Here is a 257,672-nt window from a genome sequence, read left to right on the forward strand (position 1 = left end):
GATCTGTTCCTGTAAAATGCTGGTCTCATTCTTTTTTCAAACCTCGCCTTCTCTAACTCCCTTACCCTACAATGGGATTTTCCACTCCTGGTCACAAACTCAGCCCTGCTTCATGGGGGAAAACAAGGAATCAAAAAATGTGTTCTCTTTTACAAAGATGATGTTTGAATTTTTAAAGTACTTTCTAACATAGTAAAGAAATACTGATACTTTAAGTAGTACTAAAAAGATTTTAAAGTGGAATTCAGCCTCTCCTCCCTTGCCAGGAATTCACACACATCCTTCCTCCATCCCTAACACTCGAAAAGCCCTCCTCTGTCTTCCTCCAAAAAGATGATGGTATGCCTTTGGATCCAGGGATAAAGACAGCATCAGGAAGGCTCTCCTGGAGAGATGAATCTCTGTCGGTAATGGGTAGGGGATCCATCTTTGGGTCAGGTAATAGGAATGGGAAAGAGAGACTATAAAATCTGTTTTTATTTATTGCTGTATCCCAAGTGTTGTTGGATGGCAGGGATACTGAATGATAACTGTCAAGGGGTGTGGTGATGGGTCAGCAACTTGGTGGTAAAAGGATTTACTGAGTCAGAAGTGAGGGTACCAAGTGAGATTTATTGAGTACACTGCAAGGGAGCAGCAAGAGAGACCCATAGTGTCTGCCTCCGGTTGGGGGGAGAAACTGGGCTTCTTTTATGGTCCATTCTGGTCACCCTTGGGTTAATGTTCCACCCACATCGTGGTTAGGGCTGGGTGTGTCATTGCTCAATCTTCCTGGACCACTAACTGCTTGTGACTGCTGGTGATTTTTCCTTGGGGAAGGGTATGACTGTCTTGAAATGACTTCCCAAGCCTAAGATGACTGTTCTATTGTTAAGTTCCACAATAACCTCTGGACGGAGAAGGTAGTTTGAGACCCAAAAAATGAAGCAGGCAACTCTAGAGAGAGCAATTATGAAATATGTTGTGGGTAATTTGCCTACAGGAAGGATCAGGCAGGCGACCACCCAGAGGCATTAGCAGCTATACTCAGTGTTGCTCAAAGAGGTAAAGATTCACAGTGAATTGGTTGAACCCAGGACGCTTTGTCCCAAAATGTGTAAACTAAAAAAAGGTGCAAACAGAAACCATACCATCAACTGGAACATCTCTGAGCCGTGCACCGCACTTCACTAAGGGTGTGCTGAGAGCGCTCTCTGCAGGCTGTTCAGCCCTTTCCGGCAAGGCAGCTGCTTCACGGAGTTGGCCCACCCCTGGAATCCCACTGAGGCTTGATATTGGATATAATATTAATGATAGCACTTTGTTAAGCCTGTCTTATTTTATTAGTAAGATAAGTGAGTACTCACGTGAGGATAGGCAACTCGGGTCTTAAGGTCACATACAGGGCTTTGGTAGTCAGGAGCTCTGTTTTCATTAGGGCCAAAAGCCAACTAGGAGTTGCCATTTGAAGGGGGTGTTTCTGGCAGCTGCCTTTAGTATTCACATGTCCCAAACTCAAGAGGCCTATGTATCCAAATAGCAGTCTCTTGTTGCTGTAGGCTCCAATTATCACAGTAAGTCTCTACGATACATAGCTCCAGAGCTGGCAAGCATCATTGGTCCCAATGACAGGGCCCATGCCAACGCATCTAGCACAACCTCTAGAGTCTGCTGCTTTTAGGAGCCCCATTCATAGATGGCTCTCTTGCAGGTAACCTTGCCATAAAGGACATTTGGTACCTGTTGCTTCCGTTAGCCAAACAGCCCTAACAGTTAGCTTCTTTCTTGTTGGTGGAAGCTGCCAAGGACAGCAGCTTTTGGTTGACTTTATCAGGGATACTCCTCTGATGAGTCGCCCAGGTGGCTCATAGAAGCTGCACTTTTGAGCGGGTCTTGCATCTCATCAGGGTTGTCAACCTTTCTTGCGTGTCATAAAATCTATGACCTCATGTAGAGACTGGTCAAGGCCAGCTTGTTGGTCAGGTCAGTAATGAGGATGTCAACACAGTGGATGAAAAGTAATTCTTTTATCTTTTTTGAAAAGTAATTCTTGAGAGGGACTTCCCTGCTGGTCCAGTGGTTGGGAGTCCTCCTTACAATGCAGGGGACGAAAGTTCAAGCCCTGGTCGGAGAACTAGGATCCCACATGCTGAGGGGCGACTAAGCTCACACACTGCATCTACTAAGCCTGCATGACAGAACTATTGAGCTCTCGAAATAATTTTTTAAAACAAGTAATTCTGAGGATAACTGGGTTGTTGCAGATCGAGGCCTACCACTGGTGGCATATTGCAGGGGAATGGGGGTATTGCTAGGACTGAATTGTGTCCCCCCTAAATTAACAGGCTGAAGCCCTAACCTCCAGTATGACTGCATCTGAAGTTTTAAAATGAGAAATGAAGACAGAGTGTGAAAGTGTGCTTCTTCAAGACAAAGGAAGAATAACCCTTAGAATGATTGAGATCATCAGGGTTACCACTTCAGTTTCAGACAGACCAGACAACTCCCACAGAATCCACGAGGGCAGAGCCACTTAGAGGTTTGAGAGCAAGACTCCCCTAGAGCTCTGATAAGCTGGTGGATCCAGAAGGTGGGACTATCACCCCTAATCCTGGAGAGCAGAGAAGTGAGCCAGAATTATTCTCGAGCCTTAACATATCACTTAACTAAGTTTTGAACAAGCACACTTTTTCCCTTCAGATTTCTCCTTTTTGGAATTGAAATGTGAGATAATACACATTGGTCTCTGTCCCTAGTTCCTAGCACAGAGTCCCTTAAGTCCTTGTAATTTTCTAAGTGGTAAGAGCACCAGGAGCACCTTTTGTTCTATATTTGGGTCTTTGACCCTGGTTCCTGACATAGGGTTCCTGAAATCTTTGTAATTTACTAAGTGATAGGAAAATTGCTTTATTTATTTATTTTTGGTCACACTGTGTGGCTTGTGGGATCTTAAGTTCCCCAACCAAGGATTGAACCTGACCCATGCCTCCTGCATTGGGAGCACATAGTCTTAACCACTGGACCACCAAGGAAGTCTCATCTTTCATTCTAATAAAGTAACTCTGTGTAGGCTCCTGGATGAGGGCTGGTCACAGGAAAGACAAAACCATGGTTAAAGCTTGAGATTTTCAGCTCCTTCTGCCCCCACCCCATTCTCTTGATAATGGAGATGCCTGCACGATGAAGCCTGCATAAAAAAACAATAATACCAGGTTCAGAGAGCTCCTCAGAGGGTGACACATCCTAACTCCATAGAGACAGCAGCTCTTGTGCTCGGGACCCTCTCAGACCTTACTCTATGTATCCATCCTCATACGCTTTTATAAGAAAAAACAAAAACCAGAAAATATAAGTAAACTGTTTTCCTGAGTTCTGTGAACCACTCTAGCAAATTAAACCCAAGAGGTGGTTGTTGGAACCTCTGATCTACAGCTGGTTAGTCAATAGCGCAGGTGATAACCTGGGCTTGGAACTAGGATCTAAAGTTGGTGTGTGTGTGTGTGTGTAAATTTTGTGAGACCAATCCCTTAAACTGTGCAGTTTGACACTGTCTCCAGAGTGTCAGAACTGGGCTAAATTGTGGGACACCCAGCTGGTGTTCCAGAGAATTAGTGTGGGGGAAATTACCCACATTTGGTGACCCCAAATGTCAGAAGGTTAATGTTCTGTATGAATAGTAACAAAGACACAGGAGAGAAACACAGGAGGGTAGGACTGTGGGTTTTTATTGACATCAAATGTCTACCCTATAAACACTCAGAACTGTATTTGGGAAGCATATAACCTGTCTGGTTTTACAGGTTCACAGATGAAGAATTGACTCAGCTTGAATTTGACCCATATCTGATTTAGATAATGTTTAGATGAGACTTTGGACTTCAGACTTTAAAGCTAATGCTGAATTAAGACTTTGGGGCTGCTAGGATGGAATTAATTTATTTTGCAAATGAAAAGGACCTAAATTTCGGGAAGCCAGAGGCAGAATGTATGGACTGAATGTCTGTGTTTTTGAAATTCATGTGTTAAAGCCCTAATCACCATAATCCACCTAAGGGTGATCCTATGTAGAGTTGGGCTTTGAGGAAGTAACTCAAAATAGGTTAGTTTATGTGGGTAGGGCACTCACGATGGAGTTAATGAAGTTCTTATTAGAAGAGGAAAGGACTTCGCTGTCCAGTAGCTAAGACTATATGATCCCAATGCAGAGGGCCTGGGTTCCATACTGGGTCAGGGAACTATATCCTACATGCTGCAACTAAAGATCCTGCACACTACAACAAGGATCAAAGATCCCACACGCCGCAACTAAGACCCGATAAAGCCAAATACATAAAAACAAATACTGAAAGAAAAAAAGAAGAGGAAGAGACAGCTGCTCTCTTTCTCTGCAATATGAGGATATAGCAAGGAAGCAGCTGGCTGCAGCCAGGACTCAAAGGATTCGTACCAGAAACCAACCATGCTGGCAACTTGATCTTGGATTTTCCAGCCTCTGAGGAATAAATGTTTGTTAAGCCACCACTCTATGGCATTTTGTTACAGCAATTCCAACTAAGACAGCTGCTCAAGGTATGTCCCTCCCAATCCCCTTCCTCCCAAAAAGGGATCAGGCCCAGTTATCTGTACTCTTCAAAGAATATCTCCCTTATTATGCAAACTCTTCCAGGTAACAAAAGAGAAACAAAACTCCCAAATTAATTTTGCTAAGCAAATTGAATCTAGTTCTATACTTCAAAAATAAGATACAATCACCATGAAAAAACAGATTTTATTCCAGGAACACAAGAAAATTTCAATTATTTGGAAACCTGCCAACAAAATTGATACAAAAAGAGTAAAGGATAAGACCCATGAAATTTTACCAACAGATTTTTAAAGTTTTTGATAGAACTTAGTTAGCATCCATTCGTAATAAAAACTTTAGTATGATAACTTCCTACAGTATGTGTACACTACATGTCAAGTACTGTTTCAAGTTCCTTACACTTATAAATGAATTTTATCCTCAAGGCCCTATGAGGTAGCTCCATTTTACACATGGAAGACAAAAGGAAGGGCACTCATGATGGAGTTTATGTTCTTATTAGAAGGGACTTCCCTGGTGGTCCAGTGGCTTGTCCAAGATTACACACCTAAGGAAAGTGATAGAGGCAGGATTTGAACCTAGGTTTCCAGGCACAAAATCTGTGCTCTTTACCACTATAACATATTGCTGCTTCTAAGAACAGGAATAGAAGAAAACTTCCTCAACACAGTATTTATCAGAAACAATGAGGGTGAACCACATGTACAACTGTGACACGCTTAAAAACCTTTCTGAAAATTATAAACAAGACATGGAATATGCCTGTTATTCACTGTTCAACTTTTTTTTTAATGCTGATGTTCGACATAAGTGGCATACAGATTGGAAATTAAGAGAACACTAATCGTTACTGTTTTATTGTATACCTAGAAAAGCTAGGAAATGAAACTAAAAAATTCTTCAAACCAAAATTATTTAAACGAGGTAACTGGATCCAGGTAAAATTTTTTAAAAATCAGTTAACTTTTAAAATACTAGCAATAGCCAATAGAAATTGAGTTGTAGCATTCAAATGTAGCTCCTTTTCCTCCAACCAAGAGCCTGAGTGCTTTCCTAGGAAGCAAGGACATTCATTTCTATTGAGAACTTACTGGTGCTGCTGGTGGTCAGCTCACAGAGTTATGAGCAGTGCTGGATCTGTCCCCCAGAGACTCAGTGTGGTAGGGTATGAGCAGAACCAGAAGATAATAAATTAAAACATTCAACAGACAAGAGTTTCTACTTAAGATATGACCAGCCACATTCAAATCAGAGTTGAGGGCTGGACACGTGTGTTCATATGGGGTCTCCCCTGGAACCTGGGAGTTTCCAAAGTAAAACACTTTAAAAAAATAAAGTCCTGGATCTTAAAGGTTCAAGGGACACAGACTGGCAAACAGGAAGAAAAGCTTTTCTTCCTAGAGAACACAAGTGGTGAGGGTCTAGATTAAACCAAGCTTTAAAAGGGCCACACTCAAGAGGTAGGAAGAACGACTCAGTCTTAGAGGATGACTTTATATAAACAGCAAAATGGAGGAGGTCCAGTGGTTCAAGCAGTCCAGGACTTCGTGCCTTCATTTCTGAGGGCACAGGTTCTATCCCTGGTTGGGGAACCAAGATCCTGCAAGCTGCCTCATGCAGCCAAAAAAAGAAAAAGGAAACCTATAAGCACATGAAACATGTAGTCCTTATTTCCCCAAGAGGAGGAGGAAGATTCCACTGTTACTCCAACTCTCCCACCTTTGTGACCAGCAGCGAGCATTTGGAGATGGTCCATATTTTTTTTTCTAACTTTTTTTCTTTATGGTAGCCACACTGTGTGGCATGTGGAATCTTCATTCCCAAACCAGGAATCAAAACTCATGCCCCCCATTTTGGGAGCTCAGAGCCTTACCCACTGGACCACCTGGGATGGTACACATGGAACAGGTGGTTCCAAGTAGAGATCAGGATGAACATACTTATACAGAAACCTTAACCTAAAGTTTCTTGCTGTCTTAGAGAATCATGTCTTAACAAACAGACCGAGCCAGACCTGAGTGCTTCTCTCTAGTGTGAGTTCGCTGGTGGTGATTGAAAGTAGAACGCTGACTAAAGGCTTTCCCACACTCAATACATTCATAGGGTTTCTCTCCAGTATGAACTCTTTGGTGCACGGTGAGTTGTGAGCTATCACGAAAGGCTTTCTCACAATCTTTACATTTATAAGGCTTCTCCCCAGTATGGGTTCTCTGATGTACCATAAGGCTAGAATTATGAGTGAAGACCTTTCCACATTCATTACATTCATAAGGTTTCTCACCAGTGTGAATTCGCTGATGAATAATGAGGTACGAGTTTTGATTGAAGGATTTTCCACAATCATTGCATTTATAGGGCTTTTCACCAGTGTGAAGTCGCTGATGTCGAGTGAGACATTTACTCAGACTGAATGCCTTACCACACACATTACATTCAAAAGGTTTTTCTCCAGTATGAATTCGCTCATGGTCAGCAAGTTGAGAGATCTGATTGAAGGCTTTCACACATTTGCTACACTTGTATGGTTTTTTCCCGGTGTGGAGACTCTGATGTCGAGTAAGACATTTACTCCGACTGAAGGCCTTGCCACATTCATTACACTCATAAGGCTTCTCCCCAGTGTGGATTCTCTGATGGTCAATAAGATTTCTGTTAGAACAGAAAGCTTTCCCACACTCCTCACACTTGTAAGGTTTCTTACCAGTGTGAAGTACCTGATGGCGCATAAGGCTTTTACTCCGACTAAAGAGTGCTCCACACTCATTGCATCCATATGGTTTCTCCCCAGTATGAGTTCTCTGGTGGTCAAACAGTTTGGAACTTTCGTTGAAAGCTTTTCCGCATTCATTACATTTATATGGTTTCTCCCCAGTATGAAGTCTCTGGTGTTGAATGAGATGGGAGCTGTGGCGATAGGTCTTTCCACAATCACTGCATTCATAAGGTTTTTCCCCTGTATGGATTCTGAGGTGGACAATGAGCTGAGAGGTCTGCCTAAAAGTCTTGCCACACTCAGTACACTCATATGGTTTCTCTCCAGTGTGGATTCTCTGATGCCCAATGAGGTGTGAACTCCAATTAAAAACTTTGCCACATTCATCACATTGATATAATTTCTGTCTCTTCAGAACTCCCTGATGTTTTGAGAGACTGGAGGACAGATCTGGATGTCCCCCAAGTTCCTTATACTCATCACATCGATCCTTTGTAGATTTCTTTTTATCTTCCTGTGTTATCTCTAAGAAATCACTTTCCAGTCTGGTTCCTTCTTCATCTGAGGGTTGAACTTTTAGTTTCTCTAAAGCTTCTTCACAGGAAGCCCCAGCTTCTGGTCCTCTAAGAATCAGTCCACAAAGTATGCCTGAGGTCCTGTCAGCTGACTTTGACTCTTCAGAAATGTCCTGTTTCGGAGACAACTGTGAACTTGCCATCCTGTTTTCACCTGCTGCCAAAAGACAGAAGAAAACAACTTTCATTCACTTCTTGTCCTATTGAGGAAATGAACTGTCAGGCGTCTATGTAGCTTAAAAAAAAAAAAATCCACATTGAGGGTAAGGAATAAGGAGACACATTGAGAACAGGAGGGAAAAAGCAGAGCTATCAAGACAGAGGGATGTGGAGCCAGCACAGCCAGGGGGGCAGGCCAATTGAAAGGCAAGAGACCAGACTGTAAAGCACAGTGTGATCTCCCAGAAGTCACTTAGATGTGGTGTCTCCTTAGTAAAATGATGAACTCTCGGATTCACTCCAACCATGACACTGTACAGCTCCACAGTTCACAGCAAAGAGGTCGAGGACAGTGATGCCAAATACTTGAAACTAAATATGAGAAACATGTAGGCAAACATGAGAGTTGAAGGGAAATGTGTATTGCGAGGGAATGATCAGGAAAAAGTGCACAAAAAGGAGTGATTCTGGTATGAAAGAATAGTAATGATATTTGGAGAAGCTATGGGTTCAAAAAGGCTGGGAAAATGTACTGAAGGAGAGAGTAGAGCTCTAAAATTGGCAACATCCTAGTCTCTGGACCACTGGACTAGGAGGTGCCAGTAGGCACTTCTATGAAAATTAACAAAGGCAATAATCTGAAATACAAATCAAAGTACATGTTTTGTAGCTTGATAACCTGTAAACATAATAAGACTGAAGAGCTGAGTATTTGCTTTTAAATTATGGAATTAAATATAAAAGCTGGGAAAGGCAGAGTATCCATGGTCATAGGTAAACACAAAAATATTGGTTCCTTTCAATCACATCTTAACCAAGCCACAAGCTATCATACCATCTCAGCATATGGAAAATGAAAGGTATCTGGCCCTTTAATTCTAAGCCCACCCTCTCCAGAGTAGGCTACTGTCCGAGACCGGTCAACCCCAGCAACTCCTCTGACAACAGCCCCTTTCAGGAAGCAGCCCTGCCCTAGTCTTTCTGAAGGGGAAGCTGAGAAAACCATGTTTTGTGCAAAGCAACCCAGATCATCCCAGGATGGACGAGGACCAGGACTAGGTGACTGGACCACGGCCAAGCACCAGACCCAAGTGCAGCTTATAGAGTAGTCATCAGCTCTGGGTGACCTGGAACAAAGTTCTGCCCAAAGAAATATGATACCTAATGGCTGAACCACCAATGGAGTCCCTTTCTACATAAATTCTGAACTGAAAGTAGGACAAAATGAAGGAAATTACAAGTAGTAGCTCAAGTTGAAATGATTCATGAAGAGAAGAAATCCATCAGGAACCACAGCAAACAGAACATATGAGGAAACAGGAAGTCTAATTAAGAAAGAGCTTGGAGGGGGACAAAAGATTCAGAGTAAAGAGAATGGCCATCAGTGGGAATAGAAAAACAGATACACAGGACACAACTGTCTTACAACACTCCCGTAAAAATCCTTTCACTTCTGCTGCTGGGTTGGAAAGATCCCTTGGCGCAGGGAAAAGCTACCCACTCCAGTATTCTGGCCTACAGAATTCCATGGACTGTATAGTCCATGGGGTCACAAAGAGTTGGACATGACTGAGTGACTTTCACTGTCACTTTTCTGCTGCTGAGGCTCCCAGGTCTTCACAAAGCTTTGTTTCCCAAAGCCTGGTCTAGCTGGTGAGTCTGTTCAGGGCTTCCAATCCTTCAATCTTACTCTAAGTAACTTAGCTCATGACGTATAGTCACTGAATGGCTCTCTATTCCTTCCAACTACAAAGCTAAACCAGCTCACTTCAATTAATAAGGAAGTACAGGGAACCGTCTGAGCCACCAGGGAAGTCACAGAGAATGTTAATAACTATCAAAGTGAGTGATGATGTAGAGAGACTCATTATACTATTCTCTCCATTCTCTTTATATTTTCATAATTAAAAGAATAAGAACATAGCAAAGAAAATGTAAAGAAGGCAGACTCTAAGTTATTAGGGAGCAGAGTCATTACCCAATGGGGCCAGGCTGCAGCAATTTTCCAGCATGATGTTCCAGTACAGGGCTCTCTGGCTGAGTGCTGTACCTTTCCACTTCTGCAGAGTATAGTTCACAGACAGAAACTCCAACTCTGCAGCCTCCTGGAATGACAAGCTTCTACTGCTCAGGGACATTCGCAACCTAAGGGGCAGAGTCAAGAAGGGTACCAAGACAGGGTTGAGACCCTGGGGCCAAAGGGGTAGGGGGACAGAAAGAAGCTGGGAGGACACATTCAGGGTTAGATAACAGTCCATGAACTCAGTGGATGGGACCAAGTCCAGGGAGGCAGTTAGGAAGAGAAGTCACAGGAGCAGACTCTGAATGGGCCAGAGCCCTGGAGATGAGGTCGTGCTATTCCTGGGCCACAGATTTGGAACTCAGGAAGCTCACCTGGGGCCTGACCATCTGGAAAATTCACTGGAAATTCAAGGATTCCAGCAAAATGAAAAAAAAAAAAAAAAAAAAAAAAAGCCTTGAAAAATAAAATTAAGTTGAAGAACTCACACTTCACAATTTCAAAACTTATTTGACAAAACAGCACTGATCAGGACTGTGTAATACACACATAGATCAGTGAAACAGGTAAGAGTCCAGAAGTAAACATCTACAGTTAACTTTTTTTTTTTCCAGCTGCACTGCGTAGCATGTGGAATCTTAGTTCCCCAACAGGGATTGAACCTGTGTCCTCTGCATTGGAAGGACAGAGTCTTAACCACTAGACCACTAGGGAAGTCTCCTAAGGTCAACTTACTTTTTAAATATATTTTAAATTTATGTATGTATTTTATTTGGCTGCACTGGGTCTTAGTTGCAGCGTGTAGGATCCAGTTCCCTGACTAGGGATCAAACCTGGGCCCCCTGTATTGGGGGCATGGAGTCCCAGACATTGGACCACCAGCAAAATCCCCATCAACTTATTTTTTATGGAAGTCCTAAGAGCACTCAAAGGGGAAAGAAGACACTTTTCAACAAATGGTGCTGGAACAACTGGATATACACATACAAAAAAATGAGGTTACACCTCTACCTCAGTCCATATATAAAAATTATATGGACAGTAGGCTTTGGCACCTGTTGCAAATTAGCCCCACTGCTCTGTGTACCAAATCATACATGACAGCTAGCTTCCCCTGAGAGCATGGAACTCTTCAACTCCCACCACTTTAAAGCAAATTTTTAAAAAAATCACTATCCTTATCCATGATTAAAACAGAGACCATCATCTCCTACATTTGCTACAAACCAATACCTAGTCAATGTCTCCTGGACTCAGTGAGTGCTGCGAGGACTGATAAGACATGACTGTTAACTGAAATGGGAAGAAAGCTCACACCGGAATGCTTGTCACCACCCAGATAAAAGAAAATGCAGTATCGTTACAGGGTCATGGGATCGCGCATGATGAGGAAGTTGAAGTTTTGGCAGAGAAATGAAGCTTTGCTGTGAAAGAAAAAGGCAGGGCCTTTGCCAGACAAATTTGCACAACAGACTGGGGAAGAGAAAGATGCTCAGGTGAAGAGAAATCCAGGAGTAAGACTCAAGACAATGAACTGGAGACCAGAGAGAAGTATTATGAAGAAACGTACCAGCAGGAAATATAAAGCACTGACATATCTTAGTGAAATAAGCACCAAACGTAAGCCTCCAAGCCGACCTGTTGTGAAGCAGCTGCTACAGAAATGTCCAAGGAGGTCAATGAAGTATTTGTAAAGAGATGATGTGAAGGACCAGCAGAAAAATGACGGCAACTGCCCATGAATATGGCAAAAGAATACAGCTCTTTGAGCCCAGTCTCTGCAACCATGAACATGGATAAAAGCTAATGACCGCTTCTGCCATGAGAGGACAAAGCAAGAAGGCCATCTATGAACCAGGAAGCAGGTTCTCACTGGACACCTAATCTGCCAGCACCTTGAAAGTGGACTTTCCAGTCTCTAGAACTATGAGAAATAAATTTCTGTTGTTCATAAGGCATCCAGTCTATGGCACTCTGTTACAGCAGCCCAACCAGATTAAGACTTTGAGAAAGAGCTTTCTTTAAATTTCTATTTATCAAAGTCCCAGAGTTAAGCCTGGCCTGGCTAACACATCTCTTTGTGAACCAACCACTGTGGCGAGGTGATAAAATGCTCTGATGGGTCACATCTGAGTCACTATCTGCCACTGGAATATCGTGGAAGGGGAACTGAATGCATCAAAACCTCAGGAGCACATGGACTGAGGGTGGGGACAGTAGTTCTCCCCAAGTTGAAGTGTTATAATCAAAAGAAAGGGGCCTGTGTACCAGACAGACAGAAAGAAAACAGACATTGCTACCAAACCAACTTGGGTCCACTTGCTCTGATGCAGTAAAGCCAAAGTACTGAAGCAGCATTAAAAAAAAAAAAAGTTAATGACCTCCTGGGCCTTTCAAAGTCTGAATGAAAGCCTCACAGCACAGTAAATAAAGATGGAGGCCAGTGAGCTGAAACTGCCCAATTAAATTCAGGTATTCTAATGCCTCTGGGTTCCTCCCAAATCCCAATCAGTTTTTGAGGACAGAAGAAAACATCAACTTGTTAAGACGACCCCATAAATGTGAGCCCCCAGACTGGGGGGCAACCTGAGATGGATCAGGCCTCTTCTCCCCAGCTTCATCCCTTCACTCAGTTTCATTCCTAAATGAAAATGGCCTGGAAAAGAACCAGGGAAATTCTTGGGCAGTTTTTAGGAATATTTTCTTCTTTCTGTCATTTTGCTTTAATACAAAGTTATTCTGACTTCCTTTTAAAATCCTCTTAAATAAGTAGTCTCTTACTCTTTTGTTTTTCCTGCTAGTGAGAGGGCGTGTGCTGTGTTTAGTTGCTCAGTCATGTCCAACTCTTCGCAATCCCATGGACTGCAGCCTGCCAGGTTCCTCTGTCCATGGGCATTCTCCAGGCAAGAATACTGGAATGGGTTGCCATTCCCTTCTCCAGGGGCTCTTTCCAACCCAAGGATCAAACTCAGGTCTCCTGCATTACAGGCAGATTCTTTACCAACTGAGCCACCAGGGAAGCCCCCAATGAGAGGGTACATAAGGTTTATTTTATACACTGATAATACGCAAACTAGTTTCTAAGACAATTAGAAACTAAAGCAAGACTGCTTCTAGTACACATTTAAATGTTAAAATTTTATTTATACCAATTTAGAAATGAACTTAATCTAGTGCCCAAAATTTGATTTCTCAATACCACTTCTACAAAAAAAATGAAACCAAGAATCCTTGCAGAAATGATTGATTCCAGGGCTGGGGAGGTGAAAATATAAGATGAGTATCTTGTGGTGCCTGAAAATCAGAGAAAGACACAAAAAAGGATGGGAACATGTAAGGGGAAACAGGAGCCAACTTGAAAGACACCCAACAGCTAAGCTAGAATAATTTATGCCACAAAATAAATAACAACACACCTCAATATACTCCCCAAATAAACACCCAACATCACACACTGATGTAACTGATATAATTAAGTAAATAAACAAGTGGGAGAGAAGGCACAACTCTTCCTCACAAAGGATTCCAGTTAATAAATGTAGACAAAGAACACAAAAAATGACAAGCTCCTAGGAGAACATCACAATAACAACTACTGTAGGCAAGATCCACCAAGAAATGCTAATTAGTAGTAAAAGCATATTTCTATGCAAAGTCTCAAAGTATCTACCTCAAAATAATTGCTAATTACAAAGGACAGACAGTAACTTTACAATCATTAATCCTTAGCAGAAATACTGGATCAAGAGTAATATCACCAGGAAGAAGACATATGAACATCAACCTCAATCTAAGCAGGAGAACATCTGACAAAACCAAATCGAGAGGGTCAGTCTAAAATTACAAATATAAAATACTTTAAAAGTGTCAAGTAAAACTGAGGAGCTGTCACAGACTGAAAGGCAGCGAGGAGACATGACAATTAAATGGAATGAGGGATTCTAGACTGGATTCCGAAACAGGAAAAGAACATTCGCTAGCCAGTCAGCAGCTCTAGATAAATCAGTAGTTTAATTACTAGTACTGCCACCACTGGAAATGTCTCAAATTTGATGACTGTCCTATGGTTATGCATGACATTGCCTTTAGGTATACCAGGTAAAGATACAAGGGAAGTCTACAAAATTCTGATGGTCTCTGTGAGTCTACAATTATTCAAAATAAAAAGGTTTTCAAACTGAAGTTTGAGTTGTTACTGTGCTTATTTCTATCTAGAAATAGTAATGTCTATATACTAAGGATTAACTTGGCAATAAGGGTGTTGAATAGGGGCTACCCAGGTGGCACAGAGGTAAAGAATCCACCTACCAATGCAGTAGATGTGGGTGATCCCTGGGTTGGGAAGATCCCCTGGAGGAGGAAATGGCAACCTATGCCAGTATGCTTGCCTGGAAAATTCCATGGACAGAGGAGCCTGGCAGGCTAGAGTAGGACATGACTGAGCATGCACGCATGCACACACACACACACACACCACACAAATATTTACTGAGCACCTACTACCTTCTTAGACACCATGGTCTCTGCAGTGAATAAAAGACAAAATGCACTAACTTAAGGAGCTTATAAGAAGACAGACAATAAGATAAAGACAGTGTCAGGTGCTATGTAGCAAAATAAAACAAGGAAGAAGGCTAAGAGGCCTAAAATCAGGCAAGGGAAAGTATAAGATCAAAAATTCCATCTAGGGAATTCCTTGGTGGTTCAGTGGTTAGGATTCGGCACTTTCACTCCTGAAGGCACAGTTTCGATCCCTGATTGGGGAACTAAGAACCTGCTAGCTGCACACAGGGACCCAAAAAAAAAAAAAAAAAATTCAATCTAGAGCACATAATGACTCATTTGAGGGACCTTTTTCAGACTGTTTCTAATACTAAAAACACTGAAGATTATAAAGTAATGAGTTATATTTTATTACATCTTCTGTATTTTTGCTCTGGAGTATGACATCACAGAATGCTCACAATACTAACATTCCTGGATACCGGGAGTCACAGAACTGTAGCAGTTACCATTTTTCAGTTTTTGTCAGTTTCCCTTACTTGTAAGTACACATAGAGATTTATCTTCAAAACAGTCCCACAGTCTTTTTGGCTTACTTTTTGAACCAAAAGCTGTCTGCCTTTCTTCAGCATTAAGAAACACATGTCAAAGCAGTCTCATTTGTCAGTTCCTGAATGTGCACACAGATATTTATGTGTGTAACAAAGGGAAATTCCCTGAAATCCTTGAGCAAATTACTTACTTGCAAAATAAGAGACCTAACATTAAGGAGTTTTTAGTTTGGAACTGAGGCAGGCTGGGACTTGGGACCCTTTGTTGCAGCGCTTGCACCTGAACAAACGTTTCCTCCAGCAACCAAATACAAAGAAACTATAAGGGTCTAAAAATAACTGCGCACATTTGCAGTTGGGGCATATTATGAACGATAAGCTAAAAAAGACCAAAAACCCAACTGCCACTTCTGAGGAACTGGGAGCAAAGGCAAAGTATTGCCCAAGCACCCCTACACACAGCATCACCTAGAAGGTGGATAGACCACCTAAGTCACCCCTCCAGCCAGATCTCTGGAAGCACTTCTACCCTCATTCTGTGTAAGGAACCACCCTCACCCGCTAGGAAACAAAGGAACCTGTTAACTTGTTTTCACTCCCTCCTGCTGCCGCATAAATTCCAGTAAAGCCTTGATTGAATTTCAACTTTTATTAAGGAGACCAAGAACTCCAGTTCATAACAAAAGTCCAAATAAAAAAACAGTGTTCTTTTCCTTGCCACTACTCTTAACTTAGTAAGGAGAACATTTTCTTATTTCTTAAGTCTATGTAAGTCAGAAGACATTAGAGTGGTTTTAGGTTAGTGCTTTAGAGAAGGAAATGGCAACCCACTCCAGTGTTCTTGCCTGGAGAATCCCAGGGACGGGGGAGCCTGGTGGGCTGCCGTCTCTGGGGTCGCACACAGTCGGACACGACTGACGCGACTTAGCAGCAGCAGCAGCAGCAGGTTAGTGCTGTTACTTGTGTTTAAAAACTGCATTTTATACATGCTATGCTAAGTCACGTCGGTCGTGTCCGACTCTGTGCGACCCCATAGACGGCAGCCCACCAGGCTCCCCCGTCCCTGGGATTCTCCAGGCAAGAACACTGGAGTGGGTTGCCATTTCCTTCTCCAATGCATGAAAGTGAAAAGCGAAAGTGAAGTCGCTCAGTCGTGTCCGACTCTTAGCGACCCCATGGACTGCAGCCTACCAGGCTCCTCCATACTACTCTCTTTATTTTGTAAACAGACATAATCACCCTAATGAAGCTTTTGGTATTTTTCTGCACAAATGTCACTTGCTCAATTTACAGCTTCATGCAATATCTACTATAGGAAACTGCAAACAAAATGTTTAATTATAGCTGCACATATGTGACTCAGTGGCGTCATAATGCTGGCAACAATTTTAACCAATATATTAAATGCATTCCAGAAATTGAAGACATCATTCTCAGAAAGCAATAGTATGGGAATGTACTTAATACCACTGAATTATACACTTCAAATTGTTAAAATGGCAACATTTACCATGATACATGAAAATTTATTACAACTGTTTTGCTATAATACCCAAAAAATTAAAACAATAGTGCCTGTTTTCTAATAAAAAATATATACTCGTATAAGAGTTTGCGAAATCATGCACAAATTTTAAAGAGTCAGGAAGACCCTTTAATTAACGGATTGTGATTACTCTTCCTTTTCTTACGGTCACCCGACTCACCTAATTATCTGTGATGAATATGCTTTGTTTGCATAACTGGCAGAGGAGATAAAATTCAGAAACCATTACTTCAAATTCGCGCCCCGGACGCCCAGAGCAGCGAAGGACCCGGGCTGGTTGATCTCCAAAGCCAGATCCTTGCCAGGGCGCAGCGTCCAGGCCGATCCTTACCCGCCACTCCCCGGGGAACTCCGCACCCGCACAGTAGCCCCCACCCCTCCACCGTCGCCCGGCTCACCGACTCCAGAGGCCGCAAAACTCTAAGTGCCCTGACTGCTCGACCCGCCCCACTCCACACTCTTCCAGCCCGACTCTCCGCCGCTCCGTATCACGCATGCGCATCGCCGCTCCAGGCCTCTCTAGGAAGTTGGGAGGGCCAACTTCTCGGCTTCTCCCGGGCCCCAGTGCCCTGCTGGGAGGCCTCTTGAGCTCAGCCCAGAGGCTTGTCTCCACACCCCCCACCTAACCCACTGGACGCCTGCCTTCTGTTCCTCCCACAGTGAAACGCCTTCCCACCACAACTAGAGAAAGCCCTCGCGCATCAACGAAGATCCATAAGGTTGCCCACTTTTGAGGACTGGGGATACTTAAATTCCTTACTGCTAGTCGGACAGTAGGAAGAGAACCAAAAAGGAGCTGAGCCCTGATACTCCAAGGAGCTTGTAAATTCTCTTTACATATGAGGCCTCCACGATGTCTCCATCTGTTATTGGAGGTTTGCCACGGTTAAACCTAGTCTTTCCTGAGACGATCTAGCAGATTACTCTGTGCTCCAATAACACCAGTGTTCCATACACTCGTATCTACAAAGTAAGCATGTAGAACTTCATAGTGAGTGGATGTTTCCTAATTCCTCAGAAGAGGCTTTCTGAAGGGCCAGGTTGGCTCTCCCCGGAGGTGGGAGAAGTATTGTTTTCTCTGTCTTTTCTATTAGTGTCTGGACCAAGGTTGTCCCCAACGGCTGCTCACCTGAAATGTGTTGAGCCTGTTCCCCTGTCGTCCTAATTCCCTGTCATTTCTGGCTTCCCTCTATTACCCAGAAACTGATGGAGTCTGGGAAGAGTATAAGTGAAAGTGAAGTCGCTCAGTCGTGTCCAACTCTTTGCGACCCCATGCACTGTAGCCTACCAGGCTCCTCCGTCCATGGAATTTTCCAGGCAAGTATACTGGAGTGGTTTGCCATTTCCTTCTCCAGGGGATCTTCCTGACCCAGGGATTGAACTCTGGTCTCCCACATTGAAGGCAGATGCTTTACCATCTGAGTCACCAGTGATAACAAGAAGAAAAGTCTGATACTTCTCTAAGTACCTTTTAGAGTTATAAAGGGCTTGTTTTTCAGTCATTGGCATTAAATTTACTGATAGGAATGCACAATAAAGTTTGGAAAGTAAAGCTATAGTGAAAATGTCTCAATGTGAAAACATCAGTTGTGTACTGTAATACCTTGTGTTTGCACTTTGCTTCTTGGACTATGATCAGTTCAGTTCAGTTGCTCTATCATGTCCAACTCTTTGCGACTCCATGGACTGCAGCATGCTAGGTTTCCCTGTCCATCACCAACTCCCAGAGCTTGCTCACACTCATGTCCATTGAGTCGGTGATGCCAGGCAACCATCTCGTCCTCTGTCGTCTCCTCCTCCTCCTGCCTTCAAGCTTTCCCAGCACCAGGGTCTTTTCCAATGAGTGGGCTCTTCACATCAGGTGGCCAAAGTATTCGAGCTTCAGCTTCAGGATCAGTCCTTACAATGATTATTCAGGGCTGATATGAGAAGTGCTATAATTCTTCTTTAGAAGAAACACCACCTCCAAAAGCTTTAATGTATCACTGTATGCCTGAGTCCAGAAGACGAGGAGAACCCCTGTCTTCCCAGAATCTACCCTGAGGCCGTTTTGTGACCATCAATGACCCTCCTCAGAACAGGGCCTGATACCACTAGCAGGAAGAAATCTGAGAGTAATTAAAGAATGAGGAATGAATGAGGGTGAGAGAGAGCGAGACAGGATCTTAAAACAGAAAAAAGAGGAGAAAAGGGGGTCTATGGACCTGAATTCAAAGTCTTCCGTGCCCTTTTTAGCCAGTAAAATGTAACTCAGGTAGCAGGACGTTTGCCGAGGCTCAGAATCCTGATCTGCAAACTGATTCTTTCTTACAGAGCAGATACGAAGATGTAATTGATGTCCAAATCTCCTTCCCTCCAAATCCCTCAGTATAAATGACAAAGTCCAGACTGAGTAGATTCCTTCCCTGCTTAAAAACCTTCCCGCAGCAGTCTGGATGAAGGACACATTTCTTAGAGGTTAGCCCATGTTCTGTGCTGGACAAAGGGGCAAACCTGGTGTGCGTCAGGGTCGCCCAGACTCAGAACACGTGAGCCTACTAACGCCTCAGTTGAGACCCCAGCCCCACCCCCGCCTCCGTCGCTGTGCGTAGTTCCTGCACCAAAGTGCAACCAGCTCTCTGGCTGCGGGGGCGCGCGTGCCCACCTTCTCGATCGAGACTTCCGGGATCCGACGCTTGGAGGGGAGAGGGGGGCGGAAGTGGGGCTTCTCTTGCTTCCGTCTCGGCCATTGTTTTCGCTTCTGCTGGCCACTGCGGTGTCTGGCGCTCGGGGGTCGCCACGGCGGTGCCCCGGTGAGCGGGCCTGGGACGGGGAGGGAAGTGTTACCAGGGCCAGGGCCGCTGGGCTGGGGCTGCTCGGCCGGAACTGCGGCCGCCCACTGCCCAGGTTGGCGACGGCGGCCCGACTCACTCTTCTCCCCCGTGGTCGGCGCGCGGTCCCGGTGACGCTCAGAAGGCGCCAGATGTAGAGCAGCCTCTTTGTCCCAGTGCTCTGACCAGCTGTGCCTGGCACAGAGCCCGGCACCCGCGGGCACAGCGATGAGCAGGGCAGACGTGGCCAGGTGAGCGGCGCAGCATAAGCCTGGTTGAACGCGCATGTAGTTAGACGTTTTCCCAGCCTTGCGCCGGGAAACAACAGAACGAAGCATCGGAAGTGGGTCAGACCTAGTCGGAATTTTAAACGTGAAGTATGACTTTTATGAAGGAGACATAAAAGTCCAGATAAGAGGTTGAACGTTCGGAGCTGTAAGGGAAGTAGGAAAGTGGCCTTTCTTTGTGTGTGGGATCTTAGAGCAGTCACAGATTTTTACGTCTGTCTTTTCTTAAAGAAGTCGAGGCCTGGAGAGAGTTAGTTTACTCAAGTTACCAAGATGCATGGTGACTTTGGAAGTGTAGCACAGATGCCCTAATTAACACCACGGTGCTGATTTTCAGAATTTTATAATATGTAAACTGGTAAAAGTTGCCCCACCCCCAACTTCAGTATCATTCATTAGTTTCCCAGATATGTGCCTCAGTATCCCAAGTACACGCACATGTACTAAGGTGATAGGGAACCAGCTCTGCCCTTTGAATCCTCCCAGAAAGTGGAGGTGGCCGCGGTGTAAGTCATAAACACAGTGTAAAAAGTGTTCTAGCAGAGGTGTGAATGAAAAAGGTACTGTGAGTTCCCTGAGGCAGTCATCACACTTAACTCCTGGAGAGATCAGCAAAACTTGCTAGGGGAAGTGGGATGAGTGGAAAAGGGTCTGATATTTCTGACTCCATTGTGTTCCTTTCCTTTTGTGGCATACAGTTTGGGGGGTCTGAGTGGTGAGTTATGGATAAAATAGTTAAAATACAGTGTGTTAGAAGTACAGAGAGGTAGGCTCCCAGCTCCCCTTCCTGGATGAGGCAATCAGGAATGCCTTTAGGAGAAAATGGCATTTGATATGGATCATGCCAGATGAATAGGTGTTTGTCAAAAGTTTCAGAAGAAGAAAAATCCAAGGAGACAGTATGTGTGGCTTATAGCTGTTTCTAAAGCTTTAGTCCCTACCTTTCTTTATGGTTATCTCTGTCATAGAAGAGTAGAAGACTTTTGAGCAAGCATTTCCAACATAGGTTTATTTGTAAATTAAAAAATGTACTGTTCTACAATGCACATTGTAGCACAGCTACTAAATAGTTAAATAACAACTTACTATTTTTTAAATACACCTTTTGGATTATCCTGCACATCCCATATTTGGAGATCATCGCAGTATTTCAGTTTGGGTACCTGGGGAAAGTGGTAGGGTGGGTGGCCAGAATAGAGGCCTCAGACTAGGTTGTGAATGCTGGGCATTGAATTTAGGTTTTATCCTGTAGTTAGGTGATGGAAACCACTGAAACTTTAAAAAAGGAAGTCACTTGAAGAGATGCTTAGAGAGTCTGCCTTGGTTGTGCTCTTCCCCACCCCACCCCCCATGAAGGTTTGCCTTTTAACTGGAGGGTCTGTCATCAGCCTGAGGCTGAACACTCGGGGGAATCTGATTTCTCTCTTGATGTTTCTGTAGGTGACACTCCCATCATCCTATATCCTCAATTCTGACAATAGCTTCTGAGACCTGAATTACAGACCATCATTTTAATTGGACATAAACTGCAAGAGCAACAAGCCTCTCTTTGGTGTCACAATGGCTACCCAAGGCAGGGGAACTTCAGGCCTCTTCCCCAGGGGCGCTGTTCTCCAGAGACAGGAGGGCTGCCTGACCGTGAAACAGGAACCAGGAAGCCCGACCTGGGGGCATGGCTGCAGTCTCCAAAAGAATCACCCTCCTGTCTGTGAAATTTTCCGGCTCCACTTTAGGCAGTTATGTTATCATGAGATGTCTGGGCCACAGGAGGCACTGAGCCGGCTCCGGGAGCTGTGCCGCTGGTGGTTGATGCCAGAGGTGCACACCAAGGAGCAGATCCTGGAGCTGCTGGTGCTGGAGCAATTCCTGAGCATCCTGCCTGGGGAACTCCGGACCTGGGTGCAGATGCATCACCCTGAGAGTGGTGAGGAAGCTGTGGCTGTGGTGGAGGACTTCCAGAGATACGTCAGTGGACCAGGAGAGGTGAGCAACTGAATCTAAGTTGGCATCTGGAATTGTTTTTTTTGTAATTTAAATTTATTTATTTTAATTAGAGGCTAATTACTTTACAATATTGTATGGGTTTTGCCATACATCTGGAACTGTTTTCTACTGCTTGGGGTAGCCTAGGAATAGGCGTTCTCCATTCCATAGTCTCTAAACTGGTTTCCCTTTAGGATTCCTGAGCCAGTGCCCACCCCCACTTTTGTTTTTTACAAGGAGTTTTGTGCTCCCAGCCTTAAAAATGCAGGGCCCAGCCAAGTTCTGTGAATTGCTTTGTGAAATACTGTGTTGTAACCTAGCTTAAGCCTGGAGCACCACACAGTGCTCCTGACACACAGGATCTGCACACTGGTTAGAATAGGGAAGCATGTCAGGGAGAAGCAGCCCTGAAGATGTGCTGATAGCATGATCCCTCACTTGAGAAGTTTCTCATTACTTCCTTGGACTTCTCAGAGTTAATGGGGTCTTTGACATTAACAGAGTTAATGTCAGGGAGAAGCAGCCCTGAAGATGTGCTGATAACATGATCCCTCACTTGAGAAGTTTCTCATTACTTCCTTGGACTTCTCAGAGTTCATGGGCTCTTTTCCTGTCACATCTCGTAAGGAACCTTTCCGGTTCCTCATGAGATGTGACAGGTCTGGGCTTCAGCGTCATTTTTTTCCTTTGTAGCTTTCCAAACCCAACTGGCGTCTTTCTGCTTCTTTAATTCTAATTTTGATTTTCCCTATTTTTAGAATTCTTTCAAGTTTTAAGTCAAGGTAACACAAATGAAAGGAAAACTTGGAGAAGTCACCAGTGTTATAAATAGAGTGAATGCTGACTCCTAGGCTCATAGAGCTAACTAGCTCAGTGACCATGTGTATCAGTCAGAGTTCAGCCAGAGAAACAAAACCAGTAGGAAATTATATATTGGGTTGGCCAAAAAAGTTTGTTTGGTTTTTACCATAAGATGTTATGGGAAAACCCAGATGAACTTTTTAGTCAACCCAGTGTATGTCTGTTGCTAGAAAGTGACATGTCACTATGGACCTTGTGAGTCTAGTCAGGAATTTGCAAGGCAGGTTGTCAGAAAGTTAGGCTAGAACTGTCACTCACAGGTTGAAGCAACTGTCCACAGAAAGAATTCCTTCTTCATGGAACTTTCAGTTCTGATTTTAAGACCTTGCTACTGTTTAAATCAAGCCCATCCAGACTATCTAAAATAACCTCCTTTACTTAAACTGATTATGAGTTTTTATCACTTGTATAAAGTATCATCACAGTAACACCTATATTAGAGCTAAATTGACATCAAAAGACGATCACACTGTGGATAATCAGTTCTTCCTGATGAGTCTTCAGTTGCTTCTCTTGTAACTGTGCAGGATGGATTAGCGCATTTCCTCCTTTGTGCTTTACCAGGGAAAACCAGTGTGTGAAATTTCCCAGGTACCCAGTACAGCATTCTATTCAGTGCTTTTTCAAAAATGATTATATGTCTGGCCCTAGGAAATCAATTCCAGTTGATTGGAGTCCTAGGGTTAGACCTTTTTCCAAAAGTCTAAACGCTTTGACAGTAACAAATCCATTGTTCGATCATTATTTCCTTGGGTATACAAGTAAGTGAAAATCGCTCAGTTGTGTTCATCTCTTTGTGTCCCCATGGACTGTAGCCCACCAGGCTTCTCTGTCCTTGGAATTATCCAGGCAAGAATACTGAAATGGGTTTCCATTCTCTCCTCCAGAGGATCTTCCCGACCCAGGGATCGAACTCAGGTCTCCTGCATTGCAGGCGAAATCTTTACTGTCTGAGGAATAAGGAATAAGTTAATTATCAGCAGAGTCTAGAGGGCAACTTGGCCCAACCATAATCAAGGACAAGTGGTTGTAGAAATGTTTAGAGTGCCATTTAGTGAGGAGTGTAGAAAGAAGATTTCCCTATCTTCTGCCTTTTGCTTAAGCATAAGAGAATGTCCCCTCCATTAAAACTGTCACTTGGGACTTCCCTGGTCATCTAGAGGTTTAGATGCCGTGCTTCCAATGCAGGGGGCCCAGGTTCAACCCTTGGATAGGGAAATAGATCCCACATGCCGTAACTAAGAATTTGCGTGTCATGACTAAAAGATGCCTCATGCAGCCAGATAAATAAATAATAATTTTTTAATTAAAAAAAGTACTGTCTTTTATCCAGGGAACCTCAAGAAAAAGGTGACTGAGTCACAAACCCAAGAGAATGACTAACAGTTAACAGGGCCACTGAACACTCATGGGGCTCTAACCTAGAAGTGAGATATTTGGACTCCATTTCTTACTCTGCCACTGTTGTCAGTTTAAGTTTTTCAACATAAAAACATGAGAACAGGGCTGTCTCAACTAGCCTGAACTCAGAAAGTGTTTTTTTAACTAAATGGAAAAAAAAAAAACAAAAACACAGAGGCTTTTCCATGAAAGTTTGCCAGGAGGAGATGACAAGATGTCATTTTGATCAGCAGAAGTGAGTGAGCATGTGCATATGTGTACACTGGGGCCAGAGAGGGTTGTAGGGACATCCCTGCTGCGTTGCAGAATCACGCAGTTTACAAAATGCTTTATATCTGTTTTAATTTGTGTTCCTAGCAAGCTTCCAAATAGTAGCCCAAATAGTGATCATCTCCATTTGACAAGCGATGCAAGTACCGAGAGGTTAATTGGCTTATCTAAGATGACAGAGCTAGTGTGTGTAAGATGATAGAGCTAGTGTATGTGTTTGTGTTAATTGCTCAGTCGTGTCTGACTCTTTAAACATTCCCTTGGTCCATGTGTATGAGACCAGGATTTTCCAGTTCCTATATTCTAAGCCACTACCTTCCCCCTAATGTGTTGCTGTGGAATGCTGTCGGGATGAAAATTGGAATGGGGTTTTCATGGCCTGCAAGAAAAGGACTCCTATGAGTCCTAGGGAATGAATAGGAACTTTATTAGGATTTAATTATCAGTGAGTTACAAGGTTGTGTTATCACAGTGCAGTTAAGTTCTGTTTTCTGCCAGTACCCACAGCTGCTGTGTTTAAGAGTGCTAAGTCCCATTGATAAGAACCATCCAATGGAAAGATGGGGAACCACAGGCCCTAAGGAACCTCTTGGACCTACCATTTCATTGGAGAGATACACACTAAAGAAGAGAGCCCCCTCACTTCTCAGCAGATGTAACCCAAGAGGGCAAATCCAGTGTAATTTTTTGAAGAAGTTATTCTCAGCTTATGCTATACTATGTACCTGCCAGAATGAGTGAGCTTATAAATATGATTTATTTAAGATAACCAACAAGGACCTACTATATAGCACAAGGAACTCTACTCAGTATTCTGTAATAACCTAAATGAGAAAAGAATTTGAGAGTGAATGTGTGTAATATGTATAACTGAATTACTTTGCTGTACACCTGAAACTAACATGGCATTGCAAATCTACTATATTTCAGGTTTTTAAAAATGTGATTTATTTAGATATTTTAGGTTTTCTGCTCCAAATGTTGGTAAAAGTAGTAACCATGAGATTATGGGGAACTGATTTGATGACAACAAGCAAGGGTTAGAAATAAAAGGTCTGTACTGAGATAGTCTCAAGGTCTCTAATGATTGGTGTTAACTGATCCTATTTGACTTTTTTTTTTATTCTTTTTTTCCCTATTTGACTTCTTACATAAGTTTTTGGAGAGAGGTAGAACATACTGAAAACCAAGGTTTTTTTGTTTTTTTTTTTAATTTATTTTGACTGTGCTGGATCTTTGTTGCTGCTTGCAGGCTTTCTCTAGTTGCAGTAAGCAGAGGCCACTCTCTACTTGCAGTGCATGAGCTTTTCATTGCGGTGACTTCTTTTGTTGCAGAGCACGGGCTCTAGGCATGCAGGCTCAATAGTTGTGGCTCACAGACTTACTTGCTTCAAGGCATGTGGAATCTTCTCAGAGCAGGGATCAAACCTGTGTCCCCTGCACTGCAAGGCAGAGTCTTTGCCACTGGACCACCACAGAAGTTCCTGAAAACCAAGTTTGCAGGTCAGTCAGTCAGTTCAGTCGCTCAGTCATGTCCATCTCTTTGCGACCCCATGGACTGCAGCACACCAGGCTTCCCTGTCCATCATCAAATCCCGAAGGTTGCTCAAACTCATGTCCATTGTGTCAGTGATGCCTTCCAACTATCTCATCTCATCCTCTGTCGTCCCTTTCTCCCACCTTCATTCTTTTCCAGCATCAGGGTTTTTTTCTAGTGAGTCAGTTCTTCGAATCAGGTGGCCAAAATATTGGAGTTTCAGCTTCAGCATCAGTCCTTCCAGTGAATATTCAGGACTGATTTCCTTTAGGATGGACTGGTTGGATCTCCTTGCAGTCCAAGGGACTCTCAAGAGTCTTCTCCAACACCACAGTTTAGAAGCATCAATTCTTTGGCGCTCAGCTTTCTTTATAGTCTAACTCTCACATCCATACATGACAACTGGAAAAAACCAAAGCTTTGACTAGACAGACCTTTGTTGGCAAAATAATGTCTCTGCTTTTTAATGTGCTGTCTAGGTTGGTCATAACTTTCCTTCCAAGGAGCAAGTGTCTTTTAATTTCATGGTTGCAGTCACCATCTGCGGTGATTTGGAGCCCCCCAAAATAAAGTCTTTCACTGTTTCCATTGTTTCCCCATCTATTTGCCATGAAGTGATGGGACCGGATACCATGATCTTAGTTTTCTTAACGCTGAGTTTTCCCTAGACCACATATTAAAAAGCAGAGACATTACTTTGCCAACAAAGGTCCATCTAGTGAAAGCTATGGTTTTTCCAGTAGGCATATATGGATGTGAGAGTTGGACTATAAAGAAAGCTGAGTGCTGAAGAATTGATGCTTTTGAATTGTGGTGTTGAAGAAGACTCTTGAGAGTCCCTTGGACTGCAAGGAGATCCAATCAGTCTATCCTAAAGGAAATCAGTCCTGAATATTCATTGGAAGGACTGATGCTGAAGCTGAAACTCCCAATACTTTGGCCACTTGATGCGAAAAACTGACTCACTAGAAAAGACCCTGATGCTGGAAAAGATTGAAGGCGGGAGGAGAAGGGGACAATGGCAAAATATTGAGAGGAAGGCATTCAGCATAATGCCACCATTGGGCTAAGCATTGTTCTAGGAACACGTGATGAAGACAGAGTTCTCACCCCCAGAAAGCTTATATTTCACTGGCAGAGAAATAGACAATAAAGTAATAAATACGGTAATTAAAAATTAATATGTGCCATAGAAAATATTATCAGGTAGTTTGAGAGAGAGAATGACTATCCTTGCTTTGTCAGCATGGTCCACGATGGTCTCTCTGAAGATGACATACTTTTGCTGAGAGAAGTTGGAAAAGCTAAGGTTTGTCAGCTGCTGTATTGGAATACTGCTCCAGGTGTCAGCCTTGGTAGCATAATTCGTGCACATACAGGTACACACACCTATCACTTTTTACTTCCTTGGTACTTGTGATTGATCTGTTCTGTAGGTTAAGGCCCTTGGGAGCGTACAGAGTTACTGTCCTGACTCCTTTTTCTAGGTGGTTCTTCACGAGCACGTGTGTGTCTGAAGCACTAGCCCAGAGTGGAAATAGTTCTGTAATCTGGTCTTGAAGCTCCTGCCAAGAGGGGCAACAGAGGGATGGCAAGTAGGACTGCAAGCTGTAGATCCTGCTTGGACAGTATTCTCCCACTTGGCTAACCTGGTAGGGCTAGAGGGACCCTCTGGCTCTTCTTTTCCTGGCTTCCTCTCTTGGGGGTGCTTCCTGTTCTTGGGTTCTGTACCTTCATGAATGCTGTTTTGGACCCAATTTTATTTCCTTGTCTCTAGGTTTCAACTCCAGGGCGGGAACAGGAGATGCATTCTGAAGAGAAGACAGCCTTGGGTGCAACACATGAATCTCCTTCTACCTCACCCCACAGTGAGGGTTCAGCCCCTGGAGCCCACCTGGAGCCTCCTCGTGATCCTGGGGCACACCACCACCTCTCCAGTGAGCACTCTGGTACTCACCTCCCTGGCTCTGGCCTTCAGTTATTCTTCCTTGCTCTCCTTTGGAGTCTTCCTTTCCCTCATCTCCCATCTCCCAGCCCATTGGCCCCTTATCACCCTGCCCTGTGTCTTTCTTCCCTGGTGACTTCGTTCCTTTTGCTTATTCTCCAATCATTTATTTATTTAGTGCATTTTTATCAAGCATGTCTCATGCAAAGACACTGTTGAGGACCAGAGAGATGTACTACACCATGGATACTTATAAAGAGCTTGTTGTCTAGTTGGCAAAGGGTCAGTCCTAAGTGCAAGAAGGGGCAACCTCATAAGACATATCTGAGTGATATCAGTCCCCAGGCATTTGGGGCCATCACAGACGAGCCATGTGGGCATTGTAAACAGTGAGCAAAATCATTGTGGGTTAGAGTGGTTGGAGGATGTTTTTTGGCAGAGGGATTGAACAGTGAAAAATGGGGAAGGGATTAGAAGCGGGGAGAGAGGTGGTTGGTGCCAGAACAGAATGTAAAGCAAAGGCTCGCTAAGTTGGGAGTTCCTTGGACCACACTGAGGTACGGTCAGGAGGGACTTATCTGGGAGCCTGAGTTGTGCTTGTGTAGGGCCTTTGAGTGGAACCCGGGAAGATTTGTGGGGTAGGTGAAGTGTTAGAAAACAGTATTCTGGAAGGATTACGTAGCACATAGGCACTGTGGATAGAGTGAGGAGCCCAGTGGCTGGGAGCCTTAGGAGGAGGCTAGTGTCACAAAACAGAAGTAATTGCCTGAGCAGATTTGGGTGGAATGAAAAGTGATAGAATGTGACACACATTTGAAGGAAAAATCCATGAGACAATGGAGAGGAGTGGGGATTAGTAGGTTTTAGATGATGTTTGGAATCACTGAGGAAACTTGGGAAGTCAGGAAAGGAAGATGGAAACATGCATTTTAAACAGTGAACTTAAGGTCTTGTGGGATACCTAAATGAAATGTCCAGATAGGCAGCTGGAGGCTTGTGGTAGGGGTCTCAGAGAATGGAGAACTTCAGAGCAGCATTAGAGAATGGGAGCCATGAGATCTCTGACAGAGGGAAGTGGGTCACTCTGGGGCCTAAGTGCCTTCAGCATCCTTGATGAATGGGCAAATGAAGAGAGGCTCCACAGCCTCTCACAGGCAGAGAGGTAAGGGGAGGGCAAGCAGGCTGCTGCTGGGGAAGCCACAGAGGAGACAAGGTGGTCAGAAGTGTAGCTTCCTACCTAGTGTGGCAGAGAGAGGACTGGAAGGAGCTTGCAGCTCTGTTTGACCAGGGACCTTCTGCATCTCCAGGGAAAGTTCACAGTTTACATGGATAAAACCTTTATGGAATAGGTGTGAGGGTCAGTGTATGTGGAGCTGCTTGGGTTCTCTTGAATCCATTTACTGGGATACAGACCTCCTCATTGGAAACAAGAGCAGGGCTGGTCCCACTCAGAGATTTCTTTCTTCCTGCAGCTCAGGGTGCTTCCCCGGTGCCCATCCTTCCCCAAGTGGGGAACTTATGAAACCAAGTAGTAGCAACTGTGCTTTGGATGGTCAGGCCCCAGGTGAGCTTCCTGAGTTCCAAGTCTGTGACCCAGGAGTAGCAAGGCCTCATCTCCAGGGCTCTGGCCCATTCTGAGCCTGCTCCTGTGGCTTCCCTGCCTAACTGCTTCCCCTGGAGCTGGTCCTGTCCACTGAGTTCATGGACTGTATCTTACCTTGAACTTGTCCTTTTATTAATGTGTCCTCCTAGCTTCCCTCTGTCTCTCCATCCCGTTGGCCACCAGGTACCCAATTCTGTGCTCTTGGTAACCCTGATGACTTGGCCCCTTAGCCTGGGAATGTCCCTGAGCAGTAAAAGCTTGTCATTCCAGGAGGCTGCAGAGTTGGAGTTCCTATCTGTGAACTATTCTCAGAAGTGGAAAGGTGCAGCACTCAGCCAGAGAGCCCTGTACCAGAACATCATGCTGGAAAACTGCCACAGCCTGGCCCCATTGGGTAATGACTCTGCTCCCCAGTAATTTAGAGTCGGCCCTCTTTGCTAGGTTCTTATTCTTTTAAATTATGAAAATATAAAGAGACAAAGTGGGGAGAATAATAAAGTGAATTTCTCTATATCAACACCCACTATAATTATTGTTAACATTCTCTTTACTTCCTTATTAATTAAGCTGGGCTTGTTTAATTAGAATTTGTAGTTGGACAGAATATAGAGCCACTCAATTACTGTCAGTCATGAGCTAAGTTACTTACAATAAGGCTGAAGGAATGGAAACCCGGAGCAGACCAACCAACTAGACCAGACTTTGGGAAAGAAAGCCTTGTAGGAGCCTAGGAGCCTCGCAGCAGAAGTGAAAGGATTTTCATGCCATTGTTTTCAGATAGCAGCACCCCACATATTTGTTTCCAATTGTCACTGATAACCATTTTCTTCACTCTGAATGTTTTTTCTTTCTCTGAGCTCCTTAATTAGCCTTTCTGTTTCCTCATATGTTCTGGTTGCTGTGGTTCCTGATGGATTTTTTCCTCCATAGATCATTTCAACTTGAGCTCCTACTTCTAATTTCCTTCGTTTCCTACTTTCAGTTCATAATTAAATATCATCTTTGAGCAGAACTTTGTTCCAGGCTATCTGGAGCTGGTTGACTACTCTACAGATAAACTATACTTGAGTTTGGTGTTTGGTCGTGGTCCAGTCACCTGTTGTCCATCCTTGAATGAGCTGAGTTGCTTGGCACAAGGCATGTTTGCCTCGGGTTCCCCTTCAGAAATAATGGGGCATGGCTGCTTCCAGGAAGTGGCTGTTGTCAGGGGAGGTTCTGGGGTTGACAGGTCTAAGACAGTAGCCTACTCTGAAGAGAATGGACTTAGAAGTCAAGGATTCAGACATCTGTAACTTGTACACACTAAAGTACTTGAAGATTTATACCCCTGATGTCTATGTGAGTGAAAGGAACCAACATTTTTTGTATTAAACTATAACTATGATTGCTCTGCCTTCTCCCACCTATTATAAAATTTAAAAGCAAATATTTATTGCTTATTTTCCCATGATTCCTGATTATCAAGATACCAAAGACATGTTTGATTTATATTTCAAGTTATTGATACCAGTCTTAATTTTCTGTATAGTACTGCACCTACCAGTCCAGTGTTGCAGGGACTAGAAGGTCCCCAGGTTTAGAGCTCTGCTCTCCCCTTAACACTTTTCCTCAGTGTTTCTCTACTTGTGGCTTCTCCACACCCTGTCCCTGTCCTGTTACTCAAGAATCACTCCTTTTTTGTACACTTTTTTTCCTGATCATACCCTCATAATATACATTTCTCTTCAACTCTCATGTTTGCCCACATCATTTCTCATATTTGGTTTAAAGTATTTACCACCACTCTCCTCAACATCTTTACTGTGAACTGTGGAGCCATATAGTGTCATGGTTGGAGCGGACCTGAGAGTTCATCGTTTTACTAAGGAGACACCACATCTAAGTGACTTCTGGGAGATCACACTGTGCTTTACAGTCTGGTCTCTTGCCTTTCAATTGGCCTGCCCCCCTGGCTGTGCTGGCTCCACATGCCTCTGTTCTGATAGCTCTGCTTCCTCCCTCCTCTATGGACTAGCTTCCCCTCTTTGTTTTTCTGTCCATGAAGAAAAATTTGAGCCATTTCCCGTTTTTCTCCTGTTCTGAATGTGTCTCCTCATTCCTTACCCCCAGTGTGAATTTTTTGTTAGCTACGTAGGCTCCTGATAGTTCCGTTTCCCCAATAGGACAACAAGTGAATGACAGTTGTTTTCTTCTGACTTGGCAGCAGATGAGAACAGGATGGTGCATTCACAGTTGCCTCCAAAACAGGACATTTCTGGAGAATTGAAGTCATCTGACAGGATCTTAGGGGTGTTCTGTGGAGTGATTCCTGCAGGACAAGAAGCTGGGACTGCCAGTAAAGAGGCTTTAGAGAATCTAGAAGTTCAACCCTCAGATGAAGAAGGAACCAGACTGGACAGTGATTTCTTAGAAATAACACAGGAGGATAAAAAGAAATCCACAGAGGATCAATATGATGATTATAAGGAACTTGGGGGACATCTAGATCTGTCCTCTAGTCTCTCAGAACATCAGGGAGTTCTGAAGGGACAGAAGTTGTATCACTGTGATGAATGTGATAAAGCTTTTAATCGGAGTTCACACCTCATTGGGCATCAGAGAATCCACACTGGAGAGAAACCATATGAGTGTTCTGAGTGTGGCAAGACCTTCAGGCAGACTTCTCAGCTTGTTGTCCACCTCAGAATCCATACAGGGGAAAAACCTTATGAATGCAGTGATTGTGGAAAGACCTATCGCCACAGCTCCCATCTCATTCAACACCAGGGACTCCATTATGGGGAGAAACCATATAAATGTAATGAATGTGCAAAAGCTTTCACCCAGAGTTCCCAACTCATTGACCACCAGAGAACTCATAGCGGGGAGAAGCCATACGAATGCAATGAGTGTGGAGAGGCCTTCATTCGGAATAAAAGCCTTATCCGCCATCAGGTACTTCATACTGGTAAGAAACCTTACAAGTGTGATGAATGTGGGAAAGCTTTCTGTTCTAACAGAAATCTTATTGACCATCAGAGAATCCACACTGGGGAGAAGCCTTTTGAGTGTAATGAATGTGGTAAGGCCTTCAGTCGGAGTAAATGTCTTATTCGACATCAGAGCCTCCACACTGGGGAAAAACCATACAAATGCAGTGAGTGTGGGAAAGCCTTCAATCAGAACTCTCAACTTGCTGACCATGAGCGAATTCATACTGGAGAAAAACCTTTTGAATGTAATGAGTGTGGTAAGGCATTCAGTCTGAGTAAATGTCTCATTCGACATCAGCGACTTCACACTGGTGAAAAGCCATATAAATGCAAAGAGTGTGGAAAATCCTTTAATCAAAATTCACACCTTATTATTCATCAGAGAATACACACTGGTGAAAAACCTTATGAATGTAATGAATGTGGAAAGGTCTTCAGTTACAGCTCCAGTCTTATGGTACATCAGAGAACCCATACTGGGGAAAAACCCTATAAATGCAAGGATTGTGAGAAAGCTTTTAGTGACAGTTCACAGCTCATTGTACACCAGAGAGTTCATACTGGAGAGAAACCCTATGAATGTATTGAGTGTGGGAAAGCCTTTAGTCAGCGTTCTACTTTCAATCACCACCAGCGAACTCACACTGCAGAGAAGCACTCAGGTCTGGCTCGATCTGTTTCTTAAGACATAATTCTCTAAAGACAGCAAGGAACTTTGGTTAAGGTTTCTATATAAGGAGTATGTTAACTCTGTTCTCTGTGTTCAACCACTGATCAAAGTGGACCATCCCTAAAGGTTCTCTGCCAATCACAGTGGTGGGAGAGGGAATAACAGTGCAGTCCTTCCCAACTACTGTTTAAAAATCTATCTCATTTCTTAATTATTCATCCCCAAATCAGAATGTGTGTTTTCTCTAGGACAGAGATAGTTCCTTTTTCTGTTTCATTTCCTCCCTTTTACCATTTACATAAAGTCATTCTCCAAGATACTGATTCACTTCTTGGCTATGGCCCTCTTTATGTACTATTTTTTACCTCTTTATCTACTTTTTAAACTCCTACTCTAATATGGTCCCTCACCACTTAGGTTCCCTGTCTAGAAAATCTTTTTTTTCATTTCCTTTGCTAATCTGTGTCCCACAGAACCTGCCAGATCTAGAACCAGTCTTTCTTGAAAGACTCTCTTCTTCAAATACTTCTCCATTCATGTTAAACTTCTATTTATTGGACTTCAGTACTTTGAGTTAGCTGGTGGTGTATGTACAACTGTTGTTAAATGACCTTGTAAATTATTCTCAACCTACTGTATATGTGTGTACGTTCATGCCAACATATTATAGACTCTTTGAGGTTGGATATAGTATTTCTTTAAGTACATAGATAATGATTTTCATATGGTGGTAGTATAATAAATACCTTTTTAAAACTCAGCTTTCTAACTGAACCATTCTTAAATTGGGCACAATCTCCCCTCCCCCTGGCCTCCCACCAGACTAGAAGCTTCTAAATATAGATCTTATATCTTCATAGAATATCACATACAAAGCCCTTATCGATTTCTGCATATACCTCTGGAAGTCTCATTACTGCTACTTCATTGTTTTCTGATAAATTTTCTATTGGGTTTAAGAAGTTTCCTTCTATTCTTATTTTTAGTAGCAGTGGTATAGTGTAGTAGTTAAGTGCATAGATTTTTTTTTTTGGCCACAGCACAAGATGTGGGACCTTAGTTCCACAGCCAGGGACCGAACGTGTGTCCCCTGCATTTGAAGCACTGAGGCTTAACCAGTGGACCACCAGGTAAGTCCTATGAGCATAGATTTTTGTGCCTGGTATTCTAGGTTCAAATCCTGATTCTTCCACTTTCTTAGGTAGGTGATCCTCAATAAGTCATTTAGTTTCCTTGTGTTTAGCTCTCCCTTGTATAAAATGGAGCTACCTCAGGACTGTGAGGGTAAAATTAGTTTGTAAGGGAAAGGCACTTAAAACAGTGTTGGCACTTAAAACAGTGCTTGGCACATACTGTGCCACCTAGTTTTTATTATGATGGCTTTTAAGTTCTACATGATTTTTTTAAAAAACCCACTTGTATAATTTTATAGACAATGTCCTTTATTTTTGTAATTTTGGGGAGAGTAAGTTTCTAAATAATTGCAGTTTCCTTGTGCTCCTGGGATAAAACCCATTTGTTCCTGATGATTTTTTCAGGTACAGAACTAAATTGAATTTACTATTAAGTTTTTGCCTGCTTCACAAAATGTTTTTCTTTAATTACTCTGGAAGAACTTGAATAATATGGGAATGATTCTTTGAACAATAAAAATAACTCTGCCCGATCTGTTTTGGGGGATGAGGGAATTGAGAGGGACAAATTTTTTTTGTTCCCACCCTGAGAGGCATAAATCTTTAGCAGCATTTTTATTTTTTCAGTTGTTGCCCTCTTTAAGTTTCCATCTCTGTGTAAATTTTGGTGATACATATCTGGAAGTCATCCTTTTTACTGGACTGACAGTGGCATAAAGTTGCACTTCGTATTCTATAAAGTTCTACTCTTTTGTATATGTAGTTAGAGCTTTGTTTCATCCATAATGTTTTACATTTTGGTTTCCTTTCAGTTTTTCTTTCATGATTGCCATGTTTATTTTGTTTTTCTTTGAAACTCCACTTTTTCTTGAATATATTTTTTCATATGTTCTTTCACTGCCTCAAGTTGCAGAGACTTTTCATTAGCATCATCTCTCTTTTTTTTTTAATTACTCAGTGATTTTGAGTCCTGATATTTGTCCCAAGGTAGGGAAATCAACTTTTTCTTGAATTGTTTTATAGGCTATTTGCATGCTATTAAATTATCTGTTTAGATCTGGAACTAGAAGGTGAATTCTAAATTTTCATTACTAGTATGCTGTGCGGGAATAAAGAAGTAAAGGAGCAGCTCAACGTTTTGCTAATCTGGTTGAAAACTTTCCACCCACAGCCCCCTTTTTTCTTTTTTGTTCGGCTTTTATATGAGTCCAATGAAGGCTCCTTCCACATGCACTACCTATTGCAAATAGCTTTGTTGTAAAAGAACTGAGTATGGAAAACTCTTCAATCCCTAAGACTTTATTTTACCTTGGCAACTCCAAATTGAGAAAAGAACGTATCCTGAGATGTTTGAGAAAACATTCAGTTTTATGAAAACATCCAGTTTTACGAAAACATCCACCAGAGACTTTTTATGCTTCCAAGAAACCTACTTATTTGAGTGTGTGAAAATGTTGGCTATAGTTTATTTCTTGTTTGACATCACAAAGTCCACCTGTGTTGGATTTTAAAAGCAAGAAACCATTCATCCAGAGCTTCTATTATTTGCTACACATTTTTGGAAGATAGTATTCCTGGAATAAGTGTTGAAAGCTTTTAGTTATTGCACATGGGTTCTGCTTCATTCATGAATCCACAGTGCAGGTAAAGAAGAACAGCAGTGTGATAAAGCTTATAATTTATTTTTAAAAATCAGACAAAATTTATGCCTAGGAGATAGTTCAGATGATCACATGTGGTGGTGAATATACTAGGAGCTGGACATTTACCCTCTTATTTCTTACACAAAAATTATTCTACAGGTATATTCTGCATCTCAAACCCTGGTAATTTTGCTTCTAAGACAAGTAGGAAAGGTCAAGAGATGTTGGGTGCTGACAAGTTGTTGAGTATTGTCCCATGTTGGAAGACATTTCTCTTAAGTCGACCTCTTTGAGTGCTACAAAGGATACTGTAGGTGTTAAGGACAAATTGTGAACACCCACAGGGCAGCTCTTCCTCTATAGAAAATTAGAAACAACCCCCCTACCCCTAACATTAGGATGTGTTCTAGCTTGATGTGCCCTTATATAACACTTGTCCAAAGGGGATAATGCGAAGGTGTTATGACATCAGCTTTTTCCAAGTACCTAATGGTACAAGTATCTGACCCAGATAGTATAGACTGATTTACTCCTTGCTGTACCAGAACAGTCTTCCCACTAATATATGCATAAGGCTAATGGACTGTACTTTGCCCAGTTGGATGCCCTGTAGGATGGGTTCACTTTCCTTTTTGAGACATATGAACATCTTACATGAAAACAATAAGATATATTTGGCGTCCCTAACGCTTTTCAGATCAGTGGCTCTTGGTTAGAAATTTCTAGCTGACTGAAAATGTAATGTTTTTCAGGTCACTGAGTTCAGTGACTTAACAATTTCTCAAGATGTATGTACAGTTGGCATTTTATGATGTCAGGCATCTCCCCCAAGCCCCCAGTTGCATTGTCTTGTACATAGATGATGTATTTACAAGATATTCAGTTTTCCAACTTTGTGCCATATGGATTGTGGGTGGAGAGGCACAGAGCCAACAGTCACACAAGTTTCAGTACAATGAGATGAATGGATAGAGTAACCACAGAACAACATGCATTCTCCTAAGACTAAATACGAGTGGCTGTATGTTCAGGGCTACACGGTGCATAGGTAAATACTCATCCACTAGGATGTGTGCATTATACTTTGATTCCCAGTTAGGTAAGGTTGAAAAATGCTATATCCCATCTTTGAGACTGTGTGGCTGCCCAGGGAAGGAGACAGAACAATGCAATTACACTATACCAGTAGTGACCCTGGCAAGTCAGTATGATTTAAAAAAAAAAGGATATTAGTGAAACCTCTAGTTGGTATTCAGGCTGCCTTTGTGATGAGCAAAAATTGATGACATCCAAGCTCTCAACGGGGAGCCACATTGCTGGTGCCCCTAGGATTCAAGGGAGGTGCACCCTAGTACAGGGGCCATTTATAAAGAAGATCATCATGGCAGCTTCTGTAGTGCTAAAATTAAAGCCACTGATGTGTATTCTCTAAGCTGTGCATCCTATCCATTGTCAACATTTATCCTAGCAAGGAGCACGGAAGTAATGACATAGAAGGAGTCATTTAAAAGACTTTCAAAAGAGAACCATTAGAGGAACTCTAAATTCACCTCTTCTTGGGGTTCCCTGAGGTTTCCATTGAGAGTGTGTATATGGGATATTTGAACCGTAGAATCAGCAACAGCTGGACAATTTCCCCAAAATCTACAAGAATAAGAGAAGTTGCATGTCTTGTTGGGGGCCTCTGAGCAATACTGTATATAAAATAAGAGTTAGAAATATCTTATACTGGGGCAGAGCTAAAGATATGCTCCACCTCCCTACACCATACAAGAAGTTATAATGTCCTGGCCCATAATTAATATCAAGGGCAAAGCCATCTTCAACAAGCCACCTGGTCTGAATCTCCAGATTCTGGAACACCCTTTTCCCTCGACTCATGAGTGGGTCATCACTAAGTATATTGCTTCTCAAGGAAGTCAGGTGTATTAGTCTGCTTGGACTGCCATAGTGAAGTACCACAGACTGGGTAGCTTAACCAACAGAAATGTGATTTTTCAGTTAAGGAGTAGAAAGTTTGAGATCAAGGTGTCAGCAGAGTTGATTTCTTCTCAAGCCTCTCTCCTGGCCTTATAGATGGGTGTCTCCTATCTTTACATTTAGTTCATGTCCTAATTTCCTCTTACACAGTGGCATTGAAGTAGGATGTGCCCCCAGTGAGCTCTCTTAACCTTTATTACCAGTTTAAAGGCTCTGTCTCTAAATAAAATCTCATTGTGAAGTCCTGGGATTTAGGAGGACTTCAACACACAGATTTGCAGGGAACACAATTTAGGCCATACTATAATTTTATCCCTCTCCCTAAACATGTTCCTCTTACAGTCTATTTCTAGAGAACAATCTTATTTTAGTTGCTCAGATCAATAACCATGGAGTCATCCTTAACCAACATCCAATTCATTAGCAAATCATGTTGGACATGTGTTCAAAAAATATATATCTTCTTATCACTTCCATCACTTCTAAGCTAGTCTAAGCCACCATCATTTCTCATCTGGAATACTTTAGTAGCTTCTTCATCTCTCTACTACTCTTGTCCACCCTTAGACTGTTCTCAACAGAGCAGCCAGAGCAAACTTTTAAAGCGTTATGTTACGGAGTGAAACACAGAACTTAAGGAAACAGGTTTCTTGGTTGCTTTCATAGCTAATAGCTAATAAACCTTTGAACATGTGGCAAGAGGGAAGAAAAGGTTCAGATCATGTTACTTTTCAGTCCCCAAACCCTCCTGTGTTATTTGTGATATCCAAAGCCCTTATGGCCCAAAATGTGCACCGTCTCCTTTTTTAAGGCCTGTGATTCCTGATGTTTCATCTATCAGGGTAGCCACGTGCCTTAACTGATCACTTCCTGTCTCTGCCTTCCCTTTCATAGTCCCACTGCCACCTATCCCCTTCTCTCTCTTTCCGTTTCTTTCTCCTGACTCACTACTATGTTCTATGTATTTATTGTCTTCTCTGACTTCAAGTTAAGCTTCATGGGGCAGCAAGTTCATTTTCTTCACTACAGTATCTGCGGAGACTAGAACAATGATATAATACGCACTCAACACTATTACATGCTGCGGGTACACGATAGCTTTGAGGCTGAAAGGAGAGGGATGTGTGGAAAAGATGACTTCTGCTCAGCATCCGGAGCTCGGGCTATGACTTAAGGGAGACTCACTTCGAGAAAGGCAGCCTGACAGCCCAGTTGATTGGTCCCTCTTCCCGCCCTAACCAAGTCCCTTCCTCAGGCTCCATCTCTTCTAGGGCTCTCCGCGTATTGGCTGATCTCTCCGCCCTTTCGCCCTGCCAACCAATGATAGGATAAAACTGGGCTAGAGGCGGGGCCAGAGCTCCCACAGATCAGTGAGTGAGCTGGCCAGGGGTCTGGAGGACTCCAGCCTCCGGGGCACAGAGGTGCAGAAACCTCCCGATGCCTAGAAAGACCGGAGGTTTAGGGTGGGAGTTAATGGAGAGTCAGTGACGTAGTTCCTTCTCCGCTTTGTTCCGAGACGTGGGTCGGGCGCTTTTGGTGAGGGGTATGTGGCGGCCCGGTGTGGGGTTTGGGCCGGTTCTGGGAGCGGGAGGGGCACACAGGCCCGGGGCCAGGCCTCCCTCACCGCTGCCAGCTGCAGAGACTGAGGCGCGGCAGTTCAAGGGGTCGTTGTGGGGCCCCTCTCCCCTCGTTCGGAGCTGGCCCTTTGTCTTTGAGTCTTCTCCCACTGTGCTCACTTCGGACTGGGCTGACAGTAGTGACTGAACTGTATCATCCCCGCTGCTAGCCATGGGACCAACCTGGTAAAAGCGGTCTGAGTCCCGCCCAGGCTCCAAAGGCCTCCCCAACACTACGTATTTGATTCAGATCACCAGTATAATCCCTGATGTGTTCCTTGGGAGAAAACGGACCCAGAGAGGAGGGCAGAGTCTTGCCCAAGGTTACTTATTCTTTCATTCATTCAACAAATACTTAGCACCAACTAGTAGTGTATTAGATCCGGGGATTACAGTTGTGTACAAGGCAAAACTATATTCTGGTATGGAAGAAATGGAACAATCTTTAACGGTTAGACGCACGGTGTGGGAATCTGAAGGAGGAAAGACAAAACCATCTTTGAGTCCTATCAATCCGGAGAGATAGGTAATCATAAAAAATTCTCCTTCTAGCATCCCATCTAGCTTTAGCCTTATTTCTTCCCGTCTTTAAAGACACTTAGCAAAGTTTCCCTCATCTCTTTTCTGCAAACTTTTGTTGGAAAGTTGGATTTCAGAGAATTTCTCTGTTCAAGTGCATTTTTCAGAGGAGAATATGGAGACTTATGCTATCAGCAGAACAGTTGAAAAGGAGCGGCTGTGGTATGATAGAATGAGGATTTCCTTCGGACACAGAAAACTTAATCTCTTACTATACATACAGCTTTCAGCAAGTCATTCAATCTCTGGGAACTTCATTTCCTCATCTTTAAAATGGGAATGATCATCCTTACTGCTCGCAGTTCAGTAGGGAGGGAAGTGACCCAGGGATGGGACATTGCCCTGAGTGTCTGCTTGCAATTAAGATCTTAGAATACTCAGTCATTTCTATATGTTTACAGTGATCCAAGACCCCACTAGGAACTTTTTCACCAAACCCAAAGAAGAGATGAGGCAAGATCTGTGCTGGGCAGAGATCCTTTGGAGTGAGGCTACTGTACACAGGTGTGAAAGTGAGCCATTTTCTTCTCTTCGGCAGGTGAGATCTTTATTGTGATATTAATTAGTTTGGGGATGGGAATCCTACCTGCCAGAAAATGTGGGGACCAGGGCTGAAAGGGAGCATTTCTGAAGAAAAACAGAAGTGAGAGGAGGCCCTCTAGATCCTGAGGAGTAAAATTTGGGGATGGGAGCCTCCCATCCCAAATGTAGTGATGTAGTGCAACTCCAATTTGGGTGTCAGGAGACTTTAACTTGAGTCTTAGCTCTCCTCTAAGTTCCAGTTTCCCCATCTCAAAATTTTTATGAGACTAGGTGGTCTGCAAGGTTCCTCCCAACTCTGACATTCTGAGAATCTCTGAACAGTTACACTAAGTCAGTCTTTTAGGGAATTTAAGCCCTTGGATGGCCCTGTTGAGACAGAACTGCCAAGAATGTCAATATTGTCGTGGTGTTTAGACAATATGAAGTACCAAAGGGATGAACTGGTGGAGGAGGGATGGAGGTGGTCGTGTGTAGAAGGTGCACTTCTCACCATTGTACACCCAGATTAAATTGGCTAGCATCCTGAACTTATTGAATATTTCGAATCAAACATTTATTGAGCCCTCTGTGCCAGGAACTGTGTGGGATACACATATGAATATCATGGGCCCTGTTCTCTGGAGGCTTAGAGCTTAAAGTGTACATGTGAAGAGGAAGGATACAGACATACACACAAGGAATTACAGTATAAGGCAACCTGATATTACAGATATATTATGGCATTTTTTTAAGTGCAGAAATTTTTATATGGTCAAATCTATTAGCTTTTTTTCAGCCTTTGTTTTATGCGTAAGGCCTAGGCCTTTCTCTCCCTGAGATCAAGGTATTTCCTTCTAGTTTTTTTTTTTTCCTTGAAATTTTTACATTTCACTCATCTGCTTCTCTTGAATTTATTTATTTTCAGATATTGCCTCTTATTCATCACTCCACTGAAGCTAATCAGTAACCAAAGACCGTGTGACTCAAAAGGACCTGAAAGGCTGATGATCCTTGTATATTAGAGGAACGCAGCCTCTCTAGGTAAAATCTCTGTCTCTCTCGGAATAGAACTCTGCTCTTTGTGAGTTCCTCACAGCCTAAAATGAATGGTACTGCTGAGATTAAGACACTCATCCGTCAGACTCAGGCATTGTGGGTCAGAGACCTGTGGGGCCTCTTTGGTCCTATTCCACTTGCTGGTTGCCTGAGGTTGTAGTTTTGTGCCCAGTTGCCTGGATACCCCTAGTGATGTCCTGTCCTTATCGCCTTATCTGTCCCTTGTCCTCCTTTAGCCAACACCTCATCTCCATACTATCAAGGAATTCTTCCAGAATTTCTGAGCAAATTTCCCATCTATTTGGGCAGAGAAAAAATAGTTAGGTTTTCTTTTGATCAAACTCTCCTTGAACTAGTGCTCCCTGCTCTACTGAAAAGTCTTGCTTTCTCCTCAGATCTTCCAGAACCACCCTGAGCTTCCTTATTGCACGTCCTTGTACATTTCTTTCTCTCTCCCTGCCCTTTAACCAAAACCTCTATTTTAGCAAGTTTATATATTCTCACCACTTCCTCTGTCCTCTGTATCTTATTCTTAAGTTTGTATTCCTAACATATTCTTCCTCTTGCCTAAAGTGTTTCCCCACATTTTCATCTTTTTTTTTCTTTTTCTTTTTTTTGGCTTGGACTGTTTTAAAAGTCTTTATTGAGTTTGTTACAATATTTCTTCCGTTGTTTATGTTCTGGTTTTTAGCCCCCAAACATTTGGGATCTTAGCTCCCTGACCAGAGTTATAATCCACACCTCCTACATTGAAAGGCGAAATCTTCACCAGTGGACTGCCAGGAAAGTCCTTCCCATCTTTCTTAGTGATATTATCATTCTCAATATTCAGATCTGGATCTGATGATCTAGAATTCTTTTCTTTAGTCATCCTCTATATTCAGTCTGATATATGCATATGCTTTTCTGAAAATAGCTGGACTTATTTTCTCTCCTGTCATTATTCTGGACCAGGGTCTTGCTATCTCAGACATCTGTGTATCCATTTAGCAAACATTCAGTCAGCACCGAGAAAGTGGCAGGCCCTCTCATAGTCACCCATACTGCATCCCTAAATTCCCAACTCATTTCCCTTCCTCCATTATTTGTTTCTACTCTAATCCATCTGGGCTAATCTTCCTAAAGCATTTCTTTCCTAATTTCACTTTTGGATAGGGTGATATAAAATTTATTGTCTAAATTGGGATGCTTTTGTAAATGAATGGGGGAACTATTAATAATGATGTGTAAAAATTTATAATATAAAAAAATAAAGAATAATGATGCTGTAATATAAGGTATAAACCAGGACTGTTCTGGGGAAACTAGGGTGTATGATTACCCTACTTCTAGGTGGCAAGTTTTGGAGTCTTTCTTTTTAATTTACTCAATTTACTTCTCATGGGATACCCCACTGCCTCTTTCTTCTGTTTTTCACTTCATAAAACAGAGAAACATGAATGTGCTGGGGGTGGAGGGAGGTCTGGGACTAGGGGAAATGAATGGCATTGCTTGAAAAACTATATTCTTGATAAGTGAGAATGAGATGGAAAGTAACAAGAGAGGAGAATAGCAAGGTAGAAAAAAGAATGTAGAAAATAGAAAGGAAGCTAAGGGTAGATTTCACTCTTCAGTTTAGAACTTTTTTCCCATTGATTGTCAGATTGTATCCAGATGTTTTGCCCTGAAATTTCAATGTTCTGGCTGATATCACTTCAGGCAACTTGATTGTTTCATTCCTTCATTTGTTCATTCAAGAGCAACAGAAATTTCGAGTGCTTAGTATTTGCCTGGGACTGTGCTTGGAATATGATAAAGAACAAAATGGACAAAAATCCCTGCCTTCATGAAGTTATGGGATAGTGTCACTACCCAATTATTTTCAGTACATCAACCTTGTGCCACATTCCTTTTGAGAAAACAGTTCTTGCTTATCCTCAGGTTCAGCCAAAGTTCTGCCTTTCTTTTTAAACTTTATTATTTATTTATTTATTTTGGCTGTGCTGTGTGGCATATGGGATATTAGTTCCCTGACCAGGGATCAAACCTATACCCTCTGCAATGGAAGTGCAGATTCTTAATCACTGTACCACCAGCGTTGTCCCATTTCTGCCTTTTTAAAACACCCTTCCCCAAGCATCCCAAGCCCAAGTATTCACTCCATCTCCTAGCCCCCTTCATGTCCTGATTGGGTACATTGTAAACTTGTAATTTGTTCTATTAGTGTATTACCATTATGCCATTGTAAGTTCCTTAAATGTAGGTATGATATTGCATGCTTGTATTAGTCTTCTTGGGCAGCCATAGCAAAATTCCACAGACTGGGTGGCTTAAGCATTAGACATTTGTCTTCTCACAGTTCTGGAGGATAGAAGTCCAAGATCAAGGTGACTTGACTGTTTTTGGTTTCTGATGAGGACTCTTTTCCTGGCTTGTAGATGGCTAACTTCTTGTTGTGTGCTCACATGGCTTCCCTCGGTTTGTGCATGTGGTAGGGAGTGGGCAGGAGTGCAAGTGCAAGTGGTAAGGCTTCTTGTATGGACACATTAATCCTATTGGATCAGGGCTCCACCCTTATAACATGCTTTAGTCTTAATTATTCCCTTAGAAGTCACATCTCCAAATATAGTCACATTGGGGGCTTGGGATTGTACATATGCATTTTGGAGGGATACAGTCAGTGTGTACCAGTCCTTTTTTTTTTTTTGCATTCAATATGGAGTTGTGTAAATACCTAGCTATTAATGTTTTTCCTGTCCACACCTTTCTGGAAGGCTGCAAGACATATTTGCATAATAGCCTTTAAGGATAAAATAGATACTGCACTAGCTAACTGGGAAGCATTGGATCAGCCATGCCTAGAAGTGGGGTGCCCAGGGGCTGGCTTCAAGGCACTGTCTTATTCTGAATTTCTAAATTACTTTATTCTAGTAATTATGAAAATCTGTTCCTTTAAGTGAAAGTCACTTAGTTGTGTCCAACTCTTTGCGACCCCATCTACTATACAGTCCATGGAATTCTCCAGACCAGAATACTGGAGTAGGAAGCCTTTTCCTTATCCAGGGGATCTTCACAACCCAGGGATTGAACCCAGGTCTCCCGCATTGCAGGTGGGTTCCTTACCAGCTGAGCCACAAGGGAAGCCCAAGAATAGTGGAGTGGGTAGCCTATCCCTTCTCTGGTGGATCTTTTTGACCCAGGAATTGAACCAGGATCTCCTGCATTGCAGGCGGGTTCTTTACCAACTGAGCTATCAGGGAAGCTCCATTCCTCTAAAGTCATTTCCTAACTTTTCATAAATAATATTGTAGAAAGGAAAATAATTAAACAGTAATACAGTTTAGCAGAGGACAATTTGCCAGCAAAATGGGAGGCCTTCATAAGAGCAAATACATAAACATATCTACCTAGTCATCCATCCATTCATTCATACAAACAGTTTCACTTTTCTGCAACGGTGTTTTTTAAAAATTGCTCTGTGTGAGATCCAGAACAGAGATATGTACATGGTAGAGTGTTCAATAATTACTAGTTTAAGAAATGTATGAAGAAAAGAGAAAGTTTCAGAGAAGATTAAAAATGGAAAAGAAGCCAACAACTTTCTCAGAACTCTGGAGGTAGCTTCACTAGCTGTCCTATTTGGCTCTGCAGTCCCCTGACTACTTCTCATTGGCTTCCTCCACCTACTGACTCCTGTTTGATTAGGAGGGTGTAAGCAGCTAGGTGTGAGTATGCTCAGGCTCCTGCCAAGTATCCTCGTCTCCTACCATTTTCTGTGCCTGCCCTTCTTGTCTTGGGCACAAGTCTGTGTACATGTGCCTGTGTATCATATCAGTGGCACCAATACACTTCTGAGATGTGAACTCCAGCCTTCACATTTATTTTCTTGCTGGCCTTGAGCACTCACCATTGGCTATGTCCCTCCTGCAGAGAGCCTGACTCTGTTTATCACAAAGCTATAAGATAATAAAAATTAGTCAGACTTTTAAGTCTTTATTGAATTTGTAACAATATTGCTTCTGTTTTATATTTTGGGTTTTTGTCTGCAAGGTATGTGGGCTCTTAACTTTGCCTTCAGTGGAAGGCAAAGTTTTAAGCACTGAACTCCCAGTGAAGCACCCAGTCAATTTTTTTTAAAATCAGTAGGCAGTACTGCAAAACAATGTCATTCCTTCCAACCCAGTAACTCACTTATGAAAGTTTTATCCTAGGAATATATTTCAATGAGAAGAAAACTTTATGTGTCTAGAGTGATCATGATAGCATTATTGATAGTAGTTAAACCTCAGGGAACAACAGAAACGTCTGATACTAGCAAAATTATAGGTAAATTGTAATGAGTTTAATTGGTGGTGCATTATGTAGTCAAAAAATGATACTGAAGTGGAAGTGAAAGTGTTAGTCAGTCGTGTCCAATTTTTTGTGACCCCATGGATTGTAGCCTGCTAGACTCCTCTGTCCATGGAATTCTCATGGACAGTAGTGAAGTGGGTAGCCATTCCCTTCTCCAGGGGATCTTCCCGACCCAGGGATCAAACCCGGGTCCTGCACTGTGGGCAGATTCTTTATCATCTGAGCCACAAAGGAGTTAATAGCAATATGAAAAATACTTATAAAAAACTAAGTAGAAGAAGTAGAATGCAAAATTGTACTTATTGTATATTTACAACTGTCATTATGAATATGGACAAGTCTGAGAAGGAATATAGTAAAAGGAGAATTAGTGATGTGTTAGTATCATGGAGTCATCTTTCAATTTTCTCTTATGACTCAACCTTCTCTAGATTTGAGGTCTACTAGCGTTATCTATCAGAGAAGGCATTGGCACCCCACTCCAATACTCTTGCCTGGGAAATTCTGTGGATGGAGGAGCCTGGTAGGCTGCAGTCCATGGGGTAACTAAGAGTCTAACACAACTGAGCAACTTCACTTTCACTTTTCACTTTCATGCATTGGAGAAGGAAATAGCAACCCACTCCAGTGTTCTTGCCTGGAGAATCCCAGGGACTGGGGAGCCTGGTGAGCTGCCGTCTATGGGGTCGCACAGAGTCAGACACGACTGAAGTGACTTAGCAGCAGCAGCAGTAGAGTTATCTATACATTGGTTTCCCTAGTAACTCAGACAGTAAAGCATCTGCCTGCAATTCCAGACACCTGGGTTCAATCCCTGGGTTGGGAAGATTCCCTGGAGAAAGAAATGGCAACCCACTCCAATATTCTTGCTGGGAGAATTCCATGGATAGAGGAGCCTGACGGGTTCATGGGGTTGCAAAGAGTCAGACACGACTGAGTGACTAACATACACACACACACACACACACACACACAGTTACTTGTATGTTCAGAGTTTGACGACAAACCAGTTGGGAAATTCCTGCTTCTCTTGACATTGGTTTCATGCTATAATCCCCTTTCGGTTGTGCTGTCCTCCGCTCTCACCCTCTTGCTTTTTTTTTTTTTTTTAGCTGGTTGGGGAGGGAGGCTTACGTGTGGGATCTTAGTTCCCTGACTAGGGATCAAACCCATGCCCCCTATGTTGGCATTGTGGAGTCTTAACCACTAGACTGCCAGAGAAGTCCCTCTCTTGCCATCTTTAGATAGTTTACCATTGTGCCATGCAAGGTCCTATCAGAGTTTCCCCCTCTATGCTTTAATTAACCCTGTTCCCAAGTTTAGCCTCTCAGGTTCACCACGTAAACTCTGACTGGTAAAAAACAGACAGACTGAACTTGCACAATGTACCTGGATCCAGTTACAGACCAGCCCCTGCACAGTAGGCTATGATGTGACTAGACTTCAATATTGGAAGAAAAGTGTTATCCCTATCACAACAGAGCTTAAGAAAAGGGATATAGACAGGGACCTAGTACCTATACTAGAGCAAAAAATGAAATCTTAGTCACACTCTAAGACGGAATCCTCATTACTATTTTATGAAACAATTTTTGAGCACCTATTTTGTTCCAGCCACCATATCACTGGTGCTAGGGGAATAGGTCAGCATGAACTAAATGCCAAATTGATCTGAAGATTACACATTTGACCTACTGAACTAAAGATCTTTCAGTACATTTTTTTCTAGGGAACATATTATGAGTTCAGTTTAGTTCAGTTCGGTCTCTCAGTCATGTCCAACTCTGCGACCCCATGAATCACAGCATGCCAGGCCTCCCTGTCCATCATCAACTCCCGGAGTTCATTCAAACTCATGTCCATCGAGTCAGTGATGCCATCCAGCCATCTCATCCTCTGTCATCCCCTTCTCCTCCTGCCCCCAATCCCTCCCAGCATCAGGGTCTTTTCCAATGAGTCAACTCTTCGCATGGGTGGCCAAAGTATTGGAGTTTCAGGTTCAGCATCAGTCCTTCCAATGAACACCCAGGACTGATCTCCTTTAGAATGGACTGGTTGGATCTCCTTGCAGTCCAAGCGACTCTCACGAGTCTTCTCCAACACCACAGTTCAAAAGCATCAATTCTTATTTCATGGCTACAGTCACCATCTGCAGTGATTTTGGAGCCCAAAAAAATAAAGTCTGACACTGTTTCCACTGTTTCCCCATCTATTTCCCATGAAGTGATGGGACCAGATGCCATGATCTTAGTTTTCTGATTGTTGAGCTTTAAGCCAACTTTTTCACTCTCTTCTTTCACTTTCATCAAGAGGCTTTTTAGTGCCTCTTCACTTTCTGCCATAAGGGTGGTGTCATCTGCATATCTGAGGTTATTGATATTTCTCCCGGCAATCTTGATTCTAGCTTGGGTTTCTTCCAGCCCAGCATTTCTCATGATGTACTCTGCATATAAGTTAAATAAACAGGGGGACAATATACAGCCTTGACGTACTCCTTTTCCTATTTGGAACCAGTCTGTTGTTCCATGTCCAGTTCTAACTGTTGCTTCCTGACCTGCATACAGGTTTCTCAAGAGGCAGGTCAGGTGGTCTGGTATTCCCATCTCTTTCAGAATTTTCCACAGTTTATTGTGATCCACACAGTCAAAGGCTTTGGCATAGTCAATAAAGCAGAAATAGATGTTTTTCTGGAACTCTCTTGCTTTTTCCATGATCCAGCGGATGTTGGCAATTTGATCTCTGGTTCCTCTGCCTTTTCTAAAACCAGCTTGAACATCTGGAAGTTCATGGTTCACATATTGCTGAAGCCTGGCTTGGAGAATTTTGAGCATTACTTTACTAGCGTGTGAGATGAGTGCAATTGTGCGGTAGTTTGAGCATTCTTTGGCATTGCCTTTCTTTGGGATTGGAATGAAAACTGACCTTTTCCAGTCCTGTGGCCACTGCTGAGTTTTCCAAACTTGCTAGCATATTGAGTGCAGCACTTTCACAGCCTCATCTTTCAGGATTTGAAATAGCTCAACTGGAATTCCATCACCTCCACTAGCTTTGTTCATAGTGATGCTTTCTAAGGCCCACTTGACTTCACATTCCAGGATGTCTGGCTCTAGATGAGTGATCACATCATATTGAGTTAGATGGCTCCGATTCTGGGAGCAGATCATAAAATAGGAAGAAACCAGGGTGGGTTTTATATTACTCATTATTCATTCTAATACTGCACCTGTTGGGCTCCTGTCAGTCCCTCGCTTTCCATAAGCTTCCTCTTTCCATAAATTTCCTTGCCTTTACCTTAGCCTCTATGTCTAACCTCATTTTTCTCATCTTTTTGATCAGTCTTCCCAGCCTTACTTTTCCATGTGAGATCCTGTGGTCCACCACATCTTGTTATCCTTGGATAGTTCTCCTTCCTTTAGCATAGAGAGCAGGTGACATGTGCAAATTCTGTTTCTTCTTTCAGGTGGTGAAATGAGGACTGAGGAAGTATTGATTCCAAAATATCATTCCTGAAAAATCAAAGCCTCAAGTTTCAAGAGAGCACCACAGAGGTATTGCCAAGGAAGTCAAAATTTTGAAAGCACTTTTGAAGGGAAAGAAAAGACTTGAGGGGCCACTGAGATGCTCCAAGCAAGAGAAAATGAGGAGAAAGACAAGAAACTTCAAACAGAAGACAGTTCAAGACAATAAAACACTCACAGAAGTGAGTGACCAAGAATCTGAAAAAGATGGCCCTACAATAAATGAGAGAATTCAGGCTGCAAAGAGACAGTATGTGTGTACTGAGTGTGGGAAAGCCTTTAGTCAGAGTGCAAACCTCACAGTACATGAACGAATCCACACAGGAGAGAAACCCTATAAGTGTAAGGAGTGTGGAAAAGCCTTTAGTCATAGCTCCAACTTGGTTGTTCATCGGAGAATCCACACAGGATTGAAGCCTTACACGTGCAGCGAATGTGGGAAATCTTTCAGTGGTAAGTCCCACCTTATTCGGCACCAGGGAATCCACAGTGGGGAGAAAACCTATGAATGTAAGGAGTGTGGGAAAGCCTTTAGTCGGAGTTCTGGCCTGATTTCACATCACAGAGTTCACACTGGTGAGAAGCCTTACACCTGTATTGAATGTGGAAAAGCCTTTAGCCGTAGTTCAAACCTTACTCAACATCAGAGAATGCACAAAGGAAAAAAAGTTTACAAGTGTAAGGAGTGTGGGAAAACATGTGTTTCTAATACAAAGATTATGGACCATCAGAGAATTCACACTGGTGAGAAGCCTTATGAATGTGATGAGTGTGGAAAAGCTTTCATCTTAAAGAAGACCCTTAATGAACATCAGCGACTTCATCGTAGAGAGAAACCCTACAAATGTAATGAGTGTGGGAAAGCTTTTACTTCTAATCGAAATCTTATTGATCATCAGAGAGTTCACACTGGAGAGAAACCCTATAAATGTAATGAGTGTGGAAAAACCTTCAGGCAGACTTCACAAGTGATTCTACATTTGAGAACCCACACGAAGGAGAAACCTTATAAGTGCAGTGAGTGTGGGAAGGCCTATCGTTACAGCTCACAGCTTATTCAACATCAGAGAAAGCATAATGAGGAGAAAGAAATGTCATAAATAACATATTGTTACAAAGTGGAGCTAATTGCTGCTTTTGGGAAAAGCAGTTTTTCAGTATTATCAACCTTAATTCTTTAAGAATCCACACAGGGAAAGTAATCAGAAGTAAACATAGATTAACAGAAGGGGGTATTCATGCCAGCATCATGTAAAACTGGAGGAAGAAAACTAAATTTTCGACAGAATTGGGTTTAAGTGAATGATGGTCTATCCATAAGATGGCTTTGCATCCATTGTAAAAATTTTTTAAATATTTAGTGCCATGGAAGAAATGATTTGAATAAAATGAAAGATAAATGAAAGAGAAAAACAATGAAATATACAAAATTTTAAAAAATTTATGCAAAGGAATAAATGGAAATGAAATAATACCAAGCCAAAATATTAACAATGATTATCTTTGGGTAATAGGATTATAGGTAATTTCTATTTTCTTCTTTATACTTTTCTATGCTTTTTAGATTTTCTACAGTGAGAATGTACCACTTTTATATTCAGGGCAAAAACGTAGCGTATTTTAAATGCAATGAGCACATACCCATTTTCATTCAACAGTGTTATGAAAGTTACAGACTCTAAAGTCCTAGGACTGCACCCTAATACTGACCTTAGTAGAAGGGGAACCCTCAGCAAGTCACTTCCTTTTAGAGCCTGTTTCCTGTGTACTATATCATAAATACCAGTTGTTGGCTTTTGCAGTTTTAAGATAAACTGACTTTACAGTCAACAAAATACCTAATCCACTTTCTTAATCACTTTTAGGTTAAAAGAAAACAGTAAAAATTTACTATATTCTCTCCCACTGCTGTAGAAGGATCCAGAGAGAATAAAGAACCATCTAGGCTCCATCTTTTCAATATATGTCTACAGAACCAGATAAAAATACCCCTTTATGAAATTGGAACAATTGCAGTTTCATAACCTTTAAAGAGAGTCAGCATAATCTAACACAAGAGGAATACTACCTTCACATGTTTCATAGACTTTAGTAGCTAAAATTGCAGAGTTTTGGGTCAGAGATATATAAGTTCTAATTCCAGATCTATTATGCACTAGCTTGCCAGTTTTGGACAAGTCCCTTAAGTGCTCTGAGCTGTAGGTTTATCTGTAAAATGGGAGTAACTACCTACCTCACCAGATTGTTGTGAGGATTAAATGAGATAATGCCTATAAATGTGTGACCAGCCTTTATGTTCAGCCCTGTGAGAAGGCCTTAATCTGTTTTCAGTAAGTATTTTAAACTTTTAAGACAGCTCAGAATCTGGGAAACCTTAGAATTGCCCCATTCTTAACTCAGTGGTTCCTCCTCCTTTGTATACAATGAATGCCTAAGCCTGACACCATTTGTCTTCTGCATGTAGTGATACATTGTTTCAGGAACTACTGCGGATTTGATATCCCATTTGTAGAAGAAAATGGAGTCTCAAGTGAGGCTAGGTGACTGGCTAATAAGTGGTTTAAACCAGAATTTGAACTCAGATCAGACTTTCAAGTCCATGCTTTCTGTGTTTTACCAAAGTGCCTCTGCCCATCATGATGGTTCTGTGAGTGGGAGACCGAGAAGTTGGGATTCTCCTGAGTAGCCACTTCTATGAAAGGTGGTTGATGATATGTGGACAATTATAGGTTGATCATGGTTTCATAAGGAAGATGCTAAAAAGAAGTGGATGGTATGAAGCATGTATTTGGGTGGAAAGAGATTGTTTAGTTTTTGTCCTATTTTGTTTGATAGGTTAATGGCTTATATATAATTTTGTGCTATGATAGTCCCTCTTTGCATAGTTATTTAAAGCATGGTTTCTAGGCTCTGTTGCTGTGTTCAGGGGGTAGGACTGTTGTATCATTGGTCACCCTTGGGTAGGCACTTCCCCAAGAGTCTGGGTGGACACAAGGGAACGTCACTCACTTGTGACTGTGGCTAGACAGAACTGTAGCAGGAAGGGACTTGCATCATTTTTCCCTAGTCATGTGTTCTTTTCAAAATTCTACAGGGAGGGTGTAATTAATATTTTATGCCTTTTGTCATGCCAGCCATTCTCAGCTGCTGATTACCTATATGGAAACTCCCATGACTAATGTCTCCTGGCCCTGCTAAAACTGCTTTATAAGAAAACAGGCAACTAAATTCCTGTGTGCCTGTTGGTATTTTTTAAGCATTTATTATTGCTGAGCAGAGTTTTTGATGCTTCTGATACTGCTGAGCAAAACATTTTTCCACTACTGTGTCATAGTGTCTGAAATTCTTTCTTCAAATAGCCTTTCTTTTTCATCTTAGAAAACTCTGTGGTCTCCAAGAGTAAGTATCTTCTAGGAAGGAAGTCGGAGAAGGCAATGGCACCCCACTCCAGTACTCTTGCCTGGAAAATCCCATGGGCAGCGGAATCTGGTAGGCTGCAGTCCATGGGGTCGCTAAGAGTTGGACACAGCTGAGCGACTTCACTTTCACTTTTCACTTTCATGCATTGGAGGAGGAAATGGCAACCCACTTCAGTACTCTTGCCTGGAGAATCCCAGGGATGGGGGTGTCTGGTTGGCTTCCATCTATGGGGTCTCACAGAGTCGGACACAACTGAAGCGACTTAGCAGCAGCAGTAGCAGCAGAAAGGAAGCCAGAGGTCTGAATAAATTGACATTTCTTACCCAGGCAAGCCAAGATAATGGGCCCAGGAGGAGGCCCTCAGTAGCTTCTAATCTTCTGGGCTGATACCTGTCTTAAGCTGCAGGAGTAAATGTTAATAAGTACGCTCTATACTCTTTAATATACCCATTCTGCAATGTAGTTTGAACTGACCGGCTCACCTTTCTGCAGAAGTTTTTTAAGACTACCAGCTGCCTGTTTCAGTCAACATTTAATTTTGCAGTTCTTACCATTCTTTCAAGCCCTTTTATGATACACTCTGAAATTCAAGTTCTGTCTGTTTAAATGTTTTTTTCCAACTTCGTGTTATAATGGAAGCCTGGTTGTTCCCTAACAGCAGTGCTTCCTCTGCAGTTCCTCAATTGCTAGTTTTTGTCTCCCCCAACCCATTTACCTCTCTGTACGCCATTTCTTCTCTATTCTGTCAAAACCCCAACTCTCTTGAAATGTGTGTCACTAAACTACTGTGTATTGTCCATCTCTGTTTCTGTCATCTGCTGGTTTCCTGTGCACTCACATTTACTCACTTGTTTTTACTACTCTGAATATTCCCAAGGAATATGAAGTCAGTATTTTTTGACCACAGATACCCTGTATGTAGAATTGCTTTGGTGTGGACTAGAAATATATACATCTGTTTTAAGTTGTGAGAAAAAGTGTGAAGTTAAAATGTTATGTAGCCTTGATTAAAGGGAAATCTGAAAGACAAAGAATCTTGCATAGAGAGGTGAATGTCTCCCTAGATTTAGAGATATTTTTCATTGATGGTGTGTACTATATTAGATCTTAGTAGGAACTCAGAAGAAAATTTAAACCAAAAAGAGCTTTAAATAGTAACTGAGCATTTTCATGACCATGAATCCCATAAGACTATATTTCATTTTCAGCTCTGTATCCTGAGTGACAGAATTGCTTTTTAAATGTTTTTCCATTCAATATAAATAAAATAGTATGTTCATATTGTTAGGTTGTTTTTAGAAACTAGACTGTCTATCTTCACCTCTGATGTTATAAAACTGGAGTCATAACACTTTTGCTAAAAATGGTTATAATTCCTCCAATAAATATCTGTTGTTATTTCCTTTTTATAAATATCACTAAATTTTTTTTCTTTTGCTTCCTTCCTTTATTCAGATTGGGAAGAAAACAGCTCAATTTGCTTTTCTTTAAGCAGATGTTTTTGGAATGAAGATGTGATTCTGGCTTGTTTCAGATTCAAACACAACATGAAGCTTGTTATTTTCATACTCTTTTTTTTTTTTTTTCATACTCTTAATAGAGTTGTTCCTCAGTAACTGCAGGGAATTGGGTCCAGGACCCCCACCACCATACCAAAATCAAAGGATACTCAAGTCTCTTCTATAAAATGACAAACTATTACATATAACCTATGCACATCCTCCAGTATACTTTAAATCATCTTTAGATTACTTATAAAATGTAATACAATGTAAATGCTTTGTATATAGTTGTAAATGCAATGAAAATAATGCCTATAAATAGTTGCCAGTATGGCAAATTCAAGATTTGCTTTTTGGAACTTTCTGAAGTTTTTTCATTTTTAATATTTTTTACCTGTATTGGGTTAAATACATGATGCAGAACCCACAGATATAGAAGGCCAACTCTACAAAATTAGAGCTCTAGCCATTAGAAATTGTCCTTCTGGGATTTCCCTGGCAGTCCAATGGTTAAGACTCCACACTTCCAATGCAAGGGATGCAGATTCAATCCCTGGTGGGGGAACTAAAATTACACATGCTGTGTGGCCAAAAAAAACCCAAAATGTCCTCTTCTGTTATTTCGCTGGAGAACTTGTATAGCAAGTTATTGTCCCATCCCCTCTCTGGTCTCATCTCTGTTCAAACCTATACTATTATATAGACATCCTTTGGCTGTATAAAACCAGCATGTTCCCTGAGGTCCATTTCTACTCCAGAAGGCAAATTTGTGAGGGGTCCAAAGGAGATGGCTAATTCCTTTCTGGGCAATATAGATACAGGACTTCACTAGTTCTCACTCCTTCCACTGACCATTTTAAATCCACACAGCACAATTTGATCAATAAGGACTGTAGCCATGACAAAGCTGTAACCATTTCTTTAAGTTCAATGGTTCCCAAATCTAGGAATCACAAGAAGTAATTTCACATTTACAGGTATATTTCCCAAGCCCACAAAATTAGCATATTTGGGTCAGGGTATAGGAATCTATTGGAGAAGGAAATGGCAACCCACTCTAGTATTCTTGCATGAAAAATCCCATGGACAGACAAGCTTGCAGGCTACAGTCCAGAGGGTCCCCAGGAGTTGGACCCAACTGGGCTCGATAAAGGACAGAAATGGTATGGACCTAACAGAAGCAGAAGATATTAAGAAGAGGTGGCAGGAATAAACAAAAGAACTGTACAAAAAAGATATTCACGACGAAGATAATCACGATGGTGTGATCACTCACCTAGAGCCAGACATCCTGGAATGTGAAGTCAAGTGGGCCTTAGAAGGCATCACTATGAACAAAGCTAGTGGAGGTGATGGAATTCCAGTTGAGCTATTTCAAATCCTGAAAGATGAGGCTGTGAAAGTGCTGCACTCAGTATGCCAGCAAATTTGGAAAACTCAGCAGTGGCCACAGGACTGGAAAAGGTCAGTTTTCATTCCAATCCCAAAGAAAGGCAATGCCAAAGAATGCTCAAACTACTGCACAATTGCACTCATCTCACATGCTAGTAAAGTAATGCTCAAAATTCTCCAAGCCAGGCTTCAGCAATACGGGAACTGTGAACTTCCAGATGGTTAAGCTGGTTTTAGAAAAGGCAGAGGAACCAGAGATCAAATTGCCAACATCCGCTGGATCATGGAAAAAGCAAGAGAGTTCCAGAAAAACATCTATTTCTGCTTTATTAACTATGTCAAAGCCTTTGACTGTGTGGATCACAATAAACTGTGGAAAATTCTGAAAGAGATGGGAATACCAGACCACCTGACCTGCCTCTTGAGAAACCTGTATGCAGGTCAGGAAGCAACAGTTAGAACTGGACATGGAACAACAGACTGGTTCCAAATAGGAAAAGGAGTACGTCAAGGCTGTATATTGTCACCCTGCTTATTTAACTTATATGCAGAGTACATCATGAGAAACGCTGGGCTGGAAGAAACCCAAGCTAGAATCAAGATTGCCGGGAGAAATATCAATAACCTCAGATATGCAGATGACACCACCCTTATGGCAGAAAGTGAAAAGGAACTAAAGGGCCTCTTGATGAAAGTGAAAGAAGAGAGTGAAAAAGTTGGCTTAAAGCTCAACATTCAGAAGACTAAGATCATGGCATCTGGTCCCATCACTTCAAGGGAAATAGATGGGGAAACAGTGGAAACAGTGTCAGACTTTATTTTTTTGGGCTCCAAAATCACTGCAGATGGTGACTGCAGCCATAAAATTAAAAGACACTTACTCCTTGGAAGAAAAGTTATGACCAACCTAGGTAGCATATTCAAAAGCAGAGACAGTACTTTGCCAACAAAGGTCCGTCTAGGCAAGGCTATTGTTTTTCCGGTGGTCATGTATGGATGTGAGAGTTGGACTGTGAAGAAGGCTGAGCGCTGAAGAATTGATGCTTTTGAACTGTGGTGTTGGAGAAGACTCTTGAGAGTCCCTTGGACTGCAAGGAGATCCAACCAGTCCATTCCGAAGGAGATCAGCCCTAGGATATCTTTGCAAGGAATGATGCTGAAGCTGAAACTCCAGTACTTTGGCCACCTCATGCGAAGAGTTGACTCATTAGAAAAGACTGATGCTGGGAGGGATTGGAGGCAAGAGGAGAAGGGGACAACAGAGGATGAGATGGCTGGATGGCATCACCGACTTGGTGGACGTGAGTCTGAGTGAACTCCGGGAGTTGGTGATGGACAGGGAGGCCTGGCGTGCTGCGATTCATGGGGTCGCAAAGAGTCGGACACAACTGAGTGACTGAACTGAGCTGCTAAGCACACATGCACTAGGAATCTATGTAAAACAAAACTTTTAAAGCAGGGGTTTAAGGAAGATCTCCATGAGGAACCTTGACTCTTTACATGGCTATTTTTGTCATAATTATCCATTTTACCTCAGAAAAATCTACAAATCACAAAATTACTGAGACATATACCAGAGTTTGTGTAATCATAACGAATTAGCAACCAGTTTACTGAGTGGAAGAAAATGCTGTCACATTTGCAGTGTTGGTTTAGCCACAGAGTTGAGCAGATTCGTGTTTTAAAAAATTATAGGACTTACATGGTGGCCCAGTGGTTAAGAATCTGCCTGCCAATGCAGGAAACATGGATTTGATCCTCTTGTCCAGTAAGATCCAACATACCATGGAGCAGCTAAGCCTTTGCGCCACAACTCTTGAAGCCCATTAGGCCCTAGAGCCTGTGATTCACATGGGGAAGCCACTGCAATGAGAAGCCCGTGTACCACAACCACAACTAGAGAGTAGCCCCAGCTCGCTGCAACTGGAGAAAAGTCTGCACACTGCAATGAAGACCCAGCATAGCCAAAAATTAAGTTTTTTTTTTTTAATAAAAAATTGTAGTAGAACAAAATGGTGAACAAGATAAAAATAGTCCTTTGGCTATGACACAGCATAGAAATGTTGGATAAAACTTAAACATCCTTTTAAAGGTCTTTCAGAGAGTAAAATAATCCTCAGAGCCTAGGATAAAGAAGTGGAAGTCAGATAAATGAGTGCTTGTATGCCATGTGGCAGTTTGCTGATCCTGGTCATCAAAGGACAAAGACTTTATCAACCACAAGGGCAGGGATTTGAGTCCCTGCACCTCACAGCCTGTGGGATCTTTTCTACCTGACCAGGGCTGAACCTGTGCCCCCTGCCGTGGAAGCGTGGAGTCTTAAGCCCTGGACCACCAGGGAGGTCCTCCCATTCATGCTTTGAGACCTATAAAGTACTATCTCCTGGTTCTCTTCCTATTTGGTTGGGTGTTGGGTCCTTACCCTCTGTCTGCTTAGTATTTATCACTCTCTGGTACATTTTGTATTTGTTTTCTGTCTATCCTCCCTAGAAATGTAATGTAAACTTACATTTCTAGGGACTTCACCTCTTTATGCAAGGAGATCCAACCAGTCCATTCTGAAGGATATCAGCCCTGGGATTTCTTTGGAAGGAATGATGCTAAAGCTGAAACTCCAGTACTTTGGCCACCTCATGTGAAGAGTTGACTCATTGGAAAAGACTCTGATGCTGGGAGGGATTGGGGCCAAGAGGAGAAGGGGACAACAGAGGATGTGATGGCTGGATGGCATCACTGACTCGATGGACGTGAGTCTGAGTGAACTCTGGGAGTTGGTGATGGACAGGGAGGCCTGGCATGCTGTGATTCATGGGGTCGCAAAGAGTCGGACACGACTGAGTGACTGATCTGATCTGATCTGATCACCTCTTTATTTATGTCCCTAGTGCCTAGAACATTCTCTAGCACGTCAGTACTCAGTAAATTGTTGTTGAATGAACAAAGGAGTAGAGAATGAGATGTTTAAGCAAGTGTTCAGTGAAAGCTAGAAGAAAACATATCAATAGAATAACACCTTGCTCATTCAACAAGCATTCGTCTAGCACCTACTGTGGCTTTGTGCTAGGTGCTAAGTGTATGTGGAATCCATATAGTTGTTAGGGGAAGCACACTGATTGAAACCATCCACCCTGGCCAGGCACCATAGTAACTATTTGCATGAGTTGTTTTATGACAGGAGATCCTGATGAGGAATACGGAACGAATAAACCACCACCAACCAGAAGAGTTTGGGAAAGGTTGAAAGGAGACACCGCGTGCCCGTCCACTTCCCAGAATCCCTCCCACTAGCATCCATCTTGGCAGAGCGATGCGTGCGCCACCAGGAAAGACTCTGAATTAGAATGATTGGCCAAAGACCACCTGGAAACTAATCCCATCACCATAAAACCTGAGACTGTGAGCCATGCATCAGAGCAGTTCTCCTGGGTTCCCTTACCCTACTGCTCTCCACCTGGGTGCCCTTTCCCAATAAAATCTCTTGCTTTGTCAGCAGACGTGTCTACCTCGGACAATTCATTTCTGAGTGTTAGACAAGAGCCCAGTTTCGGGCCCTGGAAGGGGTCTGCCATCCTGCAACATAGTCATGGCCTTTGCCCTTGAGACAGGAGAGAAAGAGGCAGGAAACAAATGCTGGATAAATGAAGATGGGGGTGCAGTTGCTGGGGTTTGATAAAGACCGACTGGAACCAGCTGAAACCAAGGTTGTTTTGAGAAGTCTGGTCATGGACCTTTAGTTCATTATATCTTTTTTGTAATACCAGAAATCACTCTTTGGCCATGACAGTTCTGAGATGGACCATCAAAGGCCAGAAAGTGGACAGTGGTCCAACTCCTGGGAAATACCCCCTCTTCCTGACATAGCAATATTCCTGGAAGTAGTAATATTCCTCCCATATGTTAGCATATTAAATTACTTAGCCCATGAAAACTACAACCTCATTCCCTGGTGCTGCTCTCACTTTCCTAGATAGTTCACATTTGGGCCTGTGGAGTGTGAATTTCTCTAAAAACACTTTCACTTTTCTTTGACTTGCTATTGAATTCTTTCCTGCACAAAGGTAAGGACCCTCACTTGGTGATCCATCCTAAAGGCTCCTGTGGGTCCAAGGATGTGACATTTCCCTCTTTTGCAATACCCTTTTGGAGCCTCTTTCTGTCATCTTATATAGAGGGTGACAATTCCAGGAGTCCAAACTTAAAAGATTTAAGTATCAAAGAGAGAAGCAGAGTTCCAGTACACTTTACACAGACCTAACTTTACTCAGGGTGGTGGACAACTGCAAAGACTTTCTCATTCCAGGGAGGCAGTGTCCCTCCATCCTCATTTCAGGTTTATTTATATTGAACACCAGAGCTCCATTATCTCATCATTTGGGCAAGAGCTCCAATATTTTGGCCACCGGATGTGAAGAGCCAACTCATTGGAAAAGACTCTAATTCTGGGAAAGATTGATGGCATGAGGAGAAGGGGACAACAAAGGATGAGATACTTGGATGGCATCACCGACTCAATGGACATGAATTTGAGCAAACTCTTGGAGATAGTGAAGGACAGGGAAGTTCATGCTGTCACAAAGAGTTGAACGCTACTTAGCGACTGAATAACAGCAAGTCAATTCACAAGAAAGTCATTTGTAACGTATGTTATTTATGGTGAGAACTGCTCTGGTTCACAAATAGATTGGATATTTCAGTCACGAAGACATTCAGACGTTGAGAAATTACTCTGTTAAGCTCAGCTGCAATTCAAATTAAAACAGAAAGGTCCAATTCTTTCAGGAGGCAACACGATTCCTGGGGGCCTGGGCCACGTGATTCACCTCTGCATCCTTGGGTTCTGGGATACAGCCACACCTGTTCTTTGGTTGAGAGGAATGAAGACCTAAGAGCCCGGGAGCTCCGCCTTTCCTGCCACCACTGGGAAAGCTAGGAACCATAGAGATGTGGCTTCCTAGAGAGCCGAAGCTGGGGGGTGGTGTGAGCCACCGGATGTCGCGATACCCGCGGGTCAGCCATTATTCTGGGCTTCAGGTGCTGTGGCGTCCAGTTTTCGTGTCATCTCTTGGCGTCCCGGCGCCAAGGTGGTGGTCCCCAAGGCCGGAGCCGCCGCGGGAGACCCCGGTGAGCGGGGTGGGCTCGGGTCGGGTTGGCAAACGCGGAGGGCGGCCCGGGTTGCGGCTTGAGCTCTCCAGGGCAGGTCAGCCCGCGCCGGCCCCTCTCTGCTCCTCTCCCTCAGGGCGGTCCCTCCACCGCTTGGTTGAGATGGACGCCTAGGCTGCGGCTTGGGGAATATACTGAAGACAGCGTCTCTGTGTCTGTGGATTGGCTGTCGAGTCACTAGAATGTGCTGCCCCTTTGAGAAGAGCGACCTCAGTAGCCAGGTTCTCAGCTCAAGTCTTTCTGCTTTTTTTCTCAGTCTTCTCTGAGGCTGATGCTGGAAACAGCTTGAGATTTTCCCTGGAGCAGGGGCTCCCAGAATTCTTTTTTTTTTTTTTTCCCCTTGAAGGATGGATTCCCATTTTTCCTTGTAATTTTATTGGCGTATACTTGATTTTCAATTTTATGTTAGTTTTAGGTGTACAGCCAAGTGAGTCTGTTATACATATATGCACTCTTGATTCTTTTCCTGTATAGGCCGTTACAGAGTATTGACTAGAGTTACCTCTGCCATACAGTGTGTCTTTAGTAGTTATCTTTTTTATATATAGTAGTGTGTATATGTCATTTCCAATCTTCCAATTTATCCCCCCCCCACACCAAGTCCCATTTAAAATTTTGTAATGTAATGGTATTTAAGAAGCAAACTTTTAGGCCACGCATATCACCATTGCCTCAGAGAATGTATTTTCACATTAAGTACGTGAGTAAATGCTGTCTTTTGCAAGAAAGGTCATTATCAACCTGTGAGTGACTGTGTATCGTTATTGTTTTAATGAACTGTTATTTGGAAACCATTGCTTTAGAATAGTTGTTTGGGTTTCAGAAGTCTTTTCTTAGATGCAGTTATTTTGTACTTTTGGGGTTAGAATCCCTGAGATCAGAATTTGCTCCCATAACTGAACTAGTTGAGTGGCCTTGAGTGAATCGTTTAGCTCCTCCGAGACTTCTTTTGTTCTTTTTAACCTTTGCTTACAAATCTTTTGTGAGAAACAAGCATAATATATGCTTAAGGATTTCTTATTTGTATCTCTGCAAAGTAAGAGTAAATAAAATTCTGATAATTTACTGTAGAAAATTATTTAGAAGTCTTTTCCCCCCAAGTTTTATTTGTAGACCCTATTTTTTTTAGAACAGTTTTAGGTTCATAGGAAAATTAAGCAGAAAATACAGAAATTTCTCATATGTTCCCTTGACCCTACCCTTGCATAGCCTCCTCCAGTATCAACATCCCCCACCACTGGAGGGATAGAGTGGGAGTTTGGGGTTAGCAGATGCAAACTAGTATTTATAGAATGGATAAACAACAAGGTTCTACTGTATAACTTAGGGAACTATATGGTTCTACTGTATAACTTAGGGAACTGTATTCAATATCCTGTGATAAACCTTAATGGAAAAGAATATAAAAAAATGTATATGTATAATTGAATCACTTTGCTGTACATCAGAAATTAACATGTATACCAACTGTAGGTCAATTAAAAAAAAATCCCTCATAGTTTTGCCTTTTCCAGAAGCCATGTAGTTGGAATTGTAAAGTATATTGGACTTTGAGATTAGCTTCTTTCACTGAGTAACATACATTTATGTTTCCTTTGTATTTTTTCATGGCTTGATAGCTTCTTTTTAACACTGAATAATAGTCTATTATCTGGATGTACCAGTTTATCAGTTTACCCATTGAAGAATATCTTGGCTGATTCTTGGTGTTGACAGTTATGAATAAAGCTGCTAAAACGTCCACGTGCAGGTTTTTGTGTGGACATATGTCTTCAGTTCGTTTGGATGAATACTGAAGAGCACAATTGCTAGAATTTATGGTAAGAGTATGTTTAGTTTTGTAAGAAAGGGCCAAACTGTCTTCCATAGTGGCTGTACTATTTTGCATTCCTACCAATGAATGACAATTTCTGTTGTCCCACATCTTCACCAGCGTTTGGTGTTGCCAGTGTTCTAGACTTTGGCCATTCTAATAGGTATGTAATGGTATTTCATTGTTTTAACTTGCATTTCCCTGATGACATATATGATGCAGAGCATATTTTCATGCAGTTATTTGAAATCTGTATATCTTCTTTGGCGAGGTGTTTGTTTAGGTCTTTAGTGGAAGCTACAAGTCCTCATCACTGGACTGCCAGGGAATTCCCCTTTGGGTCATTAAAAAAAAAAAGATTTATTTATTTTTGACTGTGCTGGGTCTTTGTTGCTGTGCTCAGGCTTTCTCTAGTTCAGGCAAGTCAGAGCTACTCTTCATTGTGGTATGCAGACTTCTCATTTTGGTTGCTTGGCTTGTTGTGGAGGAGGGGCTCTATGTGCGTGGCCTCTGTAGTTGTGGTGCAAGGGCTTAGTTGCTCCTCAGCATATGGTGTCTTCCTGGGCCAAGAATTGAACCTGTGTCCCCTGCATTGGCAGGTGGATTCTTAACCACTAAATCACCGGAGAAGCCCACATGGGCATATGTTAATTGAGTTGTTTGTTTTCTTAATTGTTGAGTTTTAAGAGTTCTTTGTATGAAATATACAAAGGAAGGATATTAGGCTTTTATCAAGTATTTGTGTCTTTTGCAAGTATTTTCTTTCAGTCTACGGGTTGTCTTCTCATTCTTGACATTGCTTTTTCCAGAGCAGAATTTTTGAATTTTAATGAAGTCTACCTATTCTTTCAAGGATCATGCCTTTTGAATGTATCTAAAAAGCTGTCACCATGCCCAAGGTCATCTAGATTTTCTCCTAGGTTATCTTCCAGGATTTTTATAGTTCTGTATTTTATATTTAGGTCTCTGATCCATTTTGGGTTAATTTTTGTGAAATTTGTAAAGTTTGTGTCTAGATTGATTTTTTTTTTTTTTGCATGTGAATATCTGGTTGTACCAACACCATTTGCCAAAAAGACTATCTTTGTTCCATCGTATTACCTTAAAGCACCATTTGCTGAAAAGACTATCTTTGTTCCATCGTATTACCTTAATTCTATCAAAGATCAGTTGACTCTATTCATGTGGGTCTATTTCTGGACTTTTCATTCTGTTTCATTGATTTGTCTGCACTTTGCCAATACTGCACTGTCTTCATAACTGTAACTTTTTAGGAAGTCTTGATGTTAGGTAGTGTCAGTCCCTCAACTCTGGGTAGTATTGGGTAGTGTCAGTCCCTCAACTTCACGATACTGAGGAGGAAGTCCTTCAGTATTATGTTAGTTATTCTGGGTCTGTAGCCTCTCCAGGTGAACTTTAGAATCAGTTTGTTGATATCTACAAAATAGCTTGGTGAGTTATTGGAGTTGCATTGACTCTATAGATAAAGTTGAGAAGAACTGGAATTTTGACAGTACTCTTTCTAGCTGTGAGCATGGGATATAAATAGTTTTTAAAAATTCCTTTCCATCACCACCAGATCAGTGACCAAAGAACTGCTCAGTTTCTTTTTTCAAGTGTTCTATCCCTACTAATACTTTAGAACTTTATTTGCTTAGACTACAGGTTTCCCCTAATATCTGAAAATAGTGTTCATATGAAACCTTCATAAGCTTAAGTGGTGTAAAGCAAAGGAGCAGTTCCCTTAGAACACATCTTGCTAACAGATGTACAAAGTAAAACTGGTTAAAGCACAGATGCTCACAGACACAGGTTAAGTCCATGGCAGCTTGATGCTGAGATACTGAGTGTAGTTCCTATGGAATGGGCATGACAGTGCCACTCTGGCTACTTGGGGTACCTCTGGCTACCTCTTAGTAGCCTTTAGAATTTGCTTCTGTTTACTTACCTCTTCACTCTAGTTCTACAACCTTACCTCAGAGTTTTCTTCCTTTCTCTGATTTGCACAGAACATTTCTAACAGAGCTATATGTGTTGTCACTCCCTTGCTTTAGAAATTAGTTTCTTCCTGGAATGGCTTTCCTAATATTCCAGTGATCTTTTTTTCTTTAAAGCCCAACCCAAAATTACCTCCATGAATTTTTACTGTGCTTGTTTGTCCTCCTGTTAATTGTACTTGTACTTTGTATTGTGATTATATTTTATTTTGCTCTCCTCTGCTCTGTTATAAGCATGAACTTTAAGGGTCCACATGTTAAATAAAATTAATGGGGCATTCAGATCTGTCACTGATAGTGATGTAACTGTTACAGCCTTAAAAGTGTAAACTATTCCTATGTTTCTGTTAAACAATTTCTTTTCTGGGGATTTTTCCTGAAGAAATAAGTAGAAATGTAACCAAAAATTCTTTAGCAAAGATGGTCATTGTAGCTTAATTTGTAATAGGAGAAAATTATAAATAATTAAATGTCCAACAGCAGTGGATTACTTAAGTATGAATGGATTGATACACTCTTAAAAATAATGATTAAAGGATATTTGATATTGGACTTCCATGGTGGTCCAGTTGTTAAGACTCTGGGCTTCCAATTCAGGGGGTGCAAGTTCAGTCCCTTGTTGCAGAACTCAGATCCCACATGCCTCATGGCAATAAAAAAAGGAATTTCATGTTTTGATATCAGCAGTGATCTGGATAACATGAATATTAATGTCCCTAGAGCCTTGGGCTGGGGCTTCTGTCAAAAGAGAAACTGCCCAGAATCTAGAACTCTGCATTCAGCAAGGTTTCTTCATTACTGGGGGCTAATTGGGGTGCAGAAAATCTGATTGTGTCTCTGGGTTAACTTTAACAATGATTTCTTTAGGTCTTATAGATGATGTTCTTCAAGCTCTAAGGAAAAAGTCAAGCAAGGATTGAGGGACCCTGGAGAGGAACCTGTCTTAAATGGCAACAATGACAAGGGAAAATTGGGCCCACAATGCTCTGCGACAAGAGGGCCTTGTTAAAGGGAAGGATGATACCTGGAAGTGGGGAACCAGCTTCCAAGGGAGTAGCTCCACTGTTTGGGAGACCTCCCACCTGCACTTTAGACAGTTACGTTATCATGAGACATCTGGACCCCAGGAGGCACTGAGCCGGCTCCGGGAGCTCTGTCGCCGGTGGCTGAGGCCGGAAGCACGCACCAAGGCCCAGATCTTGGAGCTGCTGGTGCTGGAGCAATTCCTGAGCATCCTGCCTGGAGAGATACGGACCTGGGTGCAGATCCATCGGCCCGGGAGTGGTGAGGAGGCCGTGGCCCTGGTAGAAGAGCTGCAGAAAGACCTTGATGGACCAACATTAAAAGTGAGAAAGGGAAAGTGGGGAGTAGGCCCAGGACAGGCTGGGATAGAAAATGATTCTCTGATTTTCATTAACAGTAACACAGCAGCAACCCTTATGCTAATTAAAACAGGTTCATGAGCTCTTCAGATCATAGAATATCTGTCTGGAGAAATGGATTTAGGGTTGGGATCTTTGTACCAATTCAAAATCAACACAGAGCATTGACTCTGCTTTATCTCCCTGGGTGATGCTTGCTAATTCTGAATTTTATTCAAGAATCTGAAGAGCATAATGTTCCTAAGAGCTCCTCTAAACAGAAGCAAGTATATTGTTTGTAAAGTCTGTTTGGGTTGGTGTTGTAAACCTGGAGTATGAAAAGTTGTGAAGAGCAAGAATGATGCTTTCTAGATCTGGAAAGACCACTCCATGTGTTCCCCTGCTGGGGACTGTGTGAGACAAGAGATTGGGTTGAGATATTTGCCTCTGATAAGATTTTATATCCTTGGCTATTAAATTGGGATCTTAACATGGTTTCTAGTATGTGTCAGATCTCTTTCTGTCGATCTGGAGCCCACTAGAAACATTTCTATATGAAAAGTCTGAAATATAATTTGGGAGGGATATCAAGGATGGGCTTGTTTGTTTTAATCATTAAAATGAGGAATTTTAGAGCTGTGTTTTTCGTTACTAATCACTAAGCCATTGTTCTCATTCAAGGGATAAAAAATGGAGGCAATAAAAGGTTCACTGCATTGCCTTTGTGAGACATCTAGTTAGCAGCAAAACCAGATGTCTAGACTTCTAGTGTTCCTTCTATTGGAGCAGGAGGGGATGAGAAAAGTTGTGAATAAGTAGAACCCAGTGTTTTAGATTAAACCTGAAGCTGAAGACTTGTAGATTAAGTCTGAAGCTCTTAATTGCTTGTTACTTCCCATTCCCTCCTTAACCCACACCCAGGTCTGGCTTCTGTTTCTACCGTTCTGTTCAGTCTCCTCTGGGAAAGGTCACCAGTACCATGAGTGGGGCTAGAGGGCAGCTCCATTGTTCTCAAGGCAAAGCTTTCCTGCTGTTTTGATGCTCCATATTTGAGGTGGGTCACTCTCATCTCACAGTTCTAGACTATATGGGCAGAAAGAGGTCCATGGTGGTTAGGTGAGTTCATTTGCTGGAGGTACACGAAGAGTCAGCTTATTGCGTTCTGCTTGTTCCCAGGTTCCAGCCTTTGTCCAGGACCAGGACACTCTCCAGGAGGGTCTGAGTACTCCAGGAATAGCACTTCCTCATGCACCCACTGGCAGCCACAGATCAGCTGAAATTCGCTCAAATTCTCTTACTGACCCAGTGGTGTTTGGCTTGCTCCAGGATCCTCAACATGGTAACTTACTCTGTGGGTCTGGCTTTGGACATCCTCAGGACTCTTGCTGGGTCTCACCTCCCTACTCCCAGATAGCGACTTCCTCTTCTGCCGTTCTATGAGTCCCTTAAGATACCAAATTCTTTTCTTTTCTCCCTCATGTCATTGCTTGGGTCCCTCTGACCCTTTATCCATTCTTATTACTAGTTTTTACACTTTTCTAGCCCTGTACATGGGGGTCAGAAAAGATTTGTGTGTCATTTTCTAGCCATTATTGCCTAGTTCTGGTTGTTACGTGTCTTTCTGAACTCCTATTTTATAGAAGATAAACTTACTGGATTTGGACAAGAATGACAGTTACCTCATATGCAGCTTTTTCTCCTTCTTCAGATTCTCCTGCCCCTGAGGCTTCTGCCCTTTCCCAGGAAGAGAACCCCAGAAACCAATTAATGGCTCTCATGCTCTTGACAGCCCAGCCCCAGGTAAGATTTGCTACCTCTTTTCTTCCAAAGGCCCTATCTGCACTACCTAATTGTGGCTCAAACGTACACTCGCTCATCCTAGTGCTTGGGTGTCCAGTCAGCTTCCATCTTTGAATCAAGGTCCCTGCTATTGAAGGGCAGAGTTCATGTGGGATCTCCTGTGTCTCTCTCATATCCCACCTCATGCCCTCATAACATGTCTCGTCCCCAAAAGTGAAAGGAACCCTTCAGTAGAGGAGCTTCCTGGGCATGGATAATCTCACACATACCTGTCATTTCAGGAATTGGTGATGTTTGAGGAGGTATCAGTATGCTTCACTTCAGAAGAATGGGCATGTTTGAGCCCAGTTCAGAGGGCCTTGTACTGGGATGTGATGCTGGAGAATTATGGAAATGTGACTTCCTTAGGTAAGGACCCTTTCTTCCCATAATTTGTACCTTTACTTCATCAGCTTTTGTTTATTTTCTTTTTTTTTCTTTTTACACCCCTATGACTCCCTGCAGTGTAATTGCAGATTCTTAACCACTGGACCACCAGGGAAGTCCCAGCTTTTGTGGAACTTTTTGCTATGGTAGTTATGAACATAGCATAGCATACTTATTTTGAAAAATACTTGAAGGAAAAAATTTTTCAAACCAACTCTTTACAAACAACTACCCTCAAAATTTTGATATTTTACCTTTCTGGCTTTTTCTATGTATTGGAGAGTTTTTTGTTTTGTTTTTTTTTTTACATTGTTTTGAGAGTGTGTGTCTGTGAATATGTACAGTTTTATAGCTTGCTTTCTTTGCATTTACCTCAACTCGTATTTTCACATATTCTTTGCAAATGTTATCTATATTGGCTGGATAATTTGTATCATAATTTAGTTAGCCATTTCTGTATTTTAGATAATTACTATAATAATATTCTTTCTCTATGCCTAATGTTTCTTTTTATTTTTAATTTCTCATTATTTTTTAGAAGTAGAACACTAGGCCTAAATTAATTATTTTAAGGCTCTTGCTTCTTACTGCCAAATTGCTTTCCATATTGATGTCAGTCTTCTCTGCTCTTACCAGCTGTACACAAGAACCACTCCTTTGGCTCTGCCTTCATTGAAGCTGAGTAGTCCCACTCTTTTAAATTGTTGTTAATATAATTTTTTTAAGTTATAATATATATTCTGAAGTGTATTTCTTTGATTAGTAACAAGAGTATTTTTTAAAAACCTGTTAGTCATTTATGTTTCTGACAAACATTAAACATGTACATGCTGCTCTGTAATGGCAACTATGGGAATGATGTGATTCTTCCCTTAAGTAGCATGATTTGGGAGATGAATACAGAAAAAATAAACAAGGCAGAGTGAAATAATTGGAATTAGAGTGGCGTAAGTCTCTTGAGATGGAAATGGAGAAGACAAAGCAACCAGTACCATTTCTGGGAGTTAGAAAAGGCCATGAAGGAGGTAGCTTTATATTTCATTGTCTGAGTATCATTCTTTACATTGGCAGCTTTATGATACTGAATTTTTATTCAAGAACATTATATATCATTACATTTGTTCATGCTGCCTTTGTCTGTTTCAGGCCTGTTTTAAAAGTACCTTCAGGTAGATCTTACATAATTCTGGTTACATTGACTCTTTGGAATAGGAATCTTTTCTGATATTTTCTAGTTGATCAGTTTTCATACATGAAAATATTTAGTTTTTATATGTTAATTTTTTAATTAGCAACCTTAGTAAATTTTTTTATTGTTCATAGTAATTTATACTGTATATTTTTACATTTATGAGGATATGTCTTTTAGTATCTCTAAGGATATGTCTTTTAGTATGTCTGTTAGTATCTCAGCTGTGGTGTGATGGTCAAATATTTTGTAGATTTGATATTTGGATATATATTCCTAAACTGCTTTCTATCAGTGATCTACCAATTTATACATCCACACAAAGAGCCCAAGAGGGCCTATTTCCCCTGTATGTGCTTGTGATTTGGTCACTTTTAAATCTTTGCTAGGTAGATGAACAATCCTATCCTTTGGGATTTTTTTTTTCATTTCTTTGATTATTAGTATTATTATGTTTATTGTTATTTTATGTTTATTCATATCCTTTCTACATATTTCTTTTGTTTATTAGAACTGGTAACCCTTTGTCACATGTTGTACATTTTCCTATTTGTTTGCCTTTCTGTGCTTGTTATGAGTTTAAGTCTTAGAAAATCTTTCAAACAGCAATATTTTCCTTTATGGTGTCTTTCTCCATAAAATACTATTTTTTAAATCACATGTATTTTATTCAGGCATTTTCATTGTTTCATTTTTATATTTATGCAGAATGACCTAGGAATCCAATTTGTTTGCTCTCTTTTTTGTTTAATCCAAGTGATTTTCAGTAGTTCTAATGTGATTTACTATAGAACCCATCTTTCTTTTTAGAAATTTTAAAACATGTTTGATGGGTTAATTAATTTTATGAAAAACACTCACCAGGGATCCATAGCTTATGCTGTAACCCAAAATAAATTCCAGATGGGTCTAAATAAAGGTTAAACTTAAAAAATAATAAAATAGAATTCCTTATTTATTCTAGCTCTTTGAGGAAAGAGAAGTTTGAATCAACTTTAATAAGTAAGATATGCTCTAACTGCAGTGTTGTTGGGGCTTTGGGCAAGCAGATACCAAAGTACTTATGTTCTTTGACCTAGTAGTTCTAATTTGAGGAGGATACCTTAAGGAAATGGTTCAGAAAGAGGGAAAATAAGTTATAAGTCTAAAGACAGTCCCAGCAAAAAATTGACAATGATTAAAATTTGGGAACAACCAAATTTCCTCAGATAAAGTACTGCGTAGCCCATGGTGTTCTGACCTCGGAGTAGACTGTGACACTATCAAATTTGACAGTTTTATGTACTCAGTTTCTGTGCATTGATAAGCTGGTAGAAAAGCAGACTTCAAGGCTTCCCTGTTGGCTCTGTGGTAAAGGATCCATCTGCCAATGCAGAAGATGTGGGTTTGATCCCTGGTCTGGGAAGATCTCATTTGCTGCAGAGCAACTAAGGTAGTGTGCCATCACTATTGAGCCTGTGCTCTGGAGCCTGGGAGCCACAGCTACTGAAGCCCACATGCCCTAGAGCCCATGCTCTGCAACAAGAGAAGCCACCACAATGAGAAGCCCACACACTGCAAGTAGAGATTAGCCCCTGCTTGCTACGACTAGAGAAAAGTCCAAGCAGCAGTGAAGACCCAGCAAAGCCAAAAAGAGCAAACTCCCAGATAGCTTGCACATACTTCTTCAATATGTAAAAGAATATAAATGTTCATTTAAGAAATTGGAATAGATTTTAAAGGCACTTATTCAAGAAATATTAAGTATCTCACACATCAAGCTTAATCCCTGCCTTAAAGTACATTCGAGTTGAATTGACAGACTTTTACAAAAATAAATACAATACAGTGTAACAAATGCTATATAATAAAAGTATGCATGAGTGTGGGAGCACATAGGAGCTTGGTATGATGAGAGCACTGGGAGAGTAGGAGGAGAGGTGGGTGGTTTAGAGAAAGATTACAGAGGTAAGTGACTTTTTTGTGGGGAAGGGGCTATACCACTTGTGGGATCTTAGTTCCCCACCCAGAGGTTGAACCTGAGCCCCAGCAGTAAAAACACCAAATCCTAACCACTGGACTGCCAGTGAAATCCCAGATGATATTAATATGATTTCTTAATTTTCTTTTTTTTTATTGTTCAGTGCTATGGTACAGAAATACACTGCTTTTGTATATTAATATTTATCCTACAACCTTGCTGAACCTACTTAGTTAGGGTAGTTTTTTGGTTGCTTCTTTCAGTTCAGTTCAGTTTAGTCGCTCAGTCGTGTCCAGCTCATTGCAACCCCATAGACTGTGTCATGCCAGGCCTCCCTGTCCATCACCAACTTCCAGAGTTTACCCAGACTCATGTCCATTGAGTCGGTGATGCCATACAACCACCTCCTCTGTCATCCCCTTCTCCTCTAGCCTTCAATCTTTCCCAGCATCAGGGTCTTTTCAAATGAGTCAGTTCTTCACATCAGGTGGCCAAAGTATTGGAGTTTCAGCTTTAGCATCAGCCCTTCCAATGAACACTCAGGACTGATCTCCTTGAGGATGGACTGGTTGGATCTTTTTGCAGTCCAAGGGACTCTCAAAAGTCTTATCTAACACCACAGTTCAAAAGCATCAATTCTTTGGTGCTAAGCACAATGATGTATTACATTAATTGATTATCTGATGTTATACCTATATTTGCCTTCCTGTGATAAATCTCACTTGGTCATGGTGTAGAATTCTTTTTATGTGTTGCTGGAGTCAGCTAATATTTGGTGAGATTCTTTTTTTTTTTTTTTTTTGCTTTTATTTTACTTATTTGGCTGTGCTGGTTCCTCATTGCTGCGTGGGCTCTTTTCTAGTTGTGGTGAGCAGGAACTACTCTCAGTTACAGTTCACGGGCTTATGGTGGTGGCTTCTCTTGTTGCAAAGCACAGGCTCTAGGGTATGCAGGCTTCAGCTGTTGCGACTCCTGGACTCTAGAACACAGGTTCAGTAGCTATGGCTTAGTTTTTCTGCAGCATGTGGTATCTTCCCAGACCAGGAATTGAACCCATATCTGTTGTATTGGCAGGCAGATTCTTTACTACTGAACCACCAGGAAACCCCTGTTGAGGATTCTTATGTCTCTATTCATAAAGATATGGTTGTTTGTAGTTTTGTCATATCTTTGTCTGCTTTTAGTATGTAGGTGATACTGGCCTAATAGAATTAATTGGGAAGTGTTTCCACCTTTTTTGTTTATTGGAAGAGTGTGTGAAGAATTGGTGTTCATTCTTTTAATGTTTGGTAGAATTCATCAGTAAAACAGTTTGGGTCTGAGCTTTTCTTTGTTGGTAGTTTTTTGTCTACTGATTGTATTTCATTGCTTATTATGGAACTATTCAGATTTTCTGTGTCATCCCGAGTCAATTTTAGTACATTGTGTCTTTCTAGAAATTTGGTCATTTCATTTTTTTTTTTTTTTTGACCATTCCATCTTAAGTTGCTCAGTTGGCACAGAATCATTCATGGTATTCCCTTAAACTTTTTTTTTTCCTGTAAGATCAGTGGTAATTCCAATGGGGGTAACTTCTGTACTTAGTTTTTAAGCCTGTAAGTTTGGGCAGGTAACAAATTGAGAAGAGGAAGAGCAAATTCAGGAAGAGAAAGGGGCATGGGCAGTGATAAGGAAGCAAGCAAAAACATGACATGTTTGGGCATCTGTACATAGTTTTCCATGCCTAGAGTCTATAGGCATACTGCTGCTGCTGCTAAGTCACTTCAGTCATGTCCAGCTCTGTGTGACCCCATAGACAGCACCCCACCAGGCTTCCCCATCCCTGGGATTCTCCAGGCAAGAACACTGGACTGGGTTGCTATTTCCTTCTCCAATGCATGAGAGTGAAAAGTGAAAGTGAAACCGTTCAGTCGTAGCTGACTCTTAGCGACCTCATGGACTGCAGCCTACCAGGCTCCTCCATCCATGGGATTTTCCAGGCAAGAGTACTGGAGTGGGGTGCCGTTGCCTTCTCTGAGAGTCTATAGGCATAAAGGGTACTAATAAGAAGTTAAGCCAGAAAAGTAACAGATAGTGGAGGATAGCATCTCTTGGGCTGTTCTTGTCATTTGTGCATTACCTATAGGCAATGAAGCATTGTTTGTTTTGAGCAGGTGAGTGATATGATCAAATATACGTATTGGAAAGATAATTAGCAATGGAATGGACATGGATTAGAGGACTGGGGAGGATTGGAGGTAGGGAATCCTGTCTTTTTCTTGCCTGCTTAACCAAAGATTGCAGAAAATAATCAGCTCCCTCTATCATTCTGATATTTTTTTTCCCAAGTCCCTTAAAGCTCTTTAGGCCCACACATAGTCTGATTTCTATACTAAAATTTCATTTATCCAGCTAATTAGCTAGTGTATATATGAGTCCTTCATTTCTTAACCATTTTCCATTTCTGTTTAACCACTTGCAACACTTCTACTTTTTAAAATGCTTCTACTTCCTTAAAGAAAGAAAACTTTCCTTTCAACCAGCATTCTGCTTAAATTGTAAAACCAGTCCGTTAACACTCCTTTCCTATGTATTTTCTCTCTATTTAGGTAGAAGAATATTGTTTTTATACTCAAATAGAAGATAATGTTATTATTATTTATATAATTTTATTTATTAGATAATTTGGGGAACTAGTTCATAATTTTTCTCACATTTGGATGGTGAAAATGAGTTTCCAAAACATTTAAAATATGCATCATTTGATATTTTAAAATATTTGAGAATATTAGAGTCATAAAGAGGTTAACTAGTTTAGCCTCATTATTTTATAGATGTTTTCATAGTTTTTAATGTCTCTATATTTTTTCTTTTCATTCAGTATTTTTTATATATAACTACATGATGGAGTCTAATGTAGACCTGATTTTTTGTGAAATTATTTTTAAAATTTCATTTCTCAATTTTAAAAGAAGAATTCGAGGTGTTAAGTGGCTTTTTAATAGATTTTTTCCCTGTAGATTAATTACTTTCAAGAAATTGAAAAATGTTGATGCACTTGACTCTTCAAAAGCTAAAGATGGCCTTCAGAGTTTTTAGGTATATTTTCTTTCTTTGAGAGTTTCCATCTTCTTAGCATGAAGAAGAAAAAAAAAAAAAAAGATAGTTCTTTATAAGCCCCATCCAGCTTCATGAGCTTATACGTGAACCACCTGTATTAAGATCCTTCTCTATTTCTTCTTACATCTGTTTTTTCAACATCCTTTCTATGTTTCCATCTGCTCCCTGAAGTCAACAAGCTTAGAAGTATCTCAGAATGAATTCCGTGTTAATCCATTTATAACATTCTGTCAGTGTAGCATTCTGCTTTGTACTCCCATTTAATGAAAAGCTTTTCCTTTTTGTGTGCATGTAAAAGTATCCTTCTAGTTGTTTTAAAGTCTTTTGAAGATCTTGTTGTTGCTGACACAGGGATATGGTAATATTTGCATTTTTAATTTCTTTTACCAGAATGGGAGACCATGACTGAGAACGAGGAGGTGACATCCAAGTTGAACATATCTCAAAGAGCAGATTCTCAGAGAGGAATATCAAAAAGATTTCAAGGAGGTGTTCCGCATCTTCTTGACTTTGAGGAAGAGTGTGAATGGCAAATTTTTTCAAGTCAGTGGAGAAATGAAGCAAGGGAAAGAGATACACTGAAGAAAGGTTCCCTATGTGAACGAGACAAGAAAAAAAGGACTCCGCCAGAAAAACGAGGCCAAAAGTGGAAGGAATTTGAAGAAAGCTTGGCTTCAGATTCAGCTTTTTCTGAAAGTTTAATAGGTGCTGAAGGAAAGAAGCTGTATAAATGTGATATGTGTTGTAAACATTTCAATAAAATCTCCCATCTTATAAATCATCGGAGGATCCACACTGGGGAGAAACCTCATAAATGTAAGGAGTGTGGAAAAGGCTTTATTCAGCGCTCAAGCCTTTTAATGCATTTACGAAACCATTCTGGCGAGAAACCTTATAAATGTAATGAATGTGGGAAAGCCTTCTCTCAGAGCGCTTACCTTCTAAACCATCAGAGAATCCACACTGGGGAGAAACCTTATAAATGTAAGGAGTGTGGAAAGGGCTTCTATAGGCACTCAGGCCTTATTATACATCTAAGACGCCATTCTGGGGAGAGACCTTATAAATGTAATGAGTGTGGCAAAGTTTTTTCTCAGAATGCTTACCTCATTGATCACCAGAGGCTCCACAAAGGAGAAGAACCTTATAAATGTAACAAGTGTCAGAAAGCTTTCATTCTGAAGAAGAGCCTCATTCTGCACCAGAGAATCCACTCTGGCGAAAAACCCTATAAATGTGATGAATGTGGAAAAACTTTTGCCCAGACCACTTACCTGGTTGACCATCAGCGGCTCCACAGTACAGAGAACCCATATAAATGTAAAGAATGTGGAAAAGTTTTCATTCGAAGCAAAAGCCTCCTCCTACACCAGAGAGTTCACACAGAAAAGAAGACTTTTGGTTGTAAAAAATGTGGGAAGATTTTCACTTCTAAGTCAAGTCTCATTGACCATAAGAGGATGCATAGCAGAGAGAAGCCTTATAAATGTACTGAATGTGGGAAAGCCTTCACTCAGAGTGCTTACCTTTTTGACCATCAGAGACTCCACAATGGGGAGAAGCCCTACGAATGTAATGAATGTGGGAAAGTTTTCATTCTGAAAAAGAGCCTCATTTTACATCAGAGGTTCCACACTGGAGAGAATCTCTATGAATGTAAAGACTGTGGCAAAGTCTTTGGTTCTAACAGAAACCTCATTGACCATGAGAGACTCCACAATGGGGAGAAGCCCTATGAATGTCGAGAGTGCGGGAAAACCTTCATTATGAGCAAAAGTTTCATGGTCCATCAGAAGCTCCATACACAAGAGAAGGCCTACAAATGTGAGGATTGTGGGAAGGCTTTCAGTTACAATTCAAGCCTGCTCGTACATCGGAGAATCCACACCGGGGAAAAGCCTTTTGAATGCAATGAATGTGGAAGAGCTTTCAGTTCTAACAGAAACCTCATTGAACATAAGAGAATCCACAGTGGTGAGAAACCATATGAGTGTAATGAGTGTGGTAAATGCTTCATTCTGAAGAAAAGCCTCATTGGACATCAGAGGATTCACACAAGAGAAAAATCTTATAAATGTAATGACTGTGGGAAAGTCTTCAGTTACCGCTCAAACCTGATAGCCCATCAGAGAATCCACACTGGTGAGAAGCCTTATGCATGTAATGAGTGTGGGAAGGGCTTTACTTACAATAGAAATCTTATTGAGCATCAAAGAATTCACAGTGGAGAAAAAACCTATGAATGTCATGTATGTAGAAAAGTGCTTACCTCTAGTAGAAATCTTATGGTCCATCAAAGAATCCATACTGGAGAAAAACCTTATAAATGTAGTGAGTGTGGAAAAGACTTTAGTCAGAACAAAAACCTTGTTGTACATCAGAGAATGCACACTGGGGAAAAACCATATGAATGTGAAAAGTGTAGAAAATCTTTTACTTCTAAGAGGAATTTAGTTGGCCACCAGAGAATCCACACAGGAGAGAAACCATATGGGTGTAATGACTGTAGTAAAGTTTTTAGGCAAAGAAAAAACCTGACTGTACATCAGAAAATTCATACAGATGAAAAAAACTGTGAATGTGATGAGTCTGAAAAAGAATTCTCTCAGACTTCAAACCTTCATCTTCAACGAAAAATCCATTCTTTGGAGGATTTTGGGTCCTATTCTCTTGGGTCCAAATTCTCTTGGGTCCAAAATGCCAATGAGTCCAAGATCAAGATTCAGAAAATCTAGTATTGTGTAAAATAGAATAGCATCCCTGCCTCTCTAAGTGACTGTTGGATAAATGGCAGCATAGGGTTTTTATAAGGAAAAAAAAGTCATGATTGACCCTTTTGTAGACAAGTGTGTTACATGAGGCAGAAAGTTAATCTAGACTTTGAAGACTATGAAAACATAAGCCAAATTCTAGTTAAAAGATACTCTGTTCCAAATCATTTCTTATGAACCTAGAAAAGGACCTTGAAGCACTTAAAGATTCTGAAGAAACTGAATTATGATTTATAAGATATAATGAAGATGTTGTAAATGATAGCAAAAATATCTTTGTATTAAAAAGTATGTTTTGAAAAGATACGTATATTTGGTACATCTTAAAGATAGTATCACTGCTAGAGAATGTCTATACAGACAGTGTGATTAAGACATACAAAACATGAAGTTGGGTGGGTAGGACTGCTCTTTGAGGGCAATTTAAGTACACTGGATTTGGAATCTGAAAACCTAGGTTTGGATCCTGGCTCTTTCACTTACGAGCTCTGTGATGTTATTAAGTCAGTCTCTAAGTCTCAGTTTCTCTGTCAGTCAAATACTGGCATAACCCCTACTTCATAGAATTGTTTTGAGCATTTAGTAAAAGGATCATGTGACAGTACTTTATGAAATAATTTAATTGTCAATAAAATTGGATAAAAGAGATATGGTCAAAATCGGGAAAATGGCATAATGTAGTGTTTGTTCATCAAGTTAATATTAGGACTTCATGAACCTCAAAAGTTTAATTTTTATAGTAAGGAAGTATGGTGGATGGTTAACTTTGGAATTTAGTACTCTAAAAAAACTTTAAAAACAGCTTTTTAAATGTTTAAGGGAGATAATATATAATATACCTAGTTTGTTTTTATGGAAAAAAAAAAATATTGGCTTACTAAATAATGTCTGGCCATTAATTTGATGCCAAGAAAAAAACAGTTTATTTTTCAACCTTTGGATTTTAAACCTAGTGGGTGTAGAGTGTCAAAATAGAAGGACAGTCCTATGTCACTTTCCTTGCTGACAGGGAAAAATCCTTAACCCCAGAGCTGATTATCTCTGCTACTGTCATTCTCACTTCTAATCAATATTTCATTGGTGATATACAAATGGCTTGTTCCTCAAGAAACAACATTCTATCCCAGCACTCAACTTACCACATAAGTTTTTTTACACAGCCAAGCCCTTCAAATTTCTGATTATACCAATTCAGAATCCATCTCTGAGTGGTCAGGCCCATTTACTCCCAATGAACCAATCATTCATTCATTCTGTACCCTTTTGTAGATTTGTAAACTTAATTCTTGTATTCTTGGTTTGGTAATTTTATGTAGTAATTCTCAGAATGCCAGTTCTGTCACTGAAGTATAAATACCTTAATATTGGGATTTTGTTTTCTGATACTTAGCAGCATTGCAGTGGTGTGTTGATTATAGTAAGTGTTATGAATTCAACCCTGAAGTTCTTTGAGGGCTGGTTCCTTTTTAGACTGAAAGGACCAAGAGTGAAAACTGGAAGGGGCCTGAGTTAAAAGTCTGAAGGCCTTAAGAGTCAGATTCTGCCACTTTTCCTTGGACAAATGGTTTCATTTCTTGGAGCCTTGGTTTCTTCATTTGTTAAACAGAAAGAAGAATATCTACCTCCCTAAGTTTTTATGGAGTAATGAATATGTAGATGCTTTTTGTCCATACTGAAGAAAAATTACCCCCATTATGTAATAATCACATGTACTTGAACAATGAAGAGATCTGGCATTTACCTCTTAATCAGTTTAACAAAATGTAACATTGCTGAGACAACTCACATAATGTGCCTTCCTCCACATGTAATGTGATAAGCCAAAAGTATAACCTGAATTTATCAAGCTTCTTAGACCTGATTGCTAGTTTACAGGAAATACAGGAGGCAAAGGAACAAGATAAAAGACATGTCATAAGAAACAAGTTCAGAATGTGGTATATTGTCGAGGAAAACTGCATTGCGGGAATCCCCTGGCAGCCCAGTGGTGAGTCCTCTGCTCTCATTGCAGAGGGCGAACATTCAGTCCTTAGTTCAGTTGGGGAACTAAGATCCTACAAGCTGGGTGGTGTAGCCAAAACAACAACAACAAAAAAACACCACTGCACTGGATTCTTCAAAGATGATGAAAAAGAGAAGGGAGTGATAATAATTGTTGATGCTGGGTGAGTATTGAGAGTTTATTGTACTACTTTTGTATATGTATGAAATTTCCCATAATGAAAGATACAACTAGTGGAGGGGACGGGGGTTTAAAAGATACAAAAGAGCGAGGATGAAAAGGCATTATACACTGGGAGAAAATGTTTGCAAATCATATATCCAACACAGAATTTGTATCTAGGCTAGATAATTCTTAAAACTCAGCAATAATAAATAGATCCAATTAGAATATGGGCAAAGGACATGAACAGGTATTTTACCAAAGTATAGATTGGCAAGTGAAAAGATACTCAACATCATTAGCCACTAGGGAATTGCAAGATAAAAATCTGTACAGCTATCAGAAGAGCTTTTAAATATTTTAATGCCAAATGCTGGCAAGGATGCAAAGGAACTGAATCTATTACATTGCCAGGAATGAGAAATAGTACAGCCACCATGGGGAATAATTTGGCAGTTTCTTATAAAACCAAACATGAATTTACCATATGACCCAGTATTTGCAGTCCGAGCATTCATCTCAAAAAAATGAAAACTCCTGTTACACACACACACACAAGCCTGTATGTGATTGTTAAAAGCAGTTTTACTAGTAAGAGTAATTTGTAATAACTCATCAAATATCCTTCAACAGGTGGTTAAAAGAAACTGCAATATATCTATACCATGGAATACTTATTACTCTGCAGTAAAATTGAATGACCTATTGATATCTGCAGTGACTCAAGTGTATTCCAAGAGAAATATGCTGAGTGAAAAAATCCAATCTCAAAAGGTCGTATACTGTATGGTCACATTTATATAATACTCTAAAATAACAAAAAAGTATACGGATGAAAGAAACCAGATTAGTGGTTGCCAGAGGTTGGGGATGGAGGGACAGAGCGACAGAAGAGGGAGGGGTTGCCTTTAGAGAGGTCTTGGTGTTGGAAACATTGTGTATCTGAATTGTGATGGTGGTTCCACAAATCTACAAGTGATAAAATAACAAGTACACACACACATTGTACCAATGTCAGTTTCCTGATTTTTATCTTAAATTATAATTATGTAAGATGTACCCATTGGTGGAAACTAGTTGAAGGTTATTATTATCTTTGCAATTCCTGTGAACCTGTAACTTCATACTAAAAAGCAAATCCAAACAGCCATACCAAATACAGTGTGTGAAACTGACTTGGAAAAACAATTAATGAAGTCTATATTTTAGGACAGTTGGAAATTTGAAAATGACTGATAACAGATGATATTAGGGAATTTTTGTTAATTTTCCTACCTGTAATGACAGTATTGTTAGTGTCAAGATTCTTATTAAAGGATACATATAGAAGTATTTGGAATGAGTATTTTGATGTTTACAACTTTAAAAATATGCTTTTCAGTATGCATAGAGAGAGAAGGCAAACGTTGTTTAGTTACTCAGTAATGTCTGACTCTTGTGACTTCATGGGCTATGGAGACCTACCTGGATCCTTTGTCCGTGGAATTCTCTAGGCAACAATACTAGAGCGGATTGCTATTTCCTTCTCCAGGGGATATTTTGGACTCAAGATCTGATCCTGTCCCCTGCAGTGGCAGGCAGATTCTTTACTACTAAGCCACCAGGAAAGTCCAACGCAAAGAGAGTGGAGTGTTATTTGTTGAGTACAGGCATTCACTGTACCATTCTCTGTACGTTTGATATTTCCAAAATAAAACATTTGGGTCAAAATGATCAGGGCCTTCTACAGATGGATACTCTGTAGCTTCAGGCTCCCAGCTGCGCGCCTCACTTCAGTGCTCTTGCCAGGCATAGGAATGCCCCTTGCCCTGAGGTTCAGGGTCCCTAGTCCACCTGCACTCTTCCTCTAAGCTTGTTCTTCCATCCCTGATCCGTAGCGAAATTGGACACCCAACGAGAAGACAGTACCTCCGAGATTCCTAGAGAGGCTGGTCTGGCGACTTGGGGAGCCGGAAGCCCATCCCCAGGCACTTCCTGTCCGGTCATTGTTCTCGTGCCGGTAGGCGCCGGGGTCCAGGCCACCCGCCTTCTCGCCTTCTGCTTCAGAGCTCGCGAACTCCGGCCGTGCTTCTGCTCCGCGCACGGTGAGCGGGGGTGGCGTGGCCTGGGCGCGAACGTCGGGGGCGCGGGAGGGTCCATTCCAGGGGTATGCCCCCGTCGTCCTCCCTTCAGGGATCCCAACACTGTCTGTCTGTCCCGGGGCGGCTCCGCGCCCCGCCACTTCGGAAATCCGCTGTTGCCTACCTACCGGGGGCCTAGCCCCGGGGTAGGTTGGACACGAACCGCCCCAGGGGCCCGGCTTATACCAGGATCTGGGCTGTGTGGCGTCTGGAGGTGGAGGAGATGGGTTATCACGATTGGAAATAGGGAAAGGACATTGAAAGAAAGCCCATGATAGGAGACTGTGCTGTCTAGGGCTGGAGGCCAGTTAGAATATCAGCAGTCTGATATCAATGCCCAAAGTAGGCAATCTTGTGTATACACGGGTGAAACGAGTATTAAGGACCTTCCTCTCTGATAAAATTCAACTAGTCATGGAAAGAATTCTCCAGAATTAAGATTTGTTGCAGGACTGAAATATTGCACTACTCAAGAGATGCAGTGTATGGAATAAGTTGCCAGTAAGTTAAAGCAGAATAAAGTATATGATCACTTCAGTAGTAGCAAAAGAGAACTTAATGAAATTTAGCACTTTTCTCCTAATAAGACATCTAAAAGGAAATAGGAAAATTTCAGTTTCTCCATAATCAGCTATAATGGTAGATTAATACTCACAGATTAAGAACAAAAAAATCTGTTGGCTTGGCTGTGATACTGGGGAACTGTTAGTTCATGGTGATATGATTTGTTTCAGTCCTTTTAGAAAGCAGTTTGACAATATATGTCACCTATAAAATCCTTTGGTTAGTAATCCCTCTATTCTAAAGGAATAATTCAGCAGCAGAAAAAACTATTTGCATGAAAAGAATCTTAAGAATTATGTTAAGAAAATAAACTGAAAACAAGGGTCTTTTACTAAAGCAGTGATTAATAAATAGGGGCTGGTTTAGTAAACTATAATATTATGGTGGTGGTGGTTTAGTCGCTAAGTCGTGTCCGACTCTTTGCGACCCCATTGACTGCAGCCCACCAGGCTCCTCTGTCCATGGGATTTTCCAGGCAAGAATACTGGAGTGGATTGCCATTTCCTTCTCCAGCAGATCTTCCCAACCCAGGAATCAAACCCAGGTCTCCTGCAGTGCAGACAGATTCTTTACCGACTGAGCTATGAGGGAAGTCCTATAATATTATAGGTATTATATAATGTATAGTATTTATATTGTTTTTAAATTACGTATATTATAATATTTAGAGTACCATGCCAGAAGGAGGTGGCGTTGTATGTACTTAACATTAAAACATCTACCATCTTAAGAGTGCTGTTTTGTCTCACAGTTGAAAGAAATAGAAAAATATAAAAATCAAAGGAAGAGGACCTTAAAACCACCTGTGATTACATCACCCAGAGATAACCTCTCCTAACATGTTGGTGTCTAGTGCTAAGTTGCTTAGCAGTAAGTCGTGTCCAACTCTTTACGACCCCATGGACTATAGCCCACCAGGCTCCTCTGTCCATGGGATTCTCCAGGCAAAAATACTGGAATGGATTGTTGTGCCCTTCTCCAGGGGATCTTCCTGACCCAGGGATTGAACCTGCATCTTTTATGTCTCCTGCATTGCCAGGCGGGTTCTTTACCACTAGTGCTACCTAGGAAGCACAGTTGGTGTCTAGACTGCCAGTCTTTTTCTTGAGAGTCTTTTGTTCATACTGTTGTTCTTGGTGCTTAAAACAAACAAAACAAAAAACTTTGTATTGTAATTACCCTTCTTAAAAAAAAAAAAACCCATGGTGATAATTGTGAAAATATGCATTCCCTAAATTAAAAAGTTCAAGTCATAATTGTCAGTATGGTTGGAAGTTTTCCCTCAAAATAAATATTTTAAATTCTTCAGGATACAGTGATTATCTCTCTGGAGATGAACAAGGGGTAATTTTTTTTAATCATTTTCTGTATTTTTTAAGTTTTTACAATTAAATTATATTAACTGTATAATCAGGGAAAATCAATAAACATTACATAAAAGTGTTTGTAATGTGATCATTATGGAGATAAATTGCTTATTTACAGTCCAACTCCTTCCATCCTGTTGAGGAATAGAGCAAGCCCTGTGCTGTAGTGGCTGCTGCCTGGACGCTGGTAACCTGTGGTCTTAGTGGCATCAAGGCAAACCTCTGCTCTACTAACAGTGTTTTCTGATTTCCCAGTAGATACTACTCATCATGTCCCTGGGAGGAAACTCAGGAAGAAGCTTTTGAAACTTAAAGATTAGATGGGGCTTGACTTCTGCTGGGCAACCCCCAGCCATAGGAATTCTGCTGAGCAGAGACGATGACCACAGAATTGAGAGAGGCTGTGGCCCTGGTTCACTGGGGCCCAGTGACAGTGAAAAAAGAGGAAGAAGAGGAGGAAGGCTTTGTGGGCCAGGCATCCAGCCAACAAGTGCACTCTGAAAACATCAAAGTCTGGGCTCCTGGGGAAGCTCCTCAGACATGCCTCCCTGTGTCAGAACAGGAGGAAAAGGTAAGCAGTGGTGGGGGAGGAGAGAGGGAGGATGGTCCTAAAGATTGCACATGATTTCAGGAGGGACCCTGTCCTTCCGCTTCCACACCTAGAGTCTTGTTTCCTGGTGAGGGCTCTGGCCTTTAGTCTTTTGCAATTTAATTGAAACATACTATTCTATTGACGTTGACATTCAGTACTTTCTATAAACCAGTGCTTCTCAAACTGTGCTACAGTTTGCAATTAGCTGGGGAGTTTTTTATGAAATCATGATACCTATGTCATATCTCATGTAAGTTAAATCAGAATCTCTGGGGAGGTGGGCCCCAGATCTCTGTATTAAAAAAAAAAAAAAGCTCTTCCAGTGAGTCCAGGCATGATTTGATAACTCTTACTTGTACTTCTCAAACTAATATGCGTAAGAATCACCAGGGGTTGGGGTCAGGGGATATGAGGTCTTGTCAAAATGCAGATTCTGATTCAGGAGATCTGGGGTATTGGTCAGAGACTCTGCAGTTTTCACATGCTCCCAGTGATGGTGATTCTGCTTGTCCACAGACCACAATTTGAGTCGTGAGGCTGTATGTTTTCAAACCTACACCTCACCACGACTAGCCGTATGAGGGCAGAGGTACCCCAAAGACTCTCTGTAATAATATGACCAGAACCTTGCTTCTTTGATTTTTAGGCTTTAGGAAGATCTACCCTGAAAAATCTCCCCATGTCTTGTCATGCACTCACTGACAAGTTAGGTTTGAGCAGTGAGATGAAATCAAAGTGATAGGGGAAAAGGTAGCAGACTTGCTTCTCTGCCTAACTCACCTTGGGGATTAGGGAAGACTCTCTGGCTTCTTTTTCCCTTTTTTTTAAATATTTGGTGTTTTTCTTTCTTCCTTTCTTTTTTTATGGCCTTGAAGAATAGGTGCTTATGTTCTCATCCTCAAAGTTATGATCATACCACCTTCCACCGACAGTCTCCTTATAAACCCACCTGTGCCTGCTTGTTTCTAGGGTCAGAACATGTTATGGGACATGGCTGTAGTCCTGAAACCAACACAAGAGGCACCTGCTGCTTCAGCCCCAGGCAGCTCTTCATTACCTGGGATTCTGGCCAAGAGCGAGCTACTGGACACTCATGGGAACATGGCCTGTCTAGGTGAGGTCAATTCTCTGATTCAGAATCTGACTGTTGAGGTTTCTCAAAATCTTTTCAGAGGCTGCTGGTGTGGTCTCTTAGCCTGAGCAACAGAGAGTACTGAGGTGTTGAAGGTGTCAGGGAGAGCTGGGCAGAGGAATACTGAAAGATGCCTTGCATTTGTCATAGGAAATGGCTTGTTTTGCACACAGTTTCAAGACACCACACCAGGCAAACACAGGTAAACTCCAAATTTAGTTTTTAAAAAAATAATTGTACATATTTATTTATTTTTGGATGTGCTGGGTCTTCTTGCTGCAAAGGCAGTGGCTTCTCTGTTGCAGATCACACTCTAGGGAGCGTAGGCTTTGATAGTTGTGTAGTTGTGGCGCACAGGCTTAGCTGGTCCTCAGCAAATGGGATCTTCCCAGATCAGGGGATCAAACATGTGTCACCTACTTGGCAGGCAGATTCTTTACCACTGAGCCACCAGGGAAGTTCTCCAAATTTAACTTTTGATCACATTTATTGTTCAGCAAATTTCATATCTATGCACACATGTAGACACATGTCCTCTCCCTATGCTTCGTGTTTGTTGTAGCTTGGTGAGCCTGCAAGAGAAGCTAACTAAGATAAGAAGGGTTACCTTTTGTGGTGGTTTTTTGAGGTGTTCCATTTTCATAGGTCTTTGTGGACTTTCTAGAGGATTTTGAACACTTGTGTCAGCCATGATGATGTCCAAAGTCAGTCATGATGGCTGACTTACCACCTGGTTCTCCAGGCTGGGACTCAGGATATACCTGGCTAGCAGTGGTGGAAGCTTGTGAAGTAGGGACATGTAACTGGGTCAAGTGTGTGGTCACCATAAGTCCTGTGTTGTGGAAGCAGTCCCTGCATGCCTGCCAAGGCCCCTCTGGCACTGACATGCTATGAGTCTGCCTGGCCAGGGCTGTGGCTGAATATTCTGAACCCTCTCTCCTCCCTAGCCTGTTCCTCAAGCATTTGCAAACCAAGTCCCTTTCTTAAACCAGTGTTTTGGGGAAGGTTAGGACGGCCACCTTTCATATTCCTGTGTCTTCTTTAATTCCCCAAACTCTCAGTAACTTCTGTTTCCCATCTTTGCCTTCTGTTCCAGTCCTTCTGGCACATTCCCCTTATATCACTTCTTTTCTGTTTCCCTGGTTTATCAGACATTCATGGTCTGAACTCCCAACAGCTGCACCCATCCACTAGGAATGGCCACTGTTTTCTATTTTTCTTTTTTTTGGCTGTGCTGGGTCTTTGTTGTAGCAAGTGGGCTGTGGGCTTTCACTAGTTGTGGTGCACCAGCTTCTCATTGTGGTGCAGGGGCTTTTCTTGTTGCAGAGTATGGGCTCAGTGGTTGCCTCAAGGGCTTCTCTACTTGCAGCATTCAGGCTCTCTAGTTGTAGTGTGCAGTCTTAATTGCCCTGTGGCATGTGAGATCTTAGTTTACCAACCAGGGATTGAACTTATGTCCTTTGCATTGGAAGACTGAGTCTTAACCACTGGACCACCAGGCAAGACCAGACAAGTATTTTCTTTCCCTGCTTTTCCCAGCCAGGACTCACCTTTCTGCCAGCAATTTCTGTTGTTACAGGTAATGGCGAGAACACTGACTTCTAGCCATTGAGAGGGGAATCCCAGTGTAGTTGCTGCCATATCTCTGAGAACTCTTTGACTTTGAGCAAGTCCATTCTTTTTCTGAACCTCCATTTTCTGAACTGGGGTCTGTTCATTCAGTAAATACAAGATTTGTTGAGGTCCTGCTTCCTGTGTGCCCAGCTGTGTAACAGGTGCTGGACATATAGCAGTGAGTGAAAACAGCCTTGCACTTTTTTAGCTCCCATACAAGTGAAGGGAAATACTTTCATCTTGATAATAAAATTGTATAGTATACATGAAAGTACTTTGGAAATTTTGATGTGAATGTCTGAGAGTTTTATTTACAGTTTGGTGTGTACTCATTAAAATTGAATTTATTAAGGTTTATACATTAAAATAAATTTTTTAAAAAATTTTTTAGCCATACCACACAGCGTGTGGGATCTTAGTTCCCTGACCAGGGATCAAACCCTTGCACCCTCCATTGGAAGTGCAGAGTATTAACCCCTGGACTGCCAGGGAAGTACTTAAAGTGTATATATTTAAAACAAGTTTTTAAACTTTTCAGTATAACTTGTTTTTATTTCCTTTGTACATCTGGAAACATTCAGAAGATGGGGCTTCCATGGTGGTTCACTGGTAAAGAATCCGTCTGCCAGTGCAGGAGACACAGGTTCGATCTCTGATCCAGAAAGATAACTATTGAGCCTGTGCTCTAGATCCCGGGAGCTGCAGCTACTGAGTCTGTGCACCCTAGAGCCCATGCTCCGAAATAAGACAAGCCATGGCAATGAGAAACCTGAGCATCACAACTGGAGAGTAGCCCCCACTCGCCACAACTAGAGAAAAGCCCAAACAGGAACGAAGACCCAGCACAGCCAAAAATAAATAAAAATATTTAAAAAAAAAAAAGGGCAAAAAATGGAGGGGGGGTATTCCCTGGTGGTCCAGTGGTTAGAACTCCCCACTTCCACTGCTGAAGGCCCAGGTTCGATCACTGGTCAAGGAACTAAGATCCCAAAAGCCATGTGATGTGGCCAAAAAACCAGGAAAGGAAGTGTGAAGAGGTAGTAGGGGAAAGAGGTAACAAGGAGAAAGTAAGATAAGAAGGAATAAGAGCAGTTTTAAACTACAGGGAGAAAAATGGAGTAGAGTTTTTTAAAAAATCAGAACAGTAGAAATAGATATAACCAAAAAAAGATTAGCTTTTCAGGGTTTTCTGTTGTTGTCAAAGTCGGGGCTTTGTTGTATCCAGGGCTCAGCCATTCTCTTTCTCTGACACTGCCCTTCCTGAGTGACTGTGCTGGAGTTTCATTACCATGGTTGCATTACCATGGTCTTAGCCAGCAACCAAACTGGACTGTCCCCTTGCCCAATATTGCTCTGTGCCTTAAACATCCCCATGCCACCCACTCCCTTCTTGGTTGGAGAGTTGCCCTGGTCTGTGCCAGTAGGGTGTCTGGATGCTCGATTCCCCTGTGCAGTTGCTCATGACCTGCAGCTTACAGCTGAATTCAATATACTTCCCCATCTTTATGAATTGACCATCCTATTCTTTTTCTAGATCATAAAAATCTGAAACTTACATTTTCTGTTTTTGTTTGTTTGTTTGTTTCAGGTGCTGAAACCAAAAATCCACAGTTATTGGTTCCAAAAATTGAAATATGTGATGAAGCAGAAAAATCCTTCATCGTTTCAGGAAGAATCCAGAAAGTTGACCCGCAAGGACCCAAGTTAGGAGAAGCCTGTGAAAATAGGAACATGTTAAAGAGGCAAAGAATAAAGAGGGAGCAGAAAGATTTTGGACAGGTGACAGTGAAGGACTGTCACCTCCCTGAAAACCTCAAAGAAGAGGAAGACCAGAAGTGTCCCAAATCTGAGGAGCGATACACCCTCAGTTCTGGCTCTGTTAAAAATCAGAAAAGCCAGCCTGGGCAGAAACCTTTTACATGTGGCGTGTGTGGGAAAGGCTTTAGCCAGAGCGCAAATCTCGTGGTGCATCAGCGAATCCACACTGGGGAGAAACCCTTTGAATGTCACCAGTGTGGGAAGGCCTTCATTCAGAGTGCAAACCTTGTTGTGCATCAGCGAATCCATACTGGACAGAAACCCTATGTTTGTTCAAAGTGTGGGAAAGCCTTCACCCAGAGTTCAAACCTGACTGTACATCAAAAAATCCACTCCTTAGAGAAAACCTTTAAGTGCAACGAATGTGAGAAAGCCTTCAGTTACAGCTCACAGCTTGCCCGGCACCAGAAAGTCCACATCACTGAAAAATGCTATGAATGTAACGAGTGTGGGAAAACGTTTACTCGGAGCTCCAACCTCATTGTTCACCAGAGAATCCATACCGGGGAGAAGCCATTCGCCTGTAATGACTGTGGCAAAGCCTTCACCCAGAGCGCCAATCTTATTGTGCATCAGCGAAGCCATACTGGGGAGAAGCCATATGAGTGCAAAGAGTGTGGAAAAGCCTTCAGTTGTTTTTCACACCTCATCGTGCACCAGAGAATTCATACCGCAGAGAAACCTTATGACTGCAGCGAGTGTGGGAAGGCCTTCAGTCAGCTCTCTTGCCTTATCGTGCACCAGAGAATTCATAGCGGGGACCTTCCATACGTGTGCAATGAATGTGGGAAGGCCTTCACGTGCAGCTCGTACCTGCTTATTCATCAGAGGATCCATAACGGGGAGAAGCCATACACATGCAATGAGTGTGGCAAGTCCTTCCGGCAGAGGTCGAGCCTCACGGTGCACCAGAGAACCCACACGGGGGAGAAGCCCTATGAGTGTGCCAAGTGCGGTGCAGCCTTCATCTCCAACTCGCACCTCATGCGCCACCACAGAACCCACCTCGTGGAAAGCACATAGAGGGCAAGGGAGACCTCCAGGTGCCGATCCAAACCTCCCGCTCCCCAAGTCGGATAGACACCTCTTGGCTGTTTCCTCCTCGGCAAAAATGAAGCCTGCCCTGTCCTACAAAGTTACGGTTTTGGACTTGCCTGGTGGTCCAGTGGGTAAGACTCAGCTTCCAATGCAGGGAGCACGGGTTTGATCCCTGGTTGGGGAAGTTCCATATGCTCTGCAGCCAAAAAAAAGAAAAAAAGCAACAGTTTTCAGGAGTGCAGCACAAAACACAAGGCAGACATTTCAGAGGCTAATTTAAAGAAAATGAAAACGAAGGCCTCAAGGCAAGGATTTTATGTTTAATAGTACTCCAAGTGATCATATTGTTTGAAGTGGGATGTGGCCTTCTTAGAAACGGGTCATACAGAGCTCCGTGATAAAGATCCTTCTGGGGAAAAGGATTTTTCACTTAATTTTGTTTTTGAAAACTCTGGTAATTTTCCTGGGCAACATGCAGGTTACTGGTGTGTCTGACTGATGGAATTCGGGAGCTTTGAACCTTGTGTTGTAGTATTTTGGGTTTAAGCAGTGACTCATGAAGGAAACCACTTGGGGTAGCAATTCACCAACAACTCTCACCTATGAACATGATAAGTTTTCCATTCCCTGGGTAATTTTTTTTTTTTAATTAAACAAAAAACTGTCTGCCATTCCTTAAATGGATGGAAGTAGGAAACTGTTGTTTCCCTCATGGTCTGCACCTCATGACAGTTGGAATGGTAAAGCTCTGGAGACTGCTAATGAGTCTCTTCTGATCATTTCCCAGCCTGCATGGCAGTCACTTGAGGATGGATGGAGACTGCACGGCAGAGCCACCAAGACTACTGGGCTGTGTTCCTTTGAGAAGATCAACAAGTCTTCTAATAACAACCCTGGTTACCATTGCATTCCATTTGAGTGAGACTGCTGCTAACAGACCCCTTCCCAGATAAGAGAAGTCACAGAATAAAGCTGGAGGCATGCCCGCTTTGTCTGTTCTCATTCCACCCAGGCCAGCCAGAGGGCTCAGTTTGGGTGTCATTGTCACTTTCTGAATGATCTGGTCATTAGAAGAAATATTGGAGCCCTTGTAATTCTGAGAGGACCCAAGAGGAAAATGAACAGAGAGGGAGGGGGCAGAGTGGAATTCCTAAGGTCTTAATTTGTTTTTTTTTAGAAATTCAGAGGTATTGGCATATGAAAACTTTTAGGAGGAGGAAGAAACTGGCTGAGGTAAGATACCTTTGTTACCATTTGAGCCTTTATTCCTGGAAAAACAATTTCTACAACTATGCAATAGGTAGAGTCATATAATAATATTGCCTTGTGTTTATACAGAACCTGATTCCTTGTGTACCTTCTTGTGTAGACTCATAATACCTGGCACTTACATCGTGTTTTCACAGAGATCATTACCTTAATCCCTGTTACACTGAAAGAGCTGTTTGTCCCCTTTACCTGAGAGAGGTCATTTAACCAAGACTAAGTAACAAGCCTGTGTTCAGACCCAGGTCCTAAATGCAGGTTCCCTTTGTTCTGCCATGTTCATTCTGTCTTACACATGTAACCCCACCTGAATCTGTGGGAGAGTCTGAGAAAGGGGTAGATAGTCTCATTTTTAGGTGAAGAAGCAGAGCTGACAGATTTGGGGGTGTGCCTTAGAGTGACCAGCAAAACAGCAAATTTAAGATAGGGTTTGAGTCTCTTCTCTTGATTCCTGGGTCTATCTCCATCCTACTCTCGGCATGCAAGCATTTATTGTAAATGTTATACCTGGTGAGAGCACTTGGGGGCAGCTCTTATGCGTAAGTCCATGCATTTATTGTCTCATTTCTACAGGACTAAAAATTAGTTACACAGCGTTCTGTAGTTTACAGAGTACTTTGCCATACAAAAGGCATACACAAAAAACTTATTAACTTCTTAACTTGTTTTCCCCTTTAATCAGTCTTTCATCAAAGTATGTATGACTTCTCTTCCATCAAGTCAGTGATGCCATCCAGCCATCTCTGGCTCATCTTTAGGCCTCAGTATTTTTTAAAACTTTGGAAGGGAGTGAACCACTGCAGGCAAGTAAAACCTGCAGGTCACAGATGTGTGTGATCAGAGGTGGAGGGGAACTCTAGTATAAGGCAGTGTTCTGCTTCAGCAGAAAAGGGCACTGACTACATCAGCTTCTGTGCCTCTAACGACCCTTGGCTGCTGAGACTCTGTGACCTGACTCACTGTATTTGTGTTTCAAGTGAATATACCAAATAATTTATTTGTATGAGTGAAACAAGTTCTATATAACATGCCTTTCTGTTCCCCATTCTACAAAGTGACTTTTTCCATTTTTGTTTGCATTTCATTTCCAAATCTGGGTTTCCACAAATCATACCCAGGTTCAGGACTCCTGATCCTACACAAATTACTTGAGCCTAGTAGGTTGCACCCCACTCCAGTACTCTTGTCTGGAAAATCCTATGGACAGAGGAACCTGGAAGGCTGCAGTCCATGGGGTTGCTGAGGGTTGAACACAACTGAGCAACTTCACTTTCACTTTTCACTTTCATGCATTGGAGAAGGAAATGGCAACCCGCTCCAGTGTTCTTGCCTGGAGAATCCCAGGGACGGGGAGCCTGGTGGGCTGCCGTCTATGGGGTCGCACAGAGTCGGACACGACCGAAGTGACTTAGCAGAGTTGGTTGCTAAACAGATCAGATCCTTCCCCACCTCATAACAACTTTCCCTCCCAATTCAATTCCAACCCTCAAAATAAATTACCATCTACTTTTTCCAGTAGGGTTTCTGGTAGGAGAGGAGTGACTACCCTTTGTTATGAAACGTGGCTTAGGTTGTCCTTTTCCTTGGGGTCATCGCCCTTCTTTTTTTTTTTTCATGCAAACTTAGATCTCCCACCAAAAATCGAATCCTCCCTGCAGTGGAAGCTCACAGTCTTAACCACTGCACCGCCAGGGAAGTCCCTTCATCTCCCTTCTTCCTAGGCTGGTCTTGCCAGAAGTAGATGGGAACTCTGAAGCCCCATTTTCTTAAGTTGCTGAGAACTATCAGTCTTTCAGCTCTCAGAGAGCTAGGCCTAATGACGAGCATTAAGGGTAGAATGCAGAAATCTGTTTTTACCCTTAAGTGAGACCAACAGATGTATGTTACATGGAGCAAAGGGATGCAAAAGTGAATCATGTACGGGTGCTTTGGGGGCCTGGGGGAGAGATTCCTCATCAGCATACATGCACATAAGCACACACAGCCCCCTCTCAAACACAATTAGCTGTGAATCCTCCAGGCTCAGGAAGCTAGCCCTTCCTCCATGCTGTGGGTCACCTCTCTAGGTGGCTGTCCTCCCACTTCTGTCACTTTCCCACCTTGTGCCTAACCTTTCTGGGGTCATGGTCCATTTGAGAATCTGGTGGAAGTTGTGGATCCTCTTTAGGAGAAACTCAGATTACACACTCAGTTTTGTGTTCATTTGTGGAGGCATATAAACTCCCAAAGGCCAATCCAAGAATCCTTTGGGGTCTCAAATCACACCTGGAGATGTACTATGTAATCACCCACACCTGCTACAGAATGGTAACTTTATTTTTTGGCTGTGTGTGACTTAGTGGGATCTTAGTTCCCTGACCAGGGATTGAACTCCAGCCCATGCAGTGAAAGTGCTGAATCCTAACCACTAGACTGCCAGAGAATTCCCAGTGACATTTTTCAAAATCAACATCAGACTATGGAATCTCTAGGGATGTTGCCCAGACACATAACCTTTTCAATCTTGCTCCTCCTGGATTCCCCCCTCCCCCCGTCAGCAAATGGTGGCATCATCCAACACCCAGACCGGAAACCCAGGAGCCATTTCTGGCTTCAAGTATATCAGGCATTGATGACAAAAATAGTTGTTATGCACTCTCTTTGTGGCAGACATGGTGCTAGGTCCTGGGGTACCAAACCAAGCAAGGCCTGCATTTCCCCCTTTTCATGTCTCTCACTGGAAAGCTGGATCCCTTAACATGTTTATTTACCAAGCTCTTTATCATCTCTTTCCAGCCTTTGGGTTTCGTTTCTCATGCACCTTTACTGCGGCCTGGAGGCAACTTGCTCTCGTGGTGCCTGTGATCTCTCATCACCACGCCCCACAGCCCCCTTCTGCTTTGCCTAATATTTGGTTTCTTTTAATATTTGGCTCAGGCCCATCTCTGGGAAACCTCTGACCTCCCCATGGCCAAGAAGTATATTTACAAGTGTAGAAGAACATGATACTTGTATCCAGAGTTTTACTTTGGGCTTTAAAGTGAAAAGCATCTGGATTCAAAATTGTGTGTATATTGTGCAGTTCTCATAAAATGTTGTTACATACACTGTATACTCTTTAAAAGTATATAGATAAAAGACATGAAGGAAATATTTAAAAAAAGTTACAAATGTTTAAGTGACTTTTTTGGAGCCATACAAATGGTAAATTCCAGAGCTTGGGCTCAAACCCAGGTCCTAGGGATAATGGAATTATAGGTGATTAAAATTTTTTAAAGTAATTTTCGTATTTTTTATAAGGAACAAAAATTTTATAATCAGGAAAAATATTTATTATAATCACAAACTTAGTTTTATTGTATTAACTATAAACAGTATCTCTAATTCTCCATTTGGTAGAATGTGGGATGTAGAATTTGGTAGAATGTGGGATGCTCGGTCTCCTCCCCTTGTCCACCTCTCTGCCTCTGAAAGTGTCAAGTCTGACAATTCTTAAATTCTGTTCTGTAACCATAGTCATTTATGCTTTGTTTATTGATTTGTTCTGAAAGTTGAAATAAACAGCATGAATGTTATTATGACTGTATACATGTTCACTGCAGATGTAAGTAATTTATTATGATTCTGTTTCCTTTTTGGAGCAGCATTTTGTTTTTATTGAAGTTTCTAGTGTCTTTCTTTTCCCCTTGTGCTGGTTGCTTTTAACACATCCTCCATTATTTCCAAATTCTCCATCCAATTAGACGTTCTTTGAGTCCCCCTTTCTCCTATATATATCCCTTCCAGAGACCTCCAGCCTCCTGTTGTAGTCTGTCCATGATATTTGTTTGTTTTTAATTAAAAAAAATTTTTTTGGCCACACTATGCAGCCCGTGGGATCTTAGCTCCCTGACCAGGGATCAAACCCATCCTCCATGCAGTGGAAATGCAGAGTCTTAACCACTGGACCACCAGGGAAGGCCCACTTGGTATTCGTTATGCCTACTGTCCAGTTGTTACTGGTACATAGCATCCTAAATTCCACATCTACCTTTTGTTTCCACTCTCGTTTGACAGCAGAGCATCAAGTCACTTACCAAAAAGAGTATGTGGAAGGCAAAAGAGTATGTTGGGTGCCTATGTATGTAAAACAACTTTTCCTGCCCTCACACTTGCTTGGTAGTTTGACTGGCTGTGAAATTCTAGGTTGAAAATTTACCCCCAGAGCTTGTAGGCATTGCTTCACTGACGTATAGCATCCGACATTGCTAATTAGATGCCTGATTGCAGTCTGATTCTTATTTCTTTGACAATCAATAGAACTCACATTTTTTTCAAGCTCTTAAAGTCTCCTGTTTATCCTTGATATACTCCATTCCCTAATGGACTCAGTGAAATTTTTCAATCTAGCGACTCAAGTGCTTCTAGGAAATTTTCTCATGTTATTTGTGACAGTTTTCCCTTTCCGTATATTTTTTTTTTCTATTTTCACTGTTTTTGCAATTCCTGTCAATCAAATGTAACTTCTGGATTGATCCTCAACTACTTACTATATTACTTTCATTTCCTTGTCTTAGATACCATTTTCTGGGAGAGTACCTTGATTATTTTTCAACCTTTCTAGTGGGTATTTTGGCAGTAATTAATTTGTAAGAGCCTTTTCTTGTTCTCACTTTGTTCCTTTTGTGTAGCATACTATTCTCATTTTACAGATGCCTCTTAAATCTGAGTATTCTAATTAGAAGGATTTTCCTTAAAGTCTCTTCTGTCACTGAATTGCCTCACCACCTTCATTCCCCTGCTCTGGGTCCTTTTTACTTTTTGTTTATCTTGTTGACTCTCTGGAGGATTTCCTCAAATATGTTGTGATTCTTACACACTTAGATATGAACATGCATATATTTGTGTGGTGTGGAGGCAGGTAGTAGGCTTGGCTCAGTAAAAGGCTTCCCTCTTGAGTGGTTGGTAGGAACAAGTTGTTTCCCTGAAGACTCTAAATGCCAGGATGCAGAGATCTTTTGGCAAAAAATCATCTCATGTTTTTGTCTGGGGTTTGGATAATGTAAGTGATTCTCTAGAGTGAGAGAGAAGGGGATCAAGTGTTACTGCAGGTTTTCAGTTTATGCTCTTATTTTTTTATTCTTAAATTTAATTTTTTTTTTTTTTTGCGGCACTGCACTGCATGCATGGATCTTAGTTCCCCAACCAGGGAGTGAACCCCCCCGCCCCCCTGCAGTGGAAGCTGGGATTCTTAGCCACTGGACCACCAGAGAAGACCCCTGATGCACTTATTTTTAGCCCTATTCCACCTTACCCTTCATTGCACCAGGGGTTTCCAAGTCCCAAGTCATCTGGAGTTTGGCAGGTAAACAGCTGCCTCCTTTCACTGCATTGCTCTCAACAAGTATTTCAAGTTGTCACCCCCTCCATCTAATTTTATTGTGGATGAAACCACCATTTTATCCATTTTCTATCCTCTAGAACTTTGTTTCCCTGTCCCATCATTGTTGTTCATATATTTTAAACCATTTTAACTCATTATTGTTTTATTGGAAGCTAAATGATTTAAAAAAGAATGTTGATAATCCTTTGATACAGTAGTACCACTTTTAGAAAACTAAAACTAATTATTTTGACAATGGTTTATATACTTGTCAGTGTTAATATTTTACAAAAAATGAAAACAGTCCAACTGACTAACAATAGTAGAATGATTATATGTGGTGGAATGTTCTGCAACCACTAAATATCATAATTTAAGGAATATTTAGTGATATGATAAAATATTTGCAATAATATTAAGTGAAACATGCAAAGTATAAAATTCAGTGGTATGTATAGACACTTCATTTTTCTTAAATATATTAATACATGCCTGGAAAAGATTGGAAGGAAATAAATACCTGAGGTATTAACAGTGGTTAAATTTTCCTGCTTTGTCTATATTTTCTACAGTGAGCCTAAATTACTTTCATGATCAGAAGGGAAAAATTAAGAAAAAGATCATGGCTTATTTGGAGTGATAAGATGTTCTTGTGGGGTGTGGAATGGGTAGTGGGGAACAACAGAATAAGAGTCAGGGGAAATACAGTGGTCAGTTACCAAGGACCTAATGCCAGGCGAGGGGATTCAGCTGGAGAATATATGTAACCCCAGTGTTTGTGACATGCAGTTAAAGCTATGGAGAGTGGAGGCTGGGCTGGTGAGGGGAGAAAGGACTCTGGAAACCATGCAGACCACTTCTGTCAGAGTCCAGGAGAGACCCTGGATTCTGACCCAGGCAGCAGCAGGGGCCAGAGGAGAAGAGACAGATGGAATCAGCAGGCCTTCGGGGCACGGAGGATCAATCCAGTCCTCCACACCCTGTGACACATGATCTCTGAGAACTGGGGCCTAGCCCAGACTCGAGAGGTCCTGGTTTCTGTGTGCCTCTCTGGGGCTGCCCTGTGTCACCCTGGGTGTGAGGAGGCAACCTGAGTCCTAGCGGGCTACTTGGCTACCCAGGTCCCTGTGCTGGGCCAATAGCAAGGTTGTAACTGCTGGCTGTTGGAGGGGTTTCCTGTGTGCTAGGCACTCTACTAAATGCCACATGTTTTTTTTAATCTCATTTAGACTTCACCTGAGGAGGGAAGTTCTCTTATTATCTATATTCTCTTTATTTATTTATTTATTTTTGAAGTAAGTTTTTATTGGAGCATGGTTGCTTTACAATGTTGTGTTAGTTTCTACTGTACAGCAAAATGAATCAGGTTGATATACATATGCCCCCACTTTTTTGGATTATCTACATTTTCATAGTCAGTAGTCACAGTCAGGATTAAGATAACTGAGGCTAAAGGACATTATCCCCTCGCCCAAGCTATCTGCTCAGTGTGCCTCCAAGAACTCCTCTCCTCATCTAAAAGTGCTTTATTTAATTGGAACAACAGTGCTTGCCTGTGGTAAGAAGTTCGGTGGTACAAGAACAGACAATAAAGAAGTTGTGTCCCTCCCAGCCCAGAGTACCCCAGTATGTGCATCACAGAGATAACTGTTGTCAATTTCTTGGGGATCCTCCCAGACATGCATTTATAGTCTTATATATTCCCCCACACACACGCGCACACACGAGCTTAGGATACTTTTTTTTTCTTAACTCAGTGTGTCTTGGAGATGGTTTGTTTGCCTGTAAGTTCTAATTCTTTTTCACTGCTGTGTGATATTCTGTTATATGGATGTACCGTGATTCATGGAGCAAGTGCCCTACTGGTGGTCATGTAGGTTCTTTTCTATCTTTTGCTTTTACAAACAATGCCATGATGAATATCCCAGCATACTGTCCTTTATCAGTTTATCCTGCAGACAAAGTTGTATGCATACAATTTTGTCTGCAGGATAAATTGATAAAGGGTATGTGCATTTGATACTTAGATAGAAATTGCAAAAGCAGTTCCCAGTATGTGTGAAAATGCCCACTTCCCTGAATCCTCTATGATACTATTGTTGTCTTTTCTGCTCTGATAAATGAAAAATGCTCTCATATTTTAGTTTGCATTCAGTTATGAGTGAGGGAGAAGGCAATGGCACCCCACTCCAGTGTTCTTGGCTGGAGAATCCCATGGACAGAGAAGCCTGGTAGGCTGCAGTCTATGGGGTTGCACAGAGTCGGACACGACTGAAGCGACGCAGCAGCAGCAGCAGCAGCATGAGTGAACCTGAAAATCATGTCTTGTGTTTAAAAGCCATGTGTATTTCTTTGTGTGTGTGAATTGCCTGTACATGTTCTTTAAGCTTTTTTTTTTTCTGTTGCGTTGTTGATCCTTTTAAGAATTTATTTCTAAAGTGAAAAGTGAAAGCGAAAGTCGCTCAGTCGAGTCCGACTCTTTGTGACCCCATAGACTATACAGTCCATGGAATTCTCCAGACCAGAATACTGGAGTGGGTAGTCTTTCCCTTCTCCAGGGGATCTTCCCAACCAGGGGATCAAACCCAGGTCTCCTGCACTGCAGGCGGTTCTTTACCAGCTGAGCCACAAGGAAAGCCCTAAGAATTTATTTCTACCAATTCTGTAGTAAAGAAATGACACTTCTCATCTGCCATATGTGCTGCAAGTATTTCCCCCAGTTTGCAGTCAGTCCCTTTACTGTGATCTTTGCTGTTTGGATATTTACCATTTATTGTCAGATCAAAGACTTGCCCTCTTCAAGATGCTTCATTCTCCCATGATTTCACCTAGTCCTTTGAGACAGGTTCATTGGAAATCCATTTTATAGCAGGGACCGAGTTGGGTCCTGGCCCCACAGCCGGCCGCTTTTCCCCGGGTTCCAGCAGGAGAAACCGAGCGGGAGAACCACAAAGATGGTGACCCAGCCTCGCTTCCTGGAGCTGCGGGGCAAGAGCCTATAGCCTGGCGCCTGAGGGTCCGGGATCTGGGTTGGACTGGCTGGCACCTGGGATACCCGGAGGTGAGGGTCTCACTGGGGAGGGGCAGTTGCAGAGGGAAGAGCGGGAAGGGGCGGGGTGAGCCAGGAGTGCAGAGGATGGAGGGGAAGGAGGGATCGGCAGTTTGGCCAAGGGAGGATCTGGCTATAGTCAGGCGCTGGGAGCGGGTGTGTTGGGAAGGAAAGGCGAGAAGAGTCTGCAGCCTGAGGTCAGCTACGGAGAGGAGGAGGCTGCCACCGGGGAGTGGCCGCTGTGCTGGGAGCTGGGGATGGGGCCAGGGCAGGCAGGAAAAGAATAGGTATGAGGGTGGGGAAGAGCAGAAAGAGGAGAAGGGAGCGGGGCGGCGGAAGGAATAGACAGGGTAGGAGGGTGAGGGGAATGGGTTGGAGAAGGAAGGGCTCGTACCAGCTCAAGGACAGCTTCCTCCAGACCCTGGGACTCCGGTCCTGCCGAGCTGACTTCTCTCGCCTGGGGCCGCTGGAAACAAGTCAGACGTGCCACTGTGGACAAGATTATTTTCCCAAAGTTCCTGAGAGTATGCTACTCTGGCCCTGCTGCTCACTTACCTCCAACCCAGGACAAATTCCTAACTTCTCTGAACTTAAATTCTCTCTTCCACTCAGGGTTAGGCGGTTGGGATGAAATGAGGCGATTGAAAGGGATTTGTAACCCTTTATTTAAAGGCTGCCTGGTTGCAGAAGCCTGCCATAGTCCTGTGGATGTTGTTGTTTAGTCGCTAAGTTGTGTTCAACTCTTGCAACTCCTGGGCTGTAGCCTTCCAGGCTCTTCTATCCATGGGATTTCCCAAGCAAGAATACTGGAGTGTGTTGCCATTTCCTTCTCCAGGGGATATTCCGGACCCAGGAAACAAACCGGAGTCTCCTGTGTTTCCTGCATTGGCAGGCAGGTTCTTTACCACTGAACCACCAGGTAAGCCCATTCCTGTGGATGGGTGTGGATGAGAGAAACCAACCCTAACTTGACTGGGAAAACATTTTTACTTTTACAGTTCAACATGGAGTACAGTGCCAGTTGACTCCCTCACGCATAGACGTCAATGGCAGGAGCTGCTGAGCCACTGTTCTTTTTTGACCCCTGGTGGTGGTGGTGAGCCCTCAACTGGGCAGACTGGGGCCAGCAACGCCCTTAGTCAGGCTCAGTCCTGCCTCTCGAGCTGGTCTGGATTTACCATCACCGCTGCTGGGAGTTACACCAAATCTACTTGAAGCTTGAGAGTAAGAAGCAGAGAGGTCTTGGCTGTTGAGAGGAAACAGGTCAGAGGGAGGAGATACGAAGTTATAACTCAGTTCCCAAAAGTTAGAGTCTGTTTAGATGCGAGTCCAAGGAACCATTATGCTGAGGAAGGAGCCAGCATTTATGGGCTGTCCCCGTTGCCTATAAGCAAAGGGAAGGGGAGAAGGTAAGGCCAGCATTAAAACAAAACAAAAACAAAACAAAACAAAAAACCTACTTATTTGGCTGCCATAGGTCTTAGTTGAGCACACAGGATCAGTTGCAGCATGTGGGATCTGGTTCCCTGACCAGGGATAGAACTTGGGTCTCCTGCAATGGGAGGACGGAGTCTTAGCCACTGGACCAGTAGGGAAGTGCCAGGAGTTATCCTATAGCAGATACAATGTATTACTCCCTTGCTGAGATGGCCCGTTCTGACACCCACCTAGTACTTTTTCCAACCCTAACGTCCCTATCTACAGTTTTCCCGAGGCATGCGGTGGTCACTGTATTCCGGGCAAAGCAGTCTTTTCATGGGACAAGCCCTCCACTGGGCTTGGAGGGAAACCGACGGGGATCGCCTTCTACGAGGGTGCTATCGAGAGGCTCCTCTCAATTCCTAGACAGCCGAGGGCTGCGCCAGACAAGAGCCGCCGGGCCTCTGATGACGCACTACCGGCCGCGCCGCTGTTCTTCCGGCCTCGGCAGGTGACTCTAACCCCTGGGTCTCCGTGTACCTCACGGACAGTGGTCGCTGCCCTGTGGGGAGCCCCCGGACATCACGGTGAGCGGGCGGGACCCAGGGGAAGGGAAAGACAGACACCGCACGCCTCTCGGCAGTGGCGGCAGCCCTGGTTTATGTGGAAACCCGCCCGGGCCTCGTTCTCCCCGAGTATTTGCGTACCGGGACGGCCCCGAGCTCCTGGCAGCCCATCCCCGCTTGCAGCTTCAGCACTGCACTCACTTGGGCCTGGCACACAGAACACGCCTAAGAAGATGATGGCGTGAATGAGTGAATGATGATTGAGTAACGGATAAATGACCGAGACCTAGGACCCGAGTTCAGAAACGAAATCCTGGGGGTCAGAGTTCTCCGTTTGGGTACAGCTGTTTCCCCCAAAAGTCCTGCAGCTCAAACTTAAAAAAATTTGATGGGACTTATGAGGAGAAAGCAAATAGTGTGAAACCCACTAGCGAGAGAGTTTGGAGACCTGAGCTGTAATTCCGTGGGATACCGAGCCGGTTTCTTGATCTCTACTGTTGAACTGTCACTGCCTTCTTTTCTCTACAAAGCTCAGTTGACAGAATGTACTCAGAAACGTTTATGTCTAACAACAAAAGTTTACTATCCATTACTTGCCAAATATTACGTAGAATTTACAGGCGGGACTACAAGAGTGAGTGACCTCGGAGCCTTGCCAAGTGGGAAGTCGCTTCCCAGTGTAGTACTGAAAGATATATATGTGAGCAGACCTGTGATGATATTTTAAACCGCGTTTATTTGGCACTTAACGGGTACCAGGCACTGTTTGAAACAGTTGTGCATTTATTTAGCCTTCACAACAACATCTAATTTTCAATGAGGAAATCGAGGTCGGTAGAGAATAGATGACTTATCCGAGGACGCACTGCTAAAGGACCCAACGCTGCAGAAAATGTAGGTCCAGGGTGCTTTTGCAGCCTGGAGGAATACTTTACTTGGGGCCAGCAAGCAAATCAGGAAGGGCTTCACAAAACAGTACATTTAAGTGTGGTGTTATGTAAGGAATTGTGGTTTCAGTTCTTGAAAAACACCTGGCTTCCCAGAATCCTTCAGCCGCTTCTAGAGGAGTAGCAAAGTAGCAGCAGGGAGAAACCTTACAAGACATGAGGAGGATGCTAGGTCCCTGTAAATTTTAGCAAGATGAAGTTTATATATATATATATATATATATATATATATATATATACACACACACCTGTTTTCCCCAAATCTGGATTAAGTTTGATCCTTTTAGCATCTTAAAATCATGAACAGATATTTCATATTACTTATTTGTGTAAGCATTCCATTCTGGCCGATTTAGAAGCCAGGTGTCAGCAAACTGTGACCCATGGGCTAAATTTTGGTCTACCACCTGTTTTTGTTAAAAAAAAAAAAAGTTGAAACAAACAAGCTCACTTGTTTACATATTATCTAGTTCTGTTTTCAAACTACAAAGGCAATGCTTGTTAACTTTTGATTTAGACAACAGCTTAGATGATCCACAACTAAAGAGTAGATATAACAGACTTGTCCTTCTCAAACGTGATATTTCTGAACTTATGTTGAGTGCTTGCTATGTGGCATATATTTTTATAAGAGCTTTATGTGAACTCATTTAGTCAAGGGTTTCACAGAGCGTTGGAGCTGGAAGGACTTGGAATATTACCTGATTTGTCAGCTTTTTCAGATAAATAGCCTGTTCACACGGTCTATGGCAGAGCAAAGTTTCTTGAGTTTCAGTACAGCTCACTTTGCCACTTTGATCTTATTCTGAATGGGAAACCTATACCATATCCATTAGATGTGGCATTTTAAAAAAAAGGGTTTTTGGGGGGGGCTGGGGGGTTAAAACTCTGAGCCAGATCTTTCACTTTAAGATATTTTTCAGATTATAAAAGTAATTCATGTTTATTGCAGGAAAAGTGAAATATGTAGAAGAATATAAAGGACAAAATAAAGTAACTCATTAAATGACCTAGAGATCAGTTGTTGACATTTTGGAGGGTCTTCTACTGTCCTTTTTTATGTGTGTGTTTTGTGTATATATGTGTAGTTGATAATTGTTTCTGTTTATTGAATGCTTACTTTAGTACTGGTATATATGTGCATATTTTTTGGTTTTAGTGTTTTGTAGTCTCCTGTTTTAACATATTGTATTCTCATGAATATTCTTTGAAAACATGAGTCTTAATAATTTCATAATCTGTTATATTGATATACCGTCAATTTTTATTTGCCTGTATTTTCCTAAAATTATAGTAATAATGTGATCCTTGCACATAAGTCTCATCTCTGATTATATCTTTCACTTTTTTCTGTGATTACAGAGTTACTTATTTCTACAGGAAAACTTTCAAGCATTACAAAAAGAAAGGCCTTAAGACAACAAAAGTTTCAGACGTTTCTGGTGGTCCAGTGGTTAAGACTCTGTGCTCCCAACCCAGGGGCCAAAGGTTCAATCCCTTGTTGGAGAAGATCCTGCATGCCCTGGGGCGCAGCCAGAAAAAAGAAAAAAGTGTACCATAATCTTATTCCTCAGAGATAATCATGGCTAACAAATTGATAGATATTGTGAGAGATTTAAGTTATTTATTTATTTAGGCCATGCTGTGCAGCTTGTACGACCTTAGTTTCCCAACCAGGGATTGAGCCAGGCCCTCAGCAGTGAAAGGGCAGAGTACTAACCACTGGACCACCAGAGAATTCCTTAAGTTAGTTTTTTAAAAATAAAGCAGAATATAAATAATTGAGGAAATATGGGAAATAGAGGGGGAAAAATCATTCATAATTCATATCCCCATGGTGACGATTAATTTTCTTTTTTGGTCTTATTCATATGCATATTTTAAATATACATATATGATGCTACATTTGTACCTGAAATTATGACATATTGATAAATTTGAGGATCTTCTGAGATACTTTGCAGGTGTATATAGTATACACCTGAGAATTTTGATACTGAGAATTTTGTTCTGAGTTCCTGTACCTACAAAATGGTGATCATGGTGTCCCAATTGACACTCAGCATACAACTTTAAAACCTAATATATATATAACTAGATTATCTCTAGAAAGATGGTACCAGATTACATTCCCACCAGTCGTGTGTGAGAGGCTCTTTTCCTGACCTTTGCCAGTTTTTGAGTTTTAGCATTAAAGAGAAATTTTCCAATTTGATATAAAAATTAATTCTTCATTCTTTCAGTTCTCATTTTTTTGATTACCATGGAGATGGAGCTTTGTTTTGATATGTTTATTGGCTTTTTGTAATTCTTGGAGTATTTGTTATACTACCCATTTTTCTGTCAGTTCATCTTTTTTCTTTACTCATTAATAAGAATCTTTTTATTTATCAGGTCCATCTACTTTTTGATGTGTAAATTTAAAAAATACATTTTTAACCCTTTACTCAATTTAGATTTATTTTGGTATGTGATATGAAATAGGAATCTCACTAAGTGTTTTTTCCAGATAGTTAAACAATCTCAGCATAATTTGGGAGAAATTGATTGTTTATGATTAGAAATGCCAATTTTTATCATATATTAAATTATTTTACATATTTCTCTTAGGGGATTAAGAGTCTATAAAGTCAAAAGCCAGAGTTTAACTTCCTTGTAAATGTGTAAACTCACTGTTAAGGTTTCCTAATTACACTCTCTCTTTCTTTTTTTTTTAAGCTGTGCCACACAGTACACAAAATCTTAGTTCCCCTACCAGGGATCAAACCCCCACTCCCTGAATTGGAATGGCAGTCTTAACCACTGAACTGCTGGGGAGATCCCCTAGCTATATACTCTTGATGATTTTATCTGTTACCCCCAGAATTTCAATTACTCTCTTTATGACAAAAATTCTAAATATAAGTTTTCTTCCCATATCTTTCTCCTCTAATATCCATGTATGCCTGATATTTCAAACTGAATGTATCTTTTCCCTCCCAAACCAGTGTTCCCACTCTCATTAAAGGTTACTGTCATCACTCAAGCTTCAAACCAGCAAATTATCATTAACTTTTTCTCCTTACATCTCCCTCTAATATTCCTCTTGTCCTGTTGTTTTTTCTCTTAGTCAGCCCAGTCTCCTTATTGGACTGCTGAAACATCCTCTCAGGGGTACTCCAGCCTTCACCTTGCCTCCTACCTTTCACCCCTGTACACACTTCTTTTCTTGTACTACGGACAAAAGGATGTGTGTGTGTAATAGCAGATCTAATCATGTCACATCTTTTCAAACCTTTTCCGGTCCTTTTTGTGGCTTTCTGCTCAGTTTAGGGTTAATTCCTTAAAATAACCTGCAGGATTGTATTTGCTTGCCTCGGGCTTCATGGCTCATTTCTAGTGTTTCATAGTTTGGCCTTACTAGATCTCGTTCATTCTTCTGAAGTATGGGGCTTGATTCCTTTTATATATTCCCTTTCATTTCTCTTGATATCTTCTTTTCCCTCTTCACCCATCTAATCCTTACTTATCTCTTCTTCAGTGAGGCCTTCTTTCCCAGGTTAGATTAGGTCCCCTCTGCTCTACATTCCACAGTGCCCAATATTTCTGCTTTGGCTCAGACGGTAAAGCGTCTGTCTACAATGCGGGAGACTCGGGTTCGAGCCCTGGGTTGGGAAGATCCCCTGGAGAAGGAAATGGCAATCCACTCCAGAACTATTGCCGGGAAAATCCCATGGACAGGGGAGCCTGGTAGGCTACAGTCTATGGGGTCGCCAAGAGTCAGACAGGACTGAGCGACTTCACTTTCACTTTATTTGTAACCACTGGTGTAATTTCTTTGTTGAGCTGTGATGTAAGCTCTGTGTGGGCAGGGTCATGTCTGATTTTTTCTCCACTGTCTAGTTCTGATTATACCCAGACCCCACTCTACCTCATGAATATCTGTAGGATTCTGCAGTGGGTCCACTTTATGTTCCTGTTATGGAAGAGGATCAGGAGATCCCACCTAGAATCCTCCTAAACCTCTAAAACTCAACACTGAGGCACAGACCTTGATGAGAATGCCACAGAGCTGGTCTTATTAATTACTTCACCAGACATCCTATTCTTTCATGTTTTCTGAGGTCTTCATTATGATAAACCATCTCTGCCTTCTGTTTTTCTTGAGATGTTTCCAGTTTTACTTCTCACTTCAGACTTATAGGGAGAGATATTTTTTGATGAACAGTTACAATTTTGACTTTCCAAAAACCAGAAACTTTCTACTATTTTTGCAAATCTTTGTAAATCAAAAATTATTTCACAGAATGTTTTTTTTTAACTGCAGCCTGCAGTTTTGTATTGAACTGTGCCTGAAGAAAAAAATTTTCACTGATAAGACACCTTGAAGAAAGGACAATCAGTGTATCTCTAGGTTGTATCAAATAGAGAGAAATCCCTAACTACTATCCAACTCCTTGACATATAGGGGAGGTGGGTGGATCAGACATAATGCATTAGCCTTGCTATGAGGCCATTTCCCCCATGTAAATTTTGATTATATTAATTGCCTTTTCTTTAGATTATTGTATAGTGGACTCATTGACATGGATATTCCCATTCATAGTTATTTTTATCTTTATAAATAACATTCTGATGTATTTATCAAGTGCTTGAGTAGTTCCTAATATGTTAGTCTGTCTGGCTGTCACTTGAACAGCTGACAGATAGAGTTTGTGAATCCAGAAAGCTGGAAGCCATCCGTAACACTTGGTGATGCAGGCATATTGCTATCTTGACAGGTTTTGTGTGAGTTATCCGATAGTATCCTCAGACAACAGCTCTTCCTCATTTTTCTGTTTACTGGGACAGTGATATCCCCTCCCCCACCTTTTTTTCCTCTGTGAGCAGGGCTCCACTTCCAACCTTGAAGTCTTTTACAATCAAAGCAAAGAGAAGATTTGTGGATGTTGAATATGCAAGGAGCTGAAGAGAGAGCGATTGGAAGAGAGATTTGTCCAGGTGAGTGAGCAAGTGTTCACCAGTGGAAGAAATAGGAGGGCTTTGGAAATTTTACAAGAGAAACTGAATGAAGCTCAGAAGAGAAAATTGCCCTCTCTTTTGGGATGTTGGGGTGAATGTGAGTGAGCATCTCTTGGGGCCAGCTTTTCCCTGGTACTCATTTGATCTCATTTCCACTATTTGGCTCGTTTACATTCACTCACTGTTTTGCCCTAATCTTACTCTGTTATTTATTTGTCTTTTTCCTTTTATCTCCCTTGTCTCTGATTGCCTCACTTCCTTGGTGTCTGCAGCTACCCATTTCTCATTAATGATCATCACCTTATCCTGGTGCAGATCTCTTCCACCGCTTATAATTCTGAATTACTTGCTCACTTGCTCTTAATGACCCTTACTCATAGGCCAGTATTAAGGCCTGTCAAAATGAGGTCCCTCTAAGTTAAGGGACTTCCACTCTGCCCTACATAAGAGACATTTACTGTGGTGGTTTTTTTCAGGTTGGATGAACAAGCCCGCTCCAGAGCAGGATGGCACTGATATTGAGTTGCCAGGGGTAGCATCAAAGAGATCCCGAGAGGATGAATACCAGGATTCTACGTTTGAAGAAAAACATATATGTGAGAACATGAAGGAAAACCCTCCCAGAGAGGCTCCTGGACCACGCTTTTTCCGAGAAGGTTTTGGAGCAATAACTTTTATCCATAAGGAAGCACCTCCAGAAATGATTAGCCAGGAATATCATTTTGAGAGAGGCTTGCTTTTGACCTCAAGTCTTGTTACACATCTCAGGGTTTCTACAGAAGAGAGCCTACATAAATGGGAGACAAGTAACATACACACCAATGAGATTTCAGGCCACAGTAAATGTTTGACCCTCTCTACACAGAAAAAATCTTGGAAATGTGGTGAATGTGGAAAAACCTTTACTCAGCGCTCATCCTTTACCCAGCATCAGAGAACTCATACAAGACCCTACACATGTGAGGAATGTGGAAAAACTTTTAGTCGTAGCTCATTCCTTATTCGACATCAAAGAATTCATACTGGAGTGAAACCATATGAGTGTGAGCAGTGTGGGAAAACATTTAGATGTCGATCATTTCTTACTCAGCATCAGAGAATCCACACTGGAGAGAAACCGTATAAATGTAACGAATGTGGGAATTCCTTCCGCAATCATTCACATCTCACTGAACACCAGAGAACTCATACTGGAGAAAAACCTTACAAATGTAATAGATGTGGGAAGGCCTTCAGTCAGAACACACACCTCATTCATCATCAGAGAATTCACACTGGTGAGAAACCTTATTTATGCAATGAATGTGGCTCTTCTTTTCGCAAACACTCAAATCTTACACAACATCAGAGAATTCACACTGGGGAAAAACCATATAAATGTGATGAGTGTGGGAAAACTTTCCATACAAAGGCAAACCTCTCTCAGCATCAGAGAATTCATACTGGAGAGAAACCCTATAAATGTAAGGAATGTGGGAAAGCCTTTTGTCAGAGCCCATCCCTTATTAAACACCAGCGAATTCATACTGGAGAAAAACCGTATAAATGTAAGGAATGTGGCAAAGCTTTTGCTCAGAGCACCCCACTCACTAAACATCAGAGAATTCATACAGGAGAAAGACCCTACAAATGCAGTGAATGTGGTAAAGCTTTCATTCAGAGCATTTGCCTTATTCGGCATCAGAGAAGTCACACTGGAGAAAAACCCTATAAATGCAATGAATGTGGAAAGGGCTTTAACCAGAATACCTGCCTCACTCAGCATATGAGAATTCATACCGGAGAGAAGCCCTATAAATGTCAAGAATGTGGGAAAGCCTTTGCTCACAACACATCTCTTACTGAACATCACAGAACTCACACTGGTGAGAAACTCTATAAATGTAGTGAGTGTGAGAAAACCTTCCGCAAGTATGCACACCTTAGTGAACATTACAGGATTCACACTGGTGAGAAGCCTTATGAGTGTGTTGACTGTGGAAAATTCTTTAGACATAGTTCAGTCCTTTTCAGACATCAGAAACTTCACAGTGCTGAATAAATCTGGCATTCATGTGATGGTTTCTCTAGGGAGAGTGCTAGGAATCTGGCCTAGGGGAGAGGCACAGAAACAGTTCCTAGAGGGAAGGATAAAGGAGCCTTGGACACCATACTCAGAAGCATATTCCCAAATATGGAGGTGGGAATTTGGAGAGTGCAGAGCCTACTCCAGGTGGGCATCTGGGAATACAGGATAGGAAGGAAGTTCCTACTTTTCAGAGAAATCTTGGCTCCTTGCCATTCCTCTCCCTAGGGCACTCTAATAGCTGGAGGTGCCATTTATTAAGTTAACACTGTTTCCCTTATTACACTCCTGCCTTACCTCCCCAACTCGTCACCTGTGTTCACTGCTCACTAGGCTGGGTTGCTTTTCCAAACTGATGCTCAATGTGAAAGTGGCAGCTGTTCTGAGGTGGTGCTGAATAGCCTCTAAATGACTGAGGTGGCTGTTGTGGGAAGGCTGCCCATCTGTGGACGTGGTCCCATGAAGGTTAGACAGAAACAAATGAAAACAGAATCATTATTCATTTATTTATTCAATAAATATCGGGATATATGGCAAGAACTGGGCTGATCGCTATAGGAATGGTGAAGAAGACTTTATCAGGGTGAGGGAGATCTTTCCCAATCCTTTAAAGCTAGAGGGTCACTTGGGGCTAAGAAGGAAATAAGTCAAAGCTTTTCTCAAATGCTGTCAGTTTGTGGGAAGGAAGTCAGATCTGCTCAGAGGGTCACAGAGAGGAAGACCTTTCTTTTGTCCCTGTGGAATTACTGGCTTACCCAGAAAGGAAATGGTTTTTGCTGGGTTACCAGTGGTAAGAGGCCTCAGAGCAGGAAGCCTGCCTGTGACTGAGCAAGCCACCCACATATTCCTGACCTGGACTAGGGCATATTCCTGTCCCTTATCAGTTTGACTGGGCGACTAGTACACAGGGACCAGGGGATAGGAGCCCGCTAGGATCAGCTTGGGACTTGGTTTGTTAGCCCTTAGGGTGAGAAAGCATTCGTGATAAAGGAAGGCAGCCCCTTTCAGGTTGGCTGGACTTGGGCATTGGTGGACCAGTCCTTAGAGAAAGCTTCAATGATGAAGTCACTGTATCGGAGAAGGCTAGGTTTTGTGTAATCATGGCATTGGAGATTTGTTTTTTGCTTTGTTTTGACTGTGCCGCTTGGCACAATCTGAGTTTCCTTACCAAGATCGAACCCGTGCCCATTGCAGCGGAAGCGTGGAGTCTTAACCATTGGACCATCAGGGAAGTCCTGGCACTGGAGATAATCATAGATTCATGAGAGTCGGATGTTTGTTTTTATTGGGACTTTATTATTCCAGGATGTTTATCATTCTTTGTGAACTAGAGCTATCTAAGGAAACCCTTCTCATGGGATGCATTTGGAAAGAATTCTAAAGAGAATTACCTCTTTCAACGCTGAAAATCAAGATAGCATGGTTTGCTATGACTGATGGCATTTTATTTTTTGAGTGAAAAGAAGGGCATGTTTCCTCTTTACTTCTCCATTCTCTTTCTTGTTCTTAACTGCTACCCAGAGAGTCAGCTGTGGAAGATTATATGAGGATAGCCTTTGATTGGTATTTGAAATAGTTTTCTATGCTCTGAAGTTTATATAGTTTTAAAAAATATGACCATTAAACACAACTAAAGTAAGTTAATTCTGGAATGGTTCTTTGGAATTCAGCATTGATTTTTTTTTCCAGAGGAACTGTCTTATAAGCATTAATAACTACCAATAATGGGAATATGACAGAAATAATGTACTTTCCCCTCCCCAGCTATAAAGATAATGTTCTCAAACCTGCCATAGGGCAGTTCATAATTGAATAAATGAATGTCTTAGGGGGAAAAACAACCCTATGAAAACTGTATTTTATGCTCATGGAAAGCAAATGTCTGTATTTTTTCAAACACTAAAGAATTCATTGCTAGCACATGGTAAATGCTCAGTAAATGTTTATTTGTTGAGTTAATATATTTTAATCAAACTTTGCTTACCAAAAACTTTAGGAACTTCTTGACATTTAGAGTGATATTTATATACTGCTGTCTTTGGAGTCTTGACTGGAGGTTACAGAGGAAAGGGAGAGTTTTCTTGAGGAAGAAGTCGGAAAATCTTAAGGGTGAAAGATGCCTCAGTTGTTAGAAAGATTTTCTAAAATGGAATGGACAAACCGAGATTTTAATCCTCAGGCTAAGAAAATCTGGTACCATTTTTACTTCCTGGAGAAGCAGAAAGAAAAAGAACTCATCAGCTTTACCCTCATCCCATATTCTCACACATGCAGATATTTACTCCTGACTTTGTGTCAGTTGCTGGCCCACCATGTATCAAGTCTCTCCAGCTTGGCCTCAAGCTAGCTTCTTCCTCAGCCTTCTCTCATCATATCCAATCAACCACCATATCCAGTTGACATATAACTCCTAAACTAGGAAGCCACCCCCACTGATAGTGCTTTATCCAAGCTCCCTGATTTATTTCCTAGGCTTTTTTTTCCCATTTTCCCAACTAGTCTTGCAGTTTCTTGTACCACTGGGCCATCTTTCACATGTCTTCTGGATGGTCTTTGCAAGACACAATTGTGGCAGCTCTGTGGTTCTCTCTCTGAATAAAGTGTTAGCCTCCAGGGGTACCTGAGTTTCCTCATCTGGCCTGTGCCTGCTTCATCATTTCAGAGGGCATTCCTTGCATGTTCTATTCCATAGTGCAAATTCCTGTGACTCATCATCATTGGACTCTAGTTTGGCACCTTTGCACATTCTCTTCCTATCGCCTGCTTCCCTTCCCTGCTTCTGCTTGCTTGGGAGGCTCTCATTTGTCACTTGTGAATGTACTCAGGCAACAACTCTTCAAAGCTGTCCCTGATGTCACATGTTCTGTATGTCTGTACTTTTTGGCTTCATCATTTTATGTATCAGGTTATAATGGTTGATAGCTCAGTTGGTAAAGAATCCACCTGCAATGCAGGAGACCCCAGTTCAATTCCTGGATCAGGAAGATCCGCTGGAGAAGGGATAGGCTACCCACTCCAGTATTCTTGGGCTTCCCTTGTGGCTCAGCTGGCAAAAACTCTGCCTGCAATGCAGGAGACCTGGGTTGGGAAGATCCCCTGGAGAAGGGAATGGCTACCCACTTCAATATTCTGGCCTGGAGAATTCCATGGACTGTACAGTCCATGGGGTTGCAAAGAGTCAGACACGACTGAGCGACTTTCACTTCAGTTTATAATGGCTAGTTTACAAATCTTTCTCTTCCCACTGTCAGCTCTATCAGGGCAGGAGGCATGCGAAATTTATTCATCTTTGTATCCACAGTTTCTGGCCTTTAGTAGGTGCTCAGTAAATACCTGTTGAGCTCAACTAAAATTGAGTCAGACAATCCTCCATGCCCAAATGCAGGTTGTGACTTAAGTCCACAGTTACTAGCAGAAAGGTACAGTGAATACAAGAGTATGTCATGAAGTGTTTGCCAGAAGTAAGAATTCTGAACCTTCCCCCAAGGTACAGAGTGTGTGATCCACTCTGATACAGAGAGGATCTCATAAGCAAAAGTAATATGTAGCAAAAAAAAAAAAAAAAAAATTTGGGAGGGGAGTGCTGTTACAAATTAGGCATTTAAATGTCCCATTATAGTTTAACAAAGTGTTTTCAGATATATTGATGTCATGGTCAACAGGAAGAGGAAAATACATGCAGGTGTAGAAGTGCAGCTATGTGAACTGGAATATCCTTGTGGTAAGAGAGATAAGCTGAGCAGTGATGCTGGCTTGGCAGGAGAGTAGTTGAGCTTGAAAACCCGAACATGGAAGACCTTGGGGCTCTGGAATGATGAAGAATTAGAATGTGTTGCTTATATTCAGTGTGTCGAAATGTAATTTGTGACTTTAGAAGAACATGAGATGAGGCCACATGAGGTCCACAAAATGAGAGAAGGGAAGACAGAAGGATGGTTGAACTTGCCTGAGGTCACACAGCTATTCTCAGGTGAAATTGAAATTCCAGTGTCCTTGCTTTTCCCTCTGATTTCTCTTTATTGTACCTCTGCTCCTTGATGCCTCTTTCCTTGTGTCTGTTATGCCCTTATTCTGAGAATGGGAGAAGCTCACTTTAGATCGAGAAGCTTTTTGGCCTGTAGAATAAGACCTTATTGCATGTAAGTGAGGCGGAGAAATAAGTTGATTCTGCATTTTAACACCATCTTTCCCCCTACATAATGCAGAAATCTAGTCTTGACCCCTGGTAGCTCTAGTTTCACTTTCTTGCAGCTGCTGGCTAGAGCAGGGCTAAGGTCATCTTAGTTCAGTGGGATTTTTTGGTGTCCATTCCTCCAATCCATTTTCCACCTCTCATTGAAGCAGCTCATCACAAACTGCAGTTAAGCCCCAGATTCCTGTTTGTAGTAACTTGCTCTGCCTGGGGCACCCCACTGCAGGGTTAGTTTCCACCCAGCAGAGCCTCTTGATAGAGATTCTTTGAAGTCTAAAAGGGAAAAAATATGTAGGCTTAGGATCTCTGGCATGTGGAATGTTAGGGCTATGGAGGAAGAAGATGCTATCTGATTCAAACGAATTGCTGAGGCTGAGACACTGGGTAAAAAGAAAGGCAAGCCCAACGTTGTTCTCTGGCCTGTCAGCTAACAGTTCTACAAAGGGTCCCCTTTTAGCTGAAGATAGCGATGGTTTCAGTCTGGCATTTATTTCCACTCCTGTTTTCAGCATCATAAATGGACTCCATTTTGTGAAAATGGTCCATCTGGGAATTTTTAAAAATTTATTTTAATTGGAGGCTAATTACTTTACAATATTGTCCATCTGGAAATTTGAGCAGGTAACTTTGTTGCATCTCATTCACTTAACTGCTTCCTGAAAGCCTACTACTGCACACTAGGGATATGATGGTAAGAAGTGTTAGTCACTGTTAGTCACTCAGTCGTGTCGGACTCTTTGTGACCCCATGAACTGTAGCCTGCCAGTCTCCTCTGTCAATGGTATTCTCCAGGCAAGAATACTGGCGTGGGTTGCCATTCCCCTTCCAGGAAATCTTCCTGAAGGAATCGAACCTGGGTGACAACCCTATTTACCTGAGCTTGCAGATCATTGGAAATGCCTGGAAGTGGGTCAGGTGCCCTGCTGCCCATGGCTTCATTCCTGGAATATGCAAATATTGCCTGAATGAAGATCAGCAAGATCTAAAGTTTCTCAGAAGGGGGGCAGGGGTGCTACCTTGAAGGCAGGAAAAGTCCTGTAAGTCATTGCAGTCAATGGGGCTTGGAACTGGGATTTGGGGAGCATGGTAATGTTCTGCAAACATTATTGACCATTTTTAAGTACCAGAAATTCTTGGTAAATTACACGGATTAACTTCATTTAATCCTGACAGCAACACTATGAAATTTGGTATCTTTGAAATTAATATCTTTCTAAGTGAGGGAAGTGGCACAGAAGGCTAGGTAACTTGACCAGGTTCACACAGTGAGAACCTGGGACTTCAAGGCAAAGCAGAGCTCTTGTCTTTTGGCCAATTGTTGATTAAATAGCCAGAAGCAGTAGGGTGTTTTTGGTTCCTATGAGGAGACCAATTATCTAACGGTTGAGAACGTGTAGCAGGAATGTTGAAGCCAGGTTTAGGGAAACTTACAGAAAACCTTCAAAGGATGATGACCTGGAACAGAATTTTGGGGAAGGGGTGAATTAACCTGGGGTGAGAGTTCCCGAGGACGACCCCGACTCTCACTTGACTTCAGCATCCTTATTAGGGGAAGAGGTATACTGAGGTGCGTTTGCGACTGTTTTGGGTCGGGGGAAGAAGCCCGGCGGCTTGCCAGGGAGGAGACGGAGGCATTTGCTGGTGTGGCGCGTATTGTTGGCGTCAGGCTGGGCCGGAGCGCGGGCGGACCTGCTCCTGGGAACCCGCAGACGCGAGAGGGCGGAGAAGTGCGGCGGGCGGTGCCTCGCGGTTCGCTTGGTGAGCAGACTTGGCCGTCCCCGGCTGCGGCTGGTCCCAGGAGTTGAGCTGGCCTCAACGCTTCTTCTTTCCGGGCGAGCCAGGCCTTTGGAGCACAGGCCGGGGGGTTGGGACCGGCTCCCTTGGAGAGGGAGGGACGAAGGCTGTACCAGAGCCCTGGTCTGGGAGGCCGGGCTCCATTTATTTGTACTTGAGTGAGCGAACTCGTGGGTCCGTTTTCTGTGTCCTAGAAACGAATACTATCCCTCGTTTTGCCACTTCAAAAAGTTGTGCGGGTTGAATAAGTGAATGTGCAAGTTATCTCTTTCCTTTCAGTAAGTTTTTATTCCTAATAGCAACAGGGTAGGTGCTGTGTGAAGACATCCAGACTCAACAGTTTAACAGCAGGTACTATGTATTGTCGGAGAAGGCAATGGCACCCCACTCCAGTACTCTTGCCTGGAAAATCCCATGGACGGAGGAGCCTGGAAAGCTGCAGTCCATGGGGTCGCTGAGGGTCGGACACGACTGAGCGACTTCACTTTCACTTTTCACTTTCATGCATTGGAGAAGGAAATGGCAACCCACTCCAGTGTTCTTGCCTGGAGAATCCCAGGGAAGGGGGAGCCTGGTGGGCTGTCTATGGGGTCACACAGAGTCGGACACGACTGAAGTGACTTAGCAGCAGCAGCAGCACTATGTATTTTTTTTTTTTTTTTAAATACAACTTTATTCTGATTCTAAACGAAAAGGAATGGGAATGACAGTAACAAACAAGATTCCACCTCTCAATATTGTCATGTGACTATATCGGTCTTATATTTGAAACTCAAGGAGGAAACAACTGTGTTCCAAAACACCTAAATATGCACTATGTATTGTATGCTTATCAGCCGGTATTATTCTAAATACGGTCCATGCATTAATTCGTTTATACATCATCTCAACCCTATGAAGGTAATTATCAGCTCCATTTAACATTTGTTAAGAATGGAACACATAAAAGGTAAAGTAACTTACCCAATACCACTTGTTGGCTAATAACTGATGGAACGTGGATTCAACCCAAGAGACTGCCAGCTTCGAGCTCATGTTATATACTTGTCTTCAAAGTTTAGTGGAGGGAGATGGAATGTAATCAGAGTGTTAAACACAGAATGGAAAGTACTACAGTAGATATGTGTGACATTCTTTTAGAATGTTGAGAAAGTGCCTTGGAAAGGTAAAGAAAACTTCTAGAGGAAGTAATGTGGTTCATACTTGACCTGAATATTAAAATTGTTTAGAGGTGGGAATTAATCTAATTAGAAATTTGAAGGTAATTTGTTCGGTGTCAAGAGGTGCTAGTGGATTGGGACAGATTAGACTGGAAACCCTGTCACTGTCTTTTGATACAATATTCTTTCCTTTTTCTTCATAGGGGTTCCTAAAACCTTTCCTCTTAGGAGAGATCCCTAACATCTTCCAATAGGCTTCCCCTGTCTTTTGTTGGAGATTCTACTTCACACTGAGACTGTCTTATTTTCCTGAAATTCATCAGCCTCTGATTGTGAGACACTTAAGTGCTGGGGTGTTGTCCTGTTGTTCACTTTGTATGACAAGTGCAGAGAAAAAGAAACGAGCTGCGCAGTCAGGCAAGAAAAAGAGATTTATTAGAGGGAAAAGAGAGGATGACTGGCTCTTAAGGAGAACCAGCATTCTCCCTTTCTGATGAAGTCCTTCTTATACTCCACCAATGAAAAATTCTCTGAAGGGATAGTCATGTAGCCAGAGGTCTGGAATCTGGTGGTCTCACAGCTTTGAGAAGATAGACTCCAGTGAGATAACAGGATGACATTTGGGCAATTTGGTCAGTCCCACAGATCACCTGATTTATTATCTGTTTTCAAGGTTGACATAACAAGCTATCTAATCAATGAGACCCCATGTGGGCCCTATCACACTTAGCCTATTTGTTTATTTATTTTGGCCATGCCAGGCAGCATGCAGGATCTTAGTTCCCTGAGCAGGGATCAGACCCATGCTCCCTGCTGTGGAAGCCCAGAGTCTTAACCACTGGACTACCAGGGAAGTCCCTCAGCTTATTCTTAACAAGAGGCCATCTCACTGCTTGACAAATAGTGGCTGCTCACTTAGTACTTTTCAAATAAATGAATAACGAGCTTCAATCAAAGAGGGAGTGAAAGGGCTTGATTTGAGATTTTTGCTTTTTCCCCATCTATCTTTGGAATCAAAGGATCACAAAATGTTGGTACTAGAGGAAGCTTTAAATATTTTTTTTCACAGATTAAAAAAAAATCTAATTTCTCATTTCACAGATTAAAAAAAAAAAATGAAATCACAACTGAAGTTGAGTGACTTGCTTCAGGTTAGCAAATGAGATAGTGGAAGAGCAGAGACTAGAACCCAGACATTTTGATTCAGTCTAGTGCTTGTCTCATTGCCTTTCACTATTGCCCCACAGTCTTTGATTTTTGAAATCAGGGACTTCTCCATTAGGTTTGGAGTGTGTGTATGGGGTAGGGTGGGGGATGTTGGTTGGTGGGCTCCAATCTTATTCCTGGTGGAGAAATTTTACCCCAGGATGCTTGGTCCTTAAGGGCACCAGCCCTCTTTTTTTCTGCATTGTGACCTCTCCCTGACTTTTCATCATTAGTGATACTCTCCCAGGAGAATGACATGCTTTCATTTAGACATAAAATAGTCATTTTGGGTATGGATGGGATATTCCCGGATTCCCCTGAATCTAGAGTATGAAGGAGGTAAAGTAAGCTAACAGTTTATGGGTAGTCCTTCTCCTCCCTCTGCACCTCAGATTCCTACTCTTCCTTATGGGAAGTGTGTCCAGGAGGCAAACAGTGTTGCTTGCATCCCTAACAACTTGTCTCTGGGTAAGTGAAATCTAACTAGAGCCCAGGATGGGTTGTTATGAGAGTGTTATGGGCCATCATTAGGCAGACTTAAGGTGGAAACCACCAAGTGACCACTAAACCTAGACCTTGCAGACTGAAAACACAGAACTCTCCAGAAATGGGACCATCTTACTCAAATTAGAGTGAGAGTGGCTTGTTGTGAAAGAAGGCTCTGGAGTAATTGATTACAGGATAGATCAGAGTGTGCAGTAATTTATTATCATGGATACTTAAACTGAAGTCAGGTGGAACACCCTGAAACCACTCACTGGATTGCTAAGTATGATGGTCTAATCATGTAGTGGTCAGAAACTGATAGTAAGGACATCCCTGGTTGGTCCAGTGGCTAAGATGCTTCGTTCCCAATGCAGGGGCCCCGGGTTCCATCCCTGGTCAAGGAAATAGATCCCACATAGTGCAACTAAGTTTCCATGCTACAGCTCAAGATCCCACAGGCCAAAGCTAAGATCTGGCACAGCCAAATAAGTAAATAAAAAGAAACTGATATAAATTATTGGAAGACCCATTGTAAAGGTGAATTAAATGTTTCCCCAGAGGGTATGCAATGGGTTCCTGGCCTTGTTTGGAACAAGAGCTAGAGTAATCACAACCATTGTTATTGGCCATCAGAAGACAATGTGGAGCCTGGGTATCTGTTAAACTCGGTAAGAATAGTACTAGGTGAACTGGATTTTTAGGTATTGGGAACTCTGTGAATAGATATGACTATTTATTTCCCAAAGAATTCATTCTAGTCTAATATGTACATGTAATACATGTATACATATGTGTCTATGTGTGCTCTGAGAGATCCTAGAAGAAAAATATCAACAGTTTCTTTTGGATGGTAGGATTTCAAGTAATTTCATTTTTGGCCTAATCATTTTTTATGATATGTTTCATTCTATATAATTAAGAAAACAAAATGATTTTTATTTGGGGACAATGAAATTAGAGGAAATAAAGATGTGCTTAGAGTTTTGGTTTTCTATTTAGCTGTGTGAACCACTTAGAGTTTATTTTTGTGTTTAGTATGTCCATAATGGAAGTTTTATACAGCAGATAAAGATAAATTCACATAAAATAGTCACTTTATTAACAACCATTGTGGTACAAGACTGCCCAATCAGATCAGTCTCTGACCATAAACCGTTAAAAAAAAAATGTATTATAGTTGACTTACAATGTTATGTTAATTTCGGGTGTACAGCAAAGTGATTCAGTTATACATATACATATATTCAGTCTTTTTCAGATTGTTTCCTCATATAGGTTATCAAAGAATACTGAATAGAGTTCCCTGTGCTGTAGAGTAGGTCTTTGTTGGTTATCAATCTTATAAATAGTAGTGTGTGTATGTTAATTCCAAGGTCCTGATTTATCCCTTCTGCCCACGTTTCCCTTTTGGTAACCATACATTTGTTTTCAAAATCTGTAAGTCTGTTTCTGTTTTGTAAATAAGTTCATTTGTATCATTTTTTAAAATTACAGTCCACATATGAGTGATATCATATAGTATTTGTCTTTCTCTGTCTACTTTACTTCACTTCAGTTCAGTTTAGTCGCTCAGTCATGTCTTTGCAACCCCATGAATCACAGCACGCCAGGCCTCCCTGTCCATCACCAACTCCCGGAGTTCACTCAAACTCACGTCCATCGAGTCAGTGATGCCATCCAGCCATCTCATCCTCTGTCGTCCCCTTCTCCTCCTGCCCCCAATCCCTTCCAGCATCAGAGTCTTTTCCAATGAGTCAACTCTTCGCATGAGGTGGCCAAAGTACTGGGAGTTTCAGCTTCAGCATCATTCCCTCCAAAGAAATCCCAGGACTGATCTCCTTCAGAATGGACTGGTTGGATCTCCTTGCAGTCCAAGGGACTCTCAAGAGTCTTCTCCAACACCACAGTTCAAAAGCATCAATTCTTCAGCGCTCAGCTTTCTTCACAGTCCAGCTCTCACATCCATACATGACCACTGGAAAAACCATAGCCTTGACTAGATGGACCTTTGTTGGCAAAGTAATGTCTCTGCTTTTCAATATGCTATCTAGGTTGGTCATAACTTTTCTTCCAAGGAGTAAGCATCTTTTAATTTCATGGCTGCAGTCACCATCTGCAGTGATTTTGGAGCCCCTAGAAATTGTCTGACACTGTTTCCACTGTTTCCCCATCTATTTCCCATGAAGTGATGGGACCGGATGCCATGATCCTTGTTTTCTGAATGTTGAGCTTTAAGCCAACTTTTTCACTCTCCACTTTCACTTTCATCAAGAGGCTTTTTAGTTCCCCTTTACTTCACTTAGTTCATCTTTAAGTCCAAACATGTTACTGTAAAAGGAATTATTTTGTTCTCCTTTAGGACTGAGTAATATTCCATTGTATATGTGTATCATATCTTCTTTATCCATTCCTCTGTTGATGGACATTTAGTTTGCTTCCATGTCTTGGCTATTGTAAATTGTGCTGCAGTGAACACTGGAGTGTATGTACCTTTTCTGATTATGGCTTTCTCTGTATATACCCAAGAGTGAGATTGCTAGATCATATGATAGGGCTACATTTAGCTTTTTAAGAAACTTCCCTACTGTTCTTCATAGTGGCTGTTACCAATTTCCATTCTCACCAACAGTATAGGAGGGTACCCTTTTCTCCACACCCTCTCCAGCATTAATTGAATTTCAGTGATGACCATTCTGACCAGTGTGAGGCTATACCTCATTGTAGTTTTGATTTGTGTTTCTCTAATTAGTGATGTTGAGATCTTTTCATGTACTTTTTGTCCATCTGTAATTCTTCTTTGAAGAAATGTCTATTTAGATCTTCTGCCTATGTTTTGATTTTTTTTGACATAGAACTGCATGATCTGTTTGTGTATATTGGCGATTATGACTGTAAACCATTTGTGCAGATATACCAGTGTATACCAGTTGACTCTCAGCCCCAGTAGATCTGTATGTATAAACATGAAATGATCTCAAAGACATATTCCTTAGTGAAAAAAGCATCAAATTGCATAGCAGCATCTATAGAACAATTTTATTTATGTAAAAAAAATCAAATGCTATATATGTGTAAAAAATATGTAGAAAAAAGACTGAAAGTATATACTACAAATTATCTCTGGGAAGGAGATGGGTTTGTTCTGGTAGAGTGGAGTGGTGATGGTTATACAAATTACAGTTTTATCCTATATACCTTCGTGTTATTATAATATTTTTAAGTGAGGATACATTCATGTGTAACTTGTATAATTAAAATAGAAGGTGGCCTCAGGAAATAAGAATGTGTTTGTGTCTCCAGACCATCTACAGAAGAGATTGCTCTGATGGTGGGGTGCCTGAATATTTGTTCTCTAATTCTGTGCAGCTTTATGAGTGCATCAAAGTTTGATGCTGTTAAGATTGTCTAAGTAGTCCACTCTTTCCACTTCTGTGCTTCCTGAGGCGTGTCCTGATGACAATTTGGTTGTCATACAGTTTTTCTATAGTGGGGAGAATGTATTAACCAGCTGGATGTTAAGCATAAAAAATTTTCAAAAAAAAATTTTTTTTCACTGTAAACTAGTAAAGTGACTTTGTGTTTGCTACATCATTCTCCTTGTGAATTTGATTAGTACATGTCAGATAATGAAGAATTTTTTTGGCTTAAAGGTGCGGGCCAGATCCTGGCTGTAGTGAAGTTACTATCCAGTAGGGTCTTCTTCCCTAAGGACCACCTCTATCTTATTTTTCTGTAAACAAAACAGTGGTATGTTAATTTCTTTCATTGAGCAGAGCTCTAGTTTCCAAACCTATGAGATTTCCCAATTGTATGTAGGGGGAGAGCAATGGATGCTGAATGTTTTGGAGAGATAGAGGTCCAAAGAGACATTATCAAGGTGAGTGAATAGGGAAGGATTGGTGAGATGGACCTAGCAAATGTTACAGCCTGGATGACCTTTGAAATCTTGACAGAGAAGCTCTTCAGTTATCACTAGTCTGTGAAGATACTACTTACAGGAAACTGAAGGAAACATCATTACTTTTCACCCATTTTTTTGAGGACTAGAGACTAGGTGAGTAGTAATTTTCCCCAACACTTAAGTTACCCAAGATTCAGTTCAGTTCAGTCTCTCAGTCTTGTCCGACTCTTTGCGACCCCATGAATCGCAGCACGCCAGGCCTCCCTGTCCATCACCAACTCCCAGAGTTCCCAAGATTAGTATCTTATTATTCTATTTATCAGTCTGGATAATCCTAAATTACTGGATCAGGTTTTACTATTTGTGTGTTTCAGAATAAATCACAATAGGGAAGTTTATAGATTTCCCAAGACCTGTCATTACTTAATCTCTTTCTGCCAATCACCTATTCTAATCCCCCCCCCCCCCCATCATTGTAATCTTCCTCTGTTATTGACAAGAGGATAAAAATCAGGGCTCTACAATGCAGGTCCTCTGTTCTGCACATAGGATATTTTCCTTTGTGAATTTTTTTCAGGTGAGAAAACCAAGCCTGATGGCACAGTGTTAAATGACTTGAAAAGATGTGGAAGATCAGAGAACCTGGTCATCTGAGGTTTGCATTAGGAGAAGTTGAAGATGCATGCCGAACAAGGACTAGGAGGGGAAATTGTGAGGAATGACTGGGAGGACACCACATGCACACAGACCTTTTACAGGAGAGCAGTGTTACTCTAAAGATAATCATCTTTGAGAAAGTACCTTGTAAATATTATGAATTTGACAGAACATTTCTTGTAAACTGGAGCCTATCAGACTCCTTTTATGTTACAGACAGCATGAGTTCCAGCCAGATTTCACTGCACATGAAACATCAGAGATTTAACAGGTAGAAGAAACCTTCAGAATGTAGTGAATGTGGAAAGTGTTTTACTCAGAGATCATCTCTTACCCAGCATCAGAGGATTCACACAGGAGAGAAGCTCTATGTATGTACTGAATGTGGAACTTGTTTCTGTAAACAGTCAAATCTTATTCAACATCTTAAGATTCATACAGGAAAGAAACCTTATAAATGTAATGAATGTGAGAAAGCTTTTCAAACAAAAGCAGTGCTCATCCAGCATCTGAGAATTCATACTGGGAAAAACCATATAAATGCAGTGAATGTGACAAAGCCTTTTATCAGAGTCCATCCCTTATTAAACACCTGCGAGTTTACACTGGAGAGAAACCCTATAAATGGGGTGAGTGTGGCAAAGCCTTCAGTCAGAGTATATGACTTACTCGTCATCAGAGAAGTCATTCTGGAGATAGACCTTATAAGTGTAATGACTGTGGGAAAGCCTTTAATCAGAGAGCATGCCTCATGCAGCATTGGAGGATCCACTCAGGAGAGAAGCCCTATACATGTACCAAATGTGGTAAAGCTTTCACTCAGAACTCTTCCCTTGTTGAACATGAGAGGACTCACACTGGAGAGAAACTTTGTAAGTGTAGTGAGTGTGAAAAAACCTTCCGCAAGCAAGCACACCTTAGTGAACATTACAGAATTCACACTGGAGAGAAACCTTATGAGTGGCTGACTGTGGGAAATCCTTCAGGCACAGCTCAGCACTTGCGTGACATCAGAGGCTTCATACTGGAGAATACACTCGAGATACAACCAGGGTGAAATATGAAAACAAATTTTTTTTCAAAATTCTTAGGAGATTAGGATTCAGTCTTTGGCTGGGATGAATATTTCATGTGTTGCACAAGAGGCAATTGTGTCCTAAAAGTTAAGAAAATAGAACTAGACAGTCTTGAGTTTGAGGGCTTCTCTGCCACTTAATGGGTGTCTGACCTTACCTGTCTGAGCCTCAGTTTTTCCCATCCCCCCTAAAAAATAATGATGATACTTACTATGGTTATCTTGAGAATAAAATGAATTGTATATAATAACTAACTGCCGTTAGTTGATTTTGAATGATAGATGTTCCAGAAGTTAATAAATTTGTTATTGAAAACAAAGTTCAACACCCTTTTTCTTTTGGTTCCATAATGTATTTTTTCTAAAGAATATTCTTGTAATTGGACTGTGATTTCATACTTAATCTACAGAAGGCTATTTAAGCTATGATGTGAAGATTTAAATAGGAGAACACATTTAAGACCAGTTTTTCCTTGAAAAAAATTCAAATTTAGTCAGAGAAGGAAGAAATTACTGAGATTTGAGTGAACATTTTGGGTACTCTAAAGAGCTTTATGTAGATTTTTAGATCCATTGTATGTATGCTGTGCTAAGTTGCTTCAGTTGTGTCCGACTTCGCAAACCTGTGGACTGTAGCCTGCCAGTCTCCTCTGTCTGTGGGATTCTCCAGGTAAGAATACTGGAGATACAGAGATATGCGGATGGGAGCGCCTCACAACAATGAATGGCTTCTTAAAGCTCAAAGGGGAAAGAGAAGTCGCTTAGTCGTGTCCGACTCTTAGTGACCCCATGGACTGCAGCCCACCAGGCTCCTCCATCCATGGGATTTTCCAGGCAAGAGTACTGGAGTGGGGTGCCATTGCCTTCTCCAGTGAATGAGTCTACCTATTTGTAAACATGTGACTGATGAAAACAGTGCAATCACTAGGTTATCACACTGTGTGAGTTCAGTTGTCAAGAGGGAGCAACTCAAAGGACATCACACAATCTATAAACCAGCTGGAGGGAGCCATCCAGACTTTGCCCTGCTGAACCCTTTCTGGGCGATGATTAGACAAGTCCTCACAGATGCTATACTGTGTGCAGAAGCGCTGATCAGAATCAGGTTTGGCATGGTATGCGACTGTATTGATGGTTTGAGTCATGTCACTGTCTGGCTTGGGCTTTCTAATGAGGATCTGGCCCCCACCGGCAGCTCAAAAGAAGCAAAGAAATCAAAGGATACTTTTGATTGTGCTTCATGCATTCACCTACTCAAGTATATCTTGGTTGTTTTCCGAGTTTGGTGGTTATAGCTGCAATGAACATCTGTGTTCAGGTCTGTGTGTGGACATAAGTTTTCAAGTTCTTTGGGTACATACCTTGGGGTGTAATTGCTGGATCACATTTAGTTTTGTAAGAAAGGGCCAAACTGTCTTCCAAAGTGGCAATACCATTTTGCATTTCTCACCAGCAATCAATGAGAGTTCCTATTGCTCCACATTCTTGTTAGCACTTGGTGTTGTCAGTGATCTGGATTTTAGTAATTTTAATATGTGTGTAGTGGTAGCTCATTGTTTTGTGTTTCAATAACATACAAAGTGGGGCATCTTTCTATGCCTATTTGCTGTCTGTATAGCTTCTTTGGTGAGGTATCTGTTCAGGATGTTTCCTCATTTTTAATTGGATGTCCAGCTTCTGTTGCATACAGTTTTATAGAGAACTGTCTCCAGGAGGTAGACAATACTGCCGCAGTTGCACCAGAGACCCAGCTTGACTTGTTGCCCCAGGGAGAGGTAGGGGCAATGGGAAACGGACTCTCTGCTACCATCTCCTCAGGGCACCAGGTAGGAGGGGAAGAGTGTAGTGGTGCTCGGCTGGATTGGTGTAGGGAGGAGAAGGCTGGGAACGACTCAGTGTCAAGGTGGTAGGACAGACAGTTTGTGTTCTCAGACCTGACACTGCAGGTTCAGAAAGATCCAGGCACTGGAGAGAATGGAGGCTGTGATGGGATGAGTAGCACGAGAAGGTATGACTAGCCTTGGAGAATTTGGGGAATCAGCTACATGGATACAAAGTTCAGGGTCCCATCCTGCAGCTGACAAAGTTGTTCAGCTCTCCCCCAGCAGCTCCTGGGGCCAGGGCTGTGCTGTCACTGTTGCCAGGCTCTAAGGAAACATTCAAATCAATGATGATAACTAAATGGCCCTTCTGTGCCAGCTTCTGGGAACACACATGCCTAAATCACATTAAACTTGGGGCTGCCATTAGCCTCGAATGATTGTGAGGCAGTGGAGAGTTCCTAACCTGACACTTGGACAGATGCCTTCTGTCTAGCCTTTCTCCTGTCTGAAAGACCTCATGTATGTCCCGGGAGAAGCAGTAGGTTGGTGAGAGTAGATACAGTGAAGAGACTGTTTCCATAGCAGTGTGAGGCTCTGAAAGCAACAACCTCTGGAGAGACAGGGCCCAGGACTGGGGAAAGGGTCACAGAAATGGGAGCCTGCTGCCTGACTTGACTGTATGGGCCTGGTTATCTTGAGCCACATAGTCAGATATAATTGCATTTTGCACTGTTTCATGTTAAATGTAGAAACATCTCTGACCTTTACAAAGTGGGAGAGACTTCCTCATGAGCTGCAGGACTCCTAATGAGTTAAAAAATCCTTGTCTACCCCAGTAATACCGAAAACTGTACTGTCCAACATAGTGGCCGCTAATTACATGTAAATACTTTGGCTTACGGGATTTTAGTTCCCTGATCAGGGATTGAACCCCAGTCCTTGGTAGTGAAAGTGCTGAGTCTTAACCACTGGACCACCAGGGAATTTCCTATATGTGACTATTTAAACTAATTAAAATTAACAGAAGGAAAAGTTAAGTTTCTGACTCTAGCCACATTCCAAGTGCTCAATGGACCTGTGGCTAAGGATAGCAAAGCTATTATATAAAACATTTCTGTTACTGTGGAATATTCTATCAAACAGCTGGCCTTGATGTTTGGCTTTCCTTGGCCATAAACTTCAAAATATTTTTTGGCAGCTTATACAGATTTATTGCCTTTTAATTTGAAGAGTAAGCATATTAAATTAACCTACCATTTATTATAAACATTGTTTCACAGAAGAAACACCAGAGATAAGAAACCTATGATCTCAGAATAAAGGACTTCTTCAGAAGAAAGTATGTGTGTGTGTGTGTGTGTGTGTGTTAGTTGCTTAGTCATGTCCAACTCTTTGCAACCCATAGACCACAGCCCACCAGGCCCCTTCGTCCATGGGACTCTCCAGGCAAGAACACTGGAGTGGGTTGCTATTTCCTTCTCCAAAAGAAACTATAGAAAGAAAGTGAAGTCGCTCATTTGTGTCCGACTCTTTGTGACCCCATGGACTGTAGCCTACCAGGGTCCTCCATCCATGGAATTTTCCAGGCAAGAATACTGGAGTGGGTTGCTATTTCCTTTTCCAAGCAGAAAGTATAAGCTGGCATCTTTGCACTGACACTGGCAGAGAAGCTCTGGTGTCTGTATTGACATTCTGTGCTTTGTCAGCTGCTAGGATTTGGGTCTATTCGGTATTAGACTTGCGCTCTGTCTTTGAAAAGGGCATCAGGAAGGCCCTAGGGGGAATCTTCCTGGCTTTTGGAAAGTGATATGCCCTTCTCAGTTTATCATGTCAGGAAGTCATGATGTCAGAATACTGGTGATGTTACTTTGATCATTTAGATAATGTGGCACCTGCCTGGTTCTCCACTGTAAGTGACTAGTTTTCCTTTTGTAATTAATCAGTCTCTGGTGGAACTATACTTTGATACTATGCAAATATTGTTTTTCAGCATATTTCTGGCCAAAAAAAAAAATTTTTTTTCCCTTGGCTGTGACATGTGGCATGTGGGATCTTAGTTCCCTGAACAGGAATCGAACCTGAGCCCCCTGCAGTAGAAGCATAGAGTCTTAACTGCCAGACCACCAGGGAAGTCCCTAATTTTGATATCTTTTGATGAATCTTGCCAACTCCACGTGTTAGTTTTCCATGGCCACTGTAACAAACTGTCACAAACTCAGTGGCTTAAAAGAACAGAAATGTATTCTCTTAGAGTTCTAGAAGTCAGAAGTTTGAAATCAGTTTTGTTAGGCTGAAGTCACAGTGTTGGCAGGTCTGCTCTCTCTCTGAAGACTTCAGGGGGCATCGTCTTCTTACAGCTTCTTCTTACAGCTCCTGGTGGCTGTGAGCATTCTCAGCCTTTGTAGTTTCGTGTCTATGTCTAAATCTGTCTGCCTCTCTCTTATGAAGAGATGTGTGATGGTTTTTAGAGCCTATCCAGATAATCCAGGATTCTCTATCTTGAGACCCTTAATCACACCTGCAAAAACTTGACCACATAAGGTAACATTCCCAGGTTCCAAGGAATTAGGACCAAACTCTTTGGAGGCTACCACTCAGCCCACTGGAACTTATTACTGTGGAATTTGCCAATTTTCTTTTTTTTTTTTTTGGTGGCCACACTACACGGCACATAGGATTTTAGTTCCCCATCCAGGGATCAAACCAGTGTCCCCTGCATTGAAACTGGAATCTTAACCACTGGACCACCAGGAAGACCTGTGATTCTTCTATTTCCATCATTCCTCCTACACTGATTAATTAGGATTCCTTTGCAAGGAAGACCTATCCCTTCTCTTCTCCTTCCGTTCTTTTGACATACCCCCATTATTCCCTGAGGACCTCCTTACTTTGGGGCACAAGATGTTCCAGGCTTGTCTTTTGTTAACTAACTTGGATGCACTGAGTCTTAGTTGCAGCATGCAAACTCTTAGTTGCAGCAACTAGGATCCAGTTCCGACCCGAGATTGAACTTCAGTCCCTTGCGTTGGGAGTGTGGAGGCTTAGCCACTGGACCACTACGGAAGTTCCCAGGCTTGTCTTTTTATTAATGGGATTCCTGCCTCAGCCTTGGGATCACATTATTGGCCTAATTGTCTAACCTGTACATATGGTCCATTCATGAGAAGCAAGGAGGCAGTCTGGGGCTGGCGAGGGGGAAGGATTATCCTCTCCGCTCTGGCCCCAAACTCACTCATCTTTCTCAGAAAACTAGATTCTGCAGTTAACAGGACCCACTGTTCTTAGAAAGCAGTTTACGGAGGTGAAACAGTGTTGTGAAGGCTGCTCAGCATATCTCACCTGCCACTCTACCTTGATCTTGGGCTTTCGTGATGTGCTTCCTGGCTGGTACCACTTACATTGTCAGAAGTATCACCTACAGTCAGGACTTCATCAGTATGATAAATTTTAAAATTTAAGATCTTTTAAACAGTCTTCCATGTTACTTGTTTAAGTTTTTGGCTTCATCTCCCTTACTATAGGTTTTTATCAGTATTTCTCAAATTTGAGTGAGCATCAGAACCTTCGAGTGGGCTTGTTACAGAGAATGCTGGGCCCTACACCTTAAATTTCTGGTTCTCAGGCAAGGCATACAAATTTGCATCTTTACGTTCCCAGAGGTGCTTATGCTGCTTGTCCAGGATCTATACTTTGAGAATCACCAGCCTATTGAAAAATTAGAGAAACAGTCATTCTCACTGTATTTATTTTGCTCTTAATATGTTGGGTACTGTTCTGGGTACTGAAGATACAGAGATAAGACAAGGTCCCTGTCCTCAAGACTCCCACCTGTAGATCCTAAGACATATTAAAATTTACAGTAATTAAAGCAGTGGGGTGTTGGTACAAGAATAGATATAGCAGTGATACAGACTAGAAAAACCCTGGTTTATATAACAAGTTGGGTACACATTAAAGATAGCACTGCAGAATGGCTTTGGGACTAGTCTATGTAACTTACAGAGCCTATTTCAGGACTTGCGAGCCCACTCACTTGAATCACTTTTGAGACTCTTTACATTAGGTCTTAAAATGACTGAAAGACAGATGTAGCACCAAATTCATAACATGGAAGCTCTGAAATTCCTAATTTCTGGTTGGTGAAGAATGGGATCTTGATAAGTCTCCAGATGTGGCGGACTTGCTGTAATGAGGAAAATTTTTAGGTAACATGTTAAACACCATTTTCAATACATCAAATTGACAAAAATGTAAAGGTGCCAGTCCAATGGTGGTGCACTGTTACCAGAGATGAGGTGATGCGGGTTCATGTAGCTGGTATGAATAAAATGGTAAAACTACATAGAGAACAATTTGAAAGAAAGCATCAAAAGCTTTAGAAATATTCAAATACTTTGATCCAGTAATTCTGTTTCTAGCAACTCATTCTAAGGAAATCATCAGAAATACACTTGGAGGTTTCTATACACACACATTCTACCATTGTATCATTAGGCTGCATGTCACGGAAACCCGACTTAACTTTAACTGTGGAAGTGTATATCCTCATGGATCAGTAAGTCCAAGGCTGGTACAGCAGATCCTCCAGGCATGCCATCATGATCCAAGCTCCTGGAGTCTGTCCAGTGTACCAGCTGGAACAAGTGGCTGTCTTTTTCATGCCCCCAAATGGCTCTGGAACTTCTTGGTTGCATGTTTGTGCTCCAGGCAGGATGGAGAGAGGACAACCGTTCATGCTTGCCAAATCTGTCCTTCTGTATCAGATACACAGGAAGCAGATTTCCACTTGTACCTTTTTTTTTAAAATCATGAAACAACTATAGTCACCGTGTGATATAGTAGATCCGAACTTGTATCATAGTCCCCTGTATTAGATCCTTGCTCAAGATCGACTTGTATCTCTTAATTTATCGGAGCTGTCACAAGGCTGTCCTTCGCAGGAGCTGGGGAAGTATTGGTAACCAGGCCCATGATCATTTCCCTCATCCAAAGTGAGGTTCTGCTGGAGAGGACGATAAAACATGGGACCTGTTTAATTACAGAATCCTCTGTAGTTATTAGTGTCAGAATTTTGAATTTTACTGACCTGGAAAAATACTCATGATACAATGTCAAGTGAGAAGCAGGACAGAGAACATACAGAATACAGTAAAAATTTGGTTACAAAAATATAATTTATATACACACACATCCCACATCAGGAAATAAAATGTTAGTGGTAGTTAATGTTAGAGAATTAGCAGTTCAGGTCAAAAGGGTATTGATGGATAGTTTTTATCTTGCTGAACGTTTTCTGAATTTTCTAAATTTTCTTCAATGAACTTATATTACTTTCTAATAGGAAAACAGATGTTATTTTCTAAAAATCCCATATGTTTTTAAAGAAGTCCAAAATATGTATTTATTCATTTTCATCTTCATTGTCAAAAGAAAGGAGGCTACTGTTTTTTATTTGCTTTTGTGAGTTCTTTTTAACCGAGTCCTGCTTATTTATTTCATCTTCTTCTTTTGTCTTTTTCTTTTTTGAGCTTGCTGATAAACCCGAATATTTTTCATCTGAGGAACGCTTGACTGGTTTTCGATACATAATTCTTCCATCAGCTGAAGATGGCTCTTCATCTGCACCAAAAAACAAAGTTAAAACACTTTCTTTCTCTCATTATTTTGACTTTAATGGAGAGTCAGATGGCAAGAAAATCTCATACTGTATTTATGGATGTCCTTGAGTCAATTCAGCCTGTTCTTCTCTGCTCCCTCTAACTATGTACCCACAACACATGCAGTCACTTAATAAAAAACCTAATAAAAACTCATTTACTGAAGTATACTGTAATACTGGCAGTCCCCAATTCAAAACAATCAGGAGATACACACACACGCACATATTTTAAACTTTTTATTCTATATGGGAGTACAGCTGATTAACAATATTGTGATAGTCTCAGGTGGACAACAGAATGACTCAGGCGTACATATACGTGTTTTCATGCTCCACCAAACTCCCCTCCCATCCAGGCTGCCACATACCACTGGGCAGATACTACTGTGCTATACAGTAGGTACTTGTTGGTTATCCATAATCATGCTGTATTTTTAAGTATTTTGAAAAGTGATTGTTTGAAACTCCAGCATTTCCTCCTAAAGCAATGTAATAAAAACTTACAAATAATGAATAAAATGCTATATAGCATCCCACACTTCAGGCACTAAATAGACCTCTGCTGACTAGTTTGTAAACCTAACCAGCTATTTTAAAAAAAAAAAAAAAAAAAAGGATGTTTTTACTTAAATTTGCATTTAATCCTTGTAACAACCCAATAAGGTGGCCACAATTATTGTTCCCATTTTACTGATAAGGTAGCTGAGATTGGGAGGTGAAATAACTTGTTCAGAGTCACAAATCTGGTAAATGAAGTTTGAACTAGGACTATCTCCTTCAAACATACCATCAGTTCAGTTCATTTCAGTCGCTCAGTCATGTCCGACTCTTTGCGACCCCATGAATCGCAGCACGCCAGGCCTCCCTGTCCAAATCCCAGAGTTCCCTGTCCAACTCCCAGAGTTCACTCAGACTCATGCCCATCAAGTCAGTGATACCATCCAGCCATCTCATCCTCTGTTGTCCCTTTCTCCTTCTGCCCCCAATCCCTCCCAGCAACAGGGTCAGCAAACCACTTCAGTATTCTTGCCTTGAGAACCCTATGAACAGTATGAAAAGGCAAAATGATAGGATACTGAAAGAGGAACTCCCCGGGTCACTAGGTGCCCAATATACTTCTGGAGATCAGTGGAGAAATAACTCCAGAAAGAATGAAGGGATGGAGCCAAAGCAAAAACAATACTCAGTTGTGGATGTGATTGGTGACAGAAGCAAGGTCCGATACTGTCAAGAGCAATATTGCATAGGACCCTGGAATGTCAGGTCCATGAATCAAGGCAAATTGGAAGTGGTCAAACAGGAGATGGCAAGAGTGGACGTCGACATTCTAGGAATCAGCGAACTAAAATGGACTGGAATGCGTGAATTTAACTCAGATGACCATTATATCTACTACTCTAGGCAGGAATCCCTTAGAAGAAATGGAGTAGCCATCATGGTCAACAAAAGAGTCCAAAATGCAGTACTTGGATGCAATCTCAAAAATGACAGAATGATCTCTGTTCATTTCTAAGGCAAACAATTCAATATCACGGAAATCCAAGCCTATGCCCCACCCAGTAATGCTGAAGAAGCTGAAGTTGAATGGTTCTATGAAGACCTACAAGACCTTTTAGAACTAACACCCAAAAAAGATGTCCTTTTCATTATAGGGGACTGGAATGCAAAAGTAGGAAGTCAAGAAACACCTGGAGTAACAGGCAAATTTGGCCTTGGAGTATGGAATGAAACAGGGCAAAGACTAATAGAGTTTTGCCAAGAGAAAGCACTGGTCATAGCAAACACCCTCTTCCAACAACGCAAGAGAAGACTCTACACATGGACACCACCAGATGGTCAACACACCAACATCAGATTGATTATATTCTTCGCAGCCAAGGATGGAGAAGCTCTATACAGTCAGCAAAAACAAGACCAGGAGCTGACTGTGGCTCAGATCATGAACTCCTTATTGCCAAATTCAGACTTAAATTGAAGAAAGTAGGGAAAACCACTAGACCGTTCAGGTATGACCTAAACAAATCCCTTATGATTATACAGTGGAAGTGAGAAATAGATTTAAGGGACTAGATCTGATAGAGTGCCCAATGAACTATGGATGGAGGTTTGTGACATTGTACAGGAGACAGGGATCAAGACCATCCCCATGGAAAAGAAATGCAAAAAAGCAAAATGGCTGTCTGGGGAGGCCTTACAAATAGCTGTGAAAAGAAGAGAAGCGAAAAGCAAAGGAGAAAAGGAAAGACATAAGCATCTGAATGCAGAGTTCCAAAGAATAGCAAGGAGAGATAAGAAAGCCTTCCTCAGAAATCAGTGCAAAGAAATAGAGGAAAACAACAGAATGGGAAAGACTAGAGATCGCTTCAAGAAAATTAGAGATACCAAGGAAATATTTCATACAAAGATGGGCTCGATAAAGGACAGAAATGGTATGGACCTAACAGAAGCAGAAGATATTAAGAAGAGGTGGCAAGAATACACAGGAGAACTTTACAAAAAAGATCTTCACTACCCAGATAATCATGATGCTGTGATCACTCACCTAGAGGCAGACATCCTGGAATGTGAAGTCAAGTGGGCCTTAGAAAGCATCACTACAAACAAAGCTAGTGGAGGTGATGGAATTCCAGTTGAGCTATTTCAAATCCTGAAAGACGATGCTGTGAAAGTGCTGCACTGAATATGCCAGCAAATTTGGAAAACTCAGCAGTGGCCACAGGACTGGAAAAGGTCAGTTTTCATTCCAATCCCAAAGAAAGGCAATGCCAAAGGATGCTCAAACTACCGCACAATTGCACTCATCTCACACACTAGTAGAGTAATGCTCAAAATTCTCCAAGCCAGGCTTCAGCAGTACGTGAACCGTGAACTTCCAGATGTTGAAGCTGGTTTTAGAAAAGGCAGAGGAACCAGAGATCAAATTGCCAACATTCACTGTATCATCAAAAAAGCAAGAGTTCCAGAAAAACATCTATTTCTGCTTTACTGACTACGCCAAAGCCTTGACTGTGTGATCAGAACAAACTGTGGAAAATTCTGAAAGAGATGGGAATACCAGACCACCTGACCTACATCTTGAGAAACCTGTATGCAGGTCAGGAAGCAAGAGTTAGAACTGGACATGGAACAACAGGCTGGTTCCAAATAGGAGAAGGAGTACATCAAGGCTGTATACTGTCACCCTGCTTATGTAACTTATATGCAGAGTACATCCTGAGAAACGCTGGGCTGGAAGAAGCACAAGCTGGAAACAAGACTGCCAGGAGAAATATCAAACATACCATACCATTATATAAAATGATTTCATACCTAACGTTAAATTGGTGGGAAAACCAGCTTACTTTCAGACATACCTGCTTTGGCAGCCTTTATTTCTGCCTTAATTTTCATGACTTCTTCAGCTGACAGATCTCCCTTTTTTAAAACCACCACTTGGGGCTGTTCATCTTCTTTGTCACTGTGATCACCATCTTCTTCTGGGAGCTGAGGCTGGATTCTCTAGGGAAAAACACAAACACAACATTTAAGTTCTGACCCTGAACTAAACACAACCACTGTCTCTGTGAGAAACTGATCAGTAGAGTAAGAAGAGTAACCTTATTGACTAAACATCTGGCTGTGAATTTTCAAGTTAACTCTTAAGAATCTAACCTCTCCAGAGTAGGCAAGAGGTCCACCTGCCAGTTATTCTGGGGTGCCTATCCAGGGGAACCAGTTTCCATCCCAGCAGGACCCCAACTTGCAGTTCCTGATGTCAGGAGCCCTCTGTTCCATGTCCAGTCTATTCAGGGAAGTGCTGGGCTGCGCCAGTTCTCGCTGCTCTTCATCAACCCTTTTCACTTCCATCTCTTCTCAAAGAGTAACAAACAAACAAAAAAACACCACCAAAGTACAGGAAACGGTAGGTAAAAGGTCCTCTTACTCTGCCCATCTTTCTTCCCTCTCAGCAGCTTGTTTGGTGGGTATCCCATCAGCTGTTCTAAGTGTATAAATATGTGGAGGTATAGAAAACATTTTGTATACAAACAGGACACTAAACATACTACTATATGACTTGCTTTCTTTTTAAATTATTAAAATTCCCAAACATAAAAAAGTACAAAGAATAATGTAACAGAAACCATGTACTCACTTTACACACGTAACACATGGTAACCTTTGGCTAACTGACTGAGATTTTTAAGAAAAATATCAGACACCATAAAAGCTCCACTTGCCCAACTTTTTTACTCAAAGAAAAACAGACCAAAACGCTTTGCACAATACCCTGAGATACATATAGCATCATCTATTTTTAAAAATTACTATTATTTAACTCTGTATATGGTTATCTCATGGTTTATTTGATCAGTTCTTTGTAAGCAAAAATTTTGGTTGTTTCTAGTTTTTTCTACTATGATAAAATTTTTGCATGTTTTTGTTCAGCTTTCCAAACTTATACATGGAATTCCCTGAATGGAAATGCTAGGTTTCAAGGCTTGCACACTCAACACACAGTATTCAAACAGCTGGTTAGTCCACTTCTCACAGAGCCTTCCTTGTCCCCCAGACAGGGCAACAAAGCCCCGCAGGATCTGGCCTGAGTCAATAACCACAGCTATAAGCACAGTCTTATCTTCTTGCCAGGCTCATGGCCTCTGGGCTGCAGACAGGTTGAGTTTTGCAGATCCCTGAACATATTAGCTCCTCTGCCTCCCCTGTCACTGTGTAAATTCCCAGGGCCTAGAAGGCCCCCCTGACCCTGGCCAACTTCTAATCAATCTGCCTTCTAGACTCAAATCCTTCAGCAGTGCTTTCGAGATCTCACCTCTTCTTTTCATATTGTCTATAGCTCACAGGTGGCATGTATTACACCGTGTCATCAATGTTTTCCTGACTCTACTAGGCAATGCAGCATGTGTTTCATCTCTGTATCTAAAGGCATAGAGTGTGGCAAACAGCAGGGACAAGAAACATTTGTCAATCTACTCATGACTGACCAGCAGGATGATAAGCACAGTCATCTAACCATTGTAACTTCTCACACACTAGCTGAGGTTACAGACACTGTACTAGGAAAATATAGATGGATTAAGATACTTAAAGAGTTAGATTTAGTGATGGAGATATACAGGAGAGCAAGCAGTTGCAATGTAGAATGGTAAGTACTACAGATAAGATATGGATAGAGTGAAGAGAAGAACAGAGGAATAACTGTTGAGGGGGAGGGTCAAAGGGCTTCACTGAGATGGTGACCTGTGAAGGTTGCAATAAGGCAGGCAGGAAGGTATTTAAAGTACATGGCAGGGACTTCCCTGGTGGTCCCGTGGTTAAGCATCTGCCTTCCAACAGAGGGGATGTGGGTTCAATCCCTAGTCTGGGAACTAAGATCCCACATGCCATGCGGGGCAACTAAGCCCGCTAGAGGCAACTACTGAGCCCACGCACCCTGGAGCTGCAGCACCACAGCTAGAGAGAAGCTAGCACGCCACAACAAAGATCCTGCGCCCCACAATCCAGACCCAATGCAGGCAAAGAAATATTTAAAAATTAAAGAGCACAGCTTCCTGGAAATCCATCTCTTTGTCTTTTCAGAGTCTGGCCCAGTGCCTGGGGCTAACACATATTCAGTGGACTAACCGCACTTAAGTCAATCTTGGGTCCTACGCGATGACATGGGAGTGGGTCTTACTGCAAATGCTAGATAAAGTGCTAAATAAATTATTTCTCCACACATGTCTTAAACATAAGGGTATGTCTCTTTCTATTAGAAGCGATAGGGCAGGTTTTGATGTGAATCGGTTCAGGAAGGAGCTTGGAAGGGCATAGAAATTGACTCTCATGATCCTATTCAGATCTAGGATATGAAAAGTATTTGCTTTCCATCTTTTTTTTTTTTGGTAAGAACAAAGGACAGAAGTAGATCTAAGACACTCTTAAAGATGTTCTAGATTCGAGGCTTAGGATATTAGAAAGAAAGAAAGTGAAGTTGCTCAGTTGTGTCCAATTCTTTGCGACCCCATGGACTGTAGCCCACCAGGCTCCTCCATCCATGGGATTTTCCAGGCAAGAGTACTGGAGTGGGTTGCCATTTCCTTCTCCAGGGGATATTCCCAACCCAGGGATCGAACCTGGGTCTCCCCAGATTGTAAGCAGACGCCTTATCGTCTAGACCACCAGGGAAATATATTAGGTCGTTTGATGAAGTGCTCAGTTTCTTTACCTGGAAGGTGGGACGACACTATCACCTACAGTGTTAACTACAGGTTTTGGAATGAGCAAGTGAAAATGAAGAGACAGAAAAATGATCATTCCTTACGTACTATCTACCAAGGATGGGGCGCTTTACCTGCATCAAGTAATTTTCAGAACACAGCAACACTGTGAAAACGACCAACAGCTTTCTGGGCGCAAGAGGCTGTAGTTGTTTGAAGAGGACCAGCTTGGGGTCCGATGACACTCGGACTGAAGGCCCAGCGTGGGTGGGAAGTGGGACCCATCAGTATTTGGCCTCCAAGGCAGAAGCCGAAAGTAGCGGAGCCGGCCGCGTTTCTGCGGTAACCCGACAGGCCCGGGCTCACCTTGGTTTCTACGGTGGGCCCTTCCTTGTAGCCGACCCGTTCCTTGAAGCGGGCCAGGAAGGCCGGCTCGGCTGGCCGCACATACGACACCTGGTTCCGCTTGCTCATAGCTGCTCTGGGGGGAAACAGGCCTTCCCGGGCGCCTGGAAGATATACAGAGGCGACGGCGCCTACTCGTGACGTCACATAGCCCCGTCCCCTGGCCCAAAGCCGGGCAACATGGCGGCCTCCACGCTGGCGTCAACGTCGGACCTGAGCGCCAAATTTAAATTCGCGGCCATCTTGAATGGGAGGAATCCCCGCGCGGTGCGCGGCTGGAAGTGGGTACTGTCGCTCCGTAGGTCTCGGGACCGAGGGCTGAGGGCACGATGGCGCCCGGCTGCAAAAGTAAGTGGGGTGCCCCAGCTTCGTGACCCAGTTCCCTCCCACAAGTACAAGCTTTCCTGCTGGCCGTGAAGGGCAGGAGCGCACGGAACGGCGAGGGAGGGTGTTTGGCGTCTGTCTCTCCAAGACAATACATTAATGGAACAGCTAGCTGTCTTCCCGTCTGTGTATTGGGCGCACGCTAAGAGCCTGGCGCAGTTCTAGGCACTGGGGCTGAGCAGCAAAACGAAACGGAGAGCTGTCATCCAGGCGCTCCTAAGCGACGTGCTGAATCTTCCCTCCTGTTCTTGGACCTTTCATTCGTCGCTGGTCCCTTCCCGTGTCCCAGTCGGGGCTGCCTCTTTAGTATCCTCACTTGAGGGTCGGCTCACACTCTCCCCACTTTCTGCGTAATTCTAGATTACTGACTTTGCTGAAGGGGAGAACCTACTATATTGTTCTATGCACCTCGTTCTCTTTTGGAGGGTCCGCTGTGGACTCTTCTTAGATAGACTTTTAAAAGCACAGAATTCAGTGGTGTCTTTACATTCTCACAATCCCGTTTTTCCTTCTCCTGGAAGTTCTTCCTTTTTCTCACGGAGGGGAGCCTGTCGTTTTTGCTTTTGATAAACCCTTCCATTGTCCATTGCTGTTCCTGGCTACTTGCCCCACCTCTTACATTGCCTAACCCTTTAAGAAATTTTGATTTTTAAAGCCAAGGGACTGGATTTTGGACTAATTTGATGTATCTTAGTGAATGGTATGAATGGTAAGAAGGTGATGTCTATGTTAGAAGATGAAAGAAACGGTGAATTTTTGGTTTAGTGTTTGAGTCTTCCAATAACGTTAATGCTTTTAGCTGTCAATCGTAATTCTTTTCTAATATGTTGTTTCACTTACTTTTTAGGTCGCTCCTACCATTAAAACATCATCATGCTCTCTTTTTCCATGCAAAATGTTCGTTTTCCTCCAACATTTTCAGCATTCAGAGGATATTAGCACACAAATTGGTACATTATTGGACCAAAATGTTCATTGTGCTTTCTGCACAATCACAGTGTTTGTTCAATAAATCTGGACTCAAGCAAGAGAATTGATGCCTGTGCTATAATTAGAGCATCTGTTTCTTTAATGGAAAGTATATTGTTGTCGAATCCACAGCCTATAGTTTACATTTTGTTAGATGTCCCAGTGATGTATTTTTATAGTTGTTTTTCCCTAGAACCAGATCTGATACCAGATTTCTCATTGCAGTTTCACTGCATTTAGTACTCATCTCTGACCTCTTTAAAAGAATTTTTTTAGCACATAATTGAGATAGGTCACATATTATCTCCTGCAGTTTCTCATATAAAATGTGAAATTCAGTGGGTTTAATATATTTACAGATATGTGCAACTACCACTGTAGTCAATTTTAGGATCTTTTCATCACCTCAAAAAGAAATCGCATATCCTTGAGCTCTCACCGCTACCTCCCCACCCCCACCTGCCCTAAGCAACAACTAATTGGCTTGCTATCTTGTCTAGTTGTAGTCATTATTCAAAGTGGCATGCTGAAGTCTCCAACTATTATTGGTGAAGTCTCCAACTGTTAATAGTCTCCAACTAAAATTGTCTGTTTTCTGTTCATTTCTTGTCAGTTCTGGTATTTTGGTGCTTTGTTATTAGGTAGATATGTTCTTATCTGTGTTATTTTCCTGGTGGTTTGACCCTTTTATCATTATAAAATGTTCCTTTTTATCTCTAGTATCTTTGTTTTAAAGTCCATTTTGTCTGCTACCTGTGTGGCCACTCCCACTTTCTTATGATGGCTGTTTGCATGAGATAAACTTTTTTTCATCCTTTCAAAGTGAAAGTGTATCTTTGAATCTAAAGGGTGTTTCCTGAAGACAGTATATAGTCTGACAATCTCTGCCTTTTGATTGGGTCTGACAATCTCTGAGTTTTGATTGGGTTGTTTAATCAACTCATGTGTTGTTATTGATTTGGTTGGATTCACATCTCCCATTTTACTTTTCTTTTTCTGTGTGTCTCAGGTCTTTTATGGTCCTCTGTTCTTCATTTACTGTGTTTTTGTACTGTGTTTTTGTTTAACGGTTGCTCTAGGGTTTAACATATCCATCTTAACAGCATCAGCTTCAGATTTATACTAGCTTAATTCCAGTGATATAAACATTACTCCTGCGTAGATCTATTCCCTTTTTATCCTCTTTTTTGGTGTTATTGTTATTGTTATTGTTATTATCTGGCTGTAATGTCTTGTGGGATGTCAGTTCCCTGACCAGGGATAGAACCCCAGCCACTGTAGTGAGAGCACAGAGTCCTACCCACTGGTCTGCCAGGGAATGCCTGGTATTATTGTTAAACACATTAACATGTATTGTTACAAACTCAACAGTATGTTACTTTACATCTTACTCATTTCCTTAGTCTATTACAGGTTTGTTCCTACTCACCTTCTTTGTGATATTTTGGCAAATATACATATATTATGTTTCTGTATGTTATACATCCAATGATACCTTATCAGTTCAGTCGCTCAGTCTTGTCTGATTTTTTGCGACCCCATGGACTGCAGTACGCCAGGCTTCTCTGTCCATCTCCAGCTCCCAGAGCTTACTCAAACTCATGTCCGTTGAGTTGTTGATGCCATCCAACCATCTCATCCTCTGTCGTCCGCTTCTCCCAACTTCAATCTTTCCCAGCATCAGGGTCTTTTCCAGTGAGTCAGTTCCTCGCATCAGGTGGCCAAAGTATTGGAGTTTTCAGCTTTAGCATCAGTCCTTCCAATGAATATTCAGGACTGATTTCCTTTAGGATGGATTGGTTGGATCTCCTTGCTGTCCAAGGGCCTCTCAAGAGTCTTCTCCAACACCACAGCTCAAAAGCGTCAATTCTTCAGCACTCAGCTTTCTTTATAGTTCAACTCTCACATCCATACATGACCACTGGAAAAACCATAGCTTTGACTAGATGGACTAGCTTTGACCAATTGGCAAAGTAATGTCTGCTTTTTAATATGCTGTCTAGGTTGGTCATAGCTTTTCTTCCAAAGAGCAAGCATCCTTTAATTTCAATGGCTGCAGTAACCATCTGCAGTGATTTTGGAGCCCCCAAAATAAAGTCTGTCTCTGTTTCCTCATCTATTTGCCATGAAGTGATGGGACCAGATGCCATGATCTTTGTTTTCTGAATGTTGAGTTTTAAGCTAACTTTTTCACTCTCTTCTTTTACTTTCATCAAGAGGCTCTTTAGTTATTCTTTGCTTTCTGCCCTAACAGTGGTGTCCTCTGCATATATGAGGTTCTTGATATTTCTCCCAGCAATCTCGAGTCCAGCTTGTGTGCTTTCTGCCATAAGGATGGTGTCATCTGCATATCTGAGGTTATTGATCTTTCTCCTGGCAATCTCAACTCCAGCTTGTGCTTCATTCAGTCCAGCATTTCTCATGATGTACTCTGCATATAAGTTAAATAAGCAGGGTGACAGTATACAGCCTTGATGTACTCCTTTCCTGATTTGGAACCAGTCTGTTGTTCCATGTCCAGTTCTGACTGTTGCTTCTTGACCTGCATACAGATTTCTCAGGTGGTCTGGTATTCCTATCTCTTGAAGAATTTTGCACAGTTTGTTGTGATCCACACAGTCAAAGGCTTATGATACTTTATATGCTATGCTCAATTGCTTCAATAGTGTCTGACTGTTTGCAACCTACCAACTGTAGCCTGCCAGACTTCTCTGTCCATGGGATTTTCCAGGCAAGAATACTGGAGTGGGGATCTTAGGGATCCCCATGGGATCCAGTGGGGATCTGGAGTGAAGTGAAGAATACTTCTCCAAGGATCTTCCTGATAGGGTTCAAACCCACTTCTCTTGCATCTCTTGCATTGGCAGGCAGGTTCTTTACCACTGGCACCACCTGGGAAGCCTGATACCTTTTATACATATTATTTTATACATTTTTGTTTACAGTTTTTAAAAATAAACAGGAGAAAACAGACATTTCTACTTTTTTTCTTTTTTTATAATTATATGATTGCTGTAACTTGATGCTCTTTGATTTTTTTTCCACGTGAATTTGAATTTTATTGTCTGTGATCACTTACCTGGTCTTAGGACTTAATGAAGCTCAGGTTCTTGATGTCTTGTCACAGAAAGAATTCAGTGAGAGACAAAGTGATAGGTAAGAATTGAATGTATTTAAATATAAGCACACTCTACAAAAGGAGTGTGGACCGTCTCAGAAGGTGAGGTGCCTCGAAATGTGGCAAGTGGTTAGTTTTTACGGGCAGGGTAATTTCATAGTCTGTTGAGTGGGAGGATTATTTCTTATTTCAGTTACTTCACAGAAAGGGTGGAGATCTCCAGGGAGTGGGCCACTGCCCTCTGTTTGTTCTTTGATTATTGCTCTTGTTCAGTTGGTAAGTCTGCTAAGACTCTGCCATTTCACGGACTGTAGCATGCCGGGCTTCCCTGTCCTTCACTATCTCCCAGAGTTTGCTAAAATTCATGTCCATTGAGTTGGTGATGCTATCCAACCATCTCATCCTCTGCTGCCCCCTTCTCCTTTTGCCTTCAATCTTTCCCAGCATCAGGGCGTTTTCCAGTGAGTCAGCTCTTAACATCAAGTTGCATCAAGTGGCCAAAGTATTGGAGCTTCAGCTTCAGCATCAGTCCTTCCAATGAATATTCAGGGTTGATTTCCTTTACAATTGACTGGTTTGATATTCTTGTAGTCCAAGGGACTCCCAAGAGTCTTCTCCAGCACCACAATTCAGAAGCATCAGTTCTTCAGCGCTCAGTCTTCTTTATGGTCCAACTCTCACATCCATACATGACTATTGGAAAAACTGTAGCTTTGACTATATGGACCTTTATAGGCAAAGTGATATCTCTGCTTTTTAATATGTTGTCTAGGTTGGTCATAGCTTTTCTTCCAAGGAGCAGGTGTCTTTTCATTGCATGGCTGCAGTCACCATCTGCAGTGATTTTGGAGCCCAAGAAAATAAAACCTGTCACTGTCTCCACTTTTTCTTCTATTTGCCATAAAGTGATGGGACCAGATGCCATGATCTTAGTATTTTGGATGTTGTGTTTCAACCCAGCTTTTTCACTCTTCTCTTTCACCCTCATTAAGAGAGCCTTTAATTCCTCTTTATTTTCTGCCATTAGAGTTGTTATCATGTGCATATCTGAGGTTGTTGATATTTCTCCCAGCAGTCTTGATTCCAGCTTGTGCTGCATAGAAGTTAAATAAGCAGGGTGACAATATGCAGCCTTGATGTACTCCTTTCCCAATTTTCAGTCAGTTGTTCTGTGTAAGGTTCTCACTGTTGCTTCTTGACCTGCATACACATTTTTCAGGAGATAGGTAAGATGATCTGGTATTCCCATCCCTTTGAGAATTTTTCACAGTTGGTTGTGATCCACACAGTCAAAGGCTTCCTTGTAGTCAATGAAGCAGCTGTCTTTCTGGAATTCTTGCTTTCTCGGTGATCCAACGAATGTTGACAATTTGATCTCTGGTTCCTCTGCCTCTCTGAAACCCAGCTTGTACATCTGGAAGTTCTCATTTCATGTACTGCTGAAGCCTAGCTTGAAGAATTTTGAACATAACATTGCTTGCATGTGAAATGAGCATAGTTGTATGGTAGTTTGAATATTCTTTGGCATTGCCCTTCTTTCGGATTGGAATGAAAACTGACCTTTTCCAGTCTTGTGGCCACTGTTGAGTTTTCCAAATTTGCCGACGTACTGTGTTCAGCACTTTGACAGCAACATCTTTTAGGATTTGAAATAGCTCATATGGAATTCCGTCACCTCCCCTAACTTTGTTCCTAGTACTGCTTCCTAAGGCCCACTTGACTTCAGACTCCAGGATATCAGGCTCTAGGTGAGTGACCACACCATCGTGGTTATCGGGTCATTAAGACCTTTTTTGTATCATTCTTCTGTGTACTCTTGCCACCTCTTCTTAATCTCTTCTGCTTCTATTAGGTCCATACCGTTTCTGTCCTTTATGTTGCCCATCCTTGCAATGGGTGTGAAATTCATTGCAAGCAATGAAATGTGCCCTTGATATGTTCAATTTTCATGAAGAGATCTCTAATCTTTCCCATTGTATTGTTTTCCTCTATTTCTCTGCATGGTTCATTGAAGAAGGCCTTCATATCTCTCCTTGCTGTTCCCTGGGACTCTGCATTCAGTCGAATATTCTTTCCCTTTCTCCCTTGCCTTTTGCTTTTCTTCTTTCTTCAGCTACTTGTAAGGCCTCCTCAGACAACCACTTTGCCCTCTTTGTTCTTTGATGATTGGCCTGAAAGATCGTGGTGCTGGTTGGTATGTCACTTAGCTTATGCTAGTATATTACAGTAAGCATATAATGAGGGTCAAGGTCCACTGGAAGTCAGATCTTCCACCATCTTTAACTGAGTTTGTTCTAACCAGTTTTTGTCATGTCCAGTGTCTTTGTCATTCTTTTAAATGTTGTGCCCTGCCCCCTTCCCTCCTGTTTGACTGAGAAGTCAGCTGTTAATCTAAATTAGGTTCTCTTAAGTAATGACTTCCAACACTTTTACTGTGATGCATCAGTTGGTCTGTTTCTGTTTATCCTCTTTGGGATTTGTTTAACTTCCTGGATATATAGATCATTTTTTAATGGATTTTGGGAAGTTTGGGCCATTATTTCTTTGACTTTTTTCTGTTCTTCCTCTCTTCTCCCCATTTATGCATGTTGGTATGCTTAATGTGGGCCTACATTTCTGCAAGTTTCACTTCACTTTTCATTTTTTTTCTCTCTGTTCTTTGGCCTTCATAATCTCTATTGATCTTAGAGCTTGGTGGTTCTTTTTGTCTTTCAGACAAAGTTAATGTAATTATGATTTCCTTTAGTTCTGGGCATCTTTGTAATGGCTACTTTAAAGTCTTTTTCCTGATATCAACATGTAAGCACTCTCACAGGCTTTTTATTCTGATTTATGGGTCATACTTTCTTGTTTCTTTGAATTCCTTGCAGTTTTTTTGTTAGAAACTAGACATCTTGGATAATATGTTGTAGCAACTCTGGGTAAGTGGTCTCTGCATCCTCTAGGATTTATTATGTACAGCAAATAAGGAGAACATCAGAATCTTTCCAAAGCAGTCTCTCTGAACAGCAAAATTAGGGAGGTTTTAAGCTAAGGCTATATATATATTCATGAAAGCACTTGATTGAACAGATGAAATTTAGCATTTGGGGCAGAGGTCAACAAAGTCCAAGCTTTAGTTGACCTAAGTCTGGAGCTTCAACATCATCATTCCACCCTCTCCCTGGGTAGGAGCCTTAGGTCCTCAAGAACTCAAATATATATTGTGTGTTTCCCTTGAGTAGCCAGGAGAATGCCCCAAGGCCACACTATTGTTTCCTGACTGCTCCTCCCTTGTTTCTACATTCCCTCCCTTCAGTTCAGTTCAGTTCAGTCGCTCAGTCCTGTCCAACTCTTTGCAACCGCATGAATCGCAGCACGCCAGGCCTCCCTGTCCATCACCAACTCCTGGAGTTCACCCAAACTCATGTCCATTGAGTCGGTGATGCCATCCAGCCATCTCATCCTCTGTCGTCCCCTTCTCCTCCTGCCCCCAATCCCTCCCATCATCAGAGTCTTTTCCAATGAGTCAACTCTTCGCATGAGGTGGCCAAAGTATTAGAGTTTCAGCTTTAGCATCAGTCCTTCCAAAAAACACCCAGATTGATCTTTAGAATGGACTGGTTGGATCTCCTTGCAATCCAAGGGACGCTCAAGAGTCTTCACCAACACCACAGTTCAAAAGCATCAATTCTTCGGCACTCAGCTTTCTTCACAGTCCAACCCTCACATCCATACATGAACACTGGAAAAACCATAGCCTTGACTAGACGAACCTTTGTTGGCAAAATAATGTCTCTGCTTTTGAATATGCTATCTAGGTTGGTCATAACTTTTCTTCCAAGGAGTAAGCGTCTTTTAATTTCATGGCTCCAGTCACCATCTGCAGTGATTTTGGAGCCCCCAAAAATAAAGTCTGACACTGTTTCCCCATCTATTTCCCATGAAGTGATGGGACCAGATGCCATGATGTTAGTTTTCTGAACGTTGAGCTTTAAGCCAACTTTTTCACTCTCCTCTTTCACTTTCATCAAGAGGCTTTTTGCTTCCTCTTCACTTTCTGCCATAAGGGTGGTGTCATCTGCATATCTGAGGTTATTGAGATTTCTCCCGGCAATCTTGATTCCACCTTGTGCTTCGTCCAGCCCAGCGTTTCTCATGATGTGCTCTGCATATAAGTCAAATAAGCAGGATGACAATATACAGCCTTGACGAACTCCTTTTCCTATTTGGAACCAGTCTGTTGTTCCATGTCCAGTTCTAACTGTTGCTTCCTGACCTGCATATAGGTTTCTCAAGAGGCAGGTCAGGTGGTCTGGTATTCTCATCTCTTTCAGAATTTTCCACAGTTTTTTGTGATCCACACAGTCAAGGCTTTGGCATAGTCAATAAAGCAGAAATAGATGTTTTTCTGGAACTCTCTTGCTTTTTCGATGATGCAGTGGATGTTGGCAATTTAATCTCTGGTTCCTCTGCCTTTTCTAAAACCAGCTTGATCATCTGGAAGTTCACGGTTCATGTATTGCTAAAGCCTGGCTTGGAGAATTTTGAGCATTACTTTACTAGTGTGTGAGATGAGTGCAATTGTGTGGTAGTTTGAGCATTCTTTGGCATTGCCTTTCTTTGGGATTGGAATGAAAACTGACCTTTTCCAGTCCTGTGGCCACTGCTGAGTTTTCCAAATTTGCTGGCATATTGAGTGCAGCACTTTCACAGCATCATCTTCTAGGATTTGAAATAGCTCAACTGGAATTCCATCACCTCCACTAGCTTTGTTTGTAGTGATGCTTTCTAAGGCCCACTTGACTTCACATTCCAGGATGTCTGCCTCTAGGTGAGTGATCACACCATCGTGATTATCTGGGTAGTGAAGATCTTTTTTGTACAGTTCTCCTGTGTATTCTTGCCACCTCTTCTTAATATCTTCTGCTTCTGTTAGTCCATACCATTTCTGTTCTTTATCGAGCCCATCTTTGCATGAAATGTTCCCTTGGTATCTCTAATTTTCTTGAAGAGATCTCTAGTCTTTCCCATTCTATTGTTTTCCTCTATTTCTTTGCACTGATTTCTGAGGAAGGCTTTCTTATCTCTCCTTGCTATTCTTTGGAACTCTGCATTCAGATGCTTATGTCTTTCCTTTTCTCCTTTGCTTTTTGCTTCTCTTCTTTTCAAAGCTGTTTATAAGGGCTCCCCAGACAGCCATTTTACTTTTTTGCATTTCTTTTCCATGGGGATGGTCTTGATCCCTGTCTCCTGTACAATGTCATGAACCTTAGCCCATAGTTCATCAGGCACTCTATCTATCAGATCTAGGCCCTTAAATCTATTTCTCACTTCCACTGTATAATCATAAAGAAATCTGATTTAGGTCATACCTGAATGGTCTAGTGGTTTTCCCTACTTTCTTCAATTTAAGTCTGAATTTGGCAATACTGAGTTCATGATCTGAGCCGCATTCAGCTCCCAGTGTTGTTTTTGCTGACTGTATAGAGCTTCACCATCTTTGGCTGCAAAGAGTATAATCAGTCTGATTTCGGTGTTGACCATCTGGTGATGTCCATGTGTAGAGTCTTCTCTTGTGTTATTGGAAGAGGGTGTTTGCTATGACCAATGCATTCTCATGGCAAAACCCTATTAGCCTTTGCCCTGCTTCATTCCGTATTCCAAGGCCAAATTTGCCTGTTACCCCAGGTGTTTCTTGACTTCCTACTTTTGCATTCCAGTCCCCTATAATGAAAAGGACATCTTTTTTGGGTGTTAGTTCTAAAAGGTCTTGTAGGTCTTCATAGAACCGTTCAACTTCAGCTTCTTCAGCGTTACTGGTTGGGGCATAGACTTGGATTACTGTGATATTGAATGGTTTGCCTTGGAAACAAACAGAGATCATTCTGTTGTTTTTGAGATTGCATCCAAGTACTGCATTTCAGACTCTTTTGTTGACCATGATGGCTACTCCATTTCTTCTAAGGGATTCCTGCCCACAGTAGTAGATATAATGGTCATCTGAGTTAAATTCACCCATTGCAGTCCATTTTAGTTAGCTGATTCCTAGAATGTCAACATTCACTCTTGCCATCTCTTGTTTGACCACTTCCAATTTGCTTGATTCATGAACCTGACATTCCAGTTTCCTATGCAGTGTTGCTCTTTTATGGCATCGGACCTTATTTCTATTACCATTTGCATCCACAGCTGGGTATTGTTTTTGCTTTGGCTCCATCCCTTCATCCCTTCATTCTTTCTGGAGTTATTTCTCCACTGAGCTGTAGTAGCTTATTGGGCACCTACCGACCTGGGGAGTTCCCCTTTCAGTATCCTATCATTTTGCCTTTTCATACTGTTCATGGGGTTCTCAAGGCAAGAGTACTGAAGTGGTTTGCCATTCCCTTCTCCAGTGGGCCACATTCTGTCAGACTTCTCCACCATGACCCACCCTTCTTAGGTGGCCCCACACGGCATGGCTTAGTTTCATTGAGTTAGACAAGGCTGTGGTCCATGTGTTTAGATTGACTAGTTTTCTGTGATTATGGTTTCTATGTCTGCCCTCTGATGCCTCTTGCAACACCTGCTGTCTTACTTGGGTTTCTCTTACCTTGGATGTGGGGTCTCTCTTCATGGCTGCTCCAGCAAAGCGCAGCCACTTTTCCTTACCTTGGATGAGTGGTATCTCCTTACAGCCGCCCCTCCTGACCTTGAATGTGGAGTAGCTCCTCTCGGCTCTCCTGCTGAGATCATTAATTATCCCTCCCTTAAGATCATTAATTACTGAGACCTGTTGCAGGGCAAACATTGGGCCAGGCTTAGATCACAAAATGGCTTAAACCACAATGAGTTCTTTTATGTTGAGAAAGCGATTCTTGGTTCACTTTCTCCCGGGACCCCTTAACCAGTCTGCTCACAGTTAGAATAGGTAGGAAGATCGAGGCCTGTCCCCTGACATGCCCAGGCCAGGGAGCCTGGAGACTGAGTGTGAGCAACTGAAGAACAGGCTAGAAGAATGGGGTTTTTATGTTGCACTCTAAAAAATCTTTAATGACTTCTTATCTTTTTTTCTAGCTGAGTTACGCAATGTGACAAACTGTCAGTCTAACCAACCAAGGTAAGGGAAAAATACTAAGAATGAGGCCAAAAGAATTAAGGATGTAGTATTCCAAAAACAACCATTTAGCATAGTTAGGGATCCTTGTTTCAGTGTTAACCTTTGTCCTCAGCTACTTGGAAATACATAACAATCACGTCTCCTCTCTAGCCCTATCTTCTCAATTTCCATGTTAAAAGATGGAATCAATAACATAGTTCTCCTTTAGAATGACTTAGTTTATTATTGCTTTTAAGAGGGAAACCAGAGATAAGCAGAGTTTCGAACTACGTTTCAGTTAGTTTCAAGTAGTAAAGTCTTGAAAATGGCAATTGTGAAGAGATCAGAGGAAGTTATAGATCAGTAAAGGGTTTGGGTCATGTGTGACTCTTGAAAAGAGGTCAGTGTCAATTGACAGATTTTGGGCTTGTTGGGGAAACTTGATCCAGGAACACTAGAGGCAATAAGAGACTCAGATTCTTTTTCTTCTGTAAATTGAGCTACTACGTCTTTTGTCTTTAGTAATGAAGGTGATGCTATCAAAGTTTTCGTACGAATACGCCCACCTATAGAGGGTTCTGGATCAGCTGATGGAGAGCAAAACTTATGCTTATCTGTGCTCTCTTCTACGACTCTCCGGCTGCACTCCAACCCTGAGCCTAAGACCTTCGTGTTTGATCATGTGGCCAACATGGACACGACTCAGGTAATGATAATTTGGGGAGCTCCACTTTTCATTTGGGACATACAAGATTCTGTTACTTGGGAGAATTTCATTTCTGATTTCATCAGTTCAATAGATCTCAAATAAGTAAGGAAGCTCACATATTCCATTAGCATTTTAGATTTAATTTCATTAAATATTTTTCTGCCTCCGTCAAAGTTTGAACAGCATGACAAGCCTGTTTTACTTCCCCTCTCCAACCAGTGTTGGAGGTTATTGAAAGTATACTTTTGAGAACCCCTGGATGATTGATAAGTAAAGTTGAACTGCCTAGTTTAAGAATATCTTAGTTCTGGCTGCTGTTACACAAATAGGAGACTGGGTGGTTTAAACAATAAACATCTATTTCTCAGAGTTCTGGAGGTTGGGAAATCCAAGAGCAAGTGCCAGAGATCCAGTGTCTTGGGAGGACTCCCTAGACAGCTTCCTTCCACTGTGTCCTCACGTGGTGGAAAGAGAGAGTTCTGTGTGTCTTTTGTTATAAGGGAACTCAGGCATACCTTGTTTTATGGCACTTTGCAGATACTGGGTTTATTTACATACAATTGAAGGTTTGTGGCAACTCTGCATTTTTCCAACAGCATTGCTCACTTCATGTCCTTGTGTCACACTGTGGTCAATATTTCTTGAAATATTTCATACTTTTTCATTTGTGACCCCATATCCTTTGTGACTATATATTTGTTATGGTGATCTGTGATCAGAAATCTTTGATGTTACTGTTGTAACTCTTGGCATTTTTTAGCAATAAAGTATTTTTATATTAAGACATATACATTGTTTTCTTAGAAATAATCTGTCCCACACTTAATAGACTATAATATAGTATAAATTTAACTTTGATATGGACTGGAAAACCGAAAAATTCATGTGACTCACTCTGCTGCTGTATTTACTTTATTGAGCTTGTCTGGAAATGAACCTACAATATCTACAAGGTGTGTCCATACTGGATCACGAGGGCTCCAGTCTCATTATTACTTACTTCCCAAGGACCCCATCTCCAAATACTATCACACTGGGGCTTAGTATTTCAATGTGGGAATTTTAGGGAGGTTACAGACATTCAGGGGCTTCCCACACAGCTCACTGGTAAAGAATCTGCCTGCCAAGCAGGAGATGTGGTTTCGATCCCTTTGTCGGGAAGATCCCCTGGAGAAGGAAATGGCAACCCACTCCAGTATTCTTGCCTGGAGAATCCCATGGACAGAGGAGCCTGGTGGGCTATAGTTCATGGGGTTGCAAATGAGCTGGACATGACTTATCGACTAAAACCACTTAGACAGTGATCGATATAAGATTACTATGGTGTTGGGTCTTCCTTGATGGTCCAGTGGTTAAGACTCATCCCTCTTGGGGGAACTAAGATTCCCACATGCTGCAGGGCACAGCCAAAAAATAATTACTGTGCTTTCAATAACTTTTGCTAATTAAGAACAATTTGGTTAAAATCTAGTCAGCACTGTTCACTGGAACTTTCTGTGGTAATGGAAATGTTCTGTATCTGTGCTGTCCATTGCATTAGCCTTTAGCCACACATGGTTATTTAAGTTTAAATTAATTAAGATTAATTAAAATTTAAAACCCACCTTTATAGATTATTAGTTTCTCAGATGTCCTAGCCACATGTGGCTAGTCATGTGTGATATATGAATAGTGTGTCTGAGGACCTGACTTTAATAGCCACATATGGCTAATGTTTATTGCATTGGACATCACACATATTGATTGTTCCCTCGTAATACACATGATTTGTGTTTTTGGTGACATGTAGATTTTTAGATCTTTTTTTTCATCTAGGACATGTCTGAAAAATGGAAATAGAAAGTGAGTCACATATATATTAATAATTTAAAAAATTTTAATAGCTACAGTTCTGGCTGTTCTGCATACCTTGTAGGATCTTAGTTCCCTGGCCAGGGATCAAACCTGGGCCCTCAGAAGTGAGAACACCGAGTCCTAACCACTGGACCACCAAGGAATTTCCTAGTAACTACATCTTTAAAAAATTAAAAAGCAATGGGTAAAATTAATTTTAATTCTGTATCTTATTTGACCTTGTATATCTAAAATACATTTCAACATGTAATGAACATAAAGCAAGTTATTAATGAGGTATTTTCCATTGTTTTTTTCATGTTCAACCTTTCAAAACTGATGATTGTTTTATATTTACAACACATCTCAAATTGAACTAGACACATTTCAGGTGCTCTGTAGCCTGTGTGACTCACGGCTACTAATACTGGACGGTGCAGGTGTCTGAATCCTTGCTTTGTTAATACAAGTGCATCTGTTGTTGTACAGTCACTCAGTTGTGTCCGACTCTTTGCGACCCCATGAACTGCAGCCCACTGGGCTTCCCTGTCCTTCACCATCTCCCAGAGTTCACTCAAACTCATGTCCATTGAGTCAGTGATGTCATCCAACCATCTCATCCTCTATTGTCCCCCTCTCCCAGCTTCAGGGTCTTTTCTAATGATGCATCTACTTGTATATAAAAATGAAAGGAAAAATCAGATAAAAGTTTGTGGGAAAAGTACTGAAGAACATATAGGGGTATGTATTTTATGCTAATAGCAGTATAATATTGTGTGCAACATGCTAATTTCTATATAAAGTCTAGATGTGGGGTTTAAATCTATAATTGCATAGCAGATTAATGGATATAATTATGTTTACAGCTTTATCATCTTAGATATTTTAGCCTTTTTTTGTATAGTGGATATAATTTTCACATTGCAAATGACAATTTACACACAAATTTTATTATATTTTAGAATGTCGTTTAGGGAAAACGTTTTCATTTTTGTAAAATGCTAACATATTTGGTGCTTACATTTATAGGAGTCTATGTTCTCAACTGTGGCCAAAGGCATTGTGGAGTCTTGCATGAGCGGTTACAATGGCACCATCTTTGCATAGTAAGTTGTCTCCTGTGCTCTTATACAAGGTTACAATAGTAAGTGCTTCTATTTGTTTCCTATGGCTGCTGTAACAGATGACCACATACTTAAGTGGCTTGAAAAACACAAATTTATTATCTTACAGTGTTGTGAGTCAGAAGTCCGACAAGGCTCTCTGAGCTAAAATAAAGGTGTCAGCAGGACTGTGTTTTGCTTCTAGGCCATCTCAGCAGACAGAGCTTGGTAATGTGTGCACATATACTAAGTCATGTGTGGAGACATATCTACAATTGTTTCTGTTGTTGTCTGTTTCTTTTGAATATATACAGTAAGCTAGACTTGAGTTCATGCTGCTGCTACTAAGTCACTTCAGTCGTGTCCGACTCTGTGCGACCCCATAGATGGCGGCCCACCAGGCTTCCCCGTCCCTGGGATTCTCCAGGCAAGAACACTGGAGTGGGTTGCCATTTCCTTCTCCAATGCATGAAAGTGAAAAGTGAAAGTGAAGTCGCTCAGTCGTGTCCGACTCTAGCGACCCCATGGACTGCAGCCCACCAGGCTCCTCCATCCATGGGATTTTCCAGGCAAGAGTACTGGAGTGGGGTGCCATTGCCTTCATGCTAATGTCTGAGTAATCCAAGGACTGAGAATCGACATGGGTTCATTCTAACCTTTCTTTCTTTTTTATCTGTAACTTCCTGGCTGACAGAAACCTGGATTCCTACTGCTATCATCCATTTATTTATTTGTTCAGCCCTAGTACACATGCAAAGCAGTTTCCAAATTGTTAGCATGGATCCTTGTGAGAAACAATTTTACTGAGTACATTGTTGATGCACAGATCCTTTTTTTCCCTTAAGTCCTACAATTTCTAATCAAAACCTCCTTTTCTGCCTACTGCCTTCAGTGCAGTGTGTCATGAACTTGTAATCAGTTAGATGCATTTCATTCCAGGGTCTCTGACATCCTAGTTTGATGTGTTTTGCTTGTTTATTACTCACCCTTTGTGATGTACGGTTGCTTAGCGTATTGACAGTTGCAGAGTCATGTTTTTGGCACGCCTACTGAAGAGAGCAGTCCCTTTCCCTTCAAAGTTCCTCTTGTTGCATTCACAGTCAACCACTTCTTTTTCTCCCAACTGCTGGATACACTAATATATTTTCCATTGCTCTTTTGCCTATTCCAAAGAAATCACATAATATGTAGCCTTTTGCTTAGTAAAGTGTACTTGGGATTTTTCTGTGTTGTTGCATCCATCAATAGCTTTTTCTTTCTTTCTGTCTTTCTCTGATTGCTTCCAGTTTTTAGTGATTATGAATGTTAGTACAAACATTCAAATATTGGGTTTTATGTGAGCATAAGTTTTCAAATCACTTGAGTAAATAAAAAAAACTCCAGTAAAAAAAACTGGAGATACAGTTGCTGGGTCCTATAGTATAAGAAACTATCAAACTGTCTTCAAGATGTATATTGAAAGTGCATGATGATGGGAATTCCCTGGTGAGCCTGTTATTTGGACTTGGTGCTTTCACTGCAGTGGCCTGGGAAAGGGAACTAAGATCCTGTAAACCCCTCAGTGCGGCCAAAATAAAGTGCACAATGATTGTGAATTTCTAAGTATTGGCAGCCTTCAAATATTGCTCTAGATTTAATATTAGAATGTAAGCTGACAATCTTGGCAGGTATACAAGGTGAATTTTATAATTATTTTTTTCCTTTTCTCCTAGCAACAGACTTCCTAATTTTATCTAGAACCAGAAGTTTTTAATAGAATGTAGTGAATTTAGTGAATTATATAGTTCATTTTGAATAGCTGATTTTTGTGTGTGTATATGTACCCTTGGTTTATCCATAATAGGCTCAAAATAAAAGAAAATAAAAATCCAGAAGTCTGAAGCTTGGGTTCATCTTGCACACACTTTCTTCCTTGAAAATTTCCCTTTGCCTTTCATGCTTGCTTTTCAGTTGTGTTCAGCAGAACTAAATGTTCTCTCTTCATCCGTGAAGCACTTAACCATTTTCTCATATTTCTTCTCAAGAGAAGAAAGGATTTTTTTTCACAGAATATTTTGAGTGGTAAAGCTCGAAAATGAAATCCCCAGTAACCAGAGATTATGTATCTTCAAAGTGTTTCCTGTAGGCATACTAATCATAGTATTTAGTTTGAAAATTACTTTTGGTAGTTGAAGATAGAAAGGAGAAGTACATTGAGAGAAGTGAGCATTGATTTATCGGTTGATTGAGCATACTTTCTGGTTCATGAGCTATTTTTAAAAATATCTATTTAATGTATTGGCAGCACCAGTTGTTAGTTGCGACATGTGGGATCTTGTTTCCTGACCAGGGATCAAACGTGAGCTCCCGAATTGGAAGCATGGAGTCTTAGCCACTGGACTGCCAAGGAAGTTCCTAAAGTTATTGTTAATAGTGTCCCCTTCACTTTCAAGTAGGGCACTCAGCAATATCCATTTCTCATTCTGAGTTAACTACAGAACTTATCGCCAACCTGCTTCCAAAAGAAATAGGTAAACAAGCAGATTATGCTGTTTTCTAGCTCTTGGGGCATTGAACCAAAAAGTAAACTCAAAATTTTATGTTTGTGCTATGAATCCAAGCTAAACACATTTATCATCCTAACTGACAACTATATTCAACTTAAATTTTTATTTTTGTATTTTGTTTGTTACCCCTATCTCTCAGGGTACCTGAGAAATCATGACACTACCCAAAATAAGCCTATAGCCTAAGGATGTTTTTAATTGTTTTATTTTTAGTATGACAGTATCTTAGTATCTTTTAAAGGCAGAATTTAGGAGAATTGCTGCATTATTTAGAACAGAAAAAATTAGGAAAAAAATCCAATTGGTTCTGGTTCAATAAATTATGATACATTCGTGGAGTACTATGTAGCCATTAAACATAAAGAGGTAGATTTCTATTTACCCATGTAGAAAAATGTCTGAAATTAGGGAGGAAAAAAAACAGGTTGCAGAGAAGTATGAATAACGTCATTCCAATTTTGTAAATAAAAGTTAAATGAAAACTCTGATGGCTGTGTTTGTATACTCTGGAAGGACTTATCAGACAATTAAGAGTAGTTAGCTCTTAGTAGTAGAATAGGAGAGGAAGAAAATGGATCATTCACTTTTTACCTGGTATAAATTTTAAGAAAGAAAGAAAATTAGTTCTTTGTGGGGAAAATTTATATACTAGTAGACTGTACTAAAATTAGGTAGTCTGCCGTCTATGGGGCTGCACAGAGTTGGACACGACTGAAGTGACTTAGCAGCAGCAGCAGACCATATTAAAATTAGGTAGTCTTCTAAATTATATGTGTGAAAATAATATATAAAACATTCTTTTTTACAGTGGACAGACTGGTTCAGGGAAAACATTTACCATGATGGGTAAGTAAACTAGAGATTAACATTTACTGGCTTAGTCTACTCTTTCATGATAACAGAACTTAGCATGTTTTTTGGAAAGTCATACTTTCTGTGTATGATGTTGAACTCATGAAATTAGGGTCATTTCCCACGTTCTTGTCAGATTACGACTTCCATTATATAACAGTGAAATCTGTGTTTTTGGCTATTTGCAGTTTAAAGCTTAGCACAGAATATGTGCTTAACTAACAACTTTTGAAGAGGGTTTAATGAATTTTTACATATTTATATACCCATATAACCACTCTTCTGATCAAAATTCCTAATCAGTAACTACTCCCACTCTACCCCATGATGTATGTATTACTCTGACTTCTGTATCACTAGTTTTGCTGGATTTTGCACTTCTGTGAGTGACATTTTACTGTGTTTACTCTTTTCTGTCTGGAGTCTTTCTGTCAGCATGAGGATTCTGAGATTCACTCATGTTATTGACTGTAGTAGTAGTTTATTTCCATTACTGTATAATATATTATTGTATGAGTAGACCACATTTTCCATTCTGCTGTTGCTAGAGAGTTTTAGACCCCATGAATAATGGTGTTATGGACATTTTTTCCTTGTATGTGTCTTTTAAAATTCATTTCTATTGAACTTTAAACTTCTGGGGGTGGACTTGCTGGGTCACAGTTTGTGTACGTTCAGCTTTTGTAGATAGGGCCATGATAGAGATGTGTCAACGTGGAACTTCCCAGTGCTCCATGTACATGTCCACACTTCATATTGTCCTTTTTAAAAAGTTTAGTTGTTCTGGAGTGTGTGTAGTACTGTCTCATTGTGTTTTTATTTGCACTTCCTTGATTTCCATTGACCACCTTTTATACATTTATTGAACATTTAAATAGCCTCTCTGTTAAATGCACATTCAAGCTTTATTTCTTATTTAAAAATTAGCTTATCATTTTCTTACTCATTTGTGAGGATTCATAAAATAGGTTAGCTCTTTGTCTATAATATAGATGACAAATTTTTCTCTAGTTTTTTTTCTGTTGGCTTACTTAAGTATTTCTTATACCAAAATTTTTATTTTTATATGGTTGAATTTCAGGGTTGTTTTTTTTTAATGGTTTCTGAATTGTGAGTTTTAGTAAGAAAGGTCTTCCTTTCTCTAAAATTACAGCAACATACATACAGATCAGATCAGATCAGTCGCTCAGTCGTGTCCAACTCTTTGCGACCCCATGAATCGCGGCACGCCAGGCCTCCCTGTCCATCACCAACTCCCGGAGTTCACTCAGACTCATGTCCATCGAGGCAGTGATGCCATCCAGCCATCTCATCCTCTGTCGTCCCCTTCTCCTCCTGCCCGCAATCCGTCCCAGCATCAGAGTCTTTTCCAATGAGTCAACTCTTCTCATGAGGTGGCCAAAGTATTGGAGTTTCAGCTTTAGCATCATTCCTTCCAAAGAAATCCCAGGGCTGATCTCCTTCAGAATGAACTGGTTGGATCTCCTTGCAGTCCAAGGGACTCTCAAGAGTCTTCTCCAACACCACAGTTCAAAAGCATCAATTCTTTCTTCACAGTCCAACTCTCACATCCATACATGACCACAGGAAAAACCATAGCCTTGACTAGACGAACCTTTGTTGGCAAAGTAATGTCTCTGCTTTTGAACATGTTATCTAGGTTGGTCATAACTTTCCTTCCAAGGACTAAGCGTCTTTTAATTTCATGGCTCCAGTCACCATCTGCAGTGATTTTGGAGCCCAGAAAAATAAAGTCTGACACTGTTTCCACTGTTTCCCATCTATTTCCCATGAAGTGGTGGGACCGGATGCCATGATCTTCGTTTTCTGAATGTTGAGCTTTAAGCCAACTTTTTCACTCTCCTCTTTCACTTTCATCAAGAGGCTTTTTGCTTCCTCTTCACTTTCTGCCATAAGGGTGGTGTCATCTGCGTATCTGAGGTTATTGATATTTCTCCCGGCAGTCTTGATTCCAGTTTGTGTTTCTTCCAGTCCAGCGTTTCTCATGATGCACTCTGCATATAAGTTAAATAAACAGGGTGACAATATACAGCCTTGACGAACTCCTTTTCCTATTTGGAACCAGTCTGTTGTTCCATGTCCAGTTCTAACTGTTGCTTCCTGACCTGCATACAAATTTCTCAAGAGGCAGATCAGATGGTCTGGTATTCCCATCTCTTTCAGAATTGTCCACAGTTTATTGTGATCCACACAGTCAAAGACTTTGACATAGTCAATAAAGCAGAAATAGATGTTTTTCTGGAACTCTCTTGCTTTTTCTATGATCCAGCGGATGTTGGCAATTTGATCTCTGGTTCCTCTGCCTTTTCTAAAACCAGCTTGAACATCAGGAAGTTCACAGTTCACATATTGCTGAAGCCTGGCTTGGAGGGTTTTGAGCATTACTTATAAGTGAGTACTAAAAATATGCCAGGCACTCTTCAAGGCTCTGGTGGTCTGTTCAAATAAAAGGCAATGTCAAGGCTCTCTTGGAGCTTATAATTCTCATGGGGGGGATGTACAATTGAAAGCAAATAAATATCTTAGCATTTATGCCAGAGGTAATAAGTAATATGGGCTTCCCTAGTGGCTCATTTGGAGAAGGCGATGGCACCCCACTCCATTACTCTTGCCTGGCAAATCCCATGGACGGAGGAGCCTGGTAGGCTGCAGTCCATGGGGTTGCGAAGAGTCAGACACGACTGAGCAACTTCACTTTCACTCTTCACTTTCATGCATTGGAGAAGGAAATGGCAACCCACTCCAGTGTCTTGCCTGGAGAATCCCAGGGACCGGGGAGCCTGGCGGGCTGCCGTCTATGGGGTCACACAGAGTCGGACACGACTGAAGCGACTTAGCAGCAGCAGCAGCAGCAACAGTGGCTTATTGGTAAAGAATCTGTCTGCCAAGCAGGAGATGCGCGTTCAGTCCTTGGGTCAGGAAGATCCTCTGGAAGAGGAACTGGCAACCCACTGCAGTATTCTGGCCTGGGAAATCCCAAGGACAGAGGATCCTGTGGGCTATAGCCCATGGAGTTTCAGAGTTGGACATGACTTAGTGACTAAACAGCAGCAGTAATAAGTGCTGTGAAGAAAAATAAGGGGATAAAAAGGAGCAGGGGGTACTGTTTTAGGTTGGTGAGTCAGAGAGGCCTCTTGGGGTAACATTTGAAGAAACTTAATGAAATGAGAAGGAACCTTGAGACTATAGGAGAAGATTCTTCTGCAGAGGGGCTGTCCCTGCAAATTCACAGGCCATCCCCGAGTTGGGAGTATGCTGAAAAGTATTCAGGGAACAGCAAGAAGACACATGGGGCTAGAGTGGAATTTTCCAGAATTATGGGCAGGTTGGAAATGTAGCCAGAGGGCAAGTCATGGATTTTGGATTTTCTTATGAGGGGATGTGAAGTCATGGAAAGGTTTGTTGTTTGTTTGTTTGTTTTTAAGAAGCATTGCATGAAGTGATGTTAAATTAAAAGTACTACTCAGGCAGCTGAATGGAGTAGAGACTATAAGAAGGGGTTAGAGCAGAAGCAGGATTTCGAGCTGAGTCAAGAGACTAGGCAAGAGATGATAAGGTAACTGTAACGAGTGTGCTGAATATCTTTGTATAGGATTTAGCAGGAAAATGTTAAAAAATTATCTGCACATACTCTAATATTCTGTCCTGTGTGTTACTTCCATTTTTCTACCATTTGTGTTTATATACATACATATATATATATACACACACACACAGACATACATATATTTAAGGTACAGTTTACAAGGTCCATTTAATATATTTTAGATATAGCACATCAAGATGATGATAATATTTTAAAATTTATTTTCTGTAGCTTTCTTGCATACACTAGCATTTTCTTAGTTCCTGTGGTCTCTAAGGTATAATTTACTAATACGTACAGTAACTTTTAGATCTTTTCTAGCTATATAATTTTTTCTGCTAAATATAGCTAGTTTGAATTAATATTCCAAAAACTACTACTTACATATCTACTACATTTCCCCCTTTCTCCAGTGTTAACAAAATAAGGGTAGGATTCCTCTTCAGTTTTCTCCCTGTATAGAAATCTTGTGACATATTCCTACAGTATCTTTGTTACCACCCTGGCTTTTATTGCCCAATAAAGAAAATGCCAGCTAATGCTAATTTTTATACCCTGTGAGTTAGTTATTTCCATTATTATCTCCATTTTATAGTGAAAAACTCAAAGAGATTGAGTATTTAATTAGCCCGTGGCCACACTGCCAGTTTATAAAGGTCATCCTAGACGACTGAATGTCTTATGCAGCAGTAAAGTATAATTGCTCGTTATTTCTGCTAATTTTGATATCTGCAGAAGGAAACATTTCAAGCATGCGACTTCAATGGATTTTTTAATTTATCAAACAACAGCTGCTTTTTCAAATGGCTTAGTGACTATCATGCACCTGTTGATAGGCTGGTTCTCTTATGCCATCTCTTGCCACAGATTAACTTGTTTGGGAGCCCAGAAGAAACTGATTATACAATGTATCTTCTGTTAAATTGTCTTTCACTGTTGCCATTTTGAAGGACTTCTGTTACAGAATAAAAATGAGCAGTTACATATCTGTGTTTTTTTATGTTTTTCTTTAGGACCATCTGAATCTGATAATTTTTCTCATAATCTGAGAGGAGTAATCCCTCGAAGTTTTGAATATTTATTTTCCTTAATTGAACGTGAAAAAGAGAAGGTAAAACTTATTGTAAAAATAAAGGGAATTCTATGCAATATCTACTTTTGAGTAGTAACTGCTAATAATAGTTCATGATACATGGAGGGGTATAATTGGTCATCTACACGTGGATAGGCTAGAGTGGTATAAAAAAATCCTTCAGTTCTCAAGATAAAATTAAGGATTCTGAGTTTTCTATTTCTAAAGGTTTTTAGTCTATAAAACATGCATCATCCTTGACCTGACATTAAAAGAAAGTAGAAAGTAGTGCTTCTTAGACACTCAGATTTTACAAAAGAGAAAGTGTAAAGAAACTCTTAACTGAGGAAAATGATTCATGAAGCCGCATCACCTACCTGCACCTAGGCTGACAGTAGTAACGGGCCATCTTTTCCTCCTTTACCCGCTACCATCTGACCATGATCTTGCTTCACACTTGGTGTGGCTCTGTTGTCCTGGCTACGTGGGCTTCCATTTTGCTTTAGCTCCCAGATTGGGCCATTCTCTTTATTGTGCATTGTTACCTTAGTGAATTCCAGGCTTAAGAGCCATTAGTGTTCTGTATTCTATTACCTGTGTGCCAGGGAGACTGATATATAACATTGAGTTACCACTTAACTCCTTTGCAGAAACTATCTCTTACCATTGTGGTTAGACAAGCATATTACGTGCCAGTGAAATAGATTTAGTGACATGCATTTCTGTGGTTAAAAATCCTATAGCAAGGCTTTTTATTTATTTATTTTTTTAAGAGAGGCTTTTAAAATGCCTTATTTTCTGTCATTTGAAAAATAAAACACTTGATTCAGATACACTTATGAGGAAGTCCAGTGTATATGACAGGTGAAACTAGAATTGCTATTTTCATCCCAAGGAAATCAAGTTATGTAACTATGTATGGTGATGGATGTTAACTAGACTTACGATCATTTTGCAGTATATACAAATATCAAATCATTGTGTTGTATGCCTGAAACTAGTGTAATGCTCTATATCAATTATACCTCAATTAAGCGAAAAATGGAATTGCCCATTTGGCATGCTCAAGTCCTAGTTCCCTATCTTGGTTCTGAGGTATTGTTGGAAATGTCAGGGCTCCTGGAACCACGGTTTGATGCTGCTTAAAACTGTTAATGATGTGTTGAAACTAGTAACCTATGTTTTTAAACTGACTTTTAAGTATCTTGTATTGTATAAAGGATAATATTTGTAGGAAATTTATATGTTTTGAAGTGAGTGAAAAGATGAGTGCTCATGAAAGGTAGGGATGAACTCATGACAATATCCCTAAACCAGCCTTCTCTTTTACAGGCTGGAGTTGGAAAGAGTTTTCTTTGTAAGTGTTCATTTATTGAGATCTACAACGAGCACATCTATGACCTGCTGGACTCTGCATCGGCTGGACTGTACATAAGGGAGCATATTAAGAAGGGGGTCTTTGTTGTTGGTGCAGTAGAACAGGTGGTGACCTCAGCGGCTGAAGCCTATCAGGTACCCTACTTTGAATGATTTGCTCCATAGACAACATAGCATGCTGTGAAGAACGCCTTGACCTCAAAAAAAAGAAAGAATTGTGTTACTAAAGATATTTTGTAAAGCCATAGCCAGGATGTTCATGAGAAGGAAAGAAAAAAAGAGTATGACCATATTTTATAAATTTCCCCTTTGTTAAAGTAGATGTTTGACCCCTTGATTTTGGGTTAGTTTGGTGTTGTTCATTCCATTCATTCACTATCTGTCTGCACCAGGCCTTAGTTGTGGTGTGCAGAATCTAGTTCCCTGACCAAGGATTGAACCTGGGCCCCTTGCATTAGGAGTGCAGAGTCTTAACCACTGGACCACCAGGGAAGCCCCACACTTTTTTTAAGCTAATAGTATTTTGAAATTTGTCTCATGTTTAAGTGAGAATTGCTCTTTTCTCTTTGCAGCTGTGTAAATGTCATTATTTATCTAATATTTAATATACAGTATTTGGTGTTATGAAAACAAAGCATGAATTAATTAACCAAAAAATAAAAGGTATAAACAATTTTATTTTTATGCTGTGACTGGTTAATAGGGTTATAACAGCTCTATTCATTGAGTATATGTGCTGAAGCCTATACTAACTTTTTTGTATACATTATTTCATTTAATTTTTTATCTGCTTTTTGAGGTAAGCTACTAATTTCTTTATTTATCCAATACATATTGTGACCTTGCCACTCAAAAATGTAGTTCTCATACTATCAGTGTCACCTGGGAGCTTGTTAGAAATGCAGGATCTCAGCCTCGACTTCACGTCTATTGAATCAGAATCTGAATTTTAGTGGGACTAGGTGGTGAGCGTGCGTATTACAGTTTGAGATGTTCTGCACTGTGAGGGAGGTACCCACATTCCCATTTTACACATATGGCACTGAGCCTTGAAAAGATCACTTGGCCCCAGACCACACAACCGGTAGACAGTGGAGACAAGGGTTGAACTGGTGGTATTCATCTGATTTTAGAGCCTGCTATCTGAACCTTCATGTAGCCTGCCTGCCACAGGGAACAGGAAGTAAAAACAAATACTCTGTAGACCAAAAGGACTGACAAAGCTTTGGGCTTGCAGGTAATTTTGAGATTTACTTTATCTGACTTCTCATAGTTTTGGTTAAGAAAAGGGTTTAGAGAGATTTTACGACTTGCATTAATACAAATAGAGAAATAGAGAAATGGCAAAACCCATTTTAGATCCTATGCCTTCAGATTTCCTGCTTGTTTGGTCTCATGACCTAGAGAAGAAACAAAAAAGGAAAGGGAAAGGAAAGTTAGCGTGCGTACTTGTGTATGTTCCTCAGTAGACCAGTAGTCTCACACCACCCTTTACAGATTTCCTGCTGATGTTTGTAGCTGTTGTGAAAACGTGGAAGTTGTGATCATGTATTTTCCTTTTGCCTAGGTGTTGTCTGGTGGGTGGAGAAACAGACGTGTCGCCTCAACATCAATGAATAGAGAATCCTCTAGGTCTCATGCAGTCTTTACAATTACAATAGAGTCGATGGAGAAAAGCCATGAAACTGTGAATATACGGACCTCCCTTCTCAATCTGGTGGATTTGGCAGGATCTGAAAGGCAAAAGGACACCCATGCAGAAGGCATGAGATTAAAGGTAAGATTGGAATTACGGTCTTCAATTCAACTTGACTAAGAATTAGAAGTCAATACCAAGCTCAGTATTTTGATGGCTACAAAGCATTAAGAAATTGGTTCTATCCTAAAGGTATAGAAAATTTTGTGGTAGTGTAGGGACAGTAAACATAATGCGATATGACAAGTGTCAGGAGCAAGAGTATTTGAATTCACTGTCACCCAAAAAGGCCGATGGTATGAGTGATAGAGGAAGAAGGATATGACATGCCCCTTACTTGGGGGAAGTGTGGGAAAGAAGTAGTTCTGGAGTTAAGGGTTAAAGACTTCATTCTAGGCTGAGGCATTACCAGAGGTTCCCAATAATATGAACTACTAATGTATATACGTATTGTGGTCTTCCCAGGTGGCTGAGTGGTTAAAGAATCTGCCTGCAGTGCAGACGTGGGTTCAGTCCCTGGGTCAGGGAAGATCCCCTGGAGGAGGGTACGGCAACCCACTCCAGTATTCTTGCTTGGAGAATTCCATTGGATTGAGGAGCCTGGCAGGCTACAGTCCATACAGTTGCAAAGAGTTGGACGCGACTGAAGCGACTGAGCACACATGCATATGCATTGTAACATGTACTGTCAACAAAATATGTGGATTCTACATGTTAGGATATATGAGTGCAGAGAGCGAAGACTCAGAAATGGTAGAGGAAAGTGTGCTGTTTGTCTTAAAAGCGAGGATTTGAGCCTCCTGAGCTCTCAGACAGCGTCAGGCTGTCTCACATTTGTGTTTATACGGTGACATAAAGCAAAGAAAAATAGCATATGTTCATAATAGGATATATGCTGGGTCTTTTCGAAATGCTTCATATAAAACTATTTAACCTTCCTAAGAATTCTAGGACATTATACTATTATCCTTGCTATTTTGAAGAAACAGAATTAAATTTTCCAGGGGCACGTGATTGAGTTGAGCTGAGATTGAAGCAGTAGTCCAGCTCCACAGACAGTGGAGCTGTGGGCCTAAACCACTTTTAAGGATGGTAACAGTGGCAGCTCTGAACTCAGTGCATCTTGTTAATAATTTCCTTTTCTTCTCTCTTTTTTCTATACTCCCATCTCTGCAGACTCAGTTATCAAAAATACGCTGCCTAAAGTAAAAGATTTAACCCAAACATTTTTCTCCCCAAACCACTCTTTTAAAGAAATTTTATGTTTACATATAATAAATGTAAATTCTAATTGACATTTGATAAATGTAAATTCTAATTTACAGAATTAGAGTGAATGGTCTCTTATCTATAATATGCTCATTAATAGCTTTGTGGGACATGGGAGTGGGACGTTAGTTACCATACCTTTATAATGTAGCAAACATTTTAACATAAAAGGCTTGAAAAATATGCTTATAATTTACTACTTTAACATGTTTTCCTCTATTCTCTTCTTGATTTTATCCCTGCCTATAGGTCAGTTGAAAACTATTACAATCATGAGTTGATAACAGTATTTTTTTCCTTCAATGACTTTTGTGTTTGAATTTGAATAGTATTAGAATTGCAGTGTGTGCCTCAATAGGAAAAGGTTAGGGGACAGTTGAGGACATCTTTTTGCTGAAAAGTTACTTACCCTTAACTAACATTGTCCCTGTCTTGCCTTTCCATTCAAACTTACCACCCTGCTAGGTATATTTTAATTCAAAATACTAAAAGGAAATCAGTGCACCTCAATTTTTGTTCCTTTTCCCTAACACCCTAGGAAGCAGGTAACATAAACCGATCATTGAGCTGCCTGGGCCAGGTGATTACTGCGCTTGTCGATGTGGGTAATGGAAAACAGAGACATATTTGCTACAGAGACTCCAAACTTACCTTCTTACTCCGGGTAAAGTAGATCACTGGGTTCCTGAGCCCCTTTTTTAGTTATGTTCACTATGAACATAACTATGTTATGTTTTTTTATGTTCTTTTGCGTTATGGTTTATCACAGGGTATTGAATATAGTTGCCTGTGTTATATAGTAGATCTTGCTGTTTATCCATCCTACCTATAATAGTTTACATCTGCTAATACCAAACTCCCAGTCCTTCCCTCCCCCACCCACCTTCCCTTTGACAGTCACAAGTCTGTTCTCTATGTCTGTGAGTCTGTTTCTGTTTCATGCTGCTAAGTCGCTTCAGTCGTGTCCGACTCTGTGCGACCCCAAAGACAACAGCCCATCAGGCTCCACCTTCCCTGGGATTCTCCAGGCAAGAACACTGGAGTGGGTTGCCATTTCCTTCTCCAATGTATGAAAGTGAAAAGTGAAAGTGAAGTCGCTCAGTCTTCGACTTAGCGACCCCATGGACTGCAGCCTACCGTGCTCCTCTGTCCATGGGATTTTCCAGGCAAGAGTACTGGAGTGGGGTGCCATTGCCTTCTCTGTTTATGTTTCATAGATAGGTTCGTTTATGCCATATCTTTTGGTTTCTCCCTTGAAATGTGTGCCATTTGTATCATTAAACAGGATTCCCTTGGAGGTAATGCCAAAACAGTCATAATTGCAAATGTTCATCCTGGATCTAGGTGTTTTGGTGAAACCCTGTCAACGCTTAATTTTGCTCAAAGAGCCAAGCTGATTAAAAACAAGGTAAAATACTGAGTATATTTAAGTAAATTTAAAAAATATTGAAGCTTGCAGCATTTCACTTTTGTAATTGCCCTGAAATTAACATTAGCTTTTATTTATTTCTCTGTTGTGAAAGCCTAACTGTAAGCAAGGTTTCTGTTTTCATCTTTCCTAGCCTTCTGTATAGATCATGTAATTTGAGACCTAGATTAGGTCTTATGGTCATTATTGTTTGGCCTGTTTTTTCTTAAGGGAAGGGAAAGTTTTTCCTTTGTAATTGGGTTGGAGACTAAATTTATGTACCTAAACCATGCTAGCAGAGCTGGGTGCTAAGGGTGAGAGGATCCACTATGAAAATAATTTTGATGAGCTTGACAAACTTTGTCTTTCAAGTTGTCTGTAACTCCAGGGATTCCTTGTTTTTCTTTCTATACCAGAAGTTTCTGGGACTTCCCTGGCAGTCCAGTGGTTAAGACTCTGCTTCCACTTCAGGGGATGTGCATTTGATACCTGATCCGGGAACTAGATCCCACATGCTGCACAGCATGGCCAAAAAGAAAGAGCGGAAAAAAAAAAAAGTTTATTTGATATTCTTGTACATCGGTGGTCCAAAAAGTTTTCATGTAAAGGGTCCAAGTGATAAATAATTCCAGCTTCTTGGACTGTGGATTGTATGGTCTCTGCCCCCACTACTCATCTCTGCTTTTTGTAGTAAGAAAGCAGCTGTAGATGCTGTGTAAACACATGAGCACAGCTGTGGTCAAGCAGCACTTGGCTAACCCCTGGTGCAGACTGTCAAAAGACCAAGGATTCCCCACTTGTTTTGGAGAGGTTGGTTGGAGGCCTCTTTGGTTCTAAACAGAAGAATCAAAATGCATATATTGGCAAATTAATTTCCTTTCTCTTTCAAAGGCAACAGTGGTTATTCTTACCCCACAAAATAGACTCCCTGATCATCTCATCATGGTAAAAGCAAAGAGGTTCATGATGCCTCTTCCATTGGATAAGTCAGAAGAGTATGGGTCTCCTTATTCATTCATTTTACTGGATTACTACTACTACTACTAAGTCACTCCAGTCGTGTCCGACTCTGTGTGACCCCATAGACGGCAGCCCACCAGGCTCCCCCGTCCCTGAGATTCTTGAGGCAAGAACACTGGAGTGGGTTGCCATTTCCTTCTCCAGTGCATGAAAGTGAAAAGTGAAAGTGAAGTTGTTCAGTCGTGTCCGACCCTCAGTGACCCCATGGACTGCAGCCTACCAGGCTCCTCCATCCATGGGATTTTCCAGGCAAGAGTACTGGAGTGGCGTGCCATTGCCTTCTCCGTTTATTGGATTATGACCTCTTTATAGGATATCTGTAATACAAGGAGGAGAAATCATTAACATTTCCTGACCCTATCTCTTGGGACTTACTAGAAGTTTTTGGAGAATGGAAAGCTGCAGGGATAATTAGAATTATGACATCACCAATGTGAGATTGTGATGTCATAGTGTATAGGAGTGCCTTGTGATGAGGCTGTCCTTAAGAAGCAGAAACAACTGGAAATGACTTCTTAACATATGAAATAAGAAAAGTAGGAACCTTGTACTAGTCACTATCAATGGTAAGTCCTCTGCTGCAGCCTCCCAGGGGAAAGTGACTCAGATATTGGGGACTTAAGAGTGAACAGTCCTTCCCAGTGGGCAGACCCAACCTAAGAGAGGAACATGGGAAGCTTGTTGTCAGAGATTTCCCTCTCACTCTGGAGTATTGGGTATTTGATTTGGTTGGTACTCAGCTCTTGGCCTTTTTTTTTTAATTATTATTATTAAAAAAATTTTTTTGACTCTGCCAAGTCTTAGTTGTGGCATGTGGGATCTAGTTCCCTAATCAGGGACAGAACCCAGGCCCTCTGCATTGGGAGTACTGAGTCTTAGTCACTGGACCACCAGCGAAGTCCCCATTAGCTCTTGAGTCTTGCTAACACCGTGTGGGTTTTGTGAGACTGTGAACTCCTTAGAAGTCTTCTGAGAGAAGACATTTATTTGAAAGAGCATTTACTGTGATAATAAAACACAAATGGAGTTGTCAAACCACCTCCCCCTTCTATGAGGACTGTTAGGAAGACACAGGGTTGAATTTCTCTGGACAGGGTGGAGCCAGGGGAGCTCAGGCCAGCCCTGTAGTTCCTCACCCCTCTTTAGTGAGCAAAGACGGCGAGATGACACCAAGGGAGGTGTTTGCCCTTCTTCATGGGGTGGGGCTGTCAGTCACAGGAAAAAGCAGTGTTACGTGCATATACGCTGACCCCAGTAGTGAATCGGGATTCCCTGATAACTCAGTTGGTAAAGAATCCACCTGCAATGCAGGAGACCCTGGTTCGATCCCTGGGTTGGGAAGATCCCTCAGAGAAGGGAAAGGCTACCCACTCCAATATTCTGGCCTGGAGAACTCCATGGACTGTATAGTCCATGGGGTCACAAAGAGTCAGACACGACTGAGCGACTTTCACTTCACTTCAGGAGTGAACCAGCCCAGCAGGGCCCAGGGCTGCTGCTGCTACTGCTGCTAAGTCACTTCAGTCGTGTCCGACTCTGTGTGACCCCATAGATGTCAGCCCACCAGGCTCTCCTGCCCCTGGGATTCTCCAGGCAAGAACACTGGAGTGGGTTGCCATTTCCTTCTCCAATGCATGAAAGTGAAAAAGTGAAAGTAAGTCGCTCAGTCGTGTCCGACTCTTAGCGACCCCATGGACTGCAGCCTACCAGGCTCCTCCGTCCATGGGATTTTCCAGGCAAGAGTACTGGAGTGGGATGCCATTGCCTTGTAAACAGATTAGAGACCTAAGTGGGGCATAGGGAGGGGAGGGAAAGAGTCTCTGGTTCTAGGTGTGATGGCACAGGGAAAAGAAGCCTCCCCTCCCCTCCAGCACACCAATTCTGGAAGCCTTCGGACTCTTGGTGAGATGCAAGTGTCAATTTGTTTGGTCTTCATCACTCCAAACCATACAAACAAATATAAACACAAGACTATATGACTCAAAAAGCATTCTTTTAATGGTTAAAAAAAAAAAATTCTTGAACAGGCAGTGGTAAATGAAGACACACAAGGAAACGTGACCCAGCTCCAAGCTGAAGTGAAGAGACTCAAAGAGCAACTGGCCCAGCTTACTGCAGGGCAAATGCTACCAGAAAGCTTGTGCACCGTAGGTAAGATGAGCTCAGTGTCCTTTAAGCTGAGGAGATCTAGGTGTGGATGTAGTATGGGAGACCTCCGATGACAGGCACAGCACTGTATGGCTATCCAGATTTCTCACGAGTATCTGTTTGTGTTTATTTCACCTGCATAGAAACCAGACGTGGTTACTACAGATACTGAATTCACAGTTACTGCAGGTGCTGAGTTCTGTGAGAGGTGTTGGGGGGGCGGTGTAGAAGTAATTTTGAAAATGCATCCCTAATAAGTGCTAAAAAAAGAGATACTAGTAAATCACTCAGATCCATTTCCGGATTCTGTCATATGTAATCTTTATATGTTTACTAAATTGGATATCAGAGACTTACTTTTCTTCAAAGAATAGGTAACTTGTAGACTGAGTTAATTTGAAATTCATCATGTGGTGATGAGAGTCTGATTCTTTTAGAGTAATAGAGAGCAGTCCATCAAAGGCTATTCCAGCTCATTGCTTATTCTTAAAATTTGAGAGATAAAACATTTTTCCTATTTCCTTTTCTTTTTTACTGGACCCATTACAGATAAAGATGAGACTAACTACATCAAGTATTTCCGAGAGGCAATGTTATTCTTTAAGAAATCTGAACAGGAAAAGAAGGTAGGAAACTTTACTGTAAAGGGGATTCAAGATATTTTAGGCTTTCACTGTATGGAACTTTTCTGAGTAAAATAAATGGCAAAAGTCAGTAAAACAAAGGAAGACTGAAACACTTAATTTTGACTTTGAGATTAAATGTGAAGTTAGTGTTTGTTGCTTGGTTTGTGGAAATTTAGGGAAGCCCAGTTATTTTTTATGTCTAATCAAATTTTGAACTTCGTAAGTCTCTGGTAGAAAAAGTTACGCAATTGGAAGATCTCACCCTCAAAAAAGAAAAATTCATTCAGTCAAATAAAATGATCGTGAAATTCCGAGAGGATCAAATAATGCGCCTGGAAAAGCTCCACAGGGAATCCCGGGGAAGTTTTCTGCCCGAGGAGCAGGACCGTTTGCTGTCGGAACTGAGGGATGAGATTCAAACTCTGAGAGAACAAGTGAGTACGTGACATTCACAGTAATTCTAAAAATAAGAGATTCAGGACAAGTAAAAGTCAGTCACCAGACTGGTCAGCAAATTCTTGTAATGCAAGAGAAAGTGTTTTAAATGAATTGAGCTGACAGTATCATTATATAATTCAAACACTCCCCCACCCCACTACATATGCGCGTGCGCACACACACCCCCCCCATTTTTCTAAAACAGTAAAACCTGAAGGGAAAAGGGAGGAAGCTGTGACGTTGCTGCTGTGGCCCTGGCAGGCCAGGTACAGCTCCTGCCAGGGGGCAGTTGGGGTTATCAGAGTCAGTTTGCAGTTGAGCTCATCAAAGTTTTGTTGTTTTTCCTTTTCCCTGGGAGGATGGATAGTTGACACCAGGCACATTATTAAGAAACAAAGATAATCTCTTATCAGAGTGTACATTTTTCAAGAGGTCTTTATGCATTTTCAGACCAATACAGATATTTTGGCTTTTATTCCTTTTGTGCACAAAAGACAGCTGCCATATACACTTCTCTGCACCTTGCCCTTTTCATTTACTGTATCTTGAGGGGCATTTCGCTGTAGTCAGTGGAGAGCTTTATTATTTTCAATGTGTTAATTGAAGCAGTCTTCCTTGCATGAAGAGTCGGCCACAGGGTACACCCTGTATGCTTATCGAAGGTGTCTGGGTGAGTTTCAAGAGTAGATGGAGAAGTTTCAAATTTTCAGACCAAACGTAGACTTGAGAGTTGTAGGATATGCACATATTCAGTCTGATCATAAAAACTGAGGTGGCTCTCCATAGTTCCTGTGGTGTCCACAGTGTTTTCTGTTGGTTTTCAGAGAAACTTGTTCTCTAAAATGGTCACGTTTGTAAATATATGTCTCTGATTCTTCCATGTCACAGATAGAGCACCACCCCAGAGTGGCAAAATATGCTATGGAAAATCATTCCCTCAGGGAGGAGAACAGAAGACTGAGACTGTTAGAGCCTGTGAAAAGAGCCCACGAAATGGATGCCCAGACCATTGCAATCCTGGAAAAAGCCTTCTTCGAAGTATCTGGAACAGAGAAAAATGACAAAAGTAAGACATGATTGTTGTAAACATGTCTTCTAGGGGCAGGGAGATTGTTTATAAGGACCTGGATATTGCCTCGCCCTGAGGGTTTGCACTTAGCCTCCAGACTTGGTGTGCAAATTTCCTATATACATACTTATTCTTCATGTAGGCTAATAGATACCCATGAGCAAGGAAATACTCCTATATCTCTGTCTTGCAGATCGTGATACTTTACATTTTTATTACTTGGAATTTTCCTGTGTTAAGTATTTGAAAAGTGCTTAACTAATGACAATCTGAATGACTGTAGAGCTGAGATCTTTATCCCCCTGATGAACAACCATATGGCGTGAGAGATTGGTCAGAGCGGTCAGACTCACGGTCCAGCCAGCACAGTTTTTGATCCTGATGTCTTGTTTGCGGGTCATCTTGCCACTGTCGGTTCTGTTAGGTATACATTAGTTCTTTAAGTTTACTGTTACTCTCTGAAAAGTGGTTTAGTTAGTACTAATCTAACTTACAGGCTTGGCAGCTATTGGTATTAATGCTATGGGATTTGGTGACAGTCTGTGTTTGCTCATTCTTTGAGTATTTTCGTGGCCTTTTATCATACTCTGTTTCAGTCCTTGTTTCTTTTTAGGTTGAAATGAATTTAGTTGAAATGAAGATTCTAATCTTTTTATACTGCAATGATAAAGAAAAAAAAGTTTTATAAATTTCCTTTTCCAAGCCTTTTTCCATTCTGTTATGAATTAACAAAAGAATAAAATTCTTGGAATATGGCTTGTAGAGAGACCATGATTTTAGATGCAAAGTTAAAATCAGATTTTTTTGCATTATATATCCTACAGTGCTCTATATTTCATTGGCCATTTTGGCCTCGATAGTACCTTAACTTACTATCTTCCAAAGATACTAATGGTAATTTCTGGACCTCACTATCTTCTAAACATCATTCTCTGAACAATTTTTATGTGGTATTCTCCCATACTGAAACTCAGTGGCACTCTCTTCAACAAATTCAGTCATCTGTGGAATTCCTAAAAATTAGTATTTTCTACTTGGTAGATGATACCAAGTTCTTTGAACTGGCTACCTTTGCTGTTTATCTCCTTTGCTAAAAATTCATTGACTGCTGACACTAATTCATGCAAAATTCAACTGGTGATACTTCTCTATCCCGCAGTGTGGGTGTTATACTTCAGTCATTATTTGTTCTTTTCTCTTAGTGGAAAAAGTGTTGCTTTAAATATGCCCCTTCATCCTGTTGCTTCACAGCTTCACAAAAACAACTTTTAATCCTCTTCAACACACTCTGTTGTATCTTATATCTCCTCTTGAGTTACAGGCTCTTGTATTTTAGGGTTCATTTTCCAATGATTTCTCGTTTTTCCTCCTTGTGCTTCAAAATTGATACTTGGCAGAGAACTTAGAAATTGTATTCTGTGATTTTCTGTCTTTCAAAGGCCAGGTTGTTTCCTTATTATCAGGTCAGCAAGGATTCTCCCCAAAAGCTCTGAAAGAGCCGTGTTCATTAGCAAACACTGAGAAGTTAAAAGCACAACTCCTGCAAGTTCACACAGAGCTGAATAATTCAAAGCAAGAGTATGAAGAATTCAAAGAACTAACTAGGTAAAGTATAAATACACATTCATACTTACTGTTTCAATGTCCTTGAATGTTGATTTGTCTAGTGTTTAGCCTGGTTAGGATTTTAGTTGAGCATTTACCTTAAATATTCTAATATAGCAGCTAACTTGTTTTGACATGAAGCAAAAGGGCTTGCATCTTGCTCTTTTCTTTTTCTTAAGTCATTTTTTAAAAACTGAGGTAAAATTGACCTAAACCTCTAGTCTTTAATAATATATTTAGTAAACTAGATGATACAAATCTTTTGAGGATATACTTATTGAGATGAGTATCTGTTAAACTTATTTGTGAATTCTTTATCTGACCACAAAATTTAAATCATTGCTGTTGTGAATTATATTGGTATTTTTAGAAATTACAGTTTTGTTAATATTCTTGATATACTGTGTAAAAGAAAACAGATAAACCACCTTCATATTATATGTAACTAAGATTAATCCTATTCTAAAAGATAAAGAAATATTTTTTTAAAAAATAATGTGTCACATGGAATTGTTGTTGAATTATTTGGGCTTTTGAGTTGGAGCATACCATTTGCTAGTTGAATACTTTAAACTAGCCATCAATCTCTAAACTGTACCTCACCCAATTGGAAAATGAGGGTAATAATCTGCCAAAGTCTCTGATTAAAGGGATAATTATAAAGTTACGTGAGAGTATAAACTACTCTACGAATGTATGACATTACTTATTACCTGAAATACTCCATTTTATCTTATCTATTAGAAAAAGGCAGGTGGAATTAGAATCAGAGATTCAGTCTTTGCAAAAAGCGAACCTTAATCTTGAAAACCTTTTGGAAGCAACAAAGGTCTGCAAGCGGCAAGAAGTTTCTCAACTGAGTAAAATTCATGCTGAAACACTGAAGGTAGGTAATCTGAAGCTTAAATCAGTGGTGTCTAATTATTTTTTTTTTTAATATTTATTTATTTACTGTGCTGGGTGTTAGTTGCAGCATTTAAACTCTTATTTGCGGCATGTGGGATCTAGTTCCCCAAGCAGGGAATGAACCTGGGCCCCTTGCATTGAGAGGGCTGACTCTTAGCCACTGGTCCGCCAGGGATGTCCCTGCTATTTTATTTTTAAGTGGCATGACCTCTGGGTTTACCTTTTTTTAAATCAACCTTACTTTCCTCACTAATTTGAACTTTCCATATATAAATTGTTCTATTTCTGGACTTTGTATTTTCGTCCAGTGTTCTGACTGTTCACATGATAATGATGTATTGTTTTAATGACCATACCCTTTTATTTTTATATTGACCAGGGAAATCTTCCTAAATTCTTCTTTTTAATAGTGACATTGCACATTTATTTTTTTGTATGAAGTTTTTGTGTTGACTTATCAAGTTTTATTTTTAAAAATCTTTTGACAGTTTTGCTTGACATTGCTTTGAATTGATAAATTTGTTTCCACATGGGCCTTTCTTCTGTGCTGGCTCTGAAGGATACTTTTTCTTTTCTCTTGATGAATAGAATTGTAATTTTATCCTCTCTTCACACAATTACTAAATAAGTTATTCTTTTCATGTGTGCTAATGTTGTTTTCCTAATAATTTTTTTGCTGCAGATCATAACAACACCAACCAAGGCTTATCAACTTAGGTCTCGACCACTACTGAAGTTCAGCCCTGAACCAGAGAGCTTTGGCTCTGCGCAAACCCAGAATTCTAGCAACTTGGATAATGATATCTTAAATGAGCCAGTGCCTCCTGAGATGAGTGAACAAGCTTTTGAAGCCATTTCCGAAGAGCTGAGAATGGTGCAGGTAATGTTCAGTTTTAGAAAGAAGTAGACTTTCACTTCAATAAATTTTCTTTTTCATTTTAACTCTTGGTAATCTGCAGTGTTTGAACCTGTTTAGTATCAAAATCATATCTTTTTAAGGATGTAAGGTCCTTGGGTTTGAAATCAGCCTACTCTTGTTCTTTTAATCCAGCATTTAGCAAGTCACCTTCTGCTTTCCTTGGGGTTTGGTTCTCTTGTGTGTAAAAAGACCAGTTTGCCTCTAGCTTCTAGTTCCAGAACTAATTTATAAGACACACTGTTATATATGCTAAAGAAGATGAAATAGTTTGAAAGAATCTTCAGTTCAATTCAGTTGCTCAGTCATGTCCGACTCCACAACCCCATGAATCACAGCACGCCAGGCCTCCCTGTCCATCACCAACTCCCGGAGTTCACCCAAACTCATGTCCATCGAGTCGGTGATGCCATCCAGCCATTTCATCCTCTGTCGTCCCCTTCTCCTCCTGCCTGCAATCCCTCCCAGCATCAGAGTCTTTTCCCATGAGTCAACTCTTCGCATGAGGTGGCCAAAGTACTGGAGTTTCAGCTTCAGCATCATTCGCTCCAAAGAAATCCCAGGGCTGATCTCCTTCAGAATGGACTGGTTGGATCTCCTTGCAGTCCAAGGGACTCTCAAGAGTCTTCTCCAGCACCACAGTTCAAAAGCATCAATTCTTCGACGCTCAGCCTTCTTCATAGTCCAACTCTCACATCCATACATGACCACCGGAAAAACCATAGCCTTGACTAGACGAACCTTTGTTGGCAAAGTAATGTCTCTGCTTTTCAATATGCTGTCTAGATTGGTCATAACTTTCCTTCCAAAGAGTAAGCGTCTTTTAATTTCATGGCTGCAGTCACCATCTGCAGTGATTTTGGAGCCCAAAAAAATGAAGTCTGACACTGTTTCCACTGTTTCCCCATCTATTTCCCATGAAGTGATGGGACCGGATGCCATGATCTTCGTTTTCTGAATGTTGACCTTTAAGCCAACTTTTTCACTCCCTTCTTTCACTTTCATCAAGAGGCTTTTTAGTTCCTCTTCATTTTCTGCCATAAGGGTGGTGTCATCTGCATATCTGAGGTTATTGATATTTCTCCCGGCAATCTTGATTCCAGCTTGTGTTTCTTCCAGTCCAGCGTTTCTCATGATGTACTCTGCAGATAAGTTAAATAAGCAGGGTGACAATATACAACCTTGACATACTCCTTTTCCTATCTGGAACCAGTCTGTTGTTCCATGTCCAGTTCTAACTGTTGCTTCCTGACCTGCATACAGATTTCTCAAGAGGCAGATCAGGTGGTCTGGTATGATAGTTCAAATTTTAGACAGCTTTCCGTATATTTGAAATAACGCATGAAGTTTGTTTACCTCAGAATTCAGTGATTTATTTTTTGTACAAGTTTTTCTACTGTCTAGTAAGACTTGAAGGTACATCACCTCAAATTCTGAAAGTTTACCTTTCACGGACATGAAGGCCTTATTGGTGAAGTCACTCGATATAGGCTTGAGGAAGTGTCAAAGAAGTCTTAAGATGGCTCTGATGTAGTCTTTGATTTTAATTTTAATCACTTCTTTCCTTTGTGCTTCAAATTACCGACTTTGACAGGCCACGAGTATAATTCTGAACCATGAGAAATCATCAGTATAGTCTGCTTGTTGGCTCCATACTGGCTTCTGATACCTTTGTCCATATGAGGTTTTGCATTGTATATTTTTTAATGCAGGAGAAATGGTGGAACGTTTGAGATGTTCATTAAAAGAATTTTTGACCCCTGAAGTTCTTGTGTTGCAGGAACAAATGAGTGCCCTTCAAGTCAAGTTGGATGAAGAAGAGCATAAAAATGTAAAGCTTCAGCAGCAGATTGACAAACTGGAGCATCATTCTACTCAGATGCAGGAGGTGAGATTGCAGGCATGACCTCAGAAAATGTCTGAACCTCAAATGAAGGAAGGAAGGAAGTGACTTTAGGAAGATTGGGTCAAGGTCTATTTGAGTTGTATTCTCTTACTGTTATTGTTATTTCAGCCACTCCTCTGATAAGGAGACACACACCCCTAGTCTGAATTTAAAACTGCATTTGAAAAACAGAAACAAAGTGATTGTTTGGTATGTGTTTTAGCTTGTCAATATTCCTCTTCCAGTAAATTGATCTCTTTCCCAAAGCTTTTCTCATCAGAAAGAACTGATTGGACCAAACAGCAGCTGGAGCATCTCTCTCAGTTGAACGTCCTTGAAAAGCAGCTTCAAGACACACAGACCAAGAATGACTGTGAGTCTGAACACTGGGAGCGTCCTAATCTGAATGCTATAACTCAGTAACTTTTTACTGATATGGCTTAGTGTTGTGTCTGTGTTTTTAGTTGGTTGGTCCTGTTTATAAAGGGTCATTTTCTCCAAGACTGCTCTCAAAAAAATGATACAAACGTTTGCTTGAAGTTTGAAGACCACTTTGAAAATGCAGTGTCTTAAATGCATATGATGAATGTTTTAAGAGTTTTAGTAGTGACAAAAAAAGCATAAATGACATATTTGTATATATTTGTAGATGTGGGAGTGTCATTTAATTCCACTTTTTCCAGTTTTTCCAGTTTATGTCTCCTTTTATCAAAGTATTTACAGTAGTTTACTAAGACAAAAAAGAAAGCCATTCTCTTTTTGTTTGATCTGTTAAAAAGTTGCCCAGTTTTAATTCCACTTGGAGTTTTTTTTAGAAGACCAGAGTGTTTAACCTATGTTGGAAAGTTCTGGTACATCTCCAAAGGGTTTTCAATAAGTAAAGATTAGGTCACCTAAAGTTTGTTAAAATCTCTTGCATTTTTTCTTATATTAAGAATTTTGATGCACACTCTACAGGAGAAATGTAGAAAAATCAAATGACCTACATGTGAGGGTCAGATACTAACTTTTTTGGGGGTAGGAATATATCAGAATTCAGGCTTCCCTGGTGGCTCAGTGGTGAAGAGTCCACCTGCCAATGCAGGCGATGCAGGTTCGATCCCTGGGTCAGGAAGATGCTCTGGAGAAGGAAATGGCAACCCACTCCAGTATTCTTGCCTGGGAAATTCCATGGACAGAGGAGCTTGGCCGTCTGCAGTCCATGGGGTCACAAGAGTTGGACACAACTTGGCGACTAAAACAACATACCAAAGTCCATGGGTGAGGAAGAGGAAGAAAATAGAAATCTCAGTGTTCCTGGATACCTCCCAGTTAGTAGTTCAACATTTTACACTCAAAATGGTCACTTCAGCTTGTTTTTGCTGATTGTGTGAAGGGTACCTATCAAATTTATTTTCCTATTTTATAAAAACGCATGTGACAAAAAGCCTGTTAAGATTTATTCTGTTTCTTTGTTTTAGTTTTGAAAAGTGAGGTACATGACCTGCGAGTCGTTCTTCATTCTGCAGACAAGGAGCTCTCTTCAGTGAAACTGGAGTACAGTTTATTCAGAGAGAGTCAGGAGAAAGAACTCAACAGCCTTTCCGAGAGACACATGCAGGTCCAGCTTCAACTGGATAATGTCAGGTAGAGTTCTGTTCTGCTTTCAAGTTGCCTGATTGGCTTGTCACCTAGGACTACTTAAAGCACAAGTGCTGTTTACCCAGCTTAGGCTAGTTTAAAAAATTCAGGGGTAATTTATTGGGACTTCCCTAGCTGTCCAGTGGTTAGGACTCTGTGCTTTCACTGCTGAGGGCCCAGGATTGACACCTGATCAGGGAGCTAAGACCCAGCACTCTGTTCCAGGTGGGGCCCAGCGTGTGGGGCCACAGGGGGAAAAAATGGTACTTTATTGATACTGGGAAGCCCCAGAGGTGATTTTGGTTTCAGAGACAGACTAGATTGAGTCTCAAACAATATTGTCAGTATGCACTCCCTTCTCTGCCCACCACCCCTGCCAAGCTTTTCTTCCTGTCTTCCTCCCTCCTTCGGTGCTCTGTTTCCCTCTGTGTATTGCCCTCATTCTCTTCTGCTGTTGAGAACCTTCCTCTTTTTGACAGGGAACAGACTGCCTCAGACAGCTCCATCTTCTGTCTTCTGGTGTAACAATCCCTGCAAAGAAATATTGTCTTTCAGTTGCCATATATCAATCCCAGAGAAAATTGCGGTTATTCTTACTGGAGTCATCTGCTTACTTTTGGACCAGTCATTTACCAAGGGTTGGCCCAGCCTGGGTGATGTGCCTGTTCCCTCTCTCAAGGGAAGGGTGTGCTCTTACTGGACAGTACAAGGTAGACGAAATCAGTAGTAGTCCCCGTTGTCCACCGGAACGCCAGAGGCTGGCTAGTCAGTCAAGTGCTGGTCATCTTGAAACAAAGTAATCTTAAAGATGTAAACTGCTTGTTTCCACTTTTTTTTTTTTCTTAATAATTTCAGCCTTTTGCAAAATATAACTTAAAGCTATCCTATGGTTTTGATGCTGCTTCCTGAGTATCGCAATATAATAGTGGACATTTTGATCATGATACTCTGAGTGTGATATGAGTGTGACTCCTCACTCTAGAAAGGCTACTAATAGACAACCTTGAATTTAATTTTTATAGACTTTGCAAAGACTAAAATCTGTAATGCTTGAGTGGTTTCTGAATATACAATAAGGAAATAAAAATAGAAGACAAAAACTTGAGGCCTGCAGGCCGAATCATCCATAGACATGTTTTTGTTGGACCTAACCAGTGTGGTGGTCAGGTCTTTTTTTTAAATTTTTAACTTCTTTTTATTTTATTTATTTTTTTAATTTTTTGGTCATGCTGCACAGCATGTGGGATCTTAGTTTCCCAACCAAGGATTGTAGCTCGGAGTCCAAACCACTGGGCCACCAGGAAGGTTCCCCAGTGTGACTTAAAAAAAAAAGCATAACATTTAAAAAATTGAGATCTTTCCTGTAAAGATCCATATTTCAGCATCCTCTTAAAAATCCAACAAGTGGGTGGCGCTGGGCCCACATTCTTGCCTGGCAGCCATCCTTTAGTGGAGGGGGACCTTGTGCTGAGTTCGTGCAACCTTCACTCCCCTGCACCATCTGCCAGCACCAAGGCTGGTGATCAGTGGCCATTTATTAACACCGGTGCACTGTTCCTTTTCCTTAGACCTGGCATTTGTTTTGAACATCTAAATCACGAAATCTTATCTTGGCCCTGTCATCAGTGAATTTTGTGTGATCTTTTTGCATTCTTGAATTATTTGATCTGTTTTATATATACAATTTGTATCATAAACACATATGTTCCCCTTCCCTATATGTATGGTCTTTAGCAATTTATAATTTGCTGCTTCTGCTCTGCTTGGAGTTTATGGAACCAGATAGTTCCAGATCTGTTAGCCTTCTGTATACAAGCTGGGACATCTGTTTTGAGTAGTCCAGAGATCAGTTCATTGTTTACTAGTTCTTGGGTGAACTCTTGATGTTTGAGTGTCATTGTATGTTGCGAAGCAGAATAAGAGGGTGAAAACCTAAAAAGCAGTAAATAATAATCATGTGACTTAAAAAGATAGTTCTATCCTGAAGGAATTTATTCTCTTGTTCAGGTCAAAGCCACGTTTGCCATCTTGAAAAGTCTTCCTGGATTTGGAGAATATGTGCTGAGTGAATAGAGTTGAGCTAGCAACAAAATTAAGTCAGTGGCCAGTCTTTGGTTTACAAAGGGGTTAGGTCTGGACCTCCCTAAATGAGTCTCATCACCCGAAATTACCAGTCAATTAAGCATGTCTGGTTGACTCCATGGGAGAAAGAATGAGGAAATAGGTGGCTGCAGGCTGACACACTCACCCTGTCTTCTCCATCCCCCTCACACTAATGTTTGTGCATCATGACCATTTCACACAAGTCTGTGAGAAGCTTTACATCAGTCAGGCTTCTGTAAGTTGGGAATGGTCTGTAAATGGGATCAGTGAACTGCAGATAAGTCTGGCGAGCAGAACTTCATTTAACGTCTCTATTTACATTTGTAAAAATGTTTTCCTGATAAAGATTAGAAAATGAAAAGCTGCTTGAGAGCAAAACCTGCCTACAGGATTCCTATGACAACTTACAAGAAGTGATGAAGTTTGAAATTGACCAACTTTCAAAAAGCCTCCAAAACTGCAAAAAAGAAAATGAAACTCTGAAATCTGATCTGAATGTAAGTTAAGAAAGGTACTGGTTATTGACGAATTTGTCCTGGATGTATGACTATTTGACCCATTCCTGACTTGTGTAATGGCCCACTGTGGCTACCACGTGGAAGGTGTCCCCTGTGTTTGTTGACTACACGTTAAAATCTAATATAACATTGTCTTTTAGAATTTGATGGAGCTTTTTGAGGCAGAAAAAGAACGCAATAACAAATTATTATTACAATTTGAAGAAGATAAAGAAAACAGTTCTAAGTGAGTGCTATTTATCTTTCCCATGGTTGACTAGAATATCATTTACTACTACATTCTTTATCTTGTGGGGCCTTTTTTTTTTAATTGCTATAGCCTGTTAGGTTATTATTTTTTTTTTTTAATTTCAAAATGAATATCAGATTCTTTTGTATAAATAGCTATGTAGAGAAACTTAATTTTTCAAAACATTTAATAACTGTCTACAGTATTTTTTAAATGAATAGCAATTGGTGGTGATTAGAATTCGGGACCTTCTGTAAATAAATCATGGTATTTATTATTGGAAGATAGGAACTGGTTTATTTCTACTATAAACCAGTGGAAATTATTTCTGTTCTTTTCTCCTATTCTTTCTCTCTCTGTTCCTTTATTCTTCTGGTCCTTAACATGAATGCAGTTGTCTTTCTTCCCTCTCTCAGAGTCCTTCTCCTTGGTGATCTCTCTCAGTCTCTTCGTTTCAGCCAACAGTAGGATAATCACTCTAGTAAGAAGAATTTGTGTTAGTTTATTCAGCAGATACTTGTAGAGTTCTTACTATGAGACAGATTCTTTTCTGGTTCCTGGTATACAGTAGTGACTCTTAGCTATTTGGGAAAGACAGTTAACATTTAGTCATTCATTCAGATGCTTGGTGATAGCCAGCAAGCCAGGCACTATTCTAGTAAATGCCAGGACATTTAGAGATAAGACAATGAACAAAATATCCCCACCCTTAGGAGGTTTAAATGAGAGATAGGTGATAAGTAAATGCTTCATGTTATGTTAGGGAGTCCTAAGTACTCTGGAGAAAAATAAACTGTCCTGGCACGAAACTGGGTTCTTGTTAAAATAACTACTGAAGAAACTAGTTCAAATTTCTGATCCGAGTGGAATGCACTTCCTAACACTATGTAGGAAGTTCAGTTGCATTGAATGTCTTTTTCATGAATGGACTCAGTTCTCGTTTCCATTGAATGAGTCATGACTAGAAGATAATTCTTTTCCAGAGAAATCTTAGAAGTACTTGAAGCTGTACGTCAGGAGAAACAGAAAGAGATGGCCAAGTGTGAGCAGCAGGTAAATATCCTATACTCTTAACTATGAAATTTGAAGTTTGTAACTTTTATTCCTGATATCCAAATACTTTTGTTATAAAAATTGTTCCAGGTTTCAGATATTGAATATTGGTAATAAAAAGATGGGGTTGGTTATATTATTTTCAGCTCTTGTTTTTCTAACCCCCAGATGGCTGTAATATTAATTTGTTGGTGGCTTCCTGATGGAGACCACAAAATCATTGTCTTTTGGCTCGACTTTTTATTTTCAAATATTATACCTTAGTGTACACTGTTTAATACGAAAAGCAGATTTCAACTCCTTTTTTTTTTTTTTGGATATATATGCACGGTTAACTTTGTGATTTAATTCTCTTTCTAAAAATATTAATTTCCCCCCCATAGATGGCAAAAGTACAGAAACTAAAGGAGAGTTTGTGTGCTAATGAAAAAGTAATCAGTTCTCTGGAGAAGTCTAGAGACGCTGACAAGGTAGGTTGAGGTTGAGGTTATAGCCCCCTGTGTATTCCTTATAAATGCTGCCTTCACATGCTGGTTTTCTGCTCCCAAGGTGATAGGTAGGCAGCATTTCTGTATGCATTTAGGCTGTGCTCATCTTCCAAAGTTCCTGGAGAATGAGGTCTTTTAAGTTAACTTCCTCATAACTTGAAATGTCACAACTGCAGTGTTTCTAAAACACATCCCTACCCCCTTTAACTAAGATGCTGTTAATGCAACTTTTTCTCATTGATTGTCAGTCCCCTGATGTGAATACTCAAATCCCTGGTGTTGGCTTTAACTGGAATATGTATGCCTGAACATATAATTAGATATACATTCCTTTTATGTTCAGCTCTTATTCATTCATAAAACCAATGCAAATGATGAAAATATTAGAAAATCATTAAAATATAAATTGATAATATAATGTGATGATATTAATAATGTAATGTGACACATGATATTCTGCTAAAATAAAATTGACTTCTGTTGTCCTTTGGAAAGGTAAACTATTTATCATTAAAGAATGGTCTCTTTGCTGTCACTCGGTATGAAGATACCTTTCTGTCCTTGTCAGGAAGTTGTAACTGACCTCATGAGCCAGATCCAGGAGCTAAGAACCTCAGTCTCTGAGAAAACAGAAACAATAGACACCCTGAGGCAAGAACTGGAGGACATCAATGTAAGTTCTTTCGCCAACAAGATATTAAAATTGAGCACAAGACACAAATGCTTCACACAAAAGCAAGGTTCTGTGTTCACCCAGGTTTGGAAATATGTATTGGTGAAAGCTCAGCGTGCTTGGGTATCTGCAGAACCTGCAGAGCCTTTAGTATGCTGACATGCTGTGTGCTTCTCAGGAAGGCAAAGTCACTTTGTAGTGTTTCTCAGATCTCACTGACCTGAGAGAGTGCCCTCTCTGCACAGTAGGGAATTGCTGATCCACCCCAGATCAGAAACAGATTGGCTGTTGTCTCTGATGGTTAAGGGTATGTGGTATTCCTTAATTGCTTAAAAAAAAATAGCATATTTTAGTGATGTTCAGAAATGTCAGTGATTTAAAAAATGAGTTTGTTTTTCTATTATTGGACTTTATCATTTCCTAAAGTAAATACTTAATCTGTCTGCATATAAATGGTGATGCTTCCTCCATGCCTTGGGTCAAGGTAAAGTTTTTTTGTTAATGTTCCTCACTCCTCTGCTCCAAAGGGAGCTTGTGCTCCATACTGATTTCTGATAAAGATGACAAAACCAGATGTATTTTCACTGATACCTGCAGGACTTTTCCACTTCTCTTTTGGAATTTATACATTTACTGTTCCATTCCTTCATTCAGCAAGTAGTTATTAAACTAATTTGTGTTAATCTGGTCAACATCTTAGAATTCAGACTCATTCTTCAGTTACTAGAGTATTATTACTCTAAAAATAAACTGATAATAAGGCAGACAGATCTTGTATCATAATTTTCTTTTCTGTAGGGCAAATACAACTCTGCTTTGGCTGACAAAGAAGAGAGCAAAGCATTGATTAACAGACAGGAAGCGGACATTCTGGATCTCAAAGAAGCCCTGAGACTGAGAATACTCTCTGAGGACATAGAGGTAGATGTTAACACATCATGACTCTTTTTGCTTTTTTTAGTTGTCAGTATGTTTATGTGTATATTCATGAATAAATATAAGACTTTTTAAAAGGAGTAAGTCATAATTAGGACCATTTTCCCTAAGGTATTACATAATTGGTAGATAACACTGAACTTGTTAAATTTTGTTTAGTTGATTTATCTTCATTTGTGCTAACACCATGCTAAGTTCTTGTAACTAAGCCTCTTCTGAAAAGGAAGCAGAGTGGAAATTACACTTACTTGGATGTAGTGGCAACAACAGGGAGCAAAGAAAGGGCTGATTAACCTCAGAGTGGCTTCTTGTGTTTTAGCTAAAACAGATTTTGTTTTGTTGTTGATGTAAATGTATTTTTTAAAAAATTAAGCAGTACTGTCATGTGATTCAAACTTCAAAATATATAAAGCAATATCCTTGTGTATCCTTCCAGAAATATTTTTGGCTAGTCCTGTATACCTTGATGAGAACTCACTATGTATACTGCTTTGCACTTGCTTTACAAATAGTTTTCTGGCTACCCATGAAACAAATTCAACGAGTATTTATTGAACCCTCCTGCCATACAACCTGTACTTGTTTTGCATTTGGGAATAGAAGAATGATTGAAACACAGTTATTTACCATGAAGCAAGCAGTCTAGCTTAAGAGGTAGATGTGTTACAAGGTAATAAAAGACTTGGGAGCCCAGAAAAGGAAGCAGTTATGCCTGGAGCATTCCTAAGAGCTTCCAGAAGGAGATAGTATTTGTACAGGACTTTACTAGGGAGGGAAGCCTGGCAGTTGTGAATGTTTGTGGAGGATCCCCATCAAGGGGAATAGTTGGTTGTGAGTGGCTAGAGATGCAAGAGCTTAGGCGGAGTAGTTTCCCGAAGGAGAACTGTAGTGACCCAGGAACCACTCTGAAGTCAGCAAAATGCAAATTGAAATAAGAATTATTTTTTGATGTTATAACTGGTGAATATTAAGACTTGAAGATATGCAGAGAAAGAGGATTACTTGAACTTTTGGTGAAGTTTAAGTTCAGCCTTTTGGGAGGTGATCTGGTAATAACATGTAGCCTTAAATTTTTTGCATATGCTTCAAATTTGCACAGTTAGAAATTTAGCCTAAAAGTAATAATCTAGATCTGGAGGGGGACATAGCACCCCTCTCCAGTATTCTTGCCTGGAGAATCACCATGGACAGAGGAGCCTGGCGGGCTACAGTCCATGAGGTTGAAAAGAGTTGGACACGACTGAGTGACTAAGCACAGCACAAAATAATCTAGATATTAGAATAAGATGCATATATTAGTGAGAAATTCAGATCAAGTAAAATATTTAGTGGAGGGTTAAATGGTACATCCATAAGATGAAATAGAGCCCACTCAATGAAAATGACACACAGTAAATCACCTACATATGAATGAGTTCCGTTTTGAGAGTGCATTTTTAAGTCCAACAAAGATTTTTTGGCCATGCTGTGTCTTTATCACTGCATGTGGCTTTCTGTAGTTGTGGCGAATGGTGGCTACTCTCTAGTTGAGATGCTTGGGCCTCTCATTGCAGCGGCTTCTCTTGTTGCAGAGCCCGAGCTCTAGGGTGTTTGGGCTTCAGTAATTGTTGCACATGAGCATCACTCCTGCTTTTACACTTGCTTCTGGACACCCTGGCCTTGAAATAAAGATACTGTACTGCTACTACTATATACAGTAGTATACAGTGAAGTGTACAAAAGCACAACCACTTGCAGAGGATGCACACCGGTGACAATGTGTGCCAGACACCTGAACTAACTTCCATGACATGCAAATATACATTTACCCCTTTGAAAGGTCGGAACTTGAAGGTTCATATATAGGGAACTTACTGTCATAAAAATAAGTATATGGGGAGATCTTGTGATCTATCAAGTATATGTGTGCATACTATGATGTATATGTAATATTGTATGTTTAATGTATATATAATATACACTATTATACACACATACACACACACACATACATGCACAGGGCTTCCCTGGTGGCTCAGACGGTAAAGAATCCACCTGCAATGTGGGAGACCCAGGTTTGATCTCTGGGTTGGGAAGATCCACTGGAGAAGGGAATGGTTAACCACTCCAGTAGTCTTGCCTGGGAGAATCCCATGGACAGAGGAGTCAGCAGACTACAGTCCATGGGGTCTCAAAGAGTTGGACACAACTGAGCAGGTACCACTTTCACTTTCATACATGCATATTTGGAAAGTTAGGTGGAACAGATTCTGCTCTAATTTGGTAGAGATTACATACACTGTGGACATAGGAATTGTGCATGCAACCGCTGGAACTTCTAATTCTCTCTGCCATTTTCTATCAAGCTGCTCCCCTGAAACTTTGATGGCCTGTGACACTCTAACACAGTTAGCTGAGGAGTACTTGTCTTTATAACTGTTTACCTTCCCATGTATAGAATCTATTGGAGAGACAACAGGTAAACTAGAGACCAATGCCTGGAGTCCTCCCAAGGCGAGAGAGATCAGCTTTGATTCCATGGGGGTGAGGGGAGAGAGGAGCAGAGAGCAGTGAGACTTCAGTCTGGCTACTTAAATGAATTTACTGTAATATTTATCTCTAGACCTGATGACTTAAATATTAACTGCTTGGTTTATCTTATAATGGATTAGCATACAAGCTAAAAGAAAAGTTTTCACTTAAAACTTTCCTAGCACTTTAAAAATCCTGCGTAGTAATGATTTATAAATTGACATTTGAGCGGCACAATTAAGAGAGTCTTCTTCCGTGGGCCTTGTCCCCTAACAGAAGGACATGCTCTGCGAGGACCTGGCTCATGCCACTGAGCAGCTGAACATGCTCACGGAGGCCTCGAAAAAGCACTCAGGGCTTCTGCAGTCGGCCCAGGAGGAGCTGACCAAGAAGGATGCTCTCATCCAAGAACTTCATCATGAGGTGAGAGGCAGGGGGAGCATTACTCAGGATGGGAATGGGGGTGGGGGAAGCAGGGCTGCATTGTGGTTGAGCTATGAGGTCCCCGCCTTGGGTAATTCTCCTCATTCAGAAAAGCAGGCTAGCAGGGTGTGTAGCTGGGCTCTTAACAGGTTGCTTCTTTGTGTTCAGGCTTGTATGGCTGTCCTCCTACCCACCCTTGACCCTTGACACATGCCAGCAAGTTCTGACTACTATGGCAGAAGGTTACGGCTGACTTCCATCCTCATTTGGCTATTGTGTAATTTTGTAATTTTCCTCAGATGACCCTGTGATTACTTGTGAAGCTTAAAAAGAAAGTTTATTTTAAAGTGGAAATAAATTTGTGAGAGAAATTTCAAATTATCAAACAGGTCATGAAAAAAATAACATAAGAAGTCCGTTTCCACATGCCCAGGGAAGATTGTCTATTCTAATTGGATCATGTCCCCATGTTATTATCTAATCTGTAAACTCCTGTTCAATTTTCCCCAGCTAAACCAAAAGAAAGAGGAAGTAGAACAGAAGAAGAACGAATATAACTTCAAAATGAGGCAACTAGAACATGTGATGGATTCTGCTGTGAATTATCCCCAGGTACTTTTCATAAACAAGAGTGCATTTCAGGAGGAATAAGCGATTTTGTGAACAATGAAAGCTGAAAATTGCTAAGACTAGCTTTGTCTTTACAGAAAAAGATTGTCACAAACACCTTCTCTGTTTTTTTGTTTTTGATGAAAAGATACCAGTGTTTTATTTGTTTTACTTGGACAAGAATTAGGATAACAAACGATGTGTGGCCTGTGTATTTTCTTCATGTGTGACATATACATTTACCATGAAATCTTTGTAACTACTTCATCAGATATTTGGATGAAATTTGATTTTATTTTAGAGCCCTAAAACACCACCACATTTTCAAACACATTTGGCAAAACTCCTGGAAACGCAAGAACAAGAGATAGAAGATTGGAAAGCCTCTAAGATTTCTTTGCAACACCTGATAACAAAACTCAATGAAGAGAGAGAAGTCAAAAATGCTGAGATTCTCAGGATAAAGGTAACTGGGTAATTTTTTTTCAATGAATTTAATGTTGCAAAATAAGCAGTATCTTTCATGATGACTGAGGATCCACAATTCAAAAGGAACAAAACTGAAGTGTAAGATGCAGAAAAGTTTTCCTCTCAGCCCACCTCCAAGCTACCTGGTTTGCTGTCCCTGAAAGCTCTGGGTGTGGTCAGTTTCTGAGAGCTTTTCAATGCATTTATAGCCAGGTGTTTAAACACCGTCTCCCTGTCCCTTTTTTTTTTTTCCTTGTGATGGTGTCGTGTCATACAGGCTGCACCAGCTACTCCCATGACAGTGCTGTGAGACTTTTAGATCTTTGCCAGTTTAATAGCTGGAACACATTATCTCGTATTTTTTAATTTGTGCTTTTATTATTAGGAGTCAGACTGAGCATTTTTTGTTTTTTTTGTTTCTATGAGCTCTATATACTTCACCCATTTTTCTGTTTTTGAACTTTTTCTTAATGAGCTACAGGCGTTCTTTATATTTTAGAGAGATTTGCTTTTGTCTGTGATAGTGAAAAAGTGCTTTTCTCTTGTTTGCCATTTCTTTAAAGTTCCTTCTAAGGTTTTTCACCTTACTCGTGGAGGGTATGGTTTTTGTGTGTGTGGGAGAGTGTGTTTAGGGCGATGTTAGGGCTGGAAGGTGTGTGAAGGAGTGCCTGGGTAAGTGTAGTGTGGGTGTGGGGGGCGGCGGGTAGGGAGGGTGTGATGCTCCATAGAAGATCGTCTGTGAGCTCATCGCTATGCAGTGAGTATTTGTTTTAGAACAAAATTACCTTACTATGTGAATAGGATAGAGGGGATCATTTTTATTACCCAGATTGATACAATCTTGGTACTTAGAAGAAATTGGGTCAGGTTAAAAGAAATTAAAAAATAGATAAGCAGAAGTAAATCAATATGGTTGCTCCAGGATTTAACCTGGTAGGTAGTCCAGGGGTTAAGAATCCCCCTGCCAATGCAGGGGACACAAGTTGGATCCCTGGTCTGGGAAGATCCCACATGCTGCGGAGCAGCTAAGCCCATGTACCACAACTGCTGAGTCCATGCGATCTCGAGCCCATGCTCTGCAACAAGAGAAACTTCCACCATGAAAAGCCCAGGCACTGCAACTAGGGAGTAGCTTCTGTTTGCTGCAACTAGAGAAACCCCTTGCTTAGCAATGAAGACCCAGCACAGCCAAAAACAGATAAATAAAATAAAAAAGAACACTCCTTACAGACAAGTATTTATTTCTTCTGGACGGTTGTGCTCATGATTTTCAAGTTAGAATACAATTAAGTATTTTGAGGCTGTGGCATGTCAGTTTTTTTAAAAAATTAGAATCTATGAAATAGAATCAAATAGAATATTTACCAAAGTAGATAACTTTTGTTCATCTTTTCTCATAAAGGAATTTTAATGATTTAATTAAATCATTAAAATCAAATTTAATTTTGATGTGATTTATTTATTTATTTTTTTTTGGTGCCACACACAAGATCTTCCTTGCAGCACACGCGATCTCTTGTTGTGTCACTTTTGTTGTGTCATGCAGGCTCCAGAGTCCTTATGTTTAGTTGGGGTGGCTCGCAGGCTTAGGTGCCCCATGGCATGTGGGATCTTTGTTCCTCGTTCAGGGATCAAACCCATGCCCCCTGCAATGCAAGTCTTAACCAGTGGACCACCAGGGAAGTCTGATTTATGTGATATTGATAAAGGACTATGTTTAAGACAGTAGGGGTATGAAAATCAATCACATTCCCAGCCCCCAAGAGCTTCTCATCATCTCCTTTTTAATCCAGTGATATGCAGAACAGTGTTGAGTGCATAGAGGGAACTTAAAACACAATACCTGTCTTAATATGGCCTGGGGAGCAGAACAATGTCTCCTATCATGTGTTTTCTGAAAAGACCTGATTTGATGTTTTTAGGAGCAGTTGTGTGAAATGGAAAACCTACGCCTGGAGGCTGAGCAGTTAAGAGAGAAAAACTGGCTCCTGCAAGGTCAACTGGACGATATCAAAAGACAGAAGGACAGCAGGTAAGAAAGAGCCTCAAGAGCTCTGTGGGCTGAATCCTGGCCTGCCTGGGTACCGCTGAGTGAATGAGGTCGGAAAAGGTTTCACAGCATGTGCGATGTTTCTCAATGATCCAGGAGCCGCTTCATCAGTTGCTTCTCCATCAGGTCTAATGAGGGGGTTTTCCAGAGATGGAGAAGGTCATCATGATCTTGCCCACCCTGATGACCTTTTTATTGCTGTAGAGCTGTTGAAATTAATTTCAAATGTGTGAAATAAATACTTGAACCAAACTGTCTACTTGTATCTGAAAGAGGGGTTGGAGCTCGGGGAGCAGATATGTCAACAAGATAAGGCTTAGGTTCTGCCTGCAGAAAAAGAATTTCCTTGGTTTTGCTTCATGGCTTCCAGTGGAGAAAAAGCTTCTGGGAAGAACTTTATAGAGGGGTGTTCTCTTAGGTCTGGGTAGGTGAGTGTGTGTGTGTGTTAGTTTTGACTGAGGCAGCTTTCTAGTTGTATCTGTTAATGGCCCAGCATCTTGTCAGGGGCAGCCACACCCGGGCTATGTCCTCTCTGTTGCTTGAAAGTCGTGTGATATTGGACTAAACCTGAGTCTTTAGCACTGAAAGCACAGAGTCCTAACTACTGGACCACCAGGGAGTTCCTCCTAGATGGTCCTTTCAAGTTTTAGTGAGCAAAGGAGATGGTCATTTTATCAAGCGTCCTCTTCTAGGGATTTACCTTCCCCTTCTGAGTGATTCTGATGTAGGTAGCTCCTAGTCTGCTCACCTGGTTTCCATATGCTCCACCCCCATGTCCAGGCATATTAAAGAAAAGCATTGTACATCGTATACTGTCTTTTATCAAGAGTTAGTTTAAGCATGGAACACAGAACATTTTCAGATCATTTATAAAACCACAATTTAAAATACTTCATAGCCTTGTGTTCCTTATATGAGGAGCCATACAGAACCTTCTTAATGAAAGATTAGAAGAAAGTTACAGCCCGGGGGTCAGCCTGTTTGATAACTGATGTTTCATTGGAGCAGTCAGATTCCTTCATTCAAATACCACACACCTTGGCATTGTTGTATGTGTAGTAGATGTGAAATTGACACTTGAATAAATTTGACAGTGTTTTCCCATCCTCCCTTCCTAATCTATGCAGCATACAGAATCATTCAGACAGTCAACAGCTGAAGAATGAACAAGAAGAAGTGATCAAAGAAAGACTTGCTAAAGTATGATTTTTTTTTAATATAATAGTTGTTTTCCTTGTCTGAGACATGCTTTTATAGTTAGCATTCATGGTTATATATTTTAGAAATCATTTTATTATTGAAATTTTGCCTTTTTTGTATTCCCACTGTTAAGTTTGATATTTACTATCATTATTTGGCTATAGTTGAAAATTGAGAGTGAAGTAGTCTTCGTGCCTAAATAGTAAGCCTATTGTTCACATAGAGTTCTCCATTTAGAAGCAAGTATCCTATTTGAAGCATTAAAGGGCACAGTACGTGTGTGTATTTGGGATTATGGAAAGGGATACCCCCCGTTTTTTTTTTATTTGAAGTATAGTTGATTTACAGCATTGCGTTAGTTGCTGGTATACAGCAAAGTGATTGTTATATCTATATGTGTATTCTTTTTCATATTCTTTTCCATTGTGTTTTATTATAAGATATTGAATATAGTTCCTATACTATACAGTAGGACTTTGTTGTTTATCTGCTTTACGCATAGTAGTCTATATCTGCTAACCCCAAATTCCTAATTTATCCCTCCCCCCCTTTCCTTTTTGGTAACCATAAATTTGTTTTCTATGTCTGTAAGTCTGTTTCTGTTTCATAAATAAGCTCATTTGTATCATTTTTTTAGATTCTATGTGTAAGTGATACCATAAGATACTTGTCTGACTTACTTCACTTAATATGATAATCTCTAGGTCCATCCATGTTGCTGCAAATGGCAGTATTTCATTCTTTTTTTATGACTGAGTAATAGTCCATTGTCTGTATGTACCATATCTTCTTTATCCATTCCTCTATTGATGGACATTTGGTTGTTTCCATATCTTGGCTATTGTAAATAGTGCTTCTATGAATACTGAGGTATGATTGTATTAAAAAGGATGTTGCTTTTTTAATTATTTATCAGTATTTTATATTATTATAAAATAATATTTTGTTATTATCATGGTTTTATTACCATGAGTGGACTAGTTACTTTCAGTCTTTCAGTGTTTTGTTTAGCAATGTTAAGAACTTAAGCCATTTTTTCTTTTTCTTTCTTTAATCCTCTTATAGAATAAATTGGTGGAAGAAATGCTGAAAATGAAAGGAGAGTAAGTACACTCTTGTAATTCAAGTTGTTGTTGTTGACCTTTTCTTTATTAATACCAAGCAGTATTCCTCTAAAGGAAGAAATAATTATTATAACCACAAGGTAAGAAAATTCTTTCCTTTCTGTAATAGTGAACATAGTATGTGAACACAGTAGGTGGTTACAAAATTCTTGCCTTAAATGCCTCTTGCTAAAGGGGTTCCTCATGTGAAGCCATTAAAAAAATATATATATCTTAAAGAAATAAGTGCCAGGAAAACTTTAGTTTCCCTGGGGCAATTGATGGGTTTTCGCTTCTTGGACAGTGTGACCAATGAGAACTGACCAGATTTCCTTCTCACTTCATTTAAAACCTTGAGGCCCTCTCAGACCCATAGATGAATACTCTGAATTCTTCTGGTCTTGACTTTGGGTCTCTTTATATGTTCTCTATGGACATAATTTTATTTTATTCATTTAGTTTCATGTTTTAACTTATGTAATCTTATAAACTGCCTCAGTTCAGTTCAGTTCAGTAGCTCAGTCGTGTCCGACTCTTTGCGACCCCATGAATCGCAGCACGCCAGGCCTCCCTGTCCATCACCAACTCCCGGAGTTCACGCAAACTCATGTCCATCGAGTCAGTGGTGCCATCCAGCCATCTCATCCTCTGTCATCCCCTTCTCCTGCCCCCAATCCCTCCCAGCATCAGAGTCTTTTCCAATGAGTCAACTCTTTGCAATGTGGTGGGTTCAAAAGGACTTTATCAGGGGAAAAATACTCAGAGGCGTGCTCAAGATTGTGTCTCCTTAGCCAAAATTAGCATGCCTGCAGGGCAAGTTGAGAAAACCAGTATCTGGCAGTGGCATAGAGATAACCATGCTCAGCTCAGACCAGTTATTATTTACTAATTTTGGGGAACTGGGTGTGCTTCTTCTCTGCCTTTCTTCTCCCAAACTGAGTATTTATAAAAATTAAATGGGTAGGAAACTAATGTCTGCCATGCCACAAAGCCTTTTCATCAAACAAAAGCAAAGTACATAAGACAAATGCAGAACAGCTCCAGGCGAATTAGGAAAACATGAGTGCCACCCACACTGTCCTGAGGTTCCACGGAATGTAGTCTGAAAACACTGCCCCAGGAATTGTTGGCTGTAAATGATATATTCTGTGTATTACATCATTTAAATTATCAGTGTTGTATTCCATATGCATTGTAAAATAAATTAAAAGTATTTGTTTCTTTGGGAAGGTTATAGGATTAAGTTAGTTTTGTGAAATTCTGTATAATTTTTTGGTAATCCTTTTTCCTTTCCCTTTTGAACACTTAGTTGTTTTTGAACACTTTTTCTTCAACTTTTTTTTATATTGGAGTACAGTTGATTAACAATGTTATGTTAGTTTCAAGTGTACAGTACAGTGATTCAGTTATACGTTTCTGTTCTTTTTCAAATTCTTTTCCCATTTAGATTATTACACAATATTGAGCAGAGTTCTTGTGCTATACAGTAGGCCCTTCTTGGTTATCTATTTTAAATACAGTGGTGTATACATGTCCATCCCACACTCCCTATTTCTCTCTGCCACCCTTTCCCCCTGGTAACTGTAAGTTCATTCTTCAAGTCTATCAGTCTGTTTCTGTTTTATAAGTAAGTTCATTTGTATAATTTTTTTTTTTTAGATTCCATATATAAGCAATATCATAGGTTATTGCTCTTTCTCTGTCTGGCTTATTTCAATCAGTATGACAATCTCTAGGGTAACCCTTCTTTTCAATGTTTATTTTCAAGTGATAGTTGCATAAAGTGCACATCCTTGAACAAATGACTACTCTCCCATCGTCTGAGAACCAGTTTTTGAAATCAGAAATGATTACTCTAAGGGGCACTGAATAAATCTTGCAGACTCTAATAGTACTTAAGTAACAGTTTCCCCCAAGGGCTACATCTAAAAATCTGCATTCTAACTTTTTGTTATCTAAAAAAATGGATTATGGAACTTTGAAAAATGTAAGTTTGGGGTAAGCAAGCATTAAAAAAAAAAAAAGCTTATATTGCAACTCTTGCTATCTTCCTGTTCTGTCAGAAGGGGAGGACTGAATATTAGTGATACTTTCAAATCAAAATCCTGGGCTTGGGTGACAAATGTCTGATTTGAGTACTGTCTTATACTTGGTCCCTTTGGAATATTATAACTCGATAGTTACCATTACAGCCTGGAGCAGCTCCAGAGCACCCTTCAGAACAAAGAGACGGACTACCTGACGATGACTGAGGAAGTCAAACGAGTCAGAATGTTGGAGTCTAAAGCATTCCAAGAAAAGGAACAACTGAGATCAAAGTTCGAAGAGCTGAAAGAAGAAAAAGAGAGAACATGCCAGGTGCATTTATGTGTTGGTTTTATGAACAGAGCCGATCAGCAGAAGGGTGCTGGCTGCGATTGGGCACCCTGTAGTTGAGAGTTGCTCAGAGCACGTAGAGATGTGTGGGCACGAAAGCTGGGAGCCTGGGCTCTGTCTCTCCCTCCCTCTCCTCCTGGAAGGCATGCAATAATGTTATTTTAAATGAAAAATTCAAAGCAGCTCATTTTTACCTTCCCTGTATTGATTTCCCTACAGGAGATGGAAATGTTAAGGAAACAGGTGGAGTGTCTGGCCGAGGAGAATGGAAAGTTGGTGGGTCACCAAAACCTCCATCAGAAGATCCAGTACGTAGTGCGGTTGAAGAAGGAAAATGTCAGGCTTACTGAGGTAAACTCCTGATTGTTCTAAATAGGCTCATTCTGATTTTTAAATGATTATTTAATTAAAATTTAATTATTGAATCACTTAACTGCTTGGAAAAAAAATTGGCCATTGCTAGTCCAAGCATAATTCGGTTATCGTACCCATGAGATTCTTGTTTACCGTTAAGAGTTTATCAGTGGAAATTTAAACTTAATGAATTCTGAGAATACTTCTTCCTATAAGAATTAGAGCCTAAATTTTTTTTCTTTTCTTTTTCTTAAAAATTACCAGGAGTCAGAAAAGTTGCGTGCTGAAAATTTATTTTTAAAAGAAAGGAAAAAGACTGAGCCATAAAGATCCTGATCAACTGCCTACCTTGTTGGGAGACTTTTTTCCCCTTTTATAAAAGTAAGAGCTACCCATGCCTACTTAGTAGAGCTGAATTACGAGCCATGACTATTAATGGTGTACATGGGGGTGGGGGGGTGGCTGACCCTCAAGTTTCTGAACACCGCATCTGTACATACCTGTGGTAACTGGCAGTCTGCAGTTAGAAGCTGCCATTTCAAAGCTTTTAAAGTCACCTGTAAATATTGGAAAACCTTTTCCTTTTTAAAATAAAAGCCTGTAACTGAGGCTTTACAGGGAAACAGGGATGTTGGCCAGATTAATTTTTTCCTTCTATACTGCCATAATCTCCTTTGAGTCTTGCATCAGAAACTCCAACAATATTACAGGGGTTTCAAAACTTCCAGTGAAGTTAGTGACTCCGCAGTGTGTATGGATAGCAAACTTGTTAATATAGATTATTTTTATATTCCTTGAAGTGTTCTCAGGAGCCTTTTTTGTGACTGAAAATATGGCGTTTTTTAAAATATAATAAAATACTTTAAAATATACATTTTAATAATGTAATTTATAGTGTTCATTGAGTATATATATTTACTGGCAGCTACTATATGCCAGGCACTGGTCATCAGTGATCAAAGCCAACAGAAACCCTGCCCTTGTTACAGGGAAGAATTGAGTCCATGTTGGATCTGTTTCTTTCACTTTAACCTTTGCTTCCCATTAGTTTTGTTCACTGAAAGGATATTGTCCGTACATAATAGCCTACCTCAGAGAACCCTGTCCCTCTGGCCTGAATGTTAAACCAAAATGCCTTTGTTCAGGATCCTGTCTACTTGTAGATGACTACAGAAAGGAAGGAATTAACACATACCCTCCCGGGGCTGGCCATTCCAGGAGATATTTGCCAGAATAATGGCCTTTTTACTTTACTTCTTCACCTCCCCCACTCTCTGTTCTATAAAGGAAACTGGCATCCAGACCCCAATAAGATGGTTGCTTTGAGACATTAGACTACCATCATCTCAGTCTGCTGGCTTTCCAAATAAAGTCATATTCCTTGCCTCAACACATCGTCTCTTGGTTAATTGGTCTGTCATGCAGCGAGCAGAACAAGCTTGGACTCTGTAACACCCTTAAAGAACTTCTGTGTATCAGCACTTCTTATTTATTGGGATTAACTGATTCGATGGACTTGAGTTTGAGTAAACTCCGGGAGTTGGTGATGGACAGGGAGGCCTGGGATGCTGTGATTCATGGGGTCGCAAAGAGTTGAACATGACTGAGGAACTGAAATGAACTGAATATTCCATTTTGTAGACATGCCACATTTTATTTACTTACCTCTCAGCAGACATTTTGTTACCAAACCAAACTTGGGTTAGCTCACCCACATCTCCGTATGCAGTAAAGCCACTCAGCTGACACCAGGTTGTGGTGAAGAAAGGTGCAGGGTTCATTGCAGGGCACCAACTCCCCTACAGATTTCAGCAAAGCATTTTTAAAGGCAAGGTGAGGGAGAGGTGTCCCAGGGTTTGTGGTCAGTTTGTGTCCCATTCTCTGATTGACTTTAGAAAAAGCAGAGGAACCAGAGATCAAATTGCCAACATCCGCTGGATCATCGAAAAAGCAAGAGAGTTCCAGAAAAACCTCTATTTCTGCTTTATTGACTTATGCCAAAGCCTTTGACTGTGTGGATCACAATAAACTGGAAAATTCTGAAAGAGATGGGAATACCAGACCTCCTGACCTGCCTCCTGAGAAACCTGTATGCAGGTCAGGAAGCAACAGTTAGAAGTGGACATGGAACAACAGACTGGTTCCAAATAGGTAAAGGAGTCTGTCAAGGCTGTATATTCTCACCCGGCTTATTTAACTTCTATGCAGAGTACATCATGAGAAACGCTTGGCTGGAAGAAGCACAAGCTGGAATCAAGATAGCTGGGAGAAATATCAATAACCTCAGCTATGCAGATGACACCACCCTTATGGCAGAAAGCAAAGAGGAACTAAAGAGCCTCTTGATGAAAGTGAAAGAGGAGAGTGAAAAAGTTGGCTTAAAGCTCAGCATTCAGAAAACGAAGATCATGGCATCTGGTCCCATCACTTCATGGCAAATAGATGGGGAAACAGTGGCAGACTTTATTTTTCTGGGCTCCAAAATCACTGCAGATGGTGATTGCAGCCATGAAATTAAAAGACGCTTGCTCCTTGGAAGAAAAGTTATGACCAACCTAGACAGCATATTAAAAAGCAGAGACATTACTTTGTCAACAAAGGTCCATCTAGTCAAGGCTATGGTTTTTCCAGTGGTCATATATGGATATGAGAGTTGGACTATAAAGAAAGCTGAGTGCCGAAGAATTGATGCTTTTGAACTGTGGTGTTGGAGAAGACTCTTGAGAGTCCCTTGGACTGCAAGGAGATCCAACCAGTCCATCCTAAATGAGATCAGTCCTGGGTGTTCATTGGAAGGACTGATGCTGAAGCTGAAACTCCAATACTTTGGCCACCTCATGCGAAGAGCTGATTCATTTGAAAAAACCCTGATGCTGGGAGGGATTGAGGGCAGGACAAGAAGGGGATGACAGAGGATGAGATGGTTGGATGGCATCACTGACTCAATAGACATGAGTTTGGGTAAACTCTGGGAGTTAATTGGTGATGGACAGGGAGGCCTGGTATGCTGCAGATCACGGGGTCACAAAGAGTCGGACACGACTGAGCGACTGAACTGAAAGGAACTCTGATTGGCTGATAGTGAGGTAACAGGGTGCTATCACATCGCATTATCAATCCTTAGGTGCCAGAAGGTCAGGGGCTATGCACTCATTGTCATTAACTTCCATTTAGCAGGGGGTTTAGCATCTATAAAACACCTCAGGAAATATGCCATCAGATCCTATTATCTAGGTACTTAGGGAGGAGCTAAAGCAGAGGAAGGGTCTATCCTCGGAAGGCCCTTTAGAGTCCTGCTCAGTTATAATTTGATCTGTTGGCAGTTGGAAGCTACTAAGAATAGTGCTGCTATAAATACTTCCATGTAAGTCTTGGTGTGAAAATACATTTCACATCTCTTGAGATACCTAGGGGTGAAATTGCTGGGTCATCTGGTGAGTGTGTTTAACTTTTAAAGATACTGCCTGTTTTCTAAATGTACCGTTCGACTGGGCTTTTTTATGTTTCCACCAGTAGGGTGTTCCAGTTTCTCCACATCTTCACCCATACTTGTTATTGTCAGGTTTTTACTGTAGTCATCTTCTCAGGTGTGAAGTACTGTATCACTTATATTTTCCTAAAGACTAACGATATTGAACACTTTCTACATATGATAGTAAAAAAATATATATATATATATATATATATATACACTACAATATGCATGAACCTTGGGGATAAAAAATACTAAGTGAAAGAAGAGGGACCCAAAAGACCACATATTATATGATTCTATTTATGTGAATGTCCATAAAAGTGACAGCAAATAATTGGTTGCTTGGAGGCGGGAGTGGGAATTTCTTTATCTGCAAAAGGAAACTTTGTGATATTATGGAAATGTTGTACATCTGGTTTTTGGAGCTGATTGTCAACTCCATAAAATTGCTAAAAATGAAACTACCTGCACTATAGGTTAATTTTATGGTTTGTAAATTATACCTCAGTCATGCTGCACAAAAACAATTTTAGAAAATTAATGCAGGGACTTCTCTAGTGGTCCAGTGGTTAAAAATCCGCCTTCCCAAAACACTCTCCGACATACATCACAGCAGGATCCTCTATGACCCACCTCCCAGAATACTGGAAATAAAAGCAAAAATAAACAAATGGGACCTAATTAAACTTAAAAGCTTCTGCACAACAAAGAAAACTATAAGCAAGGTGAAAAGACAGCCCTCAGAATGGGAGAAGATAATAGCAAATGAAGCAACTGACAAACAACTAATCTCAAAAATATACAAGCAACTCCTACAGCTCAACTCCAGAAAAATAAATGACCCAATCAAAAAATGGGCCAAAGCACTAAATAGACATTTCTCCAAAGAAGACATACAGATGGCTAACAAACACATGAAAAGATGCTCAACATCACTCATTATCAGAGAAATGCAAATCAAAACCACTATGAGGTACCATTTCACGCCAGTCAGAATGGCTGCGATCCAAAAGTCTACAAGCAATAAATGCTGGAGAGGGTGTGGAGAAAAGGGAACCCTCTTACACTATTGGTGGGAATGCAAACTAGTACAGCCACTATGGAGAACAGTGTGGAGATTCCTTAAAAACCTGGAAATAGAACTGCCTTATGATCCAGCAATCCCACTGCTGGGCATACACACCGAGGAAACCAGAATTGAAAGAGACACGTGTACCCCCAATGTTCATTGCAGCACTGTTTATAATAGCCAGGACATGGAAGCAACCTAGATGTCCATCAGCAGATGAATGGATAAGAAAGCAGTGGTACATATACACAATGGAGTATTACTCAGCCATTAAAAAGAATACATTTGAATCAGTTCTAATGAGGTGGGTGAAACTGGAGCCTATTATACAGAGTGAAGTAAGCCAGAAAGAAAAACACCAATACAGTATACTAATGCATATATATGGAATTTAGAAAGATGGTAACAATAACCCTGTATACAAGACAGCAAAAGAGACACTGATGTATAGAACAGTCTTTTGGACTCTGTGGGAGAGAGAGAGGGAGAGGGTGGGATGATTTGGGAGAATGGCATTAAAATACATATAATATCATATGAAACGAGTCGCCAGTCCAGGTTCGATGCACGATACTGGATGCTTGGGGCTGGTGCACTGGGATGGCCCAGAGGGATGGTATGGGGAGGGAGGAGGGAGGAGGGTTCAGGATGGGGAACACATGTATACCTGTGGCGGATTCATTTCCATATTTGGCAAAACCGATACAATATTGTAAAGTTTAAAAATAAAATAAAAATTTAAAAAATAAAATTAAAAAAATCCGCCTTCCTATGTTGGGGACGTTAGCTCGAACCAGGATCAGAGAACTAAGATCCCACGTGCTGTGGGGCAGCTAAGCCTGTGCACCACAGCTAGTGAAGCCACGAGCTCGGGAGTCCCTGCACCAAAGTGAAAGATCCTCCGTGTCACAAGGAAGACCTTATGTGCTGCAACTAAGTCCTGACGCAGCAAAAATAATAAATAAATAGAAAACTGATGCATGGTTGAATTCTCAACAGATAATACTAGTAAATCCCCAAGAGACAGAAATGAAAAATGAACAAAAATTCAGTGTAAGGTAACATACAGACACTGACTGCCCTGGAGGTGGGAGAACGTAGTGTAGTGAGGCTGGCAATGAAGAAACTTGAATCTTATCACCTCCTGAAATAAAATTCACATTTTATAGCAAGACAAGAAAAAGGTAATAAAAAAAATCTTTGTTCTTTGACATCTTTTGCCCTGATTCTGCATTGTGCGTCAGCCAAACCTTCCCCATTGACATAAATGGCTGCTCAACCATAAAAAAAAAACAATATTCTAGCATCAGGAAGACAACTCCTTGAAATAATATTCCTTCTTGATTTCATAAGAGATCACATGGTGTTTAGTTCTCGGTTATGTAAACTGTCAATAATACATCATTTGATATACAGCCCTCTTTCTTCAAAAACATATAACTGTGCCTTGACTTTTAACAGGTAGAACAGTTCTCAGCTTTCTGAGATGTTTTAACCACATTATAAATCCTCAATTTTGGTTTGAACAAAATTTTCCAATTCTTTTCTAGGTTGATTTAGTTATTCATCAACAATCTGTATGAGTTCCCCAGGGCTGCTGCAACAAAGTATCATAGACTAGATGGCTTAAAACAAGAAATTTATTCTTGCACAGTTCTGGATACCAGAGGTTCAGTTAGGGCTTTTCAAAGTCAAGACTGAGGGCTCCAGAGGAAAATCTGTTTCATTCCTCTCTTGTGGTGTTGCTAGCAACCCTTGGCATCCCTTGGGGGTTTTTTTGGGTTTTTTTTCATTGTCACATGTCAGTTTATTGAGGAATTTGTGATGCTAAAGGTTAATTCTACTCGATTACTTTTCATGATGTCAAATAAATTGTTTGCCACTTACTTTTCCCATATTCAGGAAACACAAAATTCAAAGAAATGTTTGAGTGAATCTGAAAATTGCCCTCATCCTATCTTTTTTCAAAAGGTGGTCATGAAGGGTTCAGAAGTACAGTAGCAAGGAGGAAGGATGAAAGTGGGACATGAAGGCAGATATTTTTGCTCAATTTCACTTTCAACGGTTCAAATCTAATTTTTTTTTAACATGTTTTGCACCAAAAAAGGAATCAATACTTTTCATTCCGCTCTTGTCAACTGTAGCCTGAGCCTTCTGAGCTGCGGCCATTTTGCTCTTTTCCTTTACAGTCTTGAAATCTTTGGAATTAAACTTAGTGTAATCTTCTTTTGCCTTTACAGGCTCATCTGATAACTTTGCTTTCTTTGATGGAGGGTTCGGCACTGAAGCTAGAGGTTCTGGAAGCTTTAAATATTTAGATGTCATCACTTAATTGTTGAGGGATATAATCAGATATCAGACCATGGGCATAAGAAACATAATCCTCATCCTTATCCCTGGAAACCTGGCCACCAGAGAAAAATGCAGTAGACTGTACCCGGGCATTGACATTTTCCTTATTGGTTTTTAACGCTGCCATAGTCTGATTAACCTTTTTTTCTAGCCATTTTAATGTCTTCTCTTTGCTGTACTTGCCGTATTTCTTCATATCTATTTCTTTTTCTTCTGTAACGTGTCGAAGTAACTTCTCAAGTTGAGGAAGTCTCAGCAACAAGATGCAATCTGGGAACATGTCATCCATCACAACTTGATCCGGGGGCTGAAACTTCCCCTCTTTATCAGCCTTTATAAGGTAGTGGAGAAGCAGAAACAGCGGGTCCTTAGGTGTGGCCAAGTGAAGAAGACCTCCTGATGGAACTGATTGATTTATAAACAAGAAGGGTTTTTTTCCCTTGAAAACTTTTATTTCAAAAGCTGCAGTAGACGCATATTGAACAAGTAAATGGCTCCTTCCCCTGAACATGGGTTAGCCAGTTTTACAAACACAAGCCTACTTTTCATCTTCTTTGAAGCATCCTTTAAATACTCTCTAATCCCGGCAACCGCTAATCTGTTTTCCATCTCAAAAATGTCATTTTGAGAATGCAAGGAGCAGGAACACGTGCGGCCAGGCGTGAGCCCTGTCCCTGCTGTTGGCACCGCCGGTCATGCCGCTCATCTGCTTCCGGCAGCCTCAAGCCTCAGCCCTCAGTGGCAAATGGCGGGAGAAGGTCCCTTGGTTTTTTGATGTACGATTCCAGTCTCTGCTTCCATGGCCACGTGGCTTTCTCCCACCTCTGTCTCCTTTTTATTTTTTAATTGAAGGGTAATTGCTTTATAGAATTTTGTTTTCTGTCAAAACAACATGAATCATCCATAGGTGTACATATGTCCTTCTAAGAACACTAGTCAGAGTAGGACTCACTCTAATGACCTTAATTTGCCTACATTTGCAATGACTCTGAGGCAAGAGATAGATGGGCCCCAGGCTCAGCAGCTGGAATTGTTCCCTGTGGACAGATACTCCAGAGTAGCAGGATTTAGAGAAGAGTTGAGCCCTGCCCAGATAAGAGACCTTGTATTTCTCATTCTCAAGGTCAGTGAGACCTTCCCAACTATACATGCACAGAAAAGTTCCTCCGAGGTCAAAAGGGAGGGGGCATCATCTCATGTAAGTGATAGCAACCTACCCATAGGCCTCTCCGCTAGAACCCATCTTGGTTAAGAGGTGTGTGCTCACACATGGGAGGCCCCTGAGATACACCAGGTATATACCTTGCTCTGCCTGGTATATACTCACTTCAGGCAAAGCAAGATGATTGGCCACATAAAAGCCAGAAGAAATGCCCCATAAAAGTGATTCCAATTACCATGAAGGTTACTGCTGCAGCCTAGAATTATGGCACTCTGGCTGGCAACTGAAATCCTGCTTCAAGCCGCTGCAGGATGAGAAAACTCCGTTTCCAAGTAAGGTCACATTCACAAGAACTGGAGATGAGGACTTCAAAACGTCTTTTTAGGGGCCACAATTCAATACACAAAGTCAATCAGATAAAGGAAAAGGAGATAAAGCCTTAGGCCAGCTCAGGATGGAGTTAAAACTGAGTTTTGCAAAAAGCCAAAGCTGAAGGAATGCCAGGACCTTAAGTCATCCTGGCAACTCTGCTGCCTGGAATAGGCCTGGCCCAGAATATATACTCAGAGAAGGCAATGGCACCCCACTCCAGTACTCTTGCCTGGAAAATCCCATGGATGGAGGAGCCTGGTGGGCTGCAATCCATGGGGTTGCTAAGAGTCAGACACGACTTCACTTTCACTTTTCACTTTCATGCATTGGAGAAAGAAATGGCAACCCACTCCAGTGTTCTTGCTTGGAGAATCCCAGGAATGGGGGAGCCTGGTGGGCTGCCGTCTATGGGGTCGCACAGAGTCGGACACGACTGAAGCGACTTAGCAGCAGCAGAGTATATATTATTATTAGCTCATTTGTTTAACTGAGAAATGGACAGAGTGAAGAGAGGAAGAGACTGATGGAAGGTTGGAGAGAAGGCATAAGACACAAGACATTCACTCCCTAGGTCATCACAGGCCACACCCATCCTTCCTTTCTCACTGTAACCGGTATGGGGAATTTTGCACATTCATATTCCCTCCCTGGGCCCTGTAGCCTCTTAAATTTGTGACTTTGGCCCCTGAAGTTGAGGGCGAGTTCCAGTGGGTCTCCCAGAACTCAATGGGTCATCTTTTGTCCATTAGCCATCTCTGAGGTTTGTTTTCATTGCTTTTTAAATAAATGTGGGATAAGGTATTCCTTGCCCTCCATAGTCCCAGTTCAGGGTGCTCTAGTTAACATCATGGTATTAGTAAGTTTCTTAATTTTATCTTTTATCATCAAATCATAATCTGTTTACTCAAACATTTGTAGCAACGGTAATGAGGTGCTCACAATATTGGGCACTGGGACATCTGGGCCTTTTGAATTGTCAGAAGCCTTAACCCAAGTCCGCTTTCTTGCTGAGTCTGCAGGTCTCTGGCACTCTGTGCCCAAGCATATCTAAGGCGCATGTAGATCTCCCGGGAGACTTGTTAAAACACACAGTCCAATTGAACAGATGTGGGGCGACACCTGGGAGGGGAAGCCCGTATTGACACCGAACGACAAGGATTCAAACTGCTAGGCCACGAAGAGTTATTCCACAACAGCAACCACAGTACCACAGTCGACCTCACATCTGGCCAGGAGTGTTCTGCGCAGTTAAACGTAACGCGGAAAGCAGCATACCACGGAGGCAAGGCTCCCGGCGTCTCTGCCGGCGACCGCCCCTCGAGGCCCTCGCTGAGCCTCTATTGGCCACCCAACCAACGTGAGCGTCCATCACGTGGGGCCGCCGTCCAATCGCTGAGCTCTCTCGATCCAGCCTGGTGTCTGTCGCGGCGAGCGCACACGTGGCAGGAAGGCCAAAGGCCGCTTGAGATAAGGTGTGTGCCGCTGCCTTCCCCGACGCCTCCCCCGGATTCCAGCACCTCCTGCTGCCTGGAGCGATGTGGCGCTGCTTCTGGGAAGTATTCAAGTTCCTGTGCACCCGGGGCACATTCGGTTCGCAGAAGCTGGCCTTTGGAAACAAGGTGGACCCCGGGACGCTGCTGCGGCGGGCTGGCTAGTGGGGAATGCGGAGGAGGGGCGCTGCGGGGCTCGCGGGGCTGGAGTGGGGCTGCGGACGCAGGGAATCGCCTCATCCGCAGCCTGGCGCTGCAGATAGCGGGAGCAGGAGAGTATACGTCGAATGGAAGTCGCCCAATCTTCATCCATTGTAGGTGGGAAGAGATTTTGGGGACTGAGGCTTGTTCTCTTAGCTGGAACGTAAAATCTGATCTCCTATTGGGATAGTCCGCTTTCGAGGAAGACACACACCTACCTGCACTGTCTTTCGTTTTAAGCCCTTTTGCCTGAACACTACTTTCCACGTGACTCAAGGTGAGAAGCCTGTTGCCCATCTCTCGCTGGTAAAAATCTTTCTGTCTTTGTGCCAGGTCTTAGTTGCGGCACGGGGATTAGTTGCAGCAACTAAAAGGGAAAAAAAAAAAAAAAAAAAAAAAAAACCTTGGGAATTTGGGATATCTTCAGTAGAAGGGAAGGCTGAACGAAACGTTTTGGACATTCCTCCGAAGCTGAGAATTCCGAAACTGGCTCCCCATGTCTGCAGAGGTGTGACTTTTTGCCTGTCGCATAAGGAGTCATAAGCCAGCTTCTCCTTGTTTCATTGTATCTGCGTACCCGGGGTTAGGCTGGGACCTACTGGACAGTAGGACCTACTGGACCTACTGGACAGTAGGCAGTCTGATTCTTTAGATTTAAAGCTTATTTTGGACTAATCCAGTGGGAGCTGCTTGAGGTTGAGGTTAGTATCCTGTTAAGGTTAGTGTCTTGCTTAAAGTTAGTATCTGTTGGGTGGAATCCTTGGAGTGAGTGAGTGACCACGATGAGCCATGAGGTTTTCTTGTCTTCTCAGTTGTGCACCAGGCCTTCATAGGCCTTTGTATGAACAGGCTGCCCCTGGCACATAAAATTAGCAGGGTGACAAAATATAGCCTGTTACACTCCTTTCCCAGTTTTGAACCAGTCCTTGTTCCATGTCCAGTTTTGTTGCTTCTTGACCCACATACAGGTTTCTCAGGAAACAGGTAAGGTGGTCTGGTATTCCCATCTCTTTAAGAATTTTCCACAATTTGTTGTGAACCACATAAAGGCTTTAGTGTAGTCAGTGAAGCAGAAGTAGATGTTTTCCTTGAATTCCTTTCCTTTCTCTATGATACAACCAATGTTGGCAATTTGTTCATCTGGAAGTTCTTAGTTCATGTACTGCCAAAGCCTAGCTTGAAAGATTTTGAGCATAACCTTACTTGCATGTAAAATGAACGCAAATGTATAGTAGTTTGAGCATTCTTTGGCATTGCCCTTCTTTGGGATTGGAATGAAAACTGAACTTTCCCAGTCCTGTGGCCACTGCTGAGCTTTCCAAATTTGCTGACTTTCTGCGTGCAGAACTTTAACAGCATCATTTTTTAGGATTTTAAATAGCTCAGCTGAAATTCCATCACCTCTCCTAACTTTGTTCATAGTAGTGCTTCCTGAGGCCCACTTGACTTCACTGTCCAGGATGTCTGACTAGGTTAGTGACCACACCGTCATGGTTATCTGGGTTATTAAGACCTTTTTTGTACAGTTCTTCTGTGTATTGTTGCCACCTCTTCTTAATATCTTCTGCTTCTGTTAGGTCCTTACCATTTCTGTCCTTTACTGTGTTCATCCTTGCATGAAATGTTCCCTTGGTAGCTCTAATTTTCTTGAAGAGATCTCTGGTCTTTCCCTTTCTATTGTTTTCCTCTATTTCTTTGCATTGTTCACTTACGAAGGCTTTCTTATCTCTTCTTGCTATTCTCTGGAACTCTGCTTTCAGGTAGGTCTATTTTTCCCTTTTTCCTTTGTCTTTAACTTCTCTTCTTTCCTCAGCTATTTGTAAAGCTTCCTCAGACAACCACTTTGCCTTCTTGCATTTCTTTTTCCTTGGGATGATTTTGGTCACTGCCTCCTCTGGACCTCCATCCATAGTTCTTCAGAAACCCTATCAGATCTAATCCCGTGACTATTTGTCACCTACACTGTATAATCATAAGGGATTTGATTTAGGTCATACCTTTATGGTCTAGTGGTTTTCCCTACTTTCCTCAATTTAAGTCTGAATTTGGCAATAAGGAGTTCATGATCTAGCCACAGTAAGGTCCAGGTCTTGTTTTTGCTGCAAGAATATAATCGATCTGATTTCAGTATTGGCCATCTGGAGATGTCCATGTGTAGAGTCATCTCTTGTGTTGTTGGAAGACAGTGTTTGTTATGACCCAGTGTGTTCTCTTGGCAAAACTCTGTTAACCTTTGCCCTGCTTCATTTTGTACTCCAAGGACAAACTTGCCTGTTACTCCAGGTATCTCTTGACTTCCTACTGTTGCATTCCAGTGCCCTATAATGAAAAGGACACTTTTTTTTTTGGTGTTAGTTCTAGAAGGTCTTCTAGGTCTTCATAGTATCATTCAACTTCAGCTTCTTTGGTGTTAGTGGTTGGGGCATAGACTTAGATTACTGTGATGTTGAGTGGTTTGTATCTTATATCATGTGAATGTCAGTCAAAATCGTCTGTTGCCTGCACCCTCATTCCGTGAGTAGCTTCAAGTGTGATGCTCACCCAACTCCAATCCCTCGGGGCTTCCCTGGTTGTCTGAGAGCCCTCTCAGCTCTCCTGAGCCTGACGGCTGGACTCGGGTCTCCTTCCGTGTTCCCTGCAAGAGAGAGGACCATCTTAGCCATCAGGCTGGGGATGACAAGGGTCGTCCCCAGGCGGGCCCCTCCTCCCCATGCGTGTAGCACGCCATTGCTCTCCTCCACCACTTGCTGCAGTTGACAGAGGAGCTTTCTAGGGCTCTTTTGTGGCTCCTAGTGACTGGGCTCCGGTCCAGCCCACCTCTGCAGCTTCTCCCTTGCTGCCTCCCTCACACTCCTGTTCACCATGCTTGAGTTTCCCCCACGTCTGCATCTCAGCAGTTGTCAAGTCCACTCCTGTCATCCTCCCTCCATGCTTTTGTGCTTTTTCTTTTGCCTTGGATTCCCTTCCCCTTCCCCTCTCCCTGGAAACCTCCTGGTCATCCTTCCAAACCCCCAGGTAACTATGTGCTGCTTTTTCTGAGCTCCCACAGGGACCAAGGCCAAGCTGTGATATACAGACTTGATAAGCCCCACTTTGACACATTGAATCCTCCAGGTTGGATCTCCATGCAGTCCAAGGGACTCTCAAGAGTCTTCTCTAGCACCACATTTCAAAAGCATCAGTTCTTCGGTGCTCAGCTTTCTTTATAGTCCAGCTCTCACATCCATACATGACCACTGGAAAAACCATAGCCTTGACTAGACGGACCTTTGTTGGCAAAGTAATGTCTCTGCTTTTTAATATGCTGTCTAGGTTGGTCGTAACTTTTCTTCCAAGGAGCATCTTTTAATTTCATGGCTGCAGTCACCAACTGCAGTGATTTTGGAGTCCCCAAAATAAAGTCTGCCACTGTTTCCACTGTTTCCCCATCCATTTGCCATGAAGTGATGGGACCAGATGCCATAATCTTAGTTTTCTGAATGTTGAGTTTTAAGCCAACTTTTTCACTCCCCTCTTTCACTTTCATCCAAAGGCTCTTTGGTTCTTCTTTGCTTTTTGCCATAAGGGTGGTATCATCTGCATATCTGAGGTTATTGATATTTCTCCCAGCAGTCTTGATTCCAGCTTGTGCTTCATCTAATCCAGCATTTATCATGATGTACTCTGCATATAAGTTAAATAAGCAGGGTGACAATATACAGCCTTGACATACTTCTTTCCCAATTTGGAACCAGTCCGATGTTCCATGTCCAGTTCTAACTGTTGCTTCTTGGCCTGCATACAGATTTCTCAGGAGGCAGGTCAGGTGGTCTGGTATTCCCATCACTTTAAGGATTTTCCACAATTTGTTGTAATCCACACAGTCAAAGGCTTTGGCATAGTCAATAAAGCAGAAGTAGATGTTTTTCTGGAACTCTCTTGCTTTTTTGATGATCCAGTAGATGTTGGCAATTTGATCTCTGGTTCCTCTGCCTTTTCTTAATCCAGCTTGAACATCTGGAAGTTCACAGTTCAAGTACTGCTGAAGCCTGGCTTGGAGAATTTTGAGCATCACTTTGCTAGCGTGTGAGATGAGTACAATTGTGTGGTAGTTTGAGCATTCTTTGACATTGCCTTTCTTTGGGATTGGAATGAAGACTGACTTTTCCCAGTCCTGTGGCCACTGCTGAGTTTTCCGAACCTGCTGGTATATTGAGTGCAGCACTTTCACAGCATCACCTTTTAGGATCTGAAATAGCTCAACTGGAATTCCATTACCTTCACTAGCTTTCTTCGTAATGATGCTTCCTAAGGCCCGCTTGACTTCGCATTCCAGGATGTCTGGCTCTAAGTGAGTGATCACACCATCATTATCTGGGTCGTGAAGATGTTTTTTGTATAGTTCTGCTTTGTATTCTTTACACCTCTTCTTAATATCTTCTGCTTCTGTTAGGTCCATGCCATTTCTGTCCTTTATTGAGCCCATCTTTGCATGAAATGTTGCCTTGGTATCTCTAATTTTCTTGAAGAGATCTCTAGTCTTTCCCATTCTATTGTTTTCCTCTATTTCTTTGCACTGATTTCTGAGGAAGGCTTTCTTATCTCTCCTTGCTATTCTTTGGAACTCTGCATTCAAATGGGAATATTGTTCCTTTTCTCCTTTGCATTTCACTTCTCTTCTTTTCACAGCTATTTGTAAGGCCTCCTCAGACAACCATTTTGCCTTTTTGCATTTCTTTTTCTTGGGGATGGTCTTGATCCCTGCCTCCTGTAGAATGTTACGAACCTCCATCCATAGTTCATCAGGCACTCTATCAGATCTAATCCCATGAATCTATTTGTCACTTCCACTGTATAATTATAAGAGATTTTATTTAGGTCATACCTGAACGGTCTAGTGGTTTTCCCTATTTTCCTCAATTTAAGTCTGAATTTGGCAATAACAAGTTCATGATCTGAGCCACAGTCAGCTCCCGGTCTTGTTTTTGCTGACTGTATAGAGCTTCTCCATCTTGGGCAGCAAAGAATATAATCAGCCTGATTTCAATACTGACCATCTGATGTTGTCCATGTGTAGAGTCTTCTCTTGTGTTGTTGGAAGAGGGTGTTTGCTATGACCAGTGTGTTCTCTTGGCAAAATTCTGTTAGCCTTTGCCCTGCTTAATTCTGTACTCCAAGGCCAAATTTGCCTGTTACTCCAGGTATCTCTTGACTTCCTACGTTTGCATTCCAGTCCCCTATAATGAAAAGAAGATGCTCATTTTAGGGATGAGGAAACTCAGTCTCAGAGAGGTTGAGTGATTTGCCCAAGGTCACACAGATAATGAATGCCCACATCACTAGGTCAGCCCAAGTCTGTGTGGCTCCAGGGTTTGGCGCTCTTAATCGCTGTAACTATCCGGCTTCCCTCATCAGCACATTAAAGCCCTGGAGAGGTCCTGTGGAAGAGGAGCCTGTTTTACATTTTCTACTAGCATTCTTCAGGTCTCAGAACTCTTCTTCACCAATCACCTCCTACCTCTTTGAGGGTCCCTCATGCTCCCAGGAACAATCTTCAGGTCTCCCTGATCTAACCTGACCCCATTATTGTACCAATGAAGAAGATGAAGGCCATGCAAAGCTCTGCAGTGTGTGCTCACACATGTGGGTCAGGCACCCAACCAAGGCCAGACGTGAAGAGTGCTGAGAGTTGGCCTCCCTGAGCAGTTCGTGGAAAGGGAAAAAAGTTGATCTCAGAGTGTTGTCCTGAGGAGACCCTACCTCCTATCCAGACACCTGCTGGATACCTAAGGATGGTTGGTGCTGACCCAGACCCTCTCACTCTCAATTTAACAGGTGTGCCTGCAGAAGACCATAGGATACAATGAGATGTTTCTCTCAGATGAAGATTAGTCATTTTTCAAAGCGCAGAGAGGTACATGTCTCCATCTAAGGAGATGGGGAACTATTCATTGGGTTTCCTCATTTCAGAGGTATGTTATCTTGATAAGAGGATGAACTGTTTATCTGTATTTGTCTTTCTGCTGTGCACCCTGGGTGATCAATAGAACTTTGCCCTGGAACTGACAATTAGATGTCCAGTTTCAACAGCCTGCGGCCTGATTGATCAGTATTACTTTTTTTTTTCTGGTTTTAGAATTTTATTTATTTATCACTTAATGTGTATAATTCAGTAGTTTGTTATTATATTTACATACTTATCAGCCGTCACCACTGTCTAATTCCAGACCATCTTATCACCATAAAAGAAAAATTCCCCAGCATACCACAGCTAAAGACCCCACATGCCGCCATGAAGGTCAAGACTTCTGTGTGCCACACAGCCAAATAAATAAATACTAAAAAATATAAAATGACATAAAATACCATTGCCCACATCTTAAATATCCAGTCCTTATTCTTGATTTGGTCATACCTGTGATAGCGCAGAATAATGGGACAAAGTAGGTGATTACATTGTTAACCCCACTAGGGGATTATAGGAAAAAACGTACGGGAGACCCCTGTAGATTAATGATGACTCAAGAAAGCAGGTTTACTTATCCAGGCTTGATCAGCAACAGGGCCTGCCCCCAAACGAAAAGACAATGGTGGCATGAGACCCGCATCCTGCCCGGTGAGCTCAGTAAGTTAATGACCCCTAGGACCTGCTCTCTGCACACATAGAAAACATCAATTTAAAGAAAAGTGATATTTCAAATGGAAGATCCTCATTATACTGTGACCGGAAGTAAGTGTTTCCATCATGCCATGACAGTCCTGGTTTCCTTTTCCATACTCTCTTCTTTACAGAAAATCACTAAGTGCATCTCATACTCAAGGAGAGGCTGGGGCAGGGAGACTGGAATAAGCTTCTCCATTATAAAAGAGGAACAACTCCCTATTTTATTCATCATTTTTGTATAAGGAATATATTCATTTATTCCTGTAGTTATTTTTCTAAGATTGATTCGGAGCCCTAGGTATTTATTGAATATTTTATATTATCATTCACTGCTGTGCTCTTTATTTTGTCATTCAAGGAGATCTCCATTTGGCCATTGGGAAGTTTTTCAGGTTGGCTCTCCTTCCCCTTGATGGGCCTCCAGACTTTTGATTCGAGCATTATTTATTGCCTCGGTAAAATCTTTCAGTCTCCTGTGTATTTCCAGTTTCCATGGTCAACTCAGTATTTCCTGCTTCCTTCACTTGGGGCTCTTTCTGACTTTTACGTTTGGGATAAAATTTTAAAAAAAAATTCTCTCAAAACTCTTTAATAATCTCTTTGGAAATAACTAGTAGATTGTAGTTGTTTTTTAGTAATTAATGACTGGGATGAAGTTTTTCACAAATATCTTCCATTTTCCAAAACTAAGATATTTGTGCTGCATAGGAAAGATGAAGTCTCACAATAACAAACCCATACCTAGATTTTTTTTTTCCTTTCTGTTTTTTTGGCTGCACCACATGTAGCATGCATGATTTTAGTTCCACAATCAGGGAGTGAACCAACGCCCACAGCAGTGAAAGGGTGGTGTCCTAACCCCTGGTCCACCAGGAAAGTTCCACAGACCCACCATACCTAGGTTTATGACTACCTCCCTCCAGCGTAAGTACCGGCTGTCTTGACCGTCACACTGAACCCATCCTGGCATAGAAAGGAGTCAGGTGATAATTTTTTTCTTTCAATCTGAAAGGGTACTCTCCATGAGTCTCCTTTCTCAATGGAAGAAAGGGTGTCAGGAATTTAGGTACATGTTCATGTCAGAGAAGGTGCTTCTTCAGGTTTGATGCTACATAGCGTCATAGCCACACAGGAAGATGAAATAATTCTGCAGCTTGAGCTGAAGTAGCAAAAAGAGATTGGGATTATAATCTCTATCAATGTAGTGTAATTCACAATGACCTTGACGTCTTGGTGTTGAGTCCAAGTAATACTTCAGCCTGACTTTTAATATACTCTTTAAGGACTGAAACCAATTTGTTGTTCATATTAATGACTAGAATCAGACACTGAATTTTCAGGATTATGCAGGTATGTGCCTGTAACACCACACGTTTATAATAAAAGGAGTAAGGTGAATGTACAGAAATCATTATGTCTTGGGCAGAAATGGTGTATCCAAATGGCAGTTGCTGGAATAGAACCGTGTTCTCTAATTCAGGATGTCTGAAGTGCATTCTGTAAATTTTTTCCTGCTGCAGATGTCAGTGGCCTGTCATTTTGATGACATGGCCTTCCCTCTTGAAGAAAAGGAATCAATTCTTAAGGAGATATAAATGAATTTCAGAGAACAGAAGTCAGGCTCCAATGTATCTTGTGATATTCACTCTTTTTAAAAAATAATCTATCAATAAAAATGTCCAGTTCCAACTTAATAAAATGCACAAGATTTTATACATCAGAGATTCCATGTTTGCATAACTTTTATGTTAAAGTAAAAGGCCAGTCTCTTTGATTACTGTTTCTTAATTCTAATCCCCTTCATTCTCTTGTTTCATAATTGCAGAGTATCCAGGTTTTTGTTTGTTTGTTTTTTTTAACTTGAACTTTATTCAGTTTGCAGCAAGGAACTGCTGAAGTTTGTTTGTTTGGTCGAGTGGCAGGAGGGATCCTGGTTCCCCCACCAGGGATGAAACCTGAGCCCCCTGCAGTGGAAGCTCCGAGCTTCAACCACTGGACCACCAGGGATGTCCCCAGGGTTTTTTGGGGGTGGCTGCACTACGTAGCTTTTGGGATCTCAGTTCCCTGACCAGGGACTGAACCCAGGCCATGGCAGTGAAAATGCTGTATCCTAACCACTAGATCACTTTATTTATTTCTATTTTTAAAGATTTTTTTAACATGGGCTTTTAAAAAAAAAAAAAAGCCTCTTGAATTTGTTACAATATTACTTCTGTTGTTTTTATGTTTTGGATTTTTGGCCTTAAGGCAAGTATGATCTTAGCTCCCTGACCAGGGATCGAACCTGCACTCCTTACATTGGAAGGTAAAGTCTTAACCATTGGACTACCAGGGAAATCTCCCTTTTGTTTTTCTTTGATAATTATTAGAGGATTTCCTAATCTTCTGAGATATATGTATATAAATTATATTTGCACATTGGTCAGTTTTTAGTTTACTCTTTCCTGTGTAATTCCTGAGTATAACTATTAAACAGTCATTTATAAGAGAATGGCATATGATACAGTTTTATGGGCCAGAAGGAGCAGTAAATCATAATACAACTGTAAATGCATGCTTGTGTGCTTATCATATAAATACATGTATAAATATAATCTTACTCATATAGTGGAGTGGGCAGTATTAAGGAGAAGCCTGTTAAATAATTCAGGGATGAAAGGGAGCCCCAAGTGTGCAATTATGTGTCTGAAATAATGCATTTTCCTAGAAATAAACTCAGCCTGGAAACTGTGGGAAAAACTGCACAAAATGAAACAGCATGTGAGATGGCCATTCAAAATATGTAGGGATTACACGTCCATATTCAGTGTATAACTGAGTGCCTGTTAGGATCTCATGACCAATATTAAGACGAGCATCACCTGTGTGCTTCCCAGAGCCTGTCTGTTGGTCCTGTGGGAGAGTCAATGTTGCTTTAAGCAGGTGCTCCAGGTGATTCTGAGGCGAGGCCAGGGTTAAGCACGTGGCCTTCTGAGTACATCTGTGAGAGCTGAGGCCGACTTCAGAAAGAGGCAACAGTCTGCTCTACACAGGCTTGGAAGGGGAACGCCGGTGCAGCCCGCATACCCTGCCTGCACTGTTTTGGGACGTTTATGAAGAGAGAATACGTGTAGACAGCTTGGTCTCCATGTAGGACCCGTTTTTTCCTGAAGCTCTCCTAAGACAGAGGAGTGGAAAGACTGGCCTTTTCACCTTTTCAAGCTGGGCTTTGAAAGTTTGGCTTGTGGGTGTGGTGGAAAGCGGGGAAGGAGCTGTGCTGACGCCATTCAAGGCATAATCTCAAGATGCTGATGTCATTCCTCAACATTTTTTTTTTTTTTTAACTTTCTGGCCAAACCTCACGGCATGCGGGATCCCAGTTCCCCGACGAGAACCCACACCCCCTGCATTGGAAGCGTGGAATCTTAACCACTGGACCGTCAGGGAAGCCCCCTCAACACAATATTGATGAGAAAAGAACTCGGAGCAGGAGGAAGAAGAGGAGCATCTCAGGTAAATATGCAGGAGACCTGGGTTTGATCCCTGGGTCAGGAAGATGCCCTGGAGAAGGAAATGGCAACCCACTCCAGTATTCTTGCCTGGGAAATCCCACGGACAAAGGAGTCTGGCGGGCTACAGTCAGTGGGGTAGCAAGAGTTGGACTAAACATCGTCACCAGCTGAATACCCTGTCCTGGTTTAGAAGCTGTGTCCCCTTTTCCTCCTGAAATGCCATGGATTGAGAATGTCCAAATCATTAATTCTCTCCTGATTTCTTGCCTAGTGAGGTTGTTTTCAACCTGATTTTTTTTCCCTTTTATTCTTGTGATAGTCATGGCCAACTCTTTAAAATACTTTTTTGTCCCAGAACCTTTTCCCTTTGTCTGAATCCAGCCTACTTAAAGAGGATGAAGAATTACCACCATGAGTTTATAACTTTCTGCTGTTAGAAATGTTCCCTTAGATATCAATAAGGGAATGTACTGGTATCCAAGATCCCTGTTGAGTTGGGTTTAGGTGTTTGGATTTTAGGTAAGTGGGAGAAAGTGTAGTGATTATATCTGGATACATTTATCATTTGGAATGAGATAATGGATTGAGAAAATGCACATATAACTGACTTACTGTACACCTGAAAATAATACAACATCGTTAATCAACTATATACACTCCAGTATAAAATAAAAAGTTTAAAAAAAGAAAATGCACATATAAACAGGATGACCTTAATAATCTTGAATCCCTCATAATGTTCTAAAAAAGTCGGAGAGTCTATTTTCTATAGTTAGGAAAGTCTTGCTATTTAAATGCACTGTTAGGAACACAGAATATGGGAAGTTTGTATGGATTGAAATTTGCAAAAGTGACATTTTCATGATTGTTTCAGATTAAGATTTTTTTTATTTTTGCCAAAAACGCCCAGGCAGTGATACTGTGTCCTTCCTTGTGTTTTAGTCATCTGCTGTCCATTTATCCTCTGACTTCTGATCTTTACTGGTTCACATGCTTTCTTTGAGATTCCAGCACTTGAGAAGTTTGTGTTTTTTTCCACTTTATCTTTAATAAGGGTCTTAGAAATACTTTGTGAAGGGTGTGCATAAACCATTTCAGTTAATGTAGAAATGCCATTTCTTTTTTGAGCAGACATTTTGTTTTTATTATACATCAAAATGCTGTTGATGTTTAGTTGCCAAATTGTGTCCGACTCTCTTGTAACCCCATGGATTGTGGCCCGCCAGGCTCCCCTGTCCATGGGATTTCCCAGGCAAGGATACTTGAGTGGGTTGCCATTTCCTTCTGCATCCATTTCTTTTTAATTTTGCTTTGCCTGTCATTGGTTCTGAAATATGAAGTGTGTAGAGTTAGAGGCACTGAGAGTTGAGTCCAGCCTCTGTGGGCGCCACCCACATTCCCCATTGCTGTCACGGCTGTGGTGCTGACTCTGAGACCGAAGGGCTTAGGAAAACGGCGAAGGAGATGTAGGAGCTCGATTTTTCCTGACTCTGTCACATGACAACGGATGGGGCGCTGTGGCCTTTCTGCATGTTAAGGGCCACCTGCCTCAGAGCATGAACAGGTGAAAGGCCAGAGCTGATGCTTCAAAGATGCACAGGTGTGATTTCTCTGCATACTATGGCCGGAGAAAGAAACCCAGAAATGGAGGAGGAAGAGGGGGTGGCAGGTTTTCAGGTAAAGTCTGTGATCCACATCAGAGGCTGGGTCCCCCTTTCTTACTGAAATCCCATGTACTTAGAAATTGTGAACATTTACTTCTGACCTGTGGGTGGTGCTGACAAATTTAGTTTTTAATACATTTTTTTTTCTAGTAATACCCCAGGTTAGCTCTTTAGGAAAGTCCTCTCATATCCTATTGCCTTCTCTCCGTTTTCTCCATCCAGGGTCTCTTTAGAGCATGAGGGATTCCTGCCATGAATTACCAATGTGCAAATGTTGAAAATGTTCCCTTTTTGTCAGGTCACCTTGGGGATGTGTTAATACAAGATTCCCACTGGTTGTGAGGGTGGGTCCTGGCATATCAGTGAAGAAGGAGAATATGCAGTGTCTAGGTCCTGTCTGGATGTAGCATCAGCCTGTATGGACAAGGATAATGAAAGTGCAGCAGTAAAGCTGTTGCTATATGGCTTAGAATAACTCAGAGTTATGAGAGAGCTCTCAGTTGCCTCAAGGAAAGATTTCCTATTTAAAATACACCCAAGTATAGGACATGACAGTTATATATGGTTTTAAATGTGTTTAACCTGCTCTCATGATTAATTGTATTAATTTTTTTGCCAAACTGCATAGCATGTGGGATCTTAATTCCCCAACTAGGGATTGAACCCCGACCCGCTGCGTTGGAAGGCAGAGGATTAACCCCTGGACCTCTGGGGATATCCTAGATTAATGGTTTTTTTTGTTTGCCGTTATCATTGTTTTTTGTCAAAACTATCCCAGCAGTGATGATGTGTGCATTGGTCAGCTGATACCAATTTGTCCCATTACAGCTAACGTTAATTTTATTCATTTGATTCAGGGGCTGTCTGTCCAGGTTCCTCAACTGAAAAGCTAATAATTTTCCCATCATCGTTAATAGGGTCTTGGAGGGATTTACTGAGAGATGGATGTTAAAACCCACCACATTTCATGTGAATACTCCCCCGACTGCTTCATTTTCCTTTACTTGTAGATGGCTTTGAAAAGTGGAGGCTGTCACCTTTGTTCAGGCTTTTGTAAGTAAACGTTCTGTAAATTGCAATTTTATTTCACAGTCATGTACAAGAATTCATTTTATTACAGTTTGTATCTCCAGGAAAAGAAAACAAGAGTCCTGTAGCATATATTCAGGTACCTTAAAATGCTACAATCAGCACAGGTGAGAAGTAAAATCATTTTCAGGAAATAGGGGTTTGTTGATGCAAAAAAGAATCTTCAGGATGTTTCATCTTGTCCTCATGTCTTCAGTTGATCTGGCTCTTTCACTCTTGATCGATGATCATCTAGATATTTAAAATGAAATGAGGTGTTGCCCACGTCTTAAAATCAGATATCTATTCCTTTTTTTAAAAAAAAAACTTTTTTGTACTGGGGTATAGATGGGGAAACAGTGGAAACGGTGTCAGACTTTATTTTTGGGGGCTCCAAAATCACTGCAGATGGTGACTTCAGCCATGAAATTAAAAGACATTCCTTGGAAGGAAAGTTATGACCAACCTAGATAGCATATTCAAAAGCAGAGATATTACTTTGCCAACAGAGGTCCATCTACTCAAGGCTATGGTTTTTCCAGTGGTCAGGTATGGATGTGAGAGTTGGACTGTGAAGAAAGCTGAGTGCTGAAGAATTGATGCTTTTGAACTGTGGTGTTGGAGAAGACTCTTGAGAGTCCCTTGGACTGCAGGGAGATCCAACCAGTCCATTCTGAAGGAGATCAGCCCTGGGATTTCTTTGGAAGGACTGATGCTAAAGCTGAAACTCCAGTACTTTGGCCACCTCATGCGAAGAGTTGACTCATTGGAAAAGACTGATACTGGGAGGGATTGGGGGCAGGAGGAGAAGGGGACGACAGAGGATGAGATGGCTGGATGGCATCACCGACTCAATGTACATGAGTCTGAGTGAACTCCAGGAGTTGTGATGGACAGGGAGGCCTGGTGTGCTGCAGTCCATGGGTTCACAGAGAGTCACACACGACTGAGCGACTGAACTGAATAGCCAATTAACAATGCTGTGAGTTTCAGGTGAACAGCAAAGGGACTCAGACACATAAATACATGTGTATTCCTTAGTTTTGATCGAATAGTACTTGGAAGTAGAGTTAAGGAACTGCAAATTAGAAATGTTTCCTAAGTGTTTTAAAGGGGCTGTCAGGAAATACTATTTGATGAAATAATTTTCTATAACTTAGAGTGACCTGTCTTCTCTACTGAACACTGTAGTAGGTTGGAAGTTGTAGAATCTCGGGGATGAGTCATGTTCCTTTTTTTAATAAACAGGTCTTGCTGTCTCTAAGCTGAACCTGGTCACATTTTTTGAGCAAAGAAAGGAGCCCTGGGATGTGAAGAAAAGGAGACAACACTCATGCACCCAGGTAGATGGGGGTGAATAACGCAGATTATGCAGGGATGATGTCCGAAGGCGAAGGAGAAACCGAGGCCTAAAGTGTTATTTGGGTGGCTCTGCTCCCTGGGGATTCCTTCGAGAAGTCCAGGTCTCTGTGTCCCGCTGTCACAGAGGTCCCTCTCCTGCTCCACTCCCCATGCTCCTAAATCCTCTAAGGTTTTCCTTTTGCTCCGGTGATCTTCCTTGGTAATCCGGAGTGAGAACCAGAGGCTTCCCCACACCCAGCGAGGGATGTTCTAACTTTTCTTCCATTGCTTTTGGGGGCCTGGGAAAATCTGTGCATTTACAGAGTTCCTTTATGGAGTTTGTGTGAGTTTCTCCTCCCTTGTCTCCTAGGGACACCTGCACATCTGCTGACACCAGGAACGTGAGGCAGACTGACTGTCCCCCATTCACATCTGTGCGGAGCAGGCCTCCCCAGGGCCAAGACCCTCTACTAGGTCTCAGAAATGAACCTGGAGCCTCCCAGTGTATACCCAGCCTCGTGATAGAATAACCTGGGCCACCTCATTGAGATATCATTGATCTTGGGTTCTGCCAAAGACGAATTGACAGGAGCTCTGGGGGTAGTTCTAAAAAAACACACAAATGATCCCAGTGGGGAATCAAAGATGAAAATGACTTTGAACATTGCTTATCAGAATTTCCCATCTATAACAATCACTTATGGATCTCATTAAAAAACAGATACTAGGGCCCCACACTCAGAGGTTATGACTCTCCAAATCTGGGATGAAGGTCATTAATTTACAATTTGAATGACCACTGAAGTTGCTTACCCCAGACCTCATTTCCGGCAGGATTAATCTAGAGAAATCAAGAACAGCGCCTGAGTGCCTTACACACAACCACCCTATCTGAACACAAATACTGCTGTTGCCAGTGAAGACCACCACCACCTTCTGAAAAGATGACATCCTCTGCTCACCACCTGCCAATTGAGCAGGACCTGGGGAAAGCAGTGGAGTCTGAGCAAGCCTGTTGTGGGGGACAACAAGTATTCATCCTCAAAAGGAATGTTTCATGAGGATCTACTGCGTGCTCACAGGTATGTGTTTAAGACACTGCTAAGATCCATATATTACAAGAGCTGATTGTTGTAATCTGCTGGGGACTACGTATTCAGTGTTGGGGACTGGGTATTCTATGTTCGTCTTTCCCAGGAGGATTTAGAGGTCAGACTTGCCTTCATGGGAGTAGAGATTATCTTTATTTCTTTTCTTTCATTATTATGGATAATAAAGATAAAATCTACCCACCAAATTTCAAGTTCTTTCCTCTCCTTCCCTTGGGCTTCCCTTGTGGCTTAGCTGGTAAAGAATCTGCCTGCAATGTGGGAGACCTGGATTCGATCCCTGGGTTGGGAAGATCTCCTGGAGAAAGGAAAGGCTACCCACTCCAGTATTCTGGCCTGGAGAATTCCATGGATTTATAGTCATGTCGCAAAGAGTTGGACATGACTGAGCAACTTTCACTTTCACTTTTCCTCTCTTTAATCTGAGTCTGAGCATCAAAAATTATAAATGCCAGATCCAGTCACAAAGGTGACAAAGTTTCCAGAACTTTATCAGAACTCTGGTCTCTGAGCTGCTCTGAGAAGGATGACCAAGGAATGGGGGTGGAGTCATGGCAGGACACTTTTTCCTTTCATGGTCGTTTAAGTGATCATTTTAAATGGAATGTGAATTGGTGTTTCTTGCTAGGCTCTGCAAGTCTGATTTTGGAAGAGGGACTATATTCTGGATGGAAACTCTGGAGCAGCAGAGCTGTGCCCACAATGTTAAGCCTCAGTGAGAAGCAGGAATCTGGGGCATCAGATGGGCTGCTCTGGAGCTGCGACTAATCCTGAGTGAGCAGCGCCCCTGATTCCAGTCTGCTCTTGGGGCAGATGCATTGTTAGAGGTACTAGATTCAAGTCACCGTGAGTTTCACCTGCATTCCCTGTGTGTGCCTGTGTGGAGAAGAAAAGGCAAAAAAGGGAAAGGGTGTCAAAAACCCTAGGCAGGATAACACCACGAGCTTGGGGGGCCGGGAGCAGTGGGAAGAGACTGCATTGAGAGTCCTCAGCCCTGGTGCCCCTGAGCGAGGTGTTAGGGACTAGAGGAGGCGTGTGCTCCACGTGAAATGTGGCGCTGTGTGTTAGAACATTAATTTCTGCCCATTTCAGGTTTCTAAGAGTTAATCTGAGCCTCCCTCTTTTAAGTTCCAGCAACCTCAAATCAAAGGTGGTTAAGAGCACTCTCTCTGCCTGGTGAACTCCTACTCATCCTTCGAGAACAGCCTCTTGATTCGTGTCCTACTGCTCTTCTCCCCACTGCTGGTCATAAATAGTTGTAATATTTCTACAATCTCCCACTAGACTGTAAACTCCATGAGGGCCTGAACAATGTCTTATACACAGTCAGTTCAGTTCAGTCACTCAATTGTGTCCAACTCTTTGCAACCCCATGGACTGCAGCATGCCAGGCCTCCCTGTCCTTCACCATCTCCTGGAGCTTGCTCAAACTCATGTCCATCGAGTCGGTGATGCCATCCAACCATCTCGTCCTCTGTCGTCCCCTACTCCTGCCTTCAGTCTTTCCCAAAATCAGGGTTTTTTCTAATAAGTCAGCTCTTCGCATCAGGTGGCCAAAGTATTGGAGCTTCAGCATCAGTCCCTCCAATGAATATACAAGGTTGATTTCCTTTAGGATTGACTGGTCTGATCTCCTTGCAGTCCAGGGGACTCTCAAGAGTCTTCTCCAACACCACAATTCAAAAGCGTCAATTCTTTGGTGCTCAGCCTTCTTTATGGCCCAACTCTCACATGCATACATGACCACTGGAAAAACCATAGCTTTGACTAGATGGACCTTTGTTGGCAAAGTAATGTGTCTGCTTTTTAATACACTGTGTAGGTTTGTCATAGCTTTTCTTCTAAGGAGCAAGTGTCTTTTTATTTCATGGCTGTAGTCACCATCTGCAGTGATTTTGGAGCCCAAGAAAATAAAGTCTGTCACTGTTACCCCATCTATTTGCCATGAAGTGATGGGACCAGATGCCATGATCTTAGTTTTCTGAATGTTCAGTTTTAAGCCAGCTTTTTTGCTCTCCTCTTTCACTTTCATCAAGAGGCTCTTTAGTTCCTCTTCGCTTTCAGCCATAAGGGTGGTGTCATCTGCATATCTGAGGTTATTGTTATTTCTCCCTGCAATCTTGATTCCAGCTGTGCTTCATCTAGCCAAGCATTTCTCATGATGTACTCTGCGTATAAGTTAAATAAGCAGGGTGACAATATACAGCCTTGACATACTACTTTCCCAATTTGTAACCAGTCCGTTGTTGCATGTCTGGTTCTAACTGTTGCTTCTTGACCTGCATATAGATTTCTCAGGAGGCAGGTCAGGTGGACTGGTATTCCCATCTCTTTAAGAATTTTCCACAGTTTATTGTGATCCACACAAAGGCTTTAGTGTAGTCAATGAAGCAGAAGTGGATGTTATTCTGGAATTCTTTTGCTTTTTTTGTGATCCAGCGATGTTGGCAATTTGATCTCTAATTCGTCAGCCTTTTTTAAATCCAGCTAGAACATCTGGAAGTTCTTGGTTCACATACTGTTGAAGACTAGCTTGGGAAGTTTTGAGCATTACTTTGCTAGCATGTGAAATGAGTGTAGTTGGGAGGTAGTTTGAACGTTCTTTAGCATTGCCCTTTTTGGGAGTGGAATGAAAACTGAATTTTCTAGTTGTGTGGCCACTGCTGCGTTTTCCAAATTTTCTGGCATATTCAGTGTGGCACTTTGACATCATCTTTTAAGATTTAAAATAGCTCAACTAGAATTCCATCACCTTGACTAGCTTTGTTTACATAGATATATGATCATATATATGATCCATTCATATATATACATGGATCCAATCTTTCTATATCCAGCTATTTCTATATCACCTTATCTTAGATTTTATCTCTGAATGTCTGTGTAGCTGTCTATTGATAGAGATTACAATTTATATCTACCAATGTATCTATGTAAACAATTTCCTATCCCCATATTTACAGCTGTACCTATCGAACCACAAGTCTTATCTTTCTACATCTCCAGCTCCATTTTTCTCAGCATATAAATCCATCTCCCTATGTCACTCAAATTTGGTATGTTTTAATCAAACCTCTTCAATTACCTCTCCCCTCATCCAAACGTCTTTGCCAAGTCTCAGTTTGATGTCTCCAGCTGGGAATCTGTCTCTGTTGGGGAAACTCGTTCATTTGTGATGCTTTTGGATTCCACCTAAACGCTGCCGTATGTATACTGTTCATCCTTCTCTATCTGATTTCCTGGAGTCAGTGTGATCATCTGAGGGACTACCAATGAGGAAGAGCTGGCATGATTTTCTTGGTGTTTCTGGCTGAGTCATCATCCATTGCATGTATGTAGGACATCTTCCATATCCACTCATCTGTCAATGGACATTTTGGTGGTTTCCAATGCTTGCCTCTTCTGTGGAGCACTGCAAGAGACATTGGGGTTCAGGCGTGATGGAGGATGGTTTTCTCTCCATAGCAGCCAGGGAGTGTGATTTAGTGATCTCCTGGTAGGTGTATTTTTCACTTCTGAACAAACCTGCAGGCTGTGTCTGTAGAGAGCCTGTTAACAGTCTCCATTCTGTGCAGCAACACGGGGTGGAGGGAGGGTTCTGTTTTCTCCAGTGGCCTCAAACATTTGTTGTTTGTAGAGTTAGCAGAGGACCAGCACCAGATGCCACCTCAGCTGTCCTTTTGCATGGCAGTTGTCCTCATGGTTGAGAGGCAGAAGAACTTTCCAGGCTCGTTGACATGTTGTAATAGTGAGGAGAATTTTTGCCTTGAAATAGGCTCTGAAATTAGGCACACTTTTGCATTCTTCTAGTATTTTGGAGAAGGCAATGGCACCCCACTCCAGTACTCTTGCCTGGAAAGTCCCATGGACGGAGGAGCCTGGTAGGCTGCAGTCCATGGGGTCGCTACAAGGCGGACGCGACTGAGCGACTTCACTTTCACTTTTCACTTTCATGCATTGGAGAAGGAAATGGCAACCCACTCCAGTGTTCTTGCCTGGAGAATCTCAGGGACGGGGGAGCCTGGTGGGCTGCCATCTATGGGGTCGCACAGAGTCAGACACGACTGAAGCCACTTAGCAGCAGCAGCAGCAGCATTACCAACCACAGGATGTTTCTTCAGGGCGGGGATTATTTAGGGCCCCCACAGGCCTTGTGAATATCTATAGCCCTAAGCACCAGGTTTGAAAGTTGTTGTTCACAGAAATGTCCACAAGAGGGCAGCACATCTTCATGCCCGATCTAGGAACCGGGAGAAGCTAAGCTTGAACAAAAGTTGTGTTTCTGGGTTGTACTGTACTTTGCACAGTGCCATGACAAAACGATAAGGGCTTGAGGGTCATTGCTTCCTCCCCTTGACCCTTCAGGCCCCCAGTCCCAGTCATATCAGAACCCCTGCAAATATGCTATGCTGAGGCCCATGTCTTAGGAAGCTTAATTGAGTGCAAAGGAGAAGGCCGAAATTGGGAAGCAGAACCCCGGGGGGACATGGAGACAGGGTGACTTGGCAAAGTTCTTTCAGCACAGAGGCGTCCAGCGTTTGTGGGTGTAGGGTAAGGGAGTTAGAGAAAGCGAGGTTCAGAAAAAGAACGAGACCGGCACTTTACAGGAACAGATCATCTTTAATGAGGCAGATTAGTGAGCTGCTGCACTTACCCAAGAAAAGAGTAAGTATATATAGGCATCTATGTGGAAAGCTACTGTCTTCGGGGGGCCTGTTCTTCTCCAAGGTTGTTAGGAGTAGTTATCTCTTAAAGGGCTGGGGCAAGGAATTTTGGAGATCCGGCAGAGGCTGGACCGGCTGAGAGCTGGGCTTAATCAGCCTTAATGTCCATTTTTCTCTTTGGGTGAGAGAGTTCTTTGTTTTGCACAGAATGGTGGGGAGGACCTGGAGGGGAATCTTAACTCCAGGCTATTTTGAGCCATGTAACTGTCCTTCATTCCAGACCCTAAGGAATATATACAAAAACAGAAAGAGAGGTGGGCGCCATTAATGTTCAGGGCTTCTTCTTGCTGATAAATGAGAGTCAATGCTTTGTGATCTGGGAGGAAGAAGTCCAAGGCCCATAGTGTTGATTTTCTATTCTAGCCATCAGGGTCTCAAGCAAAACAGTCTTGACTTGGTCTCGGGAAATGGCTCGGATTTGGTCTTGGAGGAATCTCTGGAAAAGATTAAACAAACAAGGCCCAAAAGTGAGTAGGAGGATGATAAGCATGAATGGTCTGAGAAGCGGTAAAAGTTATAAAAGGTTTCCTGAAGCCACAGGGTGGAGATGTAATCTTCAGTGTGTTCGAACATGGATCCTTGAGGACTCGAGACCCAGACATCTGCCAGAAGTCGTTCCAGGAATAATTGTAGCCGTGAAACTGACAGACTCATCCATCGCCAGTTGGGGCTGGTGGAAACCATGAGAACTTCCAAGTTGTAGGGCCTATTTGAGAAACTTGATAAGTATTAGTCTTGCAAGCATTTTTATCATTGGGCTGTATAACCTTTTTTAATTGGGTGGTGTGTACCCAAGGGGTGATTTCTTTTAATTTTGCAGTGGTAGGGATCAGCAGAATTACCGTGTAGGGTCTTTGCCATTTTGGGGTTAGATGTGAGTGGGACTGAACTGTCACATAGACCTTGTCTCCTATTTGAAGGGATGGGTGTGGAAGATTGGGGTGTGGTCAAGGGAGTAAGTTACCTATATGTTGCAAAGGGCATTTTGTATCTGGGCAAGTAAAGGAAAAGGGAGGTGGGAAGGCAGTTTGGGACTGTCTTGGGAGGAGGGGAGGCCCAAAGGTATTATGGGCCTCACATACATGGTCTCAAACGGACTGATATGTAAGGGTTTTTTTCTGTAAGGCCCAGACCTTAAAGAAGGCTAATGGGAGGCGTTTAGTCCAGTCTCGATGAAATTTGATCGTTCATTTGGTCAGAGTTTCTTTTAGGACTCGGTTGGCTCTTTCAACCTTACCGGAAGACCGGGATGATAAGGAATGTGAAACCTCCAAGGAACTTGACGGGCTCATGCAAAATTTTGGGTGATTTGGGATGTGAATTTGGGTCCGTTGTCAGACTGGAGGGAGGAAGGCATTCCAAACCTTGGGAGGATTTCAGTAAGAATAAGCTGAGTCACAGTAGGGGCTCGTTTGTTAGTAGTCGGGAAAGCTTCAATCCATCCAGAAAATGTATCTATGAAGACTAGGAGAAATTTAACCCTTTCTACAGGTGGCATGTGGGTGAAATCTACCTGCCAGTCTTGTGCGGGAAGATGTCTGTGAATTTGGTGGGTGGGGAAAGGAGTGGGGGCGAATGTTAGGATTTGTCTGCTGACAAATGGTACAAGTTTGGGTCAGATTATTTAAATAAGTTACATCATCTTTAGTCAGTTTAATAAAGTTTTGAAGGCAAGCCTTAAGTACTTTTGTAGAGGGGTGGAAGAGGGAATGTAAATATGAAAGTAATGTGTGGATGTTAGGCTCATCAATCTGGGCTATAGAAAAGACAGGACTAACAGAGGCGGCCTGCTGTTTTGTGTCATGATCTGTTACATTGTTATAAAAGGAGATAGGACTATGCCGCTGATGTCTCCGGCCATGTATTAGAGCAGCTTGTTTTGGGAGCTGAGCCACATGGAGGAGTTCAGAAATAAAAGAAGCATTGAGAACAGGTGTGTCTTTTTGAGTGAGGAATCTCTCTTTCCTCCAGATTATAATGTTAGAATGTAATACGTTATAGACGTATTTGGAGTCAGTGTAATTGTTTATCTTTTGGTCTTTGGCTAGGGTCAAAGCTTGTGTAAGAGCTATCAGTTCAACCTGTTGGTGAGAATGTGTGAGCTGGCAGTGTGGCTGACTTGATGAGGTGAGGGGGATAACTTTGTCAGGCTGTCCCTGAACTATAGAGCATTGAGCCCCAAATGGGGCTTGTTTTTGGGCAGTGCCATCTATGAACCAGGATGGGACTTTGGGGTCAGTAAGGGGCTGATCAGTTATATGTTCAGATGGATTAAGTGTCATATCTAAGGTCTGAACACAGTCATGAAATAGGTGTTCTGCTTTTGGATCTGGTGTAGGGAGTAAGCTAGCAGGATTAAGAGGTTTACAAGGCATAAAAAAGAAAGGGCTGTGTCGAGGTGGTGTGCGTGGAGGATCTGTAGTCCAGCAGGGGGCAGAGAAAGGAAACTCATGAGAGAGTAAATCTTGGAAGGAGTGAGGTGAGCATGCATTTAGAGGAGCATTTCGGGTGAGTGTTTGGGCTTCAGGTATTAAGAGGGTGGTTGCAGCTAAGGCCTGGAGATGAGGTGGCCATCTGAGTATGAGGAGATTGAGTTGTTTAGATAAGTAAGCTAGAGGGCCCCATATGTCCCCCGCTTTTTGGCACAGAATCTCTAAAGCATGTCCTTGTTGAGAATGTACAAAAAGGAAAAAAAGCTTGGTGTAATCAGGTAAGTAAAGGGAAGGGGCCTGTAGTAAATGTTTGATCAAAGTCTATTGGGGTGTGGAGAGAGGTGGGGGCCAATAAGGGATCATCTAAGTTTCGTTGAGTAGCTTGGTAGAGAGAATTTGCGTGGAGGGCAAAATTTGGGACCCATATTTGGAAGAGGTTTAATAGACCTAATAGAGAAAGCCGTTTTCTCTTGGTCTGGGGCCTGGGGGTCTGTGTCAAGGCTCGAAATCTCTGAGTTGGGATTATTGTTTTAAGTCTTTGTCGGGATTCTGTGGTCAGGATATATTGAGTTTGGGTTATTACTTGAGAGGGATTTTTAATAAAGACCTGCCCGGGGGAATGGTGTCTGACTACTGATGGGGCTTCGGTGTCCCAGACCTGAGGATCTATTGGGGGAAGATCAGGGGGCAGGTTTTGGGAGTGAGGGCTGGCCAGGGGTTCGGGTGCCATTTGGATGCGAAGAACTGATATGGGATCTAAGAATGGAAAGTTTACAGAAGTTTGTAGCTTGGCCAGAAGATTACATCCCATCGATGTCATTGGGCATTGAGGAACTATTATGAAAGAATGTGTTAGTGTTGTTTTGCCAAAGGAACAAAGGAGAGGAGGGGTTATTTTGGGATAAAAAGGGATGTCTGAGACCCCTTTGATGGCCAGTTTTGAAGGCTGGAGAGGGCCCTTTCTGCTGCTGCTAAGTGGCTTCAGTCGTGTCTGACTCTGTGCGACCCCATAGATGGCCTCCTACCAGGCTCCTCTGTCCCTGGGATTCTCCAGGCAAGAACACTGGAGTGGGTTGCCATTTCCTTTTCCAATGCATGAAAGTGAAAAGTGAAAGTGAAGTCGCTCAGTCGTGTCCAACTCTTAGCGACCTCATGGACTGCAGCCTACCAGGTTCCTCCGTCCATGGGATTTTCCAGGCAAGAGTACTGGAGTGGGGTGCCATTGCCTTCTTCGGGAGAGGGCCCTTAAAGGAGGTTAAAAGTAAACAGGCCGCTCCAGCGTCTGTTAGAAACGAGACTTTGTGTCCGGCCACCGTGTCAATTACCCGAAGCCCAGAGTCCGTCTGTATGGGGCGGACTTGGGGTCTGGAGCTTGGGCTCTGTCACTGGAATGACTCGGGCACAATTGGATCATCTCTCACCTCATCCGAGGAACCATGGTCGGGGGTGCCAGGGCCTCCCTGAGTCTGGTTCCTGGCCCATTGTTGTTGGGCCTGGGGTGGACCCCGAGGTTTGGTGGGTAGTGTCTGAGAACAATCTGTTTTTCAGTGGCCCCATTGTTTGCAGGTGGGGCAGGGTTTGGTGGGTGGCCGGGGATTTGGGCAGGACTTAGCCCAGTGTCCCGTTTGGTTACATCTGAAGCAGGGCCCTGGAGGGTTAGGTCTCATAAGGGTGGGCCAAGGTTGATGGGCCAAAGGGGTTGAATTTTTTCCTTGGATAGCTGCAGGGAATAAAGCATATTTGGCCTTTTTTTTCTTTTCTTTTTCTTTTTTCGCTTCTTCCCTATTGTTGAAAGTTTTAAAGGCTGTTTCTAGGAGCTCTCACTGAGGGGGCCCTTTTTTGACTGGCAAAGTTTTCAGCGTTTATTGGGGGCTGCCTGGCTTATGAACTGGATGTGTAGGTACAGAAGTCTGGCGGGGGTGGAAATATCTAGATTGGTGTATTTGTGGACTGCCTCAGTAAGCCGTGAAAGAAAAAGGGCAGGATTTTTATCTTTTTCCTGAGTCACTTCCCTAATCTTATTGTAGTTAATATGAATGTGAGAGCTTTTTAGCATTTCTTCCAGTAAACAGGTGATCATATAATGCAGGTCCTGGATGTCGGCATCGCCTGCTTGTTATTTCCACTGTGGCTCAGTTAAAGGGACTGCATCATCAGCCACCGGATTAGTCTTATCTTAGTTATGGATCTGATGGGCGTGAGTCCAGGCTGCCTGTCATATCCGTTTGTTTTTTTTCCATCAGGGGTTAAAGTGGCATTTCGGATGTAATAAAGATCATTCTAGGTTAAATGATATGTTTGTGTAAGGCGGAGGAATGTTTTTCTGTACCTAGTAGGATTTTCTGAAAAGGATCTCAATAGTTTCTTCAGTTTGGCTTGTATCAGAAATGGAGAAAGGCCCCGGAACCCGTGTGGGGCCCTCCGGTCCCACTAACCCTGAGAGGAGATGGTTTGCTTCGGGTCCTGGCCGATGGAGGGGCTGGGAATCTCTTCTGGGGTTTTGGAGTCATCGCTTGCTGTTTTGGAGGAGGAATGGCTGGAGGATGGGGTCTCTTCTCCGGAAGCTTTTTCTTTGGGGCAGTAGGGAGGAGGCTCATCTGCCAGGTCGAAATCGGGGGGCTGAGGGTTTAGCCTTTTAGGGGTTTAGGTTTGGATTCTTTTGTAATGGAGGGGGAGAGAGAGCAGAGGAGGATTTGATAGGTGGAACAGTCTTTGCAGAAAAAGCATGGCTTTTAAGGTCTCAGAAGGCTTGAATATAGGGGGCCTCCTACCGTTTGCTATTCCGTTTGAGGAAGTTACTGAAATCTGATAAAATATTGAAATCAAAAGTCCCAAACTCAGGCCAGCGGTCTTGACTGTCTAATTGGTACTGAGGCCAGATCTGTATACAGAGCTGTTTTAAGCGGTTAGCTTTGAGTTCAGTGAGTAAGAGAGGTTTGAGTTTCTTGAGAACACAGGTCAGAGGGGAATCTTTTGGGACAGATTGGCCAGACCCCATCATTGAAAGGCAAGCCGAGGCTCCTATTGGGAGCTCGAGTTGTCACCCGTAGTCGCAATAGGAGTTATGAGAAGAGAGCTCTGTGTCGAGGTGGAGTGTTCCCCACCGTCATCTACAGAGTGGCCCTAGGCCAGGGGTCCCCGGGACCTGGAGAGGACTGGGTTCTAGGGAGCCTCTAGAACACTGTGCAGATCTTACATTAATCTAGGCGCCGGCTCGAGTGGAGTGTTGTATGTAAAGCGGTCAAATGGCAAAAGGCCTCTGTCCTGGAGTTGGTCTCGTGGAAAAGAAAGTGTAGAGAAAAGAGGGAGAGAGAGAGGCCAATATTCCTTGGGTTACGTGGAAAACCAATAAAGCCCTCACACAGGGCTTGTGCCGCTCACAAAGGCACAGGGCGTCTTCTGGAGGAGGTCTTGAAAGCCCGGTAGGCAGGCTTCCACGTTCTGAAGAGGTGGCCGTGGAGAACGAAGAGGAACCTCAACATCCCAGGTTTCGGCACCAGAAACATAGGGTAAGGGAGTTAGAGAAGGCGAGGTTCAGAAAAAGAACTGGCACTTCACAGGAACAGATCACCTTTAATGAGGCGAGAACGGGCAGCAGTCAGATTAGTCAGCTGCTGCACTAACCCAAGAAAAGAGTAAGTATATATAGGCATCTGTGTGGAAAGCTACTGTCTTAAGGGGGCCTGTTCTTCCTCAAGGTTGTTAGGAGTAATTCTCTCTTAAACAGCTGGGGCAAGGAATTTTGGAGATCGGCAGAGGCTGGACCGGCTGGGAGCTGGGCATAATCAACCTAATGTCCATTTTTTCTTCAGGTGAGACTGTTGCATAGAATGGTAGGGAGGACCTGGAGGGGAACTTGAACTCCAGGCTATTTTGAGCCCTGTAACTGTCCCTCAGTGGGGGACAGTAGGCTTAGTGTGGGTGGAGGAGGGCCAGCCTGGATCTGAAGATTGAGGTCCCCCACGCAGAGGACAAGGCTCTGCAAATCCAGGGAAGGGCTCATTTGCATACCCATCCTCCCACCTCCCTCAGCCAGGAGACAGCCCACCCTGGGGACCCAGGCCCGCTCAAGCCCAGCGGATGTGACACCGGCGTAGCCCCTCAGGAAGGAGGGGTCGAGCACAGGCCTTTAGGTGTCATTTGTTCCTGTCGTGTAAGTTGTATTTTCGATTGGAGTAGAGTTCCCTTGCAAGGTTAGCTTGTTGTCAGGAGCACAGCCTCTCGATCCATCTGTCCACACAGACGCAGGTATTCTCTTACCCATTCTCTCCATGTAACTTAATATACATTTGAGTAGAGTGCCATGTGCATACAGGAAGCTGTTATTCATTACCCTTTCTCTCTCTACCTGTCTGTCTTTCTAGGTCTCCACCAAACTCTCTGTATACCTCCCTATCTATAATTCTGTCTCTATTTCTCTTTCTGGCTATCAATAAATTTCTCTACCTATAAATATATCTGTCCATTCATTCACTATATATACACTCATCAGTCTCACTATGTTTCTCTGTGTGTGTATTCATCTTTTAAGTCCATGAATCCAGCTACCTCTATATCCATCTAAGTCTGTCTGTCTTTGTAGCTATGAATGTGTCTTTGTGGCTTTATCTCTGATTCTTTCTCCAGGTACCAATGTAGACAGGAATACGTCTCTGTCTATATTCATCTTTCTCTCTGCTTCTCTGCAGCTGTTAGTAGATCTATTTATCTACATTTCTATGTCCTTTCATCCTCCGTGTGTTAATATTTTATCCATAACTCTATGGATCCAGTGTTCTTATATCCAGCTATATCTCTATCACATTATCTCTGGATTTCGTACCTCTGAATCTCTAGGTCTTTATAAACATTTTTATTTATATCAATCCATGTATCTACATGAACATGTATTTATTGATATATTTACAGCTATATCTAACTCTTCCGCTGTTGTTCCAGCTCTCCAGCTCCCTTTTTGTCTGCGTATCTATCCACTTCTCTGTGTCACTCAAATTTGCTGTGTTTTCATCCCAAACTCCTCAGTTACCCTTCCTCTCATTGACATCCCTTTGCCAAGTCTCAGTTTGATGTCTCCGGCTGGGAATCTGTTTCTGTTGGGGAAACTCATTCATTTGTGATGCTTTTGGATTCCACCTGAACGCTGTCGTATGTATACTATTCATCTTTCTCTGATTTCCTGGAGTCAGTGTGATCATCTGCGGGACTATCAATGTAGAAGAGCTGGCATGATTTTCTTGGTGTGTCATCATCCATTGCATGTATGTAGGCCATCTTCCATATCCACTCATCTGTGAATGGACATTTTGGTGTTTTACAATGCTTGACTCTTCCAGGGAGCCCCGCAGGAGACATTGCAGTTCAGGTGTGATGGAGAAGGATCGTTTTCTCTGGATAGCAGCCCTGGAGTGTTGTGATTTGGGGATCTCCTAGTAGGTGCATTTTTTGCCTTTGAAGAAATCTGCAGGGTATGTCTGTAGCAAGACTGTTAACAGCCTCCATTCTGTGCAGCAACGCAGCGGGGTTCTGTCTTCTCCAGGTGGCCTTGAACATTTGTTGTTTGTAGAGTCAGCGGAGGACCAGCGCCAGATGCCACCTCGGCTGTCCTTTTGCATGGCGGTTGTCTTTGTGGTTGAGAGGCTGAAGAACTCTCCAGGCTTGTTAACAAGCTGTAACTGTGAGGAGAATTTTTGCCTTGAAATAGGCTCTGTAATTAGGCACACTTTTGCATTCTTCTAGTATTACCAACCACAGGAAGTTTCTCCAGGGCGGGGATCATTTAGGGCCCCACAGGCCTTGTGAATATCTAGATAGATGGATATACAGGTAGCTGGAATCATGGACTTCAGAGATGAATATAAACAGAAACATAGGTAGTGAAACTACTGGATGTATAGATAATGAATGGATAGAGATATCAATATAGGTAGATAAATTTATTGATACCCAGATTGAGAAATATAGACAGAAGTAGAGATTTCCTCAATGTGGAGAAGACAGAACCCCCCCTGTGTTGCTGCACGGAATGGAAACTGTTACAGCCTCTCTGAAAACACAGCCTGTAGGGTTGTTTAAGTGAAAAATGCACCTACCAGGAGATCTGCAAATTGCACTGCAGGGCCGCTATCCAGAGAAAACCATCCTTCTTCAAGACACCTGAACCCCACTGTCACCTGCAGCGCTCCCCAGAAGAGACAAGCATTGGAAACTCCCCAAAACGTCCATTCAGAGATGAATACGGCAGACAGGCTACATACATGCAGTAGATTATGACTCATCCAGAAACACCAAGGAAATCGTGTCACTTGCAGCCACACTGAAGGACCCTCACTCTGACTCAGGAAACCGGATGGAGAAAGATGAAGAGTGTACACAGTACAGCAGAATCCAGAAGCAGTACAAATGAACTGGTGTCCCAGCAGAAACGGATTCCCAGATGGAGACATCAAACTGAGACTTGGCCAAGCGATGTCTGGGACGAGGGGAGATGTAATCGAGGATGTTGGGATTAAAACATATGAAGTTTGGGTGACATACGGAGGTGGAGAGAGATGTGGGCATAAAGGGAGCTGGAGAGGTGGAAAGACAGTGGGAGAGTTAGATATAGCTGTAAAAATATCAATAGATACATGCTTATGTAGATACATGGGTAGATATAAATTAAAATGTATATCAACACGTAGCTATAGAGAGATTCAGAGAGATGAAACTCAGAGATAGTGTGCTAGAGATCTAGCTGGAGATAGGGAGACTGGATCCATAGAGAGATGGATAAAACATAAATACACACACAGAGGATGAAAGGACATAGAAAGATCTTCCAACAGCTGCAGAGAAGCAGAGAGAGAGAGATGAATATAGACGGGGAGGTAGATCAATAGCTGGATTCCTGGATACATAGGTACCTGGAGAAAGAAAAACACAAATACAGAGATAGATACATAGATAGCTAGACAGGCAGACAGACCTAGATAGATGGATATAGAGGTAGCTGGAATCATGGACTTAAAAGAGGAATACACTCACAGAGAAACAGTGAGGCCGGTGGATGTATAGATAGTGAATGAATGGACAGATATATAGGTAGAGAAATTTATTGATAGCCAGAAAGAGAAAGAGAGACAGAATTTATAGATGGGCAGGTATACAGAGAGTTTGGTGGAGGCCTGGAAAGATAGTTAGAAGGAAAGTTAATGAACTATGACTTCCTGGATACAACAGGGAGTTCTCCTCAACAGTGTAGTAAGTTACTCGTGTAGAGAATGTGCAAAGGGATACTTAAGTCCATACAGACCGATGGATCAAGGAGCTGTGCTCCTGACAAGAGGCTGACTTTGCAAGTAAACTGTACTGCAAGAGAAGATACGAATCACACAAGAAAAGAAAATTAAACCCAAAGGCCTGCGTTCAGCCCCTCCTTCCTGATGGGCTATGTTGGTGTCACATCCATGGGGCCTGAGCAGGCGTGGGTCCCAAGGCTGGGCTGTGGTGGGGCTGCGGGAACTGCAGAGGTTATGCCAGCTGCTGCTCCCCCCACTGTATCTGGATTACCTCGTCCCTACTTTTGGGACTTCCTTTCCCATATTCAGACTGGTCTACTTATAGCTATGCCAAGGTTTGTGTCTCTGAAAGGTCATGAACCCCCTGTCCGTGAAGAGTTTCATAAAGTCATGTTGTCTCCCAGGCTTCTGGGGCTGGACTTCCAGCCTCCTTCCTTAGAGTCTCCCATCTACTTACCACAGCACCCTCATCATAGCACTTTGGCAGAATTTTGGATTTGTCTGGGGCCGGAGGTCAAGTGTAAGCAATGAGATACAGCCCTTGAGTATTTCTTCAGACACTTTCCACTCATAAGTTACCAGGCAGAAACAGGACTAGCTCTAGGCTATGGTTGCAAGAGTGGGTCATAAAGAAGGGATCCTTGCTTGTGGTTCTGTCTCAAAACAATTTGAACCTTGGTGCTTTGTCCTTTGTTCAGTCACTAGGTTGTGTCCAACTTTTTATCACCCCATGGACTGCAGCACACCAGGTCTCCCTGTCCCCAACCATCTCTCAGAGTTTGCCCAAGTTCATGGTCGTTGCCTCAGTGAGGCCATCCAACCATTTCATCCTCTGCTGCCCCCTTCTCCTTTTGCCCTCAATTTTTCCCAGCATCAGGGTCTTTTCCAGCGAGTCAGCTCTTTGCATCAGGTGGCCAAAATACAGAGTACAAAGTTCAGAGCTTCAAGCAACAGTTCTTCCAGTGAACACCCAGGACTGATCTCCTTTAGGACTGACTGGTTTGATCTCCTTGCAGTCCAAGGGATTCTCAAGAGTTTTCTCCAGCACCACAAATTGAAAGCATCAATTCTTCATCATTCAGCCTTCTTTATGAACGAACTCTCACATCTGTACCTGACTACTGGAAAAACCAAACTAGATAGACCTTCATTGGCATAGTGATATGTCTGCTTTTCAATATGCTGTCTAGGGTTGTTGGAAGAGGGTGTTTGTTATGACCAATGGGTTCTCTTGGGAAACTCTTAGCCTTTGTCCTGCTTCATTTTGTAATCCACAAACTTTCCTGTTATTCTGGGTTTCTCTTGACTTCGTACTTTTTTATTCCAGTCCCCTATGAAGAAAAGGATATCTCTTTTTGGTGTTAGTTCTAGAAGGTGTTGTAGGTCTTCACAGAATGGGTCAACTTCAGCTTCTTCAGCATTAGTGGTTGGGACATAGACTTGGATTACTATGATGTTGAATGGTTTGCCTTGGAAATGAACCAAGATCCTTCTGTCATTTTTGAGATTGCGCCCAAGTACTGCATTTCACACTTTCTTGTTGACCGTGATGGCTACTCCATTTCTTCTAAGGGATTCTTGCCCATCAGTTCAGTTCAGTTCAGTCGCTCAGTCGTGTCCGACTCTTTGTGACCCCATGAATCGCAGCACGCCAGGCCTCGCTGTCCATCACCAACTCCTGGAGTTCACTCAGACTCACATCCATTGAGTCAGTGATGCCATCCAGCCATCTCATCCTCTGTCATCCCCTTCTCCTCCTGACCCCAATCCCTCCCAGCATCAGAGTCTTTTCCAATGAGTCAGCTCTTCGCATGAGGTGGCCAAAGTACTGGAGTTTCAGCTTTAGCATCATTCCTTCCAAAGAAATCCCAGGGCTGATCTCCTTCAGAATGGACTGGTTGGATCTCCGTGCAGTCCAAGGGACTCTCAAGAGTCTTCTCCAACACCACAGTTCAAAAGCATCAATTCTTCGGCGCTCAGCCTTCTTCACAGTCCAACTCTCACATCCATACATGACCACAGGAAAAACCATAGCCTTGACTAGACGAAACTTTGTTGGCAAAGTAATGTCTCTGCTTTTCAATATGCTATCTAGGTTGGTCGTAACTTTCCTTCCAAGGAGTAAGTGTCTTTTAATTTCATGGCTGCAGTCACCATCTGCAGTGATTTTGGAGCCCAGAAAAATAAAGTCTGACACTGTTTCCACTGTTTCCCCATCTGTTTCCCATGAAGTGATGGGACCAGATGCCATGATCTTCATTTTCCGAATGTTGAGCTTTAAGCCAACTTTTTCACTCTCCACTTTCACTTTCATTAAGAGGCTTTTTAGTTCCTCTTCACTTTCTGCCATAAGGGTGGTGTCATCTGCATATCTGAGGTTATTGATATTTCTCCCGGCAATCTTGATTCCAGCTTGTGCTTCTTCCAGCCCAGCGTTTCTCATGATGTACTCTGCATATAAGTTAAATAAGCAGGGTAACAATATACAGCCTTGACGTACTCCTTTCCCGATTTGGAACCAGTCTGTTGTTCCATGTCCAGTTCTAACTGTTGCTTCCTGACCTGCATACAAATTTCTCAAGAGGCAGATCAGGTGGTCTGGTATTCCCATCTCTTTCAGAATTTTCCACAGTTTATTGTGATCCACACAGTCAAAGGCTTTGGCATAGTCAATAAAGCAGAAGTAGATGTTTTTCTGGAACTCTCTTCTTTTTCCATGATCCAGCAGATGTTGGCAATTTGATCTCTGGTTCCTCTGCCTTTTCTAAAACCAGCTTGAACATCAGGAAGTTCACAGTTCACATATTGCTGAAGCCTGGCTTGGAGAATTTTGAGCATTACTTTACTAGCGTGTGAAATGAGTGCAATTGTGCAGTAGTTTGAGCATTCTTTGGCATTGCCTTTCTTTGGGATTGGAATGAAAACTGACCTTTTGCAGTCCTGTGGCCACTGCTGAGTTTTCCAAATTTGCTGGCATATTGAGTACAGCACTTTCACAGCATCATCTTTCAGGATTTGAAATAGCTCAACTGGAATGCCATCACCGTAGTAAATATAATAGTAATCTGAATTAAATTCGCCTATTCCTGTCCACTTTAGTTGGCTGATTCCTAAGATGTTGATGTTCAGTCAAGCCATCTCCTGCTTGACTATGTCCAATTTACCTTGATTTGTGGACCTAATATTCAAGGTTCTTATGCAATATTGTTCTTTACAGCATCAGACACATCTTTTACCACCATCTTTCAACCAGCCCATCTGGTTCTATCACCATCAGACACATCCACAACTGAGTGTCATTCCCACTTGGGCCCAGTGGCTTGTTTCTTACTGGAGCTGTTAATGATTGTGCTCCAGTAGCATACCAAATGCAGTATGACCTGGGGGGGCCGGGGGGGCTCATCTCCCGGTGTCATAACTTCTTGCCTTTTCATACTGTCCATGAAGTTTTCTAGGCACAAATACTCAAGTGGGTTGCCATTTCTTTCTCCAGTGGACCACATTTTGTCAGAACTCTTCACTATGACCTGTCCATCTTGGGTGGCCTTCATGGCTCATAGCTTCACTGAGTTATGCAAGCCCCTTCACCACTACAAGGCTGTGATCCATGAAGGGAAAGCTGGTGCTTCAGGGTGCTTAATATTCACAAGGCCTGTGGGACTGTAAATGACCTCTTCCCTCAAGAAATGCCCTGCAGTTGGTAAATCAATGAATTCAGTACAGGGCCAACTCTTAAGATGCCATTTCAAGAGCAAAATTTTCCTCCCATTCTTTAAAGAAAAAAAACAATCACATGAAAATATGCTCAGCATCTTTGGGTTTTCCTTGGTGGTCCAGTGGTTAAGAATATGACTTCCCATGCAGGGGATGCAGGTTCGATCCTCTTGGGGAACTAAGATCTCACTTGCCTCAGAGCAGCTAGGCCCAAGGGGTGAACCCATGGGGTGAAACACCTGAGCCCGCGTGCTCTAGAATTCACGCGCCAGCTAGAGTGGCCCACCCCACAGTGAAGACCCTGAGTGCTGCAACTAAGACGCAATGCAGCCAAAAAGAAAAATATGTAATTTTTTAAGTTTTTAATGAAAATAAGTACCTACCATATTCCCTTCAGGCCTTGGTGACCTGGGCTGGTATCTCATCCCTAAGGAGGCTTGGGTTCCAAGGCTACAACTCTCCTCTGGCTGAGGGTGCTGGGGAGGTTGTACCAACAATGAGCCCCCTGGGACCTGTAGTGTCTGGTCCCCTCTGGATGTGACCACAATCTTTAGATCCAGGTGGTCCCTCTTGCAGCTAAACCAAGCCTAAAGGACCCCCAAAATGATGGTCCCTTCAGGCATGAAGAGCTTTGAAAAGTCATCTGGTCTCCCATGTCCTCTGAGTTCCCACTTCCTTAGAGGCACCCCACTTACAAATGACAACCCCTCAGCATAGCAGCTTGGCAGGGATTCCAATATACCTGGAGGAGAAGGATGAGGAAGGAGCAGTAATGAATCACAAGCCCTTGGGTATTTGTGCTGGTACACTACACTCTAATGGACAACCCGGGAACAAGACTTTCCCTAGGGCTCTGGTTGCCCCAGTAACCAGAGTTGGCATGAAGAAATCCTGCGTCTTGTGGCCATTGCTCGCAACTACAACTTGCAAATCAGTGCTTAACATTCATTCACAAGGGCTGTAAGGATGTAAATAAATAACTCCTATCCGCTTAAAGCTCAACATTCAGAAAACGAAGATCATGGCATCTGATCCCATCATTTCATGGGAAATAGATGGGGAAACAGTGGAAACAGTGTCAGACTTTATTTTTCTGGGCTCCAAAATCACTGCAGATGGTGACTGCAGCCATGAAATTAAAAGACATTTACTCCTTGGAAGGAAAGTTACGACCAACCTAGATAGCATATTGAAAAGCAGAGACGTTACTTTGCCAACAAAGGTCCGTCTAGTCAAGGCTATGGTTTTTCCTGTGGTCATGTATGGATGTGAGAGTTGGACTGTGAAGAAAGCTGAGCGCCGAAGAATTGATGCTTTTGAACTGTGGTGTTGGAGAAGACTCTTGAGAGTCCCTTGGACTGCACGGAGATCCAACCAGTCCATTCTGAAGGAGATCAGCCCTGGGATTTCTTTGGAAGGAATGATGCTAAAGCTGAAACTCCAGTACTTTGGCCACCTCATGCGAATAGTTGACTCACTGGAAAAGACTCTGATGCTGGGAGGGATTGGGGGCAGGAGGAGAAGGATGAGGATGAGATGGCTGGATGGCATCACTGACTGGATGGACGTGAGTCTGAGTGAACTCCGGGAGTTGGTGATGGACAGGGAGGCCTGGCGTGCTGCGATTCATGGGATTGCAAAGAGTCGGACACGACTGAGCAAGTGAACTGAACTGAACTGAATAAGATGGGCTGGATAGGCCACCCAATCCAGTATTCTTGGGCTTCCCTTGTGGCTCAGCTGGTAAAGTATCTGCCTGGAATGCAGGAGACCTGGGTTCAATCCCTGGGTTGGAAAGATCCCCTGAAGAAGGGAAAGGCTACCCACTCCAGTATTCTCCTCTGAAAAAAACCATGAATGGAGGAGCCTGGTGGGCTACAATCCATGGGGCTGCAAAGAGTCAGATATAACTGAACAACTAAGCACGCACACAGAAGGGATGGGGACAACCGAAATGTCCATCGACAGATGAACGGATGAAGACATGCTACATGTACTGAGTGGACTGTGGCTCAGCCAGAAACAGAAGGAAAGAATGCCGTTTGCAGCAAAATGGACGGACCGGGAGATGTCCACATGAAGTCCAGTGAGTCAGGCAGAGAAAGACATGTATGATATCACTTACAGGTAGAGTACAAAAATGGATAGCCCTGAACTAATTTACAAAATAGAAACGACTCACAGACTTAGATGATACAGTTAGGGTTACCAAAAGGGAAAGTTGGGGGGGATAAATGAGGCGGCTGGGTTTAAGCAACACCCACTAATATTTATGGGCTTTCCTGGTGGCTCAGACAGTAAAGAAGTCTGCAATACAGGAGACCCAGGTTCTGTCTCTGGGTTGGGAAGATCCCCTGGTGAAGGGCATGGCAACCCATCCCAGTATTCTTGCCTTGAGAATTCCATTGACAGAGGAGCCTGGTGGGCTGCAACCCAGGGACTCACAAAGAGTTGGACACGACTGAGCAACTGACACTTTCAGTAACATCTATAAAATAATCAACAAGGGCCTACTATAGAGGACAGGGAACTCTACTCAACTTTCTGTCATAACCTATATGCAAAAAGAAGCCAAGAGCAAGAGAAGTTTATATATATGTATGTCTGTTTATACCTGAATCACACTGCTGTACACTTCAAATAAACTTAACATTGCAAATCAACAATACTCCAAGATAAAATAATCTTTAAAACATAAAAAATGCCTAACAAGATTCCCTTTGGCCACAGAGACCTGGGCTCTCAGCACATCCCTGGGGCCTGAGGAAGCTGGAGCCAAAGGCTGGACTAACTGTAGGGCTTACAGTCTAGGCCAGAGAGCATGGAGAGCACAGTTCTGGTCCTAACCATCCCTGAACCAAAGATCACCTCTCACCAGAGGCCCCAGGGCCCTGACCTGAACTGGAAGTCACAAGAGCAGCTGCGATTTACTGAGGCCTGCGCGAAGCAGCACAGCCTTCGTGTGCAGGCACATAGCCCTCGCCTTCCTGATGAGCAAACGGGCAGGACGCTCAGAAGCCACCACTTCCACATGCTGGAGCCGGTGCTGGCGCCACGACCCACCACCACGAGGGTTCTGAAATTGGTCCTTTCAAGGGTGGATCAGAGAGGAAGTGCGGGGGCTCCTCAGAGCCCACAGTTAGATGTGGACCCCTCTTCTACAGGCTCCTTGTGCATTTCTCAGCAGCAGAACCTCTGCTTTGAAATAAATCTTAGATCGAGTGGGAGGGAGGGGATATACATGTACTTAGGACTGATTCACGTTGTATGGCAGAAAGCTACACAACATTGTTAATTATCCTCCAATTAAAAAAAATGATATTAAAAATAATAAATATTAGCTGATAACATATAAAATGCAAAAAAAAAAAAAGTGAAACCACTTTGGCTGAAGTGAGGATACAGTGGCCTGGCCCACTCAGTCTGCAAAATCCAAGCCTTCAGAGAACAGGAGGACAATAGCTGCTTCTTTCCTTCCATTCAGATACGAAAAGAAAGGCCAAGAAGGCAACTTTTGTTCAGGCTTCTCAGCGGACACAGACTACACTAAATTCTAATGAGCTCTACATTTCTGCTTTCTCTCACTCTCTCTGTGCTCCCAAGGGCAGGCCTGGTCCTCCGTACAGTGCCTGCTGCCATCAGTGAATGAATAATGAGAGGGCGCTGGCCCCAGTCACACAGTGGGCTTAGTGACAGGTCACTGGGCTCCTGGCCATAAGCTGGGTTTGTACCTTACACCACCAGGATCAATGACAGTAAGCTGGAAGTAAATGAAATTACCGCCCTCAACCGTTTATGCTTAGGGGAGTAACATGTTAGCCATTCCTAAGGGAAATAGTTCAAATTTGTTACAACAAAATAAACCAATGGAGTGGAATACAGGGTTGTGTCCATCTTCCAGGGCAGTTGCCAAACCCAAATGAGATGAATGGAAGGGTGATGTAAAAGATACAGAGAGTTCTGGTGAGGTTCACGGTGGCAGAACAGCCACACAGGTTTTCAGTCCTTTCACAAAAATAAAGCCACAAGGAGAGCAAAAGAAACCCCCAGATGACATTAAGGTAGTTGGTCAAACTCTAGAACGTGAAGGAGTAGGGCCAAACCACTCATCGCCATAACACCAGTGTGGTTTCAGCACGGGGAGGAGAAAGGCAAGTTTTTAAGGCCCTTTGAGTCAAGTAACCTGAGAATTGTGATCAAATACACATCCCTTCTAGATAGAAAACTCAACAGCCAATGTGAGAACTGTCAAAACTAGGAGCAGCGTCCCATGCTTTCGTTTAAAAGTGAAAAATGGGGGATGCAAGACAGTTGCGAATGGAGTCTCTAGCAATGAACAACTCATTATCTAAAGTAGAAAATACACTGGATGGGAGTACACAGACATTAGACCCTGCTGAAGGAAAGACCAGTAAGTCTGAATTCAGCAATGAAAATTACAGAAACTGAAGCACAGAAAGAGAGAGAAGACCCCTCCAAAAAAATAACAAGTTACTACAATATTAAGCAGTTTATATGTGTAAGTCCAAAAATTTTTGAAGAAACAGCCAAAATTTTTTTCAAACTGGATTAGAACTATAACCCTACAGATTCTAGGAAGTCAAAGTACCTCACACACACTACAATAAAACTGAAGTTAAAAAAGCAGCCAGAGAAAAAAGATATATTACAGATAAAGGAGCAAATATAACAATGGCAGCCAACTTCTCATCAGAAATTTTGTAAAGCATTAGAAGATTAATGTCAGACGTGCTGAAAGAAAAAAAGCCTGTTAGCTTGGAATTCTACACCTAGTGAAAATATCCCTTTTTAAAGGCGAAATAAACTCTTTTTCAAGTAAAAACTGAAACAATGAATTACCAGCAAAGCTGAAATACAAGAAATGTGAAAGTAATTTCTTCAGGTAGAAGGCAAATACCACCAGATGAAAATCTGAATCTATGCAAAGGAATAAGGAGCACCAGAAATTACTAGTAAAGATCTGGGTGAATAGAAGATTTTCTTTCATTTCTTTAATATCACTAAAAGTACTGACTATCCGAAGTACACTGTGGAGGTTACAGCATATAGAAATAAAATGTGTGAAACAGCAGAAATAATGGCAATAGGAAAATCAGAGTATTCTGTTTGAAGGATCTTATAGTATAGAAAAGGAATATCCTATCTGTTCAAGGTATGTTGTGGTGAAGCTGTGTTTTAAATCCTAGGTCAACCACTAAAAGAATAAAGCAAAAGAATATAGCTAATAAGTCACCAATGATTAATACCACAAAAAAATGGTCCAAAAATGGGCATGAAAAGAGGAAAAAAAGGAACAAAGAACAGATGAGTCAAATAGAAAACAGCTAGTAGGTTTATACCTAACTGTACAAGTGATTACAATAAATAGGCTAAACACTCCCGAGTAAAAGGCCCTGGTTAAGAGAGAGTATCAGAATAGATTTAAAAAAACAAAACCCAGAACTACTTGCTGTTTATACAAAACCTACTTTAAACATGAACACACAAATTAAAACAATGACTTAGAAGATTTCCTATACACACACTAATCAAAAGAAAGATGAAGTATCTATATTATAATGACATAAAAATGATTCTAGAATGAGAAATATCCGATAAAGTAGACTTCGGGACAACAAATACTTATAAAGGATTTTTTAAAAAGGACATAATAAATGATCAGTTCATCAAGGAGGCAACAACCCTAAATACGCATGCACCTAAAACAGAGCTTCAAAATACGTGAAACAAAAACTCACAGAACTGAAGAGACGTCATTTCCAATTCCAGCTGGAGATCTTAACACTCCTCTTTTAGCAAGAGAAGAAGTAGATCCCTAATTTAAAAAAAAAAAAAAAAAAGAAGGTTATGGAATACATACACAAACCTATCAATCAGTGTGACTTAACTGACATTCATAGAATATTTCACCCAACAACACTTAAATGCATTCAAGTACATCTGGAACACTCATCAAGATAGACTCATTTCTGGACACTCAGACATTCTTTAACAAATTTAAAAGAATTAAAAGCATCAAGAACATATTCTTGGACTATAATGGAAATAACCTAGGCATCAGTAATAGAATATTTGGGAAAATCTTCAAGTATTTGGAAATGTAAGCAATATGTACACATCCAAATAACTCAGGGGTCAAAGGAAAAAATCACAGTAAAAATAGTTAATATAGAGGAAAGAAGAGACCGAGAGAAGGGGACAGAAATGGAAGGTAACAGTCTCTGCTCTGCAATGCAGGAGCCCCAGGAGAAGCAGGTTCAATCCCTGGGTCGGGAAGATCCCCTGGAGAAGGAAACAGCTGCCCTCCCCAGTATTCTGCCTGGAGAATCTCATGGACAGAGGAGCCTGGTGGGCTGCAGTCCCGGGGTCACAGAGTCGGACACGGCTGAAGCGGCTTAGCGCACATGAACCTTGTCCTGTGCGCTGACTTTGGAAGCATGTGATGTTTAGAAAATAGCAATTAAAGAGGGGAAAAGCCCTAAAAACTGAGAGAACAAATGGATGTAATTTTACTTATATATCAAGCCCAATCCATAACCACAGACAGAAAATAAGTATTCAGGTGTTTTCAACTGTACATTCCTAATAGACTGTATTTAGTAGTTTATGGTTTGTAGTAATTGCAGTCATCTTATCTTGAAAGTATTATGTTGATACTGTAAGACAGAGCAAGAGAAAAGTAATTGTTACTGTAACTAGAAACCAAGATTTTTAAGATAAAAGAAGGGATTTAAAAATGCATACAACTCAGGAACTGAAAGCGCTGTCACCTGAAGCTTTACTTGGAAATAACACAATTAACTCATGACCTAGTTTTCTCCTAAAACTATATTTTTTCTCATCTCTGCACTGAAAAAGCCTAGAAGCAGTATAACTAATTAGCATCCAGACTGTGGTCTTTTGTAAAAAAAAAAAAAAAAATTCTCTCTTTCTTTACGGCTGCCCTGGGCCTTTGCTCCTGGAGCAGGCTTTCTCCAGCTGTGGTCCGTGGGCTCTAGGGTGCGAGGGCTCAGTAGTGTGCACAGGCTTAGTTGCTCCGTGGCACGTGGAATCTTCCAGGACCAAGGATCGAACCCGTGTCCCTTGCGTTATCAGGTGGATTCTTAACCACTGGACCATGAGGGAAGTCCCAGACTGTGGTCTTTAAAAACCACTTCCCACTAAAAGAAACCAGCATTTCTTAAAGAAATTACAGATTAAGGTCAGAAGCAGGAAGGGCACGCACAAAATGAGCCCAGGATTTCTTAACGGGACAGAAAAAAACAAAAGTGTTAGATGCTCAGTCATAACGGAAGCTACCAGAAAACAATAGGGTTGTGTCAAAAGCACACAGCAATCAACTCTTCAAATATGGAAGCATCAAAACTAATAATGACTATAATCAATTGAAACACATATTTTAAAAACTCTTTGAGCGTGTGATAGGAGAAAAATTTTGAAGGTTGCTAGAACAATGACCTTACTTTGAAAATAAGAAAAAAAAAATCATATATTTTTCTTGCCTTTCCTGTACAAACTGTGTATGTATCACGGTGATAAAATAATTGCTGAAGGAAAAAATGCTAGTATAGTAAATGTAGAAAGGAACAATAAAAAAAATAATCAGGTACAGGCACAGGGCTGGTACAGCCTAAGAGAGTGCGTTTTATCTGTTAAAAATACATACTGAAGCTTTTAAGGTCGAAATTACATGATTGCTGAGATTTGCTTTTAAAATATTCCCCTAAAAGGAAAAACAGTAAGTGGGATAAAAACATGAAGCAAGATGCTAATACATGTCGAAACTGACGATGGATGCTTGGAGACTCACTGCATTACTCTCTCTGCTTTCTTTCAGTGTTAGAAATTTTCCAGAAGCAGCAGCTCAGATACTTGTGGTGTTAGTTGCTCACTTGTGTGTGACTGTGACCCCATGGACTGTAGCCCGCCAGGCTCCTTTGTCCATGGGGATTCTCCAGGTAAGAATACTGGAGTGGGCTGCCATTCCCTTCTCCAGGGAGTCTTCCCGATCCAGGGATCAAACCCAGGTCTCCTGCATTGCAGGCGGATTCTTTACCATCTGAGCCACCAGGGAAGCCCTCAAATATATGTGGAGAGGGAGTCTATCTTCAGTTCAGTTGCTCAGTGATGTCCAACTCCTTGCGACTCCATGGACTGCAGCACGCCAGGCTTCCCTGTCCATCACCCACTCCTGGAGCCTACTCAAACTCATGTCCATCGCGTTGGTGATGCCATCCAACCATCTCATACTCTCGTCCCCGTCTCCTCCTGCCTTCAATCTTTCCCAGCATCAGGGTCTTTTCAAATGAGTCAGTTCTTCCCATCAGAGGACCAAAGTATTGGAGTTTCAGCTTCAGCATCAGTTAACATTGGCTTAAGTTACACTATTCTCCTCCAAAGGCCTCTGGGGTCCAGATCCGAGTGGGTTCCCACCCCAGTCCCACAGCTGGGGGTATGCAGTGAGGTGCTTTCCAGGCATCGTCTCCGCTCCCTCAGTGGTTCTGAGGTCCTTCACCCCTTCCTTCCTCCCCGACCCAGCCTCAGCTCTTTGGGATGTGCTTGGGGTGGTTTCAAACCCGCAGGCACATTTCTGTTTTCAAAGATAACACAGCAAGAAGCGTGGGTGTTTGCCTGTGGGTAGTGTGTCTCCCCCAACCCTGCCCCACCTTCAGGCCTTCTGGGCCCCCAGGCCTGAGCTCAGGTGGCCCCCAAGGGTGAAGGCCTCCAGGTGACAGGCTTACACTCTGTTGGGACTGAAGGAGGGGTTCTAGCCTCCACGGTGGGTGCGCTGGTGGTGAGAAGCTTCCCAGCAGAGGTATTGATACTCGGCCCCTGCAGTGCCCTGAGGGGCTCAGCCAGCCCCTCCAGGGCCCACACTGTCCCGTCTCCACAGGGGTCCAGTGCCCCCCGAAGTCCATCTGCATCAGGAGGTCACTGGATGACTGCTGGTCTGCTGGCTCCCCGACCCCCATTCTGTCGTGCTCAGAACCTGGTCGGGTGGCCAGCACTGCCACTGAGGGCTGCGTGGCTCGGGGGGACTGTGGTCTTTGGGGCATCGACTGTCCTCCTTATGAAGAGTGGTGCAGCCTCCCAGGCCTTTACGGTCCTGTTGGGTCATTCCGCCCCTCAGGAGCCTTTATAGCCCCTTCTCTAGATCCAGCCCCAGTGCCTTGTCCCAGCAGCTCCCAAACTGTGCTTATCCTCACCCGGCATCTCCTTTGAGGCCTTTCCTTACGATCCATCCCCCACCTCTGCCACCCTCCTCTGAGCATCCCACATTCTGGCTGGGGCTCCACACAGTCTGCACTCATGCCTGCTGTTCATCTCCGCTCCTGCTCGCTGCTTACCGCAGGGCTTCCCTTCAAAGCTCTGCTCCGTTGCCAGCGGAGCCCTTCCTACTCTCCCAGCCAGAGCCTGGTCAGAAGTGAGTTCTTCCTCCAGAACACTAGAAGGTCTACGCAGACAACTCACCGAGCCCTCAGGAGTCCTCGCCTGAGCATCCCGTGTCATGAAGGGGTCTGGGGCAGGTATGGAATCCCCCATGTGGTTGATGAATTCTTCATCTGAGAACATCTGATGTAGCAGAGGCTGGCCAGGGTACAAAAAATAGTTGTTATCTGCATGATACTTGACAGGTTGTAAAGGATTTCACACCATCACCTCAATTAATCCTGAAAGCCACTCTGAGAGGCAGCCCTGAGCAGGGGGACGCTGAGTGACCTCCCCAAGGCCAGGGTCACGTGGGGTAGCACCAGGCCCCAGCTTTCCAGGCCCCAAGGCCCCTCTGCTCCCTCTTAGAACCTGGCTGCGACTGGGGAGACCAGCCCACATGTTAGCAAAGGCTGAGCCAAGCCATCACCACCACCCAGAAGAAAGCACTGGCGTTCAGCCCCTGTTGGAGATGGTCCCTGCCCTGCTCTCCTGCAGTTTCTTCATCTGAAAAATGGCCTTCCCTTAGAGAGGCCTGAAAACGAGCTGGAGTCCTATAGGCTTGAGGCTATGAGAGCCCGAGCAGAATCCCTTATGGAAAGCAGCAAAGGCCAGGGCAGGACACGCTCCTGAGATCAAGTGATCCTGTCCCTGGAGGAAGGGAACCGCAGACAGGCCGAGACCACCTAGCAGCAACACCAGGCAGGACTCAGGGCCGCCCCCCTCCCTCCCACCTAAACTCAGGGCTGAGCATGCCTGGGGACAGGAGCAGACGGCCACCCCATGGGGCTGCCCCAGGCAAACCCAGCCATCTCTCAGGGCATCTGACCTCTGCTGCTGATTTCTACCCAGAGGACGTCATGAGCTTAGTTCCCAAGGAATATTAATTAGCACCCAGAGGTTGGGCTGCCCTGAGATGGGACTGCTGTTTAAAACAAACAGGGGCTTCCCTGGTGGCTCAGTGGTAAAGAATCCTCCTGCTGATGGGTTCGATCCCTGGTCTGGGGAGATGCCACATGCCGAGGAGCAGTGGAGCTGTGCGCCATGACTACTGAGCCTGTGCCCGCGAGCCTGTACCCCTCAACATGAGAGCCCCCACTTGCCGCAACTAGAGAAAAATCCATGCAGCAATGAAGACCCAGCACAGCCAAATAAATGAATCCCAGGCAGGCACTCTGGCGGCTCTCATCTGTAGGGACCTGTTTTTATGGGTTTATCTCACCCTGACAGCTGAGTGTCTGCAGGGCCATCTGAACAGTCTCCTGGGACCTTGCTGGTTCAGCTTCGTCATCCCTCCTCGGGGCCTGGGACAGAGGACTGGGGTAGCCCCACTGTCAAACATCCCGCCTCTGAATGAACATTCTTGGCAAAGAGCACCCACGTCCTTCCACGGCTCCTAGCTGGGGAGGCAGGCACACAGGGGGCTAAGCTGTCTACTCAGCAATTGCGGCCCCAGGTCTAGGTCGGAGCCCTGGGGCTAACTGCAGGGCTGGGGCACAGGGATGGAAGGTGGGGCAGAGGGGATGAAAGGAGGGGAGGGGAGGCACGTGGTCCAGAGTCTCTCCTCCAGGCCCGTGTATCCCCAGCCAGCTGAGGCCATGCCTGCCCTGGGGACCGTCTGCAGCCTGCTGCTCAGCAGTGCACTCTGGGTGGACTTGGCCAGGGTGGGCTCCAGGTCCCTGAGCCTCAAACATCAGAAAGTGCAGGTGAGACATCTCCCCATGAGCCCTGCATTCTAAATGGGGAAACTCCTTCCAGCCCTGCCCTGAGCCGTGTGACCTGGGCAGTGGCTCTCACACTCTGGGCTTCAGCCTTCCCTCAGAGCACAAAGGAGGCCTCCAGGTCTAAACGCGAGCCCGTACCTCACTCTGCTTCTGGACAGACAGGGGGCTCAGGGTCCTAAGGAGAATACCTCCTCTTTCCAGCAGAGAAAGGAATCCAAGAAGCCAGCAGTCACACTGAAGCCCCGAGGCCCTGGGAGGCTGGCTTGGATCGGAAGTCAGGCAGAAAGTGCAGAAGATGAACTGGAAATCCAGGTGGGTCTCTGCAGTTTTATGCCTCCGGCAGTGGAGGGGATAATGGACTCTGTACCACTGGGCTCTGGGAGGTCTTTGCCCATCAGCAGGCAAATACCTAAGTAACTTTGCTGCAGCAGGATGAGCCCCAAGCAGAGGGGAACGGGGGTGCCAGCAGACACCAGGCGATCGCAAAGGGGAGCCAGCAAGCAGACATCAGGAAGAAAGCACTGCTCAGAGTGGAGAAGTTTCCCTAGAGAAAACTTTCTGATGGACTCAGGGACCTCTCAGACCTTATCTGACTTTATTTTATGAGGAGCAGCACCCTGGACAGGTGAGCTGGGGGCTCAGCTCTCACCAAACCCCACCTATAGATGAGGATGGAGCCCACCAGGCTTGCTTAGGCTTTGGTGAATTGTGCACGGAGGGGCAAGGAGGACTAGGAGAGAGAGGGCGTGAAGGCATTTTATAAGGGATCCCCACCTGTGTGGAGAAGGTGGGTGCAAGGAGGTGTGCATGCTTAGAAAACCAGTGAATGGTCCCAACAAGAGTTAAGGTAGAGAAAGACCTTTGTACAGGGGAATTGGAATCCCCCCGGGGTGCCTGGTAACTTCTGTGCTGGTGCCCACGCCTCGGTCTCTCTTTCCCCTGCTTCACCCTCCTACTTAGCATTTAACCTCTACAACCGCCTGTGAGGTCAGTGAGGCTGGTCTTAGGCCCTCATTTAGAGACAAAGGACAGAGGTTCAGCTAGGAAAGCTCACTGGCCTGAGGGGCCACAGCTTGTGTGGGGCAGAGGTGGGACCCCTGGTCTGGGGGGACTCTGGTCCCCAAGCCCTGTATCCCCATCACCTGTCTGGCAGAGAGAGAGTGGGTGGCCCAGGAAGTCTCCTTGGCCTCCCTCCACTGACCCCCAGCTTCTCCCCCGATCCCTATGAGTCAGGGGTGAAATCCCCAACCCACACCCTCTGACCCTCACCAGGCGGCGCCTCCTACCACGCATGAGATCCCACCTGTCACATTCCCCCTCGACACCAGTCTGCGAATCCTTAGACTAAAATGAGGGAACTTTCCCAGTGCACCGGCCAAGTCCAGCAGGGCAAGAGAAGCTCTAAGCCAGCTCAGATGCAGAAGAAGTTTCTAGTTTCCACAGAGGGAACAGCAGGCACTGCTTCAGCTAGAACTGGGAGTCCACAAGTCCGGAGGTGGGGGGCACCAGAGGTGGAGGGGGCCGTGACACAGGCCATGACTCTGGCTCTGCTCTCCAAACCCCTCCAGTCCTGGGGTCCTGTCTGGACCATCGCAGGCCCCTCCTCTCCCTCTGAACTTGTTTCCCAAAATGGAGTTTCAGACCTAGAAGCTTTTGAGACCAAGTCCCACCCCCAGTGCACCCAACCCCCACTTACCAGATGCGACACTGAGGCAAAAGGGGTCTTTTCAAGCCACTTGAAGCCGCTCTCCCGTCCAGCAGCCACTGTGCCTGTCGGTTGCTCCTCGTCTGGCTCCAGGGTGCAGTCTAGCACCTGGCAGGTCTCCAGTTCGGTGCCCCTAGTGCTGTGCAAGGTCTGCTGGGATCATCCGACCACTTGCATCAGCCAGGGGGTGGAGGGAAAATGAGTGTGCACTGAAGGGAGGGAAAGAGGGGCTTCAGGTGTCCCCCAGATCAGTGATGTCATCACTCGCTTCATCTTCATGGTGGAGACGAGGGGGATGGAGGTACATTTTAAATAGGGAACCAACATGTATCTGTTGTTTTATTAACATCTCTGAGTGTCTCTGCTCCTCTGTGAAATGGGAGCCACAGTGGCTCCTACCTGGAGGGTAAGGGCTCGGCCTGAGCCTGACCAGGATGAAGGCTGCACGCCAGGCGCGGTGGCAGCGGCCCTGGGGCTCAGGGGCTCCAGGGCTGGTGGGTTCCAGTCTGCCGTCTGGCCCTGGCCACCACCTCCCTCTGCAGCCCCGGGCACATCATACAACCTCTTAGGGCCTTAGCTGCTTCACCTGAAAATGGGGCTGACACGTCCTGAGTGGAGGGCAGGAGGCAGAAGGACCATGGGCTCCTTTTCGGCCCCAAGATCCCTTTGTCTACTCATCCGGAATCTCATTGCCCAACATGGCCAGGAAACCACGTGGTTACTGGGGTAACATGAAGGTAAACAGTCTCCACTCCCCAGGAGAGAAACAATGACATGGCCACAGAGCTCCTTCCTCTTTGCCCACAGCTTTGAGCTTCAAGAAGTCATCTCATAGGCTGCTGAGAAAGGTGGGCTCGTGGGGTACCCTCCCTGCAGAAAGGAAGAGACGGAGCATAGGAAGAACAAACTTGCTCAGAGCACCCTTCGAGGAAAGTGTCAGCTTCCTGTCTGATTTTCCACAGAACAAGGAAAGGCCTGTGCAGTCAAGAGGAAGACCACCTGGGAAGGGAAGAAGGCGGGGTGCAGACACCGTTCCCCAGGCTAGTGCTGCGTCCACCAGGGAGAGCCCTGTCCCCAGATCACCCTGCCGGCGTCTCAAACTCCACCACTGGCCATTCAACCTTCTGCCTTCCAAAGCTGCAAGAATGGGGGAAACTCGTTCTAGGGGACCCCACAGCTTTTAGCAGTAACCTCTTCAGTGGTAAGGACAGAGGGTACAAGGTAAGCCATTAAAGATGGTGAGCACAAGCATTGAAGCATGTACACTATCATGTGTAAAACAGGCAGCTAGTGGGAATTCGCTGTGTAACAGGGACCTCAGCCCGGTGCTCCGTGATGACCTAGAGGGGAGAGGGGGGCTTCAGAGGAAGGGGGGCTTCATAGGGAGGGGATATATGTATACTTCAGGCTGATTCATGCTGTTGTACCGCAGGAACCAACACATCGTAAAGCAATTATCCTTCAATGTAAAATAAAAATGGTGGGGGTGATAAGACCAGGCCCAGGAAGAAGGGTAACCTGGCTGAGGGGTGCCTGCTGGACCCCAGACCCTTCTCTCTCCCCTTCCTGAGAGCCCAGGGCCTCCACTGGGATGGGGGTGGGAGGTGAGGGGCTGGGGTGGGAGGGTGAGACCTCTGACAATTCCTGGGCCCTCATATAGTTCAGTGTCCCCTTTGATGCCGGGATCAAAGCTGTCAGGGGCTCAGTCCCACCGGCACGGCTAGACCCTGGAGAAGTTTCTTCAGGATGTCCTTTGGGAAGAAGCCCATGGTAAGTCCTTGCCCAGGTCCAGTCAACTCCCAAGTTTTCGCTGGAGTCCCAGCGTGAGTCTGCCTATGGGCAACAAAACAGAAGTTTTCTTCCCCACCCTTGCCTCTCAAGCTTCTGATCCCTCTGTCCCAAACACAATCATTCCTCAGTTCCTGCTGGGGATTGGTTCCAGGACTGCCCTCCCCCCGCCCACCCCCCGCTTTTAGGGGATGGACCCCAGTCCCACGGTCCACACTCCGAGGCCAGTGCTCTCCCCGTGACAACACGCACATCCATCACCCTGTGGAAGAAAAGCCAACTGTGCTGGCGCCAGCAGGACAGTGGGCAAAGCGGCGGGGCTTTCTGGTGGGCATTGTTTTTCCAGCTACGCTGTGAGGCACATGGGATATTAGTTCCCCAACCAGGGGTGGAACCCGTGCCCCCTGCCATGCAAGTGCGGAGTCTCAAACCCTGGACCGCCCCGGGAGCCCCAGCCACGGCACTTTGACTTGACCTCTCGCTTTTCAGAAGGCCCGATTGGCAAGTGACCAACCCTGAGACCAGCCACCTCTCCGTTCTCCCAGAAGCACTCAACTGGATTCCAGAACACTTCCGAGACCACACCCAGCTCTGAGGGGTACTAGCCCGAGGTGAATCAGTGTTCAAACTGGATGCTGAAGGTGCAAAATGTTTACTTCACCAAAGAGGAAGATTTCACATTTCACTGAAAAACAACCCCCCAGCCAGCCAATTATTGGTCTGTGGTCAATGGGAAGAGAAAAAATGAACATGTAGCAAGGAGGCGTGCATGCTTAGAAAACCAAAGTAGAACCACACCTACAGCGGAGAAGTTTTCTGGGGGGATGTAGGAGCAGAGGATGGAGACAGCGATGGCACCCCACTCCAGTACTCTTGCCTGGAAAATCCCATGGATGGAGGAGCCTGGTAGGCTGCAGTCCATGGGGTCGCTAGGAATCGGGCACGACTGAGCGACTTCACTTTCACTTTTCACTTTCATGCACTGGAGAAGGAAATGGCAATCCACTCCAGTGTTCTTGCCTGGAGAATCCCAGGGACGGGGGAGCCTGGTGGGCTGCAGTCCATGGGGTCGCTAGGAGTCGGGCACGACTGAGCGACTTCACTTTCACTTTTCACTTTCATGCACTGGAGAAGGAAATGGCAATCCACTCCAGTGTTCTTGCCTGGAGAATCCCAGGGACGGGGGAGCCTGGTGGGCTGCCGTTTATGGGGTCGCACAGAGCCGGACACGACTGAAGCGACTTAGCAGCAGGAGCAGAGGAAGGGGACAGAAAGGAGGCAGTAAGGGTGAGACAGAGGAGAAGACAGGCAAGGGTCCTTTAAGTACCAGAGCTTCTCAAGTGCAAAGAAAGGTACATTAACAACCAGTGAGGCCTGTGTGAGCAGGGGAACTTCCGGTGACACTATCAGAGCCACTGAACTGACATTCAAGGGCAGGACAGATGCTGGGAATGTGAAAGCCTGATTCTGAAGCTGGACACAATTGGGGCGCAAACAACAGCTAGAGCCACTGCCAGACACAGCTGACCTGACCTCTTCCCCTTCCTCCTGGTCCACTGAGAAGACCCGCACAGCAGACACCACCTCACGTGGCCAAGGCTGGCCATTGCCTCGGCTCCTTCATTGATCTGGGACACTAGGGTGACGTCCCAAAAGCCTTCCAACCCCAGCTCACAGCTGAAGTGAGCCTTGATCTTTAAGTTCCACCGCTGAATTCCAGTGAAGACCCAGTCTTCCTGGGGGGAATGTCTCTTATCAGTCATGTGCTCTTCGGTGTGAACTGACTCTCGAGCTAGTGATGGAGGATGGGTGATCACAGGGGGAGAAGCACTGCCTGCCTCAGCATGTGTGCACCCACTAGAAACACACGGGACACCCCTCTGTGGAGCTGGGGTAACATCCACACTCTGGAGAAACCCTTGTCACAGAGGCCTCCCTGTAGGAGCCAAGTATCTTCTCCAGTGACATTCTGGCTGCCAGGCACTTAAGACACAGCCCCGTAGTGCAAACCACTGATCACGCTTGGTGGGCACCGTGATACCCCACCACCATCCCTCAGTGAGGCACCATGTGTGGCCCGTGGAATGTCACCGTGATCATGGAACCTCTTAGACGTGCAGAATCTTGGGCTCCGTCCTTGCCCCAGAAGATCAGGATCTGCGTTTTAACAAGACCTCAGGAGCATATATAGTGGCTTAATGCCCACAGGGTCCTATTCAGGCCAGGTGGCCCCACCTGACTTAGAACAGGTGTCAACTCTCATATGACTTAGGACAATGCAGGGGACCCTCAATGAAAGTGAGACTGAATGAAAAAGCTGTTTCCTCTTTCACTTACCTCCCTGTCCCCAACTCTCTAAGCTGCAGCTCTGCCATCAACTCCATGCCTGTCCACTGGGCAAACCACACACACACACCCCTTCCATTTCAGGAAAAAAACACATACACACCACACACACACACACACACACACCCCTTTCACCTCAGGAAAAAAACATACACACCACACACACACACACACCCCCCCTTCCATCTCAGGAAACACACACACACCCCCCCCTTCCATCTCAGGAAAAACACACACACACACACCCCTTCCATCTCAGGAAACACACACACACACACACCCTTTCACCTCAGGAAACCACACACACCTATTTGGCTGTGTAGTGACTTGGCTCACTGAGCTCTTGCCTCTGAAAGCATCTGCCTCTAAGGGATGACCCCAGTTTGAAAGGCATTATCCCCATTAGGGGGGCTTCCCAGGTGGTTCAGCAGTAACGAATCCCCCTGCCAATGCAGAAGACACAGGAGATGTGGGTTCAGTCCCCGGATTGGGAAGATCCCTGGAGGAGGAAATGACAACCCACTCCAGTATTCTTACCTGGGAGATCCCACAGACAGAGGAGCCTGGCGGGCTTCAGTCCATTGGGTGGCAAAGAGTTGGACACAACTCAGCCCACATACATCTACACTAGAGGAATCTAAGGTATTGGAAAGCAGGTGAATGATTTGGGTGGAGGAAGTGAAGTCCACCTCCAGTGAGCCAGTTTTTCTCTCTGATGCAGAGACCCACATCTGGGCCTGAAGCTGAGGCACATCCCAGCTCCTAAAACTTAGAAGGGGGGCCACCCTGATCATTGCTGGCAATGCCCAGAGCCCTTTTTTTCAACATCCAGAGGAGGAGCTAAAGCCCAACCAACAGCCCAAGAAACCACCTCCTGACCTGGTGCAGCAGCCA

The 257,672-nt window shown here is 42.2% G+C and overlaps 8 protein-coding genes, 2 long non-coding RNA genes, 2 other non-coding genes and 1 pseudogene across 34 annotated transcripts; 7 read left to right on the plus strand and 6 right to left on the minus strand.

The window, feature by feature from the left end:
• Positions 1-4,729: 4,729 nt before the first annotated feature.
• Positions 4,730-19,212, minus strand: LOC129634741 (zinc finger protein with KRAB and SCAN domains 7). 8 transcript variants are annotated; one of them, XM_055556965.1, is made up of 4 exons: positions 17,030-17,143; positions 16,792-16,827; positions 9,990-10,156; positions 4,730-8,006 (listed from the first exon to the last, which is right to left on the minus strand). In XM_055556965.1, exons 1-4 carry the CDS (start codon positions 17,131-17,133, stop codon positions 6,556-6,558), a joined length of 1,758 nt encoding a protein of 585 aa, XP_055412940.1. In that variant the 5' UTR covers positions 17,134-17,143; the 3' UTR covers positions 4,730-6,555. The 8 variants fall into 8 exon arrangements, with proteins under 8 accessions (XP_055412940.1, XP_055412939.1, XP_055412941.1 ...); XM_055556964.1 differs by having other exon boundaries at positions 4,730-8,009; XM_055556966.1 differs by lacking the exon at positions 16,792-16,827 and having other exon boundaries at positions 4,730-8,009; positions 17,030-17,146.
• A 107-nt stretch (positions 19,213-19,319) lies between these two features.
• On the plus strand, positions 19,320-33,730 carry LOC129634740 (zinc finger protein with KRAB and SCAN domains 7-like). Of its 7 annotated transcripts, none has more exons than XM_055556957.1 (4): positions 19,320-19,423; positions 21,169-21,711; positions 27,558-27,729; positions 31,532-33,730. In XM_055556957.1, exons 2-4 carry the CDS (start codon positions 21,289-21,291, stop codon positions 32,983-32,985), a joined length of 2,049 nt encoding a protein of 682 aa, XP_055412932.1. In that variant the 5' UTR covers positions 19,320-19,423; positions 21,169-21,288; the 3' UTR covers positions 32,986-33,730. The 7 variants fall into 7 exon arrangements, with proteins under 7 accessions (XP_055412932.1, XP_055412931.1, XP_055412933.1 ...); XM_055556956.1 differs by having other exon boundaries at positions 19,348-19,692; XM_055556958.1 differs by having other exon boundaries at positions 19,348-19,692; positions 31,535-33,730.
• Positions 33,731-39,066: 5,336 nt separating this feature from the next.
• ZNF660 (zinc finger protein 660) lies at positions 39,067-54,182 on the plus strand. Of its 3 annotated transcripts, none has more exons than XM_055556977.1 (4): positions 39,067-39,269; positions 40,323-40,459; positions 41,369-41,484; positions 49,292-54,182. In XM_055556977.1, the coding sequence occupies exon 4, from the start codon at positions 49,469-49,471 to the stop codon at positions 50,447-50,449; it is 981 nt and encodes a 326-aa protein (XP_055412952.1). In that variant the 5' UTR covers positions 39,067-39,269; positions 40,323-40,459; positions 41,369-41,484; positions 49,292-49,468; the 3' UTR covers positions 50,450-54,182. The 3 variants fall into 3 exon arrangements, with proteins under 3 accessions (XP_055412952.1, XP_055412953.1, XP_055412954.1); XM_055556978.1 differs by having other exon boundaries at positions 39,067-39,262; XM_055556979.1 differs by lacking the exon at positions 39,067-39,269 and adding an exon at positions 39,819-39,868.
• Positions 54,183-60,584: 6,402 nt separating this feature from the next.
• On the plus strand, positions 60,585-77,543 carry ZNF197 (zinc finger protein 197). Of its 3 annotated transcripts, none has more exons than XM_055556949.1 (6): positions 60,585-60,784; positions 65,501-65,979; positions 67,171-67,333; positions 67,703-67,794; positions 68,076-68,202; positions 74,859-77,543. In XM_055556949.1, the coding sequence occupies exons 2-6, from the start codon at positions 65,581-65,583 to the stop codon at positions 77,201-77,203; spliced, it is 3,126 nt and encodes a 1,041-aa protein (XP_055412924.1). In that variant the 5' UTR covers positions 60,585-60,784; positions 65,501-65,580; the 3' UTR covers positions 77,204-77,543. The 3 variants fall into 3 exon arrangements, with proteins under 3 accessions (XP_055412924.1, XP_055412925.1, XP_055412927.1); XM_055556950.1 differs by lacking the exon at positions 60,585-60,784 and adding an exon at positions 62,454-62,643; XM_055556952.1 differs by lacking the exons at positions 60,585-60,784; positions 65,501-65,979 and adding an exon at positions 66,001-67,048.
• A 3,376-nt stretch (positions 77,544-80,919) lies between these two features.
• ZNF35 (zinc finger protein 35) lies at positions 80,920-94,479 on the plus strand. 3 transcript variants are annotated; one of them, XR_008705860.1, is made up of 5 exons: positions 80,920-81,487; positions 83,713-84,025; positions 85,016-85,160; positions 88,381-90,881; positions 93,690-94,479. XR_008705860.1 is itself a non-coding variant. In XM_055556976.1 (4 exons), the coding sequence occupies exons 2-4, from the start codon at positions 83,834-83,836 to the stop codon at positions 89,631-89,633; spliced, it is 1,590 nt and encodes a 529-aa protein (XP_055412951.1). In that variant the 5' UTR covers positions 80,920-81,487; positions 83,710-83,833; the 3' UTR covers positions 89,634-94,479. The 3 variants fall into 3 exon arrangements, 2 of the variants coding, with proteins under 2 accessions (XP_055412951.1, XP_055412950.1); XM_055556976.1 differs by having other exon boundaries at positions 83,710-84,025; positions 88,381-94,479; XM_055556975.1 differs by having other exon boundaries at positions 88,381-94,479.
• A 5,476-nt stretch (positions 94,480-99,955) lies between these two features.
• On the minus strand, positions 99,956-101,110 carry LOC129634748 (uncharacterized). Its single transcript, XR_008705864.1, has 3 exons — positions 100,972-101,110; positions 100,765-100,856; positions 99,956-100,688 (listed from the first exon to the last, which is right to left on the minus strand). It is a non-coding gene; the product is annotated as an uncharacterized LOC129634748 (long non-coding RNA).
• A 69-nt stretch (positions 101,111-101,179) lies between these two features.
• Positions 101,180-110,265, plus strand: ZNF502 (zinc finger protein 502). The gene is made up of 3 exons (XM_055556974.1): positions 101,180-101,310; positions 107,106-107,216; positions 107,714-110,265. The coding sequence occupies exons 2-3, from the start codon at positions 107,162-107,164 to the stop codon at positions 109,276-109,278; spliced, it is 1,620 nt and encodes a 539-aa protein (XP_055412949.1). The 5' UTR covers positions 101,180-101,310; positions 107,106-107,161; the 3' UTR covers positions 109,279-110,265.
• Positions 110,266-130,650: 20,385 nt separating this feature from the next.
• Positions 130,651-138,003, minus strand: KIAA1143 (KIAA1143 ortholog). The gene is made up of 3 exons (XM_055556980.1): positions 137,816-138,003; positions 134,609-134,753; positions 130,651-131,215 (listed from the first exon to the last, which is right to left on the minus strand). The coding sequence occupies exons 1-3, from the start codon at positions 137,921-137,923 to the stop codon at positions 130,998-131,000; spliced, it is 471 nt and encodes a 156-aa protein (XP_055412955.1). The 5' UTR covers positions 137,924-138,003; the 3' UTR covers positions 130,651-130,997.
• A 9-nt stretch (positions 138,004-138,012) lies between these two features.
• KIF15 (kinesin family member 15) lies at positions 138,013-197,053 on the plus strand. Of its 2 annotated transcripts, none has more exons than XM_055556947.1 (35): positions 138,013-138,202; positions 149,361-149,403; positions 149,905-150,088; positions 152,954-153,030; positions 156,382-156,419; positions 161,046-161,143; positions 162,437-162,616; positions 164,049-164,258; positions 165,985-166,110; positions 166,732-166,854; positions 169,902-170,025; positions 170,572-170,648; positions 170,873-171,082; positions 171,975-172,152; positions 173,595-173,760; positions 174,505-174,646; positions 175,349-175,546; positions 177,363-177,470; positions 177,735-177,840; positions 178,928-179,093; positions 181,537-181,687; positions 181,849-181,934; positions 182,921-182,990; positions 183,374-183,460; positions 184,047-184,151; positions 184,950-185,072; positions 187,875-188,021; positions 188,532-188,633; positions 188,932-189,096; positions 191,021-191,130; positions 192,276-192,348; positions 193,414-193,451; positions 195,644-195,809; positions 196,047-196,178; positions 196,446-197,053. In XM_055556947.1, the coding sequence occupies exons 1-35, from the start codon at positions 138,184-138,186 to the stop codon at positions 196,506-196,508; spliced, it is 4,191 nt and encodes a 1,396-aa protein (XP_055412922.1). In that variant the 5' UTR covers positions 138,013-138,183; the 3' UTR covers positions 196,509-197,053. The 2 variants fall into 2 exon arrangements, with proteins under 2 accessions (XP_055412922.1, XP_055412923.1); XM_055556948.1 differs by having other exon boundaries at positions 173,619-173,760.
• On the minus strand, positions 152,015-152,087 carry TRNAE-CUC (transfer RNA glutamic acid (anticodon CUC)). The gene has a single exon. It is a non-coding gene; the product is annotated as a tRNA-Glu (tRNA).
• On the minus strand, positions 162,901-162,973 carry TRNAR-CCU (transfer RNA arginine (anticodon CCU)). Its single transcript has one exon. It is a non-coding gene; the product is annotated as a tRNA-Arg (tRNA).
• Positions 197,054-202,732: 5,679 nt separating the features above from the next.
• Positions 202,733-203,686, minus strand: LOC129635517 (ribonuclease H2 subunit B-like; annotated as a pseudogene).
• A 12,181-nt stretch (positions 203,687-215,867) lies between these two features.
• On the plus strand, positions 215,868-221,806 carry LOC129634747 (uncharacterized). Of its 3 annotated transcripts, none has more exons than XR_008705863.1 (4): positions 215,868-216,437; positions 219,018-219,153; positions 220,417-220,511; positions 220,880-221,806. It is a non-coding gene; the product is annotated as an uncharacterized LOC129634747 (long non-coding RNA). The 3 variants fall into 3 exon arrangements; XR_008705861.1 differs by having other exon boundaries at positions 215,878-216,437; positions 219,111-219,153; XR_008705862.1 differs by lacking the exon at positions 219,018-219,153 and having other exon boundaries at positions 215,884-216,437.
• Positions 221,807-257,672: the final 35,866 nt, after the last annotated feature.

This window comes from Bubalus kerabau, chromosome 20 (assembly GCF_029407905.1).
Source record: "Bubalus kerabau isolate K-KA32 ecotype Philippines breed swamp buffalo chromosome 20, PCC_UOA_SB_1v2, whole genome shotgun sequence".
Lineage (NCBI taxonomy): Eukaryota > Metazoa > Chordata > Mammalia > Artiodactyla > Bovidae > Bubalus > Bubalus kerabau.

Coding starts and splice junctions, on each gene's coding strand:
- LOC129634741 (XM_055556964.1), bottom strand. CDS start 17,133: ATGCGCATGCGTGATACGGAGCGGCGGAGAGTCGGGCTGGAAGAGTGT. Junction 16,828..17,029: donor TTTTGCGGCCTCTGGAGTCG/GTGAGCCGGGCG, acceptor CTCCTCTGCCAG/TTATGCAAACAAAGCATATT. Junction 8,010..9,989: donor CTGCAGCCTGGCCCCATTGG/GTAATGACTCTG, acceptor GTCTTTTGGCAG/CAGGTGAAAACAGGATGGCA.
- LOC129634740 (XM_055556957.1), top strand. CDS start 21,289: ATGGCTACCCAAGGCAGGGGAACTTCAGGCCTCTTCCCCAGGGGCGCT. Junction 21,712..27,557: donor ACGTCAGTGGACCAGGAGAG/GTGAGCAACTGA, acceptor CCTTGTCTCTAG/GTTTCAACTCCAGGGCGGGA. Junction 27,730..31,531: donor CCTCTCCAGTGAGCACTCTG/GTACTCACCTCC, acceptor CTGACTTGGCAG/CAGATGAGAACAGGATGGTG.
- ZNF660 (XM_055556977.1), top strand. CDS start 49,469: ATGAGGAGAAAGACAAGAAACTTCAAACAGAAGACAGTTCAAGACAAT.
- ZNF197 (XM_055556949.1), top strand. CDS start 65,581: ATGGCAACAATGACAAGGGAAAATTGGGCCCACAATGCTCTGCGACAA. Junction 65,980..67,170: donor TTGATGGACCAACATTAAAA/GTGAGAAAGGGA, acceptor GCTTGTTCCCAG/GTTCCAGCCTTTGTCCAGGA. Junction 68,203..74,858: donor TGGAAATGTGACTTCCTTAG/GTAAGGACCCTT, acceptor TTCTTTTACCAG/AATGGGAGACCATGACTGAG.
- ZNF35 (XM_055556976.1), top strand. CDS start 83,834: ATGACCACAGAATTGAGAGAGGCTGTGGCCCTGGTTCACTGGGGCCCA. Junction 84,026..85,015: donor TGTCAGAACAGGAGGAAAAG/GTAAGCAGTGGT, acceptor GCTTGTTTCTAG/GGTCAGAACATGTTATGGGA. Junction 85,161..88,380: donor TGGGAACATGGCCTGTCTAG/GTGAGGTCAATT, acceptor TGTTTGTTTCAG/GTGCTGAAACCAAAAATCCA.
- ZNF502 (XM_055556974.1), top strand. CDS start 107,162: ATGTTGAATATGCAAGGAGCTGAAGAGAGAGCGATTGGAAGAGAGATT. Junction 107,217..107,713: donor TGGAAGAGAGATTTGTCCAG/GTGAGTGAGCAA, acceptor GGTTTTTTTCAG/GTTGGATGAACAAGCCCGCT.
- KIAA1143 (XM_055556980.1), bottom strand. CDS start 137,923: ATGAGCAAGCGGAACCAGGTGTCGTATGTGCGGCCAGCCGAGCCGGCC. Junction 134,754..137,815: donor GGCCCACCGTAGAAACCAAG/GTGAGCCCGGGC, acceptor GTTTTTCCCTAG/AGAATCCAGCCTCAGCTCCC. Junction 131,216..134,608: donor AATAAAGGCTGCCAAAGCAG/GTATGTCTGAAA, acceptor TTTTTGGTGCAG/ATGAAGAGCCATCTTCAGCT.
- KIF15 (XM_055556947.1), top strand. Junction 164,259..165,984: donor CAGAAGGCATGAGATTAAAG/GTAAGATTGGAA, acceptor CTAACACCCTAG/GAAGCAGGTAACATAAACCG. Junction 171,083..171,974: donor TTCAAACTCTGAGAGAACAA/GTGAGTACGTGA, acceptor TCCATGTCACAG/ATAGAGCACCACCCCAGAGT.